This window comes from Canis aureus, chromosome 37, assembly GCF_053574225.1.
Source record: "Canis aureus isolate CA01 chromosome 37, VMU_Caureus_v.1.0, whole genome shotgun sequence".
Classification (NCBI taxonomy): Eukaryota; Metazoa; Chordata; class Mammalia; order Carnivora; family Canidae; genus Canis; species Canis aureus.
The window spans coordinates 7,977,615-8,221,407 of NC_135647.1; the positions used below are offsets into that span (position 1 = coordinate 7,977,615).

At 38.3% G+C, this 243,793-nt stretch overlaps 1 protein-coding gene and 2 long non-coding RNA genes across 21 annotated transcripts; 2 read left to right on the forward strand and 1 right to left on the reverse strand.

Annotated features, from left to right (window-relative positions):
• Positions 1 to 22,338: 22,338 nt before the first annotated feature.
• Positions 22,339 to 171,283, forward strand: LOC144306406 (uncharacterized). 17 transcript variants are annotated; one of them, XR_013373506.1, is made up of 8 exons: positions 22,339 to 22,453; positions 85,295 to 85,381; positions 95,529 to 95,620; positions 133,278 to 133,334; positions 134,025 to 134,165; positions 144,421 to 144,562; positions 144,746 to 144,862; positions 171,139 to 171,283. XR_013373506.1 is itself a non-coding variant. In XM_077885835.1 (5 exons), the coding sequence occupies exons 1-5, from the start codon at positions 22,398 to 22,400 to the stop codon at positions 128,895 to 128,897; spliced, it is 405 nt and encodes a 134-aa protein (XP_077741961.1). In that variant the 5' UTR covers positions 22,339 to 22,397; the 3' UTR covers positions 128,898 to 128,991. The 17 variants fall into 17 exon arrangements, 1 of the variants encoding a protein (XP_077741961.1); XR_013373504.1 differs by lacking the exon at positions 171,139 to 171,283 and having other exon boundaries at positions 144,746 to 144,974; XR_013373507.1 differs by lacking the exons at positions 134,025 to 134,165; positions 171,139 to 171,283 and having other exon boundaries at positions 133,278 to 133,338; positions 144,427 to 144,562; positions 144,746 to 144,974.
• LOC144306769 (uncharacterized) lies at positions 121,051 to 122,406 on the reverse strand. Its single transcript, XR_013373833.1, has 3 exons — positions 122,157 to 122,406; positions 121,356 to 121,412; positions 121,051 to 121,252 (listed from the first exon to the last, which is right to left on the reverse strand). It is a non-coding gene; the product is annotated as an uncharacterized LOC144306769 (long non-coding RNA).
• A 12,353-nt stretch (positions 171,284 to 183,636) lies between the features above and the next one.
• LOC144306619 (uncharacterized) lies at positions 183,637 to 243,407 on the forward strand. Of its 3 annotated transcripts, XR_013373711.1 has the most exons (6): positions 183,637 to 183,877; positions 195,774 to 195,944; positions 219,136 to 220,768; positions 238,996 to 239,072; positions 241,287 to 241,814; positions 242,734 to 243,407. It is a non-coding gene; the product is annotated as an uncharacterized LOC144306619 (long non-coding RNA). The 3 variants fall into 3 exon arrangements; XR_013373712.1 differs by lacking the exon at positions 195,774 to 195,944; XR_013373713.1 differs by lacking the exons at positions 183,637 to 183,877; positions 195,774 to 195,944; positions 219,136 to 220,768 and adding an exon at positions 234,645 to 235,390.
• Positions 243,408 to 243,793: the final 386 nt, after the last annotated feature.

A 243,793-nucleotide genomic window follows, 5' to 3' on the forward strand; every position in this document is an offset into this window, starting at 1 on the left:
ACTACATGAAATTATAAACCTTCTGCACAACAAAAGAAATGATCAACAAAATAAAAAGACTACCTATGGAATAGGGAATATATCTGATCAGGGGTTAATACCTAAAAGACACAACAAAGTCATGTAGCTCAATAGCAATAAAACAATCAAATTTAAAAATGGGTAAAAATCCTGACTAGGCATTTTTTCAAAGAAGATATATCATACAGACAAGTGGTAAATAAAAAGGTGCTGAACATCAGTAACACGAGGGAAATGAAAATTCAAACCACAATGATATCACCCTCATGCCTGTTAGAATGGCCATTATCAAAAAGATGTGATATATTAAATGCTGGTGAGGATGTAAAATAAAGGGAATCATTGGAAATTGTTAGTATGACTGTACAGTGGTAGAGCCACCATGGAAATCAGTATTGAAATTTCTCAAAAAGTTAAAAATAGACCTACCATATAATTCAGCAATTCCACTTCTGCGACTGTATCTAAAGGAAACAAAAACACAATGTTGAGAAGATATCGGCATTATATATATTAGCATTATTTACAATATCCAAGACATGGTAACAGCCTGTATCCAACAACAGATGAATAGATACATAAGTTGGGTGTATACACTCACACATACACACACACACAATGGAATATTATCACTCATAAATAAGGAATCTTGACATTTATCACAACATGGATGGACTTTGAGGACATTATGCTAAGTGAAATAAATCAGGCAGAGATAAATACTTTATGATCACACATATACATAGAGCCTAAAAACAAACAATGCCCCCTCCAAAAACAAACAAACAATTCCAGATTAGGTTTGTGGCTAATAGAGGTGGAACGTTGTGGGAAGGAAAGTTGGATAAAGCTAGTCAAAAGGCATAACCTTTCAGTTATAAGGTAAATAAGTAATGTACAACTTGATGACTGATCTTAACAACTTCCAAACATACCATACACTATTGTTATGAGAATACCTCCTAAGAATTCTCATCACAAAGTAAAAAGGAGGTTTTCTTTGTCATACGTGCATGTGTGCGTAAATGTTTTTTTTTTCTTTTGTCTATAGGAGATGATGGATATTAACTGAATTTGTAGCGATTACTTCACAATATATTTAAGTCAAAGCATGCTGTACATCTTAAACTTGTATTACACTATAAAATTATATCTTATTAAAACTGAAAAAAAATACAAAAAAATTCCTTCACAGCATAAGAAAAATTAAAACAGTGGTGCCTGGGTTCCTCAGTTGGTTAAGCATCCAATTCTTGATTTCAGCTCAGGTCATGATCTTTGGGTTGTGAGATCAAGCCTAGTGTTGGGTTTTGTGGTTGGCATGGAGCCTGCTTAATAGTCCCTCTCTCCCTCTGCTTCTCCAACACCCCTCCTCTAAAAAGAAACAATGAAACAGATGAAGTGGTTCAGGGAAGATGGTAAAGTAGGACGCCACATAGGCCGCGACTTTCACCACCAGAAGATGTAGCTGACCTCCCTAATACACAGGAACATACACAGAGAATCAGACAAATAGAGCAAACACAGGAAATGAGGAACATGATAAAATCACAGCAAGAGACTTAAATGAGATGGAGATAAGCAATATGCCTAATAACTCAAGTAATAGTAATAAAGATACTCACTGGACTTGAGAAAAAATAGAAGAACTCTGAGTACTTCAACAAAGTGATAAAAAATATTTTTTAAAAAATGAATTAGAGATGGGGATGCCTGGGTGGCTTAGCGGTTGAGCATCTGCCTTTGGCTCAGGGTGTGATCCTGGGGTCCCAGGATAGAGTCCTGCATTGGGCTCCCTGCATGGAGCCTGCTTCTCCCTCTGTCTGTGTCTCTGCCTCTCTCTCTCTCTCTCTCATGAAAAAATAAATAAAATCTTTAATAAAAAATGAGTTAGACATGAATAATTCAATAACCAAAATAAAAAATACACTAGAGGGACTCAACATCAGATTATAGAATGCAAAAGAACAAATTAGGAAGACATGTAATGAAAGCAACTAAGCTAAACAGAAAAAAAGAATAAAAAATGAAAATATGTTAAGCAAACTAATGTCATCAAACATAATACAAGTGTAACACTAAAGAAAGTTATCAAACTACAAAGGAATAGAGTGAAAAAGAAGAAAGGAACAGAGAGAAACTACAAAACTACGAAAACACCAGAAAACAAAAAATGGCAATACATTTATACCTATCAATAATTACTTTTAAATGTAAATGAATTAAATGCTCCAATCAAAAGACATAGGGTATCTTACTGCATAAAGAACAAGACTCATCTACATGCTGACTATAAGGACCTCAATTCAGTCCTAAAGCACATACAGACTGAAAATCAAGGGCTGGACAAACACACCATGCAAATGGAAGCAAAAGCAATAACAAGCCAGAGTATCAGTACTTAGACAAGATAGACTTTAAAACAAAGACTATAGCAAGAGACAAGGCAGGGCACTGCATTACGATAAAAAGATCATCCAACAAAGAATATAACAATTGTAAATATCTATACACTCCACTTAGGAGTACCTAAATATATAAAGCAAATGTTAATAGACATAAATGAAGATATGTATGATAATAAATAATAAAAGGGGGCTTCAATACTCTAACTACATCAATGGAGAAGTAACCCAGACAGAAAATCATTGAGAAAAAGGGGTTTTGAACAACACCAACAAGATGGACCTAAAAGCTATATACAGGGTATTCCATATAAAAATAGCAGAATACACATTATTTTCAGGTTCACATGGAACATTCTCCAGGATAGATCATATGAGGCCTCAAACAAACAAGTCTCAATGTATTTACTATTATTTTTGAAATATCATGCATCTTTTCTGACCACAATAGAAATGAATTATAAGAAAAGATCTGAAAGGAACACAAAACATGGAAACAAAATAAAATGCTACTAAAAAAATAAGAGGGTTAAGTAAGAAGTCAAATTTAAAAAACGGAGACAAAGTAGACATAATGGTTCAAAGTCTTTGGGATACACCTAAAGCAGTTATAAGAGGGAAGTTTAAGTGATACAGGCCTGCTTCAATAAATAAGAGAAACCTCAAATAAACAATCTAACTTTACATTTAAAAGAACTAGAAAAAGAAGAAAAACCAAAGCCTACAGGTAGTGAAAGTAAATACTAAATATTAGAGCAGAAATAAATGAAATATAGACTAAAACCAATAAAACAAATCATGTAACCAAGAACTCATTCTTTAAAAAGATAAACAAAATTGATAAACATTTACCCAGACTCATCAAGAAAAAAAGAGGACCAAAGTAAAATAAGAAATGAGAAATAAGAACCAACAAAAAAGGAAACAGAGGATTATAAAAAACTATTATGAAAAATTATATGCCAACAAACAGGACGATACAGAAGAAACGGGTAAATTCCTAGAAACATAATTATCCAAAACTGAATCAGGAAGAAAGAAAATTTGAACAAACTAGTTGCCAGTAATCACATTGAGTGGGTAACGAAAAAAACTCCAAACAAAAGTCCAGGACCAGATGGCTTCACAGATGAATACCACAAGCATTTAAAGAAGTATTAATACCTATCCATTTCAAACTATTCCAAAATATAGAAGAGGAAGGAAAAATTCAAAATTCATTCTTTGAGGTCAACATAACTCATACAAAACCTAAAGACACACACAAAAGAGAAAACTGTAGGGCAATATCTCTGATAAACTTAGAGGCTAAATTTCTCAACAAAATATTAGCAAATCAATACCAAAAATGCATGAGAACATCATTTATCACAATCAAGTAGAATTTATTCCAGGAAAGCAAATGTGATTCAATATTCACAAATTGATCAATGTGCTGTATCACATTAAGAAGAGAAGGGATAAAAACTATATGATCATTTCAATAGTTGCAGAAAAACATGTGACAAAATAGTATATCTATTCATGATTAAAAACTATCAATAAAGTGAGTTTAGAGAGAACATACCTTAAAAAAATAAAGGCTTTATATTAAAAAACCACAGCAAACATTCATGCTGAATGAAGAAAAACAAACCTTTTCTGCTAAGATCAAGAACAAGACAAAGATGTTCACGCACTAATTTTATTAACATAGTACCGGAAATCCTAGCTGCAGATCAGGCAAGAGAAACAAATAACAGGCCTTAAAATTGGTAACAAAGTAAAACTTTCAATATTTCAAGATGACATGAAACTATACATAGAAAACCCAAAAAACTTCACTAGAAAACTGTTAGAACTGATAAATGAATTCAGTAAAGTTGCAGAATAGAAAATTAATATACAGAAATCTGTTGCATTTCTAAATGCTAATAATAAAGTGGCAGAAAAAGAAATTAAGAAAACAATTCGATTTACTATTGCACCAAAAAGAATAAAATACCTAGAAATAAACATAACCAAAGAGGTGAGAGACATGTACTCTGACAACTATAAAACACTGATAAAAGAAATCAATCCTGACACAAAAAAATGGAAAGATATTCTATGTTCATGCACTAAAAGAAATATTATTAAAATATCCATGCTACCCAAAGAAATATTCAGATTCAATGCAACCCATATCAAAATACCAACAGCATTTCTCATAGAACTAGAACAGACAATCCTAAAATTTGTATGGAATTACAAAGACCCTGAAAGCCCAAGCAATCTTGAGAAAGAACAAAGCTGGAGGTATCAGTCCCAGATTTCAAGATGTAGTACAAAGATGTAGTAATCAAAATGTATGGTGCTGGCATAAAAATGGGCATGGATCAATGGAATAGAATAGAGTTCTCCCCCCATTCCTCACTTATGTGGTCAATTAATCTAATACAAAGGAAACAAAAATATACAATGAAAAATACTGGACAGCTATGTGCAAAAGAATTAAACTGGACCATTTCTCACACCATACACAAAAATGAACTCAAAATTGATTAAGGACCTAAATATGAGACCTGAAATCATAAACCTCCCAGAAGAAAACAGGCAATAATGTTTTTGACATCAGCCTTAGTAATATTTTTCTAGATAGGCCTCCTCAGCAAGAGAAGTATAAGCAAAATTAAACTATTGGCACTACACCAAAATGAAAAACTTTTGTACAACAAAGGAAACTACCAAAAGGAAAGGCAAAATAAAAAGCACTCTACTGAATGGGAGGACATTTACAAATGATATAACCAATAAGGGGTTAAAATCAACTGAACTTGTTTTACAAATTAATTTTAATTTGGCTATCTTTGATGGAAATAGTATTAGTTTAGAGAAAAAAACTATTTTTCAGTAACACACATTTAGGGGTGTTAGATTCCAGTACTGATGAATTGTTCTTGAATGCTTGTTATTTACTTATAAAACTGCACTAGATCACAAATCTGTACGGATTCCTTGCATATCTGACTAATTTCTATCCACTGCTTACACAGTATAGGCTTGACTTTGCAAGCTAACCTGTAGAACTGCCTCTTAAAATGAGACAATTGTTTAACTGAATTGACTTAATTTACTTTGTTATGGAGTGTGAAATAAAATATAAAGACTAAGTACATGTGAGATTTCCAAAATAATGGCTCTATAAAGGACGGGGGCTCAACATAGTACAACATAGTACTAGGGAATATCTGCAATTGAATGCAAGGCAGTTTCATTTCTCAAATCCTGACCTATATCCTTTTCCAACAGGAAGTAGCTAGAGTCACCCTATTCCTCAAGAATAAGAAATACTGGGTCTACAGAATGTTGAATTTAAGGCAGAACATATGCAAAAGGTCATAGAGAGAATATATATATATATATATAAAATCTTCTATATATATATATTTTTTTTCTTTTTCTGAGGTCTTCACTAGAAGGTATGCCTTTTTACCTGATCATTGGGGAACTATAGTTCTAAGTTGTTGTGGGTTTTTTTTTTTTTTTTTTTGGTCTTAAGCTCATGTTGCTATCTATATTATTGCTATAGCATAGGAGTACAAATCACCTCCTCATATCTGGCTCTATATAGCTTAAGCTCTATATAGCTTAAGATAAAAATATAGTTCAGAGGCTTATAATGGTATATAAATAAAAGTAGATGTAATAATTATTTTTCAAGTAAGTGGTAAAATGTAGGCCTATGCATTCAAAAATACAAAGGCACTACTGCTACTAATAAAACAGTCAGTGAGGAGGAGTTAAAGCCATGCTTAAAGTTTATAGCCTTAAATTTATGTATTTATAAAGAATAAAATCTAAAAATAAATCAGCTGAGGATTCTCCTTAATAAGTTAGAGTTAGATAAGGAAGTTAAACTCCCCCCAAAGTAGAAAGAAGGATATAGTAAGGTAAAAGAAAAAATTAACAATACAAAATAAGAAAGATAATGAAATTAAATAAATGTTGGTTCTTGGAAAGGATTAGTAAACTTTATTAAATCCAGGATACACTGATTAAGTGAATACAGGTAGAAAACACAAATAACTAACATGAGGAATAAAAAAAAGAGAAAACATAGGAGATTCTGCTGCATTCACTAAAAAAATTATAATATATTATGAGCAGTTTAAGCAGTGTTTGATAAGGTAGATGAAATTGACATGTTCCTAAAAAATGTCAGGGGTGACTGACTTTAAATGTCACAAGAAGAAATATAAAACTCAAAATAATATTAAATACATTGGATTTATAACAACCTTCTCAGAAAGAAAATTTCAGACTCAGAAGTCCCACTCATTAGTTCTTTCAAACTTTTTATAGAACTAAAGCTAAATTTTACAACTCTTTAGAGATTAGGAAACTTAAAAATATGATCTCCAGTGCCTAAGGACACTTGACACCAAAATGTGAAAAATATAAAATAAGTTTCAATCTCAATCTCAAAAATCCTAAATATTATCAAAGTGAATTGGGGAAAATGTGAAAAAGATAATAAATCTTGCTTTTATTGGTTTATTCTGAGAATATCAACTTGGATTAGTATTCAAAGTAACCAATGTGATTAACATGCTTGCTAAATAAAGAGGAAAAATTATAATGATCATTTTAACAGAGGCATAAAATTTAAAACATTTAATATCTACCCACAGCTTTAAAAAGCCTTGGCAATGCCACCAAATACAAAGGATTATAAGACACTATAATAAAACATTTTAGGCCAACAAATTGGGCAACCTAAAAAATGAATAAATTCCTAGAAACATAAAATCTATTAAGTTGAATCATGAAGAAATAGGAAATGTGAATAGATCAATTATTGCTCAGGAATGAATTGGTAATAAAAACCTCCCTACAAACAATAGTCTGGGAATAGATGGTTTCACTGGTGAATTCTAACAAATATTTTAAAAATATTAACACTTTTCAAACTTTTCCAAATAATTGAGGAGTAAACACTTCACATTTTATGAGGTCAGTATTACCCTGATAACAAAACTAGACAAGGAAACTGCAAGAAAAATAATTGCAAGCCAATATCCCTGATAAAACATATATGCAAATATCTTCAACAAAATATTAGCAAAGCAATTTCAACAACACATTAGAAAAATTATCCACCATGACCCAGTGTTCCTTATTTCAGCTGTGCAAATATGGTTCAATAGCCTAAAATCCATTAGTGTGATACATCAAATTAATAGGAGGAAGAATAAAAGTCATATGATCATCTCAATAGGTACAGAAAAAGCATTTGACAACATACAATACCTGTTCATGATAAAAACTCCATTAGGCAGAGTTAGAGGGAGCATACCTTAATACACTAAAGGAAATACAAGAAAAACCTATAGCTAACAGCATACTTAATGGTGAAAAACTAAAAGCATTTCCTATAAGATCAAGAACAAGGGTATGCATTCTCACCACTTGTCCAAAATAGTAATGGAAATACTAGTTGCATCAAGAAATAAAAAATATTCAAATTGGTAAAGAAGAAATAAAACTGTCCAAATCATAAATGACATTATATACAGAAACTAAAGATACCATCCCCAAAACTGTTAGAAGTGATAAATAAATTCAGTAGAGCTGAAGGATATGAAATCAATATACAAACAGTTGCACTTCTATACAATAATAATGAATAATTAGAGAAATTAAGAAAATGTCCATTTCCAATTGAATAAAAAAGAACAAAATACCAGTAATAAATTTAACCAAGTGGATAAAAAACCTGTCACTGAGTACTGAAAAGACATTAAAAAGAAACTGAAGACCATACAATTAAATGGAAAGATATGCATGCTCATTAAATGGCACAATTAATATTAAAATGTGAACACTGGGGCACCTGTGGGCTCAGCTGGTTAGGCATCTGACTCTTGCTTTCAGCTCAGGTCATAATTCTCATGGTTTGTGAGATCGAGCCCTACATGATGCTCCATGCTCAGTGGGGGGCCTGCTTGAAGATTCTTTCCCTCTGCCTCTCTCCTCACTCGTTGTCACTCTCTCAAATAAATAAATCTTAAAAAAATAAACTGTCAACACTACCACTAACTACAGGTTAAACACCATCCCTACCAAAATCCTAATAGCATTTTTCACAGCAAAATCCTAAACTTTATATGGATTTACAAAAGACCCCAAATGGTCACAGTCTCTTGAGAGAGAAGAAAGTTGGAGGTAGGCAGCACAGTTCCAGATTTCAAAGTACATTGCAAAAGTGTACTTGTCAAAATGGTATGGTGCTGGCATAAAAAAAAGACACATAGAGTAATAAAACAGAAAAGAGAGCCCACAAATAAACCTATGGATATATGGTGATTAAATTTATGATAAACTTTCCAAAAACATGTAGTGGGGAAAGGACAATCCCTTCAATAAACAATGCTGGAAAAACTTGACAGCCTCATGCAAAATAATTAAATTAGAACACTTTCTATCACACATACACAAAAATAACTCTAAATTTATTAAAGACTTCATATAAGATCTGAAACCATAAAACTCATCTAGAACACCAAAATCAAAGGCAATAAAAGCAAAAGTGAACAAGTGGGACAACATCAAGCTAACATGCTTCTGCACCACAAATAAAATGATCAACAAAAGGTAGCTAACCTATTGAATTAGAGAATATATTATCAAATTATATATCTAATAAGGGCTTACTATTTAAGATATATAAAGAAGTCATACACTCAATAGCAGCAACAACAACAAACTATCCAATTAATACATAGGCAAAGGAACTAAATGGACTTTTTTTTTCAAGGCCAACAAGTACTTGAACAAGTGCTCAACATTACTTATCATGAGAGAAATGCAAATCAAAATCACAATGACATATCTCTTTATCTGTTAGAATTGTTGTAATCAAAAAGATAGATACCAAGTGTTGTTGAGAATGTGGAGAAAAGGCAGCCCTGCCCTGTAAGTGGGAACATAAATTGATTCAAGCATTATGGAAAACAGTGTGGAAGTTCTTCAAAAATTAAAAAATAGAGCTACCATAAGATCCACCAAATCTTCTTCTGGATATACATTCAAAAGATATGAAATTATTATTCCAAATAGATATCTGCATCCCCATATTTATTGCAAGATTATTTATAACTGCTAAGGCATATAGCAAACCTAAGTGTTGTTGACAGATAAATGGATGAAGATGGCATATACACACACATGTGCACACACACACAAACACCTACACACATACACACAGTGGAATATTATTCAGGCATATAAAAAAGGGTAATCATACCATTTGCAACAACCTGGATGGACCATGAGAGTATTATGCTAAGAGCAAGAAGACAGAAAGACAAATATTGTATGATCTCACTTATAAATGGATTCTAAAAAAGCCAAATTCACAGAGACAGAAAACCGACTGTTGTTTGCCAGATGTGTGTGGTGGGTAATGGGGACAAAGTTGAAGGTGGTCAGAAGATACAAATTTCCAGGTAAATAAGTTCTGGGAATATAATGGGCAATGTGGTAACTATAGTTAATAATAGTATAATCTATATTTCAAAGTTAAGACTTATAAGTTTGCATCACAAGAAAAAAATTATAAGTACATGAGGTGTTAGATTTAACTAGACTTATTGAAGTAGTCATTTTATAGTATATACATATATCTAATCATTATGTTGTATACCTTAAATCAATACAATATTATATGAATTATAGCTCAATAAACTGGAAAAAAATGACTTATGTCACTCTGGCACCCCACCCCAACCAAAAGAAGCCTTGGAAAATTAGGAATAGAAAGAAGTTCCCTTGATCTAATCAACACATACAAAAAAACCATAGCAACTGTTTTACTTGATAGTGAAATTAGGGATAAGAAAATACGTACTAGAATTCCTTGTCAATGTAATAAGGCAAGAAAAAGAAAAAAGATACAGTGTTGAAAAGGAAGAACTAAATATTAAATGCAAATGCTGTAATTTTATAAATAGTAAATCCAGTAGTAAATATATAGATACATTTTGAGATAAAAATATGCTTAGTGAAATCATGAAATACAAGGTTTAGATACAAAAGTAATTCTATACTGGGGCACCTGAGTTGCTCAGTGGTTGAGCATCTGCCTTTGGCTCAGGTTGTGATCCTGGGGTCCTGGGATCGAACCCCACATCGGAGTCCCCACAGGGAGTCTGCTTCTCCCTCTGCCTATGTCTCTGCCTCTCTATGTCTCAATTAAATAAATAAATAAATAAAAATCTTTTTAAAAAAGTATTTCTATACAAATAAACAGAAAGCAAAGGAAATTATCTAGACACAAATTAATATATATCATAGGATCCTATTTTACATAAAGTTCAAAAACCAGGAAAACAAAGTATGTTATTAAAAGTCATGGTACAAAAAAAAAAAAAATAAAAATAAAAGTCATGGTACTTACTTTTGAGAAACAGGGATGGGGCATTAGGGTCCTTCTAGAATGCTGGCAATGCTCTATTTTTTTATCTAAATGGAGGTTTTTACAAATATTTACTTTGTGACAGTTGAGCTGTAATATTTTGTATACTTATCTGAATTTTAAAATTTAATATAATAAAATTATAAAACCGTATAAGTCAATTTAAAAGCAATGGTGCCGGGATCCCTGGGTGGCTCAGCCATTTGGCGCCTGCCTTCGGCCCAGGGCATGATCCTGCAGTCCCGGGATCGAGTCCCACATCAGGTTCCATGCACGGATCCTGCTTCTCCCTCTGCCTGTGTCTCTGCCTCTCTCTTTCTGTGTGTCTCTCATGGATAAATAAATAAAATCTTTAAAAAAATAAGTAAAAGCAATGGTGCCTATAAACATAATTTACAATATACATAATTTTGGTTTCAGAAATAATCAATTATTTGAATGCAATAGAACAAAACCAATTAATTTATCACTACATGATTCTACCAAAGTATGTCAAAAAAATAAGGACACAATAAGAATGTACAAACCAAATACTGATACAGAAGTAATGCCAATAGTGATGTCACAAAGATGGCAACATAGGTAATTTCTGAATAAAAATATAAAAATATGCTCATTAACATCATACTAAGTCGATAGTAATACAGTAGTAGAGGAACTTAACACTTCAGTTACATCAATAGACAGATCACCCAAATACAAAATCAAAAAGAAGCAGTGGCCTTTAATGATACATTGGACCAGATGGATGTAATTGATAAATTCAGAACGTTCCATCCAAAACACAGGTGAGAACAACTTTAAGTGCACATGGAACTTTCTCCAGGAGAGATCACATATTGGATCACAAAAAAGTGTCAATAAATTAAGAAAGATGGAAATTATATTATGCATATTTTCTGATTACAACACTGTGAAATTAGAAATCAACCACAAGAAAAAGTCTGGTAAGAATGCAAATCTGTGGAGGAAAATAACATGCAACTAAACAATTAATGGGTCAACAGGAAATAAGAAATTAAAAAGTACAGGAAACAAATAAAAATGAAACACAATGGTCCAAAACCTCTGGGATGCAGCAAGAGCAGTTCTAAGAGGGATGCTACATAGTGGGAAGTTTATAACAACACAGGCCTACCACAAGAAGTAAGAAAAGAAAAATATCTAATAAAGAACCTAACCCTACACCTAAAGGAGCTAGGAAAAAAAGAATGAACAAAGCTCAAATTTAGTAGAGGGAAGGAAATAATAAATTGTGGAGTGGAAATAAGTGAGATAGACACTAAAGACAATAGCAATGATCGATGGAACCAACAGGTGGTTCTTTGGAAAGTTAAACCTTTAACCAAACTCATCAAGAAAAAAAGACAGAAGACTCAATTAAATAGAAGCAGAAACGAAAGAGAGAAATGATGACCAACAGAAATAGAAAAGATTATGGGAGAATATGATAAAAATCATATGCCAACAAATGAGACAGCCCAGGGATGGATAAATTTCAAGAAGCATAAAATCTTCTAAAAGTGAATCAGGAAATTAGTAAATTTGAACAGATCAATTAGTAGTAAGATAAATGAATTGGTAATAAAAACACTCTCCCCAAAATCAAAAGTGAAGCAACAGTTGGGTTCGCAGGAATTCTACCAAACACTTGACGAGTTATTACCTAGTCTCAAATTATTTTTAAAAATAGGTAAGAAAAATTCCCAACTCATTCTATGAGACCAGCACTACTCTGATCCCCAAACCAAAGACACTACAAAAAAGAAAACTATAGGCCAATATTCCTGATGAATTTAGATGCAGAAGTCTTCATCAAAATATTAGAAAACTGAATTCAACAATACATTTAAAGAATCGTACCTAAAAAAATAAAGGATCATCACTAATGATCAAGTGGGATTTATTCTAGAGATGCAAGAATAGTTTAATAGCCACAAATCAGTCAGTGTGATGCATTGACAAGAGGAAGGATAAAATATAATCATCTTATAGATCCAGAAAAAGCATTTAATAAAATACAAATCTGTTCACAATAAAAACCCTTAAATAAAGTGGGTTTAGAGGAAGCTCACCTCAACATAATAAAGGGCACTCACAGCTAACATAATGCTTAATGGTGGAACTCCTATCTCCTTATCTTCTAAGATTCAGGAGGAAGACAAAGATGTTTACTTTCACCACTTATAGTCAACACAATATTGGATGTTCTAGCCAAGGCAATGATAAAGAAATAAAATGTATTCAGATTGATAGCAAAGAAGTAAAACTGACACTATTTGTGGGGTACATGATACTACATATAGAAAGCCATAAAGACTTCACTAAAACACTATTAGAATAGATGAATTCAGTAAAGTTGCAGTGTATAAAATAAAAAATACAAAAATATGTCTTGTTTTTATAGAGTAACAAAAACTAGTGAAAGAGAAATTAAGAAAAAATCCCATTTAAAATGGCATTTGAAAGGAGAAAAATTATTTAGGAACAATTTTAACTGAAAAACAAAAGATCTGTACTCTGAAAACTGAAGACATTGAAGAAATACATTTTAAGAGGATACAAATTAAACGGAAAAATATACATGCATGCATTGGAAGAATTAATATTGTTAAAATATCCACATTACCCAAAGGAATCTACAGAAAAAAAATGCAATCTCCATGAAAGCACCAAAAGTATTTTTCACAGAACTAGAACAAATAATCCTAAAATTTCTATGAAACCACAAAAGACCCCAAATAGCCAAAACCATTTTGAAAAAGTGGAACAAAGCTAGACATATCATAATCCCATGCTTTATTCTATGCTACAAAGCTATAGGAATCAAACCAGTATGATACTGGTACAAAAATAAATAGATAGATCAGCATAACAGAACAGAGATCTCAGAAATAAATCTATGCTTATATGGTCAAATAATCTCAACAAAGGAGGCAAGAATGTAATATAGGGGAAAAGATAGTATTTCAATAAAATGGTATTGGGAAAATTGAACAGGCACATGCAAGAAAAAGAAATTGGACCCCTTACACCATACACGAAGACAAACTCAAATTAGATTAAGGACTTAAATGTAAGACCTGAAGTCATAAAACTCATAAAAGAAAACATGGGTAATAAACTCTTGGACATTGGCCTTAGGAACACTTCTTTGGATCTGTGTCTCCAGTTGAGAGCAATAAATAAATAAATGAATAAATGAATGAATTCAAAAATAAACAATTGAACTACATTAAGTTTTTGCACAATAGAAAGACCATCAACAAAATGAAAATACAACCTACTGTATGAGAGAGTTTATTTGCAAAAAATCTATCTCATAAGGTGTTAATATCCAAAATATATAAAGAAGTCAAATCATACAATTCAACACCAAAAAGACAAATAATCTAAAAATGGGCAGAGGAGATGAAAAATTATTTTTACAAAGAAAGCATACAGATGGCCAACAGACACATGAAAAGATGCTCAATATTACTGATCATTGAGAAAATGCAAATGAAAATTACAATGATATATTACCTCGTTGGTCAGAACAGTTAGTGTAGGAAAAAGAAAAAATAAGTGTTGCCAAGAATCTGCACTGTTTATGGCAATGTAAATTTGCATAAACACTATAGAAAACTCTATGGGGTTCTTCAAAAAATTAAAAATAGAAATAGCATAAAATCTAATATATCCACTCCTGGATATTTACCTGAAGATAATGAAAACACTAATTTGAAAAACAGATGCACCACTATGTAGCTTTGTTTACAATAGCCAAGATATAAAAGCAACCTTAGTTATTCATTGGTATATGAATAGATAAAGATGTGGTACACATACACTATGGAATATTACTCAGACATAAAAAGGAATGAAATCTGGCCATTGAAACAACATGGATGGACCTAGAAAATATTATACTATGTGAAAAAAGTCTGACAAAGATAAATCTCAAATGATTTCACATATATATGGAATCTAAATAAGAAAATAAATGATCAAGAGAGAAACAAAAGAAACAGAAACAAATTCAAAATACAGAGAAGAAACTTGTGGTTGCCAGTGGGATGTCGGTGAGAGAATGGGCAAAATAGGCAAAGGGTATTAAAAGGTACAAACTTCCAGTTATAAAATAAATAAGTCACATAGGGAATATAGTCAATAATATTATAATAATTTTGTATGGTGACTATGCTAACTGCAATTATTGTGGTGATCATTTTGTGATTCATATAATTGTCATATCACTGTTTTATACCTGAAACTAATAAAATTGAAAACAAAACAAAACAAAAAGGAATAAGTGTGGACATCTTTTTGATCTGTCTTCCTCAGTGGGAAGTTGAAAGTACCCCCTTGCCATTTTTATCAAATTAATATGACATAAATTTTAAAATAAAATAGTTAAAAGGCTTATAAGGTAAATAAAAGTACATGTAATATTATTTTAAGTGATAAAATACAGGCCTATGCATACAAATATACAAAAGTAATATTACTACTAATCAAATAGATCAATGAGAAGCAGATAAAGCTATGCTTCAGTTTATATCCTTATTAATATATCTGTAAAGAATAAGATCTGAAAATAATTAAGCATTCATCTCAAGAAGTTAGAATAAGATAAAGTAATTGAAAGTCCCTCTCCCAAATAGAAAGAGTAAAGGTAAGAGAAAAGGTTAATGAAATAATAACAATCAAGAAAGAAATTCAATAAAGCTAAGAGTTAGTTCTTAGAAAGGAATAATAAGTCTATTAAATCCAGAATAGACTCATTAAAAGGGAATAGGTAGAAACCACAAATAACTAATGTTAGGGTTATAAAAGGAGACAACAATATATATCCCATTGCAAACATTTAAAAGGTTTAAAATAAATATGTTTTAAATAAAGAGTGTTTGGTAAGCTAGACAAAATTGACACATTTCACAAAAATGTCAATGATGATTGATCTTAACTGACACAGAAATGAAAAATCAGAATTATATTAAATAAATTGTATTTATAATCAACAACCTTTCTATAAAGAAAACTTAAGGCTCAGAAGTCTCACTAATGCTATCTTCCAAGAATTAATGCTAAATTTTATAACTCTTCAGAAAATAGGAACTTATAGAGATAATCCTCAGCACCTAATTAATCTTGATACGAAAATGTAATATTATAAGGAAAATACCAGTTGAATTTCAAAAATCTTAAAATATCAAAATTGGGGATATGTAAAAAGGACAATAAATCTTGGTTTTATTGGTTTATTTTGGGAATGCCAGCTTGGTTTGGTACCCAAAAGCCAATCAGTGTAATCAACATGCTTATGTAGTAAAGGAGGACAGTTACAATGATCATTTTAACAGATACATAAAGTGCAATTAAAGACATTCAATATCTACTCATGATTTTTAAAGTCCTTGGCAATACCACACAAATATAAAGGATATGACACTCCAAACAATTATATGCCAATATATGAGACAATGTAAACAAAACGGATAAATTCCTAGAAATATTTAACCTATCAAGATTGAACCAGGAAGAAATAGGAAATCTGAATAGACAGTTACTACTAAGGAGAACATATCAGTCATAAGAACTTCCCTACAAACCTCCCTACAAACAGATGGTTTCACTGGTGAATTCTATCAAATATTAAATAAAAATTAATACCAATCTTTTTCCAAATTTTCAATCCATGAGGAAATACTTCCAAATGCATTTTGTGAGGTCAGAATTACCATGATCAAAACCAAAGAAATTACAAGAAAAGAACATTGCAGGCCACAAACTCTGATGAAACACAGATGTGAATATTCTCACCAAATATTAGCAAATCTATTTCAACAATACATTAAAAAATTATTCATCATAATACAGTATGATTTATCTCAGCTGTGCAAGGATGGTTCAATATAGTCAAATCAATCAGCATGACACATCACATTAATAAGAGGAAGAATAAATGTCATATGATCATCTCAATAGGTTCAGAAAAAGCATTAAACAAAATACAACATCTGTTTCTGAAAAAAAACTCTCAACAAATTGGGTTAAGAAAATATACCTCAACATAATAGACTATATTTGAAAAACACACTGTTACTGGTAAAAAAAAAAAAAAAAAGGAAAGTTCTCCCTCTAAGATCAAGATTAAGACAAGGATGTGTACTCACCACCTTCATCCAACACAGTACTGGAAGTACCCACTGCAGCAATAAGACAAGAAAAAGAAATAAAGTATATTCGGATTTGTAAGGAAGAAGTAAAACTGTCAGAATTTGTGGATGATATATACAGACCACAAAAAACATAACTTATAAATGAATTCAGTAGAGTTGCATAATACAAAATCAATACACAAATAGTTGTATTTCTATACAATAATAATAATCAGAGAAATTACAAAAACACTTCTACTTATAACTGTATCAAAAGAATATAATACTGGGATCCCTGGGTGGCGCAGCGGTTTGGCGCCTGCCTTTGGCCCAGGGCGCGATCCTGGAGACCCGGGATCGAATCCCACATCAGGCTCCCGGTGCATGGAGCCTGCTTCTCCCTCTGCCTATGTCTCTGCCTCTCTCTCTCTCTCTGTGACTATCATAAATAAATAAAAATTAAAAAAAAAAGAGCTTTAAAAAAAAAAAAAGAATATAATACTAATCATAAATATAACCAAAGAGGTAAAATATTTGTACAGGGACTACTAAAAGACATTAATGAAAGAAATTGAAGATTGCACAAATAAATGGAAAGATGTTCTGTGATTATTGGAAAAATACTGTGAAAATGTGTTTATTAACAAAGTAAGGTACAGATTCAATGCAACCTTTACCAAAATTCTACTGGCAGAAATAGAAAAAACAGTCCTAAAATTTATATGGAGCCACAAAGACCCTACAAAGTTCAAGTGGTTTAGAGAAAGAACAAAACTGGAGGTGTCATACTTCCTGATGTCAAACTACATTACAAAGTTCTACTGATCAAAAGAGTATGATAGTGACATAAAAGCAGACATATACATTAATGAATAGAAGTTCAAAATAAACACACATAGTCAATGTATTTATGATGAAAAGTCAAAACTATACAATGAGAAGATGATAGTCTGATAAAGGTGGTGCTTGGAAAACTGGACAGTCACATGCGAAAGAATGGCTATTATACACCACACCCAAAAGTCAACTCAAAATTCATTAAAGATTGAATGTAACTACTAAAATCATAACACCTAGAAGGAGTTTTAAGAGGTGTGCTCCTTGACATCAGCCTTGGTGTTGATTATTTGAATTTGACACCAAAAAGCAACAAATGTAAACATAAACATAAACAAAACTAAAAATCTGCACAATAAAAGAAGCCACCACCACCAACAGCAGAAACAATCAACATAATTTGATAAAATATGTGCAAACCACATATCTAATAAGATGTTAATATTTTTTTTAATTTTTTAATTTATTTATGATAGTCACACACAGATAGAGAGAGAGAGGCAGAGACACAGGCAGAGGGAGAAGCAGGCTCCGTGCACCGGGAGCCCGACGTGGGATTCGATCCCGGGTCTCCAGGATCGCGCCCTGGGACAAAGGCAGGCGCCAAACCGCTGCGCCACCCAGGGATCCCATATTTTTAAAACCTAAGACAATAGCAAAAAACCCCACCTAGACCAACAATTTGAATAAAAATGGGCAGAGAAGATGAAAAGACATTGTTCCAAAGAAAACACAGAAATGACCAATAGGTACATGAAAATATGCTTTACATTGCTAATCAGAAAAATGCAAATCAAAACCACATTTAGATATCACTTCATACATGTTAGAATGGCTATCATAAAAAAGACAGGAGATAACAAGTACTAGCAATAGTGTGAAGAAAAGGGAGTATTTGTGCCCTGTTGGTGGGAATATAAATTGGTGGAGCCACTATGGAAAACAGTATGGAATTTTCTCAAAAAATAAAAAGTAGAACTACCATGTGATATTGTAATTCCACCTCTGGGTAATTATCCAAAAGAAACAAAAACACTAACTCAAAAGGATATATGCACCTGCATGTTCATTGAAGTATTATTTATGATAGCCAAGACAAGGAGGCTATGTAAGTATCTATCAAAGGATGAGTGGATAAAGAAAATGTGGTATATATATAGTCTCTCTCTCTCTCTCTCTCTCTCTCTCTCTCTCTCTCACACACACACACACACACACACACAACCCAAAGAATATTATTCAGCCACAAAAAGAAGGAAATCTCTCCATTTGTAATAACTTGAATGGACCATGAGGGCATTATGCTAGGTGAAATAATTCAGACAGAGGAAGAAAAATACCATATAATCTCTCTAATATTAAAGAAAAAAACCCATGAAGTCATAGGTTGAAATTCGTGGTTGTCAGAGGCTGGGGTGTGGAGTGTGTGTAATGGGTAAAGGGGCTCAAAAGGTAAAAACTTCCAGTTATAAAATAAGTCACAGGATATATAAGGCAAAACATGGTGATTATAGCTAATATACTGTATTGTATATTTGAAAGTTGCTGAGATAGATCTTAAAATTTCATCCCAAGGAAAAATGTAACTGAACGTGGTGACAAATATAAACTAGACTTCTTGTGGTTATTATTTCACAATATATACACAAATATTGAATCATTATGTATACTTGAAAGTAACAAAATATTATGTCAGTTATATCTGAATTAAAAATCCCATTTAAAATTGAGAAAAGAATAAAGTACCTAAGAATAAATTTAATAATCTCAAGGAGGTGAAATATCTGTACACTGAAAACTGTGACATGAATGGAAAAAATGAAGACAATAAAATGGAAAGATATTCTGAGCTCATGGATTGGGAAAATAAATACTATTAAAATGTCCACAGTACCCAAAGTGATTGACAGATTCAACACAATCCATATCAAAGTTCAAATGGCATTTTTTTCATAGAAATAAAACAATCTTAAAATATGTAGATCCACAAAAGACCTCAAACACTCAAGATAGAAAAAAGCTAGATGCATCACACTTCATCATTTCAAAGTACATTTAAAAATACACTCATCAAAACAGTATGGAATTGGCATAAATGCACACACACATATTAATGAAACAGAAAGACAGCCTTCAAATAAACTCATGCATATATGGTCAATAAATTTATGATAAAGTGTCAAAGAATATACCATGAGGAAAGGACCATCTATTCAACAAATGGTGTTGGAAACTGGACAGCCATGTGCAAAAGAATTGAATTAGACCTATATCACCATACACAAAAATGAACTCAAAAAATATGTAGAAATTGAAACTTTAAAACTCCTTTTAGCATACAAAATCAAATGCAACAAAAGTAAAAATAAGCATGCATAACTGTATCAAACTAAAAAGCTTCTACATAGTGAATGAAATACTCAACAAAAGGAAAAGTCACACTATTGAATGAGAGAATATATTTATAAATGATATATCTGATAAGGATTTAATATACAAAATATATAAAGTCATACACTCAATAGCAAAAAAATAAATATACCAAGCAAACCTAATAAGGCATTGGCATAGGAACTAAATAGACTTGTTCCCAAAAGTAATAAGTACTAGAGTCAGTATTAAACATCATTTTTCATCTGAGAAATGCAAATTAAAACCACAGTGAGACATGTATTTATCTGTTAAAAGAGCTGTCATCAAATAATAATAGTTGTCTATAATGTGGAAAAAGGGAACACTTCTGCATTGTGTATGGGCATGTTCATTCATTCAACCATTATGGGAAACAGTATGGAGGTACTATAAAAAATTAAAAGTAGAGCTTCCATATGATCCAGGAAATCCTCTTTTGTGTACATATACTCAATGGATATTAAATCATTGTTCAAAGATGTATCTGCAACCCCATGGTCATTGCAGCATTATTTACAAGAGCCAAGGCATGGAAACAGTGTGTTATTGACAGATGAATAGACAAAGGAGATGTACTATGTTATGTGTCTCTATGTGTATACACACATACAAAGTAGAATATTATTCAGGTATTAAAGAAGAAAAGAAATCCTTTCATTTGTGACAACATGGTTGGACCTTGAGGTTATTATGCTAAATAAAAATGTCAGACAGAGAAACATAAATAGTGTACAATCTCACTTATATGCAGAATCTAAAGCCAAACATAGAAATAGAGAACAGATTAGTGGTTGCTAGATATAGGTGCTGAGTGGTGGGGAAATAGCTAAAGGTGGTCAAAAGATACAAACCGCTAGTTATAAGATAAACAAGTTTTGGGGATGTAGTGTTCAACATGCTGACTATAGTTAATAATAGTGTATTTTATATTTCAAAGTTAAGAGAATAGATCTTAAAAGTTTGCATCAGAAGAAAAAAATGTAACTGCGAGTTATTGGATTTAACTAGACTTATTGAGGTAATCATTTTATAATATATACAAATATCAAATAATTATTAATACATTATTAAACTAATACAATGTTATATGTGAATTATATCTCAGTACAACTAGAAAAAAAATTAAGTATCTGACTCCAAGTACCCCACCCCAACAAGAACAAAAGAGCCTTAGAAGATTAGAAATAGAAAGCAGCTTCCTTTAATCAACATATACAAAAATCTGTAGTAATTGGGCTTCAAAGTTAAATGTTGAAGTCTTTCCTCTTGAAATTGAAGATAAAAAATATGTACTAGAATTCCTAGTAATTAAAATAAGGCAATAAAAAGATACAAGGGTAGGAAAAGCAGAAATAAATTTTTTATTAAATGCAAATGCCATAATTTTATAAATAGTAAACTCTGTAGTAAATACATACAGATAAATATCAGGATCGATAAATAAGCTTAGTAAGGTCATTAAATACAAGGTCTATATACAAAAGGTTTTCTATAATAAAAAACCAGAAAGCAAACAAAAATAGCTAGACAAAAATAAGTATATATTATAAGATTATATTTATATAAAGTTCAAGAAACAGAAAAACCCAAAGTATATTATTAAAAGTCATGGTAGTTACTTTTAAGAAACAGAGAAGAGGCATTAGAAGTCCTTCTAACATGCTGGCAATACTCTACTTCCTGATCTAGATGGAGGTTACACAAATGTTCACTTTGTGATAGTTGAGCTATATGTTTACAACTTTTTGTCCACTTATGTTCATGCATGTTAAAACTTAAAATAATAAAATTAAAAAGCCAGATACATCAGTTTATTAAGCGATGGTTTCTATAAACATAATTTATAATATTACATATATATATATATAGTTTTTGCTTCAGAAACATTCAATTATTGGAATGCAATATAAGAAAATAAACAAACATTAATTTATCACCATATAATTCTACTACCAAATTATGTTGAAAACATAAGGCTACAACAATACAAAAACGAACAAGCCTAACATGGACACAGAAGAAGAGAGTGCCAGGAATGATGTCACAAAGATGGCAATGTAGACTGTTTATGACATCATTTCCTCTCAAAAGAACAACTAACAACTACTCATGGACAAGACATCAGTGAGAGAATCCTAGAGCATGAGAGTGAGGCTGAAGCAACCCCTCCACCACGAAGACCTAATAACAATAGAAGGGTAAGAGGAATGGTTACAAGCCGACTGCATTGACTCTCCAAGATGCCAGTAGCTAAGGGGTCTTCCTGGAATCCATAGTTCCCCTGGTGGGAAAAGAGAACCCAATGTAAAAACATTCCCCAAGTATTGTAGGTCATTTCATGGGAGCCCCTATTCCAGTTTGCCCCGTGGGAATAACAGAGGAATCTGCCAGGCTCAGCCACTGGGGATCCCTGATGGAGGAGACAGGAGGGTCTTGCAAACACTGCCACTCAGATCTTGGCAAACTGAGTCCGTACCTACAGAGCCCAGTAGTAGTCCCAACTTGTGTCTTTTCTCACCTAAAGAACTAAATCAGTGGAACAGTCTGACCAGGAAACTCATGGGGTACAGCCTCCTGCAGATCCTCAGAGAGTTTTACTAGTTCTAGAGCATGGTGTACCCATGTCAGTGCAGAAGAGCTAGTCATGGGTATAACCAGTGGGGAGTAAGCATGACTCCTCCTTCTCTGCCCCTGAAGATCTTTTTTAGAAATTTGGGAGTTGCCTCAAGTGGGTCCTCCCAGGTTCACCCAGGCAGGAGAACTAAGTCATAGCCCCATTTGCTACAGAGCATTGCCCCAGTTCCATCTGACATGAAGGGCTGGCATATACCCCCAGAAGCTTTTAAGTTAACAATGTTTGAACTGAAAGGATGGTGGGCAGAACTGACTGTCCTCAGAGAAAATCTAGTTCTTGGCATAGAGGGTTTCCCTTTTATGTTCAGGCAGTGGCATTAATTAATAGCCTCACCCACTGTGGAACATGGCTCCCAGCCCCATCTGACAGGAAAGGCCAATGAAAACACCTGGAAACTGGTACATAACCCAGAAATGCTTAAACCAGGCAAGAGTCATGTGGGCAGATCTGATTATCCCCAGAGCCAAGCCAGTGACCGTGCTCAGCCAGTGGCATGGGTCAGCTTAAATCAAGACCCCAAACAAGGAGCCTTAGTGCCTCAGAAGCTGCTTCTCCTGCTGTAATTAGGCAGGAAAACTAATCCATAGCTCCACTTATGCTGAATACAGAATTTAACTCACCACCAGGGACCTTACAGAATACATGGGAAGCTGCATCACCTATCAAACAGTCATGCTTACAGTGGAACTTAGAAAGTATAGTCCATGGTTTTCCCTGTCTGTAGAGCTAAAACAATGGCTTCACCTGACTAGGACATTCAGTAAACAGTCTTGCCTGTCTTGGGTTCCCAAACAATAAGCCATGCAGCCCCTAGAACCTGATGTGCTGCCCTATTAGGGCATGGAAGTTAATTTATAGTCTGACTTACTGCTGAGTGTAATACCAGTCCTGATCATATGGAAAACTTGAGAAAATCCAGGAAAGTTTGAAGCCCATTCCTGAGCCTCACTTGAGCAGGAGCAAAGCTTGTAGTTTTATACAATTGTTCTCAGAGAGGGGCATACCTCCCCACCTCTCCATCCCTAGCCTCAGAGCTCAAACAATTTTTCTTGTATGAAAATATACCTTAATAGTAGGCCCCAACTGTACAAGGATGGCATATCCAGAAACCCAAACAGAGGTGACTGGTGAAGAACTATCTCTGTGAAAACAAATCTGAAAATTCTGAAAGAGGAGACCACTTACTCAAATGCATAGGTATAATTGTGAGGAATCAAGGATCATGAAAAATCAAGTAAGTATGATAACACTAAAGGAAACTAATAAAATTCTAATAACTGACCCCCAAAATGTGGATATTTAAGAACAAAGAATTCAGAATAATCCTCTATTTAAATAATTCACATGAATTACAAGAACACACAGACAACTAAATGAATTTAGAGAAAAATGCATGAACAAATCAAGAAGTTTAAGAAAAAACAGGAACCATAAAAAAACATACCGAGCCATCCTAGAGCTTAAAAAAATACAATAACTGAACTAAAAAACTTAATAAGGGATTCAAAAGCTGACTTGATAGAAGAATCGGCAATCTAGAAGACAGGACACTTGATTGGAATTGGTCAGAGGAGCAAAAAGGAAAAAAAAAAAAAGAATGAACAAGAGTGAAGAAAGCCTGTGGAACTTATGGGGCAGAAGAGCAATCTGGAAGACAGGACACGATTGACACTGGTCAGAGGAGCAAAAAAGAAAAAAAAGAAGAATGAACAAGAATGAAAGCCTGTGGGACTTATGGGACAGAATGAAAAGAACATTATTTGCATTATAGGAATTCCAAAAAAATGAGAGAGAGGGAAAGATAGTATATTTAAATCAATAATGGCTGAAATGTACCTGGGGAGAGAAATGGACATTCAGATCCAAGAGGCCCAAAGTAACTTTATAGATTGAACCAGAATGGGCCTATAGATAGCATTATTATCTATAATAATAATAATAGTTGTGAAAAATCAATGACAAAGAATTGTGAAAGTAGCAAGATAAAAGAGGTAAGTTAAATATAAAGAACCCCTCATAATTAACAGTGGATATCTCAATAGAAACTTTTCAAGCTAGAAGAGAATGGGATAAGATATTCAAAATATTGAAAAAAAAATCAACCAAGAATACTCTACCCAAGGAAGCTGTCCTTCAGAAATGAAAAAGAGATTGAGATTTTCCTGAATAAACAAAAGCTGAGGGAATTCATTACCATGAGGCATGTTTTATAAGAAATGCTAAAAACAGTTATTTGAGTGGAAATAAAGACACCAATTAACAACATAAAAACATAAGATGACAGTGCAAACCTCCCTGGTAACAGCAAATGTGTAGTCAAAGTTAAATTCTGTAATATGTTAATGGTTGTGCATATTTCAATTACAACTCTAGTTTTAAAAGCAAAGGTAGGAAAAATAATCATAACTATAATAATCTGTGCTAGTTATACAGTATAAAATATATTACATGTAAATTATAACATCAAAAATCTAAAATGTGAGACTAGGAGATGGAAAGCATAAGAATTCCATTGAAATTGTGGTTTCACTCTGTTTATAATAGAATGTTATAATTTCAACATATCTTCTGTAAGTTTCATGTTAGCCCAGGACAAAATCTGTAGTTATTCCACAGATTTTGTATCTGTATGATACAAAAATCAAAGCATATTTATAGCATATCAAAACACACAAAAGACACAGCAGGACAAGAAACAAAGAATAGTGGATCTACAAAACTGAAAGCAATAAAAATGGCAATATGGAGTCTTTACATATCAATAATTACTTTAAATGTAAATAGATTAAATTCTCCAATCAAAAAACATAGAATGGCTCAATGGATTGAAAAAGCCAAGATTCCTATTGACTGAGAGTGAAGGGATCAAAAAAATATTTCAAGCAAACCACCACCCAAACTCAACAAAAGGTAACTGTGTCACACAAAAGAGACTTTAAGCTGAAAATGATAAAAAAGTGACAAAAAGATAAAAACATAATGTTAAAGAAATCAAGAAGATATAACTTTAAATATCTACGCAATTTTTCTATAAGTCTGAATTTATTTCAAAATTAAAATAAAAAAGATATTGCTTAGGCTAAAGAGAATCCATTAGTGAGATGACAAAAGAAATTTATGGAGCCCATGTACCAGGCAGTATCGACATTCAAGAAAGCAATTCTGGTAACTCAGTAGTGGTGGCAATAGAGATAATGTAGATAATGTAGATAGAATTAAGCTGTATTTAGGATATACAACAAACAGGATTTAATGAGAATATAGGGCTTACAGATGGTTATGCCATTCACTGAAATAAAAGAGTAGAGATATCTAGGCTAACAGGAAGTGATGAGTTTCATTTGTACAACATATATGAGGTGCCTTTGGAAGGTCCATAAGGAAAGTTAGGTTAGGCAGTGAAGATTTGCAGTTTTACAGCTCAAGGAAGAGATTAGGACTGAAGATAAACTAAAACAATGAGTATGGGTGAGGTCTTCTAAAAAGGCAAGTGGAAGAGAAAAGCCCAACATATAAAGGTTGGGTGGAAAGGAAAACAAATATATTTGCATTTGAGATGAAACAGAGATGCAGCCACAAGCATACACAGACTAAAAACCATTATATGCAATTTCATGAGAGATTTGAAAATGTAGAGAAAATAGATAATTTTCTAGCAAAATTAAAATTACCAATTATAACTTAGGTTGACCATAACAACAGAACTGTAAAGCCCACTAAGAATCTACTTTCTATTGCAAAAAGGAGCAATGCCTAAGATATTTTTCATAATCAAGTTCTTTCTAACTCCAGAACCAGAAAACTTCTGTTTCTAAGGTCTTAACCTTGGGAACACACTTTATTTGGGGGAAAATGAAAAACTAGGAAATAATGATCACAGAATTAAGAGGAGAACATAAAACATTAATGGTATGGTAACCAACAGAGTCAGGGGAGGACTGACTTATGGCATAGTTTCTGCATTAGTATTCATAGTAAACATTCCCTGCTTGATACTCAGTGATAGTAGTTTTCGATATTTCTAACACTGGATCAAGTCAGAACATGAGGACTGGGACCCTCACACTTATGGCTACTTAATGTGGAACATCTGCAAGGCATTATAGAGAAATGTTGTAGTACATAGATGCAGGACCAGTTATAGTCTTATTTTCTAAGAATCTGCCATAAAAGATTTGGGCCCAAGTGTCTTCAAAAAGTTGAGCTTGTGCTTGGAATAGGGCTAATTCCTCCGTCTCTAATTTGCAAAGCCCTTTGAAGTAAAAATGGTGTCACTGTAAAAGGCAATCTAGTTTAAACTCTCATGGGATTTAGACCTGTGAACCCTGGAAATAGACTCAGTAACAAGTAATAAGAGTTATAACAAAAAAGATTCATTGAGTAAAAGAAGGCTATGAGATATTCAGGCTATGCAGTGGCTGGGATCAATGAGACTGGACAGAGACCATGGGTGACTGTGTGGGACTTTAGACCTGATTTGGAGAGCTATGACAGTCTCCTTTTGCTGATCTTTGCTCTTGGCCACTCTGAAAGCAGAGTTCAGTTTCTGATACTAGATCTTGGGGTGGGGGTGGGAGTTGGACACACAAATGGGTTCTGAAGCTCTTACTTGGTACATAATTTTCTCACTATATTATTCTGGACCAGGACATGAAATTGAAAAAATACTTTAAATGGTGATCAAGAGTGACATCAGCATCATGGTGGTGTAAGATGTTCTTTCTTTTGGTGCACCATTTTAAACAATGAGACATCTATCTGTAAACAAGCATATTTATGCATGTTGTAGGATCTAGCATCATATGCCAAGGGACCTGAGAATAGTCTTACCTACATATAAATCTGGTAACAAGTAGACAGACCTTGGCACCAGCTGTAGATCAAACAGAGCAAGCTAACCAGCTCTAGTCCCCTTTGGCATGTTGGGGAAAGACCTGGAGTGTGCTGACCTGGGCAGATACCTACAAACAAGACAGAATTTATAGAAGTGTGGCCTTCCTAAGATTATATATGTACCCCCATGTGTTTTCTATCTGTGTGTATTCATATTTATATTTATATTTATTTTTATTTATATCTGTATCTATGAATGAGTTTGGATATAGTAGAAATGGTAAGAGGATTTTCCCTGTACTGCCACCTCCATCAAGTGAACATTGCACGAGGCTGACCTATCAGAGGTGATCTCTCCCACAGGGAAAAGGAGAGAACTAAATGAGTACCTAGCTACCTAGTTGTGTGACCCATGTTGGAAAAACCGATCTCTCTCTAGCAGCACCCAGAACACTAAGGTGGAACCTCTATGACTGAGTAGGGGTGGGTAGAAGTTTGGGAAAGATTAGAATATCAAAGGATATTTTAAAAGGTACAGTTCCTGTTGATTGCAGTTAGGACTTCAGCACAGACTACACTCATGGGCCTCTGGGAGTACCACACCCAAGGAACTCCCCAGTGAGTTCACAGGAACTCCCGATGGCCCAAGAGCTAAACCCATACCTCCATGGCCAATTTCTTGTGTGCACCACCCACTGCAGTGGGAGCAAGTCTGGTGTACTGAATGCTGTCAGAAAGACACAATATCCATGGATAATAGAGAAATCACAAACTTTAGCCATATCACTCCCTTCTAGAAAACCAAGAAGGTTGAGAAAATTCAAGATATACAATATCAATTAGAAGTATATTCAATCTGAAAGCATCTAGTAAAGATTTAAAAGGTGTCTAGTACTTCAAATGTAAATGCAGCAACAGAAAACTATGAAAAACAGTAAAAAAAGAAATCAATAAAATCAAGGAAACTTGTCATTACCAAAAGATAGCAATAATTAAATGATCAAGTTCAGGGACATGGAATTATGTGATTTAGTTGATAAGAAAATCAGAATGCTTTTGTGAAAATTCAATGAACTACAAGGAAACTCAGGCAGACAATTCACTGAAATCAGAAAAAATGAATAAAATGATGTATTTGTCAAAGAGATATATTTGTTAAAAAGAACCAAACAAATTCTGGAGCTAAAGAATTTAATGAATGAAATATAAAATTCAATAGATAGAATCTGCAGCAGACTAGAGCAAATGAAAGACAAAATAAGTGAGTCAGAAAATAAGACGTTTGAAGTAACCCAAAGGAGAACAAATAAAAAGAATGAGAAAGAATGGAAAAAACCATCTCTGTAATCTACAGATTCCAATAGAAGAACAAATACTAGAAAAAAAGGAGATTTCAGAAGAAATAGGAAGGTAAATTATTTAGAAAAAATAACTGACAACTTTTTCCAAGCTCACAGAGGAACTTGGACAACTACTGCTGCTGCCCTGAAATTTGCCCTCCATCCCACATCAAGGCTCTGGCTCATTCTGATTAGAGTGGGGGGTGATAATGATGCCTTAAGCTCCATCCTGTGCCAGAGTTGTCCCTTGGGTCCCAGTTCATAGCACTGAATATACTTCCAGGGCTTTGCCCTGCTATTCTCTTCCCAGTATTCCAGGTTCCATCACATCACTGTGATGATGATCATTGGATCATTGGATGTCATTGGAGTCATGCTGCTATTTTGTGACTGTCTCCTGGGATCAGAAATGAGACTTTGACCCCAAATCCCAGGCTGTGCTATTGTACTGTGCCTTCTAAGCTGAACTCCACTGTACTTTGTCCTCCCAGGGCCCAGGCCTTTGCTCTATCTTTCCTTCCCCTTGCCAGAGTCACTGGGTATCAGTAGTGAGCTGCTGATATCCAAGTATTGGTACCATGGGATATCTAAACACTAGACACCAGTACCACAACTTCAGCAAAAGACTTGTGCTCCAGGACCCAGGTGCTATGGTAGTTCTGTGCCAGATTCTAGAATCCTGGCTCCAATACTGTTGTGAGCCCTCTCAATGCCAGCACACTACACACCAGGTACCATGAAAGATCTGCCTGGCTAGAAATTCTGTCCACAGGGGCAGAAAAAAAAAAAAAGGAACAGAAAGTATACAGCCATTGTTACTCTGAAGATCTCAATAGCTCTACCTGCTACTACCATCTACAGATCCTCTGTAGTCATAAATACAGAAAAGCTTTACATTCAGACAAACATCAACCTCAGCTGATAGAGTGGAATGGAGAATCTGCCACTGTGCCTTCTCAGGAACTAAAGACATGAAAGTGGTGCTCTTATGGCCATTGCTAGGTGAAAGTCTTTACTCACTGCAGCCAGGCTAAAGATACTGGGTTGGGATCCCTGGGTGGCGCAGCGGTTTAGTGCCTGCCTTTGGCCCAGGGCGCGATCCTGGAGACCCGGGATCGAATCCCACGTCAGGCTCCCGGTGCATGGAGCCTGCTTCTCCCTCTGCCTGTGTCTCTGCCTCTCTCTCTCTCTTTCTGTGTGTGACTATCATAAATAAAGAAATAAAATTAAAAAAAAAAGATACTGAGAGAGGTGAATGCACCCTTAGATGTGCAGACATCAAATACAAAGCCATTAGAAAAGAAAAAGTCAAGGAAACATGATATGAGCAAAGAAACAAAATAATATTCCAGTAAATGATCCCAAAGAAATAGAGATTTTATATTATGAGAGTCCCAGAAGTAGAAATGAGGAAGAAAGGGAAGGAAAATTCATTCAAAGAAAGAACAGCTGGAATTTTCCCAAATCTTAGAAGGGATATGGCCATCTAGGTACAGGAAGCTAAAAGATCCTCAGATTCAACCCAAGAGATCTTCACGGAGACACATTATAATCAAGTTCTCAGAAATCAAAAGACAAAGAAGTTTGAAAGGAACAAAATAAAAAAATATTTTATACAAGAGAATCCCAATAAGGCTATAAAGCAGATTTCTCAGCAAATACCTTGAAGGACAGGAGAGAGTAGTATAATATATTCAAAATGAACAAATTTTTTTAAAAAGTCAACAAAGTATATTTTACCTAGCAAAGTAGTCATTCAGAAATGACAGAAAAATAAAGACCTTCCCAGATAAACAAAAGTTGAGGAAATTTATTACCACTAGACCTGCACCATGAGGATTATTAAAGGGAAATCTTCAAGCAAATACAAAAGTATAATAATCAGTAAAGTGAAAATATATAGAAGTGTAAAATTCACTGGTAAAGGCAAATATGTAGTCAAGTTCAAAATAGTTTAATACTGTCATTGGCAGCATTTAAATCAATCTGAAATCAAAATAGAGGTTGAGACAAAAATGTCGAAAATAAGTATAAGAGCTACTATATTATTAGTTAATGGGCACACAATATGAAAATGTAAATTCAGAAATCACCATATTGTGGGAAGGTTAAAAGTAATGTATAGAAATCACTTATGCAATAGAAAGTGTTATTAGTTTAAAATAGAAGTTATATCTATAAGACATATTATAAAAGCCTCATGATAACCACAGAACAAAAATCTATAATATGTACAGAAACAACAGAAAGAACCAAGGCATACCACTACAATAAATATCATCAATTCACAAAGAAAGGTAGCAAGAATAGAAGGAAATAAGAAACTACAAGATATAAGAAAACAGTAAAATGGTAATAGTAAATTCTTAACATAAGTACTTTAAATGTAAATGTTTTAATTCTATAATTAAATTCAGACACCGAGTGGCTGAATGAATGAAAAAGAAACAAAATACAACTATATGCTGCCTACAAGAGATTCTTTTAAGTTTAAAGACACTCACGGGCTGAAAGTTAAGGGATTAAAAAAAGATATTTCAGCCATATGGAAACCAAAAGAACACAGGGGTAGCTCTACTCATATCAGACAAAATAGACTTTAAGTCAAAATGTAGGACAAGAAAGAAAGTCATTACATATTGATAAAGGGATCAATTCATCAGGAAGATAAAATGATTCTAAACATATAAGCACCTAAATATATTTAAAAATTGTTAACAGATGTGAAGCAAAAAATAGCAATGCAATAATAGCAAGGGATTTCAACACACTACTTCCAAGAATGGATATTATTCAGGTAGAAAATCAATAAGGAAATAATGGAGTTGGATGACATTTTAGACTAAATAGACCTAAGAGATATGTATGTGCAAATATTTCTACCCAATAGCAACAGTATCCATTCTCAAGCACACAGGGACATCCTCCAGTACAGTTTACATGATGGGTCATGAAATATGTCCTAGCAAATGTAAGAAGGTTGAAATCACACCAAGTATCTTTTTCAGACCACAATGCAATGAAATGAGAAATCAATAACAGGAGGAAAATGGGTCCCTGCACAATATCACTTTCTCTTAGAAAGAGCACAGAAGAAGAATTTTGCAAAGCACCAGGCCTATACATAAGGGTATTTGTTTACTAATTTTAGGGCATGTGCTGGATGGGCAGGGATCTGTAGGAAATTTCTCTGGGAACAGAATAACTGTTTGGTGGAATTTTTATTGCTCTTCATCCTGCATAGGTGCCCTGATGCTAGTAGGAGCCAATTCTGATGCTTTTCATCTAACTTGTTAGCACCACTCACTCTGCCCTGGCATTCTCCTGTGGACCAACCTTGTTCACCCACCTGCCCTAGCAGAAACTCCTCCAACACAGCTCCTGCCTTGCCATACATGGTGAATAGCATTGATAGGGACTGGTGCCCTTTTAAATTCACTCCTGCTATAGTTAGGAGGGGACCAATCCTGCCCACCAGCATGTTTATAATAATCACAGCTGAGTCTTGAAGCCAGCCGTACTGGGAGGATGACAATCCCAGACAGAAGCACTCCCACAGAAGGTACAGCTGAGCCTCTCATCTAGATGTGCCAGAGGCAAGCCCCACACACCAGCATGCACACAGTAGTTGTGGCCAGGCATTTCAGTCAGCTGGGCCAGGGTCCAGCCCCACCCAACTGTGTGCCAGCAGCAGTTATGGCCCAGTTACAAAAGGAGGGTGCATGCAGCCCATGCAGGAGACACCCATAGAGGCTGACCCTGGTGACCATCAGGGATTACACTATTGGACCCAACAGGACACCTTCTATGTAAAGCCATACCCTTCAAGAATAGGAGATCTATCTAGCAAATAAAAATAGTTAGACAACAAGGGAGAGAAATATTTTCCAAATGAAATAAGGTTAAACTCCAGAAAAAAAACTAAACAAAATGGACAAAAGCATTCTATGTGGTAATAAGTTCAAAGTACTGATAAAGATATCGAGCAGTCTTGAGAGAAGAGTGAATAAGCTCAATGAAAACTTCAAAGATATGGAAAATATTTTTTAAAATTCAGAGCTAATGAATACAATAATTGAAATAAAAAATACACAAGAGGGAATCAACAGATTAGATGAAGTGGAAGAAATGTGATCTGGAGGACGGGGTAGTGTACATCATCAAGCTGACAAAAGAAAAGAGAATTTTTAAAAATGAGGATATGTTAAGAGACCTCTGAGACAATATCAACTATATTAATATTCACATTTTAGGTTACCCCAAAGGAAAACAGACACAGGGGCAGAAAACTTATTTGAAGAAATAATAGTTGAAAATTTCTCTAACCTGGGGAGGGAAACAGAACATCTAAGTCTAGGAAGCTCAGAAACGCACAAAAAAGGATGCACCCAGAGATCTTCATTCAAGACACATAATAACTAAAATGTCAAAAATTAAAAATAAAGAAAATCTTAAAAGTAGCAAAAGAATCCATCAATAGATAAATGGATAAAGAATATGTATGGTATATATACAATATACACACACATTTTATATCTAAAATGGAATATTATTCAGTCATAATAGAAAATAAAAGATTGCCTTTTGTGACAACATATTTTAACCTTGAGGGGTTTTTGCTAAGTGAAATAAGTCAGGGAAAGACATATATCATATGATTTCACTTATATGTGAAAAAGAAAACAAGAACCAATGAACAAAAAGCAAAAGCTGAACCATAAATACAGAGAACAATGTTTGCCAGAGAGTGGGGGGTGGTAGAGGGATGGGGAAAATTAGAGAAGGGGAGTGAGAGATTCAGGCTTCCAGCCATGGAATGAATAATTTATGAGATAAATGGTATTGCATAGGGAATAGAGTCACTGGTACTGTAATAGTATTGTATGATGAAATGTGGTAACTAGTGAGCACAGCATAATGTAACAGCAACAAAAAAGCAGCAAGAGAAAAGTAAATTGTTATATACAAGGGAAATTCATAAAGTTATCAGCTGATTTTTCAGCAGAATTTTTCTAGGCCAAAAGGGAGTGGCCTAATATATTCAAAGTGCTGAAAGGAAAACACCTATGACTAAGAATATGGACTTGGCAAGTTTATGATTCAGATTGGAGAGATAGAACTTCCCAGACAATCAAAGTTAAAGAAGTTCATCACCACTAAACTGGCCTTACAAGAATGTTAAAAGACTTCTTTAGGGGCACCTGGGTGGCTCAGTTATTTAAGCATCTGACTCAATTTCAGCTCAGGTCATAATCTCAGAATTGTGAGATGGAGCCCTCTATTGGGCTCCACACTAGGTGAGGACTCTGCTTGAGATTCTGTCCTTCTCCCTTTTCTCCTCACCCTGCTCACATGCTCTCTCTCTAAAATAAATAAATAAATCTTAAGGAAAGACTTCTTTAAGCAGAAGATAAAGATAAAGTCATAGTAAAAGAAAATTATTTTTTAAAAAAAATCATTGGTAGAAGCAAATATATAGTAATGGTAGTAGATCAGGGTCTCCTGGGTGGCTCAGTGGTTGAGTAACTGCTTTTGGCTCAGATTGGGATCCCAGAGTCCTGGGATTGAGTGTCATATCAGGCTCCTCACAGGGAGTCTGCTTTTCTGTCTGCCTATGTCTCTGTCTCTCTCTCTGTATCTCTCATGAATAAATAAAATCTTTTTAAAAATGGTAGTAGATCAATCGTTTATAAAGCAAATTTGAAGGCTAGATGACAAAAGTAGTAAAATCAATTATATTTAAAGTAATTATATTTACAATAATAATAGGGGGATATGTGAAATAAAAATGTAAAATAAAATATCAAATACATAAAATACACTGGAGGAAGTAAAAATATAGTGCTTTTAGAATGGGTTTGAACTTACAGACCATCAACTTAATATAGACTGCTATATATATAGGGTGTTATATAAGAACTTCATGGTAATTAGAAATAAAAAGTCTACAATAGATATGTAATAAATTTTAAAAAGCATAGCATTGAAGGAGGTCATGAAATTAAATGGAGGGAGCAAGAGGAGAAGAATAAAAAGCTACAAAACAACCAAAAAGTAATTAACTAGAAGTCAATAAGTACATATCTACTAATAATTACTTTATTTTTTTAATTTTTTTAAAATTTTTATTATTTATGATAGTCACAGAGAGAGAGAGGCGCAGAGACACAGGCAGAGGGAGAAGCAGGCTCCATGCACCGGGAGCCCGATGTGGGATTCAATCCCGGGTCTCCAGGATCGCGCCCTGGGCCAAGGGCAGGCGCCAAACCACTGCGCCACCCAGGGATCCCCTAATTACTTTATTTTTAAAAAAAGATTTAAATATTCATGAGAGAGAGAGAGAGAGAGGCTGAGACACAGGCAGAGGGAGAAGCAGGCTCCATGCAGGGAGTCCAACGTGGGATTCAATCTTGGGTCTCCAGGATAATACCCTGGGTAGAAGCTGGTGCTAAACAGCTGAGCCACCCAGGCTGCTCCTAATAATTACTTTAAATGTAAATACTCTAATCAAAAGCCATGGCAGGCCTGAATAGATAAACATAAAAGACCCATCTATATACTGGGATTATTTTAGAACTAAAGATACAGATTGAAAATAAAGGAATGGAAAAAATATTCCATATAAACGGGAATTAAAAAAAAAGCTGGGGGCAGCCCAGGTGGCTGTACAAGGCTGTCATAGCCTAATTTTATCAATGGATAGATCATTCAGAAAGATAAATAAGGAAACTGCAGTTTTGATCAGATGGATCTAACAGATTAGATACATCTAAACACATTAGATCAGATGGATTTAACAAGTGTATATAGAACATTCCATCCAAAAACAGCAGAATACACATTCTTTTCAAGTGCACGTGGAGAGCTCTTCAATATAAATTACATATTGGGGCCATAAAATAAGTCTCAATAAACTTAAGAAAACTGAAATCATATTAAGCATTATTTTTTACTACAGTATAAAACTAGAAATCAATCACACACAAAAAACTGGCAATGGTACAAACACATGGAGGCTAAACTCATATACAATGAATTGGTGAAGAAAGAAATTGAAGAGGAAGTAAAAAAATACCTTAAAGCAAATAAAAATGGACACAGAGCAGGATGCTGGATTCATCACGAAAGTAGGAGAGAGAGAAGTCAATTAAATCAGAAAGAAGAAAAGTTATAACCAACACTAAAGAAATATAACAGGTTATAAAAGACTACACAATAAATTATATACCAAAAAAATAAATAAACCTTATACCAACCAATCAGACAACCTAAAAGAAATTTATAAATTCCTAGAAATATATAATATTCCAAGAGTCAATTGGGAAGAAATAAAAAATATGAACAGATTAATCACCAGAATAAAGTTTAATTATTAATAAAAAGCACATATATAAGTCAATGCCAGATGACTTTATAGGTGAATTCTATTAAATATTTAAAGAAAAGTTAAAATCCATCATTCTCAAACTATTTCAAAAATGAAGGAATGCTTCCAAATTCATTTACTATACCATCATCACCCTGATACTGAAAGCATGCAAGGACACTACAAAAAAAAAAATTAAAAAGCAATTCCCCTGAGGAACAGAGATGAAAATATCCACAATAAAAAATTAGCAATTTGAATTCAACAATACAGTAAAACAATCATGTACCACAATCAAATGGGATTTATAGCAATGATGCAAGGATGGTTCAATATCTGCAAATCAATCAACATGATATACCGCATTAACAAACTGAAAGATTAACACTATATAATCATCTCAATGAATGTAGAAAAACATTTGACAAATTTAACGCCCATACATGATAAAAAATTCTTAACAAAGTGTATATAGAGGAAAAATATCTCCAAACAATAAAGGGATATATGACAAACCCACAGAGCTAGCTAGCATCATATCACTGGTAAGAAGCTTTTCTTCCAAGATAGGAACAAGACAATGATGTCTACAGTCACCACTTTAATATAGTACTGAAGTCATACCTGCAACAGTCAGATAAGAAATAAAATGCACCATAATTGCTAAGGAAGAAGTAAAACTGTCACTATTTTTAGGTCAAATGATGCTATACATAGAAAATCCTAAAGTCTTTACCAAAAAACTATCAGAACTATTAACTTTAGTAATATTGGAGAATGCAAAATATATAGAAATCTGTTATATATACTAACTATGAATGTTAGGTACTGACATTAATTCTCCCATTTATAATTGCATCAAAAATACCTAGGAATAAATTTAATCAAGGAAATGAAAGACTTGTAGAATGAATACAATAAGATACTGACTAGAAATTTAAAAATGACATAGATGATGGGGTTTCTTAGTGGCTAAGTTGGTTAAGTGGCCTTTGGTTCAAGTCATGATCCCATGATCCTGAGATTGAAACCCACATTGGACTCCTTGCTCAGCAGGGAGACTATTTCTCCCTCTACCACTCCCCCTGCTTGTACATGCTCTCTGTCTTTCTCTTCCTCTCAAATAAATAAATAAATAAATAAAATATTTTAAAAATGACACAAATGAAGAGATATACTGTGCTTCTTGGATTGGAAGGATTAATACTGCTAAAATGTCCATACTACCAGAAGCAATCTACAGATTCAATGCAATCCCTATTATTTTTCACAGAACTAGAATACTAATAAAATTTGAATGAAACCAAAAATAGCCCAGATAACTAAAATATTCTGAGGAGTTAATTTGATGGTATCACCCTTTTGAGTTCAACTTAAACTAAAAGTGATACCAATCAAAATAATACGGTACTGGCACAAAAATACACACATAGATCAATGGATTGTAAAAGGGAGCCCAGAAATAAATCTGCAAATATATGGTGAATTAATCTATGACAAAAGGCAAGAATATACAATGGGGAAAAGATAGTCTTTTAAAAAAAATGATGATGGGAAATTGGACAAGCTATATGCAAAAGAATGAAAGTAGACAACTTTCTTATAACATGTGCAAGACCAAAATGGATTAAAGACCTAAGTGTAAGATGTGAGGCCATAAAACTCATGAAAGAAAAGAGGTTTTAAACTCTTGGACAGTGGTCTTAGCAATTTTTTGCGTCAGTTTCTTCTGGCAAGAACAACAAAAGAAAAATAAGAAATTGAAACTATATCAAAATAAAATGCTTTTGTACAGCAAAGGAAACTATCAAGAATAAAAGACAACATACTGAATAGGAAAAGATATTTGCAAATAATATTACTGATAAGATATTAATATACAAAATATATAAAAACTCATGCAGCTTAACATCAAAACAAATACTCTAATTTAAAAAAAATGGGATCTAGATGGCTATAGACAACGTGATAAGGTATCCACATCACTAATCATCGGGGAAATGTAAATCAAAATCACAATAGACTATCACTTCATTCCTGTCAGAATGAGTAGTATCAAAAAGACCAAAAAAATAGTCTTTGCAAAGATGTGCAGAAAAGGAAACTCTCATGAATTGATGGTCATAATGTAAATTGGTGTTAGCCCTTATGGAAAACTATTATATTTCCTCAAAAATTAAAAAACAGCAATACCTTATGATCCAGAAATTCCCCTCCTGGGTATTTACCCATAGAAAGTTAAAACAATAATTCAAAAAGATAGATGCACTCCTATTTTATTGCAGTATACAAGACAAAAGTGGTTAAAAAATCAATTCTATCTACAATAATTAGTTAAGGGATGCGCAAAATAAAAAGATGTCAAATACACTAAATACATAGGAGTAAAAATGTAGTTCTTTTACAATGTGTTTGAACATAAATGACCATCAACTTTAATATAAACTGCCATACATAGAGGGTGTTATATATGAACATTGAACACAAGTCATAAAGGTGTAATAGATACACAAATAATAAAAAGGAAAGGAATCAATATATATCACTAAATGAAGCCATCAAATTACAGGGGAAAGAGCAAGAGAAGGACAAACTACAAAAACAGCCTAAAAGTAACTAACAAAAGGCAATAAGTACATACCTACCAATTATTAGTTTAAATGTAAGTGGAGGAAATAAATCCAATCAAAAGATGTAGCATGACAGAACCATAACAACAACAACAACAACAACAATAACCAGAGCCATTGATATACTGCTTACAAGAGACTTGTTATAGACCTAAAGACACATACAGACTGGAAATTAAAAAAAAAAAAACCTGAATGAAATATTCCATGAAAATGGAAACGAAAATAATCTGAGTAGCAATACTTATATTAGACATAATAGACTTCAACACAAAGGCTGGGGATGCCTGAGTGGCTCAGCAGTTGAGCATCTGCGTTTGGCTCAGGGCGTGATCCTGGTCCAGGGATTAAGTCCCACTCGGGCTCCCTGTGGGGAGCCTGCTTCTCCCTCTGCCTGTCTCTCTGCCTCTTTCTCTGTGTCTCTCAGGAATAAATAAATAAAATCTTAAAAAACCCCACAAAGGCTATAACAAGAGACAAAGAAGGATGTTACCTAATGGTAAAGCTTTCAATCCAACAAGATGATACAACAATTGTAAATATCTATTCATCCAACATAGATGCAAATTGATACTTACAGAAAATATTAGTAGCTATAAAAGGAGAAATTAGGGACGCCTGAGTGGCTCAGTGGTTAAGCATTTGCCTTCAGCTCATGCCATGATCCTGGGGTCCTGGGATCGAGTCCTGCATCAGGCTCCCTGTAGGAAGCCTGCTTCTCCATCTGCTTGTGTCTCTGCCTCTCTTTCTGTGTCTCCCATGAATAAATAAAATTTTAAAAGAGGAGAAATTATCAGTAAAACAATACAGTATTTTATTGTATTTTTAAATGTATTCTTTTACAATAGGTAATTTTAACATCCCACTTACATCAATGGATAGATCATACAGAAATATAATCAATAAGGAAATAGGCATTCCATAACGTTAGATTAGATGGACTTAACAGACATACACAGAATATTCCAACTCCATAGAGAAGAATACATGTTCTTTTCAATTGCACATGGAGAACTCTTCAAGATAGATTACATGTTAAACCACAAAACAAGTCTTAATAAATTTAAGACTGAAATCCTATGAAGCAATCATTTTTGACCACTGTGGTATAAAACTAGGAATTAATTACAAGAAAAAAAATGGAAAAAAAATATGTGGAGGATAAACAGCTTGCTCCTCAATAACAAATGGGTGAATGAAGAAATCAAAGAGAAAGTACCTTGAGGCAAATGAAAATGGACACAGAGCATTTCAGAATCCTCAGGATGCAACAAGAGCAATTTTAAGAGGGAAAATTATAGTGATACCAGCTTATATCCAGAAAAGAAATATGTCAATTAAAGAATGTATGTTAATACCTAAAACAACTAAAAAGAAAAAAAGCCCACAAAGCTGTTAGAAAAAGGAAGAAAATAATAAAGATCGGAGCACAATAAATGAAATAAAGGCTAAAAATAAATCAATTAAACTAAGAGCTGTTCCTTTCAAAATATGAAAACTATTAATGAACATTTAGTAAAACTTGTGCAGAAAGCAAGATAGAGAACTCAAATAATTAAAATCAGAAATGCAGGAGAAGTTACAACTAAAATACATCCTAGTGTAGTACACCACAGAAACACAAAGGCTTATAAGAGACAAAATAAAAAAATTATCCACCAACAAAATTGGATAACTTATAAGAATATATACATTCAGAAACATACAACCATTTGAGAGTGAATCAGGAAGAAATAGAAAGTCTAAAAAGACTATTAGTAATGTAATTGAATTAGTAATTAAAAAATTCTCTAAAAAATAAGAGCCAATGGCTTTACAGATGAATTATACCAAATATTTCAAGAAGACTTAATACCTATATCATTCCAAACTATTCCAAAAACAGAAGAGGAAAAAATCCTTCCAAATTCATTCTACAGGGATGCCTGGGGGGCTCAGCAGTTGAGTGTCTGCCTTTGGCTCAAGGTGTGATCCTGTGGTCCTGGGATTGAGTTCTGCATTGGGCTCCCTGTGAGGAGCCTGCTTCTCCCTATGCCTCTGCCTGTGTCTCTGCCTCTCTCTATATGTCTCTATGTCTCTAAAATCTTGAAAAAAATCGTTATGGAAGACCAATATTACCTTGATACCAAAACCATATAGGGACACCACAAAAATGAAACTTGCAGATCAATATCCCTGAGGAACATAGGTGCAAAAATCTGTAAAAAAAAAAAAAAAAATTACAAACCGAATTCAACAATATATTAAAAGAATGATACACAACAGTCAGGTGGGATTTATTCCAGGGTTGTAAAAATGGTTCAATGTCTAAAAATTAATCAACATCATACACAACATTAAGAAAATAAAGGGAAAAATCATATAATTATCTTAATAAATGCAGTAAAAGCATTTGACAAATTCAATATCCATTCATGATAAAAACTCTTAAATACGGGTATAGAGGGAACATTCCTCAAATAACAAAGACATATATGACAAACCCACAGCTAACATCATATTCAATGATAAAAAGCTGAAAGCTTTTCTCTAAGATCAGGAATAAAACAAGAATGTCCACTGTCACCATTTTTATGGAACATAGTACCAGAAATCTTAGACATGGCAATTAGATGAGAAGAAATAAGGTAAGTAAAATTGTCACTAATTGCAAGTGAAATGATACAATATCTAGAAAATCTTAAATTGTCACTAATTGCAAGTGAAATGATACAATATCTAGAAAATCTTCATGAAATAACTATTAGAACTAATAAATTTAGTAAAGTTGGAGGATATAAAGTTAATATACAGAAGTCTCTGTGCTCTTATACAAACTTGTAATTCTTATACAGATAAAAGTATAGTAATTTATACAGATAAACTTGAATAATAATAAACTTATAGAAATTGACACTAAGAGGGATCCCTGGGTGGCACAGCAGTTTGGCGCCTGCCTTTGGCCCAGAGCGCGATCCTGGAGACCGGAGAGCGAGTCCCACGTCGGGCTCCCAGTGCATGGAGCCTGCTTCTCCCTCTGCCTGTGTCTCTGCCTCTCTCTCTCTCTCTCTCTGTGACTATCATAAATAAATAAATAAAAATTTAAAAAAAAGAAATTGACACTAAGAAAACAATCCCATTTATAATTGCATCAAAAAATAAAATGTCTAGGAAGAAATTTATTTTTTTATGATTAAAAAATTTTTTATTACATATTTTTTAAATTGGAGTTCAATTTGCCAACATATAGCATAACACCCAGTGCTCATCCCATCAAGTGCCCCCTCAGTGCCCGTTGCCCAGTCACCTCCACCCCCCGCCCACCTCCCTTTCCACCACCCCTTGTTCATTTCCCAGAGTTAGGAGTCTCTCATGTTCTGTCTCCCTTTTATATTTCCTACTCATTTTTTCTCCTTTCCCCTTTATTCCCTTTCACTATTTTTTATATTCCCTAGCAAGAAATTTAACCAAGGGAGTGAGAGATCTTCACAATAAGCCTCTAAGATATTGATGAAAGAAATTCAAGGTGATACAAATAAATGAAAAGATATGCCATGCTCCTGGATTGGAAGAATATTGTTAAAATGTTCGTGCCACTCAAAACAATCTACAGGTTCAATGTAATCCCTGTCAAAATATCAGTAACATTTTTCACAGAACTAGAAAAAATAATGCAAAAAAATTGTATGAAAGCAAAAATTAGTCCATTAGCCCAAAAAATAATCTGGAGAAAGGAGAGCAGAGCTGGAGGTATCCACACACAAAGTTCAAACTAAGCTCCCAAGCTATAGTAATCAAAATAGTATGGTACTGGCTTAAAAATAGGCATACAGATCAGCAGATTAAAGAGAGAGCCCAGAAATAAATCACATTTATATGATGAATAATCCATGACAAAAGAGGCAAGAATATACAATGGGAAAAAGATAATCTCTTCAATGAATGGTCTTGGGAAATCTGGACAGCTATATGCAAAAGAAAGAAAGTAAGCCACTTGCTTACACCATGTGCAAAAATGAACTCAAAATGGACTAAAAACCTGAATGTAAGATTTGAAATCATAAAACTCCTAAAAGAAACAGGTTTTATACTCTTAGACATATATTTTAGCAATATTTTTTGGTATCTTTCACCTAAGCCAAGAACAACAAAAATAAAATAAACAATTGGGACTAGTCAAGGTAAAAAGCTTTTGCACAACAAAGGAAAATATCAACAAACCTAAAAGGCAGCCTACTGAATGGCAGAAGAATTTACAAGTGATATATTTCTTATAAGGCATTGATATGAAAAATATATTTTTAAAAATTCATATACCTCAATACCAATAAAATCCACAAAGCAAATAATTTGATTAAAAAAATGGGCAGAGGACATGAATAGACTTTTTTTTTTTCCAAAATGACATATGATGGCCAACAGACACATGAAACGATGTTCAACATCAATTACCATCAGGAAAGGCAAACCAAAACCACAATAAAATATTGCCTCATTTCTATCAGAATGGCTAGTATAAAAAAGACAAGAAATAGCAATGGTATGTAGGGATGTAAAGAAAAGCAAATCCCCACACACTGCTGGTTACAATGTAATTTTGGTGAAGCCACTATAGAAAATTGAATGGAAATTCCTGGAAACATTAAAAATAGAAATACATTGTGATCCGGTAATTCCTCTCCTGGGAATTTACCCAAAGAAAACATAAACACTAATTTGAAAAGACAGGTGCACCTCTATGTTTATTGCAGCATCATTTACAATAGCCAAGATATGGTAGCAAACCCAAGTATCTTCAATAGATGAATGGATAAAGAAGTCACAGTATAAATGTACAGTGGAATATTAGTCATAAAAATGAATTTATAGCATTTCTGAGATGGATATATCTAAGGGTTATGATGCTAAATGAAATAAGTTAGAGGAAGTAATACAAATACCATAAGATTTCCTTTATATATAGAATTTTAAAAATAAAAGAAATGACCAAAAATTAGAAGCAGACTTATTAAACAAAGATCAAACTTGTGACCAGAAAGGAGAGAGTTGAGGGGTGAGCAAAATAGGTGAAGGGACTTAAGAGGTACAATCTTTAAGTCATATTGTAAGTCATGGAATAGAAAGTTCAGCAATGACAGTATAATCAATATTATAATAATTTTGGATGATAACAGACAGTAACTAAACTGATTTTGGTGACCATTTTTGATGTATATAAATGTTGAATCATTATGTTGTACACATATTATATTGGTATATTACAATTAATATATTAATATATCACAAATTAATTATATTATAAATTAATATATATGATTATTTAATATATTGTAACAACAAATTAATTGACATAGTCTTATAATTATTAATTATGATATAATTATAATTTATTAGTATATCATAAGTCAATAATACTTTGATTAAAAATAAAACAGTATCTTACTGGTATAAAGGTAGACACATGGACCAATGGAATAGAATAGCCCCAAAATGAATCAATGCATGGACAATCAACTAATATCTGAGAAAGGAGCCAAGGACACTCAATGGAGAAAGGATAGTGTGTTCAACAAATGGTGTTTGGAAAACCGGAGAACACATGGAGAAAAATGAAATTGAAGCCTCAATTTATACCTTTCACAGAAATTAATTCAAATGGATTAAAGACTGAAATAAATCCTGATACCATAAAAATCCTAGAGAAATACCAAGAGAAGGAATTTCTTGACATTGGTCTGGACAATTAAAAAAATGTGGCACTATAAGGGAAGGGAGAAGAAATGTGTGGGAAATATCAGAAAGGGAGACAGAACGTAAAGACTGCTATCTCTGGGAAACGAACTAGGGGTGGTGGAAGGGGAGGAGGGCGGGGGGTGGGAGTGAATGGGTGACGGGCACTGGGGGTTATTCTGTATGTTGGTAAATTGAACACCAATAAAAAATTTAAAAAAAACATGAAAAAAATGTGGCACTAAAAGCACAAACAACAAGAGCAAAAATCAATAAATTGGAGTATATCAAACTAAAAAGCTTATTCATGACATCACCATCACACAAATGGAAGTCATTCTTGACTTTGTTTTCATATACTCAACATATATATACTCAACTCAACAAAGCAAGCAACTATCAATGGACACGATACCACTGAGAAAATCCTTAAATATAGGGGTAAGGTTGAAAGACCCTCTTGAACCACAGAGACCAGAAATGGGCATTAGAAAATAAACAGAAACTGCTACTTGAGGACCACATTTCCACACCCCAGGCTGGCATAGCACTCCACTGAGAGGTTTCCCCTGAGCCTATGGTTCCTACAGTGAGAGGAAAAAAGCTCATGTTGGGCATCCAGCTCCACCAGCATTGTAGGTCATTTATTGGGAGCCCCCACTCCAGTCTTGCTCCAATGAGATTATGCAGGAATATGTAGGATTTACCACTGGGAATGTTATTGATTTAAAAAAATTTTAATTTAAATTCAGTAGTTAACAAATAGTATATTATTAGTTTCAGAGGTAGAGTTCAGTGATCATCAGTTGCATATAACATCCAATGCTCATTAATGCTACTGTGATGGAGAATGGGCAAAGGCCTTGCAACCACCAGTACTCAGATCTTAGCTGACCAAGTTTCAACCTGCACTGCCTAAGTAATATTCACAACCAGCATCTTTGCTCATCTGTAGAATAAAAATGGTGGTGTGGTCTGACCTGGGAACCTAGTGGAGTACATATATGGCTGATTCTGGTCCTTAAATTAGGAGATTTTCTGGTCCTGGAATATGGCCTGCTCGCACTAAGGCAGACTGGCTCATTGTTGAGTATAGCTCCCAGCCTCACCTGATCAGACAGGAAAGCTGTCCGGAACATCTAAAAAGCTGGACAGCTTAGAAACACTGAGCAGTCAGAGATGAGTACATGTGGAGTAACATAGGTAGCACCATTTGGAAAGGGAACTTGGGGACTGGGTCAGTTTGAGTTAAGACCATGGACAAAGACCCTTAGGTTTGGAGTGATTACTCCATTCCATACAGGCAGGGTAGCTGATAGCCCAATCCATTGATGAGTTTAGTTTCTGTGCCCTCTTAAAGAGGAAGCTTGGCTGGGAACACCTACTAGCCTGCTTGGAGCTGGACCTCCCATTCTGCCTAATGCCTGGCCAGAACACCCAAACCCATAACACTTGACAGAGACTACATAAAGCAGAATTGATCATCTGCAGAGCAAAGCCACTGGTACCATTTGGCCAGGGAACTCAGGAAGAAGATTGGCTTGAGTCAAGACCATGAACAAAGACTTCTTGCACTTGGGTTTATCCCCTAGCTCTGCTCATGCAAGGGAGACAATTCATAACCCCACCCAATTGTTCGGTGTAATTCCTACTTTCTCCCAACCAGAAAAGCTAGAAAGATCACCTGGAACTTCTTAATCCAATAATAATTGAGCAGAGAGGACAGCCGGTAGATCTGATCATCTGCAGAGTATAGCCATTGACACTGTTCAACCAGGGAACTTGGGGCATTGTTAACTTTGAGTCAAGAACACAGATAAAGACCTTTTCTGCCCTTGCAGTCAGTTTTCTCATTACTCCTGGGCAAAAAAATTAATTAGTAGTATTGCCCATGGTGAATATAGTCTTCAATTTGGCCAACCGGGGAGCTTAAACAGGACACATAGGAAGCTGTAAAGCTCATCCAACAGCTCTACTTACAGTGTCACTTGAATAGAGAACACAGACCATGGCTTTCTCTGTCTGCAGATCAAGACAAATGGCCCTATCTGGCCATGGAATTTAGTGCACACTCTTGCCTGATTCAGATCTACAAACTAGGAGCCATGCAGTTTTGGGGACTTGTCCTGCTGCTTCACCAGGGAAAGGAAGCTCATTCATAGTCCCACCTCTTGCTGAGTGTAGTACCTAGTCCTGATCATCTAATGAAAATCCAGGTGATTGGGAAGCTTATCCTAAAAGTTGGTTGGGCAGACAATCAAGCCAGCAGTTCTGTTCAGTTGTTTTCAGCCAGTGAACCTCTCTTTATCTCAGAGCTCAGGCAGTGGCCTCACCCCAAAATAATCCTTGATAGCAAGACTTACCTGCTAAACATTTTACATCAGACATGTTCAGCAATACAAGCTGAGCTGACTGGTGAAAAACTGTCTCTACCAAAGTAAAACTGTTAAATCTGGAAGAGGACATCACCTACTATAATGCATAGATAACAATGTAAGTCATCAAGGATCATGAAAAATCTGGTAAACTTGACACAATCAAAGAAAACTAATAAAGCTTAAACAGCTGATCCCAAGAAATGGACATCTACAAGCTATTAGACAAAGAATTAAGAATAATCCCTTTAAAGAAGTTTAGTGAACTGCAAGAACACAGACAACTAAGTAAGAGAGAAAAAAAAAAAGAGAATTTCGACCAAAAAATGGAAAGCATAAAAAAATCCTAGAGATAAAAAAATACTGAAGAATTCAGTATAAAGCTTTGAAAATAAAACTTGTCTATTTAGAAGAAAGAATCAATGAACTACAAGACATTTGAAAATATCCAGGAGCAAAAGGAAAAAATAATGAAAAAGAGCAAAGTCTATGTGACTTATAGGACAATATTTTTTAGAAAACCAATATTCTCGTTATGGGAATTCTAGAAGAGAAAAGGAGACAAAAAAAAGTATTTTCAAAGCAATTATGGTTGGAGAGGGAGGGGCAGGATGGCAGAAGAGTAGGGGTCCTCGACTCATCTGGCACCACAAACTTACCTAGATAACTTTCAAAACATCCTGAAGACCTACAAATTCGACCTGAGACTTAAAGAGAGAACAGCTGGAATGCTATAGAGAAAATTTTTTGCTTCTAACAAGGTAGGAAGGAGAAAAAAATAAAAATAAAAAAGAATAAAGTGAGGGAGGGGAACTGTGACTAGCAGAGCTAAAGCCTCCGGGACAGGAAAGCCCAGCCCTGAGAAGCAGGAACTTTAAAATCTGCTCCAGAGTTTTCCCTGATTGAAAAGTGCTTAGCCAGGAAATTGGGCAGAATCACAGGAGGGGCAGTGAAGCCTCAAGATTCCGGGGGTCACTATTAGAAGAGGGAAAAGCATACAGCAAACCAAGGTCTGATATCAGCAACTGGTTAGAGCACTGCAGCCCTCCGGGGCATTTGGGAGAAACCAGTCAGTTAGGTGGGCCAGCTGCAGAGCTGCCTTTATCCCAGAGGCTGGCAATGGATGGAGGTGGCCGTTTTCCATTCCCTTTGGGGGAGGTGGTCCCCGGGAACACGGGTCAAGTAGCACAGGGTCCTGGATCTCAGGGCTCCCAAGCGGACAAAGCTGGGGATCCTGTGTTCCCTGTGGGACAGGTGGAAGTGGGGAGGGCACAGGAAAGTGAGAACTCTCCTGCCCTGGGGCTCCCCATAAGCTGCGCAGATCAGTGCACCCACGCCTGCCCCCAGGAGCATCTAGGCCAGTGTGGACTGGGAGAATGTGATTAGCTCAACTCCCGAGCTGAAAATCTGGCTGTTGCCATTTTCACCCCCTCCTTGTTCCACCTTGTACCTGGGAGAGGTGGGGCCTCTAGGGAACAAAGGCCTCACAGGATAAACAGCTCACACTGAGCCCTGCACCTGGCAGGGGGGTAGGGCATCTCTGCCCAGTTACACACACCTGAGAATCAGTGCAGCAGACCCCTCCCCCAGAAGAACTGCCAGAAGTACAAGGGAACAGCAAGTTTACTACCAGCAGCACTGAAAGCTCCAGGACTGAGGGAAAATAGTATATTGAACTAAAGGGACCTTTTTTCTTCTTTTTCCATTATGACTCATTTTTATATCAGACAAAAAATTTCCAATATTTTTCTCTTTTCCCACCTTAACTATAATATTTTACCAACTCTTCATTTTTAAGTTTTTTCCTTTTTGACTTTCATATTTCTACAATTTCATGTCTTAGATATATTTTACACTTCTGGATTCCCTTCAACATATTCAATTTAATTTTGGTAGATATATGAGATATGGGTTTTTGTTTTTGTTTTTTTCTGTCTCATTTTATTTTACAATGGTGGAAGTTAGTACTTTCTAACACACCAACAACATACACCTGGAACCAAGTGGAACACTGTGTTGGCTCATTCTGTGAGATTATATTCTCTCTTCCTTCTCATCCTGCCCTCTCCCTCTTTTGTCTTGTTAATGTTTTGGTGGTCAATGTTGGGACTTTAAGTATAGCTGGTTTATATAAATCTGGGTTTGAGCATCTTCTAACATACAGAACAAAATGCACTCAGAATCAAGAGAATCACCCTTTAGGACCTCTCATGTAGACTACATTCTCTCTCCACTACCACTTCCTCACAATCCCCCCCCCCCATTTTCCTACTCTTTACTTTTTCCCCCCCTTTGTTTCTTCTTCTTTCTTTTTGGTTTTTGGATTTTTATTTGTACTACTTTGTTTTAAAATTTGTTTTTCACTTCAGTGGTCCTTTTGTTTTATTTTGTTCTGTTCTTTTTTTTTTTTCTTCTTTTATTTTCTGGTCTCTGACCTCCTTAGAATCATCTAAGGTGACCAATTACTTAGGTCGTAATTGATATTTTTGACTCAGCCTACTCATACAGCCACTCTACACTGGACAAAATGACTAGAAGAAGAATTCACCACAAAAGAAAGAACCAGAAGCAACACTGTCTGCCAGAGTGTTACAGAATTTGGATTTAAATACAATGTCAGAAATTAAATTCAGAAGTACAATTTTAAAGGTATTGGTGGCTCTGGAAAAAAGCATAAAGGACTCTAGAGACTTTGCTACTGCAGAATTGAGATCTAATAAGGCCAAAATTAAAAATAGATTAAATGAGATGTAATCCAAACTGGATGTTCTAATTGCTAGGGTTAATGGGATGGAAGAGTGTGAGTGACATAGAAGACAAGTTGATGGTAAGGAAGGAAGCTGAGGAAAAAAGAGGAAAACAATTAAGAGCCCATGAGGAAAGGCTTAGAGAAATAAATGATAGCCTGAGAAGGAAGAAGATACATCTAATTGGGATTCCAGAAGAGGCTAAGAGAGAGAAAGGACAACAAAGTATATTTGAACAAATCATAGCTGAGAACTTGCCAAATCAGGAGAAGAAAACAGGCATTCAGATCCAAGAGATAGAGACAATCCCCCCCAAAATCAGTCAAAACCATTTAACAGCAAATTTGCAATTTGAAACTTGCAAATTTCAAAGATAAAGAGAAAATTCTTTAAGCAGCTCGAGACAAGAGATTCTTAACTTATAGTGGGAGAAACATCAGTTTACCATTAGACCTCTCCACAGAGACCTGGCAGGCCAGAAAGGTTTGGCAGGATATATTCAGGGTACTAAATGAGAAGAACATGCAGCCAAGAATACTTCATCCAGCAATGCTGTCACTCAGAATAGAAAGAGAGATAAAGAGCTTTCAGGATAGATAGAAACTGAAAGAATATGTGACCACCAAACCAGCTCTGCAAGAAATATTAAGAGGGACCCTGTAAAAGAAAGAAGGCACACACACACACAAAAAACAATTCACAAAAACATGGACTGTGTAGGTAATACCATGACACTAAATTCATATCTTTCAATAGTTACTCTGAATGTGAATGGGCTAAATGAGCCCATCAAAAGACAGAGGATATTGGACTGGATGAAAAAGCAAGACCCATCTATATGCTATCTACAAGAGACTCATTTTATACCTAGGGAAACCTCCAGCCTGAAAATGAAGGGGAGGAGAACCACTTATCATTAAAATGGTCCTATAAAGAAAGCTGGGGTAGCAATCCTCATCAGATAAATTAGAGTTTATACCAAAGACTGTAGTAAGAGATGAAGAGGGACACTATATTATGGTTAAAGGCTCTATCCACACAAGAAGATCTAACAGTCATGAATATTTATGACCTTAATGTGGGATCTGCCAAGTATATCAATTAATAAACAAAGTAAAGAGATACTTAGATAATAATACACTAATAGTAGGACACTTCAACACGACACTCTCAGCAAAAGACAGATACTAAGCAGAACATTAACAAAGAAACAAAGGTCTTGAATGATACACTGGGCTATATAGAATCCACAGATATATACAGAACATTCCATCCAAATGCAACTGAATGTGTATTCTTCTCAAGTGCACATGGAACTTTCTCCAGAATAGACTACATGCTGAGTCACAAATCAAGTCTCAACCGATACCAAAAGATTGGGATTGTCCCCTGCATATTTTCAGACCACAATGCTTTGAAACTGGAACGCAATCACAAGAAGAAATTTGGAAGAAACTCAAACATGTGGAGGTTAAAGAGCATCCTACTAAAAGATGAATGGGGGATCCCTGGGTGGTGCAGCGGTTTGGCGCCTGCCTTTGGCCCAGGGCACGATCCTGAAGACCCAGGATCGAATCCCACGTCGGGCTCCCGGTGCATGGAACCTGCTTCTCCCTCTGCCTGTGTCTCTGCCTCTCTCTCTCTCTCTCTCTCTGTGTGTGTGACTATCATAAATAAATAAAAATTTTTAAAAAAATGAATGGGTCAACCAGGAAATTCGAGAAGAATTAAAAAGATTCATGGAAACTAATGAAAATGAAGATACAACCATTCAAAATCTTTGGGATACAGCAAAAGCATCCCTAAGAGGGAGATACATCGCAATACAAGCATCCCTCAGAAAATTGGGAAAAACTCATATACACAAAGTAATTTCGTACCTAAAGAAATTGGAGAAAGAACAGCAAGTAAAGCCTACACCAAGCAGAAGAAGAGAGATAATAAATATTCAAGTAGAACTCAATGAAATAGAGACCAGAGAACTGTAGAACAGATCAACAAAACTAGGAGCTGGTTCTTTGAAAGAATTAATAACATAGATAAACCCATAGCCAGCCTTATTAAAAATAAAGGAGAAAAGACTCAAATTAATAAAATCATGAACAAAAGAGGAGAGATTGCAACCAATACCAAGGGGAATAAAAAAGATTTTAAAAACGTAGTATGAGCAGCCACATGCCAACAAATTCGGTTATGTAGAAGAAATGAATGCATTTCTGGAAACCCACAAATTACCAAAACTGAAACAAGAAGTAATAGAAAACCTGAACAGGCCAATAACCAGGGAGGAAATTGAAGCAGTCATCAAAAACCTCTCAAGACACAAAAATCCAGGGCCAGATGGCTTCCCAGGTGAATTCTATCAAAAGTTCAAATAAAAAATAATACCTATACTACTAAAACTATTTCAAAGGATAGAAAGGGATGGAATACTTCCAAACTTGTTGAGGAGGCCAGCATCAGCTTGACTCCAAAACCAAAGACCCTACCAAAAAAGAGAATTATAGTCCAATACCGTTGATGTACACAGATGCAAAAATTCTCACCAATATACTAGCCATCAGGATCCAACAATACATTAAGAAAATTATTCACCATGACCAAGTAGGATTTATCCATGGGATGCAAGGGAGGTTCAATATTTGTAAAACAATCAACGTGATAGATCTCATCAATAAGAGAAAAAACAAGAACCATATGATCCTCTCAATAGATACAGAGAATGCATTTGACAAAAGACAGCATCCATTCCTGATAAAAACGTTTCAAAGTGTAGGGATAGAGGGAACATTCCTCAGCATCCTAAAAGCCATCTACAAAAAGACCACAGCAAATATCATTCCCAATGGAGAAAAACTGAGAGCCTTTCCCCTGAGATCAGGAACATGACAGGGATGTCCACTCTCACCACAGTTATTCACTATTGTACTAGAAGTCCTAGCCTCAGCAATCAGACAACAAAAAGAAATAAAAGGCATTCATATTGGCAAAGAAGAAGTCAAACTCTCCCTCTTTGCAGATGACATGATACTGTACATAGAAAGCCCAAAAGACTCCATCCCAAGATTGCGAGAACTCAAAAACAATTCGGCAATGTTTCAGGATACAAAAGCAATGCCCAGAAATCAGTGGCATTTCCATATGCTAACAAAGAGACTGAAGAAAGAGAAATTAAGGAATCAATCCCATTTACAACTGCACCCAAAACCATAAGATACCTAGGATTAAACCTAACCAAAGAGGTAAATGATCTACACTCTCAAAACTACAGAACACTTCTGAATGAAATTGAGGAAGATGTAAAGAGATGGGAAAATCATTCCATTCTCATGGATTTGAAGAATAAATATTGTGAAAATGTCTATGCTGCCCAGGGCAATTTACACGTTCAGTGCAATCTCTACCAAAATGCCACGGACTTTCTTCACAGAATTGGAGCAAATAATCTCAAGATCTGTACTGAATCAGAAAAGACCCCAGATAGCAAGAGGAATATTGAAGAAGAAAACCAATGCTGGGGGCATCACAATGCTGGATTTCAAACTGTATTACAAAGCTGTGATCATCAAGAAAGTGGTACTGGCACAAAAACAGACACATAGATCAATGGAACAGAATAGAGAATCCAGCAATGGACCCTCAAGTCTGTGGTCAACTAACATTTGACAAAGTGGGAAAGAATATCCACTGGACAAAGGACGGTCTATTCAATAAATGGTGTTGGGAAAATGTGAGACAAGAATCCATCAAAATCCTAGAGGAGAACACAGGCAACACCCTTTTTGAACTTGGCCACAGAAACTTCTTGCAAGATACATCTATGAAAGCAAAGGGAAACAAAAGCAAAAAACGAACTCTTGGGACTTCATCAAGATAAAAAGCTTCTACACAGTAAAAGAAACAGTCAACAAAACTAAAAGACAACCTACAGAATGGGAGCAGATATTTGCAAATGACATATCAGATAAAAGGTTAGTATCCAAGATCTATAACAAACTTATTAAACTCAACATCCAAGACACAAACAATCCAATCATGAAATGGGCAAAAGACATGAACAGAAATTTCACAGGGGAAGACATAGACATGGCCAACAAGCACATGAGAAAATGCTCCACGTCCCTTGCCATCAGGGAAATACAGATCAATAGCACAATAAGATACCACCTCACACCAGTAAGAATGGTGAACATTAACAAGATGGGAAACCACAAATGTTGGAGAGGATGTGGAGAAAGGGGAACCCTCTTGCACTGTAGTGGGAATGTGAACTAGTGCAGCCACTCTGGAAAACTGTGTGGAGGTTCCTCAAAGAGTTAAAAACAGAGCTACCCTATGACCCAGCAATTGCACTGCTGGGGAATTACCCCAAAGATACAGATGTAGTAAAAGACCGAGACACCTGCACCCCGATGTTTATAGCAGCAATGTCCACAATAGACAAACTGTGGAAGGAGCCTCGGTGTCCAACAAAAGATGAATGGATAGAGAAGATGTCATATATAATATATATATAATATGTATAACTGGAGGATATTATGATGAGTGAAGTAAGTCAATTGGAGAAGGACAAACATTATAGGGTTTCATTCATTCAGGGAATATAAAAAAATAGGGAAAGGAATAAAGGCGAAAGGAGAGAAAATACTGGGAAATATCAGAAAGGGTGACAGAATATGAGAGACTCCTAACTCTGGGAAACGAAGAAGGGGTAGTGGAAGGGGTGATGGGCCGTGGGATGGGGTGACTGGGTGGTGGGCACTGAGGGGGCACTTGACAGGATGAGCGCTGAGTGTTATACTATATTTGGCAAATCGAACTCCAATAAGAAAAATACAAAAAAGAAAGAAAGGACAATAGCATCATAAAAGCATAAGATAGTAGTGAAAACTTCCTGGTATTGTGCATTTGCTGTAAAAATTAAATTCTTTAATTATGATAATTGCTGCATGCTTACATCTCTCCATGTAAAATTAAAAAAAAAACAAATGTAGCAAAAATAACCACAACACATTAATCTGTTATAGGATATACAATATAAAAACAAATTGTGACTTGTAACATCAATAAAATGTGAGGAGAAGGAGAAATCTAAAGGTTATGAATGCTTTTGAGGTTGTTTAAAATAAGATATTACAATGTTATATAAACCTCACAGTAACTGTGAGATAAAACATTTGGTGTCTACCTCTGGTTCCTGGCACAGAGATCATGAAACCCTTCTTACTTCCTATTTTCTGTTGTACAGAGGCAATTTTGGGTGGGCTCCTGGATAACTTTTGCATGAGGGCTGGTCACTGGAATAAAAAGCCATGGTTAGAAGCTAGGAATTTTATTTTCCTCCCCTATCCCTCATTCTTTTCTCTTGAGAAGGGATAAGGTATGAAAATGAAGTTAATAATCAATCACAGAAGCTTCTGTGCTTCTGTGATCCTTCAGGATCTCACCCTTTGTAACCCTTCATCTGGCTGTTCATCTGTACCCTTTAAGTTATCCTTTAATAACCTGGTAAATATAAGTGTTCTCCTGAGTTCTAGGAGCTATTCTAGCATATTAAGCAAACCTGAGATGTTAGCAATGGGAACTTGTAGTCAAGTCACACAGCATTTACAGGAAACATGGGACAGAGAATAAGGTAACAGCAGATATGAACAATACTGTAGACAAAATGAACCTAAGAGACATTTACAAAACATTCCCTGACACCAACAGAATATACATTTTTTCTAGTACACAGGGAATACTTTCTAGGATAGACCATATGTTATACCACATAACAAGTCTTAGCAATTTTAAAAAGATTAAATCATATCAAGTACCTTCTCTGATCACAATGGTATGAAATTTGAAAGCAAGAAGGAAAATGTGAAAATTCATACACACATGGAAATTAAACATCTCCTAAACAATCAATGGATCAAAGAAGACATTAAAGTGTCATTTAAAAATAACTTGAGACAAAACAAAATAGGAAATAAAACACAACAAATCTAACAGGATGTGGCAAAAGTCTCTAAGAAGTTTACAGCAATAAACATCTACATTAAGAAATGAGAAGTCAAACATAGTAACTCTATACCTCAAGGAAACAGAAAAAAGACAAACTGAGGCCAAAGTTAGCAAAAAACTAAAGATTGGAGTAGAAAAAAATGAAATACAGAAACAATAAAAATTAACCAAACAGTTCATTTTTGCAAGGATGAACAGAATGACAAAATGTTAGCTAAACCAAATAGAAAAAAAAGAAAGAACCCAAATCAACAATTATAAATGAAACAGTAGACATTACAACTGATTCTACAGAAATAAAAATCCAATATGAACAACTATGCCAACAAACTGGACAACCTAAATGAATTGGAAAAATTCTTAGAAATACAACCTCCATGACTGAATCAGGAAAAAAATAGAAAATCTGAACAGACTACTAATAGTAATCAGATGGAATCAGTAATTAAAAATTTCTCAATAAAGAAAAGCCTAGGATAAAATTGTGAACCTTCTCTAATATTTAAAGAAGAATAAACACCAATCTTTGTTAAACTCTTCAAAAATCATGCAGAAGGAAAAACTTGCAAACTCATTTTACAAAACCAGCATTATTGATATCAAAGCTGAGAAAGGTCACCAAAAGTAAAGTACATTACAGGCTAATATCTATAGTGAATACCAAACTGAATTCAACAGCATGTTACAGAGATCAATCATTCACCATGATGAAGTGGGATTTATCCCTGAGAGACAAGAATTGTTCAACGTGCACAAAGTCAACATGATATATCACATTAGCAGAATGAAAGAGAAATTCATGTATTTATCCCAAGAGTTGAAGAAAAAGCATCTGACAAGATTGAAAATCACTTTATGGTAAAAACTCTTAACAAATTAGATATAGAAACTCACATAATACAAACCATATATAACTAATCCACAGCAAATATCACATTCAATGGTGAAAAAATGATTTTTTTTAAAGAATAGAACAAGAGAGAACTCTGGCCAGGGTGATTCAACATAGTACAGAAAGTCCCTGCTAGACTGATCTGGCAAGAAAAGAAATAAATAAAAGGCATCAGAATTGGGAAGGAGGAAAATGTTTTCTCTATTTGTAAATGACATGATTTTATATATAAAATATTCTACTCTCCACAAAAAATTGTTAAATCAACAAACTCTATTGAAATTGGATGACAAAATTAACAAAATTTACATACAAATTAAATAACAGAATTAATGTACTAACAATAAATTTTCTGAAAAATAAAGGAAAATATTCCATTTACAATATTATTATTATTCAAAAATAATAAAATACTTAGGAATAATTTTAACCAAGGAGGTAGAAATAAAAGTACAAAACATTGTAAAAGTACAAAACATTAGTGAAAGAAATCAAAGACACAAAGAGGTATCTATTTTCATAGATTAGAAGATTTATTATTCTTAAAATGTACATTATATCCAAAGCCAATACATTCAATGCAATCCCTATCAAGATCCCAATTTTTTTTTTACAGAAGTAGAAAAAAATTCCTAAAATGTATATGGAGTCACAAAAGACACACATAACCAAAACAATCCTGAGAAAGAACAAAGCTGGAGGTATAACACATCCTGATTTAGCCTATAGTATAAGGTTATAGTATTTAAAACAGTAGAGCACTGGCATAAAATTAAATAATGACCAATGGAACAGAATAGAGAACCCAGAAATATTCCCATGTATACATGGTAAACTAACATTTGACAAGGGAGCCCAACATACTCAATGGAAAAGGAGAGTCTCTTCTGAATGGTGCTGAGAAAATCAGATACTCACATTTAAAAGAATTAAAGACCCTTAGTTCATACCACTCATAAAAATTAACTCAAAATGAATTAAAGACTTTATAGACAGGAAGCCATAAATATCGTTGAGGAAATCAGGAAAAAATGTTCCTTAATCTGGTCTTGGAAATGATTTTTTGGATGACATTCAAAGCACAAACAACAAAACAATAAACAAGTGGGACTACATCAAACTAAAAAGCTGCTGTACAGAAATAGAAATAATCAACAAAATGAAAAAAAAACTACTTAATGAAATGGGAAAATATTTGTAGGCCATATATTTGATGAGGGGTTAATATCTATAAAGACATACAATTTAATAGCAATATAACAAATAGTGCAACTTAAAAATAGGCAAAAAACCTGAATAATAATTTTCCCAAAAAACATATAAAGTGGCCAATGGGTATATGAAAAGGTACTCAACATCACTGATCAATAAGGAAATCCAAATCAAAACTACAATGATGTCATCTCATGACGCTTAGAATGGCCATTATTAAAGACCATAGCTATCACATGCTGGTGAAGATGTAGAAAAAGAAAATTCTTGTACACTGTTGGTAAGATTATAAATTGATACTGCCACTGTGGGAAACAATATGGAAGTTCCTCAAGAAATTAAAAATGGACTCACTATATGATTTCTCAATTTAACTTCTGGGAATATATCTGAAGGAAACATACTATGTTGAGAACATATCCACACTCCCATGTCCTGAGCAGCATTATTTATGATAGTAAAGACACTGGAACAACCAAGTGTTCATCAACAGATGAATAGATAAATAAGTTGTGATACAAACACACACACACACACAATCATACATGTAATGGACTATTACTCGGTCAGAAAGAAGGAAATCTGACCTTTATGAAAACATGGATGAACTATAAAGACATTGTGTTAAGGCAAATAAGTTAGAGGTAGACAAATACAGTATGATCTCACTTATATGTGCAATCTAAAAAACAAGCATAAAAAAAAAAAAACAAGCATCAGTCGACAGACACTTGGGCTGTTTCCCTAATTTGCCTATTGTAGATAATGCTGCTATAAACATTGGGGTGCATGTATCCCTTTGAGTTAGTATTTTTGTATCCTTTGGGTAAATACCTAGTAGTGCAACTGCTGGCTCACAGGGTAGTTCTATTTTTAACTTTTTGAACAACCTCCATACTGTTTTCCAGAGTGGCTGCACCAGTTAGCATTCCCACCAATAGTTCAAGAGGATTCCCCCTTCTCCACATCCTCATCAACACCTATTGTTTCTTGTTTTTTATTCTAGCCATTCTGAGAGGTATGAGGTGATATCTGATTGTATTTGCATTTCCCTGATGATGAGTAATGTTAACACCTTTTTGTGTGTTTGTTGGCTATCTGTATGTCTTCCATACTGTATTTTTACTAAAACTTAAATAAAAACAAAAATAAATGCTCTTCCACTAGAAAAATAATAAAAAAGCAAACAAAAAACTTGAAAGCCAAAATAATAAAAAAAGAATTCAGATCTATGGTTAACAGAAGTGAAAAATTATAGGAGGGAGAATTGGATGAATGTGGTCAGAAGGTAAAATACAAGTATTAAAGATGTATTGTAGGACATGATGAATAATTAACGCTGCTATATGGTATATTTGGAAATGGTTAAGGGAATACCTCCCTGCCCCCCCCCCACTCAGAGTTCTAACAACAAGGGGGAAAAAAAAAGTTTTCTTCTGTTTTTTTTTTTTTTTGTATCTATATGAGATGATGGATGTTAACTACGTTTGTTATAATTACCTCACAATATATGTAAGTCAAATCATAATATACACCTTAAACTTTGGTGCTGTAAACGAATTATAACTCATTAAAAGTGGGAAAACATCTTCCTCAGAGCAAAATCAAGAAAAAATTAAAGAGGTTCAGGCAACATATTTGAGTGGGAGCATCCTGAGTTAATCCTGTCTCACAGACACTGTTAAAACAGCTACTCTATGCTCTGCAACTAACACTAAGAATGGCCTGAAAATTGGCATAATAAACCATCCACAGTTAATTGAGACAGAGGCCACATCAAAAAGGGGAGGAGGCATGGAGGTGTGGTTGGAAACCAAACCTCTGCCAAGACTAATAAATGTGAGGGATGCTCCAAGCACAGAAAAGTGAGAGGCACCCAAGGTGATGGGGCCCACACTGGAAAGATATTCTCTCCAGGCACTTTAAAAACCAGTGGGGCTTAATTCCAAATACATTAATAATCAGTGGGCTTAACTCTGGGACAACTGGAGGGCAATAAGAAACAAAGTCCTCACCCATAACAGGCCAGTATAAATAACTGGGCTGAAGACACAGCACAGAAGCAGTAGCTTGAAAAGCACCTTGGGTATGCATGAAGATTTATTTATAAGCTCAGAATGTTTATGAAGGGCCAAGTATATTCAGGAGATTGTTCTAATAACAAAAATTCTATCAGGGACCATTTCTCTTCCCCTCCCAAGCTTAGATAGCCAGACACTTGTGGGAGCCAGCATGAACACTATCTTGCTAGCACCACATGCCCTGATCCCACATTCCTCTGCAAGCCTAACACATCCAACCTACCTGTCTCATTAGACATCCCTTCAAAGTGACTACTTCCTCATCACACCATATAAGCAACCCTGGCAGGGATCAGTGCTACTCCAAGTAGCTCCACCCTGAAGAAAGAGGGAGATACTCCCCCGTACTAACACACCTGGTTACAGAAGCAGAGCCTTTTGCTGGCTGTGCAGGAAAAAAAAGCTCTACCACTTGGTGTGCATGCATCTGTGATAGAGAGGTAACTACAGACATCTACTCTGTCAGCCCTGCCCTGCAACAAATACCTCTCAGTTGGCCTCATGGGGAGAAAGATCTGCTGTTTGTTTTGCCACAAAACTGTTGCACATAGGCTGACTGCATACAACTAGACTGAGACCTGACCCCACATACCTACAAACCTTCTGTGGCCTCAGAAGGCCCATCAATAGTACAGACACCAAACCCTGCCCAGTGGATCCACAGCAGGCAATGCAGGTCACTGTAGTTGACTGAGCTGAAGAAAAATACAGCCTCAGCTACAATAGGAAGGCACACACAACCTGTACAGATGACACCCCTGAAGTGCCTTGTTCTGGTGATCAGAGCATCAGAAGATTTGTTTTACATAAGGGCACTACTTTTATGACTAAGAGGCATAGTTGACTTCCTGAATACATAGAAACAAAAAAACAGAGTTAAACAAAATGAGAAGACAGATGAATATGTCCCAAATATAGGAACATGACAAAGTCACAGCAAAAGAGCTCAATGAAATGGAGATAGAAATATGCCTGACAAAAAATTCAAGTAATGGTCATAAAGATATAGTTATCAGATATCCTTATAACCATTACTTGGTCATATGACCATTACTTTTCTCACTGAACTTGAGAAAGAAGTGGAAGACCTCCAATAAGAACTAAGAATTCCAACAAAGAGATAGAAAATATAAAGAATCAGAGATCAGATTCAATAGCTGAAATAAAAAATACAGTAGAGAGGATAAGTAGCAGATTAGAGGATACAAAAAAACAGGTCAGTGATCTGGAAATTAGGGTAATGAAAAGCAGCCAAGCTAAACAGAAAAAAAAATAATAAAAAATGAGAATAGGTTAAGGGAACTCAGTGAAATCATGAAGTATAATAACATTTGCAATATAAGGATCCCAGAAGAAGAAAAAGGTATGGGGGCAGAAATCTTATTTGAAGAAATAACAGTTGAAAACTTTCAAATTCTGAGGAAGAAAGGCATCCTGGTCCAGAAAGAACAGAGTACAAAGTAAGATAAATATAAGAAGTTCCATATCAAGGCACATAATAATTAAAATGGCAAAAATCAGAGATAAAGAGAGAAACCTAAAAGCAAGAGAGAAGAAAACAGTTGCACAAAAGGAAAACCTCATAAGGCTTCTTCCTGCTGATCTTTAACAGAAACTTTGTGGGCCAGAAAAATGGCATAATCTATTCGAAGTACTGAAAAAAACCAAACAAATCCTGAAACCAAGAACACTCAATAAGGTTATCATTCAGAATTGGAGAGATAAAAAATTTTCAGATAAATAAAAGGTAAGGAAATTCATCAGTAAATTAGCCTCACCAGAAATGCCAAAAAGAATTCTTTGAGTGGGAAGAAAATGTCATAACCAAATAAATAAATAAATAAATAAATAAATAAATAAATAAATAAATAGAAAAAATTACAGCAAAGGCTTACATATAGTAAAGATAGTAGATTAATCACTTACAAGGATAGAATACAGATTAAAACACAAGAGTAGTAAAATTATTCATACCTACAATAACTATTCAAGGGATACATAGAATTAAAAAAATGAATAACACGACATCCTATACATAAAATGTAAAGAGAGGAGGCAAAAATTTGTATACGTAGAATGTGTTTAAACTTAAGCAACTGTCAGCTGTAAAAAAGTTTTTATTTTAATTTTTTAATTTAAGCATAGAATTACCGTAACCAGCAATTCATTTTTTTTAAGATTTTATTTATTCATGAGAGACAGAGAGAGAGAGAGAGAGAGAGAGAGAGAGAGGCAGAGACACAGGCAGAGGGAGAAAGAAACAGGCTCCATGCAGGGAGCCCAGTGTGGGACTTGATCCCAAGACTCCAGGATCACGTCCTGGGCAGAAGGCAGGCACTAAACCGCTGAGCCACCCAGGGACCTTCCCTGTCAACTTAATATAGACTGCTATACACATAGAGTGTTATATATGAACCCAATGGTAACCAAAAACAAAAACGTAGGATACATACACAAAAAAGTAAGGGATACAGCACTAAATAAAGACATCAAATTTAACAGAAAATAAAGACATCCAATCACAAAGGAAGTGCAATTGCTGAGCTAGAGAGTATTATGCTAGGCAAAATAAGTCAGTCAGAGAAAGATAAATATATTATCTCATATATGGAATTTAAGAAACAAATGAGCAAAGGGAACAAAGTAGAGAGAGGCAGACTCTGAAGTATAGAGAACAAACTGATGGTTACCAGAATGGAGGTGGGTGGGAGAATGGGATAAATAGGTGATGGGGATGAAGGAGGGCACTTATTCTGATGAGCTCTGGTTGTTTTATTGAAGTACTTAATTACTGTATTATACATCTGAAACTAATATTACACTAATATTAACTAACTGGAATTTATTTTATTAAAAAAAATTTTTTTTTTTATTTATGATAGTCACACACACAGAGAGAGAGAGAGGCAGAGACATAGACAGAGGGAGAAGCAGGCTCCATGCACCGGGAGCCCGACGTGGGATTCCATCCAGGTCTCCAGGATCGCGCCCTGGGCCAAAGGCAGGCACCAAACCGCTGCGCCACCCAGGGATCCTAACTAACTGGAATTTAAATAAAAACTTAACGCATTATTTTGAAAAGTGGTAAATAAAAGGGATGAATCAAATAACAACAAAAAAACCCCAACAACCAGAAAACAATGAAAAAAATGACACTAAATAAATACCTATTAATAATTAGTTTAAATGTAAATGGACTAAATGCTCCAATCAGAATTCATAGGGTGATTAAATGCATGGAAAAACAAAAATCCATCTACTGGTTGCCTACAGGCGATTTACTTCAGATCTAAAGACACATACAGACTGAAGTGAGGGTTGGATAAATATATACCATGCAAGTCAAAGCAAGAAACAAAACAAAACAAACTGAAGTAATACTTACATATTAGACAAAATAAAATTTAAAACAAAAAATGTAGCAAGAGACAAAGAACGGCATTACATACTGATAAAGGGATTAATCCAACAAGATGATATAAGAAGTGTAAATGCCTATATGCCCAACATAGGGGCATATACATATATAAAGCAAATATAAACAGACATAAAGGGAGAAATTGATAGTAATACAATAATAGGGGGGACTTTCACTTCCCACTTATATCAATGGAGATATCACCCAACAGAAAAATCAACAGTGCCTTTGAATGACACACTAGACCAGATGGTCTTAAGATGTATACAGAACACTGCATCCAAAAACAGAATATGTACTCTTTTCAAGTGCACATGGAAAGTTTTACAGGATAGATTACATATTAGGCAATAAAACAAGACTCAATAAACTTCAGAACATTGAAATCATATTAGCATATCTTCTGGCCACAATTGTATAAAACTAGAAATAAGTTACATGAAAAAAATTGAAAACATAAATGTGGAGTCTATAATCTTTTTTTCATCAGAATGGCTTGAAAGTAGACATCAGTTACAAGAAAAAAATTTGGAAAGAACACACATACATGGAGGCTAAACAACAAGCTACGAAACAATAAATGGTTCAACCAAGAAATGAGTGAGAAAAAAAACATGGAGACAAATGAAAATGAAAGGCAATGGTTCAAAATCTTTGGGACATAGCAAAAGCAGCTTTAAAAGAGACATTTATAGCAATACAGGCATATCTCAAGAAATAAGAAGAACCTCAAGCAACCTAGCCTTACACCTAAAGGAAGTAGAAAAAAGAACAAAGACTAAAGATAGAAAGGAAAAAATAATAACTAGAGCAGAAATAAATCGAGACTAAAAAACAATAGAAAAGATTATTAAAAGGAAGAGCTGTTTTTTTCTTTTTTCTTTTTCTTTTAAATTGATACTTCATTAGACTCATCAAGAAAAAAAGAGAAGGCTCAAATAAAGTTAGAAATTAAAAGGAGAAATAACCAACAAAGAACTAGAAAGGATTAGAAGAGAATATTATGAAAAATTATGTCTCAACAGATTGGACAACCCTGAAGAAACAGTGTTTCTTTTTTTCCCCCCATTTCTTGAAACAGGATTTTTATTTTTATTTTTTTAACTTTTTTTATTGGAGTTCAATTTGCCAACATTTAACATAACACCCAGTGCTCATCCCACCAAGTGCCCCCCCTCAGTGCCCATCACCCAGTCACCCCAACCCCCTGCCCACCCCCCTTTCCACTACCCCTTGTTCATTTCCCAGAGTTAGCAGTTTCTCATGTCACCCTCACTGATATTTTCACTTATTTTCTCTTCATTCCCTTTATTCCCTTTCACTATTTTTTATATTCCCCAAATGAATGAGACCATACAATGTTTGTCCTTTTCCGATTGACTTTTTTCATTCAGCATAATACCCTCCAGTTCCATCCATGTCGAGGCAAATGGGGTGGGTATTTGTTGTTCCTAACAGCTGAGTAATATTCCATTGTATACATAGACCACATCTTTATCCATTCATCTTGTGATGGACACTGAGGCTCCTTCCACAGTTTGGCTATTGTGGACATTGCTGCTATAAACATTGGGGTGCAGGTGTCCTGGCATTTCAAGCATCTGCATCTTTGGGGTAAATCTCCAGCAGTGCAATTGCTGGGTCGTAGGGCAGATCTATTTTTAACTCTTTGAGGAACCTCTACACAGTTTTCCAGAGTGGCCGCACCAGTTCACATTCCCACCAACAGTGCAAGAGGGTTCCCCTTTCTCCGCATCCTCTCCAACATTTGTTGTTTCCCGTATGGTTAATGTTCACCATTCTCACTTGTGTGAAGTGGTATCTCATTGTGGTTTTGATTTGTATTTCCCTGATGGCAAGTGATGCAGAGCATTTTCTCATGTGTTTGTTGGCTATGTCTATGTCTTCCTCTGTGAGATTTCTGCTCATCTGTTCATGTCTTTTGCCTATTTCATGATTAGATTGTTTGTGTCTTGGATGTTGAGTTTAATAAGTTCTTTATAGATCTTGGATACTAGCCTTTTATCTGATATGTCATTTGCAAATATCTTCTCCCATTCTGTAGGTTGTCTTTTAGTTTTGTTGACTGTTTCTTTTACTGTGTAGAAGCTTTTTATCTTGATGAAGTCCCAAGAGTTCATTTTCGCTTTTGTTTTCCTTGCCTTCATGGATGTATCTTGCAAGAAGTTGCTGTGGCCAAGTTCAAAAAGGGTGTTGCCTGTATTCTCCTCTAGGATTTTGATGGATTCTTGTCTCACATTTAGATCTTTCATCCATTTTGAGTTTATCTTTGTGTGTGGTGTAAGAGAATGGTTGAATTTCATTCTTCTGCCCATGGATGTCCAATTTTCCCAGCACCATTTATTGAAGAGACCGTCTTTTTTCCAGTGGATAGTCTTTCCTGCTTTGTCGAATGTTAGTTGGCCATAAAGTTGAGGGCTCACTTCTGAATTCTCTATTCTAGAAACAGTGTTTCTAAAACTAAACCAGGAAGAAATAACAATTTGAACAGACCAATTACTAGTAATGAATTAGAATCACTAATAAAACTCCCCCAAAATGGAAAGGTTCAGGATCAGACAACTTCACAAGTTAATTATACCAAACATGTAAAGAGTTAATACATTTTTTATTCTCAAACTATTCCAAAATATAGGAGTGGAAGGAAAAAGTCTAAATTCATTTTACAAGGCCAGCATTACCATCCTACCAAAAACCAGAAAAAAAAACACAATAAAAAATATATAGGCTGATATCTATGAAGCTATAGTTGCAAAAAACCTGAACAAAACATTAGCAAACTAAATTCAACAACATATTAAAAAACTATTCACCACAATCAAGTAAGATTCCAGGGATTCAAGAATGGTTTAAAATTTGCAAGTCAATCAATGTGATATATCAAATTAACAAGAGGAAGGATTAAAAAACCTTGTTATGATCATCTTTAGATGCAGAAAATGCATTCAACAAAATACAACATCCATTCATAATAAAAACTCTCAATGAAGTGGGTTTAGAATGAACAAACCTCAATATAATGAAGAACGTATACGAAAACTTTACAGCTAGTATCACACTCAATGGTGAAAAATGGAAAGCTTGGTTTCTCTAAAATTAGGAGCAAGACAGAATGTGCACCCCTACCACTTTAATTCAGCCTATTACCAAAAGTCCTCCTGCAACAATCAGACTAGAAGGCATCCAAATTGGTAGAGAAAAAGTAAAAGCATCACTAGCTGCAGATTACAGCATAATAGGTATAAAAACCCTAAATATTCCACCAAAAACTATTAGAACTAATAAATAACCTTAGTAAAGTTTCAGGATACAAAATTGAAGAAATATGTTGTATTTCTATATACTAAAAACAAAGCAGCAGAAAGAGAAATTAAAAATACAATTCCACTTAAAATTACACCAAAAAGAATAGAATACCTAGCAATAAACTTTTTTTTGATATTTTTTTTATTTATTTATGACGGTCACACACACAGAGAGAGAGAGAGAGAGGCAGAGACACAGGCAGAGGGAGAAGCAGGCTCCATGCACCGAGAGCCTGACGTGGGATTCGATCCCGGGTCTCCAGGATCGTGCCCTGGGCCAAAGGCAGGCGCCAAACCGCTGCGCCACCCAGGGATCCCCCTAGCAATAAACTTAATGAAGAGGATGAAAGATCTATACTCTGAAAGCTATAAAGCACTGACAAAATAAATTGAAGATGAAAGACTAATTGAAAAGTAAAACACTGTGAATATAATCTCTAATATTGTAATAACATTGCTTGGTGAAAGATAGTAGCTTCATTTATTAAGGTGAGTGCTGAGTAATGTATAGGATGTTGAATAAATATGTTGTACACCTGAAACTAATAAAATATTCCATTAATTATACTTCAAGAAAAAATATAAACAAAATAAAAAGAGAAAGCTCAAATAAAATGAGAAATTAAGAAGTTACAACCTAGCATAGAATGAAAATGATTCTAATACTATAAAAAATTATATGCAAACACACAAGGTAACTAATGGATAGATTTCTAGAATCATACAATCCTCCAAGGCTACATCAGAAATAAAGAAGAAATATGAACAGACTGATTACAAAACTGAATTGTAATTTTAAAAAGTTCTGAAGAAACAAAAGTCTAGGACCAGATGGCTTCATAGGTAAATAAATTCTACCAAACTACAGAAGAGCTGAGGGAGAGGGAGAATCACAGAGTAAGGGAATCCTGAAATCATCTCATCCCACAGACACACCAAGGCAACAACATGTATTACAACTCACTCTGAAAATGATTTGAATCCTGTCAGAACAAATCTTCTACCGATAATTATAGAGAGAAAGACTCCTAAAAAAGGGTAGGAGGGGCAGATATCTGGACATGTAGCAAATTCCCAGATTGACTAATCATAAATAGAAGAGACATCACAAGCGCAGAAGAACAAAGGGACCAGACACCACACTGGGCACCCCTGACCCTGGGGACCTGTACGAAAGATGAGTCCCCATGTCTGGCTTTGAAAATCAGCAGAGCTTAACTCTGGAAGAGCTGAAGGGTTATAGGAAAGCAAGTCTCTTCTCGTGAAGAGCCAGCATGCTAAATAACTGCACGAGACACAGCATAGAAGCAGTAGTTTGAAAAGTACCTAGAGTATACATAAAGGAGATTTATTGACTAATTTATCACATGTGCCTGGGGGTAGGGAACTGTAGATTTCTCCAGGAACAAAAGTACTGGTGTCATGTTTCTTTCTTTCTTTCTTTTTTTTTTTCATTTAAAAGATTATTTTATTATTTTATTTTTTTATAAATTTATTTTTTATTGGTGTTCAATTTGCCAACATATAGAATAACACCCAGTGCTCATCCCATCAAGTGCCCCCCTCAGTGTCCGTCACCCAGTAACCCCCAACCCCCCCCTCCCGCCCACCTCCCTTTCCACCACCCCTAGTTCGTTTCCCAGAGTTAGGAGTCTCATGTTCTGTCTCCCTTTCTGATATTTCCCACTCATTTTTTCTCCTTTCCCCTTTATTCCTTTTCATTATTTTTATATTCCCCAAATGAATGAGACCATATAATGTTTGTCCTTCTCCGATTGACTTATTTCACTCAGCTTAATACCCTCCAGTTCCATCCATGTTGAAGCAAATGGTGGGTATTTATCGTTTCTAATGGCTGAGTAATATTCCATTGTATACATAAACCACATCTTCTTTATTCATTCATCTTTCAATGGACACAGAGGCTCCTTCCACAGTTTGGCTATTGTGTATATTGCTGCTATAAACATCGGGGTGCAGGTGTCCCGGTGTTTCACTGCATCAGTATCTTTGGGATAAATCCCCACACAGTGCAATTGCTAGGTCATAGGGCAGATCTATTTTTAACTCTTTGAGGAACCTCCTGGTGTCATTTTTCTATCCCTCCCACAGATGAAACAGCCAGACACTTGTGGGAACCAAATGTAATAATCTCCATCTACCTTGCTAGTAGCACGTCCTCTGTCTCTGTGTTCGCCTGTGAACATACCCTGCATGAAACAATCAAAAGTAGGTTCCTATACTACTAAACCCAGCAGGCAGTGCTGGACAGGACCAGTGCCATTACAAAGTGACTCCTGCCTGGGGAAAAGGAAAGCTAACCCTACACACTAGTGCTCCCGCTGTTCTTGCAGAAAATGCCTCTCAGCTGGCTGTTCAGGAAGCAAATCCTGTCCATCAGTGTGCCTACTGCTCAGCAGTAGATAATCACAGCCAGCAAGGCTGATGATGGCCAACGTCACCCATAAGGTTGTCTGCAGCAGCTGCAGTAGTGTCTCCCAGATGTTCAGAAGATGAAACAGGTCTTCCCAGAAGTTCAGAAGATGAAACAGGCCTTTGCAGTCAGTTAGAAGGCCAGCCCTACTCATCAGTGTTATTACAACTATACTTTACCACTCAAGATGGTGCATGCAGCCTGCACAGGGGACACCCCCAGAGCACCCTGGTGACCAGGGGCATTGTGCTACAGGTCACCACAGGACCCCCTTAAACAAGGCCACTACTTCCAAGACAAAGTGGTGTTGCTGACTTAATACATAAAAACAACCATAGAGACAAAATGAGGACATAGTGAAACATGTTCCAAATAACAGAACAAGATTAAATCACAGGAAAAGTTAAACAAAATGGAGATAAGTAATATGCTTGATAAAGAATTCAAAATAATGGTCATAAAAATGCTCACTGGACTTGAGAGAAGAGTGTATGAATTCTGTGAGAACTTCAACAAAGAGATAGAAAATACACAAAAAAAACCACTTAGAGCTGAAGAATATAAAAACTGTAATGAAAAGTAGAGTAGAGGGAATCAACAGGAGATTAGAAGATGTAGAAAATATTGGCAATTTGGAAGACAGGGTGATGGAAAGCAACCAAACTGAAAGGAAAAAGAAAAAATTAATGAGGATAGACTGATCATCTACAAGTGCAATGGCATTCATATTATAGGGATCCCAGAAGGAAAAAAATGACAGGAAAAAAGGCAGAAAATTTATTTGAAGAAATAATAGTTGAGAAGTCCCCTAATCTAGGGAAGGTAACAGACATCCAAATCCAGGAATCACAAAGATCTCCAGCAAGATAAACCCAAGAAGGTCTACACTATTGTAATAAATGAATGAAAAAAAAAAGAAAAGAAAATCTTAAAAGCAGCAAGAGAAAAGAAAATAGTTACGTATAATTGAAACACCATAGGGCCATTAGCTCATACTCCAGCAGAAACTGTGAAGGACAGAAGAGAGTAGCAGGATATAGTTCAAGTCCCGAGAGAAAAAAGTTACAACCAAGAATAGTCTACCCAGCAAGGTTATCATTCAGAATTAAAGGAAAGATAAAGATTTTTCCAGACAAACAAAAGTTAAAGGAGTTTACCACTACCAAAATGTCCTTATAAAAAACGTTAAAAGGACTTTTAAAGTGTAAAATGTAAAGTCATAACTAGACGTAAGAACATTATGAAAGGAACAAATTTCACTGGTGAAAGTAAACATACAGCAAAGGTTAGAATAATCATAAAGCACAGTGGCTAAAACAGAATAAATTCAATTATATGTAATAAAGTTTTTAAATTTTAAATTCAATTTGCCAACATATAGTATGATAGCCAGTGTTCATCCTGTCAAGTGCCCAACTCAGTGCCCATCACCCAGTTACCCCAACCCCCTGCCTACCTCCCCTTCCACAACCCTTTGTTTGTTTCCCAGAGTTAGGAGTCTCTCAGTTTGTCTCCCTCTCTAATTTTTCCCACTCAGTTCCACTCCTTTCCCTTAACATCCTTTTCTCTATTTCTTATATTCTCCATATAAGTGAACCCATATGATGATTGTCCTTCTCTGATTGACTTATTTCACTCAGTATAATACCATCCAGTTCCATCCACATCGAGGCAAATGGTGAGTATTTGTCTTTTCTGATGGCTGAATGATACTCCATTGTGTATATAGACCACATCTTCGTTATCCATTCAGTTTAAGGATATCGTGGCTCCTTTCACAGTTTGGCTATTGTGGACATTGCTGCTATGAACATTGGGGTGCTGGTGTCCCAACGTTTCACTACATCTGTATCTTTGGGTAAATCCTCAGTAGTGCAATTGCTGGGTCATAGAGTAGCTCTATTTTTAACTTCTTGAGGAATATCCACATGTTTTCCAGAGTGGCTGCACCAGCTTGCAATCCCACCGACAGTGCAAGAGGGTGCCCCTTTCTCTACATCCTCTCCAACACTTGTTGGTTCCTGTCATTTAGCCATTCTAAATGGTGTGAGGTGATATCTTATTGTGGTTTTGATGTATTTCCCTGATGGCAAGTGATGTGGAGCATTTTTTCATGTGCTTATTGGCCATTTCATGTCCTGTTTGGAGAGATGTCTGCTCAGGTCTTCTGCCAATTTCATGACTGGATTGTTTCTTGGGTGCTGAGTTTAATATGTTCTTTATAGATCTTGGATACTAGCCCTTTATCTGATAGGTCATTTGCAAATATCTTCTCCCATAATGTAGGTTGTCTTTTAGTTTTATTGACTGTTTCTTTTGCTGTGCAGAAGCTTTTTATCTTGATGAAGTCCCAATAGTTCATTTTTGCTTTTGTTTTCCTTTCCTTCATAGATGTATCTTGCAAGAAGTTGTGGCCAAGTTCAAAACGGGTGTTGCCCGTATTCTCCTCTAGGATTTTGATGGATTCTTGTCTCACATTTAGACCTTTCCACCATTTTGAGTTTATCTTTGTGTCTGGTGTAAGAGAATGGTCTAGTTTCATTCATCTGCATGCGGATGTCCAATCTTCCCAGCACCATTTATTGAAGAGACTGTCCTTTTTCCAATGGATAATCTTTCCTGCTTTGTTGAATATTAGTTGGCCATAGAGTTGAGGGCCCATTTCTGGGTTCTCTATTCTGTTCCATTGACCTATGTCTGTTTTTGTGCCAGTACCATACTGTCTTGATGATCACAGCTTTGTAACACAGCTTGAAATCCGGCATTGTGATGCCCTCGGCATTGGTTTTCTTTTTCAGCATTATTCTGGCTATTTGGAGTCTTTTCTGATTCCACACAAATCTTAAGATTATTTGTTCCAACTCTCTGAAGAAAATCCATGGTATTCTGATAGGGATTGCAATGAACATGTAAATTGCCCTGGGCAGCATTGACATTTTCAAAATATTCTTCCAATCCATCAGCATGAAATATTTTCCCCATCTCTTCATATCTTCCTCAATTTCAGAAGTGTTCTATAGTTTTTAGAGTATAAATCATTTACCTCTTTGGTTAGGTTTATTCCTAGATATCTTATGGTTTGTAGTGCAATTGTAAATGGGATTGACTCCTTAATTTCTCTTTCTTCAGTCTCTTTGTTAGTGTACGGAAATGGCATTTATTTCTGTGCATTGATTTTCTGCCACATTGCTGAATGGCTGTATGAGTTCTAGCAATCTTGGGGTGGAGTCTTTTGGGTTTTCTATGTACAGTATCATGTCATCTGCAAAGAGGGAGAGTTTGACTTCTTATGAATGCCTTTTATTTCTTTCTGTTGCCTGTTTGCTGAGGCTAGGACTTCTAGTACTATGTTGAATAACAGTGGTGAGAGTGAACATCCCTGTAGTGTTCCTGATCTTAGGGGAAAGGCTCTCAGTTTTTTCCCATTGAGAGAATGATATTCACCGTGGGTTTTTCATAAATGGCTTTTATGATATTGAGGAATGTTCCCTCCATCCCTACACTTTGAAGGGTTTTGATCAGGAATGGATGCTGTATTTTGTCAAATGCTTTCTCTGCATCTATTAAGAGGATCATATGGTTCTTGTTTTTTCTCTTGTTGATGTGATCTGTCACGTTGATTGTTTTACAAATGTTGAACCACCCTTGCATCCTGGGGATAAATCCCACCTGGTCATGGGAATAAACCTCTTCATATACTGTTGGATCCTATTGGCTAGTGTCTTGGTGAGATTTTTTGAGTCCGTGTTCACCAGAGATATTGGTCTATAATTCTCTTTTTTGATGGGATCTTTGTCTGGTTTTGGGATCAAGGTAATGCTGGTCTCCTCAAAGAGTTTTGAAGTATTTCCTGCCTTTCTATCCTTCCAAACAGCTTTTGGAGAATAAGGTTTTTTTGTTTTTTTGTTTTTTTCTTTAAACGTTTGATAGAATTCCCCCTGGGAAGCCATCTGGCCCTGGACTTTGTGTCTTGGGAGGTTTTTGATGACTGCTTCAATTTCCTCCCTGGTTATTGGCCTGTTCAGGTTTTCTATTTCTTCCTGTTCCTTTTTTGGTAATTTTTGGTTTCCAGAAATGCATTCATTTCTTCCAGATTACCAAATTTGTTGGCATGTGGCTGCTCATAATATGTTTTTAAAATCTTTTGTATTTCCCTGGTATTGGTTGTGAACTCTCCTCTTTTGTTCATGATTTTATTAATTTGAGTCTTTTCTCCTTTATTTTTAATAAGGCTGGTTATGGGTTTATCTATGTTATTAATTCTTTCAAAGAACCAGCTCCTGGTTTTGTTTATATGTTCTATAGTTCTTCTGGTCTCTATTTCATTGAGTTCTGCTTGAATCTTTATTATTTCTCTTCTTCTGTTTGGTGTAGGCTTTACTTGCTGTTCTTTCTCCAATTTCTTTAGGTATGAGATTACCTTGTGTATTTGAGTTTTTCCCAATTTTCCAAGGGATGTTTGTATTGCGATGTATTTCCCTCTTAGGGCTGCTTTGCTGTATCCCAAAGATTTCGAATGGTTGTATCTTCATTTTCATTAGTTTCCATGAATCTTTTAAATTATTCTCGAATTTCCTGGTTGACCCATTCATCTTTTAGTAGGATGCTCTTTAACCTCCATATGTTTGAGTTTCTTCCAAATTTCTTCTTGTGATTGTATTCTAGTTTCAAAACATTGTGGTCTGAAAATATGCAGGGGACGATCCCAATCTTTTGGTATCAGTTGAGACCTGATTTGTGACCCAGTATGTGGTCTATTCTGGAGAAAGTTCCATGTGCACTTGAGAAGAATGTGTATTCCATTGCATTCTGATGGAATATTCTGTATATATCTGTGGAATCTCTTTGGTCCAGTGTATCATTCAAGGTCCTTGATTTTTTGGTGATGTTCTGCTTAGTATCTGTCTTTTGCTGAGAGTGCCATGTTGAAGTCTCTTTCAACAGTGTATTATTAGTGCATTATTATCTATATCTATGTATATCTTTATTTTCGTTATTAATTGATTGATATACTTGGCAGCTCCCACATTAAGGGCATAAATATTCATGATTGTTAGGTCTACTTGTTGGTGGACCCTTTAAGTATGATATAGTGTCCCTCTTCATCTGTTACTACAGTCTTTGTGATGAACTATAATTTATCTGAAATGAGGATTGCTACCCCAGTTTTCTTTGTAGGACCATTTTAATGGTAAATGGTTCTTCTCCCCTTCATTTTCAGGCTGGAGGTGTCCCTAGATGTAAATGAGTCTCTTGTAGACAGCAAATAGATGGGTCTTGCTTTTTTATCCAGTCCAATACACTGAGTCTTTTGATGGGCTCATTTAGCCCATTCACATTCAGAGTAACTATTGAAAGATACGAATTTCATGTCATGGTATTACGTGTACAGTTCCCGTTTTTTTAAGATTATTTATTTATTTATTCATGAGAGTCAGAGAGAGAGAGAGAGAGAGATACAGAGACAGAGACACAGGCAGAGGGAGAAGCAGGCTCCATGAATGGAGCTCAATGTGGGACTCAATCCTGGGACTCCAGGTTCATGCCCTGGGCGGAAGGCAGACACTAAACCTCTGAGCCACACAGGGATCCCAACAGTCCCTGTTTTTGTGGGTTGTTTCTTTGGACACCTTCTTTCTTTTATTGGGTCCCCCTTAATATTTCCTGCAGAGCCAGTTTGGTGGTCACATATTCTTTCAGTTTCTGTCTATCCTGGAAGCTCTTTATCTCTCCTTCTATTCTGAATGAGAGCCTTGCTGGATAAAGTATTTTTGGCTGCATGTTATTCTCATTTAGGTCCCTGAATATATCTTGCCAGTCCTTTCTGGCCTGCCAGGTCTCTGTGGAGAGGTAAGCTATTAATCTGATATTTGTCCCAATATAAGTTAAGAATCTCTTGTCTCGAGCTGCTTAAAGAATTTTCTCTTTATCTTTGAAGCTTGCAATTTTCATTATTAAATGCCGAGGTGTTGAATGATTTTTATTGATTTTGGAGGGTCATCTTTACCTCCTAGATCTGAATGCCTGTTTCCCTCCCCAGATTAGGGAAGTCTCAGCTATGATTGTTCAAATATACTTTGTGGTCTTCTCTCTCAGCCTCTTCTGGAATCCCAATAAGAGGAATATTCTTCCTTCTGAAGCAATCATTTATTTCTCTAAGCCTTTCCTTGTGGGTTGTTAATTGTTTTTCTTTTTTTCCTCAGCTTCCTTACTTTCCATCAACTTGTCTTCCATGTCACTCATTCTCTTTTACACCTCATTAACCCTAGCAGTTAGAGCATCCAGTTTAGATTGCATCTCAATTAAAGCATTTTTAATTTCAGCCTGATTAGATATCAATTCTGCAGTAAGAGTCTGTAGAGTCCTTTATGCTTTTATTCCAGAGCCACCAGTAGCTTTATAATTGTACTTCTGAATTGCCTTTCTGACATTGTATTTAAATCCATGTTCAGCAATTATGTGGCAGAGAGAATTGCTTCTGATTCTTTCTTTTGTGGTGAATTCTTCCTTCTACTCATTTTGTCCAGTGTAGAGTGGCTGTATGAGTGAGCTGTCAAAAATATCAATCACAACCTTAGTATAATACACCCTAGATGATTCTGAAGAGGTCAGAGAAAATAAAAGAAAAAGAACAGAACGAAATAAAACAAAAGCACCACTAAAGTGAAAAACAAATTTTAAAACAAAATGTAAGAATAAAACACACACACACACACACACACACACACAGAAGAAGAAGAAGATTAAAAAAAAGAGGGTTGTTGGTGGTGAAAAATGGTGGTGGAGAGAGGACAACCTATAGGGTGATCCTCTTGGTTTTCAGTGTATTTTGTTCTATATGTTAGAAGATGCTCAATTCTAAATTTATATAAACCAGAAAAACATATTTAAAGCCCCACCATGGATCACAAAAACATAAACAAGATAACAGAGGGAGGCAGAATGGGAAGGAAGAGAGAATATAGTCTCACAGAATGAACCAACATGGTGTTCCACTTGGTTCTCAGTGTATTTTGGTCCATGTGTTAGAAGGTCTAAGTTCTACCATTATAAAACAAAAGGAGACAGAAGAAAACAAAAAACAAAAACTCATAACTCGTATATCTACCAAAATTATATTGAGTATGTTTAAGGGGATCCAAAAATGAAAAATATATCCAAGACATGTAATTATAGAACTAGGAAAGTCAAAAAGGAAAAAACTTAGAAAGAGTTGGTAAAATATTATCCTTAAGGCAGGAAAAGAGAAAAAATATTGGAAATGTTTAACCTGAAAGAAAAATGAGCCATAATGAAAAGAACCCCTCTAGTTCTATATACTATTTTTTCCTCAGTCCTGGAGCTTTCCAGTGCTGTTGAGTAAACTTGTTCTTTCCTTTTTTCTCCAGCAGTTCTTCTGAGAATGTACTGCACTGATTCTTAGGTGTCTGTGCTTGGGAGGAGATGCCCTGCCCTTGTCAGGTGCCAGGCTTAGTATGAGCTGTTTATCCTGGGAGGCCTTTGTTCCCTAGAGGCCCTGTCTCTCCCAGGTGAAAGGCAAATAGAAGAGGAAAAAAATGGCATAGGCCAGATCCCCAGCTCTGGTCCAAGAGCTCCCTGTGAGTAACTAACCAGTTTCTTAGTCCACTCTGGCCTAGATGCTCCTGGGGGCAGGAACGGGTACTGATCTGTCCTAATTGAAGGGTGCCCAGCAGAAGTAGAGTTCTCTCTGTCCTGTCCCCTCCCAGGGTCTGCCTCTCCCAAAGGGGATAGAGGATAGCTGACTTTGTCCGCTTTGGTGCCCTTGAATGGAGGGCCCTAAGCTACTGGACCTGCACTCCTGGGGTCCACCTCTCCCAAAGTGAACAGAGGACAGCCATCTCCATCCATTGCAATGTATAATAAAATTATTAAAGGGATACATAAATTAAAAACGCAAATATGATACTATATATATAAAACATGGAAAGGGGGTCAAAATTTATACTTTTAGAATGTGTTGGAGTTTAAGTGACTATCAACAATTAATGTGGACTGCTATACACATGTTGTATATAGAATCAATGTAGCCATAATCTAACCATAAATCTAAAACAGGTACACAAAAAGGAAAAGGAAGGAATTCAAGCATAACACTAAATAAAAAAAATCAAACCATAAGTATAAGAGAAACAAAAGAAGAATAGAACAGAGAATAATTACAATTATTTAGAAAAAATAGACTTTAAAGAAAATGTAGCAAGAAACAAAGAAAAGTACTACATAGTGATAAAGAGATCAATCCAACAAGATAATACAACAATTGTAAATATCTATGCACCCAATTTAGAGGCATGCAAATATAACAAAGTAAAAATTAACAGACCTGAAGGGAGAACTTGATAATAATATAATAGTAGGGAACTTTCAGACTTCACTCACATCAATGGATAGATAATCCAGACAAAAAAATTAATGAGGAAATTGACTTTGAATGACACCTTAGACCAGAGAAGCTTAACATATATAGAACATTCCACTCCAAAGTAGCAGAATACACTTTCTTTTCAAGTACACATAGAACATTCTCCAGGATAGATCACATGTTAGGAAGTAAAACAAGTCTCAATAAATTTAAGAACTTTGCAGTCCTATAATTTTCTGACCAAACCAGAATGAAACTAGAAATTAATTACAAGAAAAAACTTGATGGGTACCTGGGTAGCTCAGTTGGTTAGCATCTGACTCTTTTTTTTTTTAAGATTTTATTTATTTATGCGTGAGACACACACAGAGAAAGAGAGGCAGAGACACAGGCAGAGGGAGAAGCAGGCTCCATGCAGGGAGACCGACGTGGGACTCCATTCCGGGTCTCCCGGATCACACCCTGGGCTGCAGGCGGCACTAAACCACTGAGCCACCCGGGCTGCCCTAGCATCTGACTCTTAATTCTGGGTCAGGTCATGATCTCAGGGTTGTGAGACTGAGCCCAGTGTCAGGTTCTGTGCTCAGTGGAGACTCTGCTTCTCTCCCTCTGCCCCTTCTTTTGCAAGCATGCCTTCTCTCTCTAAAATAAACAAATATTAAAAAAAAAAACGAAAAAAGTTGGAAACACAAAAAAAATGTGGAGGGTAAAAACATGTTACTAAAAAAAGTGAGTCAATGATAAAATCAAGGGACAAATACAAAATACATGGAGACAAATGAAAATAGAAACATAGTCGCTCAAAACACAGCAATGGGAAACCCAGCAGAAGCAATTCTAAGAGGGAAATTTATACTGATACAGGCCTACTTTTAGAAACCAGAAAAGTTTCAAATAAACAATCTAAACTTACATCTAAGGAAACTATAAAAACAGAGTAAACAAAACTGAAAGTTAAAAGAAAGGAAATAACACAAAAGATGAATCAAACCAAGAGCCAGTTTGTTTAAGAAGTCAATAAAATCATAAGTTAAAAGGAGAAATAATGACTAACAGAAATGTAAAGTGTCTTAATAGTGTAAAAATATATGCCAATGAATTGGACAACCTACAAATGGATAAATTCCTAGAAATACACAATATTTCAAAACTGAATCAGGAAGAGATTGAAAATGTGAATAGATCAATTAATGGTAAGGAAATTGAGTTGGTAATCAAAAAACTCCCAACAAAATAAAGTGCAGCATCAGATGGGTTCACAGGAATTCAACAAACATTTATAGAATACCTACTCTTAAGCTATTCTAAAAAAATAGAATAGGAAGAAAAAAATTTAAACTCATTCTGTGATGCTAGCCTCACACAAAAACACTAAAACAAACAAAAACAAACCTATAGGTCAATATCCAGGTAAACATAGATGTAAAAATTCTCAATAAAGTATTAGCAAACCAAATTTAACATCAGAAAAATTATTCACTACAATCAAGTATGTTTTATTCCAGTGATGCCAGGATAGCTCAGTATCTACAAGTCAATGAACGTCATGCATCACATTAACAAGAGGAAGGATAAAAGTCATATGATCATCTTGGTAGGTGCAGAAAATGTATTAAACAAAATAGAATATCTGTTCCTGTAAAAACTCTCAATAAGATGGCTTTACAGTTGATATGCACATCAACATAATAAAGGCTATAAATGAAAAACCCACCGCTAACATCATACTCAATGGTGAAAAACAAAGGCTTTCCCTCTGAGATCAAGAACAAGACACGGATGTTAACTCTCACCACTTTTATTAAATAGTACTGGAAATCCTTCCTGCAGTAATCAAACAAGAAAAAAGACATCCAAATTAGTAAGGAAGAAGTAAATCTGTCACAATTTGTAAATGACATGATATTATATACAGACACTAAAGAAACCACCAAAAATTTTTTGGATTAATAAATGAATCCAGTACAGTTGTAGGATAAAAAAAAATCAATATACAAAAAGTTGCATTTCTATACAATAATAATAAAGATCAAAGAGAAAAATTCAAAAATCTCATTTACAACTGCATCATAAAGAATACTAGTAATAAATTTAACCAAGGAAGTGAAAAACCCTTATACTGACTACTAAAAGACATTAATGAAAGAAACTGAAGATGAAACAAATAAATGGAAAGATATTTTGCAATCATTGATTAGAAGAATATTGTGAACATTTCCATATTACACTAAGCAATCTACGGATTTAACATGATCCTTATCAAAATCCTGACAGCACTTTATAGAGATAGAATAATCCCCCAAATTCTGTGGAGCCACAAAAAATCCTGAATAGCCATAGCCATCTTGAAAATAAAAAGTCCCAAAGCTATAGGTAGCACAATAATAGATTTCAAACTAAACAAAAAGGATGAAATTGGCACAGAACTGACACATAAATCAATGGAATTAAATAGAGAGCCCAGAAATAAACCAGACACTTTTATCTGTCACCAAATCTAAGACAAAGGAAGCCAAAATGTAGGAAAAAAGACACAGTTAAAGCAACCATCAATAAAACAAAAAGGCAACCTATTGAATAGGAGAATTTTTGTGTAAGTGATCTATTTGATGAGTAGTTAATCTCCAAAATATATAAAGTCAAGTCATACTTCTCAACACCAAAAAGACACATAATCCAATGAAAATGAGCAGAGGACCTGAATAGACATTTTTCCAAAGACAACATACAGATGGCCAACAGACATGAGAAAATGCTCAACATCATTAATCATCAGGAAAATGCAAATCAAAACCACACTGACCTATCACCTCTCCCAGTCAGAATGGTTAGTATCAAAAAAAGAAGAAATACTTATTGGTGAGAAGGCTGAGAAAGGGAATCTTCATGTACTCTCAGTGAGAATGTGTATTAGTACAGCCAATGTGGATTAGGATATTGAGGTTCCTCAAAAAATTAAAAATAGAAATAGCATACAATCTGGTAACTCCACTGCTGGATTTTTACCTGAAGAAATATAGGTTTATACATACAAAGACACAAAGATACTACCACCACTAATAAGACAGATCAGTGAAATAACGGTTACAGCCATGCACAGAGTATAGTTTACAACCTTAAATTTATGTTTCTAAACAACACGATCTGAAAATGAATGAGCTAAGCATCTATCTAAGCAAGTTAGAATAAGAAAAAGTAGTTAAACTTCACCAAAGATTAGAAAGAAGGAAATAGCAGAAGTAAGAGAATAAACAGAATACTCAAGGAAGATGATCAATAAAACTAAATGTAGGTTCTTAGAAAGGACTAATAAAGTTAATAAAATCTAAAATAGACAATTGAAACAAAACAGGTAGAAACACAAATAACTAATATTCATATTATAAAAGGAGACAACTCTACAGTTCCTGCCATAAACATTTTAGGTATCATAAGTATGATGAATTAGATGAAATTGATACATTCCTCTAAAATGTCAGTGGTGACTGACATTAACTGATACAAGAAGAAATAGAAAACTCAGAAGATGTGGTCTATATATACAATGGAATATTACTCAGCCTTTAAAAACAACGAATACCCACCATTTGCTTCAATGTGGATAGAACTGGAGGGTATTATGCTGAGTGAAGTAAGTTAATCAGAGAAGGTCAAACATTATATGGTTTCATTCATTTGGGGAATATAAAAAATAGTGAAAGGGATTAAAGCAGAAAGGAGAGAAAAGTAGTGGGAAATATCAGAGAGGGTGACAAAACAACATGAGACTCCTAACTCTGGGAAACAAACAAGGGGTAGTGGAAGGGGAGGCGGGAGGGGGGATGGGGTGACTGGGTAACAGGCACTGAGGGAGGCACTTGACTGGATGAGCACTGGATGTTATACTATATGCTGGCAAATTGAACTCCAATAAAATAATGTACAAAAAATAAATTTAAAAAAGCAAATTAAAAAAAAGAAAAATCAGAATAATTTAAATAAAGTGAATTAGTAATTAACAACCTTCCTATAGAGAAAACTTTAGGCTCAGACTTCTCACTCATGAGTTCTTACAAACATTTAAGACAGAATTAATGCTAAATTGAACAACTCTTTCAGAAAATTGGAAATTTAAAAAGAAAATTCCCAATACCTAAATACTCTTGATGCCAAAATGTGACAAATATTTTAAGAAAAACAATGGTTGAATCTCAAAATTTCTAAACAAAGTATTATCAAAGTAAATTGGGCAATATAGGAAAAGGATAATAAATCTTGCTCTTATTGGTTTGAGAATGCCAGCATGGTCTAGTATTCAGAAATTAGCCAGTATGATTAATATGCTTATAGACTAAAGAAGGAAAATTGTACTGATCATTTTAACAGATGCATAAAATGCAATTTAAAATATTCAATATCTACTCATGATTTTAAAAAGCCTTGGCACTACTACCAACAATCATATGCTAACAAATTGGACAACCTAAATGAAACAAATTCCTGGAAACATGCAACCTACCAAGACTAAATTATGAAGAAATAGAAAATTTGAACAGATTAACCACTACTAAGGGGATTAAACTGGTAGTCAAATACCTCTCAACAAAAAATAGTCCGGGAACAGATGGTTTTACTGGTGAATTCTACCATTTATAAAAGACAAAACAAAACAAAAAACTAATGTCAACTGTTTTGAAACTTTTCAAAAAAATTGAGGAGGAAGAAACACTTCCAAACTTATTTTATGACATCAGCATTATTTTGATATCAAAATCAGACAAGGAAGAAGAAAATTGTAGACCAAAATCCCGAGAAAACATAGGTACAAAAATTCTCAATAAAATATTAGTCAACCAAATTAAACAATACATTAGAAAAATTATTCACCACAATTGAGTGTGTTTTATTTCAGTGATGTAAGGATGGGTCAATATCCATAAATTAATGTGATACATCACACTAACAAGAAGAATAAAATCCATTTGATTATCTCAATAGGTACAGAAAAAGCATGAGACAAATACAACATCCATTCCTGATAACAACCCTCAACAAGTTGGCTTTATATCAACATAATAAAGGTTATACGTGAAAAACCTACAGCTAACATCATGCTTATTGGTGGAAAAAACAAAATCATGAGTTCCTAGGAACAAGACAAAAATGTCCACTCTCACCATAGTTATTCAACATAATACTAGAAGGCCTAGGTGCAACAAAGAGTTAGGAAATACAAGATACTAAATTAGTAAAACTATTAAAGTTTGTAAGTGACATGATATCATATATGAATCCAAATACACACCCCAAAACCCTGTTAGAACTAAGAAATTTAGTAGAGTTGCAGGTTACAGAATATGCAAAAAAAGGCATTTCTATACAATAATAATGAATGACCAGGGAATACATTTATGAAAACTTTCTCCTTTACAATTGCATCCAAGGTAAAATACTAGTAATAAATTTAACTGAGGTGAAAAACAAGTCCACGGGCTACTAAAAGACATTAATGAGGGGCCCCTGGGTGGCTCAGTCAGTTAAGCATCTGCCTTCAGCTCAGGTCATGATCCCAGGGTCCTGGGAGGGAGCCTGCATCAGGCTCCTGCTGCTTCTCCTTCTGCCTCTCCCCCTGCTCGTGCTCTCTCTCAAATAAATAAATAAAATATTTTTTTAAAGACATTAATGAAACCGAAGATGACACAAATAAATGGAAAGATATTCTATGCTCACCTGTTAAAAGATTGTGAAAATGTGCATATTATTGAAAACAATGCACAGATTCAGTGCAATCCCTATCAATGTGTCAGTGGCATTTCTCACAGAAATAGAACAGTCATAACATTTGAATGGAGCAAAAAAAGAACCCAAGAAGCCAAAGCAACCTTAAGAACAAGTGTGCTGCTAGAGGCAGCACACTTCCTGATTTCAAACTATATTACAGAACTGTATTTATCAAAAGAAAATGGTATTGGCATAAAAATAGATGCATAAATTAATGAGACAGAATAGAGAGTCCCTAAAATAAACATACTCATACAGAGTCAACAAACTTAAGACAGAAGGTCAAGAATATACAATGGGGGAAGTGACAGTCTCTTCAATAAATGGTGCTGGGATAACTCAACAGCCACTTGGGAAAGAATGGCTGTTACATATTATACACAAAAATTAACTCAAAATCTATTAAAGATTGAATATAAGGTCTGAAACCAAAATACTCATAAAAGTTTTAGGGGGGTAACCTTGACATCGGCTTTGGTAATGATTATTTGATTTGACAACAACAAGCAAGACAACAAAAACAAAAATAAATTGGGGCTATGTCAAACTAAAAAATTTGCACAGTAAAAGAAATAATCAAAAACATGAAAAGGCAACATACAATTGGAGAAAATGTTTGCAAACAACATATCCTATAAAGAGTTAATATCTAAAAGGACAAAAAACAAAACACATGCAATGCAATAGCAAAAACACAATCTGAATAAAAATGGACAGAGATACTGAATAGGCATTTTCCCAAAGAAGACATACAAATGGCCAATGGGTACATTAAAATGTGCTCATATCACTCATCATCAGGGAAATGTGAATCAAATCCACATGAGATATCACCTCATACATGTTAGAGTGACTATTATCAAAAAGACAGGAGAGGGCAGCCTGGGTGGCTCAGCGCTTTGGCGCCACCTTCAGCCCAGGGTGTGATCCTGGAGACCAGGGATCGAGTCCACCTCAGGCTCCCTGCATGGAGCCTGCTTCTCTCTCTCTGCCTGTGTCTGTTCTTCTTTGTGTCTCTCATGAATAAATAAATAAAATCTAAAAAAAAAAAAAAAAAAAAGACGAGAGAGAACTAGTGTTGGCAGGAATGTGGCAAGAAGGAAACACTTGTGACTTGTTGGTAGAAATACAAATTAGTGCAGCCACTATGGAAATTGTTATGAAGTTTCCTTAAGGAAATAGAATTATGTAATGTAGCAGTTCTGAGTATTTACCCACAAAAATAAAAAAAACCCCACCAACTCTGAAAGATAAATGCAGCTGCATGTTGATTGCAGCATTACCTAACAATATTCAAGACAAGAAAGCAAGGTCTATCCAAAGATGAGTGGAAAAAAGAAACGGTGCATATGTATATATACATATACATACTCACACACATACATATATACATACACACATAAAATATTATTCAATCACATAAAGGAGGAAATCTCTTTATTTGTAACAACATGAATGAATATTGAGGGCATTATGCTAAGTGAAATAATTCAGACAGAAAAAGAAATATATCATATAACCTCAATAATATATGGACTCTTAAAAAAACAAAAATAAACTCATAGATATAGAGAACAAATTGGTGGCTATTAGAGGCAGGGATTGGGAATGGGAATAATAGGTGAATTTCAAAAGGTAAAAACTTCCAGTTATAAAAGAAGTAACAGGATATATAACATACAGAATGGTAAAGAGATAGACCTTAAACGTTCATCACAAGAAAAATGAGTTATAGCTATGCAGACTGATAAATAACTAGATTTATTATGATTATTATTTCACACTGTATACACACATTGAATTATTATGTTGTACACCTGAAAGCAATAAAATGTTATATGTGAATTATATCTCAATAAAAATTTCATTTAAAATAAATTTATTTCCAGGTATATTTCTCATTTAACCAAAGAGGAAATATCTGTATGGATGAAAACTGACATTAATTACAAAAGAATTGGAGACACAAATAAATGGTAAGATATTCTGTGTTCATAGGTTGGGAGAATTAATATTGTTAAAATGTCCACAAAATCCAAAGTCATCCACAGATTCAATGCAATCTCTATCAAAATTCCAATAACTTTTTCTCAGAAATAAAACAAACAATCCTTAAATTTGTATAGATTTACAAAAGACCCCAACTATCAGCCAGAGCAGTCTTGAGAAAGAAGTAGAAGCATCACACCTCCTGATTTCAGACTATATTACAGAAGTATACTTATCAAAACATAGAATCAGACACATTAACAACCCATAAAGAATCCATTCATGTATGGTCAATTAATTGATGACAAATAAGCCAAGAACAATGATAGAGGATAATCTCTTAAGTAGATGGTGCTGGAAAAACTGGACAGCCATATGCTGAAGGATGAAATTAGACACCTGCCTATCACTATGCACAGAAATAAATTCAAAATTAAAGACCTGAATAAAAGATTTGAAATTTTAAAACTCCTTCTAGAACACTAAAATCAAAGGCATCAAAAGCAAAAATACACAAGTGGGACTACATCAAACTAGAAAAGTTTCTGCACAGCAATGGAAATCATCCTCAAAAAGGAAAGGGCAACCTATTAAATGAAGGAAATATATACAAATCATACATGTGATAAGGGGTTAATATTCAAAATATATTTTATTTTTTAAAAGATTATTTATTTTTATTTTATTCATTTTATTATTTGAAAGAGAGAGAGTTAGAGCACAAGGAGGTGAGGGGCAGAGGGAGAGGGAGAAGCAGACTCACCACTGAGCAGGGAGCCTGATCCCAGGACCCTGAGATCACGACCTGAGCCAAAGGTAGAAGCTTAACCAACTGAGCCACTCAGACACCCTCTAATATTCAAAATATATAAAGAAGTCATATACTTATGACAAAAAAATCCAATTGAAAAATTAGGCAGAGGAACTAATTAGACTTGTTTTCTCAGCCAACAGGTACTGGAACAGTTACCTTAGCAACACTTCTTAGGGATTTGCAAATCAAAATCACAACGAGATATCTGCTTACTTCTTAGAATGGCTGCCATCAAAAAGATAATATTTGCCAGTCAATCAACATTATATATCACACCAATAAAAGACAAAAATTGTAGGATCATTTAAATAGACACAGAAAAAGTATTTGATGAAGTACAACATCCATTCCTGATAAAAACCCTCAACAAGTAGGCTTAGAGGTAACCTCAACGTAATAAAAACCACATATGAAAAACTCATAACAAACATCATACTTAATGGGGAAAAACTTGAAATCTTCTCCCATAAGGTTAGGAACAATACAAAGATGTCCATTCTCATCATTTTTATTCAACATAGTACTGGAAGTCCTAGTCATAGCAATTAGACAACAAAAGAAATAAAAGGAATCCAAATTCGTAAGGAAGAAGTAAAACTTTCACTACTGGCAGATGACATACTTGTATAAATTCTAAAGAATCCACCAAAAAACTATTAGAACTGACAAAAATAAATTTAGTAAAATCATGGGATACAAAATCAACATGCATAAATCTGTTATGTTTCTACACACTAATAATTAAACAGCAAAAGAAATTTTTAAAAATATCATTTACAATTACACCCAAAATAATAAGATATCTAGTAATAAACCTAACCAAAGAAGTGAAAGACCTGCATTCTGAAAACTATAAAACACTGATGAAAGAAATTAAAGATAACACAAAGATATAGAAAGACATTCCATGCTCATGGATTGTATTGTTAAAATGTCTATCCTACCCAAATCAATCTACAGATTTAATAAATTGTCTATCAAAATACCAACAGCATTTTTCACACAACTAGGGCAAACAACCCTAAATTTTATATGGAACTATAAAAAATCCTGAATAGCCAAAACAATTCTGAAAAAGAAGAGCAGGGACACCTGAGTGGCTCAGCAGTTAAGCGCCTGTCTTTGGCTCAGGGCCTGATCCCAGATTCCTGGGTTTGAGTCCCACACTGGGATCCTTGCATGGAGCCTGCTTCTCCCTCTGCCTGTGTCTCTGCCTCTCTCTCTGTGTCTCTCATGAATAAATAAATAAAATCTTTAAAAAAAGAAAAAGAAAAGCATAACCGCAAGTATTATAATTCCAGACTTCAAGTTACAGCACAAAGCTGTAGTGATCAAGACAATATGGTACTGGCACAAAAACAGACACTGATCAATGGAGCAGAATTAGAAACCCAGGCATAAACTCAAAATTATATGGCCAATTAATTTTTGACAAAGTAGGAAAGAATATCCAATGGGAAAAATATAGTCTCTTCAATATCCAACAGGAAAACTGTACAGCAACATGCAAAAGAATGAAACTGGACAGCTTTCTTACATCATACACAGAAATACACTCAAAAGTGAATTAAAGACTTGAAAGTGAGACCTGAAACCATAAGAATCCCAGAGGAGAGTGTAGACAGTAATATCTCTCACATAGGTTGTTGCAATATTTTTCTAGCTATGTCTCCCAAGGCAAGAAAAACAAAAGCACAAATAAACTATTGTTAGGTAGACTATATTCTCCCTCCACTACAGCTTCATCACCACCACATCTCTTAGTCCTCCTCTCTTTTTTTCTTCTCTTTTATTCTCTTTATTTTGCTTTTTTTCTCTCTCTTTTCTTTTTTTTCCCTACTTTTTTGGGATTCGTGACCTTTTATTGTTTTCTACTTTGTTTTAAAATTTTATTTTCACTTTAGTGGTCCTTTTGTTTTATCTCATTCTGATCTTTGTTTTCAATTTCTGGTCTCTGACCTCATCAGAATCACCTAGGGTGAAATTTACTTAGGTCATGGTTGATATTCTTGACTCAGCCCACTCATACAGCCACTCTGCACTGAGCAAAATGACTAGAAGGAAGAACTCACCACAAAAGAAAGAATCAGAAATAGTCCTCTCTCCCACAGAGCTACAGAATTTGGATTACAATTCGATGTCAGAAAGCCAATTCAGAAGCACAATTATAAAGCTACTCGTGGCTCTGGAAAAAAGCATAAAGGATTCAAGAGACTTTATGACTGCAGAATTTAAATCTAATCAGGCTGAAATAAAAAATCAGTTAAATGAGATGCAATCCAAACTGGAGGTCCTAATGATGAGGGTTAATGAGGTAGAAGAAAGTGAGTGACATATAAGACAAGTTGATGGCAAGGAAGGAAGCTGAGGAAAAAAGAGAAAAACAATTAAAAGACCATGAGGAAAGGTTAAGGGAAATAAATAATAGTCTCAGAAGGGAAAATCTGCATATAATTGGGGTTCCAGAGGGTGCTGAGAGGGAGAGAGGACCAGAAAGCGTGATTTGAACAAATCATAGCTGAGAACTTCCCTAATTTGGGGATGGAAACAGGCATTCAGATCCAGGAGATAGAGAGGTTCCCCCCACCAAAATCAATAAAAACCGACAAATACCTCAACATTTAATAGTAAAACTTGCAAATTTCAAAGATAAAGAGAAAATCCTTAAAGTAACAAGAGACAAGAGATCCCTAACTTATATGGAGAGAAATATTAGATTAACAGAAGACCTCTCCACAGAGACCTGGCAGGCCAGAAAGGGTTGGCAGGATATATTCAGGGTCCTAAATGAGAAGAACATGCAGCTAAGAATACTCTATCTAGCAAGGCTCTCATTCAGAATATGAGGAGAGATAAAGAGCTTCCAAGATAGGCAGAAACTGAAAGAATATGTGACCTCCAAACCAGCTCTGCAAGAAATATTAAGGGGGACCCTGTAAAAGAAAGAGGAAGCCCAAAGAAATAATCCACAAAAACAGGGACTGAATAGGTATTATGATGACACTAAATTCATATCTTTTAATAGTTACTCTGAATGTGAATAGGCTAAATGATCCCATCAAAAGACGCAGGGTTTCAGACTGGATAAAAAAGCAAGACCCATCTATTTGCTGTCTACAAGAGACTCATTTTAGACCTAAGGACACCTACAGCCTGAAAATGAAAGCAAGCTGGGGTAGCAATCCTCATATCAGATAAATTAGAGTTTATCCCAAAGACTGTAGTAAGAGATGAAGAAGGACAGTATATCATACTTAAAGGGTCTATCCAACAAGGGGACCTAACAATCATGAATATTTATGCCCCTAATGTGGGAGCTGCCAAGTATATCAATCAATTAATAATCAAAGTAAAGAGATACTTAGATAATAATACACTAATAGTAGGAGACGTCGACACGGCACTTTCTGCAAATGACATATATTCTAAGCACAATATTACCAAAGAAACAAGAGCTTTAAATGATACATTGGATCAGATGGATTTCACAGATATATGCAGAACTGTCCATCTGAACGCAACTGAATACACATTCTTCTCAAGTCTGCATGGAACTTTCTCCAGAATAGACCACATACTGGGTCACAAATCAGTTATTTATCAGGTATTTATTTCTTTATTAAAAAGAAGAAAGACTCAAATTAATAAAATTACGAATGAAAAAGGAGAGATCACAACTGATACCGAGGAAATACAAATGATTATAAAAACGTATTATGAGCAGCTATACACCAATAAATTAGGCAATATAGAAGAAATGGGCACATTCCTGGAAAACCACAAACTACCAAAACTGGAACAGGAAGAAATAGAAAACCTGAACAGGCCAATTACCAGGGAGGAAATTGAAGCAGTCATCAAAAACCTCCCAAGACACAAAAGTCCAGGGCCAGATGACTTCCCAAGGGAATTATATCAAAAGTTTAAAGAAGAAACAATACCTATTCTACTAAAGCTGGTTCCAAAAGATAGAAAGGAATGGAATACTTCCAAACTCGTTTTATGAGACCAGCATCACCTTAATTCCAAAACCAAAGACCCCACCAAAAAGGGGAATTATAGACCAATATCCCTGATGAACACAGATGCAAAAATTCTCAACAAGATACTAGCCAAGAGGATCCAACAGTACATTAATAAGATTACTCACCATGACCAAGTGGGATTTATCCCCAGGATGCAAGGCTGGTTCAACACTCATAAAACAATCAACGTGATAGATCATATCAACAAGAGAAAAAACAAGAATGATATGATCCTCTCAATAGATTCAGAGAAAGCATTTGACAAAATACAGCATCCATTCCTGATCAAAACTCTTCAGAGTGTAGGGATAGAGGGAACATTCCTCAGCATCTTAAAAGTCATCTACGAAAAGCCCACCGCAAATATCATTCTCAGTGGGGAAATACTGAGGGTCTTTCCCCTAAGATAAGGAATACAACAGGGATGTCCACTCTCACCACTGCTATTCAGCATAGTACTAGAAGTCCTAGCCTCAGCAATCAGGCAACAAAAAGAAATAAGAGGCATTCAAATTGACAAAGAAGAAGTCAAACTCTCCCTCTTTGCAGATGACATGATACTGTACATAGAAAACCCAAAAGACTCCACCCCAAGATTGTTAGAACTCATGCAGCAATTCCGCAGTGTGGCAGGATACAAAATCAATACCCAAAAATCAGTGGCATTTCTATACACTAACAAAGAGACTGAAGAAAGAGAAATTAAGGAGTCAATCCCATTTACAATTGCACCCAAAAGCTTGAGATACCTAGGAATAAACCTAACTAAAGAGATAAAGGATCTATACCCTAAAAACTACAGGACACTTCTAAAGGAAATGAGGAAGACACAAAGAGATGGAAAAATATTCCGTGCTCATGGACTGGAAGAATTAATATTGTGAAAATGTCAATGCTATCTATCTGGGACAGTTTACATGGTTTTTTTGTTTTTTGTTTTTCAGTTTACACATTTAATGCAACCCCTATCACAATATCATGGACTTTCTTCAGAGAATTGGAACAAATAATCTTAAGATTTGTGTGGAATCAGAAAAGACCCTGAATAGCTAGGGGAATATTGAAAAAGAAAACCAGAGTCGGGGGCATCAAAATGCCGGATTTCAAGTTGGACTACAAAGCTGTGATCATCAAGGCAGTGTGGTACTGGCATGAAAAACAGACACATAGATCAATGGAACAGAATAGAGAACCCAGAAATGACCCTCAACTGTATGGTCAACTAATATTTGACAAAGCAGGAAAGAACATAAAGTGTTCTTTATCCACTGGACAAAGAACAGTATCTTCAATAAATGGTGCTGGGAAAATTGGACATCTACATGCAGATGAATGAAACTAGACCATTCTCTTACACCAGACACAAAGATAAACTCAAAATGGTGGAAAGATCTTAATGTGAGACAAGAATCCATCAGAATCCTAGAGGAGAACACAGGCAACACCCTTTTTGAACCTGGCCACAACAACTTCTTGCAAGATACATCTATGAAGGCAAAGGAAACAAAAGCAAAAACGAATTATTGGGACTTCATCAAGACGATCACTGGGGGTTATTCTGTATGTTAGTAAATTGAACACCAATAAAAAAAAAATAAATAAAACAACAATGTGGAAGAAGAAGAAAAAAAAAGATAAAAAGCTTCTGCACAGCAAAAGAAACAGTCAACAAAACTAAAAGACAACCTACAAGGGGAGAAGATATTTGCAAATGATGTATCAGATAAAGGGCTAGTATCCAAGATCTATAAAGAACATATTAAACTCAGCACCCAAGAAACAATCCAGTCATGAAATGGACAGAAGGCATGAACAGAAATCTCACAGAGGAAGACATAGACATGGCCAACAATCAGATGAGAGAATGCTCCACATCACTTGCCATTAGGGAAATACGAATCAAAACCACAATGAGATACCACCTCACACCAGTGAGAATGGGGAAAATTAACAAGGCAGGAAACCACAAATGTTGGAGAGGATGTGGAGAAGGGGAACCCTCTTGCACTGCTGGTGAGAATGTGAAATGGTGCAGCCACTCTGGAAAACTGTGTGGAGGTTCTTCAAAGAGTTAAAAATAGAGTTACCCTATGACCCAGCAATTGCACTGCTGGGGATTTACCCCAAAGATACAGATGCAGTGAAACGCTGGGACACCTTCACCTCGATGTTTATAGCAGCAATGTCCACAATAGCTCAACTGTGGAAGGAGCCTCAATGTCCATTGAAAGATAAATGTATAAATATGTGGTTTATATATACAATGGAATATTACTCACACATCAGAAAGGACGGATACTCACCATTTGCTTCAAAGTGGGTAGAACTGGATGGTATTATGCTGAATGAACTAAGTCAATCAGAGAGGTTTCATTCATTCAGGGAATATAAAAAATAGTGAAAGGGATTAAAGGGGAAAGGAGAGATAATGAGTGGGAAATATCAGAGAGGGTGACAGAACATGAGTGATTCCTAACTCTGGGAAATGAACAAGAGGTAGTAGAAGGGGAGGTGGGTGGGTGGGGGGATGGGGTAACTGGGTGATGGGCACTGAGGGGGGCACTTGATGGGATGAGTACTGGGTGTTATACTATATATTGGCAAATCAAAATCCAATAAAAATATACAAAAAAAAGAAATGACTTTTGGTGAGAATGTGGAGAAAGAGAAACCTCTGAGCACTGTTAGTGGGAATACAAATTGGTCTAACCACTCTGACAACAGTATGTAATTTTTTTAAGAAGTTAGAAATAGAACTACCGTATAATTCAATAATTGTACTACTGGAAGTTTACCTCCAAAATACAAAAACACTAATTTGAAGGGATACATGCACCCCTACGTTTAGCAGTATTATTTACAGTAGCCAAAATACTGAAACAGCCCATGTCCATCAATAGATGAACAGATAAAAAAGAGATGGTACCTATAAAGAATGGCATGTTATTTAGTCAAAAAAGAATGAATCTTATCATTTTCAACAACATGGATGGAGCCAGAGTGTGTAATGCTAAGCAAAATAAATCTGTCAGAGAAAGACAAATCCCATATGGCTTCACTCGTATATGGAATTTAAGAAACAACAAAAATATTGAGCAAACAACAAAAAAGAGACAAACCAAGAAACAGACTCTGAACTACAGAGAACAAACTGATGGTCACCAGAAGGGAGGTGGTGGTGGGGGTAATGGGTGAAATATGTGATGGAGATTAGAGGATGCACTTATCATGGTCAGCATTGAGAAACATATAGAATTTTTGAATCACTATATTGTATACCTTAAACTAATATAACACTGTATGTTAACTATACTGGAATTAAAATAGAAAATAAGAGGATAGCTTGGGTAGCTCGGCAGTTTAGCACCGCCTTCAGCCCAGGGTGTGATCCTGGAGACTCGGGATCAAGTCCCACTTTGGGCTCCCGGCATGGACCCTGCTTCTCCCTCTGCCTGTGTCTCTGCCTCTTTCTGTGTGTGTGTGTGTGTGTGTGTGTGTGTCATGAATAAATAAATAAAATATTTAAAAATAAAAAATAGAAAATAAGAGAAAGAAATACAAAGCTTTATGAGATATCATTCAAGAAATTATATGCTAACAAATTGGATAACCTAGAAGAAATCAATATATTCCTAGAAACATACAATATTATAAACTGAATCAGGAAGAAATAAAAAATATGAGCAGATTGATTTCTTGTAACAAAGCTGAATCAGTAATCAAAATTCTTTGAACAAAGAAAACTCCAGAGTAATAGATTTTGGTGTATTCTACCAAATATTTAGGCAAGAATAAATAATTATTCTTCTCAAACTTTTCAAAAAAAAATAGGTGAAGGAATACTCCCAAAATTCATTCTACAAGGCTAGCATTATCCTGATACCAAAACCAGAAAAGCACATTACCAAAAAAAAGCAAGAAAATTACAGACCAATATTTCTGATAAACATACATGCAAAAATTAGCAAACTGAGTTCAACAATACTTGAAAACAGTCATTTACTGTAATCAAGTAGGATTTATTCCAGGGATATACAAGGATGGTTTAATATCATCAAATCAATCCACATGATATACCACATTAACAAAATGAAGGGTAATAGCCATGTGATCATATCAACAGATGAAACAAAAACATTTGACGAAATTCAAGATCTATTCATGGTAGAAAAACAAACAAAAAACAACCTCTCAGTGAAAAGAGTACAGAGGAAACATACTTTAAAATGTTAAAGGCCAATATAACAAACCGAAATATAACACCAGACAATAGCGAAAAGCCAAAAGCTTTTTATTTAATATGGGAACAAGACAAGGATGTCCATTATCACCACTTTTACTCAACACAATATTGGAACTCTTAGTCACAGCATCAGACAAAAAACAGAAATAAAAGTCATCCAAATTAGTAAGGAAGAAGTAAATCTGTCACAATCTTCAGATTACATAGTTCCACATACAGAAAACCCTAAGACTTCACACACACACAAAAAAACTTATTAGAAAAAATGCATTTAGTAAAGTTGGAGATACAAAGTTAATATACAGAAATCAGTTATATTTTTATACTATAACAAACTAGGAGAAACTAACATGAAGAAACAATCCAATTTATCATTGTTTTAAGAGTAAAATACGTAGGAGTATTTAACCAGTAAGTGAGAGACCTGTAAATTAATGATAAAACACTCATGAATGAAATTGAAGATGACATAAATAAATTGAGAGGTACGCCATGAACCTGAATTAGAATATACTTATTCTGTCCATATTGCATTGTCTATTCCAATTCCTATCCAAATACCAATAGCATTTTTTCCCAACAGCATTTTTCATAGAATTGGAATATTCCAAATTTTGTATGTACACACAAAAGAGCCTGAATAACCAAAGTAATCTTGAGAAATAAAAAAATAAATGAAGTATCACAGAACTCAAGCTAAACTACAGTTTTAGTACTCAAAACAGCATGGTACTGGTACAAAAATAGACACACAGATCAGTGAAACAAAGAGCCCAGAAGTAAACTCACATATCTGTTGATTTAATCTAGGACAAATAAGGCAAGAATATACAATAGGCAAAATACAGTTTCTTCAATAAATGGTGTTAGGAAACCTGGACAGTTATATGCCCACAAATGAAAATAGATCACTTTCTCATACCATATACAAAAATAAACTCAAAATGGATTAAAGAACTAACTAAGATTTTATAAAATTCCTACATGAAAATATAGGCTGTAAATTCTTGAACATAAATCTTAGCAATATTTTTTGAATATGTTTTTTACAGGCAAAGGAATAAAAGCAAAAATAAACAACTGAGACTACATTAAAAAAAAAAAGTCTTTTCACAGTGAAGGAAACCATCAACAAATTGAAAAGGCAAGTACTATCCAGGAAAAGATATTTGCAAATGATATATCAGATAAGGGGTGAATTTCCAAAATATATAAAGAATTCACACAATACCACCGAAAGACAAATAAACTGATTTTAAAATCAGCAGAGGACATGAATAAACATTTTTTACAAAGATATGTGGATATGCCAATAGGCACATGAAAAAATACTTGACATCTGTAATTGTCAAGGAAATGCAAATCAAAATAATAATGAAATATCCTCACTGCTTTCAGAATAGCTAGTATCAAATACATAAGAAATAACCAGTAATTCTGAGGATGCACACAAAAGTGAACCCTATTGCACTATTGATAGGAATATAAATTGGTTCAGTCCCTATGAAAACTGTGTGAAAATTCTTCAAAAAATTAAAAATAGAAATACCTAATGACTGAGTTAATTCCACTTCTGGGTATTTATCCAAGGAAAATGGAAGCCCTGGTTCCAAAATACCTGTGCATCCATATGTTTATTGAAGCATTATTTACAACAGCCACGATACAAAAGCAACATAAATGTCCATTGACAGATGAATGATTAAAGAGGTGGTATATATATATACCAAATGGAATATTGCTCAGCCACAAAAATGAAGTGTTGGCATTTGCCACATATGGATGGACCTATAGTGTGTTATACTAAATAAGTCAGAGAAAGACAAAGACCATAAGATTTCCCTTGTATATAAAATCTAAAAACCAAAACAAATGAACAAAACAGAAACAGTATCATAATACAGAGACCTCTTGTGGTTGTCAGAGGGTGGGGGTGTGGTATGGGCAAGATAAGTAAAGGGGATTAAGATGCACAATATTGTAGATATAAAAATAAATAAGTCCTGGGGATGTAAAGTACAATGGACATATAGTCAATATTATTGTAATAATTTTGTATGGTAATAGATAATAACTAAACTGGCAATTGTTTCATAATATAAATGTTAAATCACTATGTTGTACATGTGAAATTAATGTAATACTGTATGTCAACTATACTTCAATTTTTTTTAAAAAAGCCAGTATGTTACTGGCATAAAAATCAACACATAAATCAATAGAACAGAATGGAGAGCTTGGAAATAAACCCATGCATTCACAATCAACTAATATTTGACAAAGGAACCAAGGACATTCAAAGGGGAAATGATAGTCTCTTCAACATATGATGTTTGGAAAACTAGAGAATATATGCAAAAAGATTAAATTGGACACCTAATTACACCACTCACATAAGTTAACTCATGGATTAAAGGCTAAAACATCAGACCTAATACTGTAAAATTCCTGGAAGAAGTTCTTTGACATTGGTCTGGGTAATGGTTTCTTGAATATGATACCCAAAGCACAAACAATGAAAGCAAAAATCAGTAAATGGTCTATAACAAACTAAAAACCTTATTCATAGTGATGGTACCAACATGGCAACATAGGTCATTACTGATTTCACCTCCCCCTATAAGAAGAATAAACAACTATTAATGAAAAAGACACAAATAAGAAAATTTTAGAACATGGGGTGAGGTCAAAGCATCCCTTGAACCATGGAGACCAAGACAGATTCCATTAGAAGATCTAGATAAGCAGCTACTTATCTGACCACATTTCCCCCACCCCATGCTGATGCAGCACCTCACGGGGAAGTCTCCATTGAGCTTATGGTTCCTACAAGTGGGAGAAGAGAGCCTAGAGTGGACATTTAACTCCCCCATCATTGTGGGTCACTTTTTGGGAGTTCCCAGCCCTACCTGACCAGAAAGGCTATTCAGAACACTTAAAAACTAGATAGCTCAGCAACACTGGAGCACAGAGTATTGCAAGTGGAGATAATTGTCTGTAGTGTAATGCCATTGGCACCATGCAGCAAGGAAACCTGAGAAATAGTTCATCCTAAGTAAAGACCACAAAGAGCCTTTCCAGGCTTTGAGTGATTCCTCTACTCTATCCAGTCAGGGAAGCTAATTCATAGCCACAACCCACCTACTAATGAGTTTAGTTTCCAGTTCCTACCTGACCAGAAACACTCAGAAAGGTACTCGGAGTGAGTTCCCTCATTCCACCTAGACAGGGAAGCTAATTCAGAATGTCCTGACTGATAAGAAATTCTGGCCAGAACACCTGAAATCTATGTAGCACAGCATCACTCTACGATGCAGACTAATCATCCACAGAGCAAAAACCCATGGCTTCATTTGGCCAGAGAACTTGGGGGAGCAGGTCTTGAGTGAAGATCATGAAGAAAGACCTTTTGTAGGCTTGGAATTGGTTCTCCAGCTTCATGTACACAGGGAAGCTAATTAACAACTTCACTGTTTGGTGTAGCTCTTAATCCCTCCTGATCAGAAAGCTTGGCTAGATCACCTGAAAGCTATGTAGCTCAACAAGGCTTAAGCAGAGAGAACAGCACTTAGATCTGATTGTCTGCAGAGAAAAGCCAGTGGCACTGTTCACTCTGGGAACTTGGGATGTCAAGACCACAAATAAAGAGTCTTTCTGGCCTGGCCTACAGTTTTTCCATTCCTCCCCAGCATGGAGACTATTTAGTAGTCCTGCCTATACTGAATATAGCCTTCAGCTTGCCCAACCAGGGAACTTAAACAGGAAACAAAGAGCCCTGCTTGTGGCATTGTGAACAGAGTTCACAGCCCTGTCTGGAGAGCAAAACCAATGGCCCCATCTGGCCATGGTATTCAGTGCAGTCTTTCCTGATTCAGGAGCTTCAAACAATGGGCCATGCTGACTCTGGGGCCTGTCCTGCTGATCTACAAGGGCAAGGAAGATCATTCATGGACCCACACAATGCTGAGTTTAGTACTCAGTCCTTACCATCTAGTAAATCTGACCAAAAAAACCCAGGCAACTGTGAAGCCTATCCTAAAGCGTGTTTGGGAAGGGCACCAAGCCAGCAGTTCTATTCAGTTTTTCTTAGCCACTGGCAGACTCCCTTCACCTCAACTCAAGCAGTGGCCCTATCCAAAAATAAACCCATTTAGCAAGCTCCACCCACTCAAAGATGTTATCTTCTGACATATTCAGAAATCCAAACTGAGATGACTGCTCAGAACTGTCCACGAAAGCAAAACTGTGAATTCTGAAAGAGGAGATTGCTTATTCAAATGTGTAGACACCATCATAAGGAATCAAAGATCATGAAAAAATCTGGTAACATGACACCACCAAAGAAAACTAATAAAACTCTAATAACTGAGATGAAGATCTATAAGATGGTCAAAGAATTTAGAGTAATCTTTTAAAAGAAATTTAGTGAGCTACAAGAGCACACAGACAACTAAATGAAATTAGGAAAATCATGCATGAGAAAATGATAAGTTAAACAAAGAAATGGAAACTACCAAAAACAAAAGAACAAAAAGAAAACAGGGGTCCTAGACTTAAAAAGTACATTGACTGAAGAATTCAATGGAGAACTTCAAAACAGGCTTGTCTGTGTAGAAGAATCAATGATCTATAAGATAGAATATTTGAAATTATCATAGGAGCAAAAACAACAAGAATGAAAAAAGCCTATTGGACTTATGAGACAGAATGAAAAGAAACAGTATGCATATTATGAAAATTCCAAAGGAAAAAAGAAAGAACAAAGTATTTTTTTAAGATTTTATTTATTTATTAATGAGAGACACAGAGAGAGATAGGCAGAGACATAGGCAGAGGGATAAGTAGGCTCCATGCAGGGAGCCCGATGCAGGACTTGATCCTGGGACACCAGGATCACGCCCTGAGCTGAAGGCAGACACTCAACTGCTGAGCCATCCAGGCATCCCAGAAAGTATTTTTAAAGCAATAATGTCTCCCATGTTCTGTGTCCCTCCCTGATCATGGGAGACTCCTAACTCTGGGAGATGGGCTGGGGGTGGTGGAGGGGGAGGTGGGCCGGGGGTGGGGGTGGCAGGGTGGTGGGCACTGGGGGTGCTTGATGGGATGAGCACTGGGTGTTATTCTATATGTTGGCAAATTGAACACCAATAAAAAATAAATTTATATATATAAAAAATAAAGCGATAATGTTTGAAAACCTCCCAAAATTTGGGAGGAATAAATATCCTAATCCAAGAGGTTTAACTGATTTCAAATAGGGTGAGCCTGATTAGGGCTACACTGAGGCATAATATAATTAAATTGTTAAGAGGCAAAGACAATTCTGAAAGCAACAAAAGAGAGAAGTTGCAAACACAAGAATTCCCATAGGACACTGGTGAATTTCTCAACAAAACTTTTCAGGTCAGAAGGGAATGGAATGATATATTTAAAATATTGAAAGGAAAAATAATAGTCGACTGTTAATTCTATGCCTGGTGAAGCAGCCCTTCAGAAATAAAGGAGAGATAAAACCTTCTATGAACAAACAAAAGCAGAGGGAGTTTATCACCTGTAGACCTGCATTATCAGAATTTCAAGAGTGAAGGGTTTAAGATTTTATTTATTTGAGAGAGAGAGAGAGAAATTGAGAGAGACAGAGAGAGCATGATATGGGGCTTGATCTTGGGGCCCCAGGATCATGACCTTAGCCAAAGGCAGATACTCAACTGATTGAGTCACCCAGGCACCCACAAAAAGTCAATTTTTAAGTGGTAGTAAAAGGATGATAATTAACATCGTAAAAACACAGTAAGATTTTGTAAAACTTGGTAATGGTAGATATAAGCAGAGTTAGATTCTATAATATAGTAATGGTGTTGTGAATTAAGTCACTTACCACTGTAGCTTAACCAATGCAGCAAAAATAACTATAACAATAAGCTGTTATTAAATACACAATATTAAAAAATTGCAAGCTGTAACATCAATAATCTAAAATGTGAGGGGGAGAAGTGTCAAGTTTAAAAATGATTTTTCACTTGTTATTTAAAATATGGTATTATACTTTGAATATATTTTATATGAACTTGATGATAATTATGAGAACAGAAAACATATATTGATCTGTATTCCAGGTTCCTGACACAGAGCTTCCAAACCCTTATAATACCCTGAGTGATAACAGCACTAGGGGCATTTTTTGTTCTAATATTTGGTCTGTGACCCCAGCCCAGGTCCTGACAGAGAGGTTCTGAACTCTTATAATTTCCTAGGTGATAGGAATGTTTTTTGTTCTACTGAGAAAACTTTGGGTGGGTTTCTGGATGAGTCCCAGATAATGGTTGGTCACTGGAGAAAACAAGCCAAGATTAGGAGCTAGGTATTTTTAGTCCTGTTCTCTCTACTTCAATTATCTTGAGAAGGGAGAAAGCCTATAAATGAAGTTAATGATCAATCATGCTTATATGATACAGTTTCCATAAAAAAATTGGATATAATGGAAAGCAAAGAGCTTTAGTTTGGTGAACACATCCACTCCAAGCAGGTGATTCACCCTAACTGCACAAGGACAGAAGCCCCTGTGCTAGTGACTCCCACAGATTTTGTCCTACATATATCCTCAACTGGCTGATTATGAGGATATGATGATACAGCCTCACGTGTATCCTTTGATTTATCCTTTTTTTTTTAACAAAAAGGAGATTTTATTTATTTATTCATGAAAGATACACAGAGAGAGGCAAAGACATAGACAGAGGGAGAAGCAGGCTCCCTGTGGGGAGCCTGATGCAGAGCTCAATCGTGGGACCCCAGAATCACACCCTGAGCTAAAGGAAGATGCTCAACCACTGAGCCACCCAGGAGTCCCTTGATTTATCATTTAATAAACTGATAAATGTATTTCCTTGAGTTTCTGTGAGCTGCTCTGGCTGATTAATCAAACTAGGGGAGGGATCATGGGAGCCCCTAATTGATAGCCAACTTGGACAGTAGTTCTAGGAAACCTGGGGCCTGCAGTAGCAACTAACATCTCAAGAGGCCCTGGAGAACTTTCATGGGACTGAGACTTTAACTTGTGGGACTTGACACTATCTCTAGGTAGGTAGTGTCAGAATTGATTTAAATTGTAGGATTCTCGGCTGATGTCACAGAGAACTTCTTGGTAGATGTTTATAATTGGGTCTTAGAATCATTCCAATAACCACAAAAGAAAAAACATGTAGTGATTACACAAAACCTAATAAAGAAGTAAAGCCTATCAATACCAGAAGACATCAAAACACAGAGACAGTTGGATGTGAAACAAAGAACAAGTAATCTACAAAATGGCCAGAAAACAATTAAAAATGCAATAGTAACTTTTTACCTATCTGTAATTACTTTAAAGACAAATGGATTAAATTCTTCAAAGGACATGGCTGAATGGATTAAAAAAAACAATATGTTACCTACTTCAGCTTTAAAGAGATATATATACTGAGAGTAAAGGAATAGAAAAAGAGATTTCACGGAAATGGTAACCAAAAAAGTATGGGTAGTTACAATTATAGCAAGCAGAATAGACTTTAAAAGCAATAAAGTTGTAAAATTGTAAAGGTCATGATAGCATATGGGTCAACTTATCAAGAATATAGAACAACTGTAAATATTTATGCATCCAGTTAAATATATAAGGTAAAAACTAAGAGTTAATAGGAGAAATAAATAGCAATACCATAATAATTGAGAATGGGATATTAAAGTCCCCAACAATTAATAGATTACCCAGACAGGGAATCAATGAAATAACAGCAGATGTGAATAATACTATAAATCAAATGAACCTAAGAGGCCTATGCAGAAACTCACTGACACCAGCACATGGAATATGTCCTAGAATAGACCATATGTTATGCCACAAAACAAGGCTTAGCAATTTAAAAAGATTAAATGATACCAAATTCTTCTCTGAACAGAATAGTATGAAACTTGAAATCAATAACAGGAAGAAAATTGTAAAAATTTCATACAGACATGGAAATTAACACCCTCCTGAACAACCAATAGATCAAAGATGAAGTTGAAGAGGTGTTAGAGGGTCTTGAGACAAACCAAAATGGAAACAAAACAAACCAAATCTACTGGGTTGCAGCAAAAGCAGTCTTAAGATGGAATTTCACAGCAATAGATACCTACATTAAGAAACAAGAAAGATCTCAAATAAAGTAACTCTATACCTCAAGGAATCAGGAAAAAAGATAAATTGAATCCAAAGTTAGCAGAAGGAGAGGAATAATAAACAGGAGAGTAGAAATAGAGGGAAATAATAGAAAAGATTAACCAAAGTAACAGTTAATTCTTTGAAGACATAACTGACAAAATTTTAGCTAAACTGAAAACAGGTCCCAAATCAACAATTATAAATGAAACAAACAAACAAACAAACAAAAGACATGACAACTGATACCACAGATTTAAAAAGATAACATGAACAACTCTATGTCAACACACTGGACAACTTAAAAGAAGTACAAATATTCTTCAAAATATACAACCTCCAAAACTAAATCAGAAATAAGCAGAAAATCTCAGCAAATCATTAATAGTAAGGAGATTGAATTTATCATATAAAATCTCCCAAGGAAGAAAAGTCCAGAACCACATGGCTTCACTGGTGAATTCACCGCTAATCCTTCTCAAAGTCTTCACAAAAAATAACAAAAATTAGAAAAAGCTTCAGGACTCATTTTCCATGACCAGCACTACCCTAACCAAAGCCAGAAAAAAATACTATAGGTCAATATTCCTAATGAATATCAATGCAAATATTCTCAACAAAGTGTTAGTTAACTGAATTCAGCAGCATGTTAAAAGGATCATTTGCCAAAATCAAGTGGGATTTATCCACAGAATGCAAGGACACAAATTAATCAACATGATACATCACATTAACAGGATGAAAGAAGAAAAAACCATGGCAACAGATGCCAAAAATATTGTCAAAATTTAACATCTACTTATGGCAATATGTTTTAACAGATTAGGTATAGAAAGAACACTTCTTAACACAATAGATGCCATATAGGACAAACCCAAAGCTAACATACTTAAAGGTTAAAGGTGGAAAGCTCTTTCTATAAAAACAAGACCAAGAAAAATGAACTCACTCTCACCACTCTTATTCAACATAGTACTGGAAGTCCCAGACACAGCAATCAAGCAAGAAAAATAAAGAAAAGGCATTATAATTGGAAAGGAAGAAGTAAAATTATCTCTATTTACAGGTAATATAATTTTATATATAGAAAATTTTCACATCTCCACCAAAAAAGCTGTTAGATCTAATTGACAAATTCAGTAAAGTTGTAGAACAAAATTTTAAAAAAATTAAAATATAAAATTGCCGACAAATCGGTAGTGGTTTTATAGAGTAACAATGAGTTATATAAAAAAAATTTTTTTAAAGATCCTCTTTACAAAGCATCAACAATAAAATACTTAAGAAAAAATTTAACTAAGAAGCTAGAAGATCTGGAAAGACACATCCTCATAACTGGTTTTTGAAAATCAGTGGGGATTATCTTTGGGAACTTTAAAAATCAGCAGGCTTAACTCTGGAAGTGCTGGAGGGTAATAGAAAACTGAATTTCTATCCTTGAAGAGCCAGCATAATCAATAAGTTGGCCAGAGGCACAGCACAGAAGCAGTAGTTAAAGTACCTGGAGTGTCTGTAGAGATTTATTGACTAATTTAAGAACATGTGCTAAAGGAGCAGTGATCTTCAGGAGATTTCTCCTAAAACAAAAGTGTTGGTAGATATCATTTTTCCTTTTTACCCAGATAGCTGGGCACTTATAGGAGCCATCAGTAACACCCTTCATGTGCCTTGGTAGCACTGCTTGCCCTGCTCCAGTGTTGGATGATAACTCATCCCAACCAAACTGTCTGACTTAAAGCAGGGCACATGGAGCCCACACAGGGGACAGCCCTGAAATGCCTGGTTCTGATGACTATAGAGGGATTGTGCTATGGGGGCACCATAGAATCTCTTTTACACAATGCCACTACTTTCAAGACCAGGAGATGTAGATGACCTACCTAATATACAGAAACAAGCACAGGGAGTTAGATAAAATGAGATAAAAGAATATGTCCTAGATGAAAGAACAAGACTAAATCACAATAAAAGAGCTAAATGAAATGGAGATAAACTATATGCCTGATAAAGAATTCAAAGTAATGAAAAGCAACAAAGCTCAGTAGCAAAAGGAAAAATAAAAAATGAGAATAAGATAAGGGAACTCAGTGACATCATCAAATGTAATAACATTTGCCTTATAGAGATCCCAGAGGACAAAGAGGTGGAGTACAGAAATCCTATTTGAAGAAATAACAGCTGAAAAACTTCCCAAATCTGGGGAAAGAAATGTTGAAGCCCAGGAATTACAAAGTAGCCCAAACAAGATGAATCCAAGGAGGTCCATATCAATATACATAAAAAATTAAAAAGGCAAAAAATTGATAAAAAGAAAATTTGAAAAGTAGCCACAGAATAGAAAAACATTACATATCTTGGCTTCCATGGTAGGGAAAGCCCATAAGGTTATCAGGTGATTATTCCGCAGAAAATTTGCAAGCCCAAGAGAGTGGCATGATATATTCAAGATGCTAAAAATCCACAACTATATAGTAATCTATGACAAAGGAGGGGAGAATATATGAAGGGAAAAGACAGCCTTTTCATAATATGGTGGTAGAAAACCTGAACAACTACCTGAAAAGTATGAAACCGGATCGCTTTCTCACATCACTCTCTAAATACGCTTTTTTGCCATTTATTTTATTAAAGCATAGTTAACATAATATTTCAGATGTACAACCTATTGATCTGACAATTCTATATATTATACAGTATTCACCATAAGTGAAGTCACTATAGAAAGTTATTAGAATGTTATTGACTATACTCCTATGGGGTACTTTTCATCTCTGTGACTTAGTTTATAACCGGAAGGCCCTACATCTCAGAGGAGTGGGTTAGTAGGGAGAGCAAGGAGGCCCAATTTCTGGAATGGGTGTGGTCTAGGTGGTGTTTGCAGCCTGCTCAGTCATCAACCTACATGAAGTCCCAAAGAAAGAAGGGCACAGCTCCAGAGGGACCTAGATCTCAGACGGTGAAATTTCTAAGAGCAAGGACCATGAAAACACAACACCATTGTCTTTGTGTTCCCAATGTCTGGCACAGAGATGCCCTCAATCAACGTTGACTGAATCAATGAATATAGGCAACCAACTCCCTTCCTGAAAAATTGGACATCTATACTACTTCTTTTATTCTTTGCTGAGATTTTGGTTGACCCAGTTCTTTTGGGAGACCATCTTTCCTTCCTGCTCTTGGACTATAGGAGCTTAACTCCAGGAATTTTAATTTCTCTCTAGTTTTCCATCCCTTCCGTCTTTTTTTTATTTCAATGAGTTTGAAATTGATACATTACCTGTAACCAAAAGAAAATATACTTTTGTTTTGTTTGGAATTATTTACAATGGGCAGATGTCATAAAACATTTTTAAAAATAATAAACAAGTTATTCTTGTATAACTGGTTAAAAGCATCCTTCACCTCTAGTTGTGATAAACAATGGGGCAGTCTAGAGTTGTAAACTGGGATTCAGACATCATTTCTCCCACCTTTGTGTGCTTATGAACATGTGGTTTAGTTTTTTATGCTTCACTGTCCTAAATAAATGACAGGAGCAAATGCATTAAAGAGTGGCATATAGGTAGGGGAGAGACACATGCACAGCTAATGAAGCTCTTCTTCGAGGGTAATTAATGAGATATATAACACTCTGACCATCTTGTCCTGATGTCCCTGAAACTAGTCCCTAAAATGTTCATTTTTTTTCATAAGGGAAGGTAGCCCTTGTCCTGACTCCTTATGTAGGACTGTGCGAAGAGGCTCCCTCTCAGTAAGACCTACTCAGCCTAGAGACAGCTGTGCCATTTGGGAGGTGAGTGCAGTCAAGCCAAGGGAGGCCTGAGGTTTGTTTCCTGATCCCTCTGAACTCCCATGTGAGGTGGATCCTGGATGGAGGTCCAGAGAACCTGCTTTGGGAGTTTTTGCAAGGAGAATTGAAGTACTCAGCTGCAGAGGTTAGGATGGGTCCCTGGGCCTGGAGAGTGGTTGGAGGCCTTTGCAGGTGTCTGAGGACTATGAAAGCCCAAGTCATCCAGGAAGGAGATCCAACCTCTGAGTAAATGGAGAAATAGATCAGCATCCACCAGAGCTAGCTAAGGATGTGGGTGGGGGGCAAGGAGACAATGCACCAGAGACCAGACTCAAAAGACCTTTAAAGACCTGACTCTTCTCTGTACTATAATACAGAGCCCTCAGCTCATATGCCTGAGGAAGGGAAGTGGGCAAAGGGGACCTATTAGTTAGGGTCCTCTAGAGAAACAGAACCAGTAGGAGATAGCTCTCTCTGTGTATCTGTGTCTCTCTTAGTCTCTCTTCCTGCTATCTACAGTTAGCTAGCTGGAGACCCAGGAGAGCCAATGGTGTAGTTCTGATTCTGAAGGTAAGAGAAGACTGATGTCCTGCTCAAAGAGGCAGAGAGAGTGCAAATTTTCTCTTATCCAGTCTTTTTGTTCCAGTCAGGTATTTATTGGATTGGACGAGGCCTCCCCAGAAATCTGCTCTCCCCAGTCTGCCGACGAGATCGTAATCTCATCCAGAAACACCCTCACAGACACACCAAGAATAATGTTTCACCAAATCTCTGGGTGCCCTGTGGCCCCATCAAGGTAGCACATAAAATTAGCTATATCACAGGGAGCCATCAAGAAACAGAAGTTCTCCTAAAAGAGATAGAATATTAGCTGAAGGGGCTATTTACATGATCAGATTGGATTATATTTAATCAATATTGGAGATTTAATTTTTTTCTTTTCATCCCACTGACTAGATGGAGGGAATAGATAAATGCTAAGAAAATAAAATTTACATTTTCTCAGCATCTTCAGTCACAGATAAAGATTTATTATGTGTGGTCACACTATTAATGTTCTGTTGTCTTGGATTTTTCCATACAAACATATATCACGGACAGCTTTCTGGACTAATAAATATAGTTCTCCCTAGAAGTCATTTTTAATATTTGTTTATTATTTCATGGTCTATAAATACCACAATTTGAATACCCAGTTTCCTATTGATGGACATTTAGGTTGTTTCCAATTTTTCGCTTTTATACGAAATGCTGTGATGAACATCAATGAAGAGGATTTTAATACACACAGTTCACCCCCCCCAAAAGCTTTCTGATTCCCAATAGCTTGTTTTGTTATATTACCGAGAAAAGTAATTTGCATTTATTCTTCATACATGAGAGTTTGGGAGTAGAATGAATAGGAATTTGACAAGGAATTTGTAAATGGCTGTGGGGATGCACAGAAATGGGGCCTGTACACATCCCACCACTTGTCCCTGCCCAACCACTACCACACTGGCAAGATAATGGAGCATGAGGTGGTGATCATTCATGCCTTTCAGAAAATGCTGTTTGCCTGCCACACACGGGGTTTCCACTCTGTCCTTGTCATACTAGACTTCTATGGGCTCTCTTGGTTGCTGACAGGGAGGCAAGAGGGTAAGGCTATGCAGGAGGCATGCTTCTGCCTTCCTATGAGATAATGAACTGGAGGAGGCAGGAGAAGCTGGGGCCATCTGAAGAATGGCCAGCAGTCCTATCTAAACCATCCAGAGTGCAGGCTGCCATGGGCGAGCTCTGTTTATCGAGAGCCGCATGTTCTCGATTGCAGGCTACTGCATGGCTTCAATTAGACTTTTTGACTGATGGCCAGTTTAATGAGCCTATTTACAGAGGGTCATTCAACATGGCAATTACACCTATAAATCTATTTGCAGCAGGACTTGAATAACCTTCTGCACATAGCTCTGTATAAAACTGCTGTCTGATTAATTAACATTAATTTCCCCGCCGTATGGAACCAGCTGCAGTTGGTGTGAACGCTTCCAGCTTCTCTCTGCAGGCCCTGTGTGAATGGCAGGGGTTCTCTAGATGGGGGGGCATTTCAGGGGCTGGGGGTGGGGAAGGCTGATCATCATGTATTTGCTATTCCAAAGAAGTTCTTGGTTTTTCTTCTATCCCTCCGTTCTTTCTCTGGGCCGATTTGATTGATGTTTCGGGGCAGTGTCATATATAGGGGGCAAAATTCAATTAATTGGATATGAAATATTTATAACCCTGCTGTATGTGTCTATCAGAGAAGAGCCCTTAATAGATCTTCTCATTAGTATGAGCTGGTGACTCATTTTTCTGCTTTCACAGTCATTTGGAATTAAAATCCAATTAATCTAATATCCCTGTGAATGTTATTAAATTATTGGAAAAACTGCATTCAGGAGATAGGGTGAGGGGAAGAAGCTGGCCTCATGGGCACTCATTTCCTCTCTGCAAAGCACACAATGCTGAAGGGACCAGCCCCCTTCCTTTGGGCTCTTTTAGCATTTGGGTTGTGTCTACACTTGGCAAATAAAGCACAGGATTATGAATCAGGGGCTTTTAGCTGCCAATATGGATACTGCCAAAGCTCATACCACCACCACCACCATCACCACCACCAGAAACCAGGTTCTGAAACTGCCAAAGCATTTGTAAGATTGTCATTAACTTAAAAGGTAAGATTTTGCACTGTTTTAAGTAGCTCTAGAGGAATCTCTTTAAGGTGGAAGCAGTATGGAGAATAAAGAGTAATCAGAAGCTCCCAGGGTCTAGGATACTGGGTTTTATGAGTTCTTAATCTGGGTACCTTGTAAAAAAGTAATAGCAGTCTATGATTTCATAGGAATGGCAAGTAGAACAAAAAGACTCTTCCTAGTATTTCAAAAAACAAGGACCATTGTTATCATTAACAGATTTCCATGTCATGTGACATTTTGTTTGTCCAGCGGTTCTGGGGGTGCTTGAAATTTATGCATTTTTTTGGGAAGGGGAAGAGGAGAAGATGCTGCGACGATGGGTGAGCAGGAACTTTGGCAACTGATGGATACTATGAAATTTTCATGCATTATTTGGAGGTTGCAAAATCCAAACTTTAGTTATCACTGTGACAGAATTCTAGGCTTTCAAATTCCTTCCTCCTTGTTCCATCCAATGTTGAAATTGGATAAACATTGAGTTCCTAGTACATGCCAGGCACTGTGCCAGGTGTTACAGTGCTGTATTACTTACACATATTTATAACCAGAAATGTTCCCCAAAAGATGTGGTGATGCAAAAGAATTGGTCCCTGACTTCAGAAGCTTCTAGATAATTTAAAGTATGAGGAGTTAAAAGACTTTGCTAGAAGAGCACAACAAAGAGACCTGGTCAGAGAGAGTTTTCTGGAGGTGGTGAGTGACTGAATATGTTCTGAACTACCAATAGCTTTCTGTAGTATCTTGTTGCTATCCTACACTATAAATTGAGGGATAGGATGGTTTCTTACCTTTCTTACTGCATCTCATCTGAAGTAAGCCCTCTGCTAAAGAATAAGGTGGACACTAGGGACACCTGGGTGGCTTAGTGGTTGAGTGTCTGCCTTTGGCTCAGGTCATGATCCTGGGGTCCTGGGATCGAGTCCTACATCAGGCTTCCCACAAGGAGCCTGATTCTCCCTCTGCCTGTGTCTCTGCCTCTGTCTCTCATGAATAAATAAAAAATTTTTAAAAAAAGAATACAGTGGATACTTGTTACAATTTATTGAAGGAAAGGTTACTTAGCATTTAATTTCTGTAACAAATACTTTTCCAAATGTAATTTATTCCATGGTTTTTCATTTCCTCTTTGTTCTTAGTTCTCAAAAATGGCTTCTCGGATTATAAATGTCACTGGTGGGAGTGTAAATTCATACAACCTCTATGGAGGGCAATTTAGCCCTATCTATTACAATTTATGAATGCATTTACCTTTTTGATTCAACAATTGCATTTTGGGGAGTTATTCTATAGATAAATGTGCACATATGTGAAATTATATATATAAAAAGTTATTCATTACAGTAATGCTTTTAGTAGCAAAAGGTTAGAAACAAGCCAGATGTCTACCATTAAGGGATTAAATAAATTATGGTACATCCATACAACAAAATATTATACAGTTACAAAAAAAGGGAGAATGTTCTTTTATGTACTGATATGAAAAGGTCTTTGAGATACATTAAGTGAAAATGCAAAGTTCAGAACAGAATATATTGTAAACTATCTTTTGTGTTAAAAGAAGGAGGAAAGAAATTTTCTGATTGTACAGGTATAAAGATTTTGAGAGAAAAACTGGTAGGTTTCTCTGGGTGATAATGTGGAATTAGGCAGAGGTTAAAGAAGAGAAACACTCAACTATACTTCAATTAAAGAAAAAAAAAAGGTGAGAAATGTTTTTCATTCTTTTTTTTTTTTTTTTTTTTTGTACTTCAAAGTTTTACTTAAAAGTTAACAGACCGGGGACACCTGGTGGCTCAGGGGTTGGGCACCTGCTTTCAGCTCAGGTCATGATCCCAGGATCCAGAATCGAGTCCCGCATTGGGCTCCCTGTGAGGAGCCTGCTTCTCCCTCTGCCTATGTCGCTGCCTCTGTCTCTCAGTCTGTGTCTCTCATGAATAAATAAATAAATATTTAAAATAATAAATAAAAGTTAACAGACTGTAAAGTTGACTCTTGGGGTATATAGGTCCATGGATTTTATTTATTTATTTAAAAATTTTTTTTACTTATTCATGAGACACACACACACACACACACACACACACAGTGAGGCAGAGACATAGGTGGAGGGAGAAGCAGGCTCCATGCAGGGAGCTGGATGTAGGACTCGATCCCAGGACCCCAGTATAATAACCTGAGCAGATGGCAGACGTGCAACTGCTGAGCCACCCAGGTGTCCCGGTCCATGAATTTTAATACATGGGATCATCATGAAACTACCACCATAGTAAGGATACAGAATAGTTTTATCCTCTCTCAGAATTTCCTCTGTAGTTACACTCAGTGCCCCCAACAACTGGCAACTACTGATCAGTTATCCATCACTATAGTTTTGTCTTTGAGAATATCTTATAAATGGAATATTACACATAATCTTTTGAGACAGCAGAAATATAGACAACTATTTTATTAGTAGGAGGCCTTTGAGATTCAAGCTGTTGTGTGTATAAACAGTATGTCCTATTTGTTACTGAGTAGTTATTTCATGAGATGTTCCATAGTTTATCCATTCACCTGTTGAAAGATGTTTGTTTGGCTTATTTCCATTTTTGGCAATTGTGAATGAAGCTGCTATAAACATGTACATAGGTGTTCTTGTAGGAATGGGTTTTCATTTCTGTAGGGTAAAAACCAAGAAGATGAGTTGCTAGGTGGTGTGGCAAGTGTATATAAACATTTAAAGAGACTGGCAAACTCTCTTCCAAAATAGCTGTCCTTTTTTCCATTCCCTCCAATGATGTATGAACATTCCAGTTGCTTCACATCCTCAACAGTGCTTAGTATGGTCAGTTACTTCAAATTTTAGCATTTTTAATAGGTCATTTTGGTTTTAATTTGAATTTTCCTTCTGGACTATGAGGTGCTTATTTGCCATTTTTAGGTCCTTTGCCATTCTTATTTCTTATATCCTTGGTGAAGTGTCTATTATCTATATCTATAGCTTTAAACACTGTGAATGTATTACTTGAGAATTAATTTTTTAAGATAGTTGCCTTATCTTTAAGGCACCCAAGGCCTATATTCCTTTTTGAGAAGAGATTCTGAGCATGGTAAATAACTGCATAACGACCTGGCATTTTTTCATTTTGAAAGTGAGGGTGATAATCTTTAATCCACTGACACAGAGATGCCTCTCTGGTCACTTACCTTTGCCATGATTACATAGCCTTCCCTTGGTCCCATAGTTGTTGATCCAAGAGCTAAAACCAAAACTTAAATCTTGGGTTTTGATACCCTGGTCAGGACACAGACCCTGTGAACTTCCCTGCTTCTGATTGTGGTGCCAAAACCCTTAGAGGAGTGGAGCTTTGGTCCAGATACATGTAGCCATTATTTTGTTTATTTGTTTCTGGGTGTTAAATTCACACTTGGCAAAGGTTTATGTAAACAAACCAACCTACTGTTTCATGCTGCCACTAGAAATTTGGAATGACTTTTGGGGGACCCGAGGACCCTCTCTGGAGCCATTATTCCTCTGTTTTACTGGTGGGAGCATGGAGTCCTATTTGTCATAACTCTATTTGGCAGGAAAATCTGTCACCAGCACTTAAATAGGGAGAAAATGAACTCACAGCCTCCCAGTGGCCCAACAGTTTAATTCAAATCAGCAAACATTTCGAACTCTTACTTTATGCCTGGTCTGTGCTAGAAATATCCAAATCATCTCTGGTCCTAAGAATTCATCCAAAGTAGCATGTATTATAAGGAGCATCATGGAGATAGCCCCAGAGGCATAAAGAAGGGCTCCATCCTCATCATATAGATCAGAAAGCTGAGGCCCGGAGAAGACACGTGGGATACCTGGGATTTAAAAACCAGGTCTACCAGACTCAGAAGCTCCTGTTCTTTCTCATGCACCAGTAATTTATTTTGTCACCAAGATTTTTGTGCTTATTCACATACAACTTTATTTGCCACATTCAGGGGAAACTGAGGCATTACCCTTGAAGCTGCTAAAATACAGGATATCTTAAAAAGTATAGAAGCAAATATCCCCATCTCACTTAGAATAAACTTTAGTGAATTAAGTCTCAATATCTGTGAAATGAAAAAAACATAAGCCTATCACACTAAGGCCATAAATCAATCCTAAGTGGCTAAGCAGCTTCCCACAGAGAGTATGTCCCAATGGCCAAGAAACAATGCCACTTCCCTAGTGGGCTCTGCTAGGTGGGAAAAGTATCAGCTTACTGCTAAAGCTGCTTTATAGGCAGGATTTTCATAAACTGTGTAAGCTGAAATTTAATTTAATATTTAATAACCTGTGATGGACCTTACAACAAGAAGGCAGTAAGTCCCAGGTGCCCCTGAGAACTTGGTTAAACAGGACATTAGTGTTTGGTTAGCAGCTTTGAAGCTCCACAGTGTTACCATACCCTGTCCTCTCTACTGGCAGCCCCAAGCTCAGCTTTCACACTTCTTCCCAGAAACAGGCAACATCCAAGAAGCAAAGACTTTACTCATTCCAGCCAGGTCTTTCAAATGCTGACATTTTTCATCACCATCTGAGTTGAATCTATTTCAAAGCAAAGTTAGGTTTTTGGGTTTTGCTTCTTAAAGGGATTTTAGTAGCTCTAATGTCACATTAGGTTAAGAGACCATAGATTTTGTGATTTATCACTAACATTCCTACCAATAATAGTGAGAACTGCATATTTATACAAATGAAACAAAGGCATAGGTGAGAAAGAGAAAAGACATCGCCATGTACCACAAACATGCTGAATTTTCAATGTAAGCCAAATTTGAAAGTCAAGATATCTGGCGAAAAACCCCTCTTCCCACCACAATCTTGATCACCACCAAATGACAACAAAGCCATCTGAGAGAGGCGAGCTTCTACCACTGGCCTATATATAGAATGAAGCAAAATTTGTCCCTCTTCATTTAACAGACTCACTATACTTTATATAAACTCCTTTCAGGCATTTTTAAAGAGAAAGACATTTGGAAGCCTATCACACTTGGGGAAAAAGAATACAAAATTCTCTCATTCTGTGGTCCTTTTGAATGACATGATGCAAGTATGTATATTGGAGAACGATGACAAAGAATGGTATAGTCATAGTAAGGAAAAATATATATTTTTTTCATTTAAAGTGGTCATTAAGTCCATAACCAATATGAACCATCACTGTTAAGGACCTCCTTTTTCTCTTAATGGTCTTTTATGTTGACAGTAGTATTTGCTTGGGTAGTTACTAAAGTTTTGTGTGATTTAACTAGGTTTCACTATATTTGTGCTGTTTTAATGTAAGGTATCAGACCAAAGGAACTCTTCCCTTTAAGGAAAACAGCAATTTTGTAGGTACACACTTCGGACTGTGGGGACTGAGGGCTTTCCCAGTACCTTGTAGAAGGCATGATGGCATGACCTGAGATTAATGATATCTCTATCCCAAGTAAAAATAAATCTGATATTTACTCTAGAAAATAGAGTTCTATTTAGTGAGAAAGGATTAGGCACATATTTCTAAAGCCTGGTCTTTAGGGCAAAAGCTATTGAAGCTAAGGATGGATTCAAAGTTAATTTGAAAAACATGGCTTTGTTCTAAGCACAATAGCTAAAAACTTAATAAAGTCTTCTCCTGGCATATATGCCCATGATTTATTTAATATCCATGTAATTAATGTCTTCTCCACCTTTCCTTTGTGGACACTGTCATTCACAATCACACTTGAAACCCTAACAAAGACTTTGGCATCTGCTGGCCAGTGGGCTTTCTAAACTGGGACCAGAGTAGGGCTTCACTTTTCCCCAGTTTGCTCAGGCAGGGGGTGGTGGTGGGGAATGACAGCAGCCCACCCACTGTGGCAACGTCCTCTCTGCTAAATATAGTTTGTTCTACTCTCAGGGCTTTGGGGCTCAGAGGAGGATCCATCACCCCAATGCCCTGAGACCAGGACATCTTCACTCAGAGGCCCAGCTGGGGAGAGTTTCTCAAATCTCTGTGGCCAATAATACACTTTAAGAACCTCCTCCCCCCCCCCCAAAAAAAAGGAAGAGCTAGTATGAACTTAAACACCACTTTTTTAAAAAAAAAAATGTCTGTCAGCACTAATACCAGCTTATATTCTAAAGATTTGAGAGAAAGGAGTGGGGAGAAAAAGAGTGGAGGCCCACACACACGCGCATGAGTCGGGAGAGGGGCAAGGGGGAAGGGGAGAGAGAATCTCCAAGCAGACTCCCTGCTGAGCACAGAGCCCAAGACCCTGAGATCATGACCTGAGCCAGAACCAAGAGTCACTGCTTAACCGACTGAGCAACCCCGGAGCCCCAAACACCACTTCTATAACATCTAAAGTCTTCCATAGGGATCCCTGGGTAGCTCAGCGGTTTAGTGCCTGACTTCAGCCCAGGGCATGGTCCTGGGGTCGTGGGATCGAGTCCCACATCGGGCTCCTTGCATGGAGCCTGCTTGTCCCTCTGCTCCTGTCTGTCTGTCTCTCACTAATAAATAAATAAAATCTTTACAAAAAAAAAAAAGTTCCATAGATGACAAAAGTGTTCAGGAGAAAAGATATGGAGATGCCAAGGAAACCCTTACTTAACATTTTAATCAATTGACAACTAAGGGATGTTGTGTCCAATGTGGTAGAAAGGGTATGTAGGCTAACAGCTTTTGAGCGACATCTGAGAGGTTGGCATGCTGAACCATCTTCAGACCCACCTTGAGGGGCATTTCTGTGACACAGGAGCATGTGCTTTCATAGCTACTGGGACTGCTGGCTCTTCTTGCTGAGGCCAGCAGGTAAGGGCTGCCTTTCTCTCAGCTTTGGGAATCCTTGAACAGGTCTGCTTTCCTCCTTTGCCAACAATGCCCCTTCTCACTTTCTCTGAAATAATGCGGTCCTTTCCTGGTGTCTGCCCTGCCTCTCAGCTCCCAAAAATGGCCTTGGGAATTATCCGGCTCTAGCACTCTTTTCCTGCTTCTTCTGGTTACTATTCTTTCCTGCTGAAAAAGCGGTTTCCTCTCTGCCCCCAGCCTCCCACTTGCAACCAAGGCCCAGCACATGGAGGAAGCAGGCCTCCTCTGTAGCTTAACAACACTGCAAAGCATTACCTTATAGTTGTAAAATGCTTCTGGTGATCCAATTTTTAATGCTATTTATGAACTTTAATTTATATTATCATGGAGATTTAGGTCAAAAAATTACTTTTATGTTTAATTTGATAGAGAGATGAATAAAAAAGAAACTTCATCATGATCAATGAAACACACCAGTCTATTATGTATAAAAAGTAGGGTCCTATCTGGCATAGGTTTTTCTTTATAACTTGCTTTTACACATAACAATGTATGTTTTTGTTTCATATAATTAGGTGTATCAGCTATCCGTTGCCATGTAACAAATTAGCCCAAAACTTAGCAGCTTAAAACAATAAACATTTGTTTCCTCACACAGTATCTGAGGGTCAGAAGCACCCCTTCGCTGGGGTTCCAGCTCAGGGTCTGTCGTGAGAGTACAGTGAGGATGCCAGCCAGGGCTGGAGGCATCAGAAAGTTGACCGGGGCAGAAGATTTGCTTCTAAACCCACGAAGCCTCAGATGTTGCATGTGGTATCTGCACAGGGTTGCTTCCAGACACCACAGCTGGTTTCACCAAGTATGAGGGGACAGAGACAGCAAAGCTGCAATATCGTTTATAACCTCATCTTAGAGGGCACATGCCATTACTTCAGGAATATTCTACTGATCATATGGACCAATTCCAAGACTGTATGGGCGGAGATTGCATAAGAGTGTGCATACCAGGAGGTGGGGATCATTGCTGGCCATCTTAGAATCTGTTACTACTGCACACACGTGTGCATGCACATGCACGTTAGTGTGTGTTTTATCTACAGCGACTTTGGTTCAAAGATCTCCCCTCCCTAGTCCAGGTGCAATTGCCTCTTAAAAGCCTCTCCTCAAGCCCCAGTCTGCATTAGGTACCCCTCTTAAGTGTTCTTCAGAACCCCTTTCTCCGGTCACTTTAACAGACAATCCTATAATCATGTGTTGATATGCCTGCCTCTGCTTTCAGACCCTGCTTCTTAAACACGGAGCCCGAGGTCATATTAATGGGCTTGGGGTGGTAGTGCCTGTTCATACTATATGGCCAATACTTTTTGTTGAATGAATGAATGAACATACGAGAGCGCCTCAAGGATCTGCGGCCCACTGGAGCCCGACCAAGACTTTTTGCCCTGCCCACGCTCCTCATCCTCATCACCTTCCCCACAGTTGTGCTGCTGTTGTTTATCTCCCCAGCAGGCTTCCACCGACTAGGGCTCTGCTGTGAGCCCTTCCAGATCCAGAGTGTGCCAGCCAGCACCGCAATCGAGTTTTGTTTTCATTATGCAGGCTTCCTGGGAAGTTTCAAATTAATTTTAATCCTCTCCTCACTTTTAAGGCCTCTATAAAGAGGTGGTGTTCCCACCTTCGTTGGTAAGCTGGGGCCTATCCCATTCCCTAGGACAGCTTTCAGCCTGGCGAGGGCTGCGTGCCTCTGCCTCCCGGGGCCTCTCCGTGCCAGGCCAGCTTCCAGACTTCCAAGCTGTGGGCAGCTCTCCACCTGGGCCCTGGGAAAGAAGGCCAGTCCACAGCAGCCAGACCCACGGCCACCTGCGCCTGACGGACCTCCGCTTTCAGAACTCACCCCACAACACAATTATTTATCTTTTGCTTTCAGCTCTTGTTAAAAGTAGACAATATGAAAATAGTTATCCTGCTGTGCTTAAAATTTTTTTTACAGTCTGCTTTTGTTGGAAGTAGATTCTATGGCACTGAAAACATGCAGAGTGCGCTTTTTCTTCTTTGATAAAACAATTTCCACGTTCTTGCCTAGCATCACTTATAGGTTATTCAGGAAGATAAATACAGATAAATGGAAGCTACTGAAATTATGTCTACCATTTACTTTGTGTGTACCACGTGCCACGCTCAGTGTCAAGCATTTTTATATACTTGGGTCTCATCTGAACCTCAGTACAACCCTCTGCAGCAGACACAATTGTCCCCATTTTGCAGAGGCTCAAAGTGCTTAAGCAGTTTGCTTGAGGTCACCGATGTGGCACGTAGGAGCTCAGAGACCTGGTCCTTTGTCTTCGGATTCTAAAGCTGTCGATCTGCAAGAATGTGTGGGTTGCTTTAAATTTATTTTCCCACCGTGTTTGAAGAGTTTAGTGATATGAGAAGCTCTGGCCAGTGAGTCCAAGGAGATACTATGTCCATCAGCTTCTGGGCCTTTAAAGGGAGAGGTGAGCAAAGCAGGCTGGTCAAACCTTCAAAGCCAGACCCTGGGAAGGGCACTTTTGTGATAGGAAGTGGGCACAGTGATGGCACCATCCAGAGACAAAGCCTGAGGAGGAGTGAGGTAGCCTTTCTTAGCCTCCCTTCCCCATCCATTGGGACCCTATTTTGCTTTTTTAAAATGATATTGCTTTCCCAACAATATTTCTAGTATTCAGAGTCTAGGAGGTACTAGGCAGGGATAGAGGTCATATTGGCTGATGCTACTAACTCTATGACCTGTGAGGAGGTGCCTCAGTTTCCCCAATCAGCAGCTTCCCCCCCCACCCCAGAAGAGAAGATCTGGTGGGCTCTCCAGGTAACCATTGCCAGATTCCCACCATCAGACACACACATAAGAGTCCTAGATTAATCTCAGGCTTGGGCCTCCCATGTGGCAGCTGAGCCATCAGGCTGGCTGTGAAACACCTTATTTTATTTTCTGCCTAACATCAGGCTGCAAATGAAAATACCTTTTCAACCCTAGTATTATTACCCCTATGGATGGCACCTTTAATGTGTGCTATTCATTGTTATAATGGCCGCACCTGTGTAGCACGCGCATATTGGAGCTGCAGCAGCTGTGGACTGTAATTGCTAAACATTATTTTCTGTATCTCCCTGAAAGCTTTTGTGCGCGTGCACTTGTGTGTGTGTGTGTGTGTGTGTGCGCGCGCGCGTGTATGTCCGTGTGTTTGTTTCATCTGTAATGACTCTGGTCCAAAGAGTCTCTCTCTCTCTCTCTCTTTTTTAAACACAAGCCTAAATGTAAATACACTTATTTCTAAATGCATGTTTCAGAGAAAGTCAAGTTCACCCCCTGCCCCAAACCCACACACTCAGTAATGAGACTTCAGAGAGCTACTTCGGAGCGTGTGGTCTGTGGAAATGTTCACGCTATCGCCGCGCCTGGGAGCAGTGGTCTTTATGCACGTTGGCACACAGGCTCTGCCGTGATTAATGCATTTGTTCCTTGATATTCAGCCCCTGGGTGTCTGCAGGACAGTGAATCAATTTAGCACTTGCAGGTCCAGATAATCACCAGCACCAAAGATGTTTCTGTACCTGGGACTTCCCAATTCAAAACAAGAATATTTCTAAAAAGGACACGTTTTTCCCCCCTATTTCCCCCTTTCCTTCTCTTTGTGCTTTTCCGAGCAGTCACTCAAACCTCCCATGCGATGCTACAACACTGGAAGCCTGCTAGTCGGCCTTTGCGGTTGTGCTTTTAAAGTCAGCACTGCAGCTAGCAATTTGAGATTTATGTGGAGGCAGGCATGCTAAGCACCCCCACCCCCTTGCAGGATCCCGCCATCCTCCAGGGAATCTGTCCTGACACACAATCCGAGCATTGGCCTCGCAGGTGATATTTGATGTAGTTATCTCTGCGAGTGTCTGGTGGACGACAAAAAGAACTGCCTGCCACTTGGTGGAAGAAATTTGCCTCCCCTCCTTCCTGTCCACTTACCTCATTCACAAGGATGCTGTGAAACTTCCTGCTGCCTTCCAGCCAGGAGACCAGCATAGAAGAAATCGGGGGGGAGGGGCAGGTTCTAGGGCAGAATTGTTCCTCTGGGATGGGGTGACAGGCCTCTGGATGCCTGTGGCCACCCCCCCCCTCAGTTTAGGGAGCAAGGACGATCCATCCACAGCTTCAGGGACACGGAGCAGGGAGTGAGCATGGACCCCAGCATGGGCCCTCCCCTGGTATAAGTAGGCACAGTGCTTCTGCAGGTGCACGGAGCTGTCAATCACCACCCACTGTGGCCTCACAGACAAGAGTAAACTTCTCAGAAGGATGAGGCCACCTTCCCTGCCAGGTTCTGAATGAGGGAGGATAGGGCCCTACATGCTGAGAGGATGAGAGGAGCAGGGATGCAGGTCCTCTATCCTGTGCTCATTCAGCTGAGAAAGAAAGGTGCTAGACTTGTGGACTTCTTCACATTCGAGATTGACTAATGCAAGGGGACCCACTGAAAGGGCAAAGGAGACATAAATATTTTACAACTGATCAAGATATGACTACCGGCATTTCTTTCTTTCTTTCTTTTTTTTTTTGATGCTCAAGATATTACTGATGACTTTAAAAAAGTAAAATAGATTTTCAAAAAATCAAGTTCAAGACCATGTAGTTAGGCCGACTTAAACCCATTTTCGGAAGATAGAAAGAATGAATAAAAGAAAACCAAAGAGAAAATCTGGATGAGAATCTATCTACCCTTCTCCAAGTCCTGTAAGAGTTAAGAAGTCTGCAAAGGATATTTTAAAAATCTGGTAAACTTTGTCAGCGTGATTGATTATTCCTTTGAAGAATCTGCTTAATTTGTGAAATGGGCTTTCTGTTCTATTATGCGTATGATCAGTGCTTTTATAGGGACTTTTTTTTTTTTTTTTGGTATATCAATGTTGTGCAGGCATAATGACAGAAGAGAAGGAAAGCCAAAGCAAAATCCTTCTTTACTAACCCAGTAAATGCGTTTATAAACAGGCTGGATGTCAAGGTTGTGATGACTGCTTATTGCGCTTTTGTCCAGAAGGTGGCAACATTTCCTCAAGAATCTGTAAGAAAACTGTAGCTTCAGAACAGGACAATTTATCTCTGGACATTGTGTTTTGTTCTTTCTTCAAAGGCACAGCACAAAACAGGAGGTTCCTCACATCATACTTGCTGCTTATTCTCACCAAATTAAAGGGAAGAACATTGTTTCTCTCTCTCTCCTCTTTCTCCCTGGAGAGCAGATTTAAATTGTCAAGGTTTTCATGCTGGAATGAGTTGATGCTGAAATAAATTTATATGACAGTTTAGGTGGTTCCTCGTATGTCCCATGCACCAGAAAAGGGGTGTTTTTTTGGAGAGTGTGTCTGGGTGAAGAGCCACTTACGTTTATAGCAGTTAAGTCAGATGCCGGCTCACAGCCCCACGAACCATTTCTTGCTTTCTGAAAAACCCAAGTGAACCTCAAGATCATTCTTTGCAGTAATCACTCTTTGCTCTATTGGACTGCTTGCCTGTCTCTTAATATTTGTTCCTGCGATAGAGATTCAGGAGCAAACCAGAAAAGTGTGAAGACCTTTGTTTGAACTGAGGTAGTAAAATAAAACAATGGACAGGGTGTCCAGGCATGAACATTTGGAATCCTGCACACAGTCCAACATCTCACTAGCAGTTGGGGAGCACTGATCCAGGAATTGGGAATGTTGATGTGTTCTTCTCCACCCCACCTTACAACATCTCTGCTACCTCCACTCTCCATTCTTCTTCAATATATTTTAATTTTTGGAAAGCACGGTAACTATAAACACACACATCCAGATACATCAATGGATCTGGTTTAAAGTAACTTTAAAAATTGTATGACTTTGTTTCTGACCAGCAATATATATATATACTGCTTTCCTGGTTTGAAAAGAAAGTTGGAGTTAAATATTATTTAGCTATGGAAATTGCTCCAAATTATAGCAACAACAAAAAATAAGATGACCATTTTTAAATGTATTTGGAGTGATTCTCTGTGTTGTATAACTCGTGACCCTGTTCTTCATATTGGAAGGAGCGACACTATGGCTATTCCCAGGAAATGTCTTATTGGCCAGTTTTACTGTACTCAATCTCTCTCTCTCTCTCTCACACACACACACAAAGTTTCCAGGAGGATGTGTAGATGTACAATACAGCTCCTTACCTCTGGCTCAAAAATCCCCATTGTAACTCCTAATTCCCATTGGCTAGAGAGTAGGAAGTGGCTTCTCAACCTGTTCAGATGGCTCCAGCCACTCCACATGTTGCACTTGGGAGCCTTCCCTCTTTCTTCTCCCAGCCACCTGCACGGCCACCTCTCCCTTGGACCTTGGGAGTTCTCATCCTGAGGGTATCCTCTCCCTTTATTTCTTTGCTACAGACTCTTGAGGTCCCTTTTCCTCTCCTTGGCCCCACATTACCACGTGGCCAATTATTCCATTCCTGTTTCATCCCTGGGTAGACGGGGAGAGTTCTGATCTGCCCCAGAGGAGGTGTTTGTATGGGACAGCCCAGTCATGGCATGAAGGAAGAGGAGGAGAAGAAATGTCCTGGCACCTTTGCTCATCAACTGGAAAAAATTTAGATCTTAAAAACTTATGGGTTATACATAGATTATAATATACTGTAAAACCAATACGACAATATAAAATGCTACTTTTATTAAATGAATGAAAAGAATGGGATTTTATGTTCTTGAAATCAGTAACATTGACTCTTCCCAAGGCTCAGAATCTTCCAGCTAGACATATAACTGATTTAGACTTTTCCTGAAGCTCCTGACCTAAGTTGCAAATTTGCTCATGCTACCCTCCTCTGCCCACAGAAAACATGACCTCTTTACTATTCTTACCTATCACAAACCCTAGTCTACTAGGTAGTGTGGGAGGGCAGGGGACCCCACCTTGTAGTAAAGTTCCATTAAGCTTGTCTGATGAATAGGTTAAGCCTCTGCCTCTTTGGGTCTCTCAGATTTCCCATCTGTGGCTCTGCTTGTCCCCCAGATGGCCTATGGCCTCCTGGAGGTGAGGTCTTCTGTATCTCTACTGTCTTCCAAGATGGAGTGATTGCCTTTCCTGTCTTATGGGTTTGGTGACCACTGAGGTGTAGCTGGGTACATCCAGCTCCCGGGGTGCTGGTGTACTAGTGTCTACAACTGGTTTGGGCCATTTGCCCCTTCTCTTAAAGCCCTCATCTGAGAGCCTTATTACTTCAACCCACCTCTGTTGGTCCCCCTCTGAATTTTTTTAAAATTTATTTATTCATGAGAGACAGAGGGGGAGAGAGAGAGAGAGAGAGAGAGAGAGAGAGAGAGAGAGGCTGAGACACAGGCAAAGGGAGAAGCCGGCTCCATGCAGGGAGCCTGACGTGGGACTTGATCCTGGGTCTCCAGGATCACACCCTGGGCTGAAGGCTGCACTAAACTGCTGAGCCACCAGGGCTGTCAGTCCCCTCTGAATTCTTGCATGAAGCAAAAAGTTCCTCTTGAGTCCCCTTGCACATTAATAGGAAGGGGGAAGTCAGAGAACCCATCATACCATTTCCACTGATGGGATTATTCATTCTGCAGGGCCAAGGGGAAGACTTGTTGTCACTCCCTACTATACCCTGGGAATATGCCACTAGCCCAGAGTTTGCTGGATCTCCCATACTTTTTCTGGCTATTTCACAAATTTTATGTCACCCCGAGGATAAGGAGTAGGCCATGAGAATCTTGATGTTGGTACTTGCTTTCTTGGCCTCTCTCGGCTCTTCTCATAATTCCCTCCTAGAAAAGGCAACTTCTAAATTTTTCTTAGATGCTCAGAATCTTCCATCTCTATGTCTTCCTCTATGACACATCCTCTTTCTTTGTGAGGGCAACACGTGTTAGCAGAAAGGGAATTTTCTCTGCATTATGGAAGGAAAAAAAATCTAAGATCTGAGCCCTTAGGCTTGGTTTCTGATATACTAAAGGAAATCAGAAAGTGTGCTTTCTTTCTCTCCCCTCACTACAAAATCTGTTTTTCAACCTATTGTGTTTCTCAGCTTTGAATGCCAAAAGCTAAATACAAACACTTTTATTTCTCTTAGAATTTCTGTTCGAATAATCCTAATGCTTTCTACCCTACCCTTTCCCTTCAATAAGTACTTCCAAATGAGAGAAGGTATGTGTACAGAAACGCAGAAGAGAAAAGCACATTAATATTTAGTGCCCCCTTCATACTAATCTCATTCATGCCTGTAAAAGAGACCATCCCCCTTCCCCCAAACTCTCTGCAGAGGAAATGCAGCTACTCCTTTCTGGTAGACCTGGTGGTGCAAATACCTCAGCTCATTTCTCAGGGGTGGATGACATTGAAGGGTAACCTGTGGCATATTGTGAGTCTGGGCTTGAGTTTATTGATTTTTAAAGTTGCTGCCTGCCTTATTCTAGGTCCCTTACAAATGGTGGCCTGTAAATCATTTCTATCCAGTGAATTATTAACCAGTTTACGTGCGCGTCTAAAGGGGACCCATTTCTATCCATGTGATCTACAACTTGCTGCTCAAAATTAGGAAATGTGCGGATGCTTGAAGGAACCAAACTTGGCTACTTAGATTCTCACCAGTTTGGGCTGGCATTTAGAAACTAATTTTTTGGGTCCTGCTGAGCCCAAGACAGTCTCCTAAAGAAAAACCTACTGCTCCTCTTTACCTCTAAGGAGATTCCAGCTGGTGGCAGTGGGAGTACCAGCAGCCCATTGGAGCCTCACAACCTCCTCCTGGTACTTTGTGGGGGAGCCCAACTGGAGAGAGAACTTCACCACGAGAAATCCCCAAAGCCACTAAATGACAAAGAAATACCAGAAGTATTTCTTCATGTAAAATTTCTGTCAGACAAGTCCAGATTGTCTGTAGAATATGGAGCAATGACCACAAGATACACTGACTCAGGATCATGTCTGCACTTCCACCGCCAGCCCAGCTTGTTGTTTGTTTGGACTGAGGTCCCAGTTTAGTTCATTATTGTTGGTTAGTAGGAGATTAAAAACTTGAATTTCAATGGCATGTGTGAGGCTCAGCCTTAGTCAATATTTACACATAATGATAGTTCTCATCAAGGCATAAGGACTTAGATAGCTATGAAATGATTATACATCACAACCCATCTATAAACAGGATTTTAATTATCATCAGCAGCAGCGACAACAAACATTTATTGAGGAGCTACCCTGTGCTGTAATTGAATTAATGAATTTGTTAATCGTTGCTTCCTGTTCCCGTAAACATTTGCTTAAGTTCAATCTCTGTCAAATCACATCAGCACCAGGCTGAGATACTTTGTCATTTAAGAAGATTAACTATTTTCTTATAGTATTAAGAGGTTTTTGTGTTTGAGAAGCATCGAGTGCAGTGTGTTTTCAACAATACCAGACTGACAGGGCAGCGTCAGAAGTCTCTGCATTGGCAAATGGCAGTCGATGTGGACTCTTCCAGAACCTTCTGTAAATGGGTCCCAGGATACGGAAGCCCCAGTTTCCTGATGGAGTCTCTGAGTGATGAGTGTGTCTGCCTCACCTGTCCTCTTGATCCATGCCTTGTGGTCTTCCTTTGCTGTTTGTCCTCCGTGTATCTGTTGCATGGTTCTGTGTAGCTCCAGGGAAACATGATTTTTTCTGGCTCCAGGCTAGCTCTGCGCAGTAACAGTATTCCGTGGCAAGGCTTCTCTCTTCCTTCTCAGAGCCCCCTGCTGGCAGACATCTATCTGGTCATCCCTTTGGCCCTTCCAAATATCCTGATGGATTTCAGGCTCCAAGCATCCCAGGATGGCTTGTGTTTGGAGATTCCTGCCATGCTCTTTGTATTACGACTCTTTTATTTCATCTTCCCTCTTCCATGCAATCCACTCCCACTCCAACCCATGTGAACCTCTCCCCAGAATCACTTGAGGGATGGGTGGGAAGGCGCACAGGGGCACTGCCCTGAAACACCCGTGATTGTTTCTCGGTTCTCACACAGCCAGCATCCCTGGAGCTGAGACATTTAACTGTGGCTCCTATCTCTCCGTTGGGAACATTTGGTCCTAGCCAGCTCCCAGGCCAAAAAGTCAAGGACAACACTTATCGCCTGCTTGCTTATGGGACCAGTGGCACAGGAGAATTTTCTAAGATTTTAGCTTTACTTCCTTTTATGGGGTCATTTCCACCCTTCCTAGAATTTTCTAACAGAAATTCAGGGTTTGCCCTCTCTTGCCTCAGAAGTGGAAGCTCTTCCTGATTTTTGTAAATGCCTACGCTCAGAGGAGATCAGATATCTCCAGAGAAGGAGGGGAGAGCCAGAGTGCTTTTGAGAGTATTGAGAGGGGAGGTGAGAGATCTTCCACCAAGGACTGGAAGCAGATTGGAGGCTGATGGGTTTCAATAGTGGCGGGGAGCAGGGGCAGTCGCCAAAAGGAGGGGTACCACTCAGAGAGATGTCTGCCTGGAACACTCATCAGGAAGCATGGGGCTTCCAGTACATCAAAGATTTTCTGAGTCCCATGAGTGGAGCGGAGCAAGTGAACTGCTGTATCCCAAAGGGCTAGAACCATGGAGACCCCACCATATCCTGTGTCCTTCAATGTCTCATGATCAGTGGGGCCTCAATAAGGTTCTGTCCTACTTAAGATCCAGTGACTTTTGTGTGGTCCAACTGAATTCATTCATAATGACTGAATTCCACTTTTCTACTCATCACGGGGCTAGAGCTTAGAATTTGACTTAGGCTGACTAAAAGAAAAATGAGGAAATGCAATTATTTCATGCGCTCTCTGTCCTGGGGGATTGGTTATGGGCTACACTCTGTTCAGTCGGTGCATCTCTCAGGGGTGGGTGGGGTGTTCAGAAATAAAACTACAGCCACTCCACCTCAACACGTTTGATTTTGCATTGTGAGCAATGCCCAGTGGATGACCTCGTGGGACCCTCGGAGCATCAGAATTAGCAAATATTAAGAACCTGCACTCTGGATTCCTACTGTAGAATTCCTGATTGTGATGCAAAGTCTAGGTTTGAGGAAAGAAACAGGTTGAATCTGTTGTGATCAGCTGGCTTAGTGGTTTAGCAGGTGGTGAACAGAGAAGTAGGGCGTAGAGATCGTAAGAAGCAGACCATGTGGGTGAACAATGGTTTGGGTTGTGAAATCAAGTTAGACTTGCCATTTGATGGTCTGGTTTGGGAGTGCACCTTTATTCATTATTCATTAGTACCTCCTGATTTTATGCTGCACTGCAGTGGCTGCCCACGTTGCCCTGAACCACACACAAATTGCTAGAATGAGAGTTAGGTTTTTGTCTTATCTTAAACTGCCCGTGTTGATCTGGGAGCTTAAACACAATGGCGGGAGCTCTCTATGTTCCTCCTGGAGATTCTCTGCACATCATAGACGATTGTCACTGAAAGTACAGGGTGTTTCGAGACCTTTCCTCTGGGAGTCTTTAATACTCTACGCATGAATGGAGAAATCCTAGTGGCCACAGTGAGAATTTATAAATTCTTATCCACTTGATTCTTTACTAAGAATTTTAGGTGCTAAGATACGATGGAGAATAGCACGTGTATTCTATGATACATGCATTTAGGCAATATGCCTTTCTCTGTATTATTTACCCTGTCTGGAGGGTACAGACTTTCACTAACCTCCCTTCACCCCAACTCAATTCCCAGTAATGCAATTATCAAACTTATATAACAATAAATAATAATTTAAACAATATATCAACATAATAATAAATAATTATCCTCCCTGGTGATCAACTAACCACATTTGCATGGTTGATCCTTCCCCCCCTTTTACTAATTAGTCTTTTCACAAATGAAAGACACAAATGTGCTTCTTCTACACTGTGCTTTGACCATGTGAATTAATGAGCCACAGTCTAGCAAATGAAACAAACAAACAACAAGACTGACAAAATGCTACTCCACATGCAGAGAAAACAAGTGGTTCCATTTGAGGGTAGGGGAAAGATTGTCATGAATTAAGTAGTCTGCATGTGTCAGGCATTTCATATATGCGATTTCATTTAATCTCAACAACTTCATGAGGCAGGCACTTGTGTAGCCATTCTACAGATTCCACAGATCAAGAAACAATCTTAGGGAGGCTGGAATGTTATTTAGGGACTCACACAGGCAGTTCTATGGAATTGGAATTTAAACATGGGTTTATTTTAACCTAACATGAACACTCATGTACTCTACGACAGTGTCTCCCAGCCTTAGAAGTTAAACAGAGAGCAGAGTTTGTGCAGAAAGAGAGGGGTTGAGAAATCTAGAACTACAGAGCTTAACCAAACTGGTAAAGAAATGGAACCTACCAAGTAAATGGCCAATTATCTGATCATGATATGAGACGGAGGTCTGACAGCTTATCCCAGAGCCTGATCTAAATGTTGGGTTTCAATTAAAGTGTTTGAGAAAGTCACAAGAGGGTTAAAGTATAATCATTTTCATTGCCTTATTTAAGTCATAAAAAAGATTAACATGTACTAAGCTGAACTGAAATTACAGGGGCGAAGCTAACAAGAAGTAATTTTGCTTTTGACAGATTCTCTTCCTTATTCCTCCACTTGCTCCAGATGGAGGATAATGTAAACTTTATATCATAGGAATAAATGCCTATTGATTGATTAAACATTGATGATGGCACTCTGTCTCCATCTGTATATGAAAGTGGCTGTTTTCAAAATTAACCCTTTTATGGGTCTGACACATGCTATCAATATGCATCCTGAATTTTGGAAGCCAGACTGTCCACAGCTGTGCAATTATGTAAACGAGGCTATTTTCCAGACATCATTTACATGCAATGGTAAAAAGCTACTTTTGTAGTTTAGTTTAGATACAACACACACTGGAACATTGCTATTGACTTCCTTTCTTTGGGTTTGCAGGATGCTTCCTAATGATCTGGGACTTTCCTTTTACTTCACAATAAACAGATTTTCCCTGACTACAAGTTCACCAGTAAGGAGTTCCCCATATAGTTGAAATAAATATCTTTCACTTAAGCTTTTTATTTCTTATGTTAGTCGTCTTTTTTGGCCTGATGAGTCAGCGCGGAAATGAAAGTGAGGGATGTGTATTCATTTGGTTGACTGTTGAAATCTCAACAGTAGTATCTCTGTAATGCAAAACCCTTCCTTGGGCTTGTGGTTCAAGAGCATGAGAATTGCTATTGGTTTTGACTTGCCATTCATCCTACCCAGTGCTCTGTCTTTGACAGGGATCCCAAGATTGAGGTGATCAGGAGGGCTGGGTCTGTGTGCTATCAATTTCAAATGACTAGTGATGTGATCCAAAATATTCTATTGTTGCTGTCATTCAGGCACATCCTACTGAGCGGCCATCATGAGAAAGGCATTGTTGTGTACTGTGAAGGACCCACAAGGATATGACACACAATCCCTGCCTTTAGGATTTAGTAGGGAAAATAAAATGTGCATAAATAGACTTACATATGAGGTAGTTGATAATAATTGCTGTGAGAGGGGCAAATTAAAGTTGGGGAGTGGTATTCAGACAACAGAGATGTTTGATATGAAGCCGTATATTGTAAACGCATTGTACATTAATTTTGTTAAAGATTTATTTATTTATTTATGAGAGACACACAGAGAGAGGCAGAGACACAGGCAGAGGGAGAAGCAGGCTCCATGCAGGGAGCCCGATGTGGGACTCGATCCTAGGACCCCGGGATCATGCCCTGGACCAAAGGCAGGCGCCCAACCACTGAGCCATCCAGGTGCCTGCATTGTACATTAATTTATCTAAATCCTTACTGTCTTTATCCTAAACCAGGACTCCCTTTTATTGACATGTGGCACATTGGATGACATGTCTTAAATTACTTTGTCCTTAAAGAAAAAGTCTCAAATTCTATCCTCTGACTCTTGCGATGAAGCTGTTTAGCAGCATCTAACATATAGCTAGATACAGCGTGGTTGTAGGTTCCTAGTAGGCTTGCACATTTAGTAGTCATGACTCGAAAGTACATTAGAGTGGGAAGAGGCACCTGTAGGTTAGCAAGAAGCATGATTTAATAGGGAGGATGACATATTGGGTACTATTTCCAATTCTGCCACTTGTTCACTGGGTAGTCACTTAACTGCTTCATATTTTAGTTTTCAGAGCAATAAAATGCAGATTATAAGATTTCAGCAGCTGTTACAGGAAATTAATGGTTGAACAGATCTTTGAAAACTAATATTTTTTAAAAAGCATCATTTGGTCAGTGTTCAGGTATAATTATACAGGGAGATAAAATATCCTTAAAGAAACATTATGAAAATTTTATAAATATATGAAGATATTTTAAACGTTTTGTCATTTCTGCACTATTCAATTTATGCCATTGTCTTTCTTTTCAAACAATTTCATTTTCTTTGTAAGAAAGTTAATATTGTTTTGAGATTTAAAAACAAATGCTCTCTGGACATCCCATCTTCTGTTGGTCCCTGTCTCTGCAGGCCATTGGTGTCGTCTGAACTCAGAGAAGACTCTCCTGCAGCCTTCAGGATGACCAGATCTCTGTTTCTCTCTTTCTCATTCTCTCTCTCTCTCTCTTTTAGAAGGCAGGGAAGGGCAAAGGGAGAGGGAGAGAGAAAATCTTAAGCAGTTCCATGCCCAGTGCAGAGCCCCACATGGGGCTCAATCTCACAACCCTGAGATCATGACCTGAGCTGAAATAGATGCTTAACTCAATGAGTCCCCCAGGCACCCCTCAGATCTCTTTCTGAAGGTGACCTGCTTTCAACACTGCCTGGGGACTCCTGAGCCAAAATCAGGTTTAATAGCCCTCTGGCTTTGAAGTGGAGTATGTGAGGCACCTTTTTTTTTTTTTTCTTTCAGTTTACATGTTTGTCACAAAGCAAACCTTACATGCCCATTCAAGTTGGCAAGGAAGATAGAAAGGTCTTCCAAGCAAATGCCTACAAGTTGTAGTATCTCAAAGATTCCAATCAACATTTGCTTGCCTGGTATGTGGGTCTACTTCAAGTTAAACAAATTCTCATGGCAAACAGCTTGCATACCATTTCTCAAGAGTTAAGAGAACCAAATCTGCAAGGTGGTGTTGATACCTCTGGAAGGATTCCCACCCAACTTTGGTCCCACCAGAGTCTTAGCTTTTTTGTTTCATCAAGAAAATGAGGCTCTCAGTCTGTACCACCCCTGAGCCCAGGCAAGAGGGGCCCCTGGCCTGTGTCCTGTGCTTTAGAGAGCATCATTCTGGCCTCTGTCACCTGGGCTCTTCCCTATAGAGCAAGGAGTGTGTAGAGCTAAGGGGACATGCTCACCCAGGGCCACCCCTCACTTCCCGGTGCATTCTTCCCACATGGGATAAGTTCACAGGACCCAGAGTGATTTGCACAGGTTGCCATGAGCCTGCTTCCATGGCCTGTGTGGGCTTCTTCCCCAAATCCTTTCTCCTCAAGATAGATGAACACACTGTGGATGAAGCTCTAGGCCCAAGCAGTGGCCAAGGAATGGACAGATCCAAGTATGTGGACAGACCCTGGGCACATAGCCTTGGGTGTCCTCACATGTACTTGTCAGCTCCCTTGCCCTGTACAGTGGGGCCTATGGTGGGAACAGAGAAGTGGCCCCTTGGGCTGGACAGTGGTGGGAACAGAGAAGTGGCCCCATGGGCTGGCCAGTGGTGGGAACAGAGACATGGCTCCATAGGCTGGTGGTGGCTCCTATCTGCCTTCACATTTCAGTTTGGAGTTGAGAGGAGTACAAGATCCTAAATTAGAACTTGAATTCCTAAGTGTTAAAGAAGGCATTTCTATCAAGATAGGAGTGTTCTATTGAGCATATGCATCTTATCTATCAAACAAGTTTCATTTAAGTTTGGGGCTTGATTTCTAATTTTTAGATATCTGGACATAGATATGTGAGCATCTCTTTGTACTCTTGCCCTGGGCTCAGAAAATGCGAGGGGTGGGATGCCACCAGGTAGGAGCTTCCTCTGCTTCATGGCTGAAGTACATCTGAACCCATTATTCTCCTGCCTCAGAGGACAGGGTGCTCTTCAGAAGGCTCTTTAAGCCTACCCTCTGCTTCCAACTTTTCATATCATTTCTGGATCTTGCATCATAAAATGTCTCCCATTTCTGTGGCTAATTTCCCTCATCTCATTAATGAGGAAGTCTCTCCTAGCCTTAAGAAACAAACAAAAAACAAGCAAAAAATTCAATTGACTACCCCACTCCCATTTCACTAGTATTCTCTTCCCCTTCGCAGCCCAATTTCTTTCAAGTCTATCCTATGCTGTTTCATCTTAACATCTTCATCTCATGCTTATTATTCAACCTTTAAAATCTGTTTTCTAATTCCATCAGGCCATATATCCAGTGGTCACTTTTACATCGACTGTTTGCTTCACTAGACTTTTCTGGTATATTCTGTTCTGTTGATCATCCCAATTACCTTTTTGAAACTTGAATTCCTTGGGTTTAATTATGCTGGATTGTGAGGATTCTTCTGCTGCTTCTATGACCTTTTCTCCTCTTGGCCACTCCCTTAAAATTTGATGAGCTCCAGGATTCCATTCTATGGTCACTAGTCTTCTGGGTCTAGAGAGTCTCAACCATCCTATGTGAGGAGAGCACGCATCCCTACTTTTCTAGTTTCAACATCTACTTTCAACCTTGAACTCATCACCCAAATGAATGTTGGCCATCTCCAATTTGAAATACCATCAGATGCCTCAGATTCAATGTGTTAGTCTAGACACAACTCCTTCCCTGTGCATTCTTCTCATTTTTTTTTTTTTTTATTTTCTCAAGTCCAGGAGTCTCCGGAGTTTCTCCGTCTCCCCTTGTATCAAATCTATTGCTAAATTCTGATCATTCAACCTCATAAATGTTTCTCAGATCTATATCATATTTTCCATTCTCCCCATCATTGCCATAAATCCTTCTCTTTTGAATTGAGTTAGTACTTCCTATTGGTTCCCCCTCCTTCACTTTTGCCTCAATATTGTCTTTCCTCCTTTTTCTGCCAGAATAATTTATCTAAAACAAAAATCAGATCTAAGAAATCACTGATCTTTACAGAATAAATGCTAAGTTCATTAACATGGCATGCACTACCCTCTGTGATCAACCTTCTCCATTCCCTGCCATGATCTGCATTAAAGTTTTTTAGTTTTGTTGCTTTGCCATGCATCCCTTTCCTCTAAACACACATATGCCTGATGTCTCACACTAGTGAGGCTCTTTCTCAGTTTTATTTCTGCCTCAACAATTTTTCCTAACCACTATTCCTCCTTTTAAATTCAGGCCCAAATCACCTTCTCCAGAAAGTGTCTCCAGCCTCATTACTCCCAAAAAGTTAAGGTAGGTCTCCCACTTCTCTGCTCTCATTGTATCCTTTGAAAGCCTCTGCTGCTACATTTGCTACACTATATTGAAAAATTCTATTTATGGGTAGTTGCTTTCACTGTACTTAGCAGCTCAAGAACTTGGGTGGTATCTAATTTATCTCTGTATAACTTATCTCAGTGCAAAAGATATTTAATACTGGGTGAGTAGCATCATTCTGGTCTCCATAGTATCCTAACATCTATACCCCCTGGTATTCAGAAAAGTTCAGGTCCCAATCAACAAAGAAAAACAACTCCTCGGCAGCCCAGGTGGCTCAGTGGTTTAGCATGGCCTTTAGCCTAGGGCATGATCCTGGAAACCCAGGATCAAGTCCCACGTTGGACTGCCTGCATGGAGCCTGCTTCTCCCTCTGCATGTCTCTGCCTCTCTCTCTCTCTCTCTCTCTCTCATGAATAAATAAAATCTTAAAAAAAAAACAACAACAATTCCTCTTTCTCTCTCATCTAATGACTCTAACTGGAACAAATGGACCTACTTCTCAAACCCTGAAGATACTGAGACATTGAGGGGTCATGTTGGATCTGAGGGTTAAATTGCATGGGCACAGCCAAGCTTCCTGACCTCAAAGGGATGCTTGTATACAGATGGCTGACAAAACTGGAGGCACTGAATTTGGTTTTCAGGAGTATAACATATTTAAAGGTGGTGTGTGGACAAGAAAATGTGCAGCAGTCATTTCTCCACGAGAAGGTGGTGTGACCTACTATGGTATCTGGTGAGGCATACTGACATTGTTTCTGCATCCTGGAAACCTGATGTGTCATCTGGGTCACTCAGCAACAGGTAAAATTTGAGGGGAGCTAGTATGTGAGGATGACAGTGTACCAATGCCTGATATTCATTAATGCCTGAACTAAATGCATCTTATGTGCATACAGATTTGCTCTATGGCCTTAAATTGAAATCCCTTGAGTACTTACTTCGTTAGTCTTCTACTAAAGTTGAGATAATAGCAAGGGCCCAGAAGGAAGCAAGGTTTCTTACTAAACTTACAGTGAGATCAAGACTCCTTCACATGGCCAATAAAGCCTTGCAAAATCTCTCCCTCATTGTCATGTTCCAGGACCCACCCCTTCCCTGCTCCTCCACCCCTAGTCAACTATGCTCCCCTTCACTGTGTCATTCCTCCCACTGAATCGGGGCTGGGCTTGTGACTGAGGTGACCAGTAGAACATGGTAGAAATAACACTTTACCAGTTGCAAGCCCTGCCTTTGAAAGAATTGGCAGCTTCTATCTTTTCCCTCTGGGAATTCAGCTGCCACGCAGAAGGAGGCTCAAGCAGCCATGTGAAGAGGCCGGGTGAAGGAGAAGCAAGGCCCCCAGCACCAACTTTCTTGCCACAAGAGTAAGCAACATTAGAAGTGGATGCTCCACTACTAGTTATTTGAGGGATACAGAAATAGTGATTTGAAGGGACACATGCACCCTAATGTTTATAGCAGCCATGTCTACAATAGCCCAAATATGGAAAGAGCCCAGATGTCCACCCACAAATGATTGGATAAAGAAGATGTGGTAGAGATATACAATGGAAAATTATGCAGACATTAAAAAGAATGAAATCTTGCCATTTGCAATGACATGGTTGGAACTGGAGGGCACTATGCTAAGCAAAATAAGCCAGTCAGGGAAAGACCAATACCATATGATTTCACTCATATGTGGAATTTAAGAAACAAAACAGATGAACACAGGGGAAGGGAAGGAAAAATAAGATAAAAACAGGGGCACTTGGGTGGCTCAGTGGTTGAGCATCTGCTTTCAGCTCAGGTTGTGATCCCAGGGTCCTGGGATTGAGTCCCGCATGGAGCTCCCCATGGGGAGACTTCTTCTCCCTCTGCCTGTGTCTCTGCCTCTGTCTCAAATAAATAAATAAATAAATAATCTTAAAAAAAAAAAAAAGAAACAAAAGAGAGAGGGAAACCATAAGAGACTCTTAACTCTGGGGAACAATCTGAGGGTTGCTAGAGGGGAATAGGGGGGATGGGGTAATTGGGTGATGGGCCTTAAGCAGTGCAAGTGAGTGATGAGCACTGGGTGTAGTATGCAAACTGATGAATCATTAAATTCTACCTTTGAAACTAATAATGCACTATATGTTAGCTAAATTGAATTTAATTAAAAAATAATTTAAAACAAGTGGATGCTGCAGCTCCAGTTGTGTTGTCATGACTGACAGTACATGGCACAGTAATAAGTTGTCCCTATGAGCCCTGCCCAAACTGAAAAACTCGGAGCAAGTGCACGAGTGCTGTTGTCTTAAGCCCCAGTTTTAGAGTGGGTTGATATTCAGTGATAGCCGCCTGAATGGTCCTCATACCTTCCAAACTCCTTTCTACTCCTGGGTCTTTGCATAGGTCCTCTCTCTGCATAGAATGATTCTTCCCTTCCTGTCTGCTCTGACATAGCTGCTGCTTTAAGTCTTTGTCACCTCCTCACAGAGGCTGACCCTAAAAACAGCCTATCAGAGCTGATTTAATCTCTGACTTGTCACTTACTGTTTGGCCTTAGGCAAGTTACTCGACCTCTCTGAGCCTCATATAGCCTTTTCTATAAAATGGGGATATTGGTAACACCTGCCTCTTAGGCCTGTGCTTTGGAATTAGTGAAATAATGTATTTAAAGTACTTAAGGTGTTGCCTAGCACCTGGGTCAGTCTCAGCCGAAGAGAGAATCATCTGTGGAATCATCTTCAGCTCCTAGGCCGAAAGGAAATACTTCCGTACTCATGCATATTGGAAGCAAAGAGATGTGGGTGGTTCTTAAAACATTAATTACCCTAGGATGAGGACAAGCTAAGCAGCATTTATACTGATGGTCTTTGGGGCCTCATGTGGCTTTGGGATTGGAGATGAAAATGGCTTTTCTTATTAAGAGACCCAGGTCTGGTGTGGGGTTATCATTCTACCACGATAGCCCTGGTCATTTCCTTCTATTTGCTCTGTTCTTGTCCTACACTGCACAGGAGAGCTCAGGGATGATAATGATCCTCATTTGTATCAGTTAGGGTCCCAACCTGCTCTGAAATGGTCGTCATTAGGCTTGTAAGCTGTATTTATTTTCATTACTCTTGTACATGCAGAACTGTTTGCCGCTGCCTTTTTCTGGACCATTCTCCCTGCAGCGCTCTTGTACTGTGTCAGAAATGCAACTTTTTATTTCTTCCTGTGCCATTCATTCTATTTTTATAAATCGTACGGGTCTCCTCATCACTTACACACTCATCACTCCCCTGGAACCACCCCCAGCCTTGGGAGGTGGGGCCAGAACACCTCTAAGACCCCCTGTACCTTTGAGATTCCCTCTGCCCAGCATGTTCCCACCTGTTGGAGGGCATTGACCTGGCAGTCATCATCTACGCACTGATTGTTGAGGGCTTCGATCTTTAAATGGCTCTGGGCTACACAGATGAGCACCCAGCCCACCACGGTTAACATCTGAACAGCAGAGGCTAGTTTTCTTCTTCTTAGAGCACTCAGACAACTAATAAACAAAAAGGAGTGTCTCCCAGTTTCTAGGTTTGTGTGTAATCTCTGAGGAGAGAGACATCAACTGGATATGCATGAAAGCCAAGGGCACAGCTGCTGAGAAGCTGTGACTTCACTTGCAGAAGGCAAGAAGCTGGAGATGCAGACAGGGCCTTGCCCGGGCCAGGAAAGCAGACCCAGTCCTCCCAGGACCCAGCTGGGAGCAGTGGCATTAGCATTTCCCACCTCCCCGGAAGGCCCCTGCGTTCCTGATAATCACCTGAGAGCCCCAGCAGCAGCACAGAAAACTGCTCAGGAGAAACAAAAGTCTCTTTCAAGGTGCCTCAGTGAAAGTACAAACAGATTTGGTGTTTACTACAGCCCTAGCTCCCACGTGGCCTCCCTGCAGTAACAAATGTAATTCTGCTAGTAACTGTTTTGGTAAATGAGTCATATTGTAGCAATCTTCATGAATCAAAGATAATTATATTTTTACTCAGCTAGCACTGGTTAAGAAAACTCTCTCATTCTTCAATTAGCTGTCTTTTCACTCTGGTATTTATCTAGAGGGTCTTCTGCATAATATTAACCTAGTTCCTCTTCCTTTTTCCTATCACTTAAGGCCTTTTTGATTTTCATGCCTCCCTATGTTTTCTTGTAATATTCCTTGTCATTGTTCTTCTTTTTACATTTGTAGCAAGCCAGCGTGGTGGATTAAGGGAGGCTTGCCCTGAGGAGACAAATAGTCCTCCACAGCCACCAGAGTTATTTATAAACCGCGACATTAGTGTTTATACTCTGCGAACGGGTTATTGTTCACATCTTGTCTGTTTTCTGCTCAAAATCTTCCCCAGAAAGACCATGGGGTTGAAATTGAATCACTCATTGAATCACCAATGAGAAAACTACTGTTTTTCAGCATCCGTACCAGAAACTCTGTCAAGAGCTTTATTACGCATTTAGCTCTCCTGACGGGTTGCCAGGACTCCACGAGTTCTCTCCATTTTACAGATAAGCAAACTGAGGCTTACAGGGTAAATAATTTGCCCAGTGTCCTACAGCTGCTGCAGAAACTAGTAGAACCTGGTTTTGATTCTAGCAGCTGCTTCATGACCTTTACCTGGTATATGCTGGGACTTCCGAGCTATTTCTCTGTTCTTACCCTGGTTCGAAATGAACATCGAGTCATCAGATATTAGTTCTAGCTCTCTGAACCCCGTTCTTTTGGGGTTTTATGGTGGCTTCACTACTTGGTCATGGTTGATCCATTTATCAAGCCCCTCTAGCCTCCCCTGAGAGTTCCAGCCCTCTACTTATGCACCTGGGGCCCCTGGCAAGGAGCTCCCATCCTTAGATGCGATATTGAAGTTGCCTCACTAACATAACAAAAGACAACTTTATCACTCTGATCGCCTAGGAAATTCCAAAGATTTTAGGGGCTCTCTGCCAGAACTGGGGAGGGAGACCAAAGACATTTCTTATTATAAATCACAATTTCACACCTGGGCATCTTGTAGTTTAAGTATGAGGCCCATGTAGCGCTTCTCAAAATTTAGCACACCTGGGGATCACCCAGATTCTGATTCAGTTGGACTGGGTGGGGCCTGAGAGTCTGTCTTTCTCACAGGTTCACCAGCCATGAGGCCTGACAAATTGAGATGAATTTTATCTGGGTGGAGCCCGGGCATCAGCTTTCAAAAAAAACCCACTCAGATGATTGCAGTGAGCAGCCCAAGCCGGGAGTCTTTCCTGTGGGATTGCCTGCTCTCTCTCCACATCGTCATCTGTTCTCAGATAGGTTATGTTTCTGGGTCAAAACCTGGAGCCTCTTGAGTCAGGAGGATTTTTCTGGCTGTCCTCTCTTCTTTAGACAACCCTCTCACCCCCCGTGATGCTGTTCTCTATCTCTGACTTGCCTTTGTGGCAGACCTTGACCACTGCGTGGACCCCAAAGGCTCAGCCACTTACCTGCTAGATGTCCTTGGGCAAATCTCTCTACCACTCTGGACCTCAGTCTCTTCATCATTAATAAGAGAGAACTGAACCAAATGCTCGTGAAGAGGTACGATTGCCCAAGGCATGCTAAGTTGGACCAGAGCAGAGGCATCATCCTTCTTGGAGGAGTTTTGTGATCACTGGGGCCTTGGGAAGAGTGTATGGGGAGCTGTTTGGGCTTGTTGAACGGGTGGGAGGGCAGGGTGGAGGAGGAAGTGGCGGCTGCTAGCTGGCCCTCCTTCCTGATGAGGATCCTTCACCCCATCACACAGCCAGCTTGGAGGTGGGCCATGTAGGACCTCGGTCTCAAACCACTCCCAGGCCAATCATTTGGCCTCAAGAAGTATCTGCCGTGGAGCATTACCACCAAAAAACACCTACCATCCTCTCAGCCATCTTCCAAGGTGGTTTCAACATGGGGCATCTGCAAAGAAGCTTCGGTCCTCGTTTCTCCATCTGGGAGCAGCCCTGGCTACATCAGTGCCTCCTATTAAAACCAGTGAGCCTGCGGATGGAGGCGACTGCACAGCTTTCCAGGGAATTCGTTCAGTATCTTTCATGTCAGTGATATCTGAGAAACAGGAAACTGTTTTCCCATCTCATTCACATAATAGATAAGATGAGAAATTAGCTGCTGGATGAGCAACCTGGGGGCTGTTCATTTTGTCACAATAAATAAGGCTTCTGCTGCTGTGAGTGTGCATCTGGGTGCGCGTGCACACGCCACACTTTCTCATTTGAGAGCTCCCCAGCTTCACCCCTACAGATGTTGCCTGTTGTGTTTTTTCCCTCTGACCCTGCTGAAGATTTTTGCAGCCTAAAGACCTCTGAATTGGCTGAGTTGTGCAGCCCCATTCAGCTTTGCTTCTGGGCAACCACAGGGTCCCGCTCTCCCAAGCCTCCTTACTGACACCTCCGCTCTGCAATGATCTAAGGTGCTCCTCGGGTGTGGCCCAGACACCAGCCGCTTCTGCCTCCCCTGGGTGCTAGTGAGGACTGTAGCCTCTGCAGCTCCACCCTAGACTGAGTCAGTGGGCCTGTTACCAAGATTCCAGGTGATTCATTCCTACGCACACTCAAATTTGGAGAGCGCTGGTCTATAAGCGCTCACGAGGATCTCGCAAATTCAGGAGATGGGGAGTCAGAGATTCAGCATTTTGCCTCAAATGTATTGTCCCGCAGTTCAGGAGGCTGGAGTCCAAGATCAAGGCTTTGGCAGAGTTGGTTCCTCCTGGAGATTCCGAGGGAGAACCTGTCCCGTGCCTCTCTCCCAGCTTCTGGTGGTTTCTTGGCAATCTGGCCCTTCTGTCTTGGGGTGTGCCCGGATGTCCCCACGACCCCTCTCTTCCCTGCCCCGTGCACACGTGTCTGGGACACCAGTCCTAGTAGACCAGAACCCACCTCGTTTTAACTTGATACCTACCCCTGCAAAGATCCTATTTCCAAATAAGGTCATATTCCAAGGGACTGGGGGTAAGGATTCCAAAATTGTGGGGGAAAGGGCACCATTCAGTCCATAACACACCTGGATTCCGGGATTGGATAGAAACGGCACTGAAGGTCGAAGGTGGCCACGAGAGGGGGGACCTCTCCTTGCTCACTCCTACCCGCCTTCTAGAAGCTCAAGGCTGATGGAGAAGGTGGGCTGGGTCGAGAGGGCAGCGGGGGCAGTGCCGCCGGGGAGAAGCGAGAGTCGCCGGAGCAGGGCTTTTCTGTGGTGGTTGTTGTTGTTTAATGTTTAGAAAACTAAAGAAAGGGAAATCAATTATGGGGCCTACCTGAATTTTATTTCCTCACCAAAAACCAAATTACTCAGCAAACTTATCGCTTGCTATTGCAGGCTTTGGTATTAAAGAAAACAATCAGGCGGGCAGGATTAATCTCTGACAGCTGCCTTATCTTTACCTTGCACCTTTGTTATTTTCTGATGAGCTTCTCCTTTTTTGCTGCCACGTTGTACCATACCTCACTGGTTCCTTTCATTTTATCATCAGGCAAGAGCGGAGGACCTTTCAGTTTATTAAAAAACCTTTATTTGTGAAGAACAAAGAGGGGGGAAAAGGCAAACAATGAGGTCAGACAATCTCCTTCCTGCCAGGAGTCACTCACCTGTTATTTAGAGTGTTATCAGTTCGGGGAGACTTGCATCGTGGAAAATGAGGCTCTGACAAGCTATTCGGTCACACACACACACACATGCACACACACACACCCCAAATCTGACCGACGCCTATCAACCTCCACAAAAGGTCCTTGACTAGCAAAGCTGCAATATTTTCTTTTGTTTCTAAGCTTCTAGAAAGAAAAAAAAAAAAAAGCCTCACAAGCCTGCTCCTCCCTGCACCTCCCAGCCCTCCCCACTTTGTCCTTCGATGCAGCTGAGCCTTCCTGCAAAGGATAAAGCCCTGGCCATTTTGGTGGCCCTGTAACTCTGTCCCACGTGAGCTGGAAACAACCCGGTTGGCTGTCGAGGAGCCGGTGTATCTCTTCTGCATCTTACTTGCTGCTTATTTATTTGGGGATCAACGGTGAGGCACACACTGATCTCTGTTTGGAAGGGCAGTTGCGTGCATGGGGTGGTTATGCAGCCGCACCTGGTGCTTTGACCTGGGTTTGTTACCTGGAGGGGACGCTGCAGATCCCCTCATCGCCTATGCCTCAGTTTCTTCCTGCCTGAAACAGAGGAGCTTCAAGAGGATGATATTTAGGACTCCTGCAGTTTCTAAGTCTCTACATCCTTGACCCATTTTGCCGCAGAACTCCTTCCAAATATGGGCATGTTTAAGTTTGACCACTGTGTTTGCCACTCATTAGCAGCGTGGCCTTGAGCGCGCCACTTAAACCTCTCCGAGGGGTGGATGAGATGCTCTCTAAGGTCTCACGTGGATCTACGGATCTATGAAGTGGGGATTGATCTATTGTTCTACATCACAAAGAGCAAATCAAAGAAGCTCAAGATTCAGGTTTACCTGCTGCTTGTGTCTCTCATCCCAGTTGGCAAGGTGCATTCGTTTTCTGGGGGCTTTTTTTTTTTCCTTTTCTGCATAACAGATTACCACAAACTTAGTTTCCATGGGTCAGAAGCCTACCTTTAGGTAGCTGGATCTTCCACCCAGGGTCTCTGAAGCTGAAGTCAAAGTATCAGCAGGAGCTGGGCCCTCATCTGGGGCTCAGGTCCTTCTCCAAGCTCATAGGTCTTTAACAGAATACACCACCCTGTGGTTTAAGCCCGAGGTGTTGGTTTTCTTGCTGGCTTTTGGCAGAGGAAGGCCGCCAGGTTCCAGGGGATGACCACCGTTCCTTGTCATGTGGCCTCTATCCGCAGTTCACAACGTGGTTAGCAGAATGGCTCTCTAATACTCCTGCTTTTAAGTGCTCCTCTGATTAGGTCAGGCCCACCCAGGATTGTCCCCCTTTTGTGTGAGGATGAGATCCCTTCATATTCCCAGACCCCGCCCATCCTCAAGGAGAAGGGATTATACAGGGTGCGCACATTAGGAGGTGGGCATCTCACATACCATGCCATGTCTCCAAATTCCCTACTAACTTCTCTCTAGGGTCCATTGCCTCCTATAAGCAGTCTAAAATTTTTTCTCCTTTTAGTTTGGCAGTGGGGGCAGACTCATTTTGGACAGAGGTAGAACCCTTGGTTGATCTGTTTGCTCACTCCACTGAAAAAATGGGAAATAAATGTTACGGTTTGCCTAAGAGCAACTCAGAAAGACTTCGAGGGTATTATTATCCTCCAGGGCAAGAGTAGGAATGGCTGTCAGCTGGAGAGAAGGCACGCCACCAGGCCTAGCCAGAGGTGTTGGGGATTCCATCAACATGTCCTGATCTGCTTCTCTCTACATCACAGGTCTTAGTGAACTTGAACCATCCTGCCTCAATTTTTCTTTCATTTCCTGTGTCACTGATCTCAATTTAGAAGCGCAAACTGGGTTTTTTAGCTTTTTGACCTTGTTTCCTGTTACTTTGCCCCTTCTTCCCTCTAGATCCTAATCTCTGAGATTCTGACCTCCAGAGTAACTTTATCCAGATTTTGAATTTTTCCCTGTTAGTATTTGATTCTGTCTCTGAGTCCAAGCTGGACCCTGGCTGTTGTATGATTAGCTTTGGCAACTGAGAAGCCCAGTCCCTTCCCCTAATGAAGATACTCATGGGCCTGCATGACCCTCTGCGTGGCCATGTTGGGTTCTGACATGCTTCCTAATCCTCTGTCTCCTCTTCCCTTCTCCTTCTCACCCCAAGGTTCTGAACAATCTTCAGGAAGTGAGTTTTGAAAAGGCATGGAAAGATGCCAGCTTCTCAGCCTAACATGCTTCTGGAAGCTCTGTGGACTTGCTCACGGCCCCTGGGTCAAGATCAAAAGCTATGTCCTTTCTCTGGGGACTGTTGTCCTGGCCTTACTGAGAGGATGGGGCTCCAGATCTAATAACAGAGGTCTTTTCCAGCCTCAAGAGAGTCAGCTGCTCTCTTCCTATCTCTATCTTTAGCTATCTCTATCTTTGTATGCACATACGACACACACACACACACACACACACACACACACACACAGAAACACTCAGGCAATCAAAACTAATGAGATACTACTTCATACCCACTAGGATGGTAATTATTAAAAAAAAAAAAAAAAGGAAGATGACCAATGTTGATGAGGATGTGGATAAAGTGGACCCCTTATGCCTTGGTGGGGGAATGTAAAATGGTGCAGCTGCTGTGCAAAGTAACATGGAGGTTCCTCAAAAAGTTAAACATAGAATTCCCATATGATCCAGCAATTCCACTTCTGGGTATATACCCAAAGGAACTGAAAGCAGGGACTCAAATAGATGCCTGTACACCAATGTTTATAGCAACTTTATTCTCAATAGCCAAAAGACGGAAACAAATTAACTATTAACAGATAAAAGGATAAACAAAATGTGATGTATATGTATAAATAAGGGGATATTATTCAGCCTTCAAAAGGAAGGAAATGCTGACACCTGCTACAACATAGATGAAGCTTGGGGACATTGTGCTAAGTGAAATAAGCCAGGTACGGAAGGATGAATATTGTATGATTTTACCTATCTGAGGTCCCAGGAATGGTCAAACTCCTCAAGAAACAGAAGGTGGAATGGTGGGTTACCTGGAGGCTATGGGAGGTGGGGGAGTTACTGCTTAATGGGTTCAGAGTTTCTACTTGAGAAGATGAAAAAGTTCTGGAGATGGACAGTGGTGATGATTGCACAATTTTGTCAATGCATTTAATGCCGCTGAACTGTGCACTTACAAATGGCTAAAATGGTAAGTTTTATGTCAAGTATATTTTACCACAATAAAAATAAACAACACACAGGTATGTTAGTAGGTGTGCTTTGAAAGCTCATGATATGCAGATTAAGTAGTATATTACAGTGATGTAGGCCCCTTCTGGAAAAACACCCTGTCAAAAGGAGAGAAGTTGGTATGGGGGTGGGGGGACATTAAAGTGTGTAAGTTCTTTTTTTTTTATTATTTATTTATGTATGTATGTATGTATGTATTTATTTATTTATTTATTTATTTATTTATTTATTTATGATAGACATAGAGAGAGGGAGAGGCAGAGACACAGGAGGAAGGAGAAGTAGGCTCCATGCCGGGAGCCCGATGTGGGACTCGATCCCCAGACTCCAGGATCGCGCCCTGAGCTAAACCGCTGAGCCACCCAGGGATCCCCAAAGTGTGTAAGTTCTTTCTAGCAAAGTGGCACCACATCCAGTTGAATTTATTTTATATTTAATACTCACATACCAAAGCCACGTGCTAAATGACAGCATGATACCCTGTGTTTTTATAATCAACTTTTTGAACATGGGAAAAGTTTATTTTTAGTGCCAAGGATGATCCAAACTGTTCTTCTATTGCAGAAGATGTTTAAAGGGATATGAAGATGACATTGAGATGAAAAATAAATTGGCCTCAGCTCAGAGAAGAAGGCGCTGAGGTCAGCTGTGCTGTGCAGATGACAGAGCCCTGACTGGGAGGTAGATTTGGGCTTTGGTCATATATTAATCAGTTTTATGACTTTTTAACAAGTAATTTAACTCTGGGGACCTCAGGACTCTTTTAATGCATAAAATAAAAGGGTTTGTACTAGAGTTACTCATTCATTTCCATGCATTAACTGAGCACCTACTTGGAGGGAAGCAATGGGAAGCCCTGGTCTTCGCCATGCTGGAACTCACAATCTGCTCTTCTTCTTTTCGTCCCTGCTACCCCTTTCCAACCCCTGTTTTCTCATGTTTGCAGGTCTAGCTTACTTCCCTTCTTATGCTGCTTGCCATCTTTTCCTTGCAACCAGCTCCTTAAGGCTGGTTTAATCCACCCCTATTAGACTGTGAAGCCCAGAATGGCAAGGGTCATATCTTGTACCCTCCTTGCACCCTTTCTAGTGCCTAGCAATAGACATCATACAAAATATATGCTCAATAAATGCTTTCATAGATTATTTTTCTAATTTTGAAAGTAATTCAAAGATTAGTTGAGAAACTGGGGAACAGGAGAAGTGAGTCCTGTAAAGAGGCTATTGCCAGAGTTTAGGAGAAATGATGGAGCCTCCATGAAAGCAGGGACAGTGGGGCAAGAGGAAGCTAGGTGAAGTGGGTGACATTTAGCAGATGGTACTGGTCAACTTGGAGTTTTGAGTCCTTTGGGTTGCTGGGTCAGGACTCAGCAGGCCAAACTGCGGGCCCCACCTGCCAGTGCCAGGCTGTGGGGAGCACGCAGGACGATGGGTGGGGCCCCTGGGGTGGAGATACGAAGCAGGTGGCATGTGGAAGCACGGGCAGGTGGTGGGCGTGGGGAAGAGGCAGGGCTGAGGTGGGTGGGGTAGAGCACAGGAAGAGGGGGGGGTGAGTGGGATTAGCTCCCTGGGGAACTGGCAGCAGATGGGAGGGCCTCCTGGGCGGGGCCTGGCAGGAGTGAGACGAGGACCAGTTTGGGAGAATAGAAGAGGGGGCAGGATTTTTAGGGCAGAGACCCAGACATGGCAGTGTCAGATAAGAAGCTGGGTACAGGGTGGGGACTTGATCACAGATAAAAAACAGAGGCAAGAGTAAAACAGGATTTGATGTTTATTCAGTCCTTCTCTCGTTCCATACATTTCAGCTGTGGACCAGATGTGCCAGGCATGTTACTAGACCAGAAGGGTGGGGAAAGGCAATCAGAAAAGCAAGATTCTGGACTTCATGGACCCCCACATTATAGCAAGAGAGAGCATAAGATAGAAAAGTAAATATGTCAATAATTTGGGAAATACCAGATGTATCAAACATCTAATTGTGTACCTGAAATGTAGACAGCTTCTATTTGTTAATCATACCCCCCAATAAAGCTGGGAAAAAAAGGGGAAGAAAAATATCAGACAGAGGTGAGTGCTGTTAAGGAAGTAATGCTGGATAATGAGAGGGACCATTGGGTGGCCAAGGAAGGTCAAGCAGGAGCAGAACCTTCTGTGTTGTGACTGGAAGGATAGAACATGGCCATGTGTGTGAAGTTGTGAGGTCCAGGCCGAGGAAATGACGAGGCCCAGGTGGAGGAAAGGACAAGGCCCAGTGAGGAACTGACAGGAGAGAGAGGTAGGAGGAGGACCGTGACACAGGTCTGTGTTCCAAGATGAGGCTGAAGAAGGGGGCAGGAGCCAGACCTCATGGAGTCTGTAGGACATGACAAGGGATTTGAATTTTATTCTAAGGCAAAATGGAAAGACATGTGAAAGTTTAGGAAAGAGGATGGTTTTTGGTACTGAGAATGGTTCTACAGGAGTGGAAAGTTATTTCTCATGGTTCTGGAGGCTAAAAATCCCTGGTCAGGTAAACGTGGTTGGGTTCTGGTGAGGCCCCTCTGACTTGCTTACGGATGGCTGCCCTCCTCCTATGCCCTCATGCTGGTGTTAGGGGAGAGCCCTGGTCTCTTTTCCTTTTATAAGGACACCAGCCTCATCATGGGGGCTCCACCTTCATGACCTCATCTAAATCTCATTGCCTCCCAAAGGCCCTACCTCTAAACAGCATCACACTGGAAGTCAGGGCTTCAGCATATGAATCTGGGGAGACGCTGACATTTCCTCTGTAATGAGGGGTGACTTGACATTTTGGAACTATCTGTTGGCTGCTCGGTGTGGATGAAGGTGGATATGTATGTATGGTGTGGATAGGTATGTGTGGGCTAGGTGGGGCAGGAGGGGATGCTAAAGGTCTGAGATACTAAGTTACTTAAACTTTTATAATAAATCCCTTTTACTAAGGACAGGACAATATTCTAGAGTCTGGGTCTTGGTGAGTTAGAACTAGAAACAGGTAGGGTCTGTTGTGGATCTAGGTGGCAAATGGGTCCTCAAGGTGAGTGACCAAGACGTCTGTGTGTGCACATACGTATGTGTGCATGCTTCTGCAGGGGTGTGGGGGTCGGAGAGGGAGGGCGAAGGAGGGATGGAGGGAGAGAATATCACAAACTGACTTCCAGACCCTACTATTTAAATGACAGCCATCATAGCAGAGGTACAGGGCAATTTCAAGTCTCAACAGTTTCCACAGAGCCTAAATGAAACATAGCATGTATGGAAAAATGTGCACGTCTTGTGAGAACAGCGCTATGAGTTTTCACAAGGGGAACACACCTGGGTAACCAACGCTCAGATCAGTAAACAGAACCTTCCAGTGCCCTTTATTCTCCCTTCTGGTCATGGCCCCTCCCCCAAGAGTCACCACTGCCCCCACTTCCGACAGCTTAGATTAGCCTGTGTGTGTACTTAAAATAAATGGAATCGCTGATGCTATTTTAAAGTTGTTTCCAAAGCTATTTTGAAGCTTTTTCCAAAATGACACATGAATTTGGAAAGAGAGAAACCAGGAGGTACTTGAAGACATGCTGTTGAAGTCCCTCCGTAGTCCCTCCGTACAAAGGGCTCCCAGTTTCAAAGTGTCTTTAAATTCAGGGAGTGGTCTGCACGTGGTCTCTAACTCCTGAAGCTTCTGTCTTAAGAAGTCTCATTCTGTGTCCTCCCGTATTGAAAATCTGTCTATTCTGCCGAAAGAAGTAGAACGTGAATTGGGGGTTCCCCAGAGGCTGACCAGCTAGATTGGTCCCTTTGGGGACATGATATTGCACAGCCGAATTTCGCACTTTTGTCTTTGCAAAGCAAAATGTAAGAAAATAATACAATTGAGAGAAACCAATCACTTTTTATCTTATATACATCTTAATCAACCTTCACAACAATATTTTGAAGTAGACATTATTATTACAATTTGCAGGAGGGAAAGCCAAAGCTCAGAGAGGTTAAATGTATTTGCTAGAGTTGGCATTGCTGGGAAATACCCGAGTCGTGGCCTGGCTTTCAACCCCACCTGCCTCATACCACGTCGCCCCCAGCAATGTCAGGAGCGCTCAGTACCACTTCTTCCGTTTCCCTCTATTGATTATGATTTTCAGCATAGAGCAAATAACACATGTTTCATTCATTCAACAAATGAGGCCATGCCCCTTCTTGAGGCTGTTCTATGTTCTGGACAGTGTCTCACATGTTGGGGAAAAAATACTGAACAAATAGAGACCTGGTTTGTGTCCTTATAGAACTTGGAATTTAGTGGGGGACACATATAAATAGTATAACTACACAAATGATTGTAAAATAGAAACTGTGAAAAGTGCAAAGAGGGTAAGAGACATGGATACCAGGAGAAGTTATATCTTTTCCCTTGCTTTTTCACCCCCAAGCCCTGCAGACACACACACACAATTTTTTTTTTTTTTTGTGACAACAGGGACATTGGAGAAAATTTCCTAGAGAATGAATGCTTTTGAGTTGAGTCTCAGGGAGAGGTAGGTACTAACAGAGTGAAAAGGAGAAGAAAGTACATTCCAAATAAAATGAAGAGTATGTGCAAAGGTCCTGAGGTAGGAGGGAACAGTGTATACATAAGGGGGTGAAAGAAGAACAGAGTAGCAAGAGTATATGAGGAAGGCAGAGCACACTGGGAAATGTAAGAGAGTAAGAGAGAGACAAACAGGAACCAGACCTCCCAGAGCAAAGAACCTGAAGCATATTTCACAGAGAGTTTTTTTTTTTTTTTTTTTTTTTTTTTTAACAGGGTAGCAAAGCAAATGGAACACAAATTTTCAGCTTCCTTTATCATCTCTCCTGTTCTGGAGAATGCTTTGCTGCTAAGTGTAAAGTCCCTTGGAATTAACTTTATTTGTTTCCTTTTGGGAAATATGTTCATCCCCCAGTGCTTTACAGAACCAAATTAAAAATAAACATCTAAACCAAATTAGGCTGCCTAGAAACACTGATAATATGAGCCAAATTGAAACCAAGTTGACATGCTGAGTTCATGTCAGGTTAACATCACTGTGACCTCCTAATAATTTACCATATTCAATTTTTTTTTAAAGCTGGTCATGTCCATTAATCAAGGAGGCTTGCATTATTTGCATCCCATGGTGAGAGATGAAGCATTGCCATCCCCAGTGGGCCTAGCACACCCTGGTTAAGGCTTGGGATCTTGAAGGTGGACCATGGCGTTTCAAACCACAGAATTTCTGAGAGAAGTTTAATTTTACTGCTGTCACAGCATATTTTTGCTTTAGTTGTACAGAGCATGCAGCAGCTCTGCAGGTATGTGCATCCTGTATTAATAGTTCTTGGCCTGTGGGTATCAGACTTCCAGGAAGAATTGGAATCACTGCACGTGGAACCTGAGACTCCATAGGCATGCCATGTGTTTTCTGTAGACTGATATGATACAGATAAAGTATAAACTGGGCACGGATGCTTTTGTGAGTATGTAACGTGTTATATCTTTTTGTCCTATTTAATCTCAATCAGTAGAGAGTCGAAGTATAACCACCGTACTGGAGGTGGTCCTTGTGAGTTGTTGAAGGAGACATGTAGAAGGAGATCTTCTACTCGTAAAGTATGTGAAGTTTTGCCTGATTAAGGAATTGGCATATTCAGATCACATATTAGTGAGTGTCTAGATTATTTATCATCTTCACAAAAGCTCTGGGATGCTGGTGTAAGGGACCAGCAAACTGATTTTGGGTATAGCCATGATGGGCAGTGGTAGATGCACGGGAATTGTTTGTGGAGATCTGGTAAGGAGGATTCTTATGCAACACTATTGTTGCTAAGATTTACCTGTGGAAGCTAGTTTTTGAAATACCTGCATCCGTGACTAAGTTCCCTCTTTGTGTGTGAATGTACATGCGTGTCTGTGCAGAGTGGGCTGTGAGGCTGAAATTGGACAACCTCACCAGTGCACCCGAGGGTAGATTGAAATCAACTTCTGGACTCATTTTCTGCCAAACACCCCAACGTCCCCAGTGGGCAACTAAGGATCTTTGTGAAGTTGGCTTCCTCCAGAGTTGGGAGCAATGGAGAAGCTAGCAGTGCCAGGGGGTCCCTGACCTCAAACTGGAAAGTTTCTCCCCCACCCCCTTTTTAAAAGTTCTTATTTAAATTCCAGTCAGTTAACATACAGTGTAACATTAGTTTCAGGTGCACAATATAGTGATTCAACACTTCCGTACATCACCCGGTGCTCATCACAACAACGCCCTCCTTCATCCCCATCACCTATTTCCCGGATCTACCCTCCTCACCTCCCCTCTGGTGACCATCAGTTTGTTCTCTGTACTTAAGAGTCTGTTTCTTGATTTGCCTCGATCCACCTCTGATTTGTTTGTTTGATGTTTTTTTTTTCTTAAATTCCACATATGAGTGAAATTATATGGTAATTGTCTTTCTCTGACTGACTCATTCCACTTGGCATGCTACTCTCTAGCTCCATCCACATCATTGCAAATGGCAAGATTTCATTCTTTTCTATGGCTGAGTAATATTCCATTGTATATCTATACCACACCTTCTTTATCCATTCATCAGTCGATGGACATTCGGGTTCTTTCCATAATCTGGCTGTTGCAGATAATGGTGCAATAAACATAGGGGTGCATGGATCCCTTTGAACCACTATTTTTGTATCCTTTGGGTAAATACCTAGTAGTGCAATTGCTAGATTATAGGGTGGTTCTGTTTTTAACTTTTTGAGGAACCTCCACACTGTTTTCCACAGTGGCCGCACCAGTTTGCATTCCCACCAACAGTGCACGAGGGTTCTTCTTTTTCCATATCCTTGCCAATTATCTGTTGTTTCCTGTGTTGTTGATTTGAGCCATTCTGACAGGTGGGAGGTGACATCTCATTGTAGTTTTGATTTGCATTTCCCTGATGATGAGTGATCTTGTGTCTTTTCATGTGTCTGTTGGCCATCTGCATGTCTTCTTTGGAAAAATGTCTATTCATGTCTTTTGCCCTTTTTTTTTTAGCTGCATTATTTGGTTTTTTTGGGGGGGGTATTGAGTTTTATAAGTTCTTTATACATTTTGGATACTAACCCTTTACCAGATATCTCATTTACAAATATCTTCTCTCATTGCCGGGGTTGTCTTTTAGTTTTGTTGATTGTTTCCTTTACGGTACAGAAGCTTTTTATTTTATGTCCCAATGGTTTATTTTTGCTTTGTTTCCCTTGACACAGAAGACATATCTGACTCAGTTAGTACAACATCTGACTCTTGATCTCAGGGTTGTGAGTTCAAGCCGCATGTGGAGCCTACTTAAAAAATATTATAAAATAAAGTCCTGAGTGCTCCTTTTGTGTCAGAAAGGTATTTTTGATGGCTAGCTAGCTCTCTAATCATGTATACTTTGCATAAATCATTACCTTTTGTAAGCAGGGCTGATTTTTTCCCCCACTCTCTTTGCTTGGCAAAACAGAACCTGTGTCTTCTCATTTTCAATAGGAAAATGAATATCCCATGATCATGAGGACACTGCCTTCTGCTCAGACAGTCCCCATACCATGGTGACCCCAGAGGTAACTTAACTGAGGTGAGGGGGAGAGGGAGGAAAGGTAGCTCATATATGAGCATCCTATACAGCCTGACTTTTTCTGTGCTTAGTCTCACATGAGTCCTGCATCCCAACAAAGGTGACATTACCTTCCCATTTTACAGTTGAGGAGACTGAGGTTCAGAAAGGCTACATAACTTGTTTGGGGTTATAAACCCAAAGGAAGAGGAGGGATCTGAACCCACGTCTGCCTGACCTCAGCTTGGGCTGTTTCCTGAACACCCTGCTATCTCAGTCATGCTCAAGGGGTGGAAAATCTGCTTCCACAGGAAATCTACCTCACCTGGGGCTTTCCCTCTGCCAGGAGGGCAGGCACTAGGTCCTTGAGTGTGTGGCTGCTGGGGTAACATGGCTGAGGGGCAAGGCAGAGACAGTTTCCAAAGTGCCAGTGTGAAGTGTTAGCTTAGGCACGAGAACGGGTTGGGACAGCCTTATCTCGAATTGTCCCTCCCTGCAAAACCTGCCTGCCCCATCAGCCAGAGCGTGGCATTAAAACCCTGGCTGGGTCACTAGCAGCGAAATTAATTTCAATTCCCATTAATTTTAATACGTGTGTACATATGTCACCCAGTCTTTTTTCCCCTTGGGTGATTTTCAAAACTCTGTCATAAAAACAAACAAAAACAAGGAAGGACAAGCCCAAACAGGTTGAGAATCGCCGGGGTACTGACGAAATTAGGTTTTCTTATTGGCAGTCTTAATGCCTCCTGCTTTGGCATGGGTTTATTCCCCCTCCTTCTTTTTTTTCTTTCTGCTTTGCAGTCCAAGGAAATGGAGACTCATCTCCTTGGGTACCTGAAGACTATGATTATGTGCTTCCCCGCCTTTCTTCCCTGGATCCAATAATCCACTAAATCCTTCCTCCAAGGGCCAGTGTTCACTACTCTCATCAACAGGAGGAAAGCTCTGATTAAATCGTAAATCTTCTGGCAGATGACGGTCTGCAGACAGTTGGCTGCCATGCTTGTGCTGGCTCTTTCCCATTTGTACATCTCACTGCTGTTTTTTCAAAGTTCCTTTTCCTGAACTGCCTCCTGAATTTCTTCCCAAATAGTTTTAGAAGTTTGGAGGAAGTCAGAGAAATCCCCAGCAGGGATGCTGCTCATTTCTGGGCTTGGACTTGATACTAACAAGGTCTCAGAGGATGATGAAGGTAAATAGCCTGAAAGCATGCTGGCTTTGTGGGGAGGGCAGCGAGAAGGCAGGAGGGCCACCAGCTTCTCTGCGTCTCAGGTATTCACAGAACGCACCTGTCACGGTGACAGTTACCCCAGGTGAAGATCTACCACTTATTCATTTTCATCAAGGCAAGTAATCCCTTATATTGAAAACTAGTAAGGTGAGGATTCTGATTTCACTTGGGATTTAGCATGATGAATAAAGATTGTCACATGTCACACTTGTCACTAGTTAGCTGGCTGTGGGACTCGCTCTATGTAACTGCTTTGAACTTGTGTTTTCTTCCATAAATTGGAGATACATATACCTACCTCAAGGGCTTCTGAGTATGAAATGAGGTGACACAGGTGCTATTGGGGTGACCGTATTCTCCAAGCACCGTGTGAGGGCTTGGGCTTGTACACTGGGCTCGCCCTGGCTTCGTGGAGCAGTCTAGAGAGGGTAACATCCAGCAAATTCCTTGTCTGAGGCGGATGTTTCCCGTGTGCTTCTAAAAATAGGCATTACCATTTTAGATTTTAACTAGTAATAAACTGTATACAATGGAAATGAACGAGGATTCCCAAAGTACTCACAATGTCAAAAAAGCTGTAAATCTGATGATAGCATAGTATTCAGTATTATCCTTTCTTGGGCTGATTGAAAGGTTAGAACATGTTCTTATCTCTTGTTTTTAGTGTTTTCATGAGCACAACTTCATTCTGGAAGCTTGCGGAAAATGTTTAGTTTTGATTAGAGCTAAACCATTAAACACACACACACACACACACATGTGCAGGGCAGCCTCCACCCACCCCCATACTTTTTACTAACAGGAAAAATAAAAATCATTGTGATAATGACAAGATGTATCTGCCTGCAGCAAGGGATAGCTTATCCAGTGTCTGCCTGGTTCTCTTTCAGTTTAAATCCTCAACCATCTGTGTGTATCAGCAAAACAAATGTCCAGTGCATTTCATGTTCTAACTGGATGATGTTCTAACAGGCCTAATGAAGGATGCTCGGGGCTTGAAAGGGCCCGGGCGCTGCTTGTCCTGCCGCCTGCCGGGCCTTTTGTGCTGTATAGAGTTGTCTCTCTTGTCGGAGACAGGAGCCAGACAGCTGGAAAACTGGTATTTCATTTCCTCTATGATTTATTTCACACCTCTTGGAAGGCTTGGTTGGGGCTGCTATGCTGTCTCCCCATCCTGTTCCACCTATGACTCTCAGAGGGCAGCTCGGGGAATATTTTATTCTCACTTACTTTATGTGCTGGGCAGCATTTACATCCTGTAAATTTAGCATCAAACCTGCTATCAAACAGCTTATGCTTTCTGTTTTCCAAATCTTATTTTTTGTTGTTTTCTGGAACACCTCCATGTTAATAATATTAACCTTCCTTCATTTTAGATTTTTCCACTTTCTTACTCCGAGGCAAATCCTAGCTCTACTAAAAAATCTGACCTTGATTTGGAGAAATATTTTAGCTTTGGATACCGGAGAAAGATTTTTAGGCAGTTTTCTCTTTCGTGAAGTGTACAGATGGGTGTACATCCTTATGCATTTCTTCTAAAAATATAAGATGTCTCACCTAATAATCCCTGAAAGTACATACTACATGCACATTTTACATTCTGTATGCATGGCATGTAGATTTATAACACCATTATGGCAAAAGGAAAGTGGTAGTATTTTTTTTCATTTTAAAACTTTAATAAACTTTAATAAAGTAAATAAATGAATAATGAATAAGTATGTCATTGATTTCAAAAATTAATGAATTGTTTTAGTGACAATTTCTAAATGTATATGTGTGATAAATGAACTTTATAAATATTGCATCAATATATTATGAGCTGGATTTCTATAAATATCAGGACATGGCTCTTATCATTTTCTTTAAATTAACTTTGAAAGAAGACCAGAAAAACAGAAGAGGTGTTATTTACTAATTTTACTTCTTCTTGATATTTGTAGGTGTGCTCTTATCTGATAAATTCCAAGCCCAGCAGATGGGTCCCACTGTCATTGTATTCAGTTCTCTTGTGTGACTATCAGGCCATAGGCACAAAGCAGGGAAGGTGAATCCAGGCAGGGGTTTGGGCATTGTAGGCCATCACTGCCCTCTCCTTCCACCAAAAAGGAACAAAAGATCAGTTCAGCTTGTCCTTTTCTCTGCGCAACTCTATGTATACCCTCCTTCTTGAGGTCTCTATCGCTACTAGAGTAGCATCTGCTACACTTCACTCTACCAACTATTTCATTTGTTCCCTTACTCAGGGGCTCCTTGATGATGGGGGCCCTGACCCACCATCATCTTTGTGCCACCAGCACTAATACATTGCCTGGCACATGACTGGCACTGAGTCATAAATCATAGTTTGTTGAATGAATGCATTCCATTATATGATGTATCAGTCAGGGTTTTCCAGAGAAACGTGGATAGAGAGAGAGGGAGAGAGAGGGAAAGAAGGAGAGAGGGAGGGAGGGAGACAGGGAGACAGAGAGAGAGAGAGAGAGAAGTTTATTTTAAGGACTGGCTGATGTGATTGTTAAGGATTGGCAAGTCTAAAATCTGATGGGGGAGGCCAGCAGGCTAGAGACCCAGAAAAAATTTACAGTTAGTGTCCAAAGGCAGTCAATTGGCAGGATTAGCTTTTGCTTGAGGGAGTTTCATCTTTTGTTCTAGTCAGGACTTCAACTGATTGAATGAGGCCCACCTTATTATGGAGGGCAATCTGCTTTACTCAAAGTCCTCTCATTTAAATGTAAATCTCATCCAAATACAGAAACATGCAGAGTAATATTTGATAAAGTATCTGGGCACCATTGCCCACCAAAGTTGACACGTATCATCACACATGATTTAACTATAGCTTATATAGGCAAAAACTGATTACTTTCTAGGCAACTCTGAAGGAATTGCTGTCATTCAGGAAATATTTATCTAGCTATAATATGTTTTACCTAGACAAATATTCTGAGAAAAATAACACGAGAGTGGCAAATTTTGATATCAGAGAAAAATAGATTCCTCTTCTGTTGCCACTCTAATTTCATAAATGACATGCTATATAAAATCAAGATTTATATAGCATGTCAAGATTTATATAGCATTTATATATATATAATATATATAATATATTATATTATAATATATTATAATAATTATATAATTAATTAATATATTAATTAATATTATATTAATAATAATATAATTAATTTATATTATATATAAATGCTATATATATTATATATATAGCATTTATATAGCAGAGAATTATTTGTGTGTGTGTGTTATATATATATAATATATAATATATTATATATTTTAATATATTATAATAATTATATAATTAATTAATATATTAATTAATATTATATTAATAATATAATTAATTTATATTATATATAAATGCTATAATATATATATATATATAGCATTTATATAGCAGAGAATTATTTGTGTGTGTGTGTGTGTGTGTGTGTGTGTTTCAGACCCACAGAGGGAAATGTAGAGAAACAACTTGATTTGATATTTTAAATTTATTTTTGGAACATGGAATAAATGTGTAGTTTGATGATCAAGTACTATCAAGAATTCAGTGAAAACTTTCACCCATTCTTCTCCCCCCATCTATTGAGTTCTTTACCCTACCCACTATAGTTAGCTTTCAAATTAGTTTTTAGGGTATATTTCTAGAGTTTCTTGATACAGTTATAAGGAAATAGAAATACAAATATATGCTTTTATTTTTTAAACATGAAAATTTAAGATTTTTTAATTTAAAGAAGAAAATGTACTCACATAGTTGGATCAGACTAGTGAAATTTATTCACTAAGTAAAATAAATTAAAGTTAAAATTTAACTTTACATTTTAGTTGCCTAAAAAGCTCAAGAATGGGTGGGGGAAGAATGGATTAGTTCAGGACAGTCAAACTTTTGGATGTGAAAATATGGATTTTCTTGTATATAAACTCCAGTTTGTTAAAGTTCTCATTGCAAAACCATTTATTGCATTTCCAACAGGAACTTGCAGATATTTGTTTTTGCTTTTTTGTTTAAGACTTCATATAAGTAGAATGAAAAAAAAAACCCAAACATTTAGCAATAAAATATGTGAAAGCCATTTCATTCACGTTCACACTATCATGATTGAGTACATTGACAGAATTAACTGATCAATACTTATTATTTGACAAGGATAACATTCTTAAATGACTCAGTAGGAGGGTAATTTTTACCAAATTTTTTTTAAATGATCTTAACCAGGTAAATATTAAGGAAATCCAGATTATGGTTAATGTCTCATCCAGGTAAGAATTTACCCTCTGGATTCACTACCTGAGAAATAAAATGTTTTCTGGAAGTCATGCCTATGAAAAGATAATAGCATACATTTGCCTAAGCAGCCAGCAGAGAAATAATATTACTTGGTCATACAGCACAATCATTATCCAAAACCTTTCTCCTGTGACTACATGAAAAGATAGCTTTTGACTGTACAGGGTAGACATGCCCTGTTCTGGGAAAGTTTTAGCTCGTGGGAAGAGATGAAGGAAGAAGAAGCTGTAGGATTTCATGGCATATTAACTGTGTGACTTGGAGACATGGAGGCAACGGGTAGTCCAAGGTTTCTTGCATGGATGGTAGATGAGTGTACAATGCTGTTCCCTTGGTGGGGAAGCTGGCTAGTTAGCAACCAGAGCATTCTGTAGGTTTATATGCTGGGGCAGTGCAGAGTAGTGGCTAAGAGCAGGGTCTTTGGAATCTGGCTGACATAGATCTGTGTGTCCTTGGATACTGAATTTGCACCTTGGGTTTCTTCTCTGAAAGGTGGACAGAATAATAGTGCTTACTTCATAGGCAGGCTGTTGTGAGAATAAGTAAAATAACAAGTAAATAATAAGTATAATAATGCATGTAATGTGTAAACATAAGTAAAATAACACATGTGATACCTTTAAAGGGTGCCTGGAACCAAGGAACCTGGTAGGTCTTCAGTAAATAGCACAAGTAACTCATGACACATGTCACATAGGTACAGGAATTGCTGTACAACCAGTCATGCTGGCTGCAGTCCAAGGGGACACCCGGAAGAGCCGGGGCCTGGGGATGGAGATTCTAGGTCTGATGGAAAGAAAGAAAATGATGGATTCCAAGTCAAAACTGTGGGAGAGGTAGGGTGATGAAGAGGTAAAGATTCTGGAGACCCATTGCTTGAGTTCAAGCCCCAGTTCTACTACCTAACAGATGTGTGGCCAAGACAAGTCACATCACCTCCCTGCACTGCAAATTCTATCACCTTTATTGACTTGTTGTCTCCTGGGTTTTGTGTATTTAGAACAGTACCTGGAAGTATACAAGTGTTAGTTGTTACTGTTGCTATTTTTATTGAAATATGTGACATTTCTGCCTCTCATGAAGTTACAGAGCATAAATTGAATCTGGTGAGGTGAATCAGCATCCCAAGTCCACTCAGAATGGCTGTCATTGTGTGAATTATGTTGATCCTATTCTATAAAATAGCTCAGGTCAACATTTTAGGCTCCATCTTGGATGGGCCACTGGGAATGGTGGAGACAAATAATTGACAGGTCAGAACTAGAAATGAAGTTCATGATCATCCAGTCTGTTGGCTTTCAGGCTCTTTTTGTGGCCTTGCTTCAAAGAATCCCAATTAAACAGGTAAATAGCCCTTTTAAGGTTCATTTCTTTTAAGTGAAGCCGAAGTGGGCCAGGCATCCCATTTGCTCACAACCTCTTCCATGCCAGAGGGACAGTCCCTGCAGGGGCAGTGTCTCAAGACACATAATAATAGTAGTGGTAATAACCGGCATTTATTGTGTGCTTCCTACTTGCCAGGTACCGGTTCCCACTCCTTCCTATTGCCAAATTGTTTTCTTTGTCTTAGTTCATCCACTTCACAAGTCTTTGTGAGATAGTTACTATTTACATCTTAAATGTACATACAAGAAAACAGAGTAAATAAGACTTCCAAAGTAATTTAAGGAGTGGCTAAACTTGAACTTGCTGCCAGTTCCAGGTGATTTCAGAGCCTGTGGTTTCAATCACAATGCTCTATGCATCCCGCTGAAAGCAACTAGGTGACACCAGCTTATTTTGTAAGCAAAGAAATATCCCCAATTGAATGGCTCGTTAAACGTGCTTTCTGAGGTCCCTGCTGGTGGAACTCAAACAACAGTGATTTCCTCATCAATTGTCACCTTGCAAGACTCCCCAGAACTTCCCTCCACCACAGATTGGCCTGACATCTAACCCTGCTCGGTCTCCATCTGGTGGAATAGCACTCTATTTGCTGTGTGGTTTGAACCATATCCCCATGTGTTTGTATGTTCTCTGATCTTTTCAAAAAATAGAAAGACTGAAGACTATATTTGCACTAAGATACAAAATTTTGCAAAATGAATGATTTTTAGCCCAGGGATTTTCATGATGAACTCTGTTTCTAGTATCCTAGATTTTATGCCTTACTCTATAATCATGATATATCTTTCTAACTAAGGCACTGATGTGGAGATGCTACACCTTCAGCTTAACAGAAGCAGAAAGTAGCAAGAAATGCCTTTTAGGAATGCTAACTACATACTGTGTATACCGAAGACAACTATGGAGAAGATGTTTAGGATACGAGGCTTAATATATATTCAAAAAAATTCAAATCTCTCACAGTTATCAAAACATTGTGATATGGGCATGAGAAAAGACAAACAGATCAGTGGCACAGAATAGAGACAAAGGCTACTTAAGTATGTGACAGCAGTGGCTTTTCAGTTTAGCTACAAAAAAATTGGTGCTGGCAAAATTGTTATCCATCAAGAAGAAAAGAAAGTTGTACCCCTCCCTCACATCGTATAGAAAAAAAATTCCACATTAAAAAAATGAGTAAATATTTCAGGATACAAGGATAAATATTTTTAAAATAAAATATAAAGTAAAATTAGGTAACTTTAGGTGAGAAAGAGACTTGATTTATTTATTTTTAAAGAAAGAGAGAGTGAGGAACACAAGAAAAGAGGGAGAGGGAAAGAGAATCTCAAGCAGACTCTGTCCTGAGCACAGAGCTCCACATGGAGTTTGATCCCAGGATGCTGGGATCATGATTTGATCTGAAACCAAGAGTTGGATGCTTAACTGACTACACCACCCAGGCACCCCGAGAAAGAGACCTTTTAAGCAAGAAAACAGTCTTTAAAAGTATAAAAGAAAAGCATGTGTAAGATTATATTAGCTTACAAGACAAAAAAAAGGCACATGATAAATTGCATGTTGTAAAAAATATGACTGCAGGTCAACATCCATAGCACATAAGTGCTCCTATTTACTTGTAAAAAAATGTAACATCTCAATAAAAAACAAATAAACAAAGGGCACGAGAAGGCAATTTACAGAAGAGAAAATCCAAATGGCCAATAAATCTGTAAAAGGCAAGTAATTTTCCTACTAATCAAGAAAATACAAATTCATGTGGCAGCATAATTAAAGTTTTTTTCCACTAAATTGTTTGCCAAAAAATTGAGAAGTAGCACTAAAACTTAGTGCTGGCTAGAAGTGGAGAGAAAAGGGCATTCTCATTTATTGCTGGTGGGAATGGGAGACACTGTAGTGTTTTTCAAAAACAGTCTAACAACAACATCTGTTTCATTGGGTCAGGAAGACCCCTTCCAGAAACACAGACTCAGTATTGAAGGGCATGGGAAGGAGGACTTTTCATCCAGATTCTTCATAGTGGCAGTATTTGTACTGGAAGTAACCCAATGACAATTAGTAGATCAATGATTGAATAAGTTGAGGTATGCAGTCCTCCTTATCTGTGGTTTGGAGGCTGCTTCTTCTTCTTCTTCTTCTTCTTCTTCTTCTTTAAGATTTTATTTATTTATTTGAGAGAGAGAGAGAGAGAACAAACGGGGAGCAGCAGAGGGAGAGAGAGAAGGGAGCCTGATGCGGGACTGGATCCCAGGACCCTGGGATCATGACCTGAGCTGAAGGCGGACACACTTAACTGACTGAGCCACCCAGGTGCCCCTGTGGTTTTGCTTCTAACATTTCAATTCCCTACAGTCAACTAACTGCAGTCTGGAAGAAGATGATCCTTCTTTTGACATATGCTCAGAAGGTCAGTAGAGGCTGAATGCTAGGAAACATGCCTAAGTCATTCACCTCACTTCATCTCCTCATATAGGCATTTCTCATCTCATGTCATCATAAGGACAAGAAAGGTGAGTACAGTACAGTAAGACATTTTGAAAGAGACCACATTCACATAATTTTTGCTATACTATATTGTTATAATTTTTTCTTTCTTTCTTTCTTTCTTCTTTCTTCCTTTCTTTCTTTCTTTCTTTCTTTCTTTCTTTCTTTCTTTCTTTCCTTTTTCTTTCTTTCTTTCTTTCTTTCTTTCTTTCTTTCTTTCTTTCTTTCTTCTTTTTTAAAGATTTTATTTATTTATTCATGAGAGATACACAGAGAGGCAGAGACACAGGCAGAGGGAGAAGCAGGTTCCCTGAGGGGAGCCCAATGTGGGACTCGATCTCTGTACCCCAGAATCATGCCCTGAGCCAAAGGCAGATAGATGCTTAACCACTGAGCCACCCAGGCAGTCCTATTGTTATAATTTTCTACTTTATAAGTAGTAATTATTGTTAATTTCCTACTATACCTAACTCATGAATTCAACTTTATCATAAGTATGTATGCATAGGGAAAAAAACAATGTATATATAGAGTTTGGTATTATCCACGGTTTCAGGCATCCACTGAGGGTCCTGGAACATATCACCCATAGATAAGGGGGGAGCCACTGTACATATAATCATAGAATATAATGTATCTATGAAAATGAATGAGTTAGAAGTATATCTGCTCATTGTTCACTAGGAGAATGTTCACGGCGCATTGGTAAATACGAAAACAAATGGCAAAACAATGTATATAGTATGAGCCCATTTTTGGAAAAAAAAAGTACCCAAAGGAAAATCCCTTTGTATGTAAGCTTGTAAGTATTTGTATGTGTTCATATGATGGTGAACAGAGATGTCTCCAACATTGAAAATCGGGAGAGAGAGAGAAAATTGGGAGAGAGACAAAATATGACAGGTGAGAAAAACATAGATCACTGAAAAGGGGAATTTGCCCCAAACATAAGCAAATAACAAGTAGACATGAGGCAATCCTCAACTGTATGTACTGGAGAGACTAGAAAGCAAAAACCAGTTTACCTACAGGCGGTACACAGAAGAGCCCCTTCAGAAAGATGCGTGCTGGTGGTACGTGGTGCTGGGAATCCTTCATCTACACAAAACTTCTGGGTGTTCCTATTTGGACATTCTACTGTGACTCAGAATTCCTCTTTTTATCCTGCTTCTCTCAGTACTCAGCACAGTGCTGTGCACAGGTGATCTCAGTAAATGGGCGCTCTCGTGGCACAGGACCAGGACACAAAGCAAGAAAGCTGAATGCAGATGAGCGGGGTTCCCCATGTGGCCCTGTCCTCCGTTGGCTGGGGCTCTGCTCACAAACTGAGCCTGCTGGGCTTTCTGCCTGGGGGCACCAGGAAGGGATGAAGGAGAGGCCATTCCTGGACACCCTATCAATAGGTGTATTGAGTCTTTGGACAAAAAGTGAATTTGGAGCTGGCAAATGCCGTCTCCAGTGGCCTGAACAGAATGAGAGGGGGTGACCGGGCAGCATTTTTTCAGTCTGTGCTTTTGCCACAGGATGCAACAGCTTTGGATTTGTTTCCAGGATAGGGAATCCTCAACTGTTGGCATGCCTTTTATGTGCTCTGTGGGATTCAGCCCCAGGCCGGAGATGGAGGGCTAATGAAAATGACTATTGGCTGAGGCAAACCCCATCTCCGTGAGGACAGCAGAACTGTATGGGGATCCTCTGCCTATGGCAACAAGGTTGAAGCCCAAACCTTCTGTTTCTATAGCATCGCCCCTACACATCCCCCCCTCATCTTCACCATCCTCTCCCCCCTCCACCCCCTCCTTTGTGCAGGGCTCTGAGCTCATTTGCTTGGATTCTTTCCATTGCAGCCTTCAATTCAGCCATCAAACTGAATATTGCGTGAAGAGCAGGGAAGGAAGAGTGCTTCTGAAAAGAAAAGTAGAACAAGAGGAAAAGCATGACGTGGTGGGCTTGGGGATTCCTTTAAAGAGTGACTATACTGAGGGATGAATGGTCAGTAAAGCACCTCTCTTGCTGGGTATGGCTCAGTCTTAAGTCTTGTGTTCTGGTCCATTTACTTCCTGCTGCTCCTGAAGAGTCATCCCCCTTAAGAACCTGCTCTAGTGGCCGAAGTGAATGAATGCTGGTGTAGTCCCTCCCAGCAGCACAGGCATGTGTACCCAGGCATGCTCACACACGCTCACACACATAGACCTACACATCACATACACATACACACAGTGTTACTGATTATTGTCAGCATTTCAAGAAAAAAAAATGAGTTCTCATCTTCCCACTGTGCAGTGGTATGGTGCAAGGCAGTTGATGGATTGAAAGTTCTTGACTCTGTTTGGAGATGAGATACAGCTCATCTTTTTAAAATTCTTTTAAAAATTCTCAGTTCTAACTTCCTATGTTTGGCTTTGGAATTGACTGCACAAATCTACAAACCACCAGCACTCTGAGGTGGCTCCCCGGAAGCCACCGGTGTTGGCAAGGCCACATGCCCTTCAGAGGTTTTAAAGGAGGGTCCTTCATTTCATTTTCAAGCTTCTGGTGGCATTCCTTGCTTTGCGGCTGCATTACTCCCATCTCAGTCTCTGTCTTCTCTTTTGCTCTGATGTCCTCTCTTGTGTCTTCTATAAGGAACCTGTCATTGCATTTGTGGCCACCTGGTTAATTCAGGGAAATCCAGACTTGAGGTCTTTAGCTTGATGACATCTGTAACACCCCCTTTTCCCAATAAGGTCTGACTCACAAGTTTTGGGGGCTAGGACTTGGACATATCTTTTTGAGGACCACCATTAAACCTGCCTCAATGTTTAAAAGCAAGATAAGGCATTCTCCTGTTCAAAACCCTGCCCTGGCTTACTATTATGCTTAGAATTATAGATTCTTTGGTTAATAAGGAATAAGACCTTGGTTAATAAGACCTTGGCCAGTCTGGTCTTCATGATTGTTCAGTATCATTCACTGCATTCCAGCTACAGAAGCCTCCCTTCAATTTTTCGAGCACACCAAGCATTGTCCATCTTCAGGCTTTTTATGGCCCATGTTCTAACCTGAATCTGGAAATTCCTTTACCCCTGCTCTTCCTCAGGTTGGCTCCATTTCTTATGTATCTGCCAGCTTAAATGTCATCTCCTGGAACCATATGTAATACAGGTTTTAACATTATCCTTTATAGTGACAACTTCTTGATTATCTCTTGGTCATTATTTGTAATGATTTATGTATCAGTTTCCTGTCTAGGTGTTCAACAAGCTCTATCATGGACTTTGTCTATCTTATTCATTGTTTTAGCCACCAAATCTAGCACAGAGTAATACATATGTGTTGAAGGAAGGCATGCATGAATGAAAGATGCATTCATGCATTCTTCATTTGGGAGATGCTCAGATGGCACTCAGAATGGTGCCAGTACTTCATGCCCCCGTGAACTGTGTCAAAGGCTTGGATCCTTAACCAGGAAGCCATTTCTTATTACACAAACCTATGAGGATACAGTAGCAGGTTAGCAAAGTTAGCAAGATGCTCAGGGATTTCTGCCTGTGTAATGGGTTGGTATTAGGGTGGAAGAAACCTTTCAGATAATGATGGGTCTTTACTAAAGGGTGAAACTCTCAGCATTTCTCCTTGCCAGCTTTCCCAGCAAATAAGAGGTTGGTGGTTCTATTTCCAGAGGGCTACCAAAAAGGTATTGCTTTCACCCTCAGAGAAAAGCATTCCATTTCAGCTGAGCCAGAAGAAACACAGGTAACAGAATATGAAATGGGATGTTCTCTGTTGCCTTAGGTTTTTGCCTAACACCCTGAAGCTTAGGCTTATAAGCTCTGAGCACCCCCACATCATCGGGCAGCAGCCAAGGGGCTGCCACGATCCCATTCTGGGGGCAGGTAAGGGTCTCCCAGTTCATCCTTTAAAACCTCACCTACCACCCCATGTAGCCTATTTAAGCAAAATCCTAGAATTCACTGAAGGAGGGAATTAGGAATAATGAGGTAGCAGCCTAGTGGGGAGTGTTGGGGTCTGGAGGGAGGGGTTCATGGGTAAATCCTCAAGGAGGTTTGCCTGCCAGAAGAGCAAGGCAAGAGGAAGAAGTGCAGGTGTCAGAGCCAGGGGTCAGGCTGGGCTGGAGGGAGAAGAGAGGCTTGGGCTCGGGTGAGCATTAGAATTTGACACCAGAATGAATCCTAACTATTAAATGGGACTTGCTTTAAGTAGATAGGAAAGCTAATGGACCTACAGTCTGAGATGATGTCAAGGGAAGATAGGGGCATTTAAAAGGTATATTTCAACCAATAATATATGTTGATTTTTTTTGTTTTTTTATATGTTGATTAATTGAATTTAAATAAAATAAATTTTTAAAATGAAAGAGTATGTTTCAAGGCTGTGGTTGGGAAAGAAAATGAAAGCTGTCTCCTGTTTATCCCTCATGGATTTTGGTCTGTTCAATAAAACCAATTAACTTATTATTAGAATTAGTCTATTCAATATAAACCATAGGAATAATAAGGTTTAATTTAAAAATATTTATATAGACAGTAATGATTAACCTTTGCTGAGCATTAACATAAGGTACTGTACTGTTTTATATACTCTGTGGGTGTGTGTGAGTGTGTGTGCTTGTGTGTGTATACAGACATCTTGTAACACACACTTATGAGACCTCATAAATTCTCGTGACAACCTAATGAAGTAGAGACTGCTGTTATCAACTCATTGTAAACAATTAATGGAGGCATAATAGATAAAATAATTTATCCAAGATCACCCAGCTAGTGAGTGGCATAGAGGTTGAACTCTAGTCTGTCCTACAACAGAACCCCAAGATTTCAACCACTCTGCTCTATTATTGTCTAAAAATATATGCAGATATATATTCTATTTGCTTGAAAGGGAGAATGAAGGAGGAAAATATTCTGGATTCTGCAAAAATAGGCATAACTTGTAATTGGGTTCTATGCAAAATGCATGAAAAGACTTGATTTCACCTTACCCCTTCAATTTCTTACAGTCTAACTGCAAAAGTAAAACCAGTATACAGTACCACTGCCCTCCCTGAGGACCGCTTGTAATGTTGGGAGCCCAAAATAAGCTCAGACCCAAGGGTGCAGGGTGGGAGGATTTCTGGAGACTAAGATGCAAGTTTGTTTTTGTTCATATTTGTGAAAAAGCCAGAGAAGGACTCTATATCATGTAATATGTGTAATATAGGACATCCGGGTTGCATAGTCTTTGAAGTGCTGGAAGAAAGCAGAGCAAAGGAGTGGTCGGGGAAAGTGTAGTGGTCTGTTGGTAAACTGGCTGGTGGCAGGAGCATTGTGGTGAGGGGACCTGCCACCCTCTGGAAGTGTGACCTTAGGCAACTCATTTCTCTTCACTGAGTTTTAGTTTCCTTATTTGTAAAATGAGGCATATGGGTCATATTATTTCCAAAGTCCTTCAGTGATCAGTTCTATGATTCTATGAGTTTGTGAGATAGTGTAGAATGGTTAGGGCAAAGAAGGAGGCAGAGAATAAGCCATGTATGTGAAGCAAACAGAAGCTAAAAAAACAAAAAGAAAGAAAAGTTAGTTATAGACTTTCTTGCCCCATTGCCGTTCCTTCCGACAGAAACAACCTCTAAAAAAAAGATTTGGAAAACTTATAGCAATAGATGATGGAGCCAAGAAACTTAAAATAATCCTGCCATTGAACAGATTCATGTTATCCAGAAGCTCATATGCTTGTTGCATCTTCAAGGAGACACAGCATGCTCGGAAAATTGCCTGATAAATATGCCACACTGCCCTGCACAGGTTCAAACACATCCCTGGTCATGTCAGCACTTTGATGCTTCCTGGGGCCCTTTTCATTCTCATTAGCATTTTCAGAAGGTTATATGATTCAAATCTATTAGTGAGATATGCTCCCCACCAACCCCCAAGTCGTGAGGGCCTAGGATGAGAGAAGACAGGGCAATGGACTTGGGGCAGACTCACCGCCAGCCCCACATTCTTCCGGTAAATGGACGAGTCTGTGTCTTCCATGGTAAAAGAATGGGTCAAGACCCCTTCAGACACTGTCTCCGGTGGGTCAGAGTTCACAGGCTGCAGAGTAGGGGGTACTCATTTGGAAAGACCCTTGTGCTGACTCTAACCCTGTCCTTGAAGAGACTTTTTTTTTTGCTTCTCTAGACACTTGCAGGCACCCTGGTGGGTTGACCCCAGGGACTCACATCTCAATTTGAGACCAGCTCTCTGGCTGTCACATTCACTTCGACATAACCCCTCCTTTCATGAGAATGACCTAGAGGTGACCCTCTGAAGGAGACAGCATGTCTGTGGTATTTGGCAGAACCGATAACTATAGTCTATTTTCAAGAGCGGCTGGGAGAGATGGTAGCGAAGCACAGGCACATGGGTGCCCGTCTGTGTCTAGCTATCCAGGAGATGCTGAACTCAAAACACTGTTTTAAGAACAGAGTAGCTCAGAACAGAGCAAAGCTCCCATGCTATTTGAGGCGAAGATGAGCAGGAAACAGGAGGCTTTAAGTCAGGAGCAAATCTGAGTTGATGGGAACTTTGAGCTCCTTTTGGAGCAGCCAATAAGTGGGTGTGTAAATAGAGACATAATTTTTTGGAAATCTGCTTGAAGTAACCTGGGTGGAGGACAGCCTGGGCTTGAGTCCTTAATGGCGGTATCAGGAGGAAATTAAGTAGTTATTGTCTCCTGTTTTGGACAAGGCTAGAAAAGATATTGATTCTCTCTATAGGCAATGCACGCTTATCAGCATGAACTCATTTATACCATGTGCAAGCAAGTTGTCTCCTTTTATATGTAAAATGCCCAGAACAGGCTTTAGGACAAGGAACCTGGAGTGGGAAGTGTTTGGGAGGGGAGAGGTGGCAAGATGAGATCGTTAGGGGGATCTTGTGGTGGTTGTGATATTAAGATGAGAGCCGGGCCCATAAAGTGGCTTTGGGCTTGAAGAAGAATTTGCTACAGATCAAAAAAGTATAGAATGACTGGTCTTTCAGAAAAGTTCCTGAATGAAAAAGTGAAAGATAGTTAAAATACGGGGACATATGAGGAGATTCTTTTTTTTTTTTTTTTTTTGGCCACTTTGGCACGTGGGGGACAGGACTTGTCTGACCTCAATGACCTGTGACCATGGAATAGAGTATGGTGTATACATTTGCTAGGGCTACTGTAACAAAGTACCTAGATTGGGTGGTTTAAATTACAGGAATAAGTGCCCCACTGTTCTGGAGGCTAGAAGTCCAAGATCAAGGGGTAAGCAGGGTTGGTTTTCTCTAAGGCCTCTCCTTCGCTTGCTGACAGCTGCCTTCTCCCCTGCGTCCCCACGTGGTCATCCCTCTGTGTGTCTGTCTCAATCTCCTCTTCCTATAAGGACACTAGTCAGATTAGGGCCACTACCATGACCTCATTTTGACTTAATTACCTCTTAAAAAGCCCTATCTCCAAATACAGGTGCATTCTGAGGTGCTGGTGTTAGGACTGCAAACTATGAATTTTGGGGAGACACCATTCAGCCCACAACAGGTGGTATTCTGGGAAAAGCTGTGAACCAGGAGGCAGATCACCTGAGTTAATCCTCACCTTGCCACTAGCTATGGCCCTCACTTTTAGTCTTGGATCTCTCAGCTTCTGCTCTTGCTTCATGCTAAGATTCAGAGAATGTCAGCTTCACTAGTGAGGTACTTTATATTTTGCTTATGCATTCCAGACATCTCCAATTTCTGCACAATTCTGTGGTCATCCTTTAGTAGCAAGATAAGATGGTCTGAGTCTCCGTCTTACATGTTGTAGAAGTAATCTCTGCTACTCTTTGAATTTTCTGAGGGGCTTCATTCTCCAGGGTCCCCAGGGCTGCCCCTGGCCCTTGCTCCTCGGCTTCTGAGACTCTTCTCATCCCAGATCAGCCCCTTCTCTCAGAAGCATCCAATGAGGACTTAAGACAGAATTTTACTGGAGGTTTTGGGGAAAAGGGTAGCAATGCAAGGGTGGTAGCATTACATTTCACTCCAGGGAAAAATCTTCAAGCTGAATCATGGATTATCCTATTTTAAATTTCTATGACCTTTTCTTATTTCAGAGCATCTCTTGCCAAGCCACCATCTCCCACTTTGGCTCCTGCTTTCTGGCCACCAGTTGGACTCCTTTCTTTCCCTCAAACTTTCCTTCTATTTTCTTTCTTCCTGGTGCTCTCACAAACCCCACCCCAGTATCTCAAGCTGTCAGCGAATGACTCCTAAAATCCCATTATTTTCTTATGCAGAATTGTATCTCATTCCAGTTTCTGCTTTCCTTTGAGGTGGCCACTGGGAGGAGGAGTAGGGGGAGTGGGGCTCACCTTCCTCAACCTAAGACCCATAGAGAAATATTCCCAAGGGTCATTTCTTCCACTGTGAATCATGCCTCCAGTGTGTTAAAGCAGCTCTGTCTCTCTGTTTAAAATCACATTCTCGTCTCATTCTCCCATCTACTCCTTTAACTACACTCTGTACGATGGCCTTAGGCACCACTCTTTCATCTGTGATGTAGGTGAACTGATGTTACAACAGCTTGGAGTACATTTTGGTATTTTTGTGTAGTGTGAATATCAATGGTAAGGAAAAAGGAGACACACTTTCTCAACCTGGTTCTATGGTACTGATGATTGTTTCAAGTAGAAAAACATTATAGAGTCATTTATCTGATTGTATCTCAGTCAAGAATTAAATGGGTCAAGCAAGAAGTAGCCCATTTCATATCTATTATTACTGGAAAGTGCCAGTCCTTTTTTCTCTATTATGTCTTTAAAACAACAACAGCAAACCAGCCCTGAATCTCTTGAAAATTCTCTGCAGCTGTGCTAATGTTTCAGCGTCTGCACCTTGCCCAACCCTTTGGAAGTCAGTGCTTTGTATCTCAACACATCTTGGGGCCACAGAGGAGCTTTATGGCAAGAGCACAGGCTCAGGAGACAGAAGGTTTGGGTTTCCGCACTTAGCCTATGACTTGTTGGTTACATGACCCTGGAAAGTCACAGAAGCTCTCCAAGCTAGTCCCCTTATCTATAACATGGGGAAGAATCCTGTTCCCTTGCTTACAGGATTGAGTGAGATTTCATTACCTGGAAGCACTTTTTGGCTAGAAAGACTGGAAGCCAAGTGTCTGAGCTGGGTAGCTGCTGTCACTTCAGACATGTTCGGGCATGTCTGGAGGTTTAATTGGCACGTTGACCAGGTTCAGGCTTGTCTGACCAGCTCAGGGGAGGCACAATGACTGATTTTATTGAATCCGACAATTGGCCCCCAAGAGTAACACCTGGCACGGCGTCTGAGCGGGAGCTAGAACGCAGGTGTTCATGCTGCGTCCAGGAATGCTGGTTGGAAGGGAGAAGGGATGGTGTGCACAGGTGAGAGCATGCCTCCATATTGTCCTCTTGCCTCAGAGAACTCACACTATGTTCCTTGAAAGAGGGAACTGGTATGAGGAGTGGGCCAAGGGATAGAGGCCTATCCCTAGAGATGCCTTCAAGTACTGAAATTGAGAGCAGTTCCCCTGTGAGACCCGGTAACTCCGGGTAACACTAAAGCTGATTCAGTAGAGTGATGCTAACTGCAGCCTCAGGGCTGGACTTAAGTTTAGTGGGTCCTGAGGTTGTGAAATGTCAGGCATTCTCATTAAGAGAAGAATACACAAATGTAAAATTTAGCAGGAACTATTTCTTTAGAATGATAAAATAAACCATAATAATGTGCATTTTTAAAAAGCTGACAAATAGTACAAAGCCCAGGAAAATAACAATATATATTTTTTTAGTTGTCTGACACATCTCTTTAATACCTTTTTTTTTTCTTTCTTTGGTGACGCACATTTTGATCATCTCTTCATATGACAATGATTTTGACTATCACTTTCTATTAGGGAGAATGAAAACATAATTTGGTCTTCCAGGATGGTTAATCGAAATTAATTCTCAATTATTGATTGTTAGGATGAATAAAAGAATGAAGACAATGCAAATGATGTACTCTGCGTGGGATTCCTACAGCTTGAGCTCAACAAACACAAGAATCTTGAAAGATCTCATTTTGAGTGATTCCTATAATAAAAAGAAAAAATACATGACACGTTCATAATTGTACATACCAACAAAAGACAGTCTCTGTTTTGACTAGGTGTTGATGAGAACAAATTGTCTGCTTACATGTTTACATGTCTACAGCTACAAGGAATTCCCACAGAGAAGCTTCTGTCAGGTGCATTTCAAACTTCATTCTCTTCTGTGCGCCCCTGGCATCACAATGCCAGGTCTCATAAGACCTGTACATGTTGAGTTAGAGCCTTTGGTCTTGCTCCTTCATTTTTGCATACCAGGTGAGTTGGCACAAGGGTAGTAGAAAAGTCACTGAAAAGTCATTTCTATACTTACACTGCAACTTAAATATACCTGGAATAGACTTTGAGCCAGATTAAGTAGATTCCCATTAATTCCAAAATAAACTTCCATTTACCAGATTCCAAAAACGCCCTTGGTCACTCCAGTGCCACTGGAGACAAAGTGAAGTATAATGGAGGGCAAATCAAAGAGGAAAGGGCATGTGATCTTGGCCACTTGTAGCTAAAACATTTCACTCCTGCAAATTCTAGAAAAAAAATGACCACATGAACTCACTGCCAGAGACTTCTCTGGGTTCTTAGATGCAGACCGTGGAAGTGAGGGAATCTCAAAACTGAAGCCTCATTATCTTTTGAGGAAGTATGCCTCTGGCTGAAACAGAAAAACTCCTGAATTTTGGGGCGTCTGGGTGGCTTAGTCGGTTAACTGTGGGCCTTTGGCTTGGGTCATGATCCCAGGGCCGTGGGATGGAGCCCTGGGTCAGGCTCCCTGCTCAGCGGGGAGTCTGCTTCTCCTTCTCCCCCTGCTCCTCCTCACTCTTTTTCTGTCTCTCAAATAAATAAATAAAATCTTTAAAAAAAATCTCCTGAATTTCAGTGGCTTTACACAATAGTTTGTATATTGTTGACATTAAGACGAATTGGTGGGTGGTGGTAGTAGACTTGAGTAGAGTGGTGTATGTGGAGGGGCACCATAGGGAATCCCTTACTCCATGCAGTCATTCAGGACCCAGGATGACAGAGGCTCTGGTATCTTCAACATGTACCTTCCAAGATTGCCTTGGGTACTGACAAGTAGCTGCCAGATGGGGAAAGAGATAGAGACAGAGCAAGGGAGCACATTGGAGGTGTTATGGGCCAGGCCAGAAAGTGGTGTACATCACTTCTTCCCACAGTCTTCGGCTGGAACTCACTCAGCTCCATACAATTGCAAAAAATGCTGGGAAATGTGGTCTAGCCGTGTATCTAAGGGAAAGATGGAACAGGTTTTGGTGAATGACAGTTGTCTTTGATCCAAGAGGGGCAAGACTTTCCCTTAATTGACATCAGAGTGACACAAGTATGGCAAGATGACAGTGCTAGAGCCACAAGAAGCACTGAAAGGCCATGAAGAGCTCCTGGGTGACCCCCCCATATCCTCTTGAATCAGGGAAGATGTTTTTTAGGGCTATGGCAGGAGAGATGTGTCATGGGAGCTCACAGAAACTATGGTTTTGCTATTGATATTTTCACTCCCTTTGCATCCAGGAAAACTGCCTGGAAACTGGATGATAATGCTGTGAGTTAATAGAGGTTTTTGGGGATAAGTTTGGAAAGTCATATCACTAAATTCTACCTACTGCCATTCACCCAAGGAGTTTCCAATGACTGTTTTTGTCAGACCAGGAGCTCCAGGAGTGAACATATCTTAACTACTTTTGGGTCTCAGCACCTAGCAGGGGGCTCTAACGGATTGTCGAAAGGATTTTCCTTTATTCTCCTAAATATATAACCATTTTATAAGCACCAAACATGTTTTGATATATAGCATTGTTCAGAGCCTTGGAAGAAGAGATATTAATGCCCAATGTCCACAAATTATGTTCACTTTGATCCACGATTCCTGGATATTTCATCATTAATTGAACTTGGAGTTGTGCTTTGAGATTGATTCTTTCTATTAGACGTTTTCTACAACAATTAAAGAAAAAAACATAAGACTTAAGTATATATTTTTTTGCCTCTTTTGGAATACAGAAATTCCCTCAATCAGTTGGAAAAGGTACGTTCTTCATTTCTTCTGTCAAATAGAAAATCTTTTCCCTTAAAGCTTTCTCTCCACATAAGTTAAAAATCCATTAGTAAATTAGGCTTAGCTGGATCCATTCATTGATATTTGATCCTTGGAACCTCTCAAGGAAAATCAATGTGTGGCTTTTCAGTTAATTAACATAATGTTAATAGAACTTATAATGCAAGCGTAGCTGGAATCCTCATACTTAGTGTTCTGCTCAGCCCGAGTGAGCAGAAAGGGTAGATCGACATTTTTCAGAAGGGAGCATATCTGGACTCCTCAAAAGAAGACAGGCACAGGACCACCTTGAGGTTAAAATTGTACCCGTTTTCCCTAATGGGGGTTACTGTGGCAGGAAGAAAGGCTAAAATAAAGCTAAAATGAAAATACTTCAAATTCTGTCCACGTAGGGCAATGAGTGGCAGCCGTGGAACCTGACCCGAATAGCAGATTCAAATTCAGATTCCTGTGAGACATGGAGTGTGAAGAGGGCAGGATGAGGATGAAGTGTGGGTTGTGAACTCAACTACTTCGATGGTTTCAATGGCTAGGGCTGTAACCACAAAAAATAGTCTCCCAGCACTGGGCCCCCTCAAAATACACAAATATTTTCCTCCCCTGCTCCCCTCAAAATGTTTAATGGCGATAGAATACACACAACAAAATTTACCATTTTAACCAGTCAGCAGTATGAGCTACATGCTCATTATTGTGCACCCATCACCGCCATCCATCTCCAGAACTCCATCTTGCAAAACTGAGACTGGGCACTGGGTGGCCCAGTGGTTGAGCATCCGCCTTTGGCTCAGGTTGTGATCCCGGGTCCTGGGATCGAATCCCGCATGGGGCTCCCTGCAAGGAGCCTGCTTCTCCCTCTGCCTGTGTCTCTCCTTCTCTCTATGTGTCTCTCATGAATAAATAAAAAAAAATATTTTAGAAACCTGAGACTCTCAAACACTGACTCTCCCTCCATTCCCTCCTCTCCCCTGGCCCCTGGAAGCCATCTTTCTACTTTCTATCTCTATGCATTTAACTGCTCTCAGCGCCTCATGTAGGTATACTCAGGCGGTATTTGTCCTTTCATGACATGCAGGAGAATGTCCTCAAGAGTCATCTCTGTTGCAGAAGGTATCAGAATTTCCATCCTTCTTAAGGCTAAGATACTAATTGTTTGTTTACACCACATTTCATTGACCTAGTCATCCGTCAGCTGACACTTAGGTTGATTCCACTTTCTGGCTACCGTAAATAATGTTGCTATGAACATGGTTCTACAAATATTTCTTTGAGTCTCTGTTTTCATCTCTTTAGGGTATATACCCAGAAGTGGAACTACTGGATCATATGGTAATTTTAGTTTTAATTTTTGAGCAACTACCATTTTATTTTTTTAAGGCTTTATTTATTCATTCATGGGAGACACATAGAGTCAGACACAGGCAGAGGGACAAGCAGACTCCCTGCGGGAGCCTGATGCAGGACTTGATCCCAGGACCCCTGAATCATGACCTGGGCTGAAGGCAGATGCTCAACTACTGGGCCACTCAGGCATCCCAAACAACTGCCATACTATTTTCCATAGTAGCTGCACCATAGTGCACAAATGTTCCAATTTCTCCACATCACCACCAACTCTGTTCCCTTGTGTTCCCCTTCCCTATTTTTTCTTCCCTTCCTTCCTTCCTTCCTTCCTTCCTTCCTTCCTTCCTTCCTTCCTTCCTTCCTTCCTTCCTTCCTTCCTTCCTTCTATAAAATAACCGTCGTAATAGGTATGAGGTGGTATCTTATGGTTTTGATTTGCATTTTTTGGATGATTGTTGATGTTGAGTATCTTTTAGTGTGCTTGTATGTCTTCTTTAGAGTAAGTCTCTCCAAACTTTTGGCCCATTTTTAAAATCAGTTTCTTTGTGTTTTTGTTGTTAAGTCTTTCCCTCCTATTTAAGATGTGGCACTCACGATTCTGGTTCTCTCTTTAGCCAATTGTGTTCAAGGGACTGAAGCTTGCTGTTGGATCTCAGTCTGTTTGGCAGCAGTGACTTTCCAATCATGACCCCCTGTGCCCTCAGGAGTTGATAGGGGAGACAGAAGGGAGAAGGTTGAGGGGTGATGGTGAAGAGGAGATGTGCTAGAACCGACTCCTGCTTCAGGCAAAGAAGCTCTATTTTTCCCCAGCTTACCTATCGGAACTTCCACCTAAGATGACATTTAATGTTTTTTTGCTGGAAAAAATTTCCAAAACACTGGTTACAGGGATAAGGTTGGCCTCAATTACCTTTCTGTGCTCCAGGCTGTTTGAAAACAAGACCCGCTGCTATGTGCTTTGAATCGATTTCTCAGGAGTGAGTTGAGGGGAAGCATTGTTCAGTTCACTTCCATGAATAATTGTGGAATGTCCACTATGTGCCAGACACTGTCTTGATCTTATGGAATTGCTTACAGATAAAACAGAACGGCTGGTCTGGGATGGAATCTACCACCTGGGAAATAACCACGTGAATGGGGCTCCGGGCTAGAATGTGATTTTAGCCTCGTGTGTCTGACCTGGACCTGACCAGGCACAGTTCTCCCATATGGGCCCTGGGCATTTTCGACCCCATTCCGAACTCCTAAGGTCAGCAGGGCCACTCAGTGAAGAGGAAAGGCTCAGCCCAGACACTGCCTGCTGAATGCATTTTCTCTCCTCTTCCTGTCCCCCAAACCTCTCCTCTCTCCCACACCCCACAGCTTCCCTTCTCCCCTCTCGCCTCCGAATCTCACGCACCATCTGCCTGACTAGTGTTCTCATTCACCTTCTCCTGCTTATCTCCTCTTTGGCAGGAAAGTGCTTCGGAGGCTGACAGCCTAATCTCTCTGCTGATTCTGTGTTTCTGAATTCATCATCCTGCCCCTCAGGCTGCTGCCCCTGCACTGCTTCCCCAGGCTGAGCAGGCGGAGGGAGGATGAGGCTGGACCAGACCATAAAGGACAAAAGAAAAGCAAAGGAAAAAGAAAGAAGTGGGAGAGTCACCCAGGCACAGGGACGGGAGGCTGTGGCACCCCAGGGGGCCTTTGTGGTTCTGAGGGAGGCTGAAAGAGGTTATCTGTCCTTGCTGCTTTCAGGAGGGAGGCTGCCTATGGCTTTCTCATCTCGAAAATCTGCCCCTTTCTGGTCACACCTTGAGCAAAGTCACTTGCAAGAGTGGGCTTTTTTGTATTGCTCCCTGGATGGGAGCTGTAAATAATTTTCCCTTTTGCTGATGTGTATATATTTAAAAACTTACTTATTTTTTTAATTGGGAGAAGATAGAACTCATCACCTTGGGGTGAGGGCAAGAAACTCAACTACAAAAAAAAGCTACCTTAAAACATAGACTAATGACCATAAAGTGAGGTCATTAAAATACGATGCTAAAACAGATTTTTCCTTAAACATACATTTTTTATTTCTATTCTGCCTCAGAGAATGAGCTCCTCGCCTCCACCCCTGCCCCTTGCCCTATAGGGGATGTAGGCTGTGCTTTACATACTACCCTTAGTAACACTTCCCACTACAAGACCTTTTAACATTTCCAGAACATTCTCCTTTTATTTTCTCTTTCATATGCATGCAAACATTTTCCCTCTAAGCCCCTTTCCCTTACAAATCTGGCAGATGGACTGGATTTTTTTTTCCCCCTTCCTTTTCTGTTTTGGCTTATTTGAGGATGCTGTGGTATAAAGGAAGTATGCTTCTAGCACATTATTGAAGTGCTGAGGAGTGCACTTTGGGGAAATGAAACTCAGGTAATGTGTCCACTCTCCGGAAAGGGGGAATTATGATAAAGCACGAGAGTTTGTCACTGTTACTGAACTACATGTCCTGGAAGGGAGGAAGGAATAGTCATTACTGCAGATGTTCTCACTCCTCTCTCTCCCACCCTAACGTAGATCATGTAATAAGATCTATTTCTGGAGCAAATAGAAGAAAACCATGTGGTTAGGGTGGCAAATGAAGCCAATAAAATAATGAAATTAGACCTATAATCTCTTTTTAAAGCTACTTCCCAGGGCAGCTACATATCACTTGTTCCAATTCAATTCTTGGTGCTCTAAAACTTTTACCTTATAAAGACATTGACCTCTGTTACGGTAAGTGGTTTTGTCTTGACAATGTAAAGGACCATTTTAGAATATTGAAATTTTAGGACTTTCCACTCTTTCTTCTTGTGGCCATATACATTTCATTCATGAATCACAGAATACCACAGCTGTTGGGAAGACGCTTGATAAAGCTCGGATATAAACGTCATGATCAGAGTGAATGGCAGTCTCATGGTTGCAGGTGGATGGGTTGCAACTTTTGTTCAGCTACATTCCTGGGAAGAAGCTATAGTGAAGCAATCTTTGGCCAGGGGAATAGGTGTCAAGTTTACACAATGGGTCAAAAGTCAATAACAAGACGTTTAGCAGTTTCTTATGAAGTTAAACTTATACTTACTATGGCTTGCCAAACCCACTCAAAAGTATTTACTCAAGAGCTACAAAAACATATGTCCACAAAAATACTTTTACAAGAATGTCCATTATAGCTTTATTCATAAGAGCCCAAAACTAGAGATGTCCGAATGTGCATCAGTGGGAAAAATGGATAAACAAATTATGGACTATTTGTATAATGAAGTACCACTCACGAATAAAAAGGCGTAAATTATAGGTATATTAAATCTCATGAATAACTCTTAGAGAAATCACATTGGGTGAAAGAAACCAAACACAAAATAGTATATATTGTGTGATTTCCCTTATGCAATTTTCTAAAACAGGCAAAGCCAATCATTAGTGATAAAAAAAAAAATCAGAAGAGAAATTGACTTGGGGGACCAGAGAGTAGGTGTTGACTAAGAGGAAGCATTAGGAATTTTCTAGGACAATGGAGCTGTCCTCAGTCTTGATGGAGTACAAGTAATATGGGATTTATATTGGTCAAAATTCAGTGAACTTAAAACTTCATTTTGCATTTCACAGAATATAAATTTTAACTCAAAATGAAAAATAACTATAAACAAATATTTTTTTAAAATGTGTAGCCAGTGAGGTGCAGGGTCCCACAGTGGGGGCTCTTTTATAAACCCTGGTTCTACAGCTGTGATTTTCAAACCTGGCCTCAGCTTAGTTCCTTACTGGGGAGCTTGTATTCTATGGGTGCCTGGGGCTGACTTACCCCCAGAAATTCTGACTCTGGGGTGGTTTTGGAATCTACATTTCAGAATAAATTCCAGAGCTGCTGCTGCTGCTGCTGCTTCTTCTTCTTCTTCTTCTTCTTCTTCTTCTTCTTCTTCCTCCTCTTCTTTAATTCATGATAGGGAGTGGGGAGGGACAGAGAGAGAGGGAGAGAGAGGGAATCTCAATCGCAAGCAAACTCCACACTGAGCAAGAAGTTCTTCACAGTGCTCAATCTCACGACCCTGAGATCAGGACCAAGAGTCAGATGCTCAACTGACAGAGCCAATGAGGTGCCCTAAGAATAAATTCCAGGGCTTCTTAAGGTACATGTGAGGGTTTAGATCTCAATGGATATTTTTAAGAAGCTGCTACAATATTTGGTCCCAGTCACCTCTGCTACTTTTGAGTTGTGACATCAGAGAATTAAAAGGTAAGAGTGTTTATTCAAACCCATTTATATGTTTATAAAAGAAGTAGTTGTGAAGAGGAAGATAGAGGAAAGGAACGAACATATATTGAGAGTCTAAGATGTGCCAGAGAGGGTATTAGGCATTTGACGTAGATAATTTCATTTTAATTCTCTAAGAAGCACATTTATCTTTTATTATCTGTTTTTCACTGTAATCGCCATAGTCCAGGCCCTTAGCTATTAACAGTCTTGCTTTTAAGCTCCAGCAAAACCAACTTTCTTGCAAATCTCTTAATAGGCTGAGCTATTTCAGGACCCTGGGCCTTTGCAATGTCTAGGATGCATTGCCCCTTCGTCTGCCAGATGTACTTCTACTTTCTTTAGGGTCTAGCCGAAGTATCCTACATTATACACAGTATTTCCTGCTCTCCTTCCCTTACTCTGCGGGTGGGATTTTACTCTTATTCATGTAGAAATTGTATCTGCTATGCTAGGATTTGTACCAAAGGGTGTTTTGGAATTCTCTGACATGAAAGAGAAACACTCACTGTTGATTGATTTAATGTTAAATGCACTTAAATGGAGAAAACACTACAAATAAATCTTTGTCAGTCAAATATAGGTTTATACTCGACCACTTTGTACTTTTAGTATTATATTTGTTGCATGGAATTATAATTTTCAATGTACATTTCTCTCTCACCCACTAGACAAAGATCTCCTTGAAGGCAGAACCATGTCTTATTTGTCTTTGAAATCCTATGACCTTGCAAAGAAAGTGCCCAGTAAATTACTCTGGAATAAATGAATGGATGAATGAGCAAGATCACCTTGCTTCTTCTTAAATCTATCCTGTACTTACATAAATAATGAATTTTCAGTAACCACCCACTGACCTCAAGATAAATCTAAACCTGCAAAGTGGATTCCAAGAATTCCCATAATTATCATCTGCCCTATCTCAGCTCTATCTCTAATTAATCTTATGGGCTAATGATTACTAAATTAAATCTCCTGGCTGATATATATTGACCCATTTCTTGAACATTATACACTCATATTTTTCCTCCATGGCCTTAATTAAATCACCCTCTACTCTATGGCATAATGGAAAGAGCACAGAGTGTCCAAAGAGCTGGTCTGGAGACTCATACTCATGTTAGCTGTGTGACTTTGGTCAAATGACTAAACATCTCTGAGCCTTGTTTTTTCTCATTTATGAAATGGGATAACATTTGAGATAACATATATAGATTGCCCTGGAAGTGGCACACACTTTATTATTCTTATTCTTACATATGATTATTATAGCTGCACTAAAACCATACAAGTGTTATTATTATCCTACATATCCTTCAGTGTGAAGTGTTAAGGCCCAAATTCTCTTTGAAGTTAAGAGAGTTGACATTGTTTTCTGAACTATCTGAACCACTAACTATGGTACTTCATTATATACTATCACAACTGTTGTTTAACTGTTTCATGTGTGCATGGTCTTTCTCCCAGATGGGGGAGTCTCTCAAGGGCAAGAGCAGGGAACTTGTGTTACCCTGTGTTACCCTTCTCTTTATTCCCCTGATCACTTAGCAGAGGATAGCATACTAAAATGTAGTAATATGACATATTAAATGTACTAATATTAAATTGTCTTAAATAAGGAGAAGTGAAAGTATGTTTAGAATCAGAGAGTTTTAAGAGTGATACATTCTAAAACTTCGCTTAATACAACCTTTCTTCCTATGGAAATGGTGACTTACATGTGCTATGTGCCTTTTTTATAGTTACAGCTAATGATAATTTGAGCTAACGATTCCTAAGAATATCCCAGGACTAGGCCAAGTAATGTATTTTTTAAAAAATTAATTAATTATTTAGAGAGATATGGAGTGGGGGAAAGGGCAGAGGGAGAGGAAGAGGGAATCCCAAAGTAACTTCCTGCTAAGTGTAGAGCCCGGTGCAGGGCTGGATTCCATGACTCTGAGATCATGACCTGAGCTGAGATCGAGTGGGCTGCTCAACCAACTGAGCCACCCAGGCGCCCCTATGCCAATAATTTAAATGAATGATATACTTTAATGACATTGGAGTTATTATGATCCTCATTATACAGATGGAAAAACTGATGCTTAGAAGGTAGGATTCAAACCCAGGCATCCTTCTCTGGAGCTTCCACCCTTAAACCTGCCTTTGGCATTGGCGTTTCTTATTCTCACACCAGTGCCTTTTCTGCTCCGGGGATAACCATTATCTTCTCTCTGTGACAGTGCTTGAGTGTGGCTCCAGACCAGCAGCTAGACCATCATCTAGGAACTTGTTAGAAATGTAGATTCTTGGGTCCCACCCAGCCCTGCTGAATCAGACACTTAGGAGGGGGAAGTGGAATCTAATAATTTATGTCTTGACAAATCCCCCGGTGATCCTGATCCACCTTCTTGTCTGAGAACCACAGCTTTCGAGTAAATATTGTACTGTCTTTTTGCTTCTTATATGGCTCATCTAGTTGCTTAATAGATTTTTATACAGTAAGGTATTTATATAACAAAGGTGATAGACTCTCTGTCTCTCCATCAATATTCAATGATTTCTGTGTTCTGTATAGGAAATGCCACTTCAGACAAAGAACTAACCTGAAATCTGCTGGCATGCATCTTTTAATTTGGAGGAACTTAGTTTTCTTACTTTACTTGTTTACACATATATTTTTATATTTTCACTGAGCACAAATATAAGAAATAATTTGAATTTTGTCTATACAGTGACTGGAATTTTTAACAAAAAGTGCATTTTCCCCAAATCCTTCCAGAAGTTCTGTAGTCTCCTTGGAATCCTTAACAGGACTTTAAAACATTTAAAGACAGAGCAGAAATTTTATTTATTAAAATTTGGGATGGATATCATCATGAATATGATATATATATAATATATAATAATCAGGGAAGAAACGCAGACTGTTTTTTATATAATACTAACAAACAACCTTAGCCAGTATTCATATACTTAGTTTACATGAAAATAATAAGAACCAAGGGTAAATAAAATATATGATTTCTTCAGAGAAGCTTGATTTCTTCAGTTTTTTTAAAGTTCTTGCAGTGATTTTCCTAGAATGTAGTAATGTGCAAATCTAAACTCATGCCTTTCATGATACTTTATGTGTTGTTTGTCATTTGAGTACTTTTAATATTAAAGCAATTACCATTTATTTACTTAAAATATGTAGCTAACTTAGGGGAGAGTCTATCCTATTTTTGGTAATAATTTTAGAAGGACAGATATTTAACATTCCTACCACTGACAATTTTATGCCAGTCAAAAGATTGCATCAAAAGACCTCAGATCCACTGGGACATGTTAAACATTTAAAATTTTCTACTTTTGGGCTCTAGAGAATAGGAGGTTAATGACTCCATTTTCCGCAAAAGGAAAAATGTAAAAGGAAAAGAAAAATGTAATGGTTGTTGGAATGTCAACTTTAAGATTTCAAATCAGTCTGAATTCTATGTGTAATGAGATTTTCTTGATTTGAGGTGAGGATGGCTACTTTTTTGAACAATCTAAGATATTAGCTGAGTAGTATTTCTGTAGAAACTGTGGAATAGATAAACAAATCCTTAATAGATCATCATTATACATAGGACAACTTATTTTGTACTTTTTTTCTCAAAGATTTACTTATCTATTTGAGAGAGAGAGAGTGAACAGAGAAGAGGGAGACAAGCAGACATCCCACTAACTGGGGAGCCTGACTCAGGCTGAGATCATGGCCCAAGTTGAAATCACGAGTTGGATGCCCAACTGACTAAGCCACACAGGCACCCCACTTATTCTATACTTTTAAGGAATAAGGTGAATGCAAATATTGTCCTTCTTATATAAAGGTAGTAATTATTGATGTAATGAGAAATTGATCTGGAATAATAAATATATTTTTGTCTTCCAAGGAAGAAGCAGTCATGATTGCTTCTCAGAGTATACTTGAATTGCTTTCTGAAAAGCAATGCGGGATAAAAGCACACAGAGAATGAAGTGTGACAAATAAATGTGACTTCAGGTAAATTTCAAAGAATTTTAGAGTTGTTAGGGATGTTAGCTACCATCTAGCCTAATCTCCCATGTAACCCCAAATCTCTTCAGGATAGTCTCTGATGAAAGATTATCTCACTGTTATCTGAATATCTTCCCCCAGCAATAAAAGAGCAACCCACCCTCTTCTTGAATAAGTCAATTCCACCTTCTTCTCAATTTCAGTCATTGGTTCAATGAGTGGACCCACACTAACAGGTCTAGTCACCAACATCTGGATTACTTATGATTTGTGAATGTCTCTCTTTAAATGAAGTTTCCAGAGCAAACACAATTAATTCAGCTGTTATCTGAAAGCCGTGCTGGACATGGGCAGGACCATGATCCATATCAAAGAGCTAGTTGTTAAGGATATATTTCTCTCTTCTGTGACATTCTTTTATTTTTTCATCAGGCTTATTGAGGTCTAACTTACATGCAGTATAATTCACCCCTGATAATATGCTGTCCTATGAGTTTTGATGAGTGCATATAGTTAGGCAACCACTAGTCCAATCAACAAATGAAATAGCTCTGTCACCACCTGTGCCCTTTGTAGCCAACCATACCCTTCATTCTCAGCCCCTGGCAACCACTCATCCATTGTCTGTTTCTATGGCTTTACCTTTTCTTCTTCTATGACATCTTGAATGCTGCAGTTCAATATCATTCTAGTTGTGAGGGTCCTTGTTAGTATTACACAAGATGTGTGATAACCTATAAGCTATTTTTAAAAGGATTAGGCAAAAATAAGTAAGTGCAAGAGAACTGGAAAAGAAAAGACAGGATATAGGGAAGGGAAAAAGAAAGACCAAAAGTAGAGTGTATAGTTGATGTTGCTGTCCACGCTGTTTGAAAACCTTGTCTGTCACAACGGTGAGCAGACCATGGCGCTGATTGGAAACTTTGGTGAGCTAACTCATTGCACTGCTTGGAAACCTGAGAGAACACACAGCTGGCTGCATAGAGGGAGAATCCAGGGTACTCACAAAGAGTGAGAAAGAAGGGCTGTGTGTCTTCTACCACAGTGGCAGATAAGTGGCAACCGCTGTCTGCGGTGCTGAATATCAATTACCTGTTAGCACATGCTTATATATCTTAATTTCAGATTCTGGTGACTTCTATCTACCTCTCCCAGACATTCAGATCTGGGTAAAGGAGCAGGTTTTGGAGAAGAGAATCTAACATGAATTTGGGAGACTACTTTTACAGGGATACTTTGAGAAAATAAGAGAGACGTTTATTTTGAAATAATTTTCAAATAATTGCAGTTGCCATTAAATTTTGTTTTGTTTTGTTTTGTTTTCATAGGCAGTTAGGAAGATAAATTCCCTCTTCTACTTCTCCTGACCCATTTATTTTTGTGATTAACGATTTGCACCTCAGATTAGTTTAGCCGTTACTTTCCTCCTGGGTTTACTACTCTTTGGAAAGTTCTTGTGGTTAAGTGTCTTGAGATTTGAGTTCTAATCTCAGCTGTGCACCATCTAGCTGGCTAACTGCCCTACTGCCTCTTAGGGCTCAGGGATAGGGTTGTCAGGCTTAGCAAATTAAAATATAGGCTTCTCAGTTAAATTTGAATTTCCAATAAACAACAAAGATTTTTAAAAGTGTGTCCCATGCTGAGATAAGATGTTAAAATACCCCGAAATATGCAAATACTTTGAAATGTCAAGTGGTTGCATTGTTTAAGACGATATTCTTGACTTGTGGGTGACCCCTAGCGATTTAGGAGAACAAATAGTAGGTAACCCTTGTCAAGGAAGTTACTTTTGGATTCTAAGTATCAAAGGTAGCATCAATTCGGTGAAATCACCAGGTTGTGATGGTCCTTGTAGTTCAAGGTGTGCACAAAAGAGTGTCCATTTGGGTAGATGGTGAAGATACCTCTAGAGCTATTAATATGCAAGGGGATGACATCATTCCTAGTTCAGGTGAATTATATTTCCTGTGATTTTTTTTAATGTCTTTTCTTCTACTTCTCTTTTTTCTGTTTGCTCATCAGCTCGTGGTCTCCCATTTGTGTTTTAAATCTTTGCTGTTTAAGATGTCAGCCCATAAAAAATAGATTTTTTATTTAGTGCCCTGGCCACAGCATTGCTGATTTTTATTTATTTATCCATCTTTATCCCGCCTGAGGGAAAACAAGTATTTAAAATGCATTGTTGTCTTCATCTGTGAGTAGATAAATTTAGTACTTATTTGCAATGGTGCCATAGTCTACTTTCTTACTCCTAATTTTGCCGCCAGCAATTACTGGGCCACAGTCTTGGCAGAATGTCTATACCCTGGGTGTCTCTGTAGTCTCTCTAGGCATTTAATCATGATAAGATGGGTAAGAGTAGAATGAACAATGGAAATGGACATTAGATCATGATGGATAATTCTTACCAAAAAGTAAATTTAGCTCCAACTTTTAGCTTTTTAGAAAATGACTGTATTAAAAATTTCATAAGTTCATCTGTCCATCAAAAATCTAGTGAGTACAGATCAGAATAACAGATTAATGTTAAACATGATTTCTGAGTGGCAGGAAATTTTGTTCTAGATGGAGCTGATGTCTCATACATACATGACTGACAGGTTCATAATGGCACATTACATTTACTCTCCCACTCTCTCCTGTGTAGATTAAAAAAAAAAACAGTTACAATAAAGGTAGTCACATTTCCAATAACTTACTGTTAACTCATCATGTAATGGTAAGTTCTTTCAGTTAGTACTCAAGCAATATATTTTATATTGATTTTCTCTTGGTGATGCCTCTGGCTCCCTAAATCATTAGGTATTTACTAAAAGGTAAGTTGCAAAATAAGATTATGGCTTTCTGAGCATAGATAACTCAATACTTTAGTGAATAGAACCTGCTAATAAAAATTGGCCTTCTAAATGTCACCTGGCACTTATGGCCCGCAGAGCTGGACAGCTCTGGTTCCGGGGAGGTCATGGCAGAGTAACTGTCCCACAAGAGAAAGCTCAATGTCAGGATAATGTAGATTTACACTCCTCCTGCAGTCCTGCAGTTGGAAGTGAAAGAAACAAGATTAGTACATTGTGCTTAGCACAGGATAGTGGACAGTCTGGAGCTGAGACATAGTTTTTCTTCCTTTTTTTTTTTTTTTTGTTATAACCCCTAACCATCGAAATAACTTCACTTAGCTAGTTTTGTTTTCCTCATATAAAATGGAGAAGTGTTGAGCTAAGGGGGATTTTAGTGATCCCAACTCAACCATCTCATCATAACCGTGAAGACTCTAGTATCCAGATGGATTAATTGAGCTACTTAGTTGCACAGATAATACTGGTAGAGTTAGGGGCAGGACTTGGTTCTCAGATTTTTATTTAATGCTCTTGCAAATGTGGTCAGACAGCATGAACTCAGAGGCTAGGTTGGGGTCTCGGTAAACTCATGTCTGAGCCAGATGACCCTTTCAAGTTAACAGTGTCCTCGAACTCAGCTTCCTCATCAATCAAGTGGAGGTAATAGCACCTGCCCTGTTTACCTCTCAAGGCTTTAATGGGTATCTAGTGAGATAACAAAACATAAAGTTCCAAAAAAAGGTACCGCATTATTTATTTATTGTCATGTAATAATCTTAGCAGCTTAAAGAACAAGCATTTATTGTCTCATAGATTGTGTGGATCAGGAATCCGGGCCCAAAGTAAATGGATGTCTCTGGCTTGTGGTCTTTGATAAGCTCCTTAATAAACAAACCCCTGGTGTCATCTGAAGGTTTGACTTGGGGGAGTGCCAGGAGAGGTCTTTTTCTAAGGTCAGTTACGTGATTATTATCAGGATTCTATTCCTTGTGTGTGGATGTCTCTATAAGACTGCTCACAACACGGCAGCTAGCTTCCTCAGACCAAGTGAGCAAGAAAGTGAGAGAATATGAGCAAGATGGAAGCAAGTCTTTGTAACCTACTTTTGGAAGGCACATCCCATCACCTTTGTTGTTCTCTATTTATTAGAAGTGAGCTACTAGGTCCCCACACTCAAAGAGCACAGATGACACAAGGGTGCCAATATTGGGAGATGAGGACCATTGTGTCCATCTCAGAGGTTCCTACTACAAAGATTATTCTCAGTTCTATCATAGTTACAAGGAAAGCATTAGATATTAGATGTATGCTTGCTTTAATGAATGACAGGCTTTTACAAAAAGAAGAGGTGTTAATATCTTCATTTATCACTATTGATTGACTCTCTGCTCCTATAAGAGATTTGAAGTGGCGTCCACATCTGCTTTGCATATACTCTATTCCTCCTGTTTAGAATGCCTTCCTTCTCAGCCCTTGTGCACCTGGAGAATTGCCAAGTCATCTTCTGTGAATCCACCCAAATGTTGCCTCTTGAACATGTTCCTGTGGTTCAACTATTGTGCTTTCTAACATGAACTGGGCCACAGGACACTGTATAGTCTGGAATACGGTTATATTTTCTAGTTGTATCACAGTTCATTGATGTGTCTTACCAGAGGAACAGTAATAAATGACCTTGGGCAAGGGACCCATGTCTTACTGGTTAGTTCTATTTTGAAGACTAGACCTTCAATGATTTATAAAGAATCCTTGAAACCTTTGCATTTACCTTGCTAGGGGTGGAGAAACATATGAAAACCTTTTATCAAAGTGGGGGCAGAGGATCACCTGCATCCCAAGACTTGAAAGGCTTTAAAAGTAGATTCCTGGGGGGCAGCCCTGGTGGTGCAGCGGTTTAGCGCTGCCTGCAGCCCGGGGTGTGATCTGGAGACCCTGGATCGAGTCCCACGTCAGGCTCTCTTAGCCACCCCTCACAACCCTGAGGGGAAAAAAAAAAAAAAAAAAGTAGATTCCTGAATCTTGCTTCAGGCTTACTGAACAAGAACTCTGGGGTTGATCCCAGAAATTTGTATTTTTACCAAGGTGATTCTGATGTAAAGCTTGATAAGCCCCAGTCTGTAGGAGCCCTCTGAAGTTTATGAGTGACAGCATCCATCCAGGTGTTCTTATTTGCCTTTCTATTGGCTATGGTTCATGATTATGGTTCTTCTAGGACACCAGTGGTTGTAAAATGCACCATTATATTGTGCACTATTAAGAAAGAAAAAAGAAATCGACTCTGCTGGTTATAATTTTAAGAGTCCATAAAGATCCATTCAATTAGAGAGATGTTAAAATACAAGAAAAATCTCAGTCAAAGCAACGTGACAAAATATCTTTGTTTTCTGACTTGACCAGATTCTATAAGATACTCTCTATTCTACTTCCTGAAAACTTATCTTTTAAATTCATTCATTCATCCATCCACCCAACCATATGTTCATCCCACATATATCATATAAAGTTATTGACAGCCTATTGTGCCAGTCATGGTGTTTGGCAGAGGTGATACAGGGTGAATGTGATGTGTCTCATGGGGCTTACTCTATAGGGGAAAAACAGAAGCCAAACAAACACACAAATCAATATATACCTGCTAATTAGGATAAGTACAATAAAGGACAAAGAGGAATTGTCACCTAGTAGTTACCAGACAGAGAGGTTCAAAGGAATTGGAGAAGGTCTTGAGGATATACCCCTGGGCGGGGAGGATGGGGATAAACGAACGGTTGTCTCTGAAGAAGCTGGAAGTAATGGCAGGCAGGAGGTCATTTGCATTAGCTAGGCTCACACCGATGACTTCTTTGGGAGTGGCACATGAGGCTGCATGCACAAAGGTTTACTTTCTCATCATCCAGTTGACTGATGTCTGGAAAGGCCAGCCATCCACAGGTTCAACAACTGAGGATGGCTGACACTGCAGTCAGAAGGAAATGGTGAGGGGAAGCAGGTAAGGGAGAGCTATTATTAACTCCTTGGCAGACGCAGCCTTTCAGAACCGGCCCCTATGCTGGGTCTTGTCTTCCTTTCTCCAAACATTCTTTGGGTTTGAATTCCCTTCTGGGCTTCCACTGCCATGTGCCTTGCTGTGAACTGAACTTAATACTCTGAATCATCAGTGTCATTCTGAGATGGATTCTTTACAATCCTTAATGTGACAAACTGGATTGATCCCCTGCCCGCTACCTGCCAGCTTGCAGCAATTTCTCCTTAAATCTCTTTTCTCTCTCTCTCTCTCTCTCTCTCTCTCTCTCTCTCTCTCCTCCTACACTATGCAGGAAAGAAAAGGCATTTTCCTGCAAATGCTCCTCTATTACACAGTGTGGAGAAGCAAGATGATAGGGTTCTGAGTTCCGGAGTCCACTCTTGCCCTCATCGCCCCTTCATGCTAATTTGAAGCAGTGGAATTCTGCAGCCTTGTCAACTGCCTAAATGCACTTTAATCTTTATTTTGGGAGACTTTTGCACAAAATTGAATCAATCTGGGTGTCATCCAGCAGCCTAAAACAAATGAAATTGTAGAAATGTTTATCATCGAGTGGGGATTTGAATATCCACCCTTCCCCCAAACCTGTTATAAAGAAAGGAAGCAGATCAGTTGTCTCTGGGAGATTTAAAATAAAAGGTACTTTTCATCTTAAAAATGGAACTCAGGACGCTGTTTGAGTGTGCTGTGCATTCAGTATTCACAGGGTAAAACATAAAAGAAATAACATGGATTTAAAAAAAGATATTATTTTTCTACTGCATGCTGCTTCTACCAAGCCACCTGAGAGGTGATTTGAGAAGGGCATTTTAGAATAAAGACATTGTTCTGACAGCAAATACAAATGAAATAAAATTGGCCCAAGGCTTTGATGCCGGAACCCACATGGAGAGCTGAGACATAGCAACACGCTAGCTTAATGCACTAGAGGAATAGAACCAGCATAATTTGTAGAAGTGTGTGAAGCAAAGATGAAAGAGGAAAATATATATATATTTTTTAAATTTTAAAACATGCACAGAGATTAGAACAGACTTTTCTGGTTGTATTAATTCCTTTATTGCAAGAACTCACCGATAAATACAATAAGGGGACAGAGTTAAGCTATAATTTTTTTGTCTCCATTGTCTAGGGAAGACATGTGAGTGGGGAGGAATAAGCAATTTTCTTCTCATTTTAAAGAAAGTAAATAGAACAGAGGTTCCTGGGTGTCTCGGTTGGTGGAGTATGTGACTCTTGGGCTTGGGGTAGTAGGTTCAGGTCCCACATTGCATGTTGAGATTACTTAAAAATAAAATATAAAATATAAAATAAAGAAAGAGAAGAAAGGGTGGAAGTCTTCCTCTGGGTGCTAATGAGATTCTGGCTTCTGGATCGTGGGTATGACATAATCCTGAAACAAACCTGATACGTGCTACATGAGTGGTGACTCCAATTTTCCTCACCTGTGAGCTTTGCCCTAAGAGTGAGGAAGTTGCCTGAAATGGCTTCCCATCAGCTAGGCATAAAACAAGTGAGAAAGGAACAAAAATACAAGAAAATGAGACAAAAGCTATCTCAGACCTCCCAGGCGACCCTATGTCCATGAGTTATTCCTGATGAATGGGTATAAGAGTTTAAGAAGAAATAGGAACTCAGCCATTTAACACACCTTGAAGGGGGCCATTTCCTATTGCTTTTAGATCAATCATCAAGTACCGCAGCAGAAGGCTGGAGGAAAGATCCCGAGAGCTTATTTTGTGTATTAGTGAAGAACACATTGTGCATTAAGAAGCAGTATGGTCAGTCGAGGTTTGTAGAAGGCAGACACGGTTGATAACTGAAACTGTTCCTATACACCGCTAATTCTCTGGCTGTCATTTGAACAGCTAAAACAATGCTGGCTGATTTTAGAAAAGACACTCTTTGAAGTCCTTTCCCCGCTCTTTAAATCTCTAAACAAAACAAACGAAGGCTATGCATAAGCTCAAATTAAAATTGCATTTTAATCTCATTCCTTAAATAATTAAACTCGTCATTTTTTTCCCTCTTCTTAATAAATGATTTAGCCTGGAAGGGAGGTCACTTAAGGTGTGTCTAGCATTGATAACAATGTGAAAATAACAGTGTTCAAATTCAAGCTCTAGTGCTTATTAGCCATGTGATCTTGAGCAAGATGCTTACATTTTGAGCCTCAGATTTTTCTTGTATAAAAATGAGATGAACATCTATTTTTCAGGGTTACTGTAAGTATTAAATGAGATACGTTCAATTGCTTAGCATAGTGACCAACATGTGCTGGCCACAAATAATTTCCCTTCTAAGAATTAATATTTAGATTAGATTTCATTTCTCATAGAAGACCTACAAGAGGAAACATAGGGGCACCTGAATGGCTCAGTGGTTGAGTCATGATCCTGGGGCTCAGGTCATGATCCTGGGGTCCTGGGATTGAGTCCGGCATCAGGCTCCCTGGGAAGCCTGCTTCTCCCTCTATGTCTCTGCCTCTGTCTCTCTGTCTCTCATGAATAAATAAAATCTTTTTTTTTTTTAAGAGGAAAAGTAAAAAGCCCCAGATTTTCAAGTTTTTTATGCCTATAATTTTTTTTCTTAACTGTGAAAGTAACACATACTCTAACAAAAAATTAAAATAAAAGACATTGAAAGAAAAAAATGATAGTGGTCTCCCTTATCTGTGCTTTCTGCTTTCTACAGTGTTAGTTACCCCAGGTCAACCACGGTCTGTAGGCAGATGGTACTCCTTCTGACTTATTGTCAGAAGGTCAGGATACATCCCAATGCCCGATTCATCCACCTCACTTCATCTCATCTTGGAGGCACTGTTATCATCTTGCATCTTCACAAGAGGAAAAAGGGTGATATAGTACAATAAGATATTTTGAGAACAATCATGTAATTCTTTTTACAGTATATGGTTTTGATTGCAATTGTTTTCATTTATAATTGCAATTTCTATTTTATTACTGGTTATTGTAGTTAATCTCTTACTACATCTAATTTATAAATTAAACTTTATTATAGGTATGTATGTATTAGAAACAATGTAGCATATCTAGGGCATGGTACTGTCTGCAGTTTCAGGCATCCACTAGAGGTCTTGGAATGTATCCCCCATGGATAAGGCAAATTGCAGTATTATCCATAATCTCACCACTCTTCATGGTTGTAGGTTATGAATTTTCTGCATTTATCGTATTCTTTAAAAAATATTTTAACATTAGATATTATGTATGTATATAATTAAAGCAAGAAAGTATCTTTTCTAAAATTAGACAGCTTTTCAAATTCGAATGAGAGCAAAACAATTGCAACATGGTATTTTTTTCTTTCTCTGAATAAAATGCCATTAGCATTTCCTTATATTAGTCAAAATTTTTGACACATCTAATTTTTATTGATTGTATTTCCACGTATATGTCATAAACAGGATATTTTCTGTTTTGTTATTGAAATTGACATTGAGATAAATATGTTCACATGTTTTCAAAAATGTACTTAATTTCTAAGTGCTTTCTGTAAATAGACTTCAGGGTAAATGAATACGAACATTTTTAGGACTTTGGAAACATTGCCAAACTGCTTTCCTATAGAATTGGGTCAATTTATATCCCTCCAGCAACATGAGAGCCTCACTTCCTGGTTTCACCTCTACCTCATGAATGTTGAACAGTATTATTGAAAAAGTTTTGCAAAAATGAAAAGTGGTATTTTTGCTATATTAATTTGCATCTCTTTATTACTGTGTTTGAATGCTTTCTCCTTTTGTGAATTGTTTGTTCACACTCTGTGCCCATTTGGCTGTAGGGACCCTCATAGTTTCCAATCCATTTAAATGTACTTTCTCTATAGAGAAGATAAACACTTGGTCATACCACTGTGAATATTTTACTACTTTATTTAAAAATTTTTTATACATCTGCTTTAAAATTTTACAGTTGTATTTATTCCCTTCTTACAGATCTCTTTTCTCTCAAAGTTATCCCTTAGGAGAAAGTCCTGGGATTATTACTCCTTTTTCTTTTGAAAATGTTGCTACCCAAAGGGGTTCTATACTGTACCAAGAAAAGCCGATTATTTCGTGTGTGTGTGTGTGTTTGTGTGTGTGTGATTCCAGTTAAGAGAACAAAAGGAAGAAAAGATCATGAATACCAATCTCAAACATAATGAAAATGATTCATAAGTTTGTTTTTCCTTAAAAAATCCAAATGCCCATAAAACTTCATTGTGTGGTTTCAAGGCTTGAAGAGAATCGGAAAGAGTTGCTGACAATAAAATGGAATGTTAAAACCAGCAGGCTTCTTGACAGATGGGAGAAACTATGAGTTAGTTATATGAGGAGCTGTTTGAGACAACAAGGGACAGTATAGTGAGTGGCACATCTACCCAGACTTAGCTGCTCTCAAACACTTTTCCTATTTGCGTTGGCCTGAGCCTGCCTGTGACAGATCTAAGTGAATCTGTGAATAGCCAAAGAGAGACGAATGATTTCCCAACAGAAGGAAACCTCTAAGAATGTGATTCTTCCTTACACTAATAGGGAAACAGTCTGAAAAGTCTTTCTCAGCTTATGGTCCCAATTAGTCTATCTCAATACTCTTTAAAGCAAATTCTGTAACCTGCCCTGCACCCCCACCCCCACCCCAACAAACATAGTTGGCCACATTCACAAATTTCACTGAGCAAGGCATTTTTTCATCTGAGAACAATCTTTATTTTAAAATTTTCTTTCCAGACATTAATTCTAGAGAAAGAGAAATCAAACCAGAAATTCTGTACTTCTCTCTGCATATAAGAAAGTTATGAAGCCATGGGTTCTGCATATAAATGTGCTGAGCAAAGAATTATAGAGACACCACACCTGGCTGCAAGGAATGTACAATGCAGGAGCCTGTGCCGAGTGCATGGTGTAAGGGACATGGAAGAGATAAAGTCAGATAAAAATATTAAAGATATTAAGTCAATATAGGAATGGACCAAGAACACCACACATGACATAAAAATCAGAGGAGATGTACGTTGATTCACCTATTATATGTAATAGTAAGTGTAATATGGGTCATTTGTGATGAGCATCAGATCCTAGGGGACCTTCTGTGAGGTACCCCTTCGTGATAAAAATTCTCTCAGTAAGGTGAAATAGAAGGGAAATCCTGCAACTTTACAAGGAGGAGCTATGTAAAAGCTACAGCTAACACCATACTTATGACAGTGTGTGTAGGTTATCTTACAAAATCTCCAGAAAAGCTGTTAGAACCAATAATCCTAGGGATGGCAGGAGAAGGTCCATTTGGTCACTGTATACCATGCTAAAGACTTTGGCATTAATTTCTAAGTGATGGGAGCCTTGGAATACCTCTGGACTGAGGAGTAATTGGTCTGATTCTTATTTGAGGACACTCTTTCTGGCAGATGAGTGAAGACTGGTTTCAAGAGTTTGGTACAATGAGCAATGGGGCCAACTAAGAGGATTTTTTCAGTGGTTCCTGTGTGAAATGATGTGGGACTAAATGAGAACGGGGGTGGATGGAGAGCAGAGAGGATCTCCTGTAGAAGGCGGAGGTATCAGAGTACAATGAATATGGGAGCAAGGGAGAAAGAGGAGTCAAAGATAATGTTCAAGGTGCCTGGCATCATTTGAAAACAAATGTGCATCAGTGATCCTGAGTTGTTCAAAGCACCAAGAAGGAAGTGTGCACCTGAGATGGAGGTGAGAAAAGAAAAATAAAAACCCAAAGTGCATTTTTCTAAATGAGCCAAAATACACTGGATGTTGTGATTCAAACATGCAGGCTGGGATTATAATTTATTAGTTTGGACCAGGTGATTTTTTTGGTGTGATTTTGAGCTTTGACCGCATCTTTGGGTGGGAGTTTTGTACATTACCTACACCATCACGAAAGCTAATTTTAGGTCCGAAAGATCCCTTCTGCAAAGATCTGCCAACACATGGCAATGAAGGTTTCCTTCGGTAGTTTCTAAATATGAGCATCTATAATGACATAGAGTCTGAACATAATAGGTTCACATTCTGACTTTTCATCCTTCATGTGTTCAGTTCTTGGATGTCAAATGTGAAATATTAGCAGTTGAAGAAGAGACTTTTGAGTGAAAAATGCCTTTGCTTCCAGGAAGGCTTGCTGCTTTTTCCTTTTCATTCCTCTTCACGTGGGAGTAGATATTAGCCTTTTTAGTTCTTCGGCTATTATTCTGGGGCGGGCAGCGGGGAGGGGATGGGGAGGTGGGAATACAGATAGAAGCCAAGAGTATATTTTAAAAATCGAAGAGCATCAAGACATCACAGCCTGAGTTGGCCATCAAGATTTACAATTACATTTCCATCACAAAGAGCCTGGCCCATCATATTTGGCCATGACCATTTATGTTTTGATTTCTATTTCTTTGGCGGGACAACACCCCAATTAGACAGATGAGCGTTTCGTTCTGATTTTGGAGCATATCCTTGCTGGCCTATGTTACTCCAGGGCTCTGGGGTCTTCCACTGTTCCACGGTGCCTGCTCGATGAGTTCTTAGCATAGAAGAAGCCATGCAGGTTGATACACCCATGATAATTTAACCTGCACTATGGCCTAATTACCTGGATAAGAGACTAGAATTTTCCCTGAAGTTTCTAAGTTCTTTACTTCCAAGTGCTTTTCACTTGTGTTATGTAAATCAAGTGGAGGTGAAGGGGTGGGGGTGGAAGGGAAAGAGTCTGGAATTTATTTTTCCCTCCTTACATCCAGTAAGTGGGTCAGAATGTCTACTTTAGCCTCCTGGTAGCCAACAGGGTTCTTTAAAATCTCACAGGAAAATCCTAACTAGAGAATCATTATTATAAAAGGGGTGTTATTGCTGCAGATTCTGGCTTGTGTGGAAAAAGAACCATTTTCATTCAGAATTCAGATCTTAACACAATAAATAGCTCACCCGTTCACAATTGTGTATTATGTCGCACGTAGGTTCACTGTATATCTTCAGAGAAAGAAATATAAAAGGAGAAACCAGTGGACTTGTACTCCTTGTAAGAAATGGAACCCTCTGTTAGCAGGGCTTCCCTGGCGTTTCAAACCATTCTAAGAAGAAAAAAAAAATTAAAAGTGACTCCGTGGACAGATTTTCCTTTCTTCAGGGTAAGAGCTGCATTTCATTACTTTAAAAATGCTCGTTCATTTAAACAACACTAAATGCTTCCTGGTCTGGATATATAAAATTATTGGATGGCCACTGCTGGCCATTCATCTGAGACCCTGATGTGCCACAGTCGATTTTTGAGAACCGCTCTGCCACTTAATGTGACAAACATCCAGCCTTGCAGTTTAAGAGATCTTTGAGAAAGGCCATCCCCACATGAAATGAATTTAACAGCAGCAATTTGTCATTTTGCCCTTCCTTTGCTGGGGAAAAAAAATGCTGGTGATTTCTTTTGACTTAAACTGGGCATTCAAAAAGCTGTTTTTATTAATGAATCATATTAAGCCACTAGTGAAAGGCTCCCTGACTCTGTTTAAATAACAGGCTATGATTCTTCTCCCCTCGAGCTCCCCCCTCCCACCCCCATTTGGCTCCGCTGCTATTAATTGAGGAGTTTCTTTGTTTCTTTCCTAATGAAGCTAACAGAACACATCTGTCAGGTGCTCGTATTCTTTGCCTGTCTATAGTATGTAATAGACCAGCTGGAGGCTATAATGCTACACAATACCCCTGGCCGTTACAGCAACTATTTATTCCTGGGCTTTTCCTCCGAAAGGGATTTGAAAAAAAAAAAAAAAAAGTCTGAAATTTGGGCCTAATTGCTATTTACCCAGCGATAGACACCTGTTCTAGCTGAGACATTGGCTCATGAATCCTACACCTGAGACCTTAGGGAGAGTAGAGGGGAGATTTCAAGCAGCTGCCAGTCCATTTAGATAAAGAGAGCTGTAGCTTGCAGGGTTTGTGTGTTTATATGTATAGGCATATATTTTTAAATACTGTATGTTTAGTATGCACACCCATAACCAGAGGGTATATATTAAAAGCCATGTACTATTATTTCACGGTCAATTGCTTATCTGAAGGCTGGACGCACACTGCCGTGCAGCTACAACTGTGACCGCTTTAAAAATAGTGCGCTGGGGCTGAATTCAATACCAAGAGCGGGCGCCTGTCCTTCAAAAGGTCCATTCCAGGCCTCGGGAGGGAAATAATTTCTCAGGATGAATCAAGAGAGAAATTTAATCAAACGTAACTTTTCTTGGAGGGATGCAACTTTGCTTTTTGTCATTCCCCTCGCCCAGTACTGTGGACTTTCTTCCTTAAGACCTATTGAAATGGTTCAATCTTCTGGTTGTTTACTTTTTGATGTCAATGAAACTATTTATCTTTCCTTCCTTGGTATGCCTTCCTAATGCCTCTTTTACCCAGTAGCGGCTACAGAGAAAGAGCTCATGGTCATAGTGACGATAATTTACTTCTTGGGAAAAATAAGAAAAGCAAAAAGCAATTAGTCATGGAGACTATGTCACATAAGTTAGTACAGCACGTAATGTTAAGTTTAGTAGTTAGAAATTCAAGTTTATTAAAATGCTATCAGATCACAAAAAGTACTGCTTTGCATTTTGTAAAAAAAAAAAAAAAAAAAAAAAGGAGGGACGCCTGCGTGGCTCACTGGTTGGTCTGCCTTTGGCTCATGGCCTGATCCCCATGTTCTGGGATCGAGTCCCACATCAGGCTCTCCACAGGGAGACTGCTTCTCCTCTGCCTTTGACTCTGCCTCTCTCTGTGTCTCTCATGAATAAATAAAATCTTAAAAAGAATGGAAATTACAGTAATAGTATGGGTACACACATGTATATGTGTGATATACATGAATGTGTATGTATATGTGTGTATATATCCATATCCATATATATATATATATCTCTGACATCATGCACTCCAATCTCACTGCCCCCCCTTTTTGCTGGAGGTACATTTATGTGGAGAGAGAAGACTGGGGATACAGAGATTTAGCACAAGCTCATTGGCAACAGAACAGAAATAAAACGTTATTGCCTTGCTATTTTATCTGGCCTCTACTCAGAGGACATTCCTGCTGCAGAGGGCTGGCCAGGTAGGGCAGGTGGAGGGAAGTTTAGATGGGGAGGAAGGGGAAAGCAGAAGGAGGTTGATTTTTCCCCCCTTTTCTTGCCTTTTGTGTCTTTTTTCCATTTGGTCTGACTTCTGAGCTTTTCGACGTATGCCCCATTGGTATTGCTGGAATAACCTCCCATTGATGTACTGTTTTGAGAAATTTGGCCTCACCGAGCTAATCAAATAATGCTGCCAAACAACACCTAATTTGTTACCAAACTAGAAAATTATTTTATTATTTCTCCCAAAGGATATGTGAGCTATATTAGATCCTGGTGTGAGAATTCATGAAATGAAATTAAAAGGGTGAAAGGAGATTTCAATCCAAAGCAGAAATACGAATCATAAATGCAATAAAAATCATCTGAGAGATAGCACCTGCATGCGCGCATGCGCACATTGCACACACACACACACACCCATGCTTGTTAAGAAATTCCCCTCGGTCTCATCTGCAGTCAGAGATGACCGAAGAGTCAGAGCCTTAGGAGGTGGCTGGGACGACAGGGGAGATGGACAGTACTCACATACAAATGAGAGCTTTGCCTCGGGGCTCACACGGTTGGGTAGAGAGCTGATGCAGAGACGGAAATTCATTTCCCAAGAGAAGGAGAGGAGCGTGCAGGGAACGCAGGGTCACACCAGAACAGGTGATAATGAAATTAGAGTTAATGAAGGCTGGAAGAAACCAAGGCCAGATGGGTTGGAGGAACTGTTATCCGAGATCCACACTGAAACCAGACATGGTATCTCGGTGCAGGAGAACTCAATTGTTGGAGGCACACGTTGGGAGAGTTTGGGGAAGTGTAAGAATCACCCCCTCCCCACTGCACCCCTGTCTCAGAGGGAGGTTGTCTCTGTGCTTCCACGTGACAAGATGTTGAAAGTGGATGATTCTAGGAGGCAGATTACTTGCCTTGCCCAGGGCAAGATGGGCAATGTGTCTGAGCCTCAATTTCCTTTTTGGTAAAATGGGTATAACTATATCTAGCTTCCCCTTCTTGGAAAGATTGCATGAGGTAGTTTTTGCCGAAAATACAGATACACAGACTTGGTATCAAATATACGATAACGCTATCATATTTCTTCGCAAGTAATTTGTTTATTCTTGTCAAAATGCCAGTAAAGGCCATGCCAGCTAATCCATGCAGTTCTCTTCTTTCTAGAACCCCCAGAGTGAGCATACTACATCAGAAAAGATTAGTGAACCCCACATACATTTTGCTGTTCTTAGTAGGTTTTTGCATCTGCGGTGTATTATGAGAGATGAAGATTTTGTCAGAAGGAGCCAAGAAACTAAGTGATGCAGAGATAATACACAGGACAATTGTTTAAATAAGAGTTAATGTCATTGCAGGGATCAGTGTCGGTCCTGTAATAAAATGGATTTGGGGCTTGACAGAGGTATAGATTGAACCAGATAGATATAGATTGAGCTTTTCCTCAATACCACTTTATTTTCATAATACCACTTTATTAATTGCACATGAAGAATTTTGTGCTTATTTTATGGGCAAGCTCCCTTTCTGTGGCCCTGATTCATTTGCCTTAGAGCACAGTCCTGGACCTTTGGGAGCAGGGGATAGTGTTGCATATTATAGTATGTGATAAGTACTTGCGGCTGCTCAAAATCTGGATACTCAGGACACCTGGATGGTTCAGTGGTTGAGCGTCTGCCTTTGGCTCAGGGTATGATCCAAGGGTCCTAGGATCAAGTCCTACATCGGGCTCCCCGCAGGGAGCCCGCTTCTGCCTCTCTCTTTGTCTCTGCCTCTCTCTGTGTCTCTCCTGAATAAATAAATAAAATCGTAAAAAAAAAAAAATTCTGGATACTCTTACTTTCAACACTTCCCATACTGAATCCTATCTTCCCAAGTAGGTGCCAGACACCTCATCACCATCCTACCTGGAAGCCAGGGTTCAGGCACATGCCTGGGCTTCGCCAATCAGATGTGTACATGTGAGATTTGGATGCCACTGAAGCATCACTGGAGACCAGTCTCATGGCAAGCATGGTGGCAGAGGTCTTCAGTTTTCTGGCCCTGGTGCTGGCAGTTTCTGACATCCAGGTCTGAATATCATATTACCAGATGGCATTCAGAGAGTATTTTGATAGCAAACAACTTGGTCTAGATCTCTGACCCTTCCAAAGATTCTGAGAGCTACCAAACACCTTTTAAGAAAGTTTTTTTTCCACTGACTAGAATGGATTCTTGTTGTTTGCTATTAAGACTCTTGACCATTGCACATGTGTTACATATTTTCATTAAGCATAATGCAAAATTTTCAGTTTAGTAGTATGGTGGAGACAGGAGTTCCCCCTCCCCCCCAAGCATTCATTTACCCTTCTCTTGGTAATCCCTGATACTTTGTGGGGAAGATGGTGTGATCCATGATTCTGTAGCTTAGTCTTCTGACTGGGGCCAAATTAACTCTACCCTGATTCTAGGGACAGGTCACGTGGCTCAAGATGATGCTAATCGATGTAATTCTATTGTTAGTCATAGTTATTGAGCGAATATTTGGAGATATAGGAGGAAGCCTTCCAGATGTTTCTATGAAAAATCTCAGAGAGTTTCCAGAAAGAACTCTTTCTCTCTCTGCATATCAAGAGAGATGTATCAACCACAAGTAGGAAGCCAGCTCCAAAATAAATAGAATGGAAGACATGGCAGGGAGCCATAAAGAAGCCATGTACTTGGTGACATCATTGGGCCACCAAATCTACCCAACGCAATCTTTCAGCCTAGAAATGGACTTTCTAGTTATGGGAATCAATTAATGCTTCTTTTGTTTACCACTTTGCTTTGATTTTTTGTTACTTGCAGCGGAATGCACCCTAGCTTACCAAATAACTTAAAAAAAAAAAGGCAACAAGATGCTACTAATTGTATGACTCACCAATATGTTATAAACTATTAAGGGAGAAAGATCTGCCAATTTAACTCATATGATGTTTTTGTTACTTAGAATTTTTGTTCTCTATTCAGGGCAAAAGCTGTTTTATACGTATTTAGACTTTTATGTTTGTCATTTCTTACTTCTGTGTATATATACTTCAAAAGGAAAATAATAGTGAAACAAATTTGTCAAATGTTCTAAAACTTCTCTACATTCTATTTGCCTCCCCTCCAGATCGGTTTGTCTGCCTTTGCCTGGCCCCGTGCCCTGTGGGGCTAATCTCCTGAGCTTAGTGCCAATTGGATGCTGGTTGGTTCAGCCAGTAAAGGCACCACTAGGAAACAGGAGGGCATGAAAAAGGCAAGCTGGACATGTCTTCAAGCTGTGCCTCAGTGTGTCCGGTTGTGGCTATTCCCTCTGGGGCTATAGCTTCTCCAGTTCTTACCAAGCTCCTATTAAGATTTGCTCCCCCTATTTCTTCAATCCTAGGAGTACTAATGGCTTCTGGATGGGATCACGCTTTTGTAAGGAGTCCTTTAGGGGGCGTCTGTCTGTCTCAGTAGGGATTGTGACTCTTGATCTCGGGGTTCAGAGTTCAAGCCCTAAGTTGGGTGTAGTGATTACTTTAAAAAATCTAAAAAAAAAAAAAAAAAAAAAGAAATCCTTCCATTAAAGTCTTTTTATTTGCCTCACGATGGTAAATTCTGATTAGCTACTGTCCTCTGACTGGTCCAGAATCTACCTCTTCTAGATAATTTTTCTATCAAAATCTCTGTCCATTCTCCTGCTCATCTCCACACCACTGTCACATGTGTCCCCTAACCACCCAGTACATTCAACTGTCCTCAAGATAAAACTCCATTCTTTGAAGACCTTATATAATCTCACCTCCAGATCTAATATTTTTTCTTTGAAAACACAATTTTTAAAAAACTTGAGCTCCTGGCATGCACCAGCTACTCTTCTAGGAACTGTGGATGCAAACATAAGATAGATAGTCTCTGCATTTAGGAGACAGACAGGTAAACAAATAATTATACCAGAGGATGAATGCTACACATACAACCTATGTTTTGTTTAGGGACAAAAATTGGGTCACAGTTTAGGGACAAAAATTGGGTCACATTAACAGTCACAAGCATCATTATTATTTTTTTACCTGATTTGAGGAAGGTAACATAGGCCCTTGAGCTACCGTGCCCCACCTTAAATCCCTGTTCTCTCACTTACTCCCTGTGTGACTTCAGGCATACTCCCTAAACTCTCTGTGTCTGTTTCTTCATTTATAAAATGAGGATAATAGTAATGACCATCTCCTAAAATAGTTATGAGAATTAAATAAATTTTAAAATATTTGTAAAGTACTTAGAACAGTGCCTGGAATGTAGTAATGGCTCAGTTAAAAGCTATTTTAGAGGGAGTTGTGTTAATGAGGCTCTTCCTCACAGCAAGGCTTTAAGTTCTCTTAAAAGCCCTCCCCACCTCCATCCTGCGCACAACCTATATCTTGTACTTCTCTAGGAGCACCTTGCCTTTGCTGTTCTTAGGCTCCGGCTTTCCTCAGGCCACCTTAGGAGAAGGGAACTTACTATACAAATGCATTAAATTCTGGTACTGGTCTTGGGAAGCAGTCTGGTGATTTCAGGAGGGTGAGGCAGCTGCTTTCCTTCTCATTCTCTCGTGGCCCCTGGGATCTCTACTTTGTGGCATTCGTGCTTTTCTCTACATGCCTCTGTATTTCTTATTCCCTGGCCACACTACCCTATACCTTCTTTTTTATTTTTTCCCCCAGGTTGGAGTTTGACACAGGGCTTGAACCCTGAGATAAAGGCCTGATCTGAGACCAAGAATTGGACACTCAACTAACAGAGCCATCTAGGTGCCTCAACTCAACTGATTGGCTCAGAGATTAACCTTACCCAATCAGATAGACTTAATGTGCTGAGTCTCCTTATATAGACCAATAGCCAGCTCACAATGATCCCCTCAGAGTGAGATACTCAACTTGGTCCGGCCAGGAGCTTCCTTTGTGCAAGGACTTATTTTACCTTGCTTTGTTGACTTGGGGAGCTTGGCTGGATCCCACATAGGATGTGGAATGTGGCAAGTGCCATGAGTCAGCACACTCTTACTAGCAAGGCACAAGCTTCACTCCTAGGAGACCAACATCTCACACTATGGGGCAGGGTCCAGACCCCGGTTCTCCTATCCTTCCAGGACACCTGGAAAGGAAGGTCTTCTCTTATAACATGAGACCCCAGCTGCCCTTCTGGAGACTCTCTGTCCAGTGTCCAACTTCTACCCCCTTCCTGGTGCTCTTGCTGAAACTCTGAAAGACTTCCCACTACTCCGCCCTCCCTTGATCTATGCCAGGTTTAAAACGGCCGGCAATCTCCGTCTTTAACCAACAGAGATGTCCCTCTGCTTCTTGCTGCCTGTGCTTTTGAAGGATTTTTTCACAGCATGACTATGATGCTTTTAGTACATGATTTTTCCTTTGTACTGATTTTTTCTTACACTTAAAAAATCATACAAAATTATTTGGGACACCCATGAAAAGTATAGATACCTGCTCTCACCCATAATTTCTACATTGAGCTTTTCATAAAAAATACTTAGGGATTTGGACTTTTAACACATATCCCCAAAGTCTTATTTCATGAGATAATTTATTTTATAATTATCTCTTTCCAGAACTCACAGACATTTCAGGTGTGTTTGAGGTGGGAGTGAGTAAGGAGGGCTGAGTTAGAGAATTTGGGGCCATCCTTATTCTACTGGCCAGGGCCACTCCGAGGGCTGTCCAGATACCAGCAGACTATGAGTGGACCGGGCGAGACATGTAAGGTGCTAAAGAACCTAAAAAAAGGATGAACGGGTAGGCATTGTCCCCACTTCCAGTAACCTTACAGTCAATAAGTGAAAATAAATTGTAATAGAGAAGAAGAGGGTGCTCTGAAATTAGGTATCAGAAGCTCAGGGAAGACTTCCCCAGAAAGACCACATCTAAGACTGAGTATGAAGAATGAGCATGTTACCTGGGCTATGGGTGCCCAGGCAGGGTGAACGCCTGCTGGTAGAGACATACAGTGAGGTTCACCCCAGAGTGTAAGGACAACAGGTGTAAGACAAGCTGGAGAGGCAAGAGAGTCCAAGTGACACCATGTCTTGCCAGCTGTATGACAACTCTTTTTTGTTTTTAAAGATTTTATTTATTTATTTGAGAGAGAGAGAGAGAGAGAGAGAGAGAAAGAGTGAGCACAAGCAGAGGGAGAGGCAAAAGGAGAAGCAGACTCCCCACTGAGCAGGGAGCCTGACGTGGGGCTCGATCCCAGGACCCTGAGATCATGACCTGAGCTGAAGGCAGAAACTTAGCCAACTAAGCCACCCAGGTGACCCTGTATATGAGTTCTTTATGAGAACATTTTGGAGGGTCTGCAGAAGACAGTGGTTAGGACAGACCACTCATACCCAAACCCTGCTAATCAGAACTGCACTGAACAGACTTCTGGGCATGGCTGGGAAATTGGGATTTAAAAAAACAGCAGTAGGAAAACACCAAAAAACAAAAACCCACCCCAAAAACATTGCAACAGGTAACTTTGATAAAGTTTAGGAATGTAGTCATTTGAGAAATCAATATCGAAGATTCAAACAACAAATTCTACTTTATGGCTATGTATACATAGTAGAAAATAGTGTATCATAACAGATTTTGTAGATCCAGTTAAATAAGAAAATTCAAAGCATACTTACTGAGTTTAGGAGTGACTGTACTAGTCATGCAGGCATACTGCTGGGGGGCATTATGAAACATTTTGGTTTTCTTCTTTAAACTTGCAAACTCAAAAAATGGGATTTTTGGTTTGTTTATTTATTTGTGATCAACTAGATTTTTTTTTAACTCAGGAGAAGTAATCTCTTGGACCTAATTATTTGTCAATTTTTACATCAAATTTCATTCAACAAACGCAATTTACAATCCTCTCCTAGTTTGTGGTCCTCTTACTCTCATCTTCATTGGCTTTACCATTTTAATGGTTAAACTCAATCCATTGGATACCTTTTGGACACAAATTCATGCTCTATTTGTATGAGAGTCGTGGTTTTAACTTATTTATAATTACACATTGACAAGGAATTCGCCTTTTAAACTCTATCAAGTGGCTCAGGAGTAAAGTATATTGGCTTAGTAGACATGCAATACTTCTCCCAATTGTAAGAATCTAGGAGGATCCTTGCCTCTGACCTGTCCTCCCAACCAATGTTACTCTCTCAGGGAAAAGTAATGTCGATTGAACTTTTTTGGCCTAAATGTTGAAGCTTCAGGTTTTTTTTCTGACCCGAACACTATTAATTTTCTATACATCACCATTTTTCTGACCCATCTGTGGAGTTTGTGGCGATAGTGATGACTAGCTGAAAGAGCATGCTATAACATTTACATAATAATAACTTACCTAATGGAGCTTGACAATCAGTGCAAATAAAAGGTGGGCAGGAAAGGGGAACCTAGCAGGCTGGGGGCTGTAGGGAGTTGGCATGTCTGGCTGGACCGTTAGGAGCAAAGAGAAACTGATGTGGCTATTGATAGGGTAGTGAAGCCAGCTTGCAGTGTGAGGGGTTAAATTAGGCTTACGTCATAAACTGTTGGAGGGGAAAAAAAGGTTAAATGCTTTTGGTTTAAACATCAAGAGAGGATGTCACTACCAATGACTTTCCTTTTCAAAGAGGATTGAAGATGAAATTTATATTATCAGATAAATACATTTTCAAAAATGTGTGATGGGCAATTGATGGGATGAGCACTGGGTGTTATACTATATGGTGGCAAATTGAATTTAAATTTTAAAAAATGTAAAAAAAATAAAAATTTTAAAAAATGTGTGACTATGTCCTATGTTCCTATAGTGTAAACTGTGGTGGTTTTAAACAAACAGGAATATGTAAATAATTGCAGGAAGACATGAAAGAGTATTGTGTTAGAATTCTGTGGACAAACTCACACCCCATCAGCCACTCAGACAAAATTAGCACATTCCTAGAGCAACAGACTGTAGCAATACATTATTAAGAAGGCAGAGGGGCTAAGCAGTTTCATGTTACTGCAGTCTGATATTGTTTACCTTGAGAACATTCTTGATGAAGAAGAAAAAACACTGAGGCTCAGTAAACATTAGAAGGCTGTACGGATCACATCTTCTGTGTCTAATATTTTCATTTTTGTTTGGTCTGGTAAGGGACCTAAGGAACGGAGTGTCGTGCCTCAGTGATGAAGCAGGGCAGCTGACAGAAGATATTAAAAAATTGGTTGTAAATAATACTGGGTCATATCCCTTGTTTGCAAATTGAGACTTTGACCTTTTCTTGCCTGGATTCTCATTCTTCTTCTTCAGTCATTTCAGATTCACACTTTTACATTTGATTTACATTGCAAGTGTTCTATTTTCCTACACTGCAATCCAATCTGTATTTTTATTTCTTACTAAAAAGAAAGTGTTTGTTTTTCTAGCAATGCCTGTATTAGATAAGAAGCTGTCACTGTGTATCACTGTATACGGAAGGCTTAGCCATACTCCATGGGCAGGGGTGAGGAGGGATAAACCAAGTAACTAAAGAAATCATCTAGCATAGCTTTGGTAGGAAGAGCCCTTATTACTTTCAGGTTCTCCTAAAGCAAGAGTCTAAGAAAGGGAATGTTAGTTCTACTATTGGGCAGCACTTTCAAGGGACCACAGTTGGCATTTTTTTTTTTTTAATGCCAGAGAAAGCAAAGTCCAGTAAAAGCAGTCAAGAGAGTCCCTTGAGATGATGGTACTAGAAAATGATTTCTGAGAGCTGGGGAGAATTTAAATGAGACTGCCATGGACACCTATAGATAGCATCAAACAACTTCCATTTGACTGCCTTGGTGGGGAATGACGGCCCCTGGATGTGATCAAAGCCCCCTCACCCCCATCCTGAGTTCTCTGGGGTTCCCCCTTGAGTGGAACCATCATAGCTCATTTAGATGCTGCGCAGTATTTGGCAGGGCTCTGGAGCTGCTTTTCCTCCCGGTGCTTAACCTCCTTTCCCCTAGATACAAATGTCAATATTGGATTTAGTCTGGTTGAATGAATGTGTCAGAGGGGAGATTAGTGACTGGCAGCCACAAAAGGGTTTTTCAATTGGCAAAAGTAAATTTCTCACAAATGAATCAAAACAGTTTGAGGTGGAAAAGAAGCAAGGGGGAAAAAAAAGCCTTGCCAAGTTGAGTCATGATGCCTCATTTAATGGATTTGAAGACTTCAGGATAGGCATTTTATCTAGAAGCTACCGGATTCACCCAGCAGGAAGCAGGGGGTAAGGGAAAGAGAACATATACTTTAATATCCTCAACAAAGCTTTTTCTGTGAAAAGTCTCAGTATATTATCTCTCTTTTATAGTGTAAAACCATCTACAGCCTACCTTCAGATGATCAGAGTGCCTAGTTTATTATAACAATCCTTAGACCATTTAGTGTAATAAATTAAATGATGGAAGTTTTTATTTTTATGGATGGTTACATTCATGCCTTTAGAAATTGGTGTGCTTTGTTTATTTGTTGCCTTCAAATGCTTTTTTAACAGTCATGCGTCTCTGCTTTGACTGGTTGAGGATAAATGTAGGTGGTTCCCACTATAGAATCATCTTTCCTGTACAATACACACTTCCGACATAATTACTAAGGCCTTTCTTTGTGTCTGTGGTCACATTAATGTTTCTAGTCATTTTTAAACTCACGGGCATGTCTAGTTCAAGGAGTCTGTGTTCTAGAGTGGACGGAAAAAGAAAAGACAACCTGATTTATTACTTAAAAGCAGTTCAGAATGATCATTTTCAGGTTTAGCCAAACATGTTAACAGTTATAAACTTAAAAGTCTCAAGAGGGGAATTTGAAGGTGATGGGAAAAGTGTGGGAAGTGTCGACTATTCAACTCTGTAAATTCCTTGAGAGCTGCTGATAGTGTTTAGAAAAGTGGCCTCCAAATCCTCAGAAAACATAATTTTCATATACTGTCCATGTGTGTTAACTCTTCTAAATTCAAGGCCATTGCCAAATGACTGAAGAAAACAATTAGTCTCTTTAAAAAAAGAAAAAAGAAAAAGAAAACAATTAGTCAATTGGCTAAACATGTCAGAGCCTATGGCTGGCCCTTGCTGACTCCCTGAATTTTCTATATTAAATGATAAACAACACCTAAGAAATCTCTACTTCATAAGATTCACTAAAAAGTCTTCTTTTATCTAATAACAAAACATAATCAAGTTATATAATTCAAATTAGGTTTGCTCACATGTAACAAAATCCCACCAACATGAATGTCTTTACTACATGAGGTTCATTCTCTCACCTGAAATAAGTCCCAAGGTTTACTGGTGGATGACCATTATGAAGGCTCCTTATTTAATTGGGATCTTCGATGGTTCCCTCTTAGTATGTCACTCTTTTTCCAGGCACCTACAGAGTTGAATAGTGTTTTCTACAAAGACTTCTTTCTGTCCCCAGCTAAACTATCCCCTTCATAGTTCTTGGGGTCCTTGCTTCTTTCTCTTTATACACATTCTTTCTCCTCTCTAGAATGCCTCGTATATTTATGTTAGGAATCTATCCATTCCCTACCTCATAGCCACTAGGCTGGCTGCTATCAACCCCCCCCCCCCCCCAAAGAGAGTAACAGGTATTGGAGAGGATATAGAGAAATTGGAACTCTGTGACACTGTGGATGGGAATGTAAAATGGTGCAGCTATTATGGAAAACAGTATGGTGATTTCTCAAAACTTAAAAATAATATATATCCAAAGGAATTGAAACACCACGTGTCCTGGGAGAGATATTTATACACCCATATTTGTAGCAGCATTATTCACAACAGCCAAAGGGTAGAAGCAACCCAAGTAACCTTTGACAGATAAATAGATAAACAAAGTGTGATATATACATACAATAGAGTATTATTGACCCTTGAGAGAAATTCTGACACATGTGACAACATGGATGAACCTTGAGGACACTGTGCTAAGTGAAATAAGCCAGTCCTAAAAGGACACATACTGAATGATTCCACTTATATGAGGTACCTAGGGCAGTCAGACTTTATGGAGATGGAAAGTGGAGCGGTGGGTCCAGAGCCTGGAGGAAGGGGAGAATGGAGAGTTGTTGTTAATAGGTATGGAGTTTCAGTTTTGCAAGATGAAAAGATTCCTGGAGATGGATGGTGGTGGTGCTTCACAATATTGTGAAGGTACTCAATGCCACTGAACTGTACACTGAAAAATGGTTAAGATGGTAAATTTCATGTTATATGCATTTTAACACAACTTATGAAAAATAAATCTCATTCCTTTAGAAGAATCACATGGTACTTGTGCTTTGAGGCTTTCTGCAATCTGTTCTGTGCTGAAATGATTTTTTTCCTCTCCGACCTATGTTAGGAGATTCATGTTCTAAAACACAGGTGGAAATTGGCAGTCATGAACCAAATATGGCCTGCATTTAGGAGCTTTTGATCAGCCTTTTAAAAATTACTTACCGATATTTAAAAATTGAGAGATTTCAGAGAACAACTTTATTTCTGACTTATTTCGAAGAATTAGATCAGCCTTGGGCCTCTGTTGATAGAAGGAAAAATGCTTCTGAAGCTGATCAGTGGCAGCCCCTTGGAACCGGGCACGTTTCCCAAATTCGCACTGACCTAACCTCTCCTTGGCATCTTATATTACCTACCTGGCCTTGCAGGCTCTTACATTTGCAACTTTTTTTTCTTTTTTGCAACTTTTGTTCAAAATTTTTGTGTCACCTGTAAGCACCTGTAAGTAAGTTCTTTTAGGTCCAAAGTGTTTGTACCAATTCCTTCCAGCTTTGTGGGACCTCTCTTCATATTTCTCTTTAGCAGTATTGTTTGGAAGTCCTCAACCTTGGGGATAAGTCCTCACAGCCAAGATGGCCCAAGTATACTATGAGGTACAGAGTCCAGAATTGACGCCCCCTTCCCCCCCCCATGTTTACTTAACAGGGCTTATTGCGGACAGTTGTTTTGTCCATTCTCATAACTTATCCTAAACCATATCGGAAAGGTCAGGGAGAACTTCCCAGAACTCTCAATCCATTTCCATAGTGTATGAATCCAGAGTGGCAACAACCAAGTATTGGCTCTCATTACTCAAGCAAAGCTGACTGTGCCTTCCTAATAGTCTTTTGTTGCTTAGTGTGGTAGATTCCACCATGGGAATGGCCAGCATATGGCCTCAGATATCTTTTAAGTATGTCTTTTAAGTATATTCCAGAAGCCCCCTGGAATGAAATAATTAGGAATATCTCAGTTAAGTGTCTTGGAGGGTCAGCTAAGCTTAGAAAATTCTCATTAGCTCATTGTCCTCTCATTAGAAATCTACTGAGGTGCCCACTACCCCAGACTATTACCTAATTATTGCTAAATAACTCCATTACCTAATAATTTTCATTAAGGAAAATGAAAAAGTTAGTGACTTACTAGTTACTCTTTCCTTCTTTGCATTCTTTTTGGGTTTCCAAAGCATCTATCTAGCAAGAAGCTAGCTCAGCAGAAGTTGAGATTATTCCATTTATCGAGTTGGGGGGGGGGGAGAGTTGTCCAGAACTAGTGTCACCTTGACCAATCTTCATGTTGAAAATATTTGCACAGTTTAGATTACCCTGAATAGGTATAGCTGGCTGCAGACAAAGGGTATAGAGACCAAAGTAATAATAGAAACAATCTTAACAGGTAATAATTATGTAATGCTTAGTATGTGCTAGGGACTGCTGTAAGTGCTTAATATTTTCAAAAATTCTAAGAGATGAGTACTATTATTTCTCTCATTTCACAGATGAGGAACCTAGGGAACAGAAGGGTTAAGTTCAGAAAACCTCAAATGGTGGAGCTGAGGAGGTCTGGCTTGAGAATCCACACTCTTAAGCCAAACTTCATCTTTCCCTACAGGACTGGATGATTCTGCATGGTGAAGCTGGGCTATGTTTTACTTTAGCCTCACTTTCTGGTAGCATACTTTTAGGAAAATTAAGATTGTGGGTAATTATATATATTATATATGTAAATAAATATACACAAATGTTTATACAAAACATAATGAATGTGAAGGATGTATTATCTGGAATATAAAAGCAACTTTTACAATTCAATTATAAGACCAAAAAAATGGGTCTTATTGACTATTGATAAATAGTATGAATAACAAATAAGCACATAAAAAGTTGCTTAACATCCTTAGACTTTGAGGAAACGTAAAACCACAATGAAGTGTCGTTACACATGTTTGAGAATTCCTAAAATTAAAAGACTGACAATGTCAAGTATTGGTGAAGAACTGGAGCCAATAGAAATCTCAAACATTGCTGGAACTTTTCAAAGTGGTTGTAAGATGGTACCATTACTTTGGAAAACAGATTGGCAGTGTCTTAAAAATTAGACATAAAATTAACATATGACTCAATAGTCCCACTTCTGGCATTTATCCAAGAGAGATGAAAACATGCATCTACAAAGATATTTGCATACAGATATTTCTAACAGCTTTACTTGTAATAGCCCCAAACTGGAAACAACCCAATATCCATTGACAGATGAATGAAAAGAATTCTAACATAATTCATAGAATGGAATATTACTCAGAAATAAAAAGAAATTACCTACTAATACATGTGACAACATGGATGGATTTCAAAAACACTCTGCTAAGCAAAAAACAAAACAAAATAAAAACAAAACAAAATAACCCCCCCCCCCCAAAGAAAACCCAACCAAATGCTGTATGAATCCACTTATATTAAATTTTAGAAAAGACAAGTCACACCATATTGACAGAAAACAGATTAGTTGCTGTGGAGCCAGGTTGGGGTGGTGGTGGTGGGGTTGATTGCAAAGGGGCGCCAGGGAATTTTGGCATATTGGAAATAATCCACATTACAATTATAGTGGTATTTGTACATTTGTCAAAACTCAATGAATATAAAATGTGTGCATTTTGTTGTATACAATTTATACCTTAATAAGTTTGCTTAAAAAAAAAAAAAGAAATGGGATGCCTGGGTGGCTCAGCAGTTGAACGTCTGCCTTTGGCTCAGGGTGTGATCCTGGAGTCCCAGGATCGAGTCCCGCATCAGGCTCCCTGCATGGAGCCTGCTTCTCCCTCTGCCTGTCTCTGCCTCTCTCTCTGTGTCTCTCATGAATAAATAAATAAAGTCTTTAAAATAATAATAATAATAATTAATAATAAAAGAAATGACTGAAATGAAAGACTAAGCATTTAGCTTAAGGAAACCAAAATAAGTAGAAAGAAAGGAATATAAAGAGCATATATTAATAAGTAATAAAGATATGATTGGGAACATTAATAAGGCCCCAACGTTTTTTTTTGTTGTTAAATTCTGATAAGAAAAAGAGAAAAGGCACACACGAATAGTATTAAAAATGAAAAGGGCACATAACTACAGATGTAAATATAATAAAGAACAAGAAAGCCATAGTAATTAGTTTAGGTTAATAAATTTCAAGACATTCAAAACAGAAACTTTTCTAGAAAAATATAAACACTAGTATGGACTCAAGAAGAAATGGAAACTCTGAAAAAGCATAACCAATAAATAAATTGAACAGAACGTTAAATATGTGTGTTCTTTAAATTTTTACATAAAAACATTAGGCCTCTTTTTTTTTTTTTTAAACATTAGGCCTCTTAACAAGAAAGTTCTAAAACACATCCAATGATCAGTATTTAAATACTGTAAAACACTTCCATAGAATAGAAAAAGAATGCCCTCAAATTCATTTTAAAATTAAACTAACTTAAATTTGATAATAGTGCATTTATGGAATATTATTGACCAATCTTTCTGATGAATGTAGATTCTAAAATTTTTAACAAAATATTAAAAGATAAAATCCAGTAATGTATTCAACTATTTTATTTATCTGAGGGATTAAAGGAAGGTTTAATAGTTTAAAAAATAATAATGACCACTTACTCCATTGACAAATTTAAGAAGAAATATTTTTTTGGTAAATGCTGTAAAAAACAGTTGATAAAATTCAATATACATTTAAATATACTCTACATAACTAGAAATAGAAAGGAATATTCTTCTCTGATAAATAATTTTTTAATAAATATTATACTTAAGGGTAATAGGAGCATTTCCTTCAAGTCAGGAATGATTGCTGGATGCTGACATCAGCGTTCAACATTATATTGGGGATCCTAGGTAGTATAGTTAGTCAAGAAAAAGAGGCAGAAAAAGAAATATTATTTAGGAAAGGATAAGGAAGAAACAAAATTGTCATTATTGATAAAGAGCATAACTGTCTAAATAGAAAATCCAAGAGAATCTAAAGACAAAATATCAGAATCAATAAAAGAGTTCAGCAAGACTATTATATAATACTGATATGCAAAACACAAAATCAATGTACAAGAACAACAAACTTAGAAAATGTAATTTTACAAAGACAACATTTATAGAGGGATATCTGGCTAGCTATTATCCTAAATAATAAATCTAAAAAAATGTGCAAGAAATTTATGGAGAAATTTATTAAAAGTTTTAAAAAGACAAAAAATTTTTTAAAAGACATGCTAAAAGATCCTAATAGATTAAAACGAATATGTATTTATAAAAAGTAAGACTCAATATTGTAAAGATGTCTTTAACACTAAAATTAATTTATAAATTCAATATAAATAAAATCCTGAGGTTTCAGTTTTGTTTTTATGAAACTTAAAAATAAATTCTAAACTTTATACTCAAAACAAAGAGCCAAGATTAAGAAAAACAATTTTGTAAAAGAAGAACAAGGGAGAGTAAGCTTAATAACTTTATATCAGGAGCTAGCATTAGGTTGAATCATAAGAAATTTATTTCTTTCCTATTAGTAATAATCAGTAGGATATTGGCAATACCACAGAATTCTACCTATAGTCATTAAGACAGTCTAGTATTGACAAGATAATGAGCGAAAACAGTGGGAAAAAAACCTAAAGAGGAGAAGTAGACACCACATGTATATGGAGACATGATGCAGAATAGGATTAATTTTTGCTTCAATGGAGAAGGGATGGATAAATAAATTAATGGTTCTGGAGCAATTTGTTATACATGTAAAATAATAAAAATCCATATTATTGCCTATAATAAAAATGAAAGATTTTTTTCCAAAATAAAAGACTTTGATATGCACGAAAGACTTAAATATGAAAGGGAAACTATAATATTATTAGAAGGCAAAATTGGAGAATACGTATTTATAATCTCAAGTAAGGGAAGAATTTGTTAAACAAAATTCAAGCAGGATGAACAATAATAAAAAGGATAGACACAATTATATTGCAATTAATACTTCTGTGCATCAAAGGACACCATAGAAAGTTAAAAATATAACCGACTTGAAAGAGACTTACGTAATATATATAGCAATCCCAGGATAAATATTAGAATATATATTTAAAACTCTTAAAATCAATAATAAAAATACAAACAACTCAATAGAAAAAAAGGGCAAAAGATATAAATAGGCAGTAATTGGTCAAGTCATCCATAAAGATATGAAAAGGTACCCAGTCTTCTCAATATTCAAGAGAAACCAGTTTAAGACTAGAACTATGATGACATACATTTCACATCTATCAGAAAGAAAAAGTTTCAAGTTTGACTATACTGCTTCATGAGGATGTGGATCATTGGTAACTTGCTTTCTCTGAGGTGGGGGAGGAACTTGGCACTGCTTGGTAAAGCTGAAGATACACACAATTACCGCCGAGAGTTCTACTTCTACATAACTATCCTCAAATCTTATAAATGTGCTCATGGAGTCATTTGCAAGAATGCTCATATGACATTGCTTGTAGCAGTACATGATTCCCATCATGTCCATCATTAAGAAAATGGATGAGTATACATACAGTAGTCAAAATTAATAAACTCGTTCATCTTTAAAGACATAGGTGAATTTCACAAATATCATATTGAGTGAAAAAGACAAGGTAAACAATACATCCAATATAACACCATTTTAATAAAGTCTATGTACATTTCAACAACACTTCACAGGAGTAAAAGAATAAAGAATACATGAGAGTGATGAACACCATGTTTGAAATAGTGGTTACTTCCTAGAGGAAGGAAAGGAGTTGATATTTAGGAGGGATATGCCATGTATTTTAAAATATGTGTGTAATATCTTGTTTCTTAAATTGAGTGATGGGTATTGTTCTCCACATATTTTTGTGTATCTGAAATAGCAAAATAAAAATGACAAGTGATGGAATTGAGTAGAAAGTTTTTGAGATGTCTGACCATGAAAAAGAATAGCAAGGTGATAGAACTTGAAGGTAACTGTGGATTCAACAGAGATTTATTTTTGTAGTTGTCTCTTTTATTTTGAGTTGATGATGGGAAGATTCTGGCTTCCCTGCTGCATATGACGCCCAACTCAAGACAACACCATTTTCCTAGCCTGGAGCATGTTTCGATGCTGTGGACTGAAGATGCAGAAGAGAGACTTGAAAACAGAAGGAAAGGGATTGCAGAGGAAGGGCACTTTGAGGACCCCTTTTCTGTTGAAATTAACTGGAGAGAAAGTGATGGGTGTTAATGGAGGCAGTTGCACAGATTCAGAGATAGGAAGATGAGTGAGTACCTAAGTAATGAACCCAGTACCTCAGTGAAGTAGAGACAGAGCCTGGGGATAAACTAGTGTGAAGGTCCTTCCTGAGAGATTGAAGTCAAGCCCAGCAAATCATTGTAATTACTGGCAGTGCTGACTGCCCATTTGAAGATGGTGGCCATACATTTATAGTGACAAAATCTTCTGCGTTTTGGGCCTCTCTCCAATATCTCCTACATAATACTGACACAGAGAAGGCCTTCTGTGGACATCTGTCCAAGAGGGTCACAAAAGTCTAGAGTAATTATATTGCTCAACTATGGAATCTGAAGTTGAGAAGATATTCAAAGAAAAGAGGATGGACATAGCGAACACAGGAAGGGGATTGAAGATCTCAAGTCATTATTTTCCTTATATGGAAGGTGAGTAGGAAGGGTGGCCAAAGAGGGGAGTGTTTGTAAACCCCGAATGATACTGGGCTGCTGAGTGACCAGTTTCAGCATCGTGTTGCATTCTTTGAAACTTGAAACAGCAGTCTAACCTGCAAGGAAGCATAAAAAGCATTTTTAAATTTTTTACTGAAATGGCTTGAAAAGGGAGAGAAGAAGTACATTCCTTGCCACAGCAAGCCATAAATTCCCCTTGCCTCTCACTTTCCCAATGTCTCCTTCTCACCTCTGCTACAGCACCCATGTAGAACTCTAGCCTGCCATTCCAGTGCTTTTCTCTCCTCTTTGTCTTCATCTTCCCCATCTCAGTTATGCAGGGAACAGCTTCGGGCCCTTTAAAACATAAATCAATCAAGTCTCGCTTTACTCCATCTCGCTTTTCAGCTGTGCCCATTTTCTGTATCAACACAACTCAAGCCCTGTAGCTTCCATTTGTGGTTCCTATCATTTGGATTCACAATCCTGCATGTGGTGTGGTTTCTGGTGATGATATCAGGGATGTAACTAAGTACAGCATAGAGAAAAAGGACATCCAAGATGAGAAGACCCAGAATTTGAAAGCCAGGCTGTCAGATTATTCACATGGAGCTCAAGGCTATGTTTACATGATGTTGGGAGTTGTGGTGAAGAAGACCCATCTTATGTCTTATTGAGGGAGAGGAATGACCAATAAATTGCTAGATGATTCCTGTGAGAAGGGAAAAAATTTCCATATATAGCAGAATGATTATTATTCAACACAGAGGAGGAGTAATCGTCTCAAAGGAGTAAGTTGAAGAAAAAATAACTTCCACCTAAGAGGGCTATAGGAGAACAGTATTCCCATGAGAGACTCAAGGTTCAGTTAAGGAAAGGAGATGGGCGGGGGTAGTGGTTCAGAGAGAATGTTAAAATTTATGAGATATGACTGAAGAGAAGTTTCCAAAAGGCACAGTGGAAGACTTATTTTTTATTTTTCATTTCATTTTATGAGGGGCAGATGTGAAACAGATTTGGGGATTTACTGAACAGTTTGGGGATGAGTGATGGGAAGATAAACTGGAGAGGTATGTGCTACTTGATGAGTAAGATAAAGAGGAATAGGAATGTTTTGAATTTAGTTCACATTTTGGAGGCAAGGATGTTTCTGGGGCCCAAGCTTGTAGTCCAGAGGTGTCATGTGGGAAAGATGGGAAATTTCTGATGGGCCAGGCATATCTGCTCATTTGGCGGCGGTATTGCTGGATGTTGGCTTCTTAGAGACATGCAATTTTGAGGACTTATCTAAGGAATGAATCACAGTGGCACACAATTTATGCCTGAGGATATTCACCACCATTTTGTTTTTAATAACAAAATATACAAATATTTTGAATAGCCAACAATAAGGAACTGATTTAACAAATTCTGACACATTCCATCCATGATGGAATTCTGTGTAGACATAAAAAAAATTGTGAAGAAATATATTTAGTAAGATGAGGATATGATAGAATGTATCTTCCAGTGGAAAAATTCTCACCTGGGTACATAGGTAAATGTAATGATTAGTTAATATTCTAACTCTTGGGTTGGAAATTAGGTTCATTATGTTCTTAAAAACAAAAATGAAATAAGAGAGGGCTATGGGTAAATAAAGGATACGTGTATGTCATGATCCAAGAATTATGATTAATAAATTATGCCTATTTGAGCTTCAGTTTAAAAAATAATTCACAAAACAATCTATGCAAGGATCTTAATTTTTATTTAAAACATATGAGCCATATTTAGTCTTGTTCTTAATTTCCTAGGCCTCTGCCTTCCTGTTCATTTTCTGTATTTTAGCTCAGTTTACTGTTTTGGTTACCTACTATTGTGTAGAAATCATCCCAGAATTTAGTAGCTTAAGACATTAAATATTTATTATTTCAGTTTCTTTGGATTGGGAATTTGGGAGCAGCTTAACTGGGTGGTTCAACTCAAGAGTCTCCATTAGAATATTGCCAAAGGTTGCAATAATCTGAAGGCTTGGCCAGGGTTAGAAGTTCCACAACCAAGATGGCTCACTCATGAGACTCTCAGCAGGTGGCCTCCCTTCCTCACCTCATGAGCCTCCTCATAGCTTGCTTGCGTATCCTCATGGCATAGGAGCTACCTTCCCCCAGAGTAACTAATCCAAGAGAGAAGGCAAGAAGGAAGCCACAAAACTTCTCATAACCTAGTTTCAGAAGTCAATCACTGTCACTTTGGCCATATTGTATTCATTAGAAGTGAGTCGCTCAGTTCACTTAAGGATAGAGATGCAGCTGCTGAAAGTTGAAAGTTGGGTAGGCAAGCACTGATATAACAAAGCCTAAGGGGCTGTGGCTGCAGCAGTGACAGCTCTGTCACACCTCCTACTATTCAAAAACTCTTGAGATATTAATCTGTCATTCATCAGAATTCTTTCTTTCTTTTCTTTTTCTTTCTTCCTTCCTTTCCTTCTGTCTTTCTTTTTCTTTATTTCTCTGTTTCTTTCTTTCCATCTTAGCAATGCCTTCCAGTTACAGTTCATGTCCTCTTCCCTCACCTTCCCACTAATGTCCAGATGCTCTCACCTAATTTATGTATTACTTTAATTATTTTAATTGCACATTCTCAGTATTTACTAGCATCCACATGTCCACAAGTCAACCTTCCATCTGCTCCACACATTTTTTAAAAGTATTTCTCGGTCAGCCCCGGTGGCGCGGTGGTTTAATGCCACCTGCAGCCTGGGGTGTGGTCCTGGAGACCCCGGATCGAGTCCCGATCAGGCTTCCTGTGTGGAGCCTGCTTCTCCCTCTGCCTGTGTCTCTGCCTCTCTCTCTGTGTCTCTATGAATAAATAAACAAAATCTTTAAAATAAATAAATAAAAATAAAGTATTTCTCACAGGTGGTCATTCAGGACCTGCTTCCATACTTCTACTCAGAAGGGCTCACTACCTTACTGCCATGTAAAGGTGTACTATGAAAGTTCTTCATCAAGAATGATTCTGTACCCTAGAAACCTGTCATATCAAGAAGAGTAAGTTATGAGATGTATCAATAATGCTGTGGTAATCTGTGTCAGTCAGCTTGAGCCCCCATAAGGAAATATTACCGAATTGGTGCTTTAAACAACAGAAATGTATTTTCTTATAGTTACGGAGGCTGGAAATTCCAATATCAAGGTCCAGTAGGATTCAGTTTCTGATACAAATTCTCTTGCTTTCTTGCAGATGGCCACATCTTGTGTCATCACATGGCAGAAGAGTGAGCAAGCTCTGCAGTGTGTCTTCTTATAAGTACACTAATCCCATCATAAGGGTTGTACTGTCACAACTTCATAAATACAATTACCTCACAAGGGTCCCTTCTCCAAATATTATCATATTAGGAGTTAGGGTCTCAGCATATGAATTTAAGGGAGATAAATTCAGTCAATAACATAATTCATAACATGACTTAGAACTGCTTTTTGTATCTGAGATCAGGTAAGAGATTTTTGGTCTAAGTCTTTTAGGGAGCTCTTTTGGATACCTTGATAAATACTTTTGACCAGACGTAATCATGAAGTGATGATTTTTTTCTACTATCTTTGCAACTCTGGCACTGACTTTGGGGTGATGATATACCCTGGGTCAGTTTTTTGTTCTCCATAAGACAGAGAAAGTAGGAAAAGTTCTCATTACTGGATACTGGCCCTGGATTTTTCACCATATGAGTAATGAGTCAGTAGTATTTACCTAGGAGGTTTATAATGATTATTTCATGTTTTAAATTCAATCCTGATTTTTCTGCAAATGCAGCATTCAGAAGAAAAGAAAGAACTCAGCTGTCTCCACAAACATATGGAAATCAATGATAAATGGACAGAGACTGCATAGTATATTTATTAACCAAGCTAGTATAAATCATAATTTTTCAACCATTTATTAAACTAATAGGATTGTTTTGGGAACATCAAAGAATTCTTTATTAGGTAAATAATCATGTTTATCCACTCAGTTACGGGGAAAAGCAAATCATTCACACTGCATTTACTCTGCCTCATCAGATTTCATTTCTCTTAAATGTCAGCCGTTGATAATTTTTACCAAACAACATGGTAAAAGAAAAAAAAAAAAGCCCAAATTTTTATCAGGCTTCAACCACCTCTTTGGTCCTGGAAAAAGACTGCTACTTGTTCCATTTCTTCTTCCCCATCTGGGTAAATTGCTCCATGAGACTCAAAATGGCTCTCCTCTACCAAACTCTAATTTAGGTAGTTGGCCATAGGGGCCAACTCTGTTTTTCTTAAATCATCTTATGACAGTCTTTTCATTCTATGACCACCTAGGCACATCTCAGAGACTGTTTTGTTGATTAAGCCTCCACTAGAATCCCCTTGACATCTGAAATAATTCCCTTTGTTTTCATTCTTCTCCATCACACAACCAGCTGATGTAGGCTCAGAGTACTAACTTTTTCCAGTGCTAATAGGAAGAAAACACAATTGGGAAGTTAAGTCAGCTCCCTGACAAGGAAGATGTATTCCATGTTTGTCATTTGGATTTGTAATATCAATGTTGTCCAGACAAATTATTTTTATAAATCACAATTTTCAAAATAAAAATGTATTTTAGCCATATTTAGCAAGTGTCAGGGGAGTTAGAAACTCCATTTGTTTAGTAAATAGTTATTGATTACTCTAAGGCCAGTCATTAAGCATAGTGGGAAATATGAAGATTTATTGATTTATTCAATAAACATTTACTGACTATAAGCTATGTGCCAGACACTGAAACACTGGGGATATAGAGGTGAACAAGAAACAAGACTCCTGATCTCAAGGAGTTGCTACTCCATTGGGAAAAGACAGATGATAAACAAGTAAGTAAGCGAATAAAAGTAATAATCAAGTAGCAGCAAGTGTTATAAAGAAAATTCAACAACATAATATAAAAATGATGGTAGCAGTGAGGGAAGTAGTCATTTAGATGGAATAGTCAATGAAAGTATCTGGAAAGTGACATTTGATCTAATATAGATGATGAGTAGAGTACAGTACTTTCCTTTACCTGGAAGAGTTTACAGTCAAGAAAGATTCTAAGACTGCATTCAATTTAGTGCAAAACTCTAAGCAAGTATCTATGAACTTTAGGTTAGAGATGGCACAACATCACACAACTCAAAGAATAAAATAACTATAAGTCCACATTGATATAAATAAATAATTGAACAAACAAGCACAAAAGAGTAGATAAGCCTTCTTACAGAAAAATTTCAAGTAATATATACAGATACTCCTTTCTCCAGAAGGAAGAGTATAATTCCTCTCCTTTTGTGTGTGGTCTGGACTTTGTGACTTGCTTCCAAACGAAAAAAAGGTGAAGGGAAAAACAAACTTTACAGTGGAAAAATCTGACAAACACCACCTTATTGGAGTGATCAAGGTAAACATCACCAAGGATGAGTTATATTGATATCATGGACCCTCTGATATGATGTGACAAGAAGGGCATTTTATCCTCCAAACCGACAACCCCAGTTTAATCATGAGAAAACATAGGAAAACCCAAATTGAGGGACATTCTACAAAATTCCTGACCAGTACTCTTCAAAACTGTCAAGGTCATAAAGAAAAAAAGAGAAATGTCTATGTCATTAAGATGGTGATATAGGTCATTCCTGACTTCAAGTACCTGTCACAAAAAGACCAGTTAGCAACTATTCATAGGCAAGACATTATTGTGAAAATCCCAAGAATAAGGGCTGAAGCACCCTCTAGACCATAGAGAACATTGATGACCACATTAGAAGGGTAAGATGATCAGCTTCACTCTGGAGGCATCACCCCTCCTCTAGGCCAGCATAGATGCCACAATGAGCCTTTGGTTTCTCCAGTGGGGCAAAAGAGACCCAAGATGGACAACCAGCTTCCTCAGTGTGGAAAGACTCCTTCCAGGAAACACATTCAGGTCTTATCTCACAGAGATCACTGGAAGATTCTGCTGGGCTGGATTACTGAGGATCACTGGAGAGGGGGGCAGGGCTTATAGCAACCAGCCCTCAAATCTTTGTGGACCAAGTACCTTCCAGAAGTACCAGAGTAGATATCTTAGCTAGTCACTCTGCCCATCTGCAGAATCAAGCTAGTGTGTGGTCCTCTCTAGTCAGGGACCTCAGTTGGCAGTTCTACTTGACTATGGTTTCCAGCCAATGGACCATGGCAGCCATGAAACTTATTCTAGGCCCCCACCCAGACAGAGAAGCAAATTCAAAGCCTCACACAACTGCTGAACATAGCTTCCAGTCCCATCCCAGAGAACTCAGCAACTATGGAGCCTATCCTACAGCCTGCCTGGGCAGAGATTCAAGCCAGCAACCATGCCAAACTGCTGAGCATAGTTTCTGGCCCTACCTAACCATGCAGCCTGAACAGTGACTCTGGGCAGCCTTGACACCCAATCTATGATACCACCAATCCATGGAACCTGCCTAGCAATGGAGTCCAGCCAGTAACCCTGTCCAACCATGGAGTCTCAAGCCCTATGTAACTGCAGGGCATAGCTGGAGGCCTCACCCAACCAGAGAACCTGGCCAACAACACCATTCAACAGCAAAATACACTCAGTGGCCTACCTGATTATGAAACCTAACCTGTGAATGTGTCCAACTTTGAGGCACAGCCCATGGCTTCACCCAATTCCAGAGAACAACCTGAGGTCTCATCCAATTGTAAAGCCCTATCTGCATCCCTGCCTGAACATGGGGTTCAGCCAGCAGCATCATCTGGTTGGGGAGCACAATCTGAGGTGCCATCCAACCAAGGGTGGTTACAGAGCCCAACTAATGGTTACCCTGACCACAAAACACAGTCAACAACAGCATCCCCTTCATCTCCTACCACTTCAGAGCATGCAATAGTGTGACCATACTAGAGACACTGATAGCAAACCCCATCTGACCATGGGTACTACCAGTTGACCTGTTCAGTACTTCAAGTTGAGCTGAAAGATATTTCCCTGTTGCAATGAATCTGTAAAGTCTGGAAAAGATTGCTTACTCAGATGTATAGATACCAATGCAAAGATACAAGCATCATGAAGAATCAGGTAGACATGATACTATCAAAGGGAACTAATAAAGCTTTAATAATTGACCATAAAGAAATGGAGTTCTGTGAATTGTCTGACAAATAATTCAGAATAATCTTTTTAATGAAGTTTAGTAAACTACAAAACATGCAAGTAGACCACTAGACTAAATTATGAAAACAATGCACGTGCAAAATGAATTTAAAAAGAAATAGAAACCACAAAAATATTCAAACAAAAATCCTAGAATGGAAGAATTCAACAGTGTCAACAGCTGACTTGACTGAGCATCCACCAGCAGCAGAATATACATTCTTCTTAAGCACATATGGAACTTCCTATGATAGATCATATGATAGGCCACAAAACAAGTCACAACAAAGTCAAGAAGACAAAAACTATATCAAATATCTTTTACAACTACAATGGTATAAAACCAATAAACAATAATAAGAGGAAAGCTGGAAAATTCACAAATACATGGAAATTAACAGTTCTAACAAGGAAGTTTATAGTTATAAATGTACACATATACATCAAGAAAAAAGAAAGATCTCAAAAAACAACCTAACGTTATACCTCAAGGATACAGAAAAAAAAGCCCAAAGTTAGCAGAAAAAAATGAAATTAATAGAGATTAGAGCAAAAATAATTAAAACAGATAATAGGAAAACAATAGAAAAGAAACAAAACTAAGAATTGGTTCTTTGAAAAGATAAAACAATTTGATGGATTTTAGCTAAACTTTTTTTAAGAGATAAAGAGATAACTCAAATAAGTCAAATTATAAATAAACAAGGAGATGTTACAAGTGATACTACAGAAATACAAAGGATTAGGAGAGACTCCTATGAAAATGATATGCTAACAAATTGAACAGCCTAGAAGAAATGAATAAATTCCTAGGCTATACAACCAACCAGGACAAAATCATGAAGAAATAGAAAATCTGAACAGACCAATAATGAATAAGGAACCTAAATCAGAAATAAAAATATCTCTCAATGAAGAAAATCTCACAACCAGTTAGTTTCACTGGTAAATTCTACCAAAAATTTAAAGAAGAGTGCTAATCCTTTCTAAATTCTTTCAAAAATTAAAACAGAGGGAAACTCTCAATCTTATTTTACAAACCCAGAATTACCGTGAAACCAAAGCTAGCTAATGACAATGCAAGAAAATAAAATTATTAGTCAATATTCCTGACAAATATAGATATAAAAATTTCCAACGGAATGGTAGCAAACCAAATTGAACATCATATTAAAAGGATCACACACCAATATCAAGTGGAATTCACCCCAGGAATGCAAGGATGGCTCAACATATGCAAATCAATAAATGCTATATACCACACTAATAGAATAAAAGATAAAAAATCATATGATCATCTCAGTAGATTCCAAAACAGCATTTGACAAAACCCAACATTTTTTCATGATAAAAATGCTTGACAAATTAGGTATAGAAGGAACATAATAAAGCCCACATATGACAAGTCCACAGTTAACTTCCTGCCCAATGGTGAAAAGTTAAAAGTTATTCTTCTATGATCACTAGCAAGACAAAGGTACACACTCTCACCATTCCTATTCAATGTAGTACTGAAAATCCTAGCCAGAGCAATCAGGCAAGAAAAAGGAATAAAAGGCATCCAAATTGGAAATGAAGAAATTGTCTGTTTGCAGATGACATGAGATTATATATAGAAAACCTTTGTAGTGTAAATAACTGACAATAAGTTGTTTTGATTATGATGTAAGAGCCTGATGTTAGTCTTCTAAATTACAAGGCATTCATTTCAAAGATATAAATGTATTACCAATTACACACAACTGGCTGCCCCACCTGTGGAATTCCCTTTTTAGAAAGCCCTGAGTAATGTAGATAATTGACCACTTCAGTGACCCTGATTTTCCCTTACCACATTTCGATTCCTGCTCTTATGTTTTATATTTGCCAATAGTCAACCCATGAAGTCTCACACACCTCACCGTAGACCTCAATAAAGGCAGAACCCCAAATACACATTCTCTCTCCCCTCAATCTCCATCCCCCCCTTCTTCCCTCCCTCCAATCTCACAGTGTGGCTCTGGGTATGCCATGTACTCTCAAGAACTTGTGAGTAATAAACCTTGTTTTTTCAAAGTTCCTTGATCATTTTTGTTGAGCTGTCTCTTGCAATCATAAGAGCCACAAGGGCCAGTCTAGCCACAACATTGACTCCAATGTGATAAATGTCTGCTAAAGTTTGCCACAAGCAGTATGGACCCAGCTGAGTGTCCCAGGCATTCCTAGCTGATAGCTTCAGTATCAATAGGCTGAGACTGACACAAAACTGCACAAAAAAAGAACATGATAGAACTTATAAACAAATGCAGTAAAGTTTCCAGATACAAAGTCAACATAGAAAAATGAGTTGCATTTCTATACACTAACAATGAACGATCTGAAAAAGAAATAAAGAAAACAGTCTCAGTCAGCATAGCATCAAAAAGAATAAAACATCAAGGAATAAATTTATCCAAGGAAGTGAAACATCTATGTACTGAAAACTATAAGACATTCATTAAAGAATGTAAAGAAGACCCACATAAATAGAAAGATATCCAATGTTCATGGATAAAAAGAATTAATATTGTTAAAATGTCCACACTATCTAAAACTACCTGTGGATTAAATGCAATTCCTATGAAAATTTAAATGAAATTTTTTACAGAAGTAAAAAAACAATCCTAAAATCTGTTTAGAACACAAAAGGCCCTGAGTAGTCAAAACAATCTTGAGAAAGAACAATGCTAGAGAATCACACTTTCTTTTTTAAGCTGTATTACAAAGCTATCATAATCAAAGCAGTATTGTATGGGCATTAAAACAGACACATAGACCAATGGATCAGCATTGAGAGTCCAGAAATAAACTCATGCATATATGACCAACAGATATTTGGCAAGGGAGCCAAAGATATTCAATAGAGAAAGTGTCTTATTTCTTAATCCTTATTTCTTATTTTTTCTTAAATTTCTTCTAATTTCTTATTTATTCTTAAAGAAATAGCTTCTTTGATAAGTCATGTTGGGGAAACTGGATATTCACATGCAAAAGAAAGAATTTGGACCCCTATCTGAAAGCACTCTTCTATGTCCTAATATCACCAAATAAAGGAAAAATAACATGGAGATGGCAAAACTTCTTTTTACTGCCATAGTGTGGAGGTGATATGTATCATCTCTTCTTCTACTCTATTGCCAAGAACTAGTAATTGGCCATCCCAAAACCCAAGAGGATAGTAAATGAATTCTAACAGCATATCCAGCAAGAAGTAGAGACTATACATATTGATGAATACCAGCAATCTGTCATAGTTTTGGGTTTTTCTTAAACAGGTTGTGGGGTTTTTGCATATATGGGGCCTCTTCAACTATAAGCTCCTTGAGAGCAAGGATTGTCTTCTTTAAATCTACTACAAGGGTTTATGTAGTAACCATTCTCCAAGATGGCTCTCAATGTTCCCCCACTTCCTATACTTATATCCTTGAGTAATTCATTCCCATTTTGAATAGGCCTGGCCTGTATAACCAATAGGATATTGAAATAATACTACGGTGTGATTTCTGTAGGTATGGCTAGGCAGTAAAAATCCTTGTGGCTTCTACCTTGTTCTCTCTTGGATCACAGGTTCAGGAAGAAGCCAGTATTCATGTTGCAAGGACACACAAGCAACTCTGTGAAGAGATCCATCTCACTAGAAATTGAGGTACCCTGCTAACAACCAGCAGTAACTTGCCAAGTACATGAATAAGCCACCTTGAAATGGATCTTCCTTCCATCCTCAATCAAGGTTTTGATGCCTGCACTTTAGGGTTGTCAAAATTTTTCCTACAAGATTCACGCCCATTCACATATTCATCAAAACTTTCATTTGTTCCTCAAAAGACATTGCTGTGTAATTACCTTAAGACTTCACCTGAGAAAGAGATGGTGAATTGGACTTTTCTCACATGTCAGCTCCCATTGGTTGGTAGTAATTGCTATTGTTTCCAAGTCTCTGACATTGTGTCCAAAGGTATAAGCCTTTATTTATCAGTAATATTTGCTAGCGAAATGGAAACAGTAGTAGGTAGTTCATAAACTACACATTTGCCATCTATGTCTAAGTATTCTGACTCTTGTTTTTGAGTCTACATCATTAATTAGGAGCCCATAGACTAGTAAGTATCTCTTGTCCCGCACAACAGTTCCAGAGCCTCAGACCTGACAAATGGCATAAGAGGAAAGCTGAAGCCAGATGCTTTTTTGGTCATAAGTCAGTCAATTAATCTGATTTTGCTTACTGTTTATTTATTGTCTAAAATATGTCTTATACGATATAGTGGTTCAGATTGCTGAGAATCGTGTGGCCTGTGACTTTTTGCAAAAGATTCCACTTCTCAGCTCTAACTTCATATTCTTATGATTAGATTCTTCTAGCACCAGAATCAAGGGCAAAAGAGTTGTTAAGTAACTACTGGAATTTGAAAGAAGCATGAGAAACATTCTATCCTATCAGGGCTTATTTATACTCTGAGCAGATTCTCGTGGCCATGTACACTAAATGCATAAATTTTCAGGTACTTGCAAAATGCCAGGGTCATAAACCTTTTTAAAAAACAAAACTTATTTATTTTCCTTGAAAATAAAGGTTTTTTGTTCCCCATGGAAAATAGAAAAAAAAAATCTCAAAGAAGAAAATAAATTTTAAATAAAGATCCACCCATGATCCCACTTGTCAGAGCCAACCAATGTTTTACTGTTGTACAAGTTGAAAACACATATACTCAGGATAAAGTCATATATATAATCTCATTCTGATTTCTTCAGTTACAGCATAACAAAAGAATTTCCTGCATTATTATTAATCTTTGCAAGCCTCACTTAAAATTGTTTTCTATTTTATTATATTCCTTTATCAAAATGTACTGATTCATTTTCCTAAAATTAAATTATTTTCATGGAGAGAAGGGAGGTGCTAAATTGCTATAAATCTTCGAATAAGCAAAGACAGTATTATTTCAGTGAGATTATTCATGGACTCTTGGCATCTTAAACCTGCAAGACTGCCTTAAGTAAATGGATTAGAACACTTTTCTTTTGTAGAAGAGGAAATAGACGCACCATTTTCTGACTTGTGTATGATTATCCAGCCCTCCAACAGTAGAACCACATTTAGAACCCTGTGCTTCTCGCAATTACAGAAACATCAAAGGAAAAAAGAACTTTTCATTAGTTAGGTGGAGGTTTCCATCCCTTTCTGAAAGTAGAGTGTTCCTATGAAACCTTTTGTAAGCCGAAACGGAACAAGGCAGAATGTATCCCCTGCTTTGCTTTTTTTCCCACTTTAGTACAGTAACAGTTTTCTTCATAAAAGTGAAAATTCTTTTTGGATTTATTTTTTTAAAAATTAAGTTTTTATTTAAATTCCAGTTAGTTAACATACAGTGTAATAATAGCTTGAGGTGTAGAATTTAGTAATTGAGCCCTTTCATACAACACTCAGTGCTTATCACACTGGGATGGAGATCTTAACCAACAGCTCAGCTAGGGAGGTGAGCCAATGTAATAAGCATCCATAAAATTCCAAGACTACTCACCTGAGCAAAATATTTCTATCACCACCACAGAATACAACTCACCTGCCTATATTAGGGTTGGAGATGAGCAGCTTGAGGTTAACTCAACTTCAAGGTATGATTAGCAAGTGAATTGTACTGGTGTCTGTGGGAAAGACTTGATTATAACAAAGCTTTGTTCCATCTTCTGCGTTGTTCAACTCTTCTTGACACTATTAGCTTCAATGGGAATCATTTCTGATGTTGTATTTCCTCATGTGTTTGAGTGAAACATATTCTACTAGACAGTCCTTTGTAAAAAGAAAACAGAATATTTGCATGTCTGGGGGTTTCTAAATTTTCTGTGTTATATATATAATAACAGCACAGGGCAACCGTTACCCAGCCACCTAGCTACCTCACGTGTCCCCTAGGCTTGGACTCTTACTGTTCTTTGAAATATCCTTCTTGGACCAGAAGTGGCTATCTTTAGAGAGAAGAAAGGACTACTAACTGATGTTCATGACACTAGTGATAAAGCTACATGGGATTTTGGTGATGGACAGGAAAGGACAACCTTTCTTGCCATTCCTATTGCTAGTTTGTTGTATGTTTCTGAGATCCCCTGTTACATGCCTATTGAAAAATGATAAAGTTGGGATGGCAGGGGTAGAGTGGAGGGAAGGTACACTGTCACTAAAACCCTGCAAATTTACTCTTTATATAAATCCTAGGGTCCGAGAGGTGGTACTGGAAGAATGATTGGGCATCTCTGTGAAGGGAATACTCCCCATTATTGGATTCCTTTTATTCATTTAATAAATGTTATTAAGTCAGGCAATGTTTTAAGCTTTAAGGATTCTGCAGTGAGCAGAAAAGAAAAGCTCCTGCTCTCAGAGGGGAAATTCTCTGGGTGTCATGTTTTTAATGCTGGAGGGTAGAGATGGTGCAGGGGTCTCTGAATAGGCTTACCCCCCAGACTTGCTCCATTTTCCAGTTGCTCAGGCCAAATCTTCAGAATCCGCTTTGATCTGCTCACTACCCCTTCTGACATGCTCTACCTCCAAACAGGTAAAAAATTCTGTTGACTCTTCATTGAAATCTAACCAGAATCTGACCATCTGACTACTTTGACCCTATTGCTACCTTCCTGGTTAAAATCACCATTATTGCAATAATGACATCATCTCCTACTACCTCTCTTCTTGCTCACTGTCTCCAGCATAGTGGCCCAATTTATGGCTTTCATACTGGCTCTTTCCTCTTCCTGGAATACTTCTTCATCAGATACACACTTGGCTAGTTTACTTCCTTTAAATCATTGTTCAAAACTTCTCAGTGACACCTACCTGAACTATTCTGTTGCTCGCTATAAACAGAATCCCTACCAAGTGCAATTTATTTCCCTTAGTCTGCTCTACTTTTTTCCATAGTGTATAAACTCTTCCCTTTCTAACATAATAAACTTTGATGATTTATTGTATTTAGTTTTTTATTATCTACTTCCTCTTACCTATGTAAGATCCAGCATTGGATCTTTGTCCATTTTGTTCAGTGATGTGTCTCAGGTGGTTAGACCAGTGCTAGATGACAAAGAATTATTTCCTACATCCAGAGGTCCAAAAACACCTTGAAATTTTTTTTTAACACCTTGAAATTGATTGCAGAATGTACATATGTGATTTTCCAGAAAGCAGTATTTTATTAGATAATAAAATACTGATAGATAATTCCTTTTATTAGATAATCAAAAGGAATTGTGATCAAAACCAGTTCTAAAACCACTCTATTATGCTTAACCTGTAATGTGGTCAATTTGGGGATTTCTTGGAAATAATTTACTTAGGAAAAAAAAACATGTGAAATCATGACAATGTGTCTTATTGGATGGTTTCTTGACTCATGTACTGGCATGCCTAGAAATCTCCCTTGTGAAGACCAGTTTTAGAAGAATATGAAATAGAGGGAGAGAGTGTGTGTGCACACAGAAAATATTGGGAGTGTCTTTCTTAGTAAAAAATCTAAAGCATGAATGATAATGATTCTGGTAACTAATAATGCTATGTTAATAACAATGCTAATACTCATAATTATTGCATGTGGAACTTTTCATTTGAAAGTCTCCAGGTGCTTTATAAACATTAATTAGTGACATTTCACAACACTCTGGTGAGACAAGTAAGGATTATTATACCTATTTTATACCTTTAGATAAAAGAGTTTCTAAAGGTCGTATAACAAGGTAAGAATAGAAACTAAAGTGATACTTGGAAATCCCCCTCCCCCAATTCCTGTTCTTCTGCTGGTGCCTGTGGGGTTTGAGTCTCGTTCTTTTAGAATTGATTCATGGCCATAGGATCTGGTGCTGTTGGAATATTGAAGCGATCACAGAGAAATACAGTGTTCTATGGTGGCCTCAGAGGATTTGCGGGAATTCAATGATGGATCTATTGTTTTGTTTTTATTCTAAAAGAACTTTTCAAAACAGGAAATATTCCCTTTGCCATTCTTTTCCCGTAGTTGTTTTTCCTTTTGCGGATTTGACTTGCTTTTTGCTATTTTCACCCTGTCCTGTTCATTGCCTCTTCAGTCTCACCTGGAGCACATGCATTCTAGTCCCAGCCGTCAATGCCACTAAATAATCGGGGGACCCAGGCAAGTCCCTGAGCCCAGCAACTGAACCATAGTTTCTTCATCCATAAATGAGCACACTGGCTTTAGCATCTCTACGCTTCCTTTACAATGAGAGTACATGGTTCAGTAGGGGGAACTCCTTTGAGAGGATCCCTTCAAGACAGTGTTCATGTTACAGGTATAATAAGGCAAAAATCTATTGCAGGGATGCTTTGTCAATCTAGAAGAGAAGACTCTAAATGTCTTGTTTTTAAAAATCATCTGAAACAGATTTTGTGTCCATTTTCATTCGCTTGAGACTCTTCTTAATGATGAATCCAAAGCTTTGATTTTTCTCCTGGACTGGTTAGAGAAAACCAGGTTGGCCTCGTGTTCCTCTTTTTGGGGCTTTGAGAAAAGAGTACCTTTTCTTAAGAAAGACTCTGTTACTTACACTTTACCCTCTTCTGTTTTTGCTTCCTTAGGAACCTCCTTGTCCCTCCCAGGGAGTGTCAATTCACATCTTAATCATTTTGCGTGTAATCTCATTAGGGATAATCCCATTTGCCAGTGTCAGTATCTTTCCTTGGTACTGAGGCAGGGATTTCTATCATTTGTTTTGGAAACCCAATCCAGCTAGAGTTAGAAATAGAGCAGTCTTAGCTGAATTCTTCCTCTGACTTTTGATATCAACATTAGAATATACAAGGTGATTCTTTAAACCATCACACTAAGTTTTTATCAGTCTTAGCAATAGATAGAAAGGGCATAATTTTAAAAATGTTGGTTTTGTGGGGGGTTTTTTTGGCATCTTAAATGAAGGAAATATTTTGTTCACTTACCAAAAGATCTAAGAGAACTTTAATAAATGAATCTAGTAATTATGTCCTCTTCTGATTACTCTGTTGTTGTTTGTGGGAATATAAATACTTTAAATAAACAAGAGAACAAACAAAACACACACACACACACAAACAAAAGACCTCCTTCCCTTTTTCCAATTTGGACACTTGCCTTAAAGTGATTCTCATCAGACAGTCCTGAGGTGATAAAATCCCAGATAATTCAAGCAACCGCATTTGGTGGTTGAGGGCGTCTTTCAAGGAGGCCCAAGATCAAGTGCATGTGAAGCTGGACGATGTGAGCAGGAATCCATTTTTGCAGGAAATGCCAATCCATCTGGCTCTCAGTTTGTCATGACATATATTGCGTTAAATGTGTGAAACAACTCTTATGGAAACCCCAGCTCTCTCTGCTGCTCCCCTTCCCCAATAGGCAACAAATTCAAATCCTCATATTCTTAAAGTGGGGCGGGGTGGGGAGAACAGCAGTCATTCTCATTTGATGGTTTGAAAAAAGAAAAGATGTCGGTACCACTCACTGACTGGCTAATGAATAATCAGATTTCACAGCATGAGTGCTGGGGTGGTAATTTGGTTGCACGCCATGCTCCAAACCCATGGAATAGTGCTTCATTAATGTGAAGACCTGTATAATCAAACAATTAGCAGTCTCTCTGCAATGAAAGCAGCTTTTCATCAGCATATATACTTCATCGAAAGATGAGTCCCAAATCAGTGGATCTGACAGCAACTAGTCTTCCACTAACTCAGCAATAGTAACGTGAAGGATAACGTGGGTGTTTTTCACCCATACCTTTAGCTAAGGATCCTACGAAACTTTTGCTTCAGGATCAGTGAATGGTAGCAAACATTTGCAGGGAATATGAGATTAGGAGAATATTTTCTAATTTTATTTATATAGTCTCCTATTTTATAGTTTCTGTGTTTTTCCTTGCTTTATGTTTATTAGAGTTAAGAACCTTGGAAAGATACTTCAAATTATCATGGAAGAAGAGGAACTCTGATCCTTCTTTTATTTTGCAGATTCATATCAATGATTTGTGTGTTCATTCTGATATAGCTTATTAGCCTCCTTGAGACTTTCTCTCTGTAACCATGGAGAGAGGGTGCTGTTTTATGGCGGGCTCTCTCATTTGTGTTGTTGACTAATTCACATCAATGGATACCCAACAGGGCTGTTCACAGAACCAGGAGGCAGAGACCTTGGGGTCCTGGTGCCCTATGGTTTGGAGTCTTGTTTTACACCCTAAACAAGGGCTGAATATATTGGGTTGTCTTCAACATATTGCTCAAGTGTCCAACATATTGCTCAGTGGCACTAAGAAGTGCTCAACTTCTCAGTGAGAAGTACTAACTCAATACTTTTTTTTAAAGGTAAAATGTAAAGTATCTCAAACTTCCATGGATTTGCAATAGTTTTACGATTGGTTTGGCTATTCTAAATCAGGGACAGCAAACTTTTTCTTCAAAAGGCCAAATAGTAAGTACTTAGACTTTGCGGGCCAACAGGAAAAGCAGAGTTATTATGTTATTATGTAGGAACTAAACATGAAATACTTTCTTAGTGTCTTTTTATTGACTGGGATTAGTAATGGACCAAGACATTGAGTTTACCCAGGATGAATTCCTGTTCAACTGATGGATCATGGCACTGACCAGGTCAAAGCTTGGTATCTAATTTCTATATAGGTATGATGATTTCACACAAGGGAATAACACTGCTGCATGGCCATAATCTATATCTTTCTCAAGTGAACTCTCAAAAAACCTGGACAGACTGTCCATGGACGTATGGTTGAGTCAAGGATGACTAGCACCAATCTTTAAAAGAGCATGCCCTTCATAAATAAAATCTCAGACCAGATTCTGGATTTGAATATTAAAACAATTCTTTGCAAACACTGTTACCAGCAGGTTGAAGCAAGGGTTTTTCAAGGGCAAGCTATTTGCTAGCTCCAACGTGGATAATCTAGTAGAAGGTCCATCTTCAAAGGGTGCTGGTGAATGGTTTGATATGGCTATCAATTGAGATTTCTGCTGGCATCCCCATTGGATGTTGTTCTCTACCACGTTCTGTTCTACATTCCTTATTAAAAACTTTCATGAAGACAAAGAAAATATTCTTATCAAGTCTGCATATAATGAAAAGTCTAGAGAGCTCACAAATTCAGTGGATAACTGAGTGAATCAACAAAACCTCTACCATTTACAGACACCATGAGTCAATTCAACAAAATACAATTTAGCTGGGGTAAAGGTACAATTTGTTATTTAAATTGAAAACAACTATGACTAATTATGCAAGTCCTGGATGGGAAAGTCCTTAGAAAAGCACAAATAGAAACTTCAGTTTTTAGTAGTTTCAATGAGCCTCAGGGTCATTAACATTAACTATGACGATGTTTGCAAAATTCAATTATCTAAACAAGTTCACTGAGAATGCCAGATTTTACTCTGTTCCACTCATGGCATATTTAGATGGTGTGTAAAAAAAAAAAAAATGTAGGGGCACCTGGGTGGCTCAGTGGTTGAGCATCTGGCCTTTGGCTCAGTGGTGATCCTGGGGTCCTGGGATCGAGTCTCACATGGGGTTCCCTGCAGGGAGCCTACTTCTCCCTCTTCCTATGTCTCTCTCTCTCTTTCTCTCTCTGTGTCTCTCATGAGTAAATAAATAAAATCTTTGAAAAAAAGTAGATAAAATAAAAATGTGTTTGATAAAGATCAACTGCCAAGTCAGGAAAGCAAAATTCACTTGTATCACCATGCTGAGAAAGGACTGTTGAAGACATTGTAACTCTTCTCTCAGATAAGGGGTTCCTACCACAGACCCGCTGAACCAAAATTCTTGAGAGGGTGCCAGGAAATCTGCAGCTCTAAAAATCTGTCCAGATAATTGTGATAAGAAATTGGACTGGGGCAGCCAGATCATTAGTGAAAGAAAAATCCATCAAAGCAGGTAAAAAATAATTAGTTAAAAACTCATCTCTGATTCAGTATGTTTCAGTAACGATTTCACTTTTCTTCCATTGTTTCGGAACCGTAACACTGGACTGTGGTTCCCTTATTCAGGGATGAAGAAGTTAGGGTTTAGAATTCTTTCTCTATGTGGACCACCTAACTGCTGGTTGATGGGCTCAGTCTACAGCCCTGATTCTAACTACTTTCCATAGAGAAATACATAGGGATTATTGAGTCTAAGATTTGGCTGCATCATCAATAAACCTATCACTCTCTCCTCACAGAACAGTTCAAAATTATTTTTTCCCACCCACAGCTAATCAGCAGGAACGCAGGAAAGGAAGTACATATAGAGAGACACAACACTGAAGGGGTTTACCATTCTATGTTGATGTGAGTATGTGCAACCATATCCTATATGTAGGATAGCTAAATGATCAGATCGATGTCTCCTATGGAAATTCCCTTTTTAACTGTCACCTAAGCTCAAAATCTAAGGCTTCTTTCTTTTACTTGCTCCTTACATCTAGATATTTACAATTTCTGATTGATTCTACCTCCAAAGTGTATTTTTAGTCTATCTGTTACCCCTCTGTTCTCATTGTTTTTCCCCTGGTAAAAATCTGGTGGAATGTTAAGTTAGCCTTCTACCTTATAATTCCTCATCTCCCCTTCCCAAGGCTGTGTAATTCATCTTCTTAAAACAAGGCTTTGGTCCTTTTGTGGTATCAAAAACCTGTGAGATGAAGTCAGAGTACTTAGGCCTGCCCTGCATGATGCCACAAGTTCAGATTCCAAACTTTTGTTTATTAATTCATTCAAAAATAATTAATTGAGCACCTACTTTTGACCAGGCATCACGGTAGCAGAGTTTAAGATGCAATTTTACATATGATCATACAGATTCCATGTTCTTGCTCTAATTCCTTTGCCAGTGCTGGGTCTCTCCTACCTCCCAGTCTTTGAATATTAAATACCATCCAACTGTAATGTCTTTAGTCCTTTTCAAAGCATTCCCTGATCTCAACAATGAGAAATAATCTATTTTTTTAATCCCTATGGTGTACTGTTTATGGCAATTATCACTTTTTAGTAGTTTGGATACTTAAACATATCTCATCTGCTAGGATAAAATGGTCACTAGGAGTAGAGACCAGGCCTTGTGTATCTCCACTGCCCCTAGAATGGTGGCCAATAGCTAAGACATTACTTAACACATATTTGTTGAAGTAAAAAAAAGCAACGAAAGCAAAAATAATCAAGTGGAACTACTTCAAACTAAAAGGCTTCTGCACAGCAGAATGATCAACAAAATGAAAATCAAAATCAAACTACCAAATGGAAAAAAATATTTACAAATCATATATTTGATAAGGGATTAATATTCAAAATGTATAAGGATACTATACAACTCAATATTAAAAAAAACCCACAAATAATCTGATTGAAAATGGGCAAAGGACTTGAACTGACATTTGTTCCAAAGAAGATATACACATGACCAGCAACAGCTACATGAAAAGTAGCTCGACATCATTATCATCAAGAAAAAGCATAAACCACAATGAGACATCACTTCACACCTGTTAGGACAGTCAATATAGAAAAGACAAGTGCTAACAAGTGTTGGTGAGGATGCAGAAAAAGGGGGAATCCTCTTGCACTATTGATGGGAATGCAAACCATTGCGGTCATTCTGGAAAACAGTATGGAGCTACATTAAAAATTAAAAATAGAACTACCTTATGATTCTGCAAACTCACTTCTGGGTGTGCATGCAAAGGAAGGGAAATCACGGTCTTTTATTTTTTTTAAGATTTTATTTATTTATTTATGAGAGACACAGAGAGAGGCAGAGACCTAGGCAGAAGGAGAAACAGGCTCCCTGTAAGGAGCCTGATGTGGGACTCAATCCCCGGACCTTGGGATCATACCCTGAGCTGAAGGCAGGCGCTGAACTGCTGAGCCACCAAAGCATCTCAAAATCACTGTCTTGAAAATATATCTGCAAATATATCTGTCTTGAAAATATATCTGCATCCCTATGTTCATGTCAACACTATTTACAATAATGAAGACATGGAACAACCTCACTGTCCATTGACGGATGGATAAAGATGGATATGGATATACAATAAAGTATTATTTACTTTTTTTAAAAATTTTTATTTATTTATGATAGTCACAGAGAGAGAGAGAGAGGCGCAGAGACACAGGCAGAGGGAGAAGCAGGCTCCATGCACCGGGCGATGTGGGATTCGATCCCGGGTCTCCAGGATCGCGCCCTGGGCCAAAGGCAGGTGCCAAACCGCTGTGCCACCCAGGGATCCCAAGTATTATTTACTGTATAAAAAGAAGGAAACCTTGTCATTTCTAACAATGTGGACCAAACTCAAGAAACTCAAGGGAATAATGCTAAGTGAAATAAGTCAGTAAATCCTGTACGATGTTACTTTTACATGAAACCTTAAAAAATCAAACTCATAGAAACAGAAAGGGAGAGAATAGATTGGCAGTTGCTGGGGGAGTGGAAAGGGGCAAGGAGAGGAAATGGGTGAAGGTGGTGAAATGTACAAACCTCCAGTATAAGATGAATAAATTCTGGGGTCTAATGTGCAGGATGGCGACTACAGGTAACAGGACTGTATTTTATCCTTGAATGTTCTGCTAAGAGAGGAGATCTTGAAAATTCCCACCACACACACACACACACACACACACACACACACACAAATGGTAGCCATGAGAAGTGATAAATGTGTTAACTAACCTTATTTTGGTAATCACGTCGCAATATGTATGGAGATCAAATCACCACACTGTACACCTTAAACTTACATGATATTATATATCAATGATATCTCAATAAAACTGGGAAAAAATAAAAATAATTTGCCTGATACCAAGATACCAAAAAAAAAAAAAAAAAAAGGAGGATATTCATTCCAATAAAGAATGCTTCAATTGGGTTAAGGGCAGGAGCTTTTGATTCATGACAAATGGTAATCATGAAAAGAAAGGACATAAACCCTTAATTATTTAAATAAATGTATGCCAGGATGGCTTGTCGAGGCCAGGTCATAATTGAAGTCTCACTCTCCTCCTGAACACAGCCAGCTCAGTGTGTTGTCAGTGGTCACTTTCTTTCTTTCTTTTTTGTTTTTTAAAAGATTTTATTTACTTATTCATGAGAGGCAGAGACACAGGCAGAGGGAGAAGCCTTCCTATGCAGGCCTGGATCCCAAGACCCTGGGATCACGACCTGAGTGGAAGGCAGATGCTCAACCGCTGAGCTACCCAGGTGCCCCCAATGGTCACTTTCTAAAGGGCTGGACATGGACCCTCCAGGTTTCTGTTCCTGCACACTAGAGTCAGTGAAAGTGAATGTGGGCAGTTCGAATTTCAGTCCACTGCTCAGGTCTGTTGACTTCCAGCCCAGCACTAAGGCTATTTGAATGTATCAGATTTTATATGTCAGTGATATGGAAAGGGTTACACTGGAGGCAGGCAAACCACATAAAACGGACATTGAACCTTCCTGTTCTTCAAGGTCCTTTAAATGCCTTGCTTCTCAGCCTCCTACTCGCCCCTCATCCAAAATAGTTAGCTGACTTTTAGTTTCTGTCTCCTTACATGCTCAGCTCTTTCCTTCCCCGAACAAAGTGGAGAAGGCAATCCAGTTATTCTCTCAAAGGTATCTTTGCCCATCAGTCAATAGCACTTTCTTCTTCCCCGATTACAAGGAATTGAAAATGGGACTGGACTCTGGAAAACGCTAAAGTGCCACAGGGTTAGGGGTTGGTCCTTTTGACCCTGTGGTCATCAAACTAAGTGTATGATCCAGTGGTGGGTTGCCCAATTTTGACATAGTCATGTTGCAAGTCATTTCTAGTTTCTAGTTCAAAGATACAAATAATGTAGCTTAAAAAGTCATTTAAAAAATTCTTAAGGTTTTTGCAGAATGTAAAAAATATGTATATTCTCTTTTTCTCTCCAAGGACAAAGGGGAGCACAGAGCTCATTGCGTATCTGAAGGAGGTGGACACACAGCCACACAGCCAGGACTCCTGGAAATGTAGGAATCTTCCCAAAATACAGGCTTCTTTATTTTTCTTCCTATTGCCTTCATTAGTGGTGGCAAAGGAGCAACATTTATTGGTTGCCAGCACTCCTACGAAAAGCAAAAGCCAAGTCTTCTCATGCCTCTTTCTGTACATCTCTTCTGCTCTCCGCTCCCAGCCTGGGAAGCTGAGAAATTGAACCTAGACATTCCATGGGACTGACTGGGTTAAACCCAGGCCCCCCTAAGCCAGAGACAGTATTCCAAATCCTTATCTTTCTCCCTCCTGGAATTTGGCCTTCTGGAAGAGTCTACACACTCTTCGCCTGCTCATTGCCAGGGATGGACCTCACTCCTTAGACTGCCTGCCTGGTCCTCCTCACTGTGCCCACCCCCAAACCTAAGCCATCAGAAAAAGGACAATGCTGCCTAAGTTAAAAATACTCATCCTCTCTGTGTCAAGGGGATGTACCATGAGGCTGAAAGACAAATAGACCCCTGCTCCTTCAGCCAGAAGGCATATTTTGGGGCTCAGGGGCAGTGATTGGTGGACCCTAAAAAAACTGATTTCAAACAGGAAGCAGAGTAAAGAAAGAAACCAAGGCCTATTATTTGTTTTTGGAGTGACAGCACAGAAGATTTGATGCTTTAAGGCAACAAAGGCACTGCAATGTTATTAGAGAGCATTACTTAGGGATGAAGCCCACACAATAATGGCCCTTCAAGATGCCTCTGTGAACACAGCAGCAGCCACCCCAGCCACACCCTCGTGTGGACACTGACCCAGCGTCCACATGGAGCAGCAAAGAACACACTAGAAACGAATCAAGTGCAAGAAAAAGGAGAAGGTGCCATGGCTTCCCCTTTTGAGATTCACACACAAAAATCAGGCTTGACTTAGATCCAGACACAAGTTTTTGGGCAATAAAATTTAAACTTCTTTTCAAAGATAGTTCTTCTAAAAATCATCAAGAGACCATTTAAAGATTGGGAATTTAAGCATTTATTTAATACCAACCTGCCAAACTCGAAACATACCAAAGCTCTCTAAACTGGATGATTTTATGTTGACATATCCATGAATATAATTCTACAGTGTGTGAATTTAAGAAAACAATGGGTTTAAATAGCTTCAGTGTATCACTGGAGGGAAATGCATTATTATTCATTTATAGTTGATAAATATTAAAACCTAGAATAAAGTTAAAGCTAGTCCTTTATCATAAAGCCCACCACTTTCTTTCTCCCACCCCTCTCCCCCAAAAATAAAACCAGGTGAAGTTTCATCTTTTAAAAATTTTATAACTAAAAGAATTTTTTTTTTTGCAAAAAACTTAGGTTTAATAAATCATGGCCATGAGCTAACCCACATTTGAATCTAGAAAATGCACTTGGCATTATCCTTCTCTGTTCACATATATTTGAAGTAAATTACATCAAATTGTATTTGAAATACCAAACTGGCATTAATGGAAGCTTTTTTTGCTCCAGGCACCATTTTAAAATAGATGAGCATAAAAATGCAGTCTGCATCATTAAGTTTATATGAAACTAGTGAGAATAAAAATCACCATGTAAGTTCTAATAAGATGTGTTTTTCATTCCAGTTTAATAACCCAAGACTATATTCATCTTCCAGTATAATAAATACACCGAGAGGAATGTATTCTTTTGTGGGCTTAACATGTTGAGGTTCCTTTTTTTTTTTTCAAGAAGATAGAGTTTTCTGGGAAGCTGGGTGAAGAAAATTCTTTAATATGGCAGTGCAGAGTATTATTATCATAAATAATTAATGTGCACAGCAGAAGAAAGCCGAGCTTCATTAATAATTCTTATTTTTAGTTGGCATAAGCTAGAGGTGCTGTATCTTCTTTCATCCTATCTATGTCAATTTCCTTGATTTTAATTTAATAGATGTTAAAAATTTTAAAGGTATGGTGCATTATGCAGTGGATTTTTGTTTTTGACTAAATAACATCCTATCGCTAATTCTTACCTGCCAGGATATTTTTAGAAACGGGCAAAAAAAAAAAAAAAAAAAAAAGGAAGGAAGGAACAAATGTTGGGATGAGGCAAGGTAGAGTGGGCATCAGTGTCAGTGCCTTTCATCTCCCATTTCCCTCTGGGACCAGTTAAGATGCTCCTTTGATTAGAAACCTCAGGAAATATTAAGAAGCTCTGCCATGAATTTCAGCTCATCAAACTCGCCTGTTTATTTTTCCAATCCAGGGCTGATCCACCTTCTACATCCTGAAAACACAGACTCTCCCTGACACAACCTTGCATTTGCGATCAACTGCATCACTTGTCAAAACCTCCAAATCTTTGATAACTGGCATTTGTAATTTATTAATTTGGCGTCGGAGCAGGAAAGCAGCTAAGTGTTCCTGATTAGCACAGTGGAAGAAATAAAGAGCCCGCTACGGAGGGCAGCGGGGTTGTGCTTTACAAGGAGGAACAAGGAGCCTGCGTGACATTCCAACTTAGGAGGATTGCTACCAGCCTCAGCAACTGTGAGAGAGCCAGTCAATGTTCTTTCAAGGGGGAAATAAGACCAGGAAGAAGGGGTGATTGCAACAAACCTCGGGGAAAAATAATTCTGACATGAAACAACCTGAATCCCGGCGGGAGGCGTTGTTGTAGGCCTCCCTGCTGAACACCAGGGCTGAGATTCCTGTCCGCAGCCCCCAGGAGCTCGTTCCCTAGCTGGCCTTGGCCTCGCTGGCCTCGGGTTGCTGTCCATACAGTTCAGCCAAGGTGAGGGTGGAAACCCAAGCAGCGCTTACGATAGGGTAGGAGATACTCCTGCACCCAGTCTCTTGTATCAGGATAATTCAAACGCTTTGTTTAATACCATTTGCCTGGGTACGTATTGTTGGTCCTGGAAGTCACACCTGGCTGGCGGCCTCCTCCTTCCAGCTGAGCCCTAAGATGCAAAAGGATCCCGGGGCGAAGCAGAGTCCTCTACCTGCTTGCGGGATGGGTTTCCCATTTTCTAATTAACTGCGAGTTGTGGCATCAGGGATCCCAGGTGGCTAATCCTCACCAAGTTCATTGCTACCAGCTGATGGGACTCAGCAATCCGAAAGCTGCCTTGCATTTATTGAGCACTTACTATGTGCCAAGCATCGTGCTGCTTAACACATGGCATCTATCTACCTGATCCTCACTGTGAACCTTTGAGGGGCAAGTTAACATGATTTAAAAACCAAATTGTGGGCAGCCCGGGTGGCTCAGCAGCCAAGGGCCCGATCCTGAAGGCCCGGGATCGAGTCCCACATCAAGCTCCCTGCACAGAGCCTGTTTCTCCCTCTGCCTGCTTATGTCTCTGCCCCTCTCTCTGTGTCTCCCATGAATAAATAAATAAAATTGCTTCTGTAAAATGGGCAACAATTTGGCTTGAAAGGTTCCATACCTTTCTATAGTCTGTCACATGCCAGGCTGAGAGTAGAAGCAAATCTATTTGGAGATATACATCCATATCTGTATCTTTATTTCTTTCTAAACATCGTCTATACCTACTATACATATAGGTGTATCTCTATCTTTCTAGCTATCTATCATAATGAAAATGAATTTGTGGTTAGCATCACTGGCCTTTAATTTTCGGTTAATTCATTATTAGCTGAATGTGAAGTGGTTGCATCTATTTGTCTTTCTTTTTCTTATCACACAGCATTCATCCGGACCACCTTCCTTTGCCATGACTTGGTGTGCTCTCCAAGTATACAAGCTTATCTTCACATCCGTAAGTGAGGAGTATTTAAAGAAAAGTTAATCTGACGCCCAAAGTACCTATCATCCCATGAATTTCGAATGCACCAGCAGGACCGCCTGCCAAGCCCAGCTCCACTGCCCCTGTCCGTAGGGCAGTTTACCTGCAAGCTTGGGACCAGCTTTTATCTAGAGTCTAGGTCGGTGGAGCCTTGGCTGCCCTGCAGCAGGACGTCAAGTTCGGGCGGGGAGCACACAGCCTGTTTTGGCTCAGCCTCTGCTGTTAGGTGACATGCTGGCCATTCTAAACTTAACTGACTCTCTTTGACCTCGCAGACTCTGAACCTTTTCAGTAATCTTTGTGTGCTTGCAGGTGTTCCTACAAACACAGTTCCTGGACTGGACATGCTCTGACCTCTCTTCCCACCAACACCACTCACCTGGCCGTATCACTAGTACTCGCTTTGCTCTTCTTCCAGGTGGGCCGGCTGTTTACAATTTGATTTCTGCTGACCCAGTTTCTGAGCCAGGCTACACATTCCCCAAGAGCAGGGGCTAGAGCTCTTGTTCAGTGCTTGCACATAGATGGCCTTCAATAAAAATGTGTTTATATGAATGAATGAATGATTGAATAAAGGTTGCACTGTGGAAGATGTCCCATCCCTCCAGGCTAGCTGATCTCCTGCTCCCCAGCCCCACCTCACCCACCTGGGGTTATTATTGCCCTTGAGCAATGTCAATTAGAAACAAATTGAAGTCTCCACTGTTCACTCGGCCTTGGTCTGGCTGCTTTGGTCTTTCGCATTGGAAAGATCGTCCCTTTAGGCAGCGCCTGTGGTCCAAGCACCTGGTTTGCACACTCCATTGTGTAGGTGCCCCTCATAACCCTGCAGAATGCATTGTTAAGGGCATGCTCTGAGATTAGTATCTCTCTTTAGAGCTCCCCATCTCTCTCGTTGGGTGACACAGTGAGATTACATTACTCTCCCTGGGTAATATCTTAGAATTTCCATGGCAAAGAC

Excerpts from the sequence above, each read along its gene's own strand:
- LOC144306406 (XM_077885835.1), top strand. The coding sequence starts at position 22,398 with ATGAGAGTGAGGCTGAAGCAACCCCTCCACCACGAAGACCTAATAACA. Across the intron at positions 22,454-85,294 it reads GACCTAATAACAATAGAAGG|GTATATTTCTCATTTAACCA; the intron begins GTAAGAGGAATG and ends ATTTATTTCCAG. Across the intron at positions 85,382-106,348 it reads ATTGGAGACACAAATAAATG|GGAAGGTAGCCCTTGTCCTG; the intron begins GTAAGATATTCT and ends TTTTTTCATAAG.